Source organism: Artemia sp. Qi Xiang Cuo, chromosome 5, assembly GCF_049724085.1.
Source record: "Artemia sp. Qi Xiang Cuo chromosome 5, ASM4972408v1, whole genome shotgun sequence".
NCBI classification, from domain to species: Eukaryota; Metazoa; Arthropoda; class Branchiopoda; order Anostraca; family Artemiidae; genus Artemia; species Artemia sp. Qi Xiang Cuo.
Genome location: NC_142798.1, coordinates 31,494,953 through 31,783,310, shown reverse-complemented (window position 1 = coordinate 31,783,310; position 288,358 = coordinate 31,494,953). Strand labels below are relative to the sequence as shown.

The 288,358-nt window shown below is 34.8% G+C and overlaps 2 protein-coding genes and 1 non-coding gene across 3 annotated transcripts in view; 1 reads left to right on the top strand and 2 right to left on the bottom strand.

Moving 5' to 3' along the window:
* The window catches only part of Nos (Nitric oxide synthase), a 614,880-nt gene extending 580,111 nt beyond the window's left edge, over positions 1-34,769 (bottom strand). The window contains exon 1 of the mRNA XM_089089493.1: positions 34,631-34,769. Within this exon, the coding sequence (XP_088945619.1) occupies positions 34,631-34,647 (17 nt within the window). The 5' untranslated portion in view covers positions 34,648-34,769. The remainder of the gene's footprint in view (positions 1-34,630) is intronic.
* A 17,992-nt stretch (positions 34,770-52,761) lies between these two features.
* sff (BRSK family serine/threonine-protein kinase sugar-free frosting) lies at positions 52,762-267,633 on the bottom strand. The gene is made up of 14 exons (XM_089088812.1): positions 267,398-267,633; positions 209,473-209,567; positions 197,737-197,822; positions 192,719-192,859; positions 182,202-182,352; positions 165,542-165,757; positions 136,653-136,864; positions 134,437-134,658; positions 128,561-128,737; positions 126,199-126,368; positions 97,464-97,621; positions 88,780-88,981; positions 56,569-56,756; positions 52,762-54,633 (listed from the first exon to the last, which is right to left on the bottom strand). Exons 1-14 carry the CDS (start codon positions 267,501-267,503, stop codon positions 54,463-54,465), a joined length of 2,295 nt encoding a protein of 764 aa, XP_088944938.1. The 5' UTR covers positions 267,504-267,633; the 3' UTR covers positions 52,762-54,462.
* Positions 117,844-117,915, top strand: TRNAP-CGG (transfer RNA proline (anticodon CGG)). Its single transcript has one exon. It is a non-coding gene; the product is annotated as a tRNA-Pro (tRNA).
* Positions 267,634-288,358: the final 20,725 nt, after the last annotated feature.

Sequence of the window (288,358 nt, the reverse complement as noted above, 5' to 3'; positions counted from 1 at the left end):
TCTATGAAGAGTGTAACTTGATTCATTTTGTATATAGTCTTGTACATTTTTAGTTTGAACACCAGTGACTTTGGAAAGAGTGGTGGGGGAACTTAAACTCCCCGCCTCACCAATATTTTCATAAACAACTTTCAGAACTTCGACCATTTTGAACGTAAACACGTTGTGTAACGTCCGCTACCCTTTTGTATACTGGCAGTTGTTGGTGGTGGTGGTGGTGGTGACGCTGACTTGTTACATCTTCGCTTTTTTCTAGTTATCAGCGGTATGTTGGTATTTTCAAAAATTAGGCTGATATCTTCTTCTTCATTCTCATATTCTAATGATCTCAATGTTGTTGATGATGTTGACGATGATGCATGTTCATTTAATTTTTTTTAGAATTTTTCTATTGCCAATAAGACTTTTGGGGAAGTTTAATGTATTTAGAAAGTTGTATAGATGAGCGTCAAATGATGATAGTGCTTTACGATTTGTGACAATATCATATATTAAATCAAGTAGATTATAGATCTTGTCCTGAATTATAATCCCTGTCTCATTGCTCTCAACTTGAATGTCATCATGACCACTTTCCATGGCATAAGCTAGGAGTCGTGTAATCTTTTAACGATATTAGTGGGGACTTAGAATTACAATTTTAGATAAAAATTTATACAATTACTACTTATTAAATTTTGTTACAGCAGCAGAATGCTGAAAAGATGATTTTTTTTTGGGGTCAGCACCAGCAGCAGCAGTGGGCTTCGACCAATAGGACTTGTGTTTGTCCACTCGGCGAAGTGCATCTTGAAGTAAAAGCAGTTTTTTATCATCCTCAATATTTTAATTGTCAAGGAATTTACTCAGATTGTTCTCAAAGTGTTTGACGGGTGAGAGAGCGAGTTCTATTGGAGTTAATTTATAGGGTTTTGCCATTCTCTGTCTCTCTAGAGAAAACTGTTTACAAGTCCTGCAATTATTGGCAGTAAAAGTGTGAAAAAGCTACCGCCCGCCTGAAGAAGTCGTTTCCTTTTGAAATTATTTCCTTTCTTTTTAGAGGCCAATGTACGTACAATGGAACGATGTTTCTTTGCCTGTTGCTTAAATACTTATGGCACTTGAACATTACCCTCGGTCAAATTTAAAAAAAGTTAGGATATTAGATTAATAAAATCGTTGTCAATACCGTGTTTGAGTATTGCTTTCCTAAGCAGAGGTTTTGAAGTGCTTAGAACTGAAAACAAATGTCTATTTTCATGTAGTTTCGTCAGTGTCATGATAGCAACTAATAGGTCTTTTTACTGTTCACAGGGAGATATACTGTAATTTCATTGTCAAAAATATCTGTGACTACACGCAGATCCTTGGGTGTATTTTGATTAAGATCCAATAGGATATAGCCGTAGGGTTTATTAGTTGCCTGATTGTATGCTGAGAGCAGAAATTTGGGGGGCTCCTGGATAGATTTTTTTATTGAGTTATTAGCGAGCTAGAATCACGAAGAACTCTGTAGATGATATAGTGGGTGCAGTTCAGTGCAAGTGTTCGCATACATTTGCTCTGATGAAAGAGATTGTGTAGAATCAGAGTAACGGAAATCTGTTCATGATGAGAGTAAACAGTGAACAGTTGTAGAATTTCCTCGGAACATTGTTCAATAGATTCAGCCAGATCGTCAATGATCAACCAAGAGTTTGGTTCAAAATGCTGAAAACATCAAGTCCCTGTATGAATTGTATCTACACCAACACCGTCGTGGCAGCAATTGCTTTTATTTTATCATATGACTCCTGCCAAATACTGTAACAATAGTAGATTTTTTTTCGGCTTTTCCACAAACATTTTATCACAATTTTTAATTATGTTAGTTAGGAGTGTTGTTTTGCCCGACATTGACGGTCCACACAGAAACGATCTGAATGGTGTTTTAAATTGATACATGTTCCCTTCAACAGTTCACCTGGACAACTAACTGTAGACTATGGCTGTCTAATGACTAAATAATTTCCCTACTACTACTACTCCGTTCAACAATAATAATTAGAAAAAGAAAAGGAATAATATTTTCTTTTATTATATACATAAAAAAAAGTGACAATACTTTTTAAAAAATACTACATTGAAAAAGGTAAATTAAACATGAATAAAAAAAATAAACTTTTTTTTAAATTTATTTATAATAAAAAAAATACATCATTTACATAACCACTAGAAAAAAAAATGAACACTTAAATAAATACACTTTTTTTTTTTATTAAAAAAAAAAATACAACATTTATTGGACTAATGTGCACACTTGTGAAATAATATCATACACTTTTACTTACAGAATTTTAAATTTTGGGGTCCCCCCTCCCCCCGGGGGTGGCCGCTGCGGCGGCCGGGGGGGCCGGGAAGCGCCGGGCGCCGGGGGCCCGCTGCGGCGGGCCCGGCATTAAATAGTGGAAATTGATCTGCCTTTCAAACACACACACACCCACATTGAAAATTGTTTGTGATGGAGAAAAAAAAAAGAATTTAAAAAAAAAACCTAAGTACCCAAAAAATCCCTCCCACCCAATTTATATTTTTTTTTTAGTGAATTTAATTTAATTTTTATATACCGAGTTTTTTTCTTTAATCTTTACATTAAAATCGGTCTGAAATTAAAAAAATCCCCTGTGGTATTACCTTCACACCATCCACAAGCAAAAAGACTTTGTCCAATATAGCAGACATGGCGTTTTCTCAAATCTAACTGTGTAGTTTTTAAATTGTAAAGAGCGAATCGCCATTACTTTCGCCCTTGGCACTAAAATACGTTCCACACAGTTTCTATACACACTCATGTAGAAATTATTTTTTACATAGTGTGTAGGTACCCCTTGCAAACTTGTTTGATATCCTTGCCGTGCGTTTCCACACAGTATACCTTCGATCCAGGAAACACACCACTGGATATCAGATCGCTACCCGTTTCAGATTTTAGCATTAACAATTGATTTAGGGCCTGGCGTTTCACTAGCTCTGGGTAGAGGGATTCGTCCCAGTTAGTGTAGTCCATTCGTGAGCTAATATACTCGCCATTTTCCAAATCATTCAATAGATTTTCAGTTTTGACTTTTAACAGGAGTGAATCAGTGTCCCCGCAGTACACTTGAACTTGTCCCTCAATCGGCCACTGTACCTTGCATACATTATAATAAAATGACAACAGGAGTTTCTTGGATATTTCAGTTATTGCACTTCCGCCTGCAATATTTTTATTTAATACAATGTCTCTTTTTTTGCGATGTAGGAGCACCAGATTGGATTCTATGATTGTGAACGATGTGAAGTTTGGATCCGCAATGATTCGAGCACAATCTTTGGGGTTGGTTAAAATGTCACATCGACTTTTGTGTCGTACGCTCTCGCTCATTTTACCAAAAGCTAAGTTCAAAATGAGTTTATAGACTTCTTTTTCAACCTTTGTTTTCGCTTGTGAGCGCGTACTGACAAAGGTGTCAAAAAACGTTTTTATGTAAGGCTTTTGATCAAATTGGAGGGCTCTATGAATCTTTGTGACCTTGAAACCATTGGCCACCATCCATTTCAATAGCACGTGATGAACAACGATATTCTGTTTCGGGTTGAGGTCGGCAATTAGTTTTTGTTTTGAAGGTACCCAGTGCATACTCCCGTCCTCTACTAAAGATAAATTGTAGGGGCTCAGAGAGTCCCTACCCACCGGTCTATTTATGCACGGAAAAACAAAGTCTTTTACCGAGTCATGGGTTTCAATGGGTATTTCACTGTAAAATTAAAAATACTATCCCTGTGCCCCATTCTCCTCAACACTGCCAATGTCGGGGACATTCTAAGGACGGGGATTGTTAAGCCATTTATAATTGCCACACGGTAAACAAAAGTGAGACACTGCCGATGGGTAAAAAGATTTCATATCCCAAAAACTGTGTCCGACTTTCCATCGGTGTACTGTCCACTCGGATCAGTTTTCATGATACGATCCCCGTGAAAAACATGCCCCCCCCTCATTGATCTCTCTACAAACAGATGCTGATCCACATCGGCGATCAGACCTATTTCTTCTTTACTGATTTTAAGTATCAAGTCCATCACCAAATGAGGAGTGGAAAAATAATAACCTAAATCCAACCCAAATTCCCCATAGATTTTATCCGTATGTTTGCACACAATATCCAGAAGAGTGAGTACGTCACTGGCCAAGTAAAGTTTACAATAATCCCACTAATTTTTACATCCGCCCTTTGCCCAAACCATCCTAGCAAATTCGTAGTCACTAGTGGCGCACTCACTCTCAGTAAGAGACTTGTAAAAAGCTTCAATGGACGGTAGTGACACCTCATCTAGCCTCGAGCCAGAGTTGTAATAATCATATGGATATATACCCTTACACATTGATAAATCATACATTTCATCATCGGGGAAGCGCTGTTTGAGGAGGGGGAAGCTATCGAAATTGTCACTTTTCTGCACCTGAATCAATTGACTTAAAGATTTAGGGAAGAAACTGGATGAGTCTAAGAAAAAGATTTTATTAAGGCACTTGTTACCCTTATCAACTGTTTTCCACATGAATTCTATCAGCAGTAGCTTCTCTAAGGATTTGGGTATGATATTATATAAAAAAAACCATCTATCCATGTGTCCTCTCCAATTCCCCCCTTGGCACTGAGAGCCAATACTTGCAGAACAAATTTTAAGTCGGAAGTGTACTTTTGTATAAAAACATGTACGAAGTATTGGTGTCTAAGCTTTAAGTAGCATGATTGGTGTGCTACCCCTCTAAAGTTACTCCCCCCCGATGTAATTTCCTGCCACAAATGATCATGGTCGATCACCTTCTTCCTCCCCCCATTCCCAACACCATCATCAAATTCTCCCTTGCAAACCCAACACATTTTACGATTTTTAATGGCCACTATGTCATCTGGTGATAGGAGCATAGGACAGTTTGTTTAGCGAAGGCGCGAAATTGCACCGTTCGCTTTTTTGATTAGACTGACCAATTCCGAGCGCATGCAGTCTTCACTGTCACTCAAAATCTCCACTACCTCCAACACTTGCATGGTAGTATTGGGATCTCGGTGCGCTTAAGCGTAAGAGACCCCTATGGCTTCATGTATTTTAACACGATTTGAATTTGACGGATCGCACACGTCTGTCAGCTTATCTTCGCAGACCAAAGCAATGTTATTGCTCTGAAAGGGCGTGTTTTGAAAATTTTGAAAACGTAGTATGGCTTTATCTCCTTGTACCGTCTCCACAACCTGGTATCCATGACGTTTACAGCGTTTCATGTGATGCTATAACTTTATATCAGAGCGAAATCTGGAGAGACATGTTGGACAGTAATAACACACACCACCACGCCCCTTTGTACCCGCATATAAAACCCTACTAATATCATTACTCAGATTGAAATGACCAATTGAACTGGAGTCTCTGGGTGGGGTGTATAAAAGCCATACCCAATATTGTACTGATTCAATTGAAGGAGACCGCTATGGAAATAAGACATCCTTCTTATGGGAATGCTGACCTTCGTCAAATTCTGGTTCATACTGTAACACCGTGACACACATCTTTAAATGTGCATTATCCCGCTCAAAAATATATATTGCTTTTAGTGTCACGGGATATTGACCATTTAAACAATTAAAATTTACTTTGGGGAACTTTGAACCCTCCCTACCATTAACTACCATTTTGTCCAACTTTTTCTTAGATGCATCTTTTTGAAGTGGTCTGTATGCCGCAATTAAAAATGCATACTTGAAACACTGCAGCCTCGTATCGAAATAGATTCGTTGTATGCCCTTAAACGCCTCGAAATCTGAATGATATTTTAATTCAATATTCCCCCCTCCCCCTATTACGATAAAGTCCTTTTTAAACCTACACATATTAAAATTTGAACTTTCAATAAATAAAACCAAAGATCCACTACCCCCCTCGTTATAATTTTATCACGTACTTTGAATACTATTAGCCCAATTTAGAAAAAACATCCCTGAAATTTGATAAATTCGGATGTATTTCCAACATCTCTGTCTGCAAGTATTTTGAATACATCTCAACCGCACTTTAATTAAAAAAAAATATTTGTAGCGGTATTGATGCTTTTAAACTGACCCCTACTCCCCAAACCCCCCGGTTTTGTTCAAGAATGGCTCGAATCTTATCAGTATATGAATGTGTAATGGCCAGGGGATCTGGTATTATATCCCCCGAGACTAAAGTGTTTAAGGGCTCCTCGAATTTTGTGCTCTTGAGCAATGTTTGTTACAAGACACAATTGTAAAGAAACAAATCCGGAAGAGGGGATACTGTTGCTGTTGTATTACTACTACTATCTATAACATTAAGTGGAATGGTGGCGGGTGATAGGGAATTGTCAATAACACCACCACCACTCCCAGTCTGTTCAATCACATTGTGGGGATGTGGCATGAGGTCCCCTAGTACATATTCCAAGGTGTTTGGGGACAATTGGTCGAGCCAGCCTGTATTGTTCTGTGATGGAATTTCATTAAGAGGAACCGGATCAGATGCACTAGTAGCATTACCTAAATGTTCACGCATAAAACTATCTGCCCATCTCCGGATCCTCAAAGCATGTCAATATCAGCTTAAGTCATGTAGACTATCCATTTCCCCAAAAAAATCATTAAGGATCCCCCTAGGCTACTCCATATCGTGTAAAACTAGTGTAGGTTCATCACTGAACTCTGGTGGTGTTGACAGAATTAGTCGTGTACATACGCTTGCTTCATCACCCAATAGTGTCGGTAGTGATGATATATATTTAATATGTAGAAAAAAAAAGTTTAATGCTATATGTAAAATAAAGACTATTCTTATAAAGTTAAAAAACTAGGTCAATTTCTTATATTAATTTTCCCACCACCACCTGAGAAATTAAAAGAAGAAGAAAAAAAAAGTTATATTGCTATATGTCCTTCACTATTATAATTTAACACGTTAAAAAAATATATATATTGTTTTATTCAGGAAAATATAGTTTTATTCTTAGAAGAGTAAGTTCGAACAAGAGAATGATAAAAAAAACTAACGGCTTTATTCCAAAAATTTTGTGACAAAAAATGCAAAATACGGGTCTAATTCTAATGTTTTACTCTCCTCAATATAGCTCTCACTGAAACTCTACCATTGCTAAACTGATGCGGTATGCCGTATAAATACTTGCTCCTCGCATCAGTTAGTTGACACAAATACGATACGTCAACAGGTGGTGATATAACTCTCTCAACAATCCACTTTTTCCTATGTCTTTTGGCAACGGATTTGTTTGAAGTTGTGGACATAGTTGACCTAGACTAAATAAATCGTTGTAAGAGAGAGAGAAGAACTTTTTTTCTCCATCCATATAAACAATTAAAGTGCAATTAAAATGCTGGATGGTTCTTTTTAGAGCCCCTACATCTGAACTCCTTGGCAAAACATGAAGGGGGTCAAGCTCACGATCTTCAGTAGGCTGAGCTGAGGCATTATGAGAAGCAGTCCATTCTCTTTTCAACTTCCTTCCAGCTTGTGTAAAGCTAACACTGGGGCTAGATGGCTCTGGAACTCTAAGTTGGGTGGTCGCTGGCTGGTCCAGATCGTGTGTAATTCTACCGGCATATTTGATAATTGATGGTCTTGCGGCTTGCATTAATACAGCTTCGCTCCATCTTGCTTTCTTTTCAGAAGGGGGGTTATTGCACGTATCCTCTTCCTTGAAAAAAAAGGCAAAATTTAGCATGAAAAAAACAACTTCCCTTTTTCCATTTTGTTGGATAAATGGTTAAGAGGTTAAGTTTTTCCCTACTTATCTTCTTGTTTATTGCTCATTAAGGTGCTCCTATTATTAATTTAATACTTATAAATAAAAACGAACAGAAATTATTATGTATGTGAGGGGGGTTCTCACTCTCCCAAGTCAATACCTCGCTCTTTACGCTACAATTTTTTTTTTTAGTGCTTTCAAAAGATCTATCTCTTCTAATTAAAAATGGCCTTTGTGATTCGGAGGGCTGTTAATCAAAATTTTTTTTATAAATTTACAGTAAAGAGTGTGTTATTGACTAAGGGGAGAACCCTCCCCCTAGTATAATTAAAAAAATAAACGTAATAGAAAAAAAAAACAATAAAAAAAACAAGTGACACGGGTCAATAGTAATCCAAACTTTTAAAAACGGAATTTTTATGTTAATAAATGTATCAAAACAATGTGTTTATAATGCTGATTCTAAATATATATATAAATTTTATTACGTTTAGTATTACTCATCAAAGGGTACGAGCCTAAGAAAAATTTACCCGATTTTTTTATTTTTTTTTTTAAAGAGGGAGGTAACACCCCCTACAAGTGAATGAATATTAATGAAAATCACACCGTCAGATTCAGCGTATCAGAAAACCCTATTACACAGCTTTCAAGCTCATATCTGCAAAAATCTGCAACTTTGTATTTTTTTTTGCCAGAAGAAAAATACAGGAATGTAAAAGTTAGTTACTTAAGCTAATTTGTAAAGACATCAATTTATAAAAATAAAATTAAAATTTTTATTTAAATAAAATCTTAATTAGATAAAAAACTATCAGAAATTAAATAAAAAAAAACAAAGATTTTTAAACTTAAAGTAAAGGAGCGACATTAAAAATTAAAAAGAACATAAGTTAGTAACTAAATTAAGGGGACTATCCTCTTCCTCACCGCATCGCTCTTCACGGTAAAGTTTGACCCTGTCTCACAACTTTATTTTTTTTTAAACAATAAAAAACTTTAGCATAAAGAGCTAATCCTATTGATTTCAAATATATCAGTTTTATCAAGTTTATCTATACCAATCAACAGTGACTCGGCTGAGAAAAATTTACCTTGTTCTAGAAACATGGGGACAATGCCCTCTAAAACTTATATAATTTTAATTAAAATAAAACCATCAGAGAGCCCTAATATATAAGTTAAAATCTCAGATCTGGAATCTTATTCGAAAATAAATTGAAAGTTATAATGTAATTTTTAAGTAACCCAAAAAAAAAAATTTACGGCCACAAGGCCCCCTTCCACGATATATTTTTTGCTAAATTCCTTTGTCGTGACATTGGACTTAGAAAAACCCCGTGTAAAGCACTAGCCTGTGAAATTTAACCCCCAACAACTCTCGAAGTATTTGTAACCCACATGCTTTTCATTCGAAGCAGAAAAATACATCATGTTAGGGAATAGCTTGATTTCTGAATGATAAAGAAGTGTTTTTCAAAACAATTAAAACTTGTAAACATACCTATGGTGGAGAGATTTTATTTACATAATAGAAAAAAGCGTGCTTTGACGTTTCTATCGAATATCGTCGTAATATTCTTAATATTTTGTATTGTTGGAGGGGAGGGGGGGGGCTAAGTCCCTCTGAAATTTGAATTTACTAGTAAAACGTTTTTCTTTATTTATTTAATTTTTTTTTGGGAAATAAAAGAATGAAAAGTGTACTCACATTGAAAATTGACAAATCCATTGTTTTCAAAATTTAAAAGTATATGGTGTAGTATAAACAATGTCTTAAAACATAATGAAAATTAGGATGCAGTGTATGGACATTATATCGGGTTTTTTTTTTTTAATTGAGTACATTATAGCTGGGCAAGTTTTTTAAAAAACCGACCAATCAAGTTATTATATTGGACTAACCACCAAGCTTTCTCTAATCGACTGACACACAAAAAATGAATTTTATAATAGAAAACATGTCTGCCAAGCCACATAGGGTTCATTGTAATAGGTCACTGGCCCCTGGTAAGGCAAATTACGCAATCAGAGTCAGGAGTGCATTCTAGCATACTACTCATATGGCACGAAATAAGGCACTTTTTTTGCGGTTTCTCGAGTGGTGGGGCGGGCGGGCTACCAGAACATCTTAGGTATCGTTTTGATAGCTCATATAAAAAATATTGCTCATATTTGCACTTTTCCTTTAAATTCCACCATCTGCAAGTTTCAAATGGCACTAAAAACAGCACTTTTTGTACCATGTCTCAAGTGGAAAAGCTAGGGCGAGTGGGCTACTTGGATTTTTTAGAGTGATGTTTAATGGCTCATTTGAAAACTGTTTCTCATATTTACGTGATTTTTATCAATTCTACCATTCGTAAGTGAGCACTGAAACAAACACTTTTGGTGCCACTTCTGAAGTGGAAAATCTTGGAAGCATAAAACGGTATAATTGTAATAACTACGGTCCAAAACCTTAACTGGAGGTTTGCGAGAACACCTCTTGCAACTTCCTCCTCCAGTCCCCCTTAATAAGTTACATAATTAAAGTCCTACAAACACCAATATATTAAACTACATTATTAGAGGCGTGGTACTGTCAGTACAGCGCTTGACTTCAGATTAGATTATCATGCGCTCGATTCCAGCTTGGATTTTTTTTTCAATCATGGTTTCTCCCTTCCTATGATTACTTTTCATATAATTCACTATTTCTGTAAGCGTGATGTACTCATTCTTTAAGGCATATCCTGGGAAGGCAGATTTTAAACCTATTACTCATATCTACGTGATTTTTATCACTTTTACCATCCGAAAGTGCCATATAGCACAAAAAACGGCGCTTTTGGTACCACTTCTTAAGTGGAAGAGTTTGAAAGCATAAAAAGGTACCATTGCAATAATTATGGTCCAAAGCCCTTAACTGGAGGTTTATAAGATCCCCTCTGGCCTCACATATACTCCCCATCCAGACCTTCTTAGTAAGTTTCATAAATCGCCTAGTCATATTAAAAGTAAAAGATTATTGCGGAAACAAATTAACTAAAACTAAAAACTTTTCAACTAAACATCTACCAAAAATTAAGCTTGATTGATCAACAGTTTTGAATTGAACCTTCAAACTTCACTCTGCGATGAAGCCTGTGTGCTAGTTCTAACGGCAGTAATTGAGGGGAAGGGAAGTCCTTGCCCCCTTAATTTTTGCTCTTTCCTAGGTTTTGAAATCAGCTTTTTTGGTCATTTCATTGGAAAAGGCACTTGTTTTATTTAAAAAAGTTGGGGAAACAACCGAAAGTTCACTTTGTGGGAATGTGCTATCAAGTCAAATTTATAAAAAGCAATTAAGTATAAATATAAGCTTTAAAATGAGCCCTTAAACAGCTTTCTTTTCTTACAGTAGCCTTCTACTTTCTGCTAATCAGTAGGTGATTTATAAAGCCCTGTCTTCATTATGGCTTTTTCAGGCGAAGTCAGCCGAGTCAAAACAGCTTTTTGCTCATCGAAAAACAAACGTTCCTGAAAAACATGTATTGTTTTGTGAAGTATGGATAATGGACTTTACGTTAAAGACTGAAAGTTTTTCTTAGCTGTCACGGTTGTTTGCAGTATTTTTTAGAGATGTCTTATCTCCCCTAGATCGATGATAATCAGAAATTATATTAAAAATAAGTTTTCAACTGAAAATAAGAAGTGACATTAAAACTTAAAACGAACATACATTATTCCGTATAAATAAAAAAGGTCATGGCAGCGTTGTTTCTACTTTAAAATTTAATTAAAAACGAACTAAGATTAATTTAAAAAAACAAAATTTTACTGAAGGAAGTAAAGAGCGAAGTTGAAACTTAAAACGAACTACAAGTATTACTTCACATCCTATTTATTATATATTAATATAACTAGTACATATAAACCAACTAATTATGTTTCCCTATGTTTTTAGGATTATACAAAATTATCGCTTTACTGAAAACACAAAAGTCAAGTATAAAAAACAGGATTATTGGTTTAAGAGTCAAAAGTGAGTATGTAGCCGGACAGCAATAAACGAATCTATAAATCTTTTCATAGTCTTACACCAGTTTTGACATTAGTAACTTTCAGTATACAATTAAAATTATCTTAAAAACATAAGCGTAAAACTAAATATTTTTTCAATAACCGCAAAGTAATTGAACAGCATACAGAAATATTGGATTGATTTATCAAGCAGAATTTTGCTCTCATCAGCTATATTACCAATAGTGGGTAATATACAATCTTAGATTTTAAGAAATATGCTTTAGTATCACTTGACATGAATTCCAAATAAGGCTTGATATGAACTCTGGAAATCCGATTATTTCTCTCTATACACGAGTGAATTTCCAGTTATGATACAAATTTTAAAGCTAGTCTGTATTTCTAATGCTATCAAGATGGCCTTACTTCGAACTTCTGTACAAACTAATCATGACATGTCCTTTCAAGAACGAAAACGAGAGCCAGTCATTGAACTGAGCCATTGTGCAGAAGTGATACCAAATTAAACGTAAAAAAAATAAAGGAAATCCTAAAATGGATTGTTGCTTTATCTTAAAAGGGATTGATCCTAAAAGGGGTTGATCCTAAAAGGGATTGACAATATACTGATTCTATAAGAAGTGTTCTTAATTGGTTTGCTTTTACTGCATCAAAACTCCTATATTATTTTGTGTTTTCAGTAAAGTTTTTCAGTAATTGTGTTTCAGTAACTTTGTTTTTTTAAATTAATCTTAGTTCATTTTAAATTAAATTTTAAAGTAGAAACAACGCTGCCATGACCTATTTTATTTATACGGAATAATGTATGTTCGTTTTAAGTTTTAATATCACTTCTTAGTTTCAGTTGAAACCTTATTTTTAATATAATTTCAGATTATCACCGATCTAGGGGAGATAAGACAACTCTAAAAAATACTGCAAACAACCGCGAGAGCTAAGAAAAACTTTCAGTCTATAACATAAAGTTCATTATCCATACTTCACAAAACAATACATGTTTTTCAGGAACATTTGCTTTTCGATGAGCAAAAAGCTGTTTTGACTTAAAATACGAACTTTAAAAATTAAAAAAATTAAAAATTTTAAAACAGCCCTAGTATAATGACTGAAACGAAGTTCAACCAGGACTCATTTTAAAGCTTATACTTATAATATTTTTTGTCCATTTTAAGTTTCAAATTCGCTCTTGACTTCCCTCAGAAAAACTTAGTTTTTTTTAATTAATTGTTATTCAGGACTTGATATCGTAGCGGTAATAAAACTGTCCTGTGGCTGTGAAAATTTAGGTTTGAGTCTTAGATAAGATAGTTCTGTTAAAAACTGGACTAGTAAATGTTTGACAAAATTTCATAGAAACAATCAGAAGATTGTTACTATCAATCAGAAGATTGAATATATATATATATATATATATATATATATATATATATATATATATATATATATATATATATATATATATATATATATATATATATATATATATATATATATATATATATATATATATATATATATATATATATATATATATATATATATATATATATATATATATATATATATATATATATATATATATATATATATATATATATATATATATATATATATATATATATATGCAGTATATATGCAGTAAATACATATATATGCAGTAATATTCCCATATTACTGCAGACAATCTTTGTTTGTGTAGTCTATGCCATTGTAATATTCTTGGTGCAGTCTTTGTATATCTATTAATATTACAGTTACTATGGGCTTGAGTTTGTTCTTCGCTATAAATTAAATAAAAAAAACAAGTTTTTACAGCTGAAATTAAGGAACAATATTAAAAATCAAAACGAACAGAAATAATTCCATATATAAAGGGGGTTTTTTCCCCACTAGCGGATTCAGAAGTGCTGGGGGGACGCCACCCCCAAGATTTTTTCTGGCGCCCGCTTTCCTTGTGTTTTTTCCTTTTTTCACACTTTTTTTTTAAATAAATTTATCAATTTGGTCAATTATTGGTAACTTTGTCACATTGGGCTCCCAAAGATTTTGCTCTTTGGCACCCTTGTCACGTTGGGCCTCCCCCAAATTTTTCTATAGATCTGCCCCCTGTTTCCCCCTCCTAAATATTTTAGCCTACTCTTCACGCTAAAGTTTTTAGCATTTTTAAAAAAGTTTCCGGTACTTGTCGGTTATTGGGAACATTCTCAAGAATTTCGCCGCGCACTGTAAGACAAAAACCGGTTTCCCTAATGGTTAATCCTAATGAAATATACCAAAATATGATGAAAATACAATACTTTATTAACAAAATAATGAGTTAAAGTAACATAACCTATTCTAACATTACCACAACCCCCTCCAAAAATGTGCAAATATATAGCCCAAATTATAAAAGTCTTCTTCATTTCTCAAATCTTCAATCTTTTATCTCAAGTCTTTATTTCAACACTCATGGTTAGACAGTATCCTTATCACTTATCACGGACATATCCTTATTACGGACATTCACCGATGAATGTCGACATTTACCAGATTTCGGTCATTTACCGTAACATCTGCATATCATATGATATTTGAAAACTAAACTTTGTTTACAGGTATTTAAAAATCGCAGGAGCTTCAACAGGGGGGGGGGGGGAGATTTACACACCACTAGATTTAAAAAATACCGTTTATGGGGAGATTTTCATTGGAAAGTTTTTTTTATATTTTTATTGAAAAAATTTAAAAAAATTACTCCCCATCATTTATATTTTGAAAAGTTCATTCGAATTTTAGAGTAAAACTGAATACAGGCAATGAGGCAAACAGGTTTTTGTCTTACAGAGCGTAATTCGTTAATGTGTTTCCAATAACCAACAAGTACCAATCTTCCTATTCTCACTAAACTGCCCGTGTGTTTCGGGAATTGATCTTAAAAATTGAAACGAACAGTCAAACTTTAGCGTAAAGAGCAAGGTATTGAGGAGGGAAACAACCCCTTCACATACGGAATGATTTCTGTTCGTTTAGAGTTTTAATATTGATCCTTACTTTCAATTGAAAAAACGTGTTATTTTATATAATTTCTGATCGTTTTTCAAATAATACCGGTAAATCTGGCTCATCCTCCATGGAAAATTCCCTCCCCTTGCGGAAAACTCCTCCTTGGAAAGTTCGTCCCACGTAAAATACCCCCTCCCGTAACATTTCTTTCGGATAATTCCCCCGGAACATCTCCACATCCAAAATTGAGTAGGGAAAGAGATAGTAAGACAAATAAAAAGAATTTCGTATAGGAATTCGGTAAATCTCCCCAGTGTAAAATTTCCCCCGGAAAGTTCACCCCCCAAAATTTCCCTCCACACGGAAATTTATTCTCACGGAAACCTGTCCTAATCATAACCCCCCCCCCCCCCCCGAAAAATGTTTTTATACTTCACAATAACATATACTATACGTAAACAATGGGCCATTTTAATATTGAAGCTAGAATTATACTACAGAATAAAAGTTTATTTATTTTTATTGTTATGCTTTTTACTAGAAAACCCTGCACACTTTACTTTAAAGGCGTATAATTATATTTCGGTCTACCAGGGGTGGGGTGGGGCAAAGAATAGTCCGCTTACCCCAAAAAACGTCTAGGGCCGACCCTGGGCCAAGCCTATTTAAATAAGATTACTCTTTTTCACCACACATGACTGTGATGGAATCTGTCAATGATTTAAGATACTTCAATTTTAAGATCCTTTGCTCAAAATTGGACAGTAGCCTATTTTCCAAGATTAGACTCAAGCTAAAAATTTGCAATTACAGTTAGGTCTCTACTATTAGCTGTCTGTGCAATTAAAATAGTTACTATTGCGTATGGTTTAAATATTCAAACTAAGGGAATACTTATTAAGAAAATTTAAACAGACATAGTAGAGAAAAAGTGGTTGTCTTGAAGGTATAATAGATATAAATATTAATATAGTGATTATTGAGACCTGCATTTGTAGTTTTCTTTTCAATCAATTCTGTCGATGCCTGAAATAGGTCCCTGACCTGAACTAGACACCTTATAGTCTGCTCCTAGTTATTAAACCTCAAGTGGTTTTATGACAAATAAGGAAACACATTAATTGTCCTCGACGTTAGACTCAGAATTTAACAGTTAGGAACTTGAGAATTTTCAGAATTTTCGATTTCAAGTGACGCTGCTATGTCACGGAATCAAAACCGCAGTATTTATAAACAACTGCCTATGGCAAGGACTCAAGAAATATTAATTCTTTGCTACACCAGGGTGTCTTGAAATACAGAGATCCTTAAATTTCAAGTTCTTACCTGGAATTTAATATGGTGTCTGTGCGAAAGACAATTATCTATTCAATGGATGTGCTACAGGAACTAGCTCTGAATAAAAACTCACCCTGGATGCATAAGGAATTCTTGCAAACTATTTGTTTGCGCACTTGTTTGTTTAATTTGAAAAATACACTTGATTTCTTAGCAGGAAAATCGAAACCCTTAACCACAGTAAAAAAGAAAAGCTCCAACATTGCGGTTGACGCAATAAAGAATTGGCTCAAATTAGTTCAAAGTCAGCAGAACGCCGCCGCCTCAGCTGGCGGAGGTGTTACGACACTTTGGCGGTGGTCAACTGGGCTGCTCGTCCTTGGTGTTTGATGCATGCGCCAGCGCGGCGTCGGGGTCGATATTCAACATTGGAAATTCTGATTAGACCAGGCAAGCCCCCACAGCTAAAATTCAGCTTATGGGTAACCATGGGGACCCAAATTTGTATTTGCTTTGTCGAAAAATTAAATTTCAATGGAATGATTTAGCTAGCCCGGGACAAGATGAAAATAGAACTTCAAATTTTTATATATATTTGCCTACAAATTTTTACTTTCTTTTGCCAAATTTTTTGCCTACAAGTTTTAATTTTTACTACAATAGCCTACAAATTTTTACTTTCTTTCTAAATTATTACATTGAAAACAGCTTACTTTTCTGAACATTTTCAGAGCTTTTCTGAGCTTTTCAAATCAAACAGTTCGTGGTAACGAACTGTAAGTAAGGAGCGACCCGGGTCAATAGTAGCCGAAACTCTAAATAACGGAATTTTTATACGAATAGATACATCAAAAGAATCAGATTCTTATGTTGATTTCAAGTATATAAGTTTCATCAAGTTTAGTCATACCCATCAAAAGTTACGCGACTGAGAAAATTTGCCTTAGTTTAAAAAAAATGGAGGAACAACCCCTAAAAGTAATATAACTCTAATGAAAATAACAACATGGGATTCAGCTTATCAGAGAACCCTACTATAGAAGTTTCAAGCTCCTATCTGCAAAAATATTGAATTTTGAGTTTTTTGCCAGAAGAAAGGTCACGGATGCGTGTTTATTTTATTTTTTTATTTTTTTTCCAGGGGTGATCGTATCGATACAGTAGTCCTAGAATATCACGATAGGGCTCATTCGAACGTAAATTAAAAGTTTTAGTGCCCTTCTTAAGTGACCAAAAAAATTGGAGGGCAACTTGCCCCCTCCCACCTTCATTTTTTTCCGAAGTCACCCAATAAAAATTTTGAGATAACCATTTTGTTCAGCATAGCCGAATATCTGACAAATATGTCTTTGAGGATGACTTAATCTCCCACAGTTCCTGGGGGAAGGGCTGCAAGTTATGAACTTTACACATTTTTTACATATAGTATTGGTTAATGGGGAGTATACAGACGCTTTCAGGTGGATTTTTTTCTGGTGGGGGGGGGGCTCAGAAGAGGGGGTTACCTTTCCATGGGGGAAGGGACATTTCTATGAAGGGGGCGCCAGATTTCCCAGAATTATTTAAAAAATGATCAGAAATTAAATAAACAAGTTTTTTCAACTGAAAGTAAGGAGCAACATTAAAACTTAAAACAAACAGAAATTATTACGTAAGTAGGAACCCATTATCCAATACGGACGGGACCGTCTGATGCCATCTATTATCGAGTCTAACGGTACAAGACCACACCTCTTTCTAGACCTGTTTGAGTGTTATATGGTCTAATGGTTATATTGTTTGATGTTGTTTCTGTACTGTTTGATGGTTATATTGTTTGATATTGTTTTTGTTCTGTTTGTTGGTGGATGATTTCTGTTCTGTTTGTTGGTCAAATTGTTTAATGTCTCTTGAATACAGACAGAAGTGACTAGATTTCTGGGAAATTGATTTGCATAGTCGACGGGGAATTATAATGTATCATGAGGGGATTCCATTTTTAAATATGGCTTCTCTGGTCTTTAGTGTCAGAAATAAATTACTATTCCTTCGAAGCCTTAATAGTGTAGCTAGGAACACCTTAGATATATTTTCAGAAATTTAAACAAGATCAAGACAGATTGAATATATTTAACGCGCGAAATGATTTCCTGGGAATTTTAAATGTGACAGCGCAGGGATGCCAAGACAATGGAACATTCAGATATTACGTTTAGGGGATTATTTGGGTGAAATAAATTAATCAACATTTTAGGGATTATTTGGGCGAAATAATTTGAGACATTTTAGAGGATGATTTGGGGTGAAACTCTGTGGTCGTTATAAAACACAAGTTCCATTTGAACAGTGTTGTAAGGTCCCCGACCCCAACCCCCAAGGCCTCCCCCTCCACACAACTTTTTGTCCCCCCCCCATTTTTTTAATACTTTTTTTGTGCGCTTGAGACGCAGAAGGGCCCCCCTGCCCCCAACGTATTTAGCGTAAAGAGCGAGGCGTTGAGGAGGGGACAGCCCCTTTCGTATAAGGAATAATTTCTTTTCGTTTTAAGTTTTAATGTTGCTCTTTACTTTCAGTTAATTTAATTTCATACAGCAAGCCAAACAGGTTTCACATTCTTCTTGCTGGCACAACAAATTGACATAGCAAAAACTGGTAAATCCAACAAGGGCTACAAAAATGATGGGAATAATTAACTTCCCGTTCTCTACATAGATTCAGACATACAAATACATAGATTCAGGCACACAAACCGACAAACACATGCACTGGAATAAGCAAACACCCGCCCAGACACACAAGCAAAACGAATGAGAGACACATACAGATACATAGATTCACACATACAAACCGAGAAACACAGACACTTCAGACATACAAAACAACAAAGAGAAACACTGGGACTTGCAAACACCAACCCACACAAACAGACGAAGAGAGTGTGAAACACAGACAAATACATAGATTCAGACATACAAACCGAGAAAGACAGGCAGTGGGACAAGCAAACATCCCCCCCCCCCCAAAAAAACAAACACACAAGCAAAAAGAGGGAGAGACACATGCAAATACATAGATTCAGACATACAAACCGAGAAAAAAAGCCACTGGGATAAGCAAACACCTGCCCGCACACACTGGCAAAGAAAGTGAGAAACACATACAAATGCGTAGATTCAGACACACAAACTGAGAAAAACATGCAATGGAATAAGCAAACACCTTCCAAGACACACAAGCCAAAAGAGTGCGAAACACATACAAATACATAGATTTACACATAGAAACCGAGGAAGACAGACACTTCAGACATACAAACCAACAAAGACAAACACTGGGACTTGCAAACACCAACCCAGACAAACAGACAAAGAGAGTGTGAAACACATACAAATATGTAGAGTAAGACACACAAACCGAGAAAAACATGCACTGGAATAAGCAAACACCCGCCCAGACAAGCAAGCAAAAAGAGTGAGAGACACATACAGATACATTGATTCACACATACAAACCGAGAAATACAGACACTTCAGACATACAAACCAACAAAGACAAACACTGGGACTTCCAAACACCAACCCAGACAAACAGACAAAGAGAGTGTGAAACAAATACAAATACATAGATTCAGACATAAAAACCGAGAAAGACAGTCACTTCAGATATACAAACCATCAAAGACAAACACTGGGACTTGCAAACACCAACCCAGACATACAGACAAAGAGAATGTCAAATACATACAAATACATAGATTCAGACATACAAACCGACACAAAAAGGCAGTGGGAAACGTAAACAGCCGCCCAAACACGCAAGCAAAAAGAGTGAGAGACGCATTCAAATAAATGGATTAAGACACAAAAACCAAAAAAGACAATCATGGAGACAAGCAAATACCAACCCAGACAAACAGACAAAGAGAGTGAGAAACACATACAAATACGTAGATTCAGACACAAACTGAGAAAGACATGCACTGGAATAAGCAATCACCCACCCAGACACGCAAGCAAAGAGAGTGAGAGACACATAGAATTACAGATTCACGCAAACAAACCGAAAAAGACAGACACTTCCGAAATACAAACCAACAAAGACAAACACAGGAACTTGCAATCACCAGCCCAGACAAACAGACAAAGAGAGTTTTAAACACAAACAAATACATAGATTCAGACATACAAACTGAGAACGACATGCACTGGAATAAGAAAACACCCGCCCAGACACACAACCAAAAAGAGTGAGAGACACATACAAATACATAGATTCAGACATACAAACCGAGAAAGACAGACACTTCGGACATACAAAACAATAAAGACAAACACTGGGACTTGCAAACACCAACCCAGACAAACAGACAAAGAAAGTTTGAAACACATATAAACACATAGATTAAGACTTAAAAACCAAGAAAGATAGACAGTGGGGCAAGCAAACACCCACACAAACACATAAGCAAAAAGAGTGAGAGGCATATTCAAAGACATAGTTTCAGACATACAAACCGAGAAAGACAAATACTGGGATAAGTAAACACTTGGCCAGACACAAACTGGCAAAGAGAGTGAGAAACACATACAAATAATTAGATTCAGACACACAAACCAAGAAAGACATGCACTGGAATAAGCAAACATCCACCAAAACAAACAAGGAAAAAAGAGTGAGAGACAAATACAAACAAATAGATTCACATATACAAACAGAGAAAGACAGACACTTCAGACATACAAACCAACAAAGACAAACACTGGGACTTGCAAACACCAACCCAAACACAAGAGCAAAAAGAGTGTTAAACACATACAAATACATAGATTCAGACATACAAACCAAGAAAGACATGCACTGGAACAAGCAAACACCCGCCCTAACACCAGGCAAAAAAAGTGAGAGACACATACAAATACATAGATTCAGACATACAAACCGTGAAAGACATCCACTGGAATAAGCAAACACCTGCCCAGACACACAGTCAAAGAGAGTAAGAGACAAATACAAACAAATAGATTCTGACATATATTTCAAATAATTCTCCTATTTTCTCCTATTATTTCTCCTATTTTCATAAATGTCTCTTATCTAATTTTTTTTTTTTTTTTTTTTTTTTTTTAGTGCTTTATAATAGTGTCTTATTTATTTTGTTGGCCCTGTACAAGCTTAGCTTCTTGGGCGTGTTTAAATTTTTAAGTTTGTAATTGTATTGTTTTTTTGTTTTTTTTTAGTATTAATAAATTGATTGATTGATTGATTGATTGACATACAAACATATTAAGATAGGCCCTTTAGACATACAAACCAACAAAGACAGACATTGAGATATGCAAACACCCGCCCAGACACACAAGCAAAAAGAGTGAGATTCACAAACAAACACATAGATTCAAACATACAAACCGAGAAAGACAGACACTGGGATAAAAAAAACACCTGCCCAGACACACACAGACAAAGAGAGTGAGAAACACATACAAATACATAAACTCAGACATACAAACCGTGAAAGACATGCCCTGGAATAAGCAAACACACGCCCAGACACACAGTCAAAGAGAGTGAGAGACAAATACAAATAAATAGATTCAGACACACAAACCGAGAAATACATGCACTGCATTAAGAAAACACCCGCCCAGACACACAAGCAAAAAGACTGAGAGACACATACAGATACATTGATTCACACATACAAACCGAGTAAGACAGACACTTCAGACATACAAACCAACAAAGAGAAACACTGGGACTTCCAAAGACCAACCCAGACAAACAGACAAAGAGAGTGTGAAACACATACACATACATAGATTCAGACACTCAAACCGAGATAGACATGCACTGTAATAAGCAAACACCCGCCCAGACACACAAGCAAAAAGAGTGAGAGACACATACAAATACATAAATTCACACATACAAACCGAGAAAGATTAGCACTTCAGACATACAAACCAACAAAGACAAACACTGAGACTTGCAAAGACCAACCCAGACAAACAGACAAAGAGAGTGTGAAACACATACAAAATACATAGATTCAGACATACAAACCGAGAAAGAATAGCACTTCAGATATACAAACCATCAGAGACAAACACTCGGACTTGCAAACACCAACCCAGACAAACAGACAAAGATAATGTCAAACATATACAAATACATAGATTCAGACATACAAACCGAGAAAGAAAGGAAGTGGGACAAGCAAACACCCGCCCAAACACACAAGCAAAAGGAGTGAGAGACACATACAAATACGTAGATTCAGACATACAAACCGAGAAAGACAGGCAGTGGGACAAGCAAACATCTACCCGCACACGCTGGCAAAGAGTGTGAGAAAAACATACAAATACGTAGATTCAGACACACAAACCTAGAAAGACATGCAATGGAATAAGCAAACACCTGCCAGGACACACAAGCAAAAAGAGTGAGAGACACATACAAATACATAAATTCACATATACAAACCGAGAAAGACAGACACTTCAGACATACAAACCAACAAAGACAAACACTGGGACTTGCAAAAACCAACCCAGACAAACAAACAAAGAGAGTGGGAAACACAAACACATACATAGATGCACACGCACAAACCGAGAAAGACATGCACTGGAATAGGCAAACACCCGCCCAGACACACACGCAAAAAGAGTGAGAGACACATACAAATACATAAATTCACACATACAAACCGGGAAAGACAGACACTTCAGACTTACAAAAGGAGTGAGAGACACATACAAATACATGGATTCAGACATACAAACCCAGAAAGACAGGCAGTGGGACAAGCAAACACCCGCCCAAACACAAAAGCAAAAGGAGTGAGGGATACATACAAATACGTAGAATCAGACATACAAACCAAGAAAGACAGGCACTTCAGATATACAAACTATCAAAGACAAACACTGGGACTTGCAAACACGAACCCAGACTAACAGACTAAGAAAGTTTGAATCAAATACAACTACATAGATTCAGACATACAAACCCAGAAAGAAAAAAAGTGAGACAAGCAGACACCCACTTGAACAAACAAGCAAAAAGAGCGATAGACACACACAAATACATATACTCAGACACACAAACCGAGAAAGATAGGCACTGGGATAAGCAAACACCAACCCAGACAAACAGATTCACACATACAAACCGAGAAAGATAGACACTTCAGACATACAAACCAACAAAGACAGACACTGGGACTTCCATTCAACAACCCGGACAAACAGAAAAAGAGAGTGTGAAACACATACAAATATATAGATTCAGACATATAAAACCAGAAAGACAGGCAGTGGGACAAGCAAACACCCGCCCAAACACACAAGCAAAAAGAGTGAGAGGAACATACAAATACATAGATTCAGACATACAAACCAAGAAAGACAGACACTTCAGACATACAAACCAACAAAGACAAACACTGTGACCTGCAAACGCCAACCCAGACAAACAGACAAAGAGAGTGAGAAAAACATATAAATACATAGATTCACACAGACAAACCAATAAAGAGAGCCAGTGAGACAAGCAAACACCCGCCAAAACACACAAGCAAAAAGAATGAGAGAGACATACAAATACATAGATTCACACACACAAACCAAGAAAGACATGCACTGGAATAAGCAAACACCCGCTCAGACAAACAAGAAAAAAAGAGTGAGAGACAAATATAAGCAAATAGATTCACACATACAAACAGAGAAAGACAGACACTTCAGACATACAAACCAACAAAGACAAACACTGGGACTTGCAAACACCAACCCAAACACACGTTTGGGTTGTCCCACCCCCACTCGTGTCCCTCACACGAGTGAGGGACATATACAAACACATAGATTCACACATACAAACCGAGAAAGAAAGAGACTTCAGATATACAAACCAACAAAGACAAACACTGGGACTTGCAAACACCAACCCAGCCAAACTTACAAAGAGAGTGTGAAACACATATAAATACATAGATTCAGACACACAAATCGAGAAAAACCTGCACTGGAATAAGCAAATACCCGCCCAGACACACAAGCAAAAAGAGTGTGAGACACATACAAATACATAAATTCACAAATACAAACCGAGAAAGACACTTCAGACTTACAAACCAACAAAGACAAACACTGGGACTTGCAAACACCAACCCAGACAAACAGACAAAGAGAGTGTGAAACACATACAAATACATAGATTCAGACATACAAACCAAGAAAGACAGGAACTTCAGATATACAAACCATCAAAGAAAAACACTGGGACTCGCAAACACCAACCCTGACAACAAAAACAGTGAGATAAATATACAAATACATAGATTCGGACATACAAACCGAGAAAGTCAGACACTGGGATAAGCAACCACCCACCCAGACACACACACAGGCAAAGAGAGTCTGAAACACATACAAATACATAGATCCAGACAAACAAACTGAAAAAGACATGCACTGGAATAAGCAAACACCCGCCCAAACACACAAGCAAAAAGAGTGAGAGAGACTTACAAATAAATAGATTCAGAAATACAAACAAAGGAAGACAGGCACTGGGATAAGGAAACACCTGCCCGCACACACTGGCAAAGAGAGTGAGAAACACATACAAATATGTAGATTCAGACACACAACCCGAGAAAGACATGCACTGGAATCAGCAAACACCTGCCCAGACACACAAGCAAAAAGAATGAGAGACACTTACAAATACATAGATTCAGACATACAAACTGAGAAAGACAGAGACTTCAGAAAAACAAACCAACAAAGACAAACACTGGGACTTGCAAACACCAACCCAGACAAACAGACAAAGAGAGTGTGAAACAAATAAAAATACATAGATTCAGACACACAAACCCAGAAAGACATGCACTGGAATAAGCAAACACCCGCCCAGACACACAAGCAAAAAGAGTGAGAGACACATACAAATACATAGATTCACACATCCAAACCGAGACAGACAGACACTTTAGACATACAAACCAGAAAAGACAAACACTGGGATTTGCAAACACCAACCCAGACAAACAGACAAAGAGAATTTCAAACACATACAAACACATAGATTCAGACTTGCAAACCGATAAAGACAGGCAGTGGGACAAGCAAACACCCACCCAAATGTACAGGCAAAAGGAGTTACAGACACATAAAAAAACATATACTCAGACATATAAACCGAGAAAGACATGCATGGGGATAAGCAAACATCAACCCAGACAGACAGACAAAGAGAGTGAGAAACACATACACCCGCCCAGACACACAACACCTGCCCCGACACACAAGCAAAAAGAGTGAGAGACACATACAGATACATTGATTCACACACACAAACCGACAAAGACAGAAACTTCAGATATACAAACCAACAAAGAGAAACACTGGGACTTGTTAACACAAGCCCAGACAAAGAGACAAAGAGAATGTCAAACACATACAAATACATAGATTCAGACATACAAACCGAGAAAGACAGACACTTCAGATATACAAACCAACAAAGACAAACACTGGAGACACACACCGAGAAAGATATGCACTGGAATAAGCAAACACCCGCCTAGACACACAAGCAAAAAGAGTGAGAGACACATACAAATACATAGATTTACGCATAAAAACCGAGAAAAACAGATATTTCAGACGTAAAAACCAACAAAGACAAACACATGGACTTGCAAACACCAACCCAGACATACAGACAAAGAGAGTGCGAAACACATACAAATACATAGATTCAGACATACAAACCGAGAAAGACAGGCAGTGGGACAAGCAAACAGCCGCCCAAACAAACAAGCAAAAGGAGTGAGAGACATATACAAAGATATAGATTCAGACATAAAAACTAAAACAGACAGGCACTGGGACAAGCAACCACCTTCTCAGACAAAAACTGGCAAAGAGAGTGAGAAACATTTACAAATACATAGATTCAGATACACAAACCGAGAAAGATATGCACTGGAATAAAAGAACACCTGCCCAGACACACAAGGAAAAAAGAGTGAGAGACAAATACAAACAAATAGATTTACACATACAAACAGGGAAAGACAGACACTTCAGACATACAAACCAGCAAAGACAAACCCTGGGACTTGCAAACACCAACCCAAACAGACAAGCAAAAAGAGTGTGAAACACATACAAATACATAGATTCAGACATACAAACCGAGAAAGACAAGCACTGGAATAAGCAAACACCCACCCAAACACACAAGCAAAAACAGTGAGAGACACATACATATACATAGATTCAGACATATGAACCGAGAAAGACAGGCACCTGGATAAGCAAACACCTGCCCAGACACACACAGACAAAGAGAGTGAGAAACACATACAATTTGTATGTGTTTCTCACTCTCTTTGCAAGTGTGTATCTGGGGAGGTGTTTGCTTATCCCAGTGCCTGTCTTTCTCGGTTCGTAAATCTGAATCTATGTATTTGTATGTGTCTCTCACTACTTTTGCTTGTGTGTTTGGGCTGGTGATTGCTTGTCCCACTGCCTGTCTTTCTGGGTTTGTATGTCTGAATCTATGTATTTGTATTTGTTTCACACTATCTTTGTCTGTTTGTCTGGGTTGGTGTTTGCAAGTCCCATTGTTTGTCTCTCTCGGTTTGTATGTGTGAATCTATGTATTTGTATGTGTCTCTCACTCTTTTTGCTTGTGTGTCTGGGCGGGTGTTTGCTTATTCCAGTGCATTTTCTGGGTTTGTGTGTTTGAATCTATTTGTTTTTATGTGTCTCACACTCTCTTTGTCTGTTTGTCTGGGTTGGTGTTTGCAAGTCCCAGTATTTGTCTTTGTTGGTTTGTATTTCTGAAGTCTCTGTCTTTCTCAGTTTGTATGTCTGAATCTATGTATTTGTAAGTCTCTCTCACTCTTTTTGCTTGTCTGTTTGGGCGAGTGTTTGCTTATTCCAGTGCATATCTTTCTCGGTTTGTGTGTCTGAATCTATGTATTTGTGTGTGTTTCACACTCTCTTTGCCTGTGTGTGTGTCTGGGTGGGTGTTTGCTTATCCCAATGTTTTTGCTGTCATTCTCGGTTTGTATGTCCGAATCTATGTATTTGTATGTGTATCTCACTGTTTTTGTTGTCAGGGTTGGTGTTTGCGAGTCTCAGTGTTTGTCTTTGATGGTTTGTATATCTGAAGTGCTTGTCTTTCTCAGTTTGTATGTTTGAATCTATGTGTTTGTATGTGACTCTCACTATTTCTGCTTGTGTATCCGGGAAGGTTTTTACTTGTGACACTGTCTGTCCTCGTTGGTTTGTATGTCTAAAGTGCCTGTCTTTCTCTGTTTGTATGTCTGAATCTATTTATTTGTATTTATCTCTCACTCTCTTTGACTATGCGTCTGGGCGGGTGTTTGCTTATTCCAGTGCACGTCTTTCTCTGTTTGTATGTCTGAATGTATGTATTTGTATATTTTTCTCACTCTCTTTGTCTGTGTGTGTCTGGGCAGGTGTTTGCTTATCCCAGTGCCTGTCTTTCTCGGTTTGTGTGTTTGAGTCTATGTGTTTGTATGTGTCTCTCACTTTTTTTGCTTGTGTGTCTGGGCGGATGTTTGCATATCCAACTGTTAGTCTTTGTTGATTTTTATATCTAAAATGCCTGTCTTTCTCTGTTTGTATTTCTGAATCTATTTGTTTGTATTTGTCTCCCACTCTCTTTGACTGTGTGTCTTGGCGGGTGTTTGCTTATTCCAGTGCATGTCTTTCACGGTTTGTACATTTGAATCTATGTATTTGTATGCGTGTCTCACTCTCTCTGTCTGTGCGTGTCTGGGCAGGTGTTTGCTTATCCCAGGGCCTATTTTTCTCGGTTTGTATGTCTGAATCTATGTATTTGTATGTGTCTCTCATTCTTTTTGCTTGTGTTTTTAGGCGGGTTTTTGCTTATTCCAGTGCATGTCTTTCTCAGTTTCTATTTCTGAATCTATGTATTAGTATGCGTTTCACACTCTTTTTGCTTGTGTGTTTGGGTTGGTGTTTGCAAGTCCCAGTGTTTGTCTTTGTTGGTTTGTATGTCTGAAGTGTCTGTCTTTCTCTGTTTGCATGTGTGAATCTATTTGTTTGTATTTGTCTCTCACTCTTTTTTCCTTGTGTGTGGGCGGGTGTTTGCTTATTCCAGTGCATGTCTTTCACAATTTGTATATTTAAATCTATGTATTTGTATGTATTTCTCACTCTCTCTGTCTGTCCGTGTCTGGGCAGGTGTTCGCTTATCCTAGGGCCTATCTTTCTCGGCTTGTATGTCTGAATCTATGTATTTGTATTTGTCTCTCACTCTTTTTGCTTGTGTTTTTAGGTGGGTGTTTGCTTATTCCAGTGCATGTCTTTCTCGATTTTTATGTCTGAATCTATGAATTTGTATGTGTTTCACACTCTTTTTGCTTGTGTGTTTGGGTTGGTGTTTGCAAGTCCCAGTGTTTGTCTTTGCTGGTTTGTATGTCTGAAGTATCTGTCTTTTTCTGTTTGTATGTGTGAATCTATTTGTTTGTATTTGTCTCTCACTCTTTTTTTCTTGTGTGTAGGCTGGTGTTTGTTTATTCCAGTGCATGTCTTTCTCGGTTAGTGTGTCTGAATCCACGTATTTGCATGTGTTTCTTACTCTCTTTGCCAGTGTTTGTCTGGGAAGGTGGTTGCTTATCCCACTGCCTGTCTTTCTCGGTTTGTATGTCTGAATCTATGCATTTGTATGTGGTTCACACTTTCTTTGTCTGTTTGTCTGGGATGGGTTTTGCAAGTCCCAGTGTTTGTCTTTGTTTGTTTGTATGTCTGAATTGTCTGTTTTTCTCGGTTTGTATGTGTGAATCTATGTATTTGTATGTGTCTCTCACTCTTTTTGCTTTTGTGTCTGGGTGGGTGTTTGCTTATTCCAGTGCATGGCTTTCACGGTTTGTATGTCTGAATCTATGTATTTGTATGTGTTTCTCACTCTCTGTGTCTTTGTGTGTCTGGGCAGGTGTTTGCTTATCCCAGTGTCTGTCTTTCTCGGATTGAATCTTTTAATCTATATGCTTTTGTGTGTCTCTAACTCTCTTTTCGTGTGTGTTTGGACGGATTTTTACTTACCACACTGATTGCCTTCGTTGGTTTGTATATCTAAGGTGCCTGTATTTCTCTGTTTGTACTTCTGAATCTATTTATTTGTATTTTTCTCTCACTCTCTTTGACTGTGTGTCTGGGCGGGTGTTTGCTTATTCCAGTGCATGTCTTTCACGGTTTGTATGTTTGAATATATGTATTTGTATGCGTGTCTCACTCTCTCTGTCTGTGCGTGTCTGGGCAGGTGTTTGCTTATCCCAGGGCCTATTTTTCTCGGTTTGTATGTCTGAATCTATGTATTTGTATGTGTCTCTCACTCTTTTTGCTTGTGTTTTTAGGCGGGTGTTTACTTATTCCAGTGCATGTCTTTCTCGGTTTATATGTCTGAATCTATGTATTTGTATGCGTTTCACACTCTTTTTGCTTGTGTGTTTGGGTTGGTGTTTGCAAGTCCCAGTGTTTGTCATTGTTGGTTTGTATGTCTGAAGTGTCTGTCTTTCTCTGTTTGCATGTGTGAATCTATTTGTTTGTATTTGTCTCTCACTCTTTTTTCCTTGTGTGTGGGCGGGTGTTTGCTTATTCCCGTGCATGTCTTTCACGGTTTGTATATTTAAATCTATGTATTTGTATGTATTTCTCACTCTCTCTGTCTGTGCGTGTCTGGGCAGGTGTTTGCTTATCCCAGGGCCTATCTTTCTCGGTTTGTATTTCTGAATCTATGTATTTGTATTTGTCTCTCACTCTTTTTGCTTGTGTTTTTAGGTGGATGTTTGCTTATTCCAGTGCATGTCTTTCTCGATTTTTATGTCTGAATCTATGAATTTGTATGTGTTTCACAATCTTTTTGCTTGTGTGTTTGGGTTGGTGTTTGCAAGTCCCAGTGTTTGTCTTTGCTGGTTTGTATGTCTGAAGTGTCTGTCTTTCTCTGTTTGTATGTGTGAATCTATTTGTTTGTATTTGTCTCTCACTCTTTTTTTCTTGTGTGTAGGCTGGTGTTTGTTTATTCCAGTGCATGTCTTTCTCGGTTAGTGTGTCTGAATCTACGTATTTGTATGTGTTTCTCACTCTCTTTGCCAGTGTGTGTCTGGGAAGGTGTTTGCTTATCCTATTGACTGTCTTTCTCGGTTTGTATGTCTGAATCCATGTATTTGTATGTGTTTCACACTCTCTTTGTCTGTTTATCTGGGTTGGTGTTTGCAAGTCCCAGTGTTTGTCTTTGTTAGTTTGTATGTCTGAAGTGTCTGTCTTTCTCGGTTTGTATGTGTGAATCTATGTATTTGTATGTGTCTCTCACTCTTTTTGCTTTTGTGTCTGGGCGGGTGTTTACTTATTCCAGTGCATGTCTTCCTCTGTCAGTGGGTCTGAATCTATGTATTTGTATATGTGTTACACTCTCTTTGTCCGTTTGTCTGGGTTTCTTTTTGCAGGTCCTAGTGTTTGGCTGTTTTAGTTTGTATGTCTGAAGTGTTTGTCTCTGTCGGTTTGTATGCGTGAATTTGTGTAATTGTATGTGTATCTACCTCTTTTTGCTTGTGTGTCTGGGCGGATGATTGCTAATTCTACATCATGTTTTTCTCGGTTGTTATCTAACTCTAGTTGTACGTAAGTTTCTCACTTTCTCTGTCTGATTTTTTGGGTGGATGTTTATTTATCCCCATGCATGTCTTTCTTAGTTTATGTGTCTGAGTAATTGTATTTGTATGTGTCTGTAACTCCTTTTGCTTGTCTGCCTGAGTAGCTATTTGCTTGTCCCACTGCCTGTCTTTCTCGGTTTGTATGTCTGAATCTATGTATTTGTATGTATTTGACACTCTCCTAGTCTGTTAGTCTCTGCTGGTGTTAGCAAGTCCCAGTGTTTGTCTTTGAGGGTTTGTATATCTGAAGTGCCTGTCTTTCTCGGTTTGTATGTCTGAATCTATGTATTTGTATTTGTTTCACACTCCCTTTGTCTGTTTGTCTGGGTTGGTGTTTGTAAGTGCCAGTGTTTGTCTTTGTTAGTTTGTATGTCTGAAGTGTCTGTCTTTCTCGGTTTGTATGTGTGAATCTATGTATTTGTAGATGTCTCTCACTCGTTTTGCTTGTGTGTCTGGGTGGGTGCTTGCAGTGCATGTCTTTCTCGGTTTGTGTGTCTGAATCTATGTATTGGTATGTGTTACAAACTCTCTTTGTCTGTTTGTCTGGGTTGGTGTTTGCAAGTCCCAGTGTTTGTCTTTGTTGGTTTGTATGTCTGAAGTGCCTATCTTTCTCTGTCTGTATGTTTTAATCTACGTATTTGTATGTGTTTCTCACTCTCTTTGCCAGTGTGTGCATGCAGGTATTTGCTTATCCCAGTGCCTGTCTTTCTCGGGTTGTATGGCTGAATCTATGTATTTTTATGTCTCTTTCACTCTTTTTTCTTGTGTGTTTGGGGGGGGGGGATGTTTGCTTGTCCCACTACCTGTCTTTCTCGGTTTGTATGTCTGAATCTATGTATTTGTTTGTGTTTCACACGCTCTTTATCTGTTTGTCTGGGTTGGTGTTTGCAAGTCCCAGTATTTCTCTTTGTTGGTTTGTATATCTGAAGTATCTGTCTTTATCGTTTTGTATGTGTGAATCAATGCATCTGTATGTGTCTGTCGCTCTTTTTGCTTATTTGTCTGGGCGGGTGTTTGCTTATTCCAGTGCATGTGTTTGTCGGTTTGTGTGCCTGAATCTATGTATTTGTATGTCTGAATCTATGTAGAGAATGGGAGGCCAAGTAGCCCCACCGTTTTTGTAGCCCTTGTTGTATTTACCAGTTTTTGTTACATCAATTTGTTGTGCCAGTAAGAAGAATGTCAAACCTGATCGGCCTGCTGCATGAAATTAAATTAACTGAAAGTAAAGAGCAAAATTTAAACTTAAAATGAACAGAAATAATTTCGTACATGAAATGGGCTGTCCCCTCCTCAACGCCTCACTCTTTACGCTAAAAACGTTGGGGGGAGGGGGGGCCTTGGGTGTCTCAAGCGCACAAAAAAGTATTAAAAAAATGGGGGGGGGACAAAAAGTTGTGTGGAGAGGGGCCCTTGGGGGTTAGGGTAGGGGACCTTACAACACTGTTCAAATGGAACTTGTGTATTATAACGACCACAGAGTTTCACCCCAAATCATCCTCTAAAATGTCTCAAACTGTTTTGCCCAAATAATCCCTAAAATGTTGATTAATTTGTTTCGCTCAAATAATCCCCTAAACGTAATGTCTGAATGCTCCTCTGTTTTGGCGTCCCTGCACTGTCACATTTAAAATTCCCAGGAAACTATTTCCCGCCTTAAATATACTCAATCTGTCTTGATCTCGTTTAAATTTCTGAAAATATATCTAATGTGTTCCTAGTTACACTATTAAGGTTTCGAAGTAATATTAATTTATCTCTGACACTAAAGACCAGAGAAGCCATATTTAAAAATGGAATCCCCTCATGATACATTGGAATTCTCCGTCCATTATGCAAATCAATTTCCCAGAAATCTAGTCACTTCTGTCTGTATTCAAGAAACATTCAACAGTTAGACCAACAAACAGAACAGAAATCATCCATCAACAAACAGAACAGAAACAATATCAAACAATATAACCATCAAACAGAACAGAAACAACATCGAAAATATAACCACCAGACCATATAACCATCAAACAGGTCTAGAAAGAGGTGTGGTCTTGTACCGTTAGACTCGATTATAGATGGCATCAACGGTGCCCCCTCTGTATTGGATAATGGGTTCCTACTTACGTATATGAGGGGGTTTGTCCCCTAGTCAATACCTCGCTCTTTACGCAAAAGTTTTTTTTAGTACTTTCAAAAGAGCTATTTATTCTAATTAACCTGCTTTTGTGATTCAGGTATTGGTGATTCAAACACAATTCGAACTTTAGCATAAAGACCGAGGTATTGACTAGGGGGCGTACTCCCTAACACACGTAATAAAAACATACGAATATAGAAGTTCGTTACGTAAGTTAATTCGTAACTTACGTCAGAACAAAATTTCGAGACAGCCATTTAGCCAAAAAAAGTAGAATTACTATGCAAATTTCGTTTTAATTATTCATGTTCGGTGACGCATAATCAAAGCTGCGTTAATTCAAAAACGTTCAGAAATTAGATAAAAAAACAAGTTTGTTTTAACTGAAAGTAAGGAGCCACCGTTAAAACTTAAAATGAACAGAAATTATTCCGGATATGAATGGGGCTGTCCCCTTCTCAGCACCTCGCTCTTTATGCTAAGGTTTGACTCTTTCTCAAAACTATATTTTTTTAAACAATGAAAACTTTAGCGTAAAGAGCGAGGCGTTAAGGAGGGGACAGCCCCTTTCATATACGGAATAATTTCTGTTCATTTTAAGTTTTAACGTCGCTCCTTACTTTCAGTTTAAAAAAAACTTGTTTTTTTATTTAATACAATAAAGATTAATCGTCACCATAGTTACATTCCGAATCAGTGTAAAATGGCAATTTTTTTATCTAGATACTTTTTTAGTGCTTGTTTTCAACTTTAGGCCATGGTTTGCTCTTTACTATTTCGATTGAATTTCCACTGGGCTGGTTGACAATCATGACTCACAAAGCAACCTTTGAATGATAAATAAAACGGTTCATTCCTACGTAGTCTGTACACAATAAACTTTTAATATAGACAATCATTGTAAACCGTAATTTAACTGATTTGGCTTATTTGAGGCTTCACGTAAGTATATACATTGGTGCTAAATTGCACATAAGCTATTATGGAAGGGCCAGTGGATCTTTATGTAATTGTATAGGAAGTCTCAAAAGTGTTTTTTTAACCGCAAGTTTTCCAACTTTCAATGAACCGTCGGGTAAATATAGAACCACGGGCGAGAATGGGAGAAATAGCACGGGTTGAATATACAATTTTAGAAAAAAGGGTTAGACTTTTTCCAAAAGGGGTGCCCCCTTAGTGAAAATTATATATGAAATTTGACAGGTATCAAAAATCTTCAGCTACTCTCTATAAAATAAAAATTTTCTTGTTTTTCCAGGAAAGGATATTGGTGCATGTGTGTGTTTTTTTAGGGGTAATTGTGAGGACCAAGTAGTCATGGAATATTGAAACTGTTAATTAGAATGATAAATAGGAACCCAGAGTCTTTCTCAAGTCAAAACAGAGATCACGTTACAGTAAAATACACTCTCTAGCATTTTGTCCCTAAAAAACATGTTCCGAAACACATTTCAAAAATCAATCGAATATTCTCAGGTTCCTACTTTTTCAGGAGTAAAGCTAAACTTAATGGCTTTTATATATCTGGAATCAGCATAAAAAACGAATTTTTTTAATGCATTAATTGTTATCAAAAACCATTTTTAAAGTTTTAGTTGCTGTTTGGCCGAGTGACTCCTTAATTACAGTTCACTACCTTAACTGTTTGATCAGTTTTAAAAGACAAGGTAAAAAACAAAAATACGAGAACAAGAAAGCAAATTAAAAATAAATAATATTATGCTGTTTACGCAACAGTATAAATTACCTATAGTCGGCAGACATCTTGAGGAAACTTTTTCTCAAACAATCCTTTATTTTTCACTGTCTTGTTTTTAGAAACGTTCCTTGTGATTGACAAACTTTGGTCGAACAAGAGACTAAGTAATTACACTATTTGTCTTACGGGCAAGGCGTTCATTTGTGTAAGCTTTTATTGGAAGAGTCACTTGTAAAAAATGCCAATTATTGGTTTATCATTTGATATGATAAGCGAATAATTGACCTTTCTACAAGTAAAAAATGACAATATGGCATGATTCCCATCTATTTTTTATGGGAATAAAAATTCTTACTTTCTAAGTCGCAGAAGGCATGGAATTTGATATATTGTTAAATTTAGTTCAACATATTTTTTGTCTATATTCCTTAACAAGACACAGTTGTGTAGCGGGAACCACACTTTGTTTTTATCCTGTTTCCAAAACATCCCCCACCTCTCTCTTTTCATGCCACTAATTCAGCTTATTATTAGAAAGTGGTAAAAGAAAGTGGTAAGAACCCCAACGGCTCTTACGGAAAGAGGGACCTCAGGCTGGATAGAAGAACATGACGTTACATTTAAAAAAGTGTGTGTAATTAGGCCCGGGTCCTAAAGAGATAGCTTTCATATCTCCTTGAGCCAGAGCCTACAGTATGTGAGCTGAAATAGAGTTTTATGCTCTATGTCAAAAGTCCTATCTGAGGCTGTTCCGCCGAGCTAATCTTTCTTTGAGCCATGTTACTGCTTTCGAGTGGAAAGCTCCGTTCAAGAAGGAAAGCAAACCGACATCAATTTCAAATAGCGGTTATACTAAAATATAACAGTGCTTTAAGTCTACACAGGTGTTTTATTCACCCTGCATTGCCAAAAATCGTCCCTAACCTAACAAATAGAAAAATCTTAACATCCAAAGAAACCATTCTCCTGTACATCCGAAAGCACTGCCATCTACTGTTGCCAACCATTTCAGTTGAATGATTTCTATTGAGCTTCCCATAAAATTTTCGGCCCTTGGGGTTGAGGTAGAGGAATTGTATCACATATGGATCTTAATTAGTCCCTCATTCAAAAAGAAAATTAGGTTTTTAACCAAGAGATGAGGGAATTGTTTCAACGCTTGTCAACCTTTGAAGACCTAGTAAAAGTATTAAAACATTTTTTTTTTCTTTTCAAATATGGACAATGAAATATGTAACTTTTTCAAAAAGCTTAATGCTTTTGTTACACGTAAGAAAATTGAATGGGTCTGTTCTAAATGAGCTTAATTCAGACATGGTAAAAAAAAAAAAATGCAAGTACTAATTTGTTGCAAATAAAGCTGGGGAAGCAGAACCAGCCATGACTCTCTCTCGTCCCTTTTGTCTCCTCGAAAGCTTTTCAACAAAAAAAAATTACATACTGCATCTTATTTGGAGCATAATTATGCAAGAATTTTAAATCTATATTGTTGCAGAAAGGTAGGCATGTTACACCTCTTTTGAACCAAATCACGCAAAGGAGTTTCAAGCTGTATGATTTAATAGCCAACTTTCAACTGTCGAGTTGAAGGTCCTGGGGAAACGATATTAGAGTATCCAGGTTTTCAAAAGGGCTTATTAAAAACCTGAAAGGTTAAACCTTAAGGTAATGTTCAAAATTATGTTAAACTAAATCAGAAGACATTATATGTATCATCCAGGTTGTAAAAATGTCTATCTGCAGCATCACAGAACAGATATCACGGGACTTAAATTGAAATTTTTAGGGAATATTAAGAGAGAGCTTGAACTAAATAAAAAAACAATATGTACAACCAGGTTTCAAAAAGGGTGTGTCGATTTCTTCTCAGAAACTAAGGGTATTGGGGGGAATATAGAACTAAGCAAGAAGGCAGTGTGTGCATCCAAATCATCCAAAAGTCGTATCTGTAATATCTCAGGAATAGCTAAGTTATACTTTTAAAGAATATGGAGGATGATCTAAAACTAAATCAAAAGACACTATATACATCCAGGTTGCAATAAGGGGTTATATGTAATATCTAAAGAATGGCTAAGTGTATTAGGTTGAAACTCTGGAATATTGAGCGGAATGTAGAACCAAATTATAATACATTATATTTGACCAGGATGTCAAAAAAGCAAACATGTCAGGAACAGTTAAAGGTATTAGATTTAAACTATCATAAGAAATCGAGGGGGGGGGGGGGTGTCGAACTAGATCAAGAGACACTGTGTGCATTAAGGTCACCAAACTGGTGCAACTACATATAAGTGTATCAAAAGATCCTACATGCATCCAGGTTGTTAAAAAGTTGATTCTGCAATATGACAGGAACAGCTAAGGGCATTAAGTTAAAACTTTCAGGAAACACTGTGTGGGACGCTGAACTTAACCAACAGACACTATGTGCATCCAGGTTATCAAAACAAAATACATGCAATATCATAGAAACGAATAAGAGCGTTAAGATGAAATCGTCAGGGGATATTGAACTAAGTCAAAAGTTGTTATTTGATTAATGGGTTTGAAAATATAATATTTGTAATATGTTTGGAAGTAAAATTAACGCCTTAAGTGATTCAGTTGAAACTTCGAAGGAATATTGGAACGAGAGAGGGGGTCAAGGAGATTTAAAATTTTTACTTAAAGTGACCATGGGGAATTCATAAGGGACAGTATACTTTTTAATTTATTATACTGATTCTTGGAGTGACAAATTCAAATTTCATTGTTTTTTTGTTTGTTTTACACTGATCTGCTTTAAAATTTTAGGCCATGACAACGCCTCAATCAATATTTTGGCACCAAGGGAACATCAGTCAGGAAACGAATCATGTTGCATTGTTTTTGGTTGGCCCATTTTTTTTTTTTTTTTTTTTAAATGACAAAACTAGATTATTCTTAATAAATGGCTTCAGAAAGTGTTTATTTAGAAAAATTAAGCATTTATAACAAACATACTCTTATGGCAAAGATTCGATTAATTTTCGTCTATATTCAAGATTTTAACGGGATTCGGCATTGGCGTCCTATAGAAGGCGAAAATTTGTGAAGATTTTTCAATTTATTTTAAAAATATTTTCCTTCATCAGTCCGAATTCCGCATCAAAACTTTTGTACATACTATTTGTCCAAAATTTCGTCAAAGATATAAACAGCCAACAAAAATTATGACTCAAGCTAAAAATCAAGAAATTTTTTTTAAATTTATTCTTTTACACCAATACAAAATTGACGTCAATTATAAATGAAAAGAAGATAATTAAACAATTTTTTGCAAACAAGAATTTTTCAAAAAGAGTAAAAAGCTATATCATAGGCAGCGCAATAGCGCTGCCTAATTGAAAAGCAAAGAGACCTTATGTATTGTTAACTCTTTTGTTTAACCAAGGCACTTCGTATAGAATAGAATATAATTTATTTGCGCTAAAAGCCCATAGGCCATGGCAAATAGAATAGAAGGCGTTGTCATAGAAATTTCGGAAGGGGCTCATTTAATTATTAATTGAAAGTTCTCATACCATGTTCTAATCAGTTCGTAGTAAGAAATTGTAAGTAAGGAGTGACTCGGCTCAATAGTAACCGAAACTCTAAAAAACCCAATTTTGATATCAATAGATACATTAAAAGAATTAGCTTATTATGCTGATTCCAAATATATAAAATTCATCAAGTTTAGTTTTACAAATCAAAAGTTAATAGCCTCAAAAAATTAACTTGATTTTCAAAATTGGGGTACCCTCACCCCCCTCCCCCATAAAATTCAAGAAATCTTAACAAAAATAACACCATCAGATTCAGCGTACCAGAGTACCCTACTGTAGAAGTTTCAAGCTCCTATATACAAAAATATAGAATTTTGCTATTTTTGCCAGAGAAAAGATCACGGATGCGTGTTTATTTTTATTTTATTTTCCTTTTTTCAGGTTTGATCGATCCTAGAAGATCAGGAGAGGTTTTATTCAAATGGAAAATAAAAGTTCCAGTGCCCTTTTTAAGTGACCAAAAAGAATGGACAGCAACTGACCCCCTCCCCGCTCCTTTTTTCTCCAAAATTATCTGATTAAAATTTTGAGATAGCCATTTTCTTCAATATAGTTGGAAGATCCATTAGCCATGTCTTTAAGGGTAAAATGACCCCCCACAGCCCGTGGGGAGAGGCCTGTAAGTTATGAAATCTGCCCTTGTTTACGCATAGTATTTGTTAGTGGGAAGCATACAGACATTTTTTTTTGGGGGGGGGGGCAAATATTTTCAATCTTCTAAAAACAGACTGTGTTGATAGGTAATAGGGGGAGGAGGAGTGCATTTGCCCCGTCCTCTAATTTAAAAAATACTTTGTCCTTGTATTTTCATTGGAAATACCATTTTTATAATTTTCATTGATAAGAACAATCCCAAATTGCATTTTTGTTTATTTACTATCGTTCGCTCGAACTAGAAATTTTGCTACCCAAGGGGGAGGGAAATACCCCACTCCCAATTGGATTGAATACTTGCGTCAAAAAATTGCACAAATTTTTGGCATATTTTTTATTTCTCGGGGGTGATTGCATCGAACATATGATCGTAGAAAATCCGGAGAGAGATTATTTGATTGGAAAGCAAAAATTGTAGTGCCATTTTTAATTGACTACAATATTGGAAGACAGCTAGCCTCACTCGCACGAACATTCCTTCGCCCAAGTCTTCCAATGCCAAAATAAAGATAGCCAATTTTGGTTCAAAATAGTCGAAAAATTTAATAGCTATGTTTTTGAAGATAACTTGACCCCTCTACACCCACGGGGAAATGGTTACAAGCTTTAAACTTTGTCTATTGTTTACATATTTTATTGGTTTTTGGGAAGTGTAAAGATATTTTTTCGAGGACAGTATTTTCGGTGGAGGAGCTGTTATTTTAAACGGGGGATATTTTCACATTGGGAGAGTAGTTTCTGGATGTGAACATTCTAGAGGAAATTTTACACGGGGGGAAACTTTCCCAAAATTAATATGCAAATTCCGTTTCAATTTTCATGTACGGTGAGCCAAATTCGAACCAGCGTTAGTTGACAAACATTCAGAAACTAAAATAAAAAAAAAGAAGTTTTTTTTAACAGAAAGTAAGGAGCGACATTAAAACTTAAAGCTAACAGAAATACTTCCGTATATGAAAGGGCCTGTCCCCTCCTCAACGCCCCGCTCTTTAGCCTAAAGTTTTTTATTACTTTAAAAAGTATATTTGTGACAAAGAGTCAAACTTTCAAACAGTTCGTGGTAACGAACTGTAAGTAAGGAGCGATGCACCTCAATAGTAACCAAAACTCTAAAAAACGGAATTTTGATATTAATAGATATATCAAAAGAATCAGATTTTAATGGTGATTTCAAATATATAAGTTTCATCAAGTTTAGGCTTATCATGTTGATTCCTAATATATAAGATTCATTAAGTTTAGTGTTACGCATCAAAAGCTACGAGCCTGAGAAAATTTGTCTGATTTTCGGAAAAGGAGGGAGACACCACCTACAAGTCAAGACATCTTAATGAAAATCAAACCATCAGATTCAGCGCATCCAAGAACCCTGATGTAGAAGTTTCAAGTTTTCATCTGCAAAAATGTGGAATTCTGTATTTTTTGGCCAGAAGAAAAATCCCGAATGTGTTTTTTTCCCAAGGGTGATCTTATCGGACAAATAGTCCTAGAATATCGAGAAAGGGGTCATTCAAACGGAAATTAAAAGTTCTGGTGTTCTTTTTAAGTGACGAAAAGATTGGAGGGCAGCTGGCCCAAATCTCACACACCTTTTTTCCTAAAAGTCATCCGATCCAAATCTTGAGATAGCCATTTTGTTCAGCATAGTTTAAAAGCCCAGTACATGTCTTTGAGGATAACTTAACCCCCCACAGCCCTTAGGGAAAGGTTTGTAAGTCAGGAAATTTTCCCATTGTTTACGTATAGTATTTCTTATTGGGAAGTATACAGATATTTTTGGGGGGGGGGGAATTTTCTGCTTTGGGATTTGCTACGAGGATCATTTTCCGCGGGGAAAGAAGTTCCCGGGGGATGAAGTTTCCAAGGGGAATTTTATACAGGGGGAATTTGCCCAAGATTCCTATATAAAACATGTGCAGATAGTAAGGGGAATTGTCCGGGGCAAAATTACCGGGTCGAAAGTGTCTAGAGTATCTTTTCGTAGGTGGGGAATTTTCCGCGGGAGAAATCCTACATGAGGAGTTCCACAGGATATATTCTCCAGAGAGAATTATCTGCGGGAGCACATTTCTACTAGGGGTTGGGGGGTATTTGCGAGAAGAATTTTCCACGGAGGGGGCAATTCCGGAATGATTTTAAAAACAATCAGAAATTAAAGTTTTTTTTTCAAATAAAAGTGGGCTAAGAACAAATTTTCAGCCGGAATCATCCGTAGGAAATTTTCCAGGGGTAATGTTTTGACTAGAATGGAATTGTCTGGGGGGAACTTTCTGGTGGGGGGTATAGTATATGGGAAGAACTTTACATGGAGGAATTTTCCGTTAGGGGAAGGAATTTTCCATGGAGGGAGGAGTCAGGTATCCTGGTATTGTATGAGGAGACAGCCCCCTCATACACATGATAAATAATTTTGTTTTATACGGTAAGATTTCACATTGGGAGGATAGTTTCTGGAGGTTAACTTTCCAGAGGAAATTTTACACGGGGGTAAACTTTGCCATAATTAATGTGCAAATTCTGTTTTAAATGTTGATGTAATGTGAGCTAAATTCAAACCTGGATTAGTTGAAAAACGTTTCAGAAATTAAAAAGAAAAACAAGTTTTTTTTTAACTGAAAGTAAGGAGCGACATTAAAACTTAAAACGAACAGAAATAATTCCGTATATGAAAGGGGCTGTCCCCTCCTCAACACTCCGCTCTTTAGGCTAAATTTTTCTATTACTTTAAAAACTAGAGTTGTGACAAAGAGATATAGTGTAAAGAGCGGGGCGTTGTTGAGGGGACAGCCCCTTTGATAATCGGAATAAATTCTGTTCGTTTCAAGTTTTAATGCCGCTCCTTACTTTCAGTTAAAAAAACCTGTTTTTTATTTAATAGCGTAAAGAGCGGAGCGTTGAGGAAGGGACAGCCTCTTTCATATACGGAATAATTTCTGTTCATTTCAAGTTTTAATGTCGCTCCTTACTTTCAGTTAAAAAAACTTTGTTTTTTTATTTAATAGCGTAAAGAGCGGAGCGTTGAGGAAGGGACAGCCTCTTTCATATACGTAATAATTTCTGTTCGTTTTACGTTTCAATGTCGCTCCCTACTCTCGGTAAAAAAAAAAGTTTTTTATTTAATAAGAGTAAAAAACAATTGCAGGGCAACCAGTATCACCTCCATTCCCCCTTTTTCCGGGGGGGGGGGCATCCGACTATAATTTTTCATAAAGCCATTATTGTTAAGCATGATGATTATGATGACTAGGCATGACAACTATGACTCTGCGGGTGACACCTAACCCCCTCCCCCCCCCCAACGCGCACACAGCCGTTAATACAAGGACAGCAAGATATACAATTTGGCCATTGTTAAGATGCTGTACTTTTAAACGAGAGTGGAGGGTATGTTTGATCCCTGGTGACCAAAAAGGCCAAGGCTTTCAGGTAAAGCTTTAAGGAAATTTGGAGGGGAGTGTTGAACTAAACAAAAATACACTATGTAAATCCGGGTTGTCAAAAGGGCGTATCTTAGGAATTGCTTAGGCTATCTAGTTGGAACTTTCGAGCAATGATGAAGGGGGAAGATCAATTGAAAAAAGCCAGTATGTGCACTCTACTACAACTAGTACTGTTGCAGCTACTACTTCTACTACTACTACTACTACTACTACTACTACTACTACTACTTCTACTACAACTACTACTTTTACTGCTACTACTACTAAGGCTAAGAGTATTAAGGTGAAAATTTTGAAAAATTGAGAAGGATGTTGAATTAAATCAAAACACGCTGTGTATATAGACGTTACTCTCGAGAAGTCCTTGTCCCCCAATTTTTTTCTAATACCCCTCTCAACAAACCCTGGATTAAAGCCTTGAGTCAGTGCCGTACTCGAAAACAATTTGTAAGGTAAAAACTGGTATTATGGCTTGCATATAAAGCTGAATCTCCACAAGAACTTTGAGCCGAGATTGTAATGCAGCTAAACGCTTTTTTTAAGAGTAAAATTGTAAATAAAAACACAAAAATACTAGCACAATTGAAAAAAAAAACAAAGACCTCATTATCACCAGATTTGATGTCCCGAAGAATCGGGAGAAATATCCGAAACTAAAAGCAATCAAATTCTCAATGGCGCATTGTGGTAAAGTCAAAGGCCGTAGCTAATCGGATTGCTGAAAACGCGAGTAAACTAAAACTCTCGATTGAAGCAAGTGAGAAGCTATCCCTCTTTATCAGTGTCGCGAAGGGAGTCCCTGAAAATTTACCTGAAAAGATCTCATTTCAAAGTGCTACAAAACGTCAAAGTGCGGCTCATCTTGCACTTTTGGAGTATATCTCGATTCCCGTGAAGACCTTGACGAATTCCTAAGGAAATCAGTGAAAATCAGTTATGAATGTCCTGTTACTAAAGAATTCGTGTTCATTCTGAAACGCTGTTATTCTTGTCACAAAAGTGGTCACATAGCAACTGATTGTCGTCATACACCCATTTGTTCGAGATGTGGATCCTCCGATCATCCGTCAAATTGAAGTACACTATACACTGCAAGGATGTTCTGCGTGTCATGTCAAACTGTAGGTCACACTTGCTAGAGTATAAAGTGTCCTGCGAACTGCAGAAAAAGAACTTTAAGTGCAACATGAACCCGAGCTCAGACAAAAGCAAAAAGCTGACTCTGTACACTTGGAACATAAATGGTGGTTCAATTAATAAAATCCCAATACAGTTGATATTCTATATATTAAGGAACAATTTTTGTCCTCCAGGGGCTTATCTTTGCTTGAAATAAATACGGAAGTTGTGTGCTATTCTGTATTTGCTAAGCGTAGTAATGCTCTAGGACGACCCTTAGGGGGCCTACCCACTTATGTAAAGTGTTATTTGATATCTAGTAGTTTTGATTACTGCAATAATTTCCTTGCTCTGCGCATTGAGGGTTGTGTGGCAGTTAATGTTTATTTACCAGTACATTATTGCAGTGACCAGTCAGAATACCTGTTTGCTCTGACTTGTGACCAACTTGCTTCGTGTCTTGATAAACTTAAGCGCCTGAAAATACTATGTATTATTGTAGGGGACTTTAATTGCAATCTTAGCGTGTATGATTCATTATCACGTGTTTCTCTTCTGCTTAGTCTATTTGATGATCGGTTTGATATATTTGCAAAAGATTGTGACCTCACTTATATTCATGCATCATATTCTACTTTAAACCCCGATCACATGGTTGCATCTAAAGATTTTGAAACAACATCAGTATCAGTTTCGTCTGAATATCAAGTTTCTGATCACTTGCCTATCTCAGTTAACTTACTCATAATAGACCTTTGCACTTATAATAGACCAGTAAATTGCACTTACTTTGCACATATAATAGACCAGAATCAATTTTTAATGGCTAGAGGTAAATCTGTATCGAGATTGGAATAACCATCCACTTTTTATGAAGAGTTCAGATCAAGTTCTGCACAAAATCTGGCCTCCTTTTCAGGTTTTGGTGTCAAATGCGGAACCGTTACAAAAAATATTGGATAATTATTCTGCAGAAATTTGCCACAGTCTGTTGACGGCAGAAAAAAATAGCTGTTCCACTGGCACGTCTTTGTCCCGGCATTGTACCAAAATTGCCACAGAATTTGGCTCTAGCGAAGTGGTGGTTTCACATTTGGAAAGAGTGCGGACGACTAAGATGCGGTATATTGAATCAGATTTGAATATGCACTACGCGAAAATTCAAAGACACCCTTTCTCGGCATATGAAAGATATAATCAATGATTCATCAGATAAAATTAAAAACGACCCAAAAAAATCGTGGAAAATAATTCTCAAATAGATAAAAAAAATTATGTCTCATTATTTCAAGTTTGCCAAGTGCCCACTTCGCCTTCCCCTATGGACTCGAAATACAAAACTGATTATACACTACAAGATCCCGGAACAATATGTAGCAGTTAAAAAGCCAATTCGAAATCATAATTCAAAGGTTCATAACCACAACTGGCACGAATTACATCCACAGCAACCGGGTTATTTGTTTTATTAGTTGTGTTGTTCATTTATATGTAATATTTTTTTATTCCTTTATTTTGATGTGTTTTGTGATATTTGTTTAGTTTTTTCTTTTTGTTGTTTTCTTTGCTCCGCCATTATTTTTGTTAATTCGACTGGTATTCAGTAAATTCTTTCATTCATTCAGTAGTATTAGTAGTAGCGTGCACATTATGCCTTTTGGTCAGATGATCTTCCCCTTTAAGCATTCTCTGAAAGTTCCGACATATTATACAAATCAATTCTTGAGATACGCTCTTTTAACAATGTGCATGCACATAGTGTCTTTCGGTTTAGTTCAAATTTCCCCTGAATAATGTAAATAAGGTAGTGTGGTAGTAGCAATAGTAGTAGTGGTGGTAGTTGTAGTAGTAGTGTTGGCGTGCAAATATTGTCTTTTTGATCATCTCGCCTATCATTTCGCGGAATTTCCAAATTAATATACCCAGTCATTGCTGAGTTATGCCCTTTTGACAATTTTCATACGGAAAGCGCGTTTTGATTTAGTTCAACACTCCCCTCATCATTTTCTGAAAGGCTCACCTGAATGTCATTTATCTTTTTAGAAAGTCAAGCTCAAACATTCATACCTTTCTCAATAACACATACTATGTGTAAACAGTGAACAAATTGCCTAACTTAAAGCCTTTGCCCAGAGGACTGGGGGGAGATCAACATCCCCAAAGACATAACTACTGGACCTTTTAACAATGCTGGACAGAATATTTCTTTTAAGATTTTGATCAGATGTATTTGGATCAGATTTGTCATTTCGTGATTATTTTGTAGACAAATCGAAGTGAAGGAGCACACTGTTATAGAGATGCACACTTTAGGAATTAAGCAAAAAAAAAAAAGTTTGGTTCCAGGAATTATTCTATTTTCAATTGACAAATCAGATTTTTTGTTAAAACCGTAAAAAATTACAGCATTTTATACAACTATATCTACATGCTTTTTATAATGTTTAAAATCCTATTTTGATCTTTGTATGCAAGACAATGTTTATAACATTTGTTGCTCCAACTGTTATACCAAAATGCAGTTTTCGTAAAAATAGATTTATTTAAAAAAAAAAAAAAATTTATTATAAAAGGCACCGTGTGTAGCAATTTAATTTCAAACGGGCCATTAAACAGCTCTCTATGATTTTCCAGTTCCCCACTAGCTGCGGAGAAAAAAAAAGATGCCATCGATGCAGAATATTGTGCTTGCAAATTCTTGGATCACCCTACTTCAACGCTGTTATTCCAGAATGCATTATCAATGGGCTTCGCTGTACAGGAATTCATTCATTCAATCCAGAATCTTTGTAAGATCACAAACATCTAAGTTCATATATTTACGACCGACCAAATGCGCTGCAATTTTCTCCGTTTATCTCAGAAGTTGAGTTTTCCCCGAGTTCAGCAGCACTGGGTACTAGCGAACTAAAAGCTTTCTGTTAAAACGTCTGGTTCTATAATGAAAGTTATGCACAAATTATAGATCTTTTCCAATTGCCGTAAGAGACCCCCATGAAACAGAAAAAGGAACTGTAAACAGAAAGAAAAAAGAAATTCTAACGGATATTCCAGCCAAACTAAAAAATCAGCTAGAGGGGAAAGGAATTAACAGGTGACGAAAAGAACTAGAAATCAAAAACTAAACAGGACAGCATCGAAGAAATGTAAATATCTTAAGGAGCTATTTTGTAAAGCAGTCGAGTCTGAGTGTTTCTGAAGATTACACAGTTGATGCTGATAGTTGCAATGACGACAGTCTGGATGCTGAGGCCGGGATATCCATAGAGTTTACAGTCAGTGATTTCATTTCAACTGGAAACAATAGAGGAGTGGGAAGATTTTTTGTGTGGCAGCGGTGATAGAAATCAACAGTTTTAACCTCGATGTCAAATTCTTCAAAAAAGGTTGAGGCAAACAAGTTTGTTTATACAGACGAAGAGTCTCTTGTAACGAGACAATCAGTGAAAATGAAAGTCGACCAGCCCATTTAATGCGACAGAACTTGAAGGCAATCAGAAAAGCTGACGTTTGGTATTTTTCGCATACAATATAAAGTAATCTGATTTTAATATGAGTATATCTTTTTTGGTTCTTTTTATACCAATAGCTGATGAGTTCTTTATATACCAATAGCTGAGGAAAAATAATGTTAAATTAAAGTATCTCTTCTGACCTTTTATTTTAGAAATTGTTTTAAATGCTTGTTGAACTAGTACCAGGGCGTGGGGCTACAGATTCACCAAATCTAATCAAGGTCACTCTTTTCTGAGCAAAAAGTCATGAACGCGGGAGGGTATCCTCTTCTATCTCCTTCAGCCGGTTCTACAGGATGTACTTAATAACATGACTAATACCTTGCACTTTTTAATTGTAAAATTAGCAACTAGAATTATATTATTAGTATCTTCCCAACCAAAGCAAGGCTTAGAAACTTCCTTATTCATCATGAACTCCACTCCTGACTATGCACCCCATCCTTCCTACCTGAATAAATAAACTATATATCACCTAATTTCATGTTTCCTATTATTAGGAGACGATTTGCTGAGCCTCCTAACAAATCCAGTTCAAAACGTCTAAATTCGTCAGTCAAAATTCCAATACGATATTTGTTTTTAACATTGCTGCATTCAGAATCAAAATTCTCATATTATTTAAATCATTTAAATTGTTACCTCGGAAAAAGCAATAGGTTCCACAAGTGCAGGTCAAGGACTAATAGATCCTCTCAAGTTTACACAATGCGCTTAAGCTGGCTTAGAATCGTACAGCAGGAAGTCCCAGAGACCTGTAGTTGAACGAAGACTTTGTGCAACCTTGGGCTCATCTTGGTTACTACATGGCTTTCCATAATTGCCGACACTATTCTATTAACAAGAATCCACGTCCTGTACAAGCAATCACCAGCCTATTACCTCCGACTCATTATATAGTCATGCCTACAAAATGTATACTACCATGGGAAGGCAGCCCATAATAGATAGCATAGCTTCCTAGAAGTAATTCAGCCCCAAGACAGCCCACCAAGATAAACAAAGCCCTGAAGAAATATCCATTAATCAAAACCCAGTGCAATGCTGTGTCGTTTGCTAGGCTATAATTTCTTCGAAGCACGCCACTCAACGAACTGTGAGCAAGAAGCGACCTGGGCTAATAAAAACCGAAATTCTAAACAAAGGAATTTAGATAACAAGTAATGCATCAAAAGAATTGTTTTGTTTATGCTGATTCCAAATATATATAATTCAATAAGATTAAAGATACACAACAGAAGCTACGAGCTCAAGATCATTTGCCCGGTTTTCAAAAAAGGGGCGAAACGCCCGCCAAAAAAGGCAATTAATGATGATAAAAAATACACCATCAAATTCAGCATATGAGAGAACCCATTGCAGAGGATTTCAAGTTCCTACCTGCAAAAATGTAAATTTTTTTTTTTCAGAAGGAAAATTACGGATGCGTGTTTTTTAAAAACTACATTTTCTGGTATATATTGCGTATTATTATCTATTTGACATCATTACAGCATGTGGAATTTCTAGTTCTTAAAAGAAATATAGTGGTTCACACTTTACAGGGTTTGCAGTTTTGCCGGTAGGAATACAAATAAACAACGTAACTAAAATGTTAGCAGTATTTTCCAAGACAAAACAGCAGAAAATTGATATGATACGATACCCCGTCCAAGCTTGTTAAAAAAAAAAGAAAAAAAGAGAAACGAAAACAGGATCAAATAAATTAACAAACATAATTTGAAAACTCCGAACACATCGTCTTTTGATCTAATCAGGGCCCCCACCGTTTCTAGACTATATTCTTATTCAACTCTGGGAATCTAAGCCTAGTAGACAATACTTAACAGATTTTATACTAAAATTAATCTGTGAGCAACGGCCAATTTACATAATTCAGATCACAGTGGGGGTTATGTTTACCATGAAGGTTTCCTTATTAGACCATTCAAATTTTAAACAAAATAGTCATCTCAAAACTAATATACAGTATCTTGACGCACGGGCAGGGGGGGGGGAGGGAGGATGAGTAGCAGTAAAAGCCACGGGAAAGATTTCAATTAGGTATAAAAATTAGGGGGGGGGGGGTTGGAGTCACAGAATAAGAATTTTTTTCTCTGACTACGTCACAATGAACGAATGATCTTAAAAAGTAAAGAGGGATGACTAGATTTCAAATCCTTGGATCTAGTAACCTTTTTAAGTGAATCTCCTAGTAAATCAAAGCTATATAAAAAATAGCCTTTGGGTTACGAAAATACCAGATTCCAATGTTTCGGTATCACAAGATCGAAGGAAAAACTTAGAGAGAAAAAAAGATACGGAAGTCGAGGTAAAGAATCAGTTGACAAAGAAGAGCATTATGATTAAAACAAGGACTCTGTCTAAATGAATGTAAAAAGAGAAGCAAACAGGATGAAAAGTCGGCAATTCTATATAAACATTAAGTTTTAAGAAGATACACCAACGACAAGGATTATTGTAGTTGTACTTTTATTGGAGTGATACTTGAGACTTATCGACCTAAGACTACCAAGTAAGCAGCACATCTTAGAAACAACAAATCCAGACATGATGAAGACTATCAACTCAAGATTATCAAGTCAACATCACTCCATAGAAATGACATTGTAAACATCACATCACAAAAATGGCATAGCAATTGTCATCATTATTCATACTGATACTAATTTCAAAGCAGTTCATTATTACGTCTACAGGTGAACACTAGGAGTATGGTGTATCTGCAACGACCCGGATGTAAAATGGTTGGCAAACGAACAATGGTTCATGTATGACTTTGGCTATTCTTCAAAGACGTACCATGATTCTAAAAACAGTCAGAAATCAAATTTGAAAAAATAAATTTTCAACAACTTCTCAAAAAAAAAAAAAATTAGGAGCGAAATTAAAACTTAAAACGAAAAAAATTATTTCATATACAAAGGGGGTTGTTTCCTTCCATACCCTCCGCTCTCTACGCTAAAGTTTGACCTTTGTCTAAGTTCTTTAAAAATTACTGCTCAAATACAAGGACTGTTGGCATGGAATATGAAATATTTTTAAATCCCTATAAAAATTTCGTGGTTAAGTGGCTTCCTTCTCTGGGACTCCCCACACTTTACGCTAAAGCTTGACTTTTTGTATCAACTCTTTAAGAATGACTGCTAAAACACAACATTATACTATAACAATTTCAGCGTAAAGGACGGGAGGCTCCTGAGGGGCAGCCACTAAACCACAAAGAGTTATATAGTAGTTTTAAAATACTTCTTAATCCATACCAACGAAACATAAATACTTCTTATTCTGTACCAACGATCCTTGTGCTTGAGCAGTAGTTCTTAAAGAACTGAGACATAAAGTCAAACTTTAGCATACAGAACGGGCAGTTCAGAAAGAGCAGCCCCCCCCCCCCCGATAAGAATAATTCCTATTCGTTTGAATTTTCAGTAAAACTCCTTACTTGTTTCTGACAAGTTTTTTTTTTATCACCCTAAAGCGCTGTTTGCAGGGACGGTTCTGGTTAGACAAACTCCTGAAAAATCCTCCCGGACGTAATTATGAGGCCCCTCGAGCAGGATTTCCCTTTCGAGAATAGGGACGGAGGAAGGAGGTTACGACAGAATGAAGACCACAGACCATCTTACAACATTAGAACAGCTCCAACTTTTTGTACTCAGTCTATCCTCATCAGGACATTCGTCATATCTATAAAACATCTCGTCATATCTAAATTTATGTTTTATTTGAAATATCAAAAAGTTCAAAAACAATAGCAACTCTGAACTAATTCCAAAGCTCGATACGCACATTCACAAAAATAACAATAAACAGAAAACAAATAATTGGCAAGGATTACTACTGACTTAACAAAATAAAGGATTACTTGCAGCTCAAATGAGATCGCAGACAAATTAGAAGCTATGCAGTTTTAAACTCACATAACTTCATAAACACACTATTTGAGAAACTATTAAACAGGCTATTAAATACAAGCTAACTGTACTTGACCATTTACACCAAGGGTAAAATATGTTTTTGTTTTTTTAATAATTAGGCTAAAGTGTGTTTTTATATGTATGACAAACTTGCTTAGATAAAAATAGAATAGAGTAAATATTCGTTTTAGAATGGATATCCTAAAATCTGCGTAAAAAAAAAAAAAGATCGACCTTAATTATGTTGAAACATACGATTTTGCGGCAAGCAAATAGGTGTAAATTGCACCGAAAGCAACCGATTCTTATACCATTGAATTCAGTAGTTATAGATCTAACTATTTACTGAACCACAATCATAATATTACATGGACGAATTTTTGTAGGGAAGAATCTAAACTGACTAAAAAAAAACATGAACATTTTTCTGTTTTCACATTTTGTTCCTGCTTTTCCTGTGGACATATACGTAAAAAAAAGAAACAGAAAGCTCTAGTAAAACTAATGCCCATGCCATTGCCATATGTGTTGATGAAAAAGTCAAGATTTATGAACATGTGTTTTCTTTGATTTTGTGTCAAATTTGTACTAAAGAAGCGTAAAATTTAAATAGCAAGAAATCGGATAAAAAACTTGTATCAAAACTAATTTGTTTCCGACTATTATCTACTCTTTCTATAAGAGTTTAAAAAAATAAAATAATAACTGTTTAAAAAATGAAACGAGCTGACACCACAGTTTTCGAATGTAATTAGGTGCAGCATCTATTCCAATACAATTACTGTAATCAGGTAATAACTATCTGATACGCTGTAGCTGAGCTTAATTATGGGTTTACCAACAAGTGAGACAATAATCTGGTTCAGACGTGATACTGATTTTTAAGGCTTCAAAGAAAGTTCAACCAGGGGCGTCGATTCACGGAAATGTAGGGGGGGGGGGGTTCAAAATGTAGGGGGCCATTTTTTAATTTTTCAATGAAAGTACCAAAAAATCTATTTCTCAATGAAAATTTTGAAAAAAAGCATTTTCAAAATAACTAGGACAAAAACTTTGGGAGGGGAGGATTGACGCAAATGAGCAACGACTAAATGGAAGATTTATAAACTCCCACAGCGAAGTTTCCATCAAAACGGGTCATCTACAACGAACCTACATAATAGTAGAGGGTATATGTAAAACTAATTTGCTTCAATATGTATGACGATTTTTCGGTAAAGATTCAGAGCCACAAACAAAAGTCAAACAAGGCCGATTTTCATCACAGGTGTAATGCAATAAAATCGTATTTTTGAAGAGCCCTTCGGCAAGTGCTACAACATTTTAACCAAAGGAAGTATTAAAACTTAGCAAGTGAACTCACAAACCAGAGTTGGTTAGTTAGCAAGACTTGACACCGGTACTTGAATATGTTCAAAAATTGAAGTGATCAACTTTAGTACAAACATCTGCATACATGGCATCAGAAATTTGAACGACAATATTTTGACTTATTTGTTAACTCGACTTATCGAGCAAAGTATACATATTAAAAAGAAAATCTACAGAACACAACTTTCAAGAGGACGGCAAATACCCAAGGGAAAAATTAAATAAGCGTAAACCACTTTCTACTATGTATCAAAATTACTCATTCCTGTCCACTATTCCACTTTCAGACTTATTTGGTTTTCCATACAAGTTGTTCTAGCATAATTGACACTCCCTGTGTTTTAATGTGAAACTTGAAGTTCGTACCTAAGCATTGGACGGTTTTACTTTGTTTTTAGAAGAAAAGGAACAAGAAAGAAAGAGAGATAGAGGGAACACGAGAAAGAAGGGGGGGGGGAGAGAAGGGAAGATAAATGCTTTGTTTCTAATTCTTTAATTTATTTATAGGTTTGAAGGCATTAAAAAAAAAAAAAAAAAAAAAAAAAAAAAAAAAAAAAAAAAAGTGCTTATGTTTCTATTGACACATTCACATTAAACCAATCGACTCAATTTCGACTCTCGGGTAACAAGACAAGTTTCCTAGGAAGATTAAGATTTTAGTTTCAGCTACTTAAAAGTAGTCAGTCAAAACAGAGGGCGTCATTTAAGGAATAAAAGGAATTGAAATAAATACGAAAAATAGAAAACAAAACCAAAACTAAAAACTACCAGCAAATAAATAAAAACTACAATTGATACAGTTTTATAAAGGCTTATTTTAATCGATTTAGTGAGGTTTACACACATTAAAAGATATTTCACTTTTATAGAGTATTCCGAAAAGAAACAGCCCACACAGTTTTGCAATTCAAAAATATAGGCGAGGTCCAAGATATCAACCAAAAAAGACAAACATCTTCAGGCATCATGAAATATCTAAACTGAAACTTGGTATACATGGACTATATTATATTTTACAACCGTTAAAATAAGCAAATTAAACAAACTTTCAATTTCAATTATCTTTTAATTTTAAATTAAACAAAATATGGTTTGGATAGCGCTTATGTAAGTCAAAGCACAGAAAAACAGAGTTTACTAGCAAAATGTCGTGACTCAAAAGCAGTTTGCTGTTTTTACTTGCTTAAAATTTCACAAAAAGAGAACCAATCAGGTTCTGCATCCTTTCAGCCCCTCAAAATTTGAAAAAACAACAATAGGTAGGTAAAGCATCAGTTAAAAAAAAGGAGAAGGTGGTACTTGCAGTGACGCCAATTAGGGGGAGAGCAGGAGTCATATGCCCCGCATAGATTTTGAAAATACATTTCTTATGGAAATTTCATTGAAAAAAGCTGACCCGACGCCACGGGTCACTTGGCTTCCCTTTCTAAGGTAAGCTCAAAAAGTAACGTGATTGAAAAAAAAGAAGGAGGAGAAGAAGAAAAGACTGAAGTCACAAAATTAAACTAACGGAACTAAAGCCACTTTTTTAGCATGGAAGTATAGGATAGTATTCCATCTTTTATTCTTTAGTTGAATGCTTTCTGCAAAAAAGCCAAAGTATTTGAACTAAGTGCCTACAAATGGATGACAATCATATGGCTTATGTTGATCACTTGAGGACAAGCAAGTGTTGCTTTCTAGAATAGCGCTGAATCACGGAGACCCCCTTCAAAAGATTTCATCATTTTCTTCCTAAGGACACTGACTAATTACAAATTTTAGAAGTTTGTCAAATTCTGTGAAAAGGCTTATGTTATGTCAGTTATGTAGCATATGCCTAAGGATTTTTTTTCCCCAATACTGAGGAGATGGCATTGAATCTCAGCTAAGTGATAGAGCTCTACTTCCGTCAGAGGCATCTTTATAGCCTGTCGCAAAGGTGGGATTAAGTTACAGAGAAAAAGTCAAACCATTTCTACTTTTTTTTTTCTCAGACGGAAACAGTGAATAGTATGGTATACACATAATTTTTTTTTTTATAAAGCTGGTGAGGATTAAAAGGAATGAAATATCGGACTTATATACCACGAAATAAATATCCACTTTCTTCATACTATAAAAGGAGGAATGCAAGCAGTTGCACGTCAAGGAATGTAAAATTTGTAACTTCCTTGAGACTTCAATAAACAGGTAACTCAACTTAAGACTTAATATCAATGGTTAGCAAAACAATGAAATACGCTCAATAAAAATACCTTCATCAATAAAAATGGAAGGAATTGCAGAAAAAACAAGAAATGGAACAAAAATTTAAGCATTATTAGCATCACTTAGAGTATTTGAAGATGCAGAATCTGCAATAACATCACTGGCAGGAATAGAAGAGGACTGCTTTCTGCTCTCTTGAAGGACGGCTTTATTTCGTCGGCTGTTGTGTCGAGATGAACTTGTTGACTCGCTTTCTCCATCTGAATCAATCGACTAAAATGATGAGCTTCATTAAAAAAAAATCCCATTGATATACTAAAACACCATCGCCGACAATAACCTACAAAAACTCTAGGAATGTATGGGTGTTCATTCATGCTATTTCGACTGAATAGTTTACTGGTAGTAGCAATGGAAGAAGCGAGGTATGTACTCATTTTTTTTTTCTTTTTTTTCTAGAGTGCTAAAGTGTAGAGTGCTGAAACATCTCTTCCCACTAATTCTGGGAACGCCTAACTACGCCATAACTACCAAATACATAAAATACATAAATGAAATTAAGACATACTACTTAGTATCATCAGTTACAGAAATTTTGCTGGTCAGAATGGAGAAATTAGTAATTCTTTAATGAATATGAACTTTCTTACAATTATCATACACCAAAAATTTTGCAATTACTGACAAGGATGAGAGAAAGAAGGAACTGATTCAAATAAATCCTGCTATAGTACAGATATTGGCTAGGGTAAATTTTTCACTATCAACTAAATGGTACTACTTTTTGTCTTTGTTGCGATTGGTTCAGAAGATGCCATGTACAAGAGTGTTACTACATTTTCTCGAATTTTTATCAGCGGTTTAGTAACAAGAGTTTATGCGTCTATCCTTGGGGTCGATGTTCTCCCCACGAAGATCACCCTGGAAAAAATTATACTTATTTGTCCGTACTATACCTTTTTTTTTACTTTGATTTTAAGCCAATAACCTAATAATAACATTTTCTCTACCAAAATGTATTACCAAAGAGACTATACAACGTTTTTCATGACAAAATAATTCTTTATCTAAGACTTTCAGATTAGATTTCAGCTTCACTTTAATCTCTGACCTACACTTCTAGGGCGAACGACGTTAGTGCCGTTTCCACTCTGTCGAGGAAAAAGAAGAAGAAAGAATTACAGTGAACTGGCAACAATCATACATTATTTTGCAAATTAGTAATTTCTGAATATTTACTTTTTTTTACATCAAATCGATTCAATAGAAGACGTCTTAAGATTACCAAACAAAGGGGGCACGTATAATCCAACATCATCATTATCACAAACCTAGAAATTTATTTGCTCGAAATATATCTGTCAATGACTTTAATATTAAAAAGTGTTGTATTGCGTTGTTATGATTGCGAGCATTGAAGTCTGACATACTGTTTTAAATCTTTTTAATATTTGAAAGTCCTGTTTTTAGAGCTTTCTGTCCAATTAAAACGTTTTCGTACACTGTTAGTAATAACTAAGACTATGGAGACATGCCTCGAAAACAGCAACCTTGTTTTGTGCTTTAAAATTGCTTTTCTTTTAGCTCGTGCGAAATTATACCATTGTTTTTTTTCTGATGGATCAGATCAGAAAATCTTCCAGAATTCAGATTTAGCGACATTGTTAAGGCAATCCAATTGTCGAACATGTGTTTTTCTTTTCTTCCAGGACGAGCATCTTGGAAGTTAAGGTTACCTTTTCTTTTTTTTACATAAAGTTAAACTTTTTACAAAACATAAAATATAACATAAAATGTTGAAATAGATTTTGACAGAAATGTATTTCTAGTCTGCAATACTTTGAATTTAAGAATTCTACCATATAGGACTAGATTCCCTCAAATTTCTACCAAATTAATTCTATGTATTTGCCATCCTTGGAGATTAGATGTTTAATTCAAGTTCAAAGCTCAAGTTAGTGTTTATATTTGTGACAATACATTACAAGAGAAGTTAGAACTTCAACCCTTAGTTGCCAGACAATAGTATCATTACCTCTGTGCTGCGGCAATTAACTATAAGAGGTACAATAAAGACAATTATCTTATTTATTACACCTTATGCGAATAAAATACTTAATTACAGCAAAAAAAAATGTTTATATAATTATTCTAAAAGTTGTCAACACTATATATTATTAGAACAAAAAAGAGACAAAAGGGACAAACCTGTCTTGGAGTATTCTTAAGTGAAGTCCGTTCCGAGTTATCAGAGGAATAAAAACTATCACTTTCACTCATTTCAGCGTGATTAAGTACATTCCTTCTAGGGGCTTTGGGAGAGGGCGGAGGAGGTCGACGACTGCACACTTGAATTTGGAGTATTTCACAAAGACGTCGAAACCGGCGGAGATTTCCTGAAACCAAATCTTATAAGCTGTAGATTTCCCTTTTATATTATAAAAATTTGGAAGAATGTGATAAATACAATGAGTCTGAAAGAATCGAACAGCATTTCTTGCCATCAGTTCTTGCCATCAAAAGGTTCTGTTCAATATAATTATGAGATTGACCTTTGCATTTCGGCATGGACGAACCTCCAGCATTTGTATTGGAGGGGCAAGAGGGGTCCATATCTGGATAGTCAAAGGGCATGGGATGCATAATGTTTTTTTCCCTCCAATTTAGGGGGGGGGGGGAACTGCCCCCTTTGCCACCCCCAAACAACGCCCCTGCATTTCGGTTCCATCAAAGTACTTTGAAAGTGGTGTGCATACCCAAACTTTGAATTCACTACATTCTAGTGATGTAAATCTTTCAGTTATTTTGTTTCAAAATACCGGCACGGTATTTTAATATAGATAAATCCGTCTCTTCGTCTCCAAAACAACAGTACTTAAATATTGTTATGCTTTTACTACTTTAACGGTTTGGTGTTAAATAATACCCATTTATGAACCAAATTGTCTTGGATCATTTATTGAACATACTAATAAGCAAATAAATATCATTTCCTTTAAAACTTGAAAAGCTTGATTAGTAATAGCCCAGGTAACTGCAAGAGTTAATGATCTCCTTTACAATGCAAAATTCAAAATAATCAACTAGCATTATACTTCTATCACTTAGCTAATTTGAGAAAACAAATTCGTGAGATAATATTTCATCAAAAACTTCAATTTTACTATACGTATCTTGTTTCGTTTACATATGTATACAGTCGTCACCGCGCTAAGTCAAAAGACGATATTCTACTGGTTCAGGTGAATTAAAGAAAATTAATTGTTGGCAGAGAACTGTTCTTTTCCCTTTTCATCTCTAAAACCTTGAATCAACAGACGACACGGAAATACTGTCTCAATATTTGAATAATGTTTATAGCTAGACTTTCGACTACATCAGCTACAAAAATGGTTGATCCCTCTAAGGAAGCTTTTCAAGAACAATTACGGATATTCACGGGTTTTGACTTGCATGCACGTGATAAAATCGGAGCGTCAGTGAATGACAACAGTAGTAATAGTGTTAAAGGTTTGAACGGTGATTGCGTAATTTGTCTTATCTCTAGCATGTACAAGAATATACACTACAGTTTCACGTGCACATTGTAAAAAGCGACCAATCCTTTTATACCTATAAAGTGGTCAACCGCGTTTTGAGAGTATAATTAAGATTATATAATGCAAGCTGAGTGGTTATTGCTATATATTTCAAACCTACTTTTACACCTACAAGAATATGCAGTACAGTTTCACGTGCACATTGCAAAAAGCGAGCAAACCTTTACAGACACCTGTTCCATTTCTTTGAAGTATGTGCTATCAGACTGGTTATTCTGATTTTTTGGACAATTGCCTTAGCTCGAGAGTAGTTTGTTATTAATACGTCGTTGCTAATTAAAAAATTGGATGCTACTATCAGAATTGTTTGATTGACATTTGCAAAAAGGGATAAGAGATTCGCGAATAGGACTGTACGAACGATCTTATTTGAATAATAGGGAAAAAACAGAGCTAGATAACATTTGCGAATTGGATCGTACGAAGGTGGAGAAAAAAGGGTATAGCATTTGCGAATTGGACTAAACGAACGATATTAATTGAAAAATAGGGACAAAAACTAGATAGCATTTGCGAATTGGATCGTATGAAGGTCGAGAAAAAAGGGTTAAACTGATTATTGGACAATTGCCTTTAGTCAAGACTAGTTTGTTAGGAATGTGTCGCTGCTAAAGCTAACTCTAATTGCAAAAAAAAGGGTATAGCATTTGCGAATTGGTGATTATCAGTTAAGGTAACCCCTCGAGGTTGTTAACTCATAGCTTATTTATTATAAATTTGGAACAATATCAATCTATGGAAATGGTTAACCATGATTAGAAAAATATTGTTTGTAGTAGCACTTTTTTTTAAATAATTTTTTTTTTGGACTTCGAAATTATTCAACCTTTTTTTACGTATCTTAAAATGACATCGATGACACACCAGTAAAAATTATGTATGACTCAAAATGGAATAATGATTATTCTACTGATTACGAACTAAGAGAAGACAATAACTACAATATCAAAAGAGAAAATGGTAAACTATTTTAAGGATCAGATTCAAAATGTGGATCTTTTTTCGGATCTGCTGGATAAAATTGACAAAATCTAAGTATCAGATTGAATAAATGCTTTATCAACATAGTTTGTCGGATATGATGGATAAAATTGACAAAATCTAAGTATTAGAGTGATTAAATGCTTTATCAGCATTCTTTGTTGGATATCTTGGATAAAATCTAAGTATCAGAGTGATTAAATTCTATATAAAACGTCCCTTTCTCGGATATATGGGATAAAATTGATAAGGTCTAAGCACCAGAACGAATAAATGCCTTATCAACATCCTCCAAATGCATTATCAGTATCATATGTCGGGCATATCAGATAAAATTTCCAAAATCTTAGTTTCAGTTTGATTAAATTCTATACCAACAGACCTTTATCAAATACATGGGATAAAATTGACAAAATCTAAGTATCTGATGGATTAAATTCTATATCAACAACCCTTTCTCGAATACATGGGATAAAATTGAAAAAATCTAAGTGTCAGAGTGAATAAATTTTTATATCAACATGTATTGTCAGATACATCGAATATAATTGACAAAATCTAAGTATCAGAGTGAATAAATGCTTTATCAGCATCCATTGTAGAATATATCAGATAAAAGTGACAAAATCTAAGTACCAGAGTGAATAAATGCATTATCAACATCATTTGTCTGATATGTCAGTTAAAATTGACATGTCGGAAAAAATTGACAAAATCTAAGTGTCAGAGTGAATAATTTTTTTTATCAACATCTTTTGTCAGATACATCCAATATAATTGACAAAATCTAAGTGTTAGAGTGAAAAAGTTTTTTATCAACATCATCTATCAGATATATCGGATAAAATTGACAAAATCTAAGTATCAGGGTGATTAAATGCTTTATCAGCATCCTTTTTTGGATATATCGGATAAAAACTAAGTATCAGAGTGATTAATTCTATATCAACATCCTTTTCTCGGATACATGGGATAAAATTGATAAAATCAAAGTATCAGAGTGAATAAATGCTTTATCAACATCCTCTAAATGCATTATCAACATCATTTGTCGGGTATATCGAATAAAATTGACAAAACCTAAGTATCAGTTTTATTAAATTCTAAGTCAATAATCCTTTCTCGAATACATGGGATAAAATTGACAAAATCTAAGCATCGGAATGATTGAATTCTATATCAACAACCCTTTCTCGAATACATGGGATAAAATTAAAAAAATCTAAGCATCAGAGTGAATAAATATTTTTTATATCAACATCTATTGTCAGATACATCGAATATAATTGACAAAATCTAAGTATCGGAGTGAATAAATGTTTTATTAGCATCCTTTGTCGAATAAATCAGATAAAAGTGACAAAATCTAAGTACCAGAGTGAATAAATGCATTATCAACATCATTTGTCGGATATGTCATTTAAAATTGACATGTCGGATAAAATTGACAAAATCTAAGTGTCAGAGTGAATAATCTTTTTTCTCAACATCTTTTGTCAGATACATCAAATATAATTGACAAAATCTAAGTGTTAGAGTGAATAATTTTTTTATCAACATCATCTGTCAGATATATCGGATAAAATTGACAAAATCTAAGTATCAGGGTGAATAAATGCTTTATCAAAATTATTTGTCTGATATGTCGGACAAAATTTTTTTTATCAAAAAAATATCAGAATGCGTTTAAGGTATAGTACGAATGGCTTGCAAAAAACAAAAAAATACTATCAGAATGAATAAATTCTTTATCAACATCCGTTATGAAAAAATTATATGTCATTATGAAAAAAGTGTAAATAGGTAAGTAAGTAAGTAACAAACTCTTTCTTGAATTCACCTCTTGGATACACAATACAGAAATTTGATTAAGGAAATTATGAAAAAAATTGAAAAAATTCTTTATTAACATTCATTATCGATTGAAGTCGCTTCCTAGACAGACAATACAGCATAATTCACAAAATCTAAGTATAAGAGTGATTAAATTTTATATCAACATCCATTTCTCAGATACATAGGAAAAAGTTGAATAAATCTAAGTGTTAGAGTGAATACATTTTTTTTTATCAACATCTTTTGTCAGATACATCAGATAAAATTGACACAATCTAAGTGACAGAGTGAATAATTTTTTTTATCAACATCCTTTGTCAGATACATCAAATAAATTGACAAAATCTAAATTTCAGAATGAATAAATGCTTTAAAAACATCTTTTATTGGATATGTCGGATAAAATTGACAAAAAATCTAAGTATCAGAGAGACTAAATTCTATATCAACATCCTTTTCTCGGATACATAGGATAAAATTGACAAATTCTAAGTGTTAGAGTGAATAAATTTTTTTTTATCAACATCCTTTGCCAGATACATCGGATAAAATTGACAAAATCTAAGTATCAGAGTGAATATATTCATTATCAACATCCTTTGTCGGATATGTCGGATAAAATTGACAAAATCTAAGTATCAGCGTGAATAAATTTTTTTAATAACATACTTTGCCATATGCATATAATAAAACAATTAAAACATATAAGTTTCAAAGTGAATAATTTTTTTTTATCAACATCTTTTGCCAGGTCCATCAAATAAAATTGACGAAATCTAAATTTTAGATGAATAAATAATCTAACAACATCCTTTATTGGATATGTCGGATAAAATTGACAAAATCTAAGTATCAGTGATTAAATTCTATATAAACATCCTTTTCTCGGATACATAGGATAAAATTGACAGAATCTAAGTGTCATTGGGAATAATTTTTTTTTATCAACATCCTTTGTCAGATACATCAAATAAAATTGAAAAAACTAAATTTCAGAATGAATAAATTTATTATCAACATCCTTTATCGGATATGTCGGATAAAGTTGACAAAATCTAAGTGTTGGAGTGAATACATTTTTTTTATCAACATCTTTTGTCAGATACATCGGATAAAATTGACAGAATCTAAGTGTCAGAGTGAATAAATTTTTTTATCAAGATCCTGTCAGATACATCAAATATAATTGATCAAATCTAAATTTCAGAATGAATAAATGCTTTAACAGCATCCTTTACCGGATATGTAGGATAAAATTGACAAAATCTAAGTATCAGAGTGACTAAATTCTATATCAACATCCTTTTCTCGGATACATAGGATAAAATTGACAAATTCTAAGTGTTAGAGTGAATAATTTTTTTTATCAACATCCTTTGTCAGATACATCAAATAAAATTGACAAAATCTAACTTTCAGAATGAATAAATTCATTATCAACATCCTTTGTCGGTTATGTCAGATAAAATTGACAAAATCTAAGTATCAGAGTAAATATTTTTTTTAACAACATTCTTTGCCAGATACATCGAATAAAATTGATAAAATGTAATTGTCAGGGAGAATAAATTTTTTTGTCAACATCCTTTGTCAGAAACATCGAATAAAATTGACAAAATCTAAATTTCAGAATGTATAAATGCTTTAACAACATCCTGTATCGGATATGACGGATAAAATTGACAAAATCTAAATATCAGAGTGACTTAATTCTATATAAACACCCTTTTCTCGGATACATAGGATAAAATTGACAAAATCTGAATTTCAGAATGAATAAATTCATTATCAACATCCTTTGTCGGATATGTCGGATAAAATTGACAAAATCTAAGTATCAGAGTGAATAATTTTTTTTTATCAACATCCTTTTATCAAATTATATACATCGAATAAAATTGATAAAATATAAGTGTCAGAGTGAATAAATTTTTTCTTATCAACATCCTTCGTCAGACACATCAAATAAAATTGACATAATCAAAATTTCAGTATGAAACAACATCCTTTGTCGGACATGTTGGATAAAATTGACAGAATCTAAGTATCATAGTTATTAAATTCTGTATCAGCATCCCTTACTCAGACACATGGGGCAAAATTGAACAAATCTAACTTTCAGAAGGAAAATATTGGTTATTAATATTCTTTGCCCAATATTACATACAAAATCTAAGCATCAGAGTGATTAAATTCCATATCAACAACCCTTTCTCGGATACATGGGATAAAATTGACAAAATCTAAGTATCAGAGTGCATAAATGCTTTATCAACATCCTTTAAATGCATTATCAACATTATTTGTCGGCTATATCGGATAAAATTGACAAAATCTAAGTATCAGATTGATTAAATTTTATATCAACATCCCTTTCTCAGATACATGGGGTAAAATTGACAAAATCTAAGTATCAGAGTGAATAAATGTTTTATCAATATCCCTTAAATGCATTATCAACATCATATGTCAGATACATCGGATAAAATTGATAACATCTAAGTACCAGAAAGAATAAATTCGTTTTCAAAGTTTTTATCGGATACATCCATCCTTTTATCGGATATGTCGGATAAAATTGACAAAATCTAAGTATCAGACTGAATAATTTTTTTATCAACATCCTTTGCCAGATACATCGAATAAAATTGATAAAATATAAGTGTCAGAGTGAATAATTTTTTTTTCAACATCCTTTGACAGATACATCAAATAAAATTGACATAATCTAAATTTTAAGATGAAACAACATCCTTTCTCGGATATGTTGGATAAAATTGACAGAATCTAAGTATCACAGTGAATAAACTCATTATCAACATCCTTTGTCGGATATATTGGTTAAAATTGACAGAATCTAAGTATCAGCGTGAATAATTTCATTGTCAACATCCTTTGTCGGATATGTCGGATAAAACTGACAGAATCTAAATATCAGGGTGATTAAATTCCAAATACATCGTATAAAATTGACAGAATCTAAGGGTCAGAGTGAATAAACTTTTTTTTATCAACATCCTTTGTCAGATACATCAAATAAAATTGACAAAATCTAAATTTCAGAATGAATAAATGCTTTAACAACATCCTTTATCGGATATGTAGGATAAAATTGACAAAATATAAGTATCAGAGTGAGTAAATTCTATATCAACATCCTTTTCTCGGATACATGGGATAAAATATCGGATAAAATAGACAAAATCTAAGTATCAGATTGATTAAATTCTATATCAACATCCCTTTTTCTCAGGTACATGGGGATAAAATTGACGAAATCTAAGTATCAGATTGATTAAATTCTATATCAGCATCCCTTTCTAGGGTACATGGGATAAAATTGACAAAATCTAAGTATCAGAGTGAATAATTTATTTTTTATCAACATCTTTTATCAGTTACAACAATTATCATTAAAAAAATCTAAATATCAGAGTGAATAAATGCTTTTTCAGCATCAATTGTCGGATATGTTGAATAAAATATGCAAAGTCAACATAGCTTTATTTCATTTTTTAAGGTTAATTTTAAGGTTAATATTCCATGTACATGAGAAAGGGATGCTGATATAGAATTTAATCAATCTGATACTTAGACTTTGTCAATTTTATCCCCATGTACCTGATGAAGGGATGTTGATATAGAATTTAATCAATCTGATACTTAGATTTTGTCAATTTTATCCGATATTTTATCCTATGTATCCGAGAAAAGGATGTTGATATAGAATTTACTCACTCTGATACTTAGATTTTGTCAATTTTATCCGACATATCCGATAAAGGATGTTGTTAAAGCATTTATTCATTCTGAAATTTAGATTTTGTTAATTTTACTTGATGTATCTGACAAAGGATGTTGATAAAAAAATTTATTCACTCTGACACTTATATTCTGTCAATTTTATCCGATGTATTTCGAATTTAATCCCTCTGACATTTAGATTCTGTCAGTTTTATCTGACATATCCGACAAAGGATGTTGACGATGAAATTATTTACGCTGATACTTAGATTCTGTTAATTCTAACCAATATATCTGACAAAGGATGTTGATAATGAGTTTATTCACTGTGATACTTAGATTCTGTCAATTTTATCCAACATATCCAAGAAAGGATATTGTTTCATTCTAAAATTTATATTTGGTCAATTTTATTTTATACATGTGACAAATTATATTGATAAAAAAAATTTATTAACATGAACACTTATATTCTATTAATTTTTTTCGATGTTTTTGGCAATAGATGATGATAAAAAAATTATTAACTCTGATTCTTTGATTTTGTCAATTTTAACTGACGTATCCGACAAAAGGATGGATGTATCCGATAAAAACTTTGAAAACGAATTTATTTTTTCTGGTACTTAGATTTTGTCAATTTTATCCGATGTATCTGACATGTGATGTTGATAATGCATTTAAGGGGTATTGATAAAGCATTTATTCAATCTGATACTTAGATTTTGTCAATTTTATCCCATCTATCTGAGAAATGGATGTTGATATAGAATTTAATAACTCTGATACTTAGATTTTGTCAAGTTTATCCCAAGTATTCGAGAAAATGATTTCGATATAAAATTTAATCAATCTGATAGTTAGATTTTGTCAATCGTATCAGATATAGCCGACAAACGATGTTGATAATGCATTTCAAGGATGTTGATAAAGCATTTATTCACTCTGATACCTAAATTATGTCAGTTTTATCCGACATATCTGACAAAGGATGTTCATAATGAATTTATTCACTCTGAAACTTAGATTTTGTCAATTTTATCCCATGTATCCGAGAAAGGGATGTTGATATAGAATTTAATAACTCTGATACTTAGATTCTGTCAATTTTATCCAACATGTCCGACAAAGGATGTTGTTTCATACTGAAATTTATATTATGTCAATTTTATTTGATGTATCTGACAAAAGATGTTGATAAGAAAAAATTTATTCACTCTGACACTTATATTTTTTCAATTTTATTCGATGTATCTGGCAAAGGATGTTGTAAAAAAAATATTCACTCTGATACTTAGATTTTGTCAATTTTATCCGACATATCCGACAAAGGATGTTGATAATGAATTTATTCATTCTGAAATTTAGATTTTGTCACTTTTATTTGAATTATCTGACAAAGGATGTTGATAAAAAAATTTATTCACTCTAACACTTAGAATTTGTCAATTTTATCCTATGTATCCGAGAAAAGGATGTTGATATAGAATTTAGTCACTCTGACACTTAGATTTTGTCAATTTTATCCGATATATCCGGTAAAGGATGTTGTTAAAGCATTTATTCATTCTGAAATTTAGATTTTGTCAATTTTATCCGATGTATCTGACAAAAGATGTTGATAAAAATTTATTCACTCCAAAACTTAAATTTTGTCAACTTTATCCGACATATCCGATAAAGAATGTTGATAATAAATTTATTCATTCTGAAACTTAGATTTTGTCACTTTTATCCTATGTATTCGAGAAAAGGAGGTTGATAAAGAAATTAGTTACTCTAATACTTCTATATTGGCAATTTTATCCAAACTATCAGATAATGAATACTGTTGAAGAATTTATTCGTTTTGAAATTTAGATTTCTTCAATTTTATTCGATGTATATTACAAAGGATGTTGATAAAAAAAAATTATTCACTCTGACACTTATATTCTATCAATTTTATTTGATGTATCTGGCAAAGGATTTTGATAAAAAAAATTATTCACTCTGATACTTAGATTTTGTCAATTTTATCCGACATATCCGACAAAGGATGTTGATAATGAATTTATTCATTCTGAAATTTAGATTTTGTCAATTTTATCCGATGTATCTGGCAAAGGATGTTGATAAAAAAAAAATGTATTCACTCTAACACTTAGAATTTGTCAATTTTATCTTATGTATCCGAGAAAACGGTGTTGATATAGAATTTAGTCACTCTGATACTTAGATTTTGTCAATTTTAACCGACATATCCGATAAAGGATGTTGTCAAAACATTTATTCATTCTGAAATTTAGATTTTGTCAATTCTATTTGATGTATCTGAAAAAGGATGTTGATAAAAAAAAAATTATTCACTCTGACACTTATATTTTATCAATTTTATTCGATGTATCTGGCAAATGATGTTGATAAAAAAATTATTCACTCAGATACTTAGATTTTGTCAATTTTATCCGACATATCCGACAAAGGATGTTGATAATGAATTTATTCATTCTGAAATTTAGATTTTGTCAATTTTATTTGATGTATCTGACAAAGGATGTTGATAAAAAAATTTCTTCACTCTGATACTCAGATTTTGTCAATTTTTTCCTATATATCCGAGAAAAGGATGTTAATATAGAATTTTATCACTCTGATACTTAGATTATGTAAATTTTATCTGAGATATCCGGTAAACGATGTTTTTAAAGCATTTATTCATTCTGAAATTTAGATTTTGTGAATTTTATTTGATGTATCTGACAAAGGATGTTGATAAAAAAAATTATTCACTCTGACACTTAGATTCTGTCAATTTTATCCCATTTATCTGACAAAAGATGTTGATAAAAAAAATTTATTCACTCCAACACTTAGATTTTGTCAATTTTATCCGATATATCTGATAAGGACTGTTGATAATGAATTTATTCATTCTGAAATTTAGATATTGTAAATTTTATTTGATGTATCTGACAAAGGATGTTGATAAAAAAAAATTACTCACACTGAAACTTAGATTATGTCAATTTTATCCTATGCATCCAAGAAAAGGTTGTTGATACATAATTTAGTCACTCTGATACTTAGATTTTGCCAATTTTATCCGACATATCCGATAAAGGATGTTGTTAAAGCATATATTCATCTGAAATTTAGATTTTGTCAATTTTATTTGATGTATCTAACAAAGGTTGTTGATAAAAAAAAATTATTCACTCTGACACTTATATTTTATCTATTTTATTCGATGCATCTGGCAAAGGATGATATTAAAAAAATTTATTCACTCTGATACTTAGATTTTGTCAATTTTATCCGACATATCCGACAAAGGATGTTGATAATGAATTTATTCACTCTGATTCTTAGATTTTTTCAATTTTATCCGATGTATCTGGAAAAGGATGTTGATAAAAAAAATGTATTCACTCTAACACTTAGAATTTGTCAATTTTATCCTATGTATCCGATAAAAGGATGTTGATATAGAATTTAGTCACTCTGATACTTAGATTTTATCAATTTTATCCGACATATCCGATAAAGGATATTGTTAAAGAATTTATTCATTCTGATATTTAGATTTTGTCAATTTTATTTGATGAATCTGACATACAATGTTGATAAAAGAATTATTCACTCTGACACTTAGATTCTGTAAATTTTATCCGATGTATCTGACAAAAGATGTTGATAAAAAAATTTATTCACTCTAACACTTAGATTTTGTCAACTTTTCCCTATGTATCCGAGAAATGGATGTTGATATAGAATCTAATCACTCTTATACTTAAATTTTGTGAAATTCCTGTATTGTCTGTCTAGGAAGCGACTTCAATCGATAATGAATGTTAATAAAGAATTTTTTCAATTTTTCTTTTCATAATTTCCTTAATTAAATTTCTGTATTTACAATTTTTTCATAATGACATGTCCAACAACGGATGTTGATAAAGAATTTATTCATTCTGATAGTATTTTCGTGTTTTTTTCAAGCCATTCGTACTATGCCTTAAAAGCATTCAGATATTTCCTTGATAAAAAAATTTTGCCCGACATATCAGAAAGAATATGTTGATAAACCAAATATTCACTCTGATACTTACATTTTGTCCATTTTATCAGATGTATATGACAGAGGATGTTGATAAAAAAAATATTCACTCTAAAACTTAGATTTTGTCAGTCATATTGGATGAATCTGACAAAAGGTGTTGATAAAAAAATTTATTCACTCTGACACTTAGATTTTGTCAATTTTATCCGACATGTCAATTTTAACTGACATATCCGACAAATGATGTTGATAATGCATTTATTCACTCTGGTACTTAGATTTTGTCACTTTTATCTGATATATTCGACAAAGGATGCTGATAAAGCATTTATTAACTCTGATATTAAGATTTTGTCAATTATGTTCGATGTATCTGACAATAGATGTTGATATAAAAAAATTTATTCACTCTGACGCTTAGATTTTTTCAATTTTATCCCATGTATTCGAGAAAGGGTTGTTGATATAGAATTTAATCAATCAAATAGTTAGATTTTGTCAATTTTGTCCCATGTATTCGAGAAAGGGTTGTTGATATAGAGTTTAATCCAACTGATACTTAGATTTTCGCAATTTTATCCGATATACCCAACAAATGATGTTGATAATGCATTTAGAGGATGTTGACAAAGCATTTATTCACTCTGATACTTTTCTTCTATCAATTTTTTCCCATGTATCCGAGAAAGGCATGTTGATATAGAATTTAATTACTCTGATACTTAGATTTTATTCGAGATATCCAACAAAGGATGCTGATAAAGCATTGAATCACTCTGATACTTAGATTTTGTAAATTTTATGCGATGTATCTGACAGATGATGTTGATAAAAAAATTATTCACTCTGACACTTAGATTTTTTCAATTATATTGGATGTATCAGACAAAAGATATTGATAAAAAAATTATTCACTCTGACTCAATTTTATCCGACATGTCAATTTTAACTGAGATATTCGACAAATGATGTTGATAATGTATTTATTCACTCTGGTACTTAGATTTTGTCTCTTTTATCTGATATATTCGACAAAGAATGCTGATTAAGCATTTATTCACTCTAATACTTAGATTTTGTCAATTATATTCGATGTATCTCACAAAATATGTTGAAATGAAAAATTTATTCACTCTGACGCTTAGATTTTTTCAATTTTATCCCATATATTCGAGAAAGGGTTGTTGATACAGACTTTAATCAATCCGATACTTAGATTTTGTCAATTTTATCCCATGTATTCGAGAAAAGGTTGTTGATATAGAATTTAAACAAACTGATACTCAAATTTTGTCAATTTTATCGGATATACCCGACAAATGATGTTGATAATTTATTTATAGGATTTTTATAGAGCATTTATTCATTCTGATAGTTTTATTTTACCAGTTTTCTTCCACGTATCTGAGAAAAGAATGTTGATATAGAATTTAACCACTCTGATACTTAGATTTTACCCGAGATATCCAACAAAGAATGCTGACAAAGCACTTAATCACTCTAATACTTAGGTTTTGTTAATTTTATCCGTCATATCCGACAAATTATGTTGATAAAGCATTTATTCAATCTGATAGTTAGATTTTGTCAATTTTATCCAGCATATCCGACAAAGGATGCACATTTTGAATCTGTTCCATAAAATAGTTTACCATGTTCTCTCTTAATATTGTAGTTATTGTCTTCTCTTAGTTCGTAATCAGTAGATTAATCATTATTCCATTTTGAGTCATACATAGTTTTTACTGATGTGTCATCGATGTCATTTTAAGATACGTAAAAAAAAAGTTTAATAATTTCGAAGTCCAAAAAATTTTTAGTCCAATAAAAAAAGTGCTACTACGAACATTATTTTTCTAACAATAAAGGTCATGACGGTCATGTATTTGTAATTCACATTTTGATTTTTGAAAATATTTAATGTGATTTTTTTTTTGTTTTAAGTGTTTCATCCCATTTTACGACATGTAAAAAAAGTTTAAAAAACTATATCATGTTAAAAAAAATAATAAAAAAAAGTTAAAAAAATTCAAAAAAATGGGGGGAGGGGGCCAAAAAGTGGGAGGGGAGGGGGCACCCTTTGAGTTTGGGGATACGGGACCTTTGGGGGGTTGAGGTCTCTAGTGGTTAGGGTCGTTAGTGCTTATGATCCTTGATTGATCGTACTCACACACACCTTACTACTTGATTTTGCAAGGATTTCTAAGGTTTGTTCTGAATTTCATTATTAAAATTCTTTTCTTGCCATCTACATCTCTCTTAGTATCAACGTTTTAGTATACTATAACGTTAGACTCTATTTTAGATTGACAAAACTGTTCAAACACCACTTGTGTATTATACAGAACACATCGAAGAAGTAAAGATAGGTCAAGTCATAAGTCCATTTTATCATCGTTAACAATTTCCATAGGTTGATATTGTTCCAAATTTATAATAAATAAGCTATGAGTTAACAACCTCGAGGGGTTACCTTAACTAATAATCACCAATTCGCAAATGCTATACCCTTTTTTTGCCATTAGAGTTAGCTTTAGCAGTGAAACATTCCTAACAAAGTAGTCCTGACTAAAGGCAATTGTCCAATGATCAGTTTAACCCTTTTTTTCTCCACCTTTATACGAGCCAAGTCGCAAATGTTATCTAGCTCTGTTTTTTCCCCTATTATTCAATTAATATCGTTCGTTTAGTCCAATTTGCAAATGCTATACACTTTTTCCTCCGTCTTCATGTGATCCAATTAGCAAATGTTATCTAGCTCTCTTTTTTTCCTATTATTCAAATAATATCGTTCGTAAAGTTCAATTCACGAATCCCTTATCCTTTTTTGCAAATTTCAATCAAATAATTCTAATAGTAGCATTCAATTTTTTTAATTAGCAAAGACGCTTTAATAACAAACTACTCTCAAGTTAAGGCAATTGTCCAAAAAAAAATCAGAAAAACCAGTCTGATAGCACATACTTCAAAGAAATGGAACAGGTGTCTGTAAAGGTTTGCTCGCTTTTTGCAATGTGCACGGGAAACTGTAGTGTATATTCATGTGAAATTGCATGTAAGTTTGATATATATAGCAATAACCAGTCTGATTGCATTATATAATCTTAATTATACTCTCAAAACGTGTTTGACCACTTTATAGGTATAAAAGGATTGGTCGCTTTTTACAATGTGCACGTGAAACTGTAGTGTATATTCTTGTACATGCTAGAGATAAGACAAATTACGCAATCACCGTTCAAACCTTTAACACTATTACTACTGACAACCATCTGTCGGGAAAGCAACAAGTGACGAAAAAAAAGAAGAATAATCAATCTACGAGGATCGTAAGAAATTTGTTCCAGTTAGTAATTACAGAACTTCTCCTGTTGTATTTCAAGGGCATACAGAGAAAACAAAACCACTCTTCCCCTTAAAAAAAAAACAAAAAAAAACATGAATGTTGAAGCACAAACATAGCAGAAAATACAGAAGTTTTTCCATGATGGCGCTCTTGCTGAACCTTCTTTAAAATAAAACAGTTTTCAAGAGATAACAAGAAAGGGATCATTACTTAGGATCCGGTCAGGGGTGAATACAGGATTTTGAAGGGGGGGGGGGTAGAACTGACTAGAGTTTTGTTGACCTTTTATTGTTCCCCAGTTTTGCATAAATAGAAGTCAAAACCACACACAAGTATAATAAACCCACCCCGGGATGAGAGGGAAAACGGAAAATTTCATTACCCCTGTGCAGTAAAACCGCATAAAGAGAAACTGCATCCCAAACCACCTCCAAAAAGATTATAAAAGACGATTTGAGTGTGTTATTTATGTCATGCACATATTAAAATGACACTTTGTTAACTGATAGATTACATGTAAGAATTAGTAATCCTACCGATGCTACTACTACTACACCGCAGCACCAAGCCGCCTGAGGCCAACACAGCTACGCACGCTTTTCCTCCACCCTAATCTATTCAAAGCCTCCCTTTTTACACCCGCCCACGAAGTTCCCATTTCCTTTAAATCTTTCTTTATGACGTCCTCCCATCCCAGACGACCTGCTTTCTGTTTAGCCCTAAATGGTTGGCCGAAGAGAACAGTCTTCGGCAATCTGTCATCCTTGAACCGCAAAACGTGCCCTAGCCACCTCAACCTTTCTTTCATTATAGCCCTAGAGAGCGGTATTGAGCCAAATTTTTTGTATAGCCTAGTGTTTGACATACGGTCAGTCAGCTAGGTACCCAGAACAATCATTAAGCAATTTCTATGGAAAACATCTAGCAAATCTTCATCCGCTTTTTGGAGCGCCCATGTTTTAGGGCCATATTTGACCACTGTCATCACTGTAGCTTCTAATATTCTAATCTTGGTTTACAGACTTATCTTCCTATTCTTTCAAACTTTTTTTTAACTGTGAAGGAAAAACACCCTGAGCCTTGGCTATTCTACTTTTAACATCTTCACTGCTCCCACCATCATTAATAATAATACTACAAAGGTAAGTGAAGCTGCCCATCTCATCAATCTTTTCATTACCCAACGTCACCTTTTCATCTTCACTTATTCCTCGCCTTAGTGACTTAGTCTTCTTAACATTAATTTTCAAACCAATTCTAGCACCCTGTACTCGCAAGACCTCTAAAACTTCATTCATTTTGCTCACACTTTCATCTAGGATGCTTAAGTCATCAGCATAATCCAAATCCAAGAGACTTTTTCCTCCCCATTTGATTCCGTGGTCTCCCATTGCCTTTCCTGTGCTCCTTAATACAAAGTCCATCAAAAAATCCATATAAAGGGGGATAGAACACAACCGTACTTAACTCCTGATTTAATACAAAACCAGCTGCTAACCTCATTTCCTACCTTAACCGCAGCAGTGTTATTCTCTTACATAGCACTAATCAGTTCAATGTATTTGTCTGGTATACCATACAAGGATAAAACCTTTACTAAAGCTCTTCTATCAACAGAATCGAAAGCTTGCTCATAATCTATAAAACTGAGGACCAAAGGTGTTTGACAACTCAGGCATTTCTCAATTATTAGCCTAAGAGTGAGATTTTGGTCGACACATCCTCTACCTTTTCTAAAACCGCACTGTTCTTCTCTTAAAACTTTTTCTACTGCATCTCTCAATCTAAAAAGTATCACATTACTAAGTAATTTACTATCTACAGAGACCAGACTAATGCCTCGATAATTACCAGACTCACTTTTACCACCTTTCTTATAAATTGGCTTAATTAAGGTTTTCCTAATATCGTTAGGTACTTCCCCTTTTTCAAAAATCATATTCATAATCTTCATTAACTTATTTCTAACCCCAGAGCCAACATATTTAAGAACCTCACTTACCACCCTATCAGCGCCTGGAGCCTTATTATTTTTTAATCCTTTTAGTACTGTTGCTAATTGATCCTCAGAAAAAATATCATCCTTCGCATCGAAGGTATCACAAACATTTCCGTTTTCCTCTGCATCTTTTCCTTTAACTCTTATCTCGCTTAATAAGACTGTCAAAATGTTCAGGCCATCTCTCTTAGTTTTTTCCTTATTGCTAATTGCAGCCCCATTCCTATCTTTAACTGGGCCAAGTCCGGATTGACTACTCCCTCTCAATTTGTTAACATGCCAGTACAGTAATTTACTAGATGCATCTTCCAGATCCTCCACTTCCCACCTTTTTAGTTCATATTTTAATGCTTTCTCCACTCTCTTTACATTCCTTTTGTTTTCATATGATCTATCACTCAGATAATTCTTGTACAAGTCCTTTCTCTTTTCTATTAAACATAAAGCTTTTTCACTAATATTCTTAGCTGCAGTTTTGGCTTTCTTCCTTAAGACACCTTCAGCAACTTAACAAACTATTTTCCTAAAATTGTTCCAACCATCTTCCACATTATCAAATTTTAAACTCTGTAATTTAGTATTCAACTGTTCCTGGAAATTTTCTCTTAAATTCTTGTCCTGGAGTCTACCAGCATCGTAAATTCCAGAGAAATTGTTACACTTCCGATATTTCAACTTTAAATTGATCCTTGACACTGCTAGATGGTGATCTATACTCTTAACGTCATTGAAAGCACTCGTATATACACTACTATCTTGTATTGATCCTACCTGTCTATGGTTTACAATAAAATGATCAAAAAGGTTTGATGTCTTACCATCACACGAATACCATGTTAACTTATGGGCCTTTTTATGACCAAACACCATATTGGTTATAACTACATTGTTATGCCTACTAATCTGCAACAGTCTGTATCCATTACTGTTTTCTTTTCCTACACCAAATTTACCTAGGCTAGGATACCATCTATCCCAATTTCTACAAACCAGGGCGTTAAAATATCCCAGTAATAACATAATATGTCTACCTGAGACCCTGTCTATTTGCTTATATGACTGTAAGTTAAATTCATCTGAGTCACTAGTATGTCCCTCAGTCGGTTCTACAGGGGCATATACTGCTATAACTGATACCCTGAACTTTTTAGTAATAAAATGAGCAATTAGTATAATATTATTAATACCTTCCCAGCCTAAACAAGAGTTAGCAGCTTCCTTATTCATCATGAGCCCTACTCCCTGTCTATGTACCCCATCCTTCCTGCCTGACTAAACAAATTCTATATCACCTAATTTCATGCTTCCTACCCCATGATATGAGTTTCTGAAACTTCTAATGAAGCGAGTTCAAATCGTCTGAATTCGTCAGTCAAAATGTCAATACGATAGTCATTTTTTAACGTCGTAACGTTACAAGCGCTAAATTTCATGTTCTTTAAATCATTGAAATTATTTTCGCCTCAGGAAAAGCAACAATCCCGGATACCAGTGCAGGACAGGGATCACATATCTTCTCAAGTCTACACCAAAGTGCTTAAGCCGGCTTAAAACTGGACAGCAGGAAGTCCCTGGGACCTCCATGAATGGAGGCTTTGTGTAATCCTGGGCCCATCTTGGTCACAACATGGTTTTCAGCACTTGGTGATGCTCTTCTATCAACAAAATTCGAAATCCTGCACAGACAATCTCAAGCCTATTACCTCCGACTCATTAAATATTCATGTCTACAAATATTATGCTACTACTGGGAAGCAGCCCATATTAGATAAATTAGCTAGGAAGAGGTTTTTCAGCCCGAAAACGCCCGTCAAAACATACAAAGCCCAGCAGAATTATCCTTTAGTCAGACTCCCGTGCGAATGCTGTGTCGTTTACTAGGCTATAATTTCCTCGAGGGGCGCCACTCCTCAAGTGGGACTAGAGTTGACCACAAGGTCTTGCGGGTACCCCGAAAGGGTCGAGGCAGCCCTTTGCAGAGGCCGTTGTCGATAGATCTGGTTCTTACGCCCTGCCCCAGTTGTCCTCCTATAGAGGATCCTCCTGCGATGGTATTCTGCATCACCATGCAATTTAACCCATTATTAGGAGAAGGTTTGTAGCTCATGGGACTTGTGGACAAACTAGTGGGCCCTTTTGAGTGTACATTTGAGGGGCCTTCTTCCTCCTCCGACTGTTCTTATGACCCCAGGTGCGGGTGCCCCAGTTTCTATTATGGACCCCCAGGGACCAGGTCCCCCCTTGGTCCGTGCCTCCTATGGAGGTACCCTACATATCTGTAGGGCGTTCCCCTATCGCCACCTGGGGACATACTGAATGGTGTACCGTAAGTAAAATGTGATATATCTAAAATACAAAAAAATACAATCCTTTTCTTTCTAAAGATAATTCCGACTTCCTCTAATTAAGTTTAAATCTAGCTTCAAAAAAGGAAAGTTCTTAATCAGCAAAAAGAGAAATTGCATTTTAGCCTAAGCCAAACAACGACGCTAGTCGGTTTTGAATTTCGCTAAGATATTTGGTAATAAAAAAATAGAAGAGACAAAGTTTCTCAGGAAGCTTAAGTTATAACGTTTAATCATCAGATATATTTAAAACAAATTATTGGACGGTTAGTGAGCATAATGAAGTGAGTTTGCGAACATAATTACAAGGCAGCGGCCCCCGCCACAGGACTTGGGCCAATCGTGAAAAGGCTAGTAAAGCGCAGAAGCTGTATTTGTGTGATATAGTGAAGAAAAGTGTTTTTTCGTGTCAATTATGTTTGGTTAATTCTTTCATAAACAATTATGAATTGTCTCTATTGCCATCATCATTATTTTTGAGAGCCGATTTTATCCTTGCCTTTGTCGTTGTCAGTTGAAGGGAAGCACTGTTGTACACCTAAATGTAAGTCTCAATAAAACTATTGCTTTTCTAATTGTGTTTGTTTTATTTTATATGTCTGTATTTAATCGCACGGCATGTAATTAGTTCGTAGGTCTCCATTGGTAGCGCTCCCAGGAATCTGATTTCTACTTAACATTAGAGGTAATCGACAAGAAGATAACCCGAGGAAGCGAAGTTACGCTCCCAAATTGATAGTTGGAGAACGCTACTATAGCTACGCATTTTGTTTTCTCGCTTTCAGCGAGTTGCGCGATCGGTACACCGCTTTAAATCATAGTATTACATTTGTGGCCCCAGACTTCATTGCCACATTTGGTGTATCTTAATCGCCACAGCTTTAAAACAATAATATTACATATGGTACCGTCTTTGGCTCTATAAGTGGCGCTATCGGAGAACTTATAAGGTGTAAGTTCACAGCTTTAAAGAATAATATTACATTTGACGCGGTCAATCTTTATTACCACAATTTCCACAGTCCTTTTTTATCGCTACAAATGGCACGGTCGGAAATTTGGAGGAAGACACGCGAACTAGTTATGCTATAAACTTTGCAATTTAAATTTAACCATTGGAGAGATACAGACATATAAAAAAAGTAATTATGCCTATAATCGCTAAGCTATAATAGGAAACCCTTTTAAAATATCTCATAGGAGATAATAGCCTCCCCCAAAATAGGTTAAGTGAAAAAATAAATTTATTTTGAGTTATTCAAACGCAAAAAAATGTCAGAAGAATTAAGGGAACTATTAATTGCGCAAAAGTTGGTCGCGAAAAATGTAGAAATAGCAAAATCTATTCCACAATACGATGGACAAGCGGATATCGATGAATTTAAAAATCCAATTGGACCAGTTTGTAGAATTAACAAAAACAGAGCTAAAAACGTTAGTCGGCATGCTCCTATTAAGCTTAAAAGGGCAGGCCTTAACCTTCCTAAAGCAAATTGAAAATACTATAGGTGATGACGCCAGCCTGCCAATAAATACGGTGGACAAATTGTTAGCGGCATTTTAAGATATATTTATCGAAACCAGTTCCACAAATAAATTAAAACACGGAATGGTATGCTTTGACCATTCACAAAACGTAACAGAATATCTTGATAATATGCGGATTTCAGTAGAAGCAAAATATGGAGAAGGTTCAGGAGAACTATATGAAAAAGTCATACTAAATACCTTTTTGCAAGGGCTATCCCAAAACTATATAGAATAGTAATATCCAAAAATATTCAAACGTTGAACCTTGCAGTTCAGGAAGTGGGTCGAATGATCGAAGTTGATACGATGGTGGCAAATCACAGTAAAACAAAAATAAATAGCCTAGGCAAAACAAACGCAAACCTGACCTTCAAGGGCAATCAGGCGTCTCCCAATTTCTTTTCAAGGGATAACTCCCCAGTGCCACAAAGAAATAAAACACAAGAACCCGCTAGGCAGAAAACAGTACGTTTTCAGCCTGTCACATATTTTTTATGAAAATAATCCGACAATAATAAGTCGCTATATTTGTAATTGACCTGGGCACATCGCAAGGGAGAGCCGTTATGTCCTCAATCGCACAACAGGAATTGCTGTAGGTAGCACGCAAAATTATGGCAACCATTTGTTCGGAAGAACAAATTTTAGTGCCAGTGGTGCACTAGGCTATAGCCAGGAAAGATTGCGGCAATCAGTACCTTACAACACGTACCAGCCAAATTTGTACTATACTCCCCCCAATGGAAAAACTAATTACCAATTTAAAAACCCAAATACTCTCCAAAGCCAATATAATGGAAGAATAGTACATATACCTCCGGAAAATTTGCCAACGGGAATGAAATTTTTTCAAGGCGACAGCGAGTAGTTAATTGGTCGACAGGAAATGAAAACTTTTGGAGCCAACGGCATTGGCAGTCAGCACCAGCAGCTGGCACTGACGCAAGAGATCCAAACTACCGTAATAATACATGGTGAAGGCAGACAAATATAAATCAATTAGATATGCCTACGGAATTTCACATGTGTGAATCTCTATTGCAGACACCGAAGTATGAAATAAATCCACAGGGAAACCAGTCAGGCCCCTCAGTAAAATAAATTGGAACCAGAGGGCGCCTAGAATGTTTTATAGGTCCAAACCGATAGTAGTACCGTCTTGTAGTGATAGTAATAACAAGTTACCTATATTTAATGATTTTTTTTGTAGCAAATGTTTACTTTAAAGCTTTGATTGACTCTGGTGCCACGATTAGTATCATAAACTCATGCGTATTTAATATGTTGCCTCCGCATATTAGGCTACAGAGGAACCCTAATAATCCCAATTTAACTAGCGTGACTAGCGTAGCGAAAAATAGAACTTTTCTGACAAATTTTATAATATGCGATAACTTTCCGTATGAAGCCATTATCGGCGCAAATTTTTTAAGGTCTAATAGGGTACTATTAGACGTAGAAAACGAAAGGCTTGTCTACCCAGCCAAGGTAGGAGAAGGAAGTTCTACCTTAAGAAATTGTAACAAAGGTTACGAAGACAACGTAATAGTAAATAAAATTTCTGACGGTATAATGTTGAAATCTTTTGAACCTCATGTCTCGCAAGGAGGACATGGCATAATCAGAAATTTGTTCAATTATTCTGAGAGACATTGCACAAATGAAGTAAATTTAAATAATAAGTGTATTGAATCAGCAAAAATAAAAATGGGATATATGCGACAGTACAGGTCAAACGAAATCAAGAAAATAGCGGAATTATGGAAAAACAGTAAAACCCAATGTGAAACCGCAAGATGCCGCAGTGGCGCAGCGTAGCGCCAGTATGAATCTAATAGACAATAAAAATAAAGAGAAATATTACGGATTCGAGATACGAAAAACAAAGATCCCTCCCAAAACGATGCAAAGAATTCAAATATCACAGATGGTTGAACCAGTAGACAGCAAATCTGAAATATGGTTTACGATCCCGTCAAATGAAATTCCTGAAAATCTGTTATGCGAAGAACAGATTATATCTTACGACAAGGGAGAAAGATTTATTTGGGTAACTAATAACCACGAAAATGATACAATTACAATAAAAAAGGGGATGTGTTTAGTGCAAATCCAAGTTATTTCGGAAAATGATTTAGATAGATGGGAAAATTCCAAAAGAAACCTAGTAAATGGCATTAAAACCTGAATTATCAAATACCCTCTAACTAAATCGCAATTCTTAAACAAATTTAATATGGATCATATTACGGACTTAGATCTTAAAAAAAATTATGTGAATTACTATGGAATTTTAAAGATGTATTTTCCGCATCTGAAGATGACATCGGGCTAATACCTTTTTATGAACATTCAATTTTAACGACTGGTAATCCTGTAGCAAAACAACCATATCGTGTGCCGTATAAGCACAAAGAATGGTTAAAAAAATAAAATTCATGAATTAGAAAAAAATGAAATTATACACCCCCAGTATAAGTCCGCATTCTGCACCAGTGGTCTTGGTACCAAAAAAGAATGGCGATCTTAGACTTGTAGTAGACTATAGAGCCCTTAACAAACAAGTAGTTAGCGATAAATTTCCTTTACCAAGAATAGATGAAATTCTTGACTCGTTATCAAGCAAAAACAAAATTTTTACTTTTTTGGACCTCACCAAAGGTTACCATAAGGTGAAAACAGCCGAAAAAGATTACTACAAAACTGAGTTTTCTCAGACAAAAAGTGGTTCATATGAATACTTAAGAGTACCTTTTGGACTTAAAACAAGTTCAAGCGCGCTATGTAGACCCTTATTACACCTGTTAAGAGGATTAAAGATTATCATTCATTTTGTTTACAATGGCATATGTATGGTAGATAATGCTGAATAGCACATAGCAATATTAGCTAACTTGCTCAGGAAGTTCAGACTGGGCAATCTCAAATGCCAGCCTGAAAAAGTGAATCTGTTTCAACCAAAAATTAAATTTTTTGGTGCAGTGTTGACGCAAGGAGAGATATCTCCAGACCCTGACAAAAAAAATGTGTTGAAAACCTCAAACCCCCAAGAACTATGGAAGAATTAAGAGGAATTTTAGGTCTTACTGGTTACTTCAGAAAATACGTGCGCAATTATGTCCAAATTGCGAAACCCCTCACGGAGTTAACTAAAGGGAACTCCCAAAGTGTTACCTGGTCCCAGGAAGCTCAAACTTCCCTAGACGGTCTCAAAAAAGCAATCACTTCTGAACCAATATTATCGCTGCCTGATTTCGATAACGGACAATTCGTGGTCACAACCGATGCTAGTTCAAAAGGCATTGGTGCTATTCTTTCGCAAATAATTCCCATTGGAAACCCTGATCCTTTACAAGGACCTTCTAATAAAAAAAATATATAAAAAGTTATATGCTATTCGAGTAGAACTTTATCAAAAGGCGAAAGTAGTTATTCCGCCACAAACTTAGAATTATTATCTATAATTCACCACTTGGACAAATTTAGACACTAATTTATACTACGATCAGACCATAAAAGCTTGCAGTACCTGCGCACATTTAAAAACCCCACGGGAATTTTAACTAGATGGATTATGAAAATCCAAGACCTTGATTAAGAATTTGAATATTTAAAAGGTAAACAAAATGCAGGTTGTGACTTTTTGAGTAGATTCCCAGAAATTACGCTGCCGGACATTGAGAAAAATGAAGTTAACGCTATCAATACTAAGAGCAAACACAAATGTAAGAAAAACGAAGTCAATGACAAAGTAAAAGAAAATAAGGTTAACTATTGTCCCTTGTCCTTGGAAAATATAAAACAGAAAGCAAAAAAGGACAAAATGTGTGCAGTCCTTATTAATTACTTTGTGAATGATGATGTGTTACCGAATAAATTCAAAACTCTTAGAAAAGAAATAGATAATTTTTGCTATGATCTTGATGAAGAAATACTCTTCAGAATCGTGACTGCTGAAGCAAATAGAAACCAAACCTCAATAATACCTGTATTACCCCAAAACTTAATAATACCTGCCTTCGAATATTTTCATTCAGATATAGGTGGACATTTAGGAGTAGCGAAAACTTTCCATAAATTAGAACAATATTTTTACGTGCCGTTGGCAGTAAAAAAAACTTAAGGAATTTGTAAGTACATGCCAAGCGTGTAACTTAAGAAAAAAACCCCAAGCTTATCCTAATCCTCTTATGGGAAAAGTCTCGGTAGCGAGATTCCCCTTCGATATTGTCTCGTTCGATTTATATGAAACCAGTGGAGGCTTACCTGTTTCCAACAGAGGCCACACTTGTATTCTTTCAGTTATAGATCATTTTTCCGGATTTACTTTTGCAAAAGCATTAAAAAATTAAGGCGATTACGTCATAAGTAAGGTGTCGACGAAATTATTTTATAAATTTGGCATTCCAAATAAGGCTATAAGTGACAACGGAAGCAATTTTGTTTAAAAATTAACAAAAGACATAATGAGTTTTCTTAACATAGAGAAATTGGTGACTTCCCCATATCACCCACAAGCTAATGGTAAAATAGAAAATAGGCACAAAATATTTTCGAATGTATTAAGCATTTATACAAAAGACAACAGGAACGATTGGGATCAATTCTTACCTTATTTAACTAACATAATCAATACTGCTTATTCAGAAACAAGCGACGACAACCCTTTTTATTTACCTTTTGGTCGTGATTTTAGAATCCCCTATGACGAGATTATTGAATACCGGCAATATTACAATAACTCGGAGGATTACAAACAAGAATTCATAGATAAAATGAGGGAAACTTATAAGATAGTTAGGCAAGAGTTGGAAAAATGTAAAATAAACCAAGAAATAAGAAACCGACCCAAAGTCAAGGGGAGCATAGATTTCAAGATAGGAGATTGCGTTCACCTAAAGAACGAGGCAAAAACGGAAGGCAAAAAACTTTCCAACAAATATTCTGGACCATACAGAATAATCAAAAAGTACGATAACGATTATACTTTTAAAATGGTGAACCCCGATAGTGGAAGAACAAACAAGGCGCACGTTAGCCGAATAAAAAGAGCCAAAATTCCAGAAAGATGGGTACCGCGTCCCTCGTCTACCGATTCGTCAGATGCAGAAAATGAACCCCCTAAATCAAGATTGGCAGAGCTAAAACCCTTTAATTTCAAGCAAGACTATTTCGAGAATGATAGTGACGAGGAAAACTTTGAAGAATTTTTAGCTATGAAAAATCTAGTTATTCCCAAAAGAAAATACTTAATACCAGTGAGAATAAAAACGCCAAAAGATCCAAAAAGATCATCATCAGAGAGCGCAGGAGAATTAGATTATACGATATCTCCGAAAACCCAATTTTTCACTGATAGAATTTCGACCCCTTGTCTCCCCAAAAGATTTCCAGATGATATGGTTTACCCTGCAACACCAATAGAGAGGCCCCTGTCATTACAGGAGGAATTGAACAGAGCTGTAGAAACTCCGGGTATTACTGTAAAGAAAACTCCTCCCAAAGATTCAATTAAAACAAATCTACTAGAAGCTATGAATATAATAAATTTCCCAATAAAAAAGAGTCAACGTACATTGTCTAAGAAAAAAATCCCAATGATGACCAGCAAGGACAATATCATGATATAACTGTTTCTAAGGTCAAGCCTAAACAGTGCAAAGAATGCCCCATCCCCCCGAAGACATGGCATTTAAACAGTGGAGAAAGCCGGCAAAAACTCTTTATTCTTCTCAAAGATCTCGAGAATCATTCTAATCACCCGAGCTGAAAATTCAAGGCGATGACTTAGAGAATAAAACTTCTACTTCCAGAGGAGTAAAAATTTACGAAGGGAGGGGAAGTGCCACCTCTAAAAGTTCTAACACGGAATCATCGGAAACCAGTTCCGAAGAGTTTGACGATGAATCAGACCATATGGTAGTTAAATAAATAGGGAAATCAAAACCGACTGCAGCAGCCGCGCACGCGAAAGAAACAAAATTAAAAGGGCAAGAATTTTTTAAAAAACAATACAAAAATTTGATCTTATATCACTAGCAAAACCAAAAAACAAAAAACCGCAACAAACACAACAAAAAGTAACGACACAGTCAGGTAGAACGGTTAAAAAACCTGATAGATGGAATTACACTTAATCAGTATAGGATTAAAAGATTTTAATGGATAGGCGTCATAAAGGAATAATAATTTAAAAACTTTCAGCTCACAAGTAAAAATCATACAACTATAAAAATGCTGTAGAAAATTTTTGTTCAACATATATCAAGGCTTCGCACGAATCAAAACCCTCTGAAACCGTCTGTTCAACATATATCAGTTCTAGAAAACAAATTCTAATTAAAAAGTAATACTACATATAATTAATTCGAATTATTTCCTTTGATATAAAAAGTGTACCCATACCATTCCAGTACGACGTAACCAGTCTAACTGAAAGAAGCCCTGAAAGGGAGTACTAAACGAGAAATATTCACACACCTTAGAAATGATCTTTGGTTATTTTCGGTTCTAAAAAAAACTGCCTAAACTATGTTTTTTTGTTATAATACAGAAAGAAAGAATCAATGTTACAGGTCAGAAGAAATGTTACAAGATGTGGGTACGAGAACCTTAAATTCAGAATTTCGACTTCTAAGTAAATAGTCAGCTGTTCAAACTCCGTTAATTACTAAGACCACAAATATAATAAGTCCCAAAATAGTCAATTTTAATAAAATTAACCTGTCGTAAAATATTCCGAATATAGAAAGTGAGTAAAAGAAAACCCCGATATAGTCCAGAGTAGAAGAGATTAAAGGGACATTGAGGCTTACAAAAATAAGAGAAGCATTAGACTCCCAGATTCCCCTATTTACAAATAAAGAACAAATAATAACATACGTGGATAATAGATACGGATTATTCTCAACCAATTTTTGGTGGAATATACTACTGACCGTTTTTTTCGTGTTAGCGATTTCCCTAACCACGAGAACCTTACGGACTTTTAATTATGGAAAAATCCTGAGACTAAGAAGGCAAAACCCAAAGGAAGAACACGGGGAAACGGCTGAAATGCAGAAGTTAAACCCGGAACCCCATGAGAACGTCTAAGCCAAGAAAAAGGAAGATATTAGAAAACGAGTGGGTATAGAGGTCTCCACTCGTCCTTGCTATGTCTTGTTCCCTCATTGTAAGTGTCATTTACTTAAAACCGTGTGGTTATGACGCTGCAACATGCGTTTCTTAAACAGCACGGACGTGCGTGAACAATGAAGGCATGAAATATGTCGTAAACTGAGACCTCAAATTTAACAATGTAGAGTAACTTATGATTAAAGGATTGTTTTAAATATAAGGGAGAATTAAATAAGTGTCGAAGAATTAAATAAGCCTTGTATCGTCGTTTCCATTCTAAAAACAAGTTAGAAGAAATATCTGTTTTAGATTTCCCAATGGGAGGTCTATGTATCTGAAACCAACATGATAATAATGTCGTTTTATTAAAATCAATATTCATGTAGTAATATTAGTGTATCTATTTAAGGTTGTCTTGTAGGGTAACATTCACCCCAAAATGCACCTAATCGTATTGATTATTATGTATTATGACTATTTGTTTTAAAGAACGTGTGATTCTGCCTCGTTATTTTTATTACAAGAAGTGGATTGACATATTGGAAATCAATCATTACAGTGCGTAGTCCAGTGCAGATACAACCTAGTAGCATCTATTTTCATCATACCTCAACCAACGAAGAGTATTCACCTTAGACTCCAGGCAATTTTCATATCAGCTTCGTTTACGAAAATCATAGTTACCTTTGATCGTTGTTTCCTCGACCACGAACCATATTGCGTATCAGGTAACACTATATTTGAATCTCAGTATCCAGTGCATTATCGAACTATATAATCACATAAATCCTGAGAGCTCCATCGACCAGTACAAGATATAAGTACATAAATATCGCCCTTGATAATCATTATGGACCCATGTACCATAGGACTATGTATAGTTATGATATTTGATGATCCCAAAGATCGTTTACGTATAACAGATTCACGTGTCGAATCCCTTTTGACCATCTCTCGGAATCTAACCTATCACCTCTATCAAATGCGAAAAGTTAATATCTGTGTTATCCCATAAATGTTACGAGATAATTTCTGAAAATGGACCTGGAAACCAACCATTGAATTACAGAAACCAAAATTAACCCAAGTGACTAACCCCTCAGTGACAATATACCCCTCCCACAAGTTAAAGACAATATGTTGAAGGAGTCACTAAAGTTTGATGTCGACCCATTCCAAATCCAAACACCAATTCCCCTGTGATTAACCAAGGAATCACCGCAAAAGTTAATAGACGCAAGCCAGACACGAACAATTTTATAAGAGAACTATAATCTCTAAGTGCACGAATGAACAATTTTATACGAGAATTACATTCTCTATGTGCTTTAAAATATGCAAAAAATGATATGCTGAGAAGAAAATGAATGCAGTCCCAGTGTTCAACCCCTTAATGATAAGGCACCCTATGAACTATCCAAAAACAGCAGGTGAGAATAAACTCTGATATCAAAATTCCACACACCTGTATCTGGAAGTATCATTTCCCATTTGACAATTAGAGAAAGCTTTTCGTGCAAGATGAACACAATCATGCTCGAACTGTTCGGTGTAGAAACTATATTTTAAGTGTTTTAAAATTTTTTTTGCCAAGACGAAAGGAGTGAAGGGCCATAATTTACAATAGAAGGAGTTAGTACGCTAAAAGACATGAATGGTGATGAAATAGGTGTGAATTTACATTTTCTTAAGTTCGATAACTTAAAAATTCCAATATCCTATCAGTAATATTACATAGCAAACATCCCCAGTGAAAGTGTTCTAAGGGTTACCAGTGAACGTGGTAAACATAATATTGTGTGTTTTAAATCGTTCTTACATATAGTGTTAGACGTTCAGATAGAGTTATGTGTAGCGTTATCGTACTACTCATTTCATTTAGCGTAGATAGGAAGCAGTGTGCCCTATAGTCAGCAAAATAAAAAAAAAACTGGTAAATTGCGAATTCTCAAGAAAGATTATGCAAAGGTGGAATACCCCAAAACTTTTTCGCAATTTATAATTCATCAGACTTAAATGTAGAAAAAGGAAAAAAAATGTTTAGTATAATAGCTAGGCTAGAACCATAGATAATCTTAGTCCGGTAGAGGAACTTTAGAAAGGGATATACAATAAAATAGAAAAAGTAGTATAGAGAATGTGTAGCGCTACTGATTAAGCTTATATAAAAGTATAAAATAATACAATGTCAATTAAAATTACGTAGAACCAATAGTTAATAAATAGCAAATATTTCAAAAGCCCAAGGGCAAGCACGTCATAATGACGGGACAGCATGAAATAAGTAGAAGGTTAATATGTACTGTGATTAATATTTGATGTATTTAAAATACAAAAAAAAATTAAATATTTGTCTTTCTAAAGATAATTCCGACCTCCTCTAATTAAGTTTAAATCTAGCTTCAAAAAAAGAAAAGTTCTTAATTAGCAGAAAGAGAAATTGCATTTTAGCCTCAGCCAAACAACGACGCTAGTCGATTTTGAATTTTGCTAAGATATTTGGTAATAAAAAAATGCTAGAGACAAAGTTTCTCAGGAAGCTTAAGTTATAACGTTTAATCATCAGATATATTTAAAACAAATTATTGGACGGTTAGTGAGCATAATGAAGTGAGTTTTGGAACATAATTACAAGGTAGCGGCCCCCTCCACAGGACTTGGGCCAATCGTCTAAAAGCTAGTAGAGCGCAGAAGCTGTATTTGTGTGATATAGTGAAGAAAAGTGTTTTTTCGTGTCAATTATGTTTGGTTAATTCTTTCATAAACAATTATGAATTGTCTCTATTGCCATCATCATTATTTTTGAGAGCCGATTTTATCCTTGCCTTTGTTGCTGTCAGTTGCATGGAAGCACTATTCTACACCTAAATATAAGTCTAAATAAAACTACTGCTTTTTTGATTGCGTTAGTTTTATTTTATGTTTTTGTATTTAATTGCATGACATGTAATTAGTTCGTAGGTCTCCATTGGTAGTGCTCCCAGGAATCGGATTTCTACATAACCTTAGAGATAATTGACAAGAGGTAACTCGAGGAAGCGAAGTTACGCTCACAAATTGATAGTTGGACAATTTCTATCCTACTATAGTTAAGCATTTTGTTTTCTCGCTTTCAGAGAGTGGCATGATCGGTACACCGCTTTAAATCATAGTATTACATTTGTGGCCGCAGACTTCATTGCCACATTTGGCGCATCTTAATCGCCACAGCTTTAAAACAATAATATTACATATGGTACCGTCTTTGGCACTATAAGTAGCGCTATCGGAGAACTTATAAGGTGTAAGTTCACAGCTTTAAAGTATAATATTGCATTTGACGCGGTCAATCTTTATTACCACAATTGCCAGTCCATTTTTTTTATCGCTACAATGGCCTGGGGGAGGCCAGGAACATAAGAAAGAAATTAATTAAAAATATTGTGTTTCTTTTAAACATGGAGGATGATAAAGTTTTATGTATTACTTTAAATATCAAATTATTTCAAAAAAGTATGAATGAATTTATACATATGACATTTTCGTTTTCTTATTGAATGTAACTCAAAAATAGCTAATAAAACTAATATCTATCCAAATTTATTGATTTACTTCAACATTAGTTTGTAAAACTAATGTAAAAAACTAATATAAAACTAATATAAACCTAATATCTAGCCTAATTTATTGATTTTGCCGATACAGTACCAAATAAGTTATTTAGAAAAGCTGGGCACTTCTGACACGACCGTTTTAGTTGTCAATTTCTCTTGGTCATGTGTAAATATTTTGAAGGTGTGTGGACCCAGAGAAAGGAACTTTAATGATTTCCGAGTAACTTAGCATTTGGTGTTATATAAAGCAAGAATAGACAAAAAAAAATAGAGGAAAAGAGACCTTACCAGCCACTAATGAGAATGTTAAAGCGTAAAGGAAAGTTTCCATGTTTTCTACTTGATGTTCATTGTCTGTAGGATCTGACACGGGGGATATTTCAATATTGAATCTAAGATGTCGCTGAAACATAGCTGCTCCAGTGCCGGCACGTCTATATTCAACTCGGAAAGTTGTAGGCCCTGATACGCTATGACTCAATTCACTTATCTGAAAAAAAAAAAAAAATGAAAAAAGGATAACCAAAAAGAAAAACAGCGATTACAATATTCTACTTCCATGCAAAAAGGGATATTTTAATTCCATTGGTTTATTCTTGGGACTATTTTCGCATTCCAATCACAATATTCCCTATTTTTGGAGAAAAAGATAGCTTCAACTTTAAGCCGAGTTGAACAGCAAATCTGTTCTTTTATGAGAAATACTATGCCTCTTTTACAATAATACGTCCGTCCGATGCACTGTTTCTGGGCTGCGAATATATTGTGCTTAAGTCACGAGCAATTCTTTCACATCTATGCGAAAAGCATTCATACTCGACAAGTGGCACACATTTTTTTCTGTTTCTTCTGTTAAATTTTCTGCAAATTTAATACACTTTTATTTCTTCAACAATGCAGTTTTCATTTAAATTGATTTGAGCTTCCTAAGATAAATTTCTGGTTTAATTGGGCATCCAACTTTTCAACTAGTCAAAAAAAAGACTTAACTTCAGTTGGTTAATCGACAGAATATAAATACATATTTGGTGATTCTTATATCACAGTGAAAAATTTTTGAGCACTCAGTTCTTCAAATTTTTGAAAAACTTAATTAAGGGAAAAACCCACAGCTAAGAGTAAACTGGCTATTAGACATAAATTAATTTTAGAATTTATCTTACCCCCTCATGTTTGAGCCTTTTATCGTACAGTTCAGGTCACTATTGCTCTAAGCTTGCCAATATCTCCTCCAAATACCCATATAAAAATCCAAATAATTTTTTTTTATGTCTAAATGCTAAAGCAGCGCAGGAATAGAGGTTAGTTCTATTCTTGCGTAGGGTTATATTTTGCTGCGCAACAACTGCGTTTTGCCGTCGCATGTGTGGCATAAAGCTCGCCTACCTCAGTACGAAAAGGCAGCACATCAATGTAAAAGAGGCTTTAACCCAGTAAGAAGATAAATAAGTCTTTGAGTCGTATCATTTTTTATAATTTAACTCCTTATCTGTCTTTGGCAAGACACAAAAATAAATTGAAACTTTTGAAGACTGAGGTCTATGCAATTACAACAGAAAGATAGCCGTAAATAGTTACTAAGTCCCCATAGTCTGTATTTTGCAAATAAAAAAGAGTACCCACAATAAGGATCGATTTTGAAACTCTATCAAACACAATACAGACCTAAATCGAGACAGTTCATTGGGATTCGCTAACTAAATATAGTCAAAAAAGAAAATGCAAAATAAAAAAGATTTGAGTTTGATATAAAATATTAAGCTGTGCATCAAGAAATTTTTTCCGGTAGCCGTTCTTAATACCTCTTGTAGGGATTTTTTCAATCTAACTATTTAAATTATACACTTTCCTTGAATAATGCTTATAATAAGTGGACGATAGGGTTCTAGCCTGGATTAGTAGACCTGTGTAGCGTTGAAAGATAGTTAACTTGAGTTATAAGAACAAAACACAACGAGACAATATCACTGGCGTTAGTAGTTCTTAATTCCTCTTTCAGCCATTTTAGGCAGCAATGGGTCCCTTCTATTCACTTAGGTTCCGGTTATTTTCTATTTCTGTCGAAAAAAGAAATTTTATTTGTTCCAGTGTTTGCTATCAATTAATAATAACAAATAGGCAAAATAAAACCAAGCAGCGCAAAATGAAAGAATTCATAGAACAACTGGATAAATTAGAATAAAGCTAATTCCCAATGAGATTATAATAATACCGAGGTTCAATGCACACCAACCCTGTGGTAGCAAAGGGGATCGAAGCTCTGCTTGGCAATAAGGAACCCAGAGATCGTTCGCTACTTCTCCATAAAAAGTACCCAGAAATTGGAACGCCTATGTGCCAGCAATGGCTCTGGAAGATTTTTAAGCTTCACCCTTTATCAATTAATGTCAATGCTGAATCAGTTGAGTCCGAGAATATACTCGCTGATCTTTAAATTCACAAATTGCTAAAAAAAAAAAAAAAAAAAAATAAAAAAAAAAAAAAATCTGCAATCTTTTCGAAGCGCTATTTATAATATAAATAGTGTTTAGAGAAAAAAAACGCTACAACTAGCGTTCAAGGTTAAAGTCAAGTTATAGAAATGATTAAATAAAAAAAAGTTTTTTTTTCAACTGAAGGTAAGGTACCTCGCTTTTTACGCTGCAGTTCGAATTTTGTTCCATTTTTTAAGAATGACCCTTGAATCACAAAAGCCGTTTAATTAGAATAAATAGCTCTTTTGAAAACATTAAAAAAAACTTTAGCGTTAAGAGTGAGGTATTGACTAGGGACTATATAGTATAGTCCGAGACTATACTCGCTGACCTTTAAATTCACAAATTGCTAAAAAAAAAAAAAATCTGCAATCTTTTCAAAGCGCCATTTATAATATAAATAGTGTTTAGAGAGAAAAAAAAAACGCTACAGCTAGTGGTCAAGCTTAAAGTCCAGCTATAGAAATGATTAAATAAAAAAAAAAGTTTTTTTCAAGTAAGGAGCAACATTAAAACTTCAAACGAACAGAAATTATTACGCATATGAGGAGGTTCACCCCCTAATCAATACCTCGCTCTTTACGCTGCAGTTCCAATTTTGTTCCAATTCTTTAAGAATGACTTTTGAATCACAAAAGCCGTCTAATTAGAATAAATAGCTCTTTTGAAAACATTAAAAAAACATTAGCGTAAAGTGAGGTATTGACTAGGGGGCGAGCCTACTCATACACGTTATAATTTCTGTTCGTTTTAGTTTTAATGTTGCTCCTTACTTTCATTTGAATTTTTTTTTTTTTTTTACTTTTTGATAATAAAGCAGGGAAATCCGGCGCCCCCTTCATAGACAATTCCCTCCATGGAAAGATCCTCCCCCGTAAAGCCCAAGTTCGTTACCACAAACTGTTTGATATGCTAACATATCTTACACATCAATCAAAAATGTAACCTAGAGCTTGTGCCTAATAGAAATATACTATTTACAGAAGACAAGTAGATAAAAGCTTAGTTTTATTTATTTAAAACTGCACTTTTATATGAAAATACTTTTACAATTTGAAACCGTGTTAAGATTGTGGGTGGGAAGCAGGATATTAGAAGAACTAAAACAATTTTGAGTCGAATAATCTTCAGTTTATCGCAAGGGGTATTGAACCAAACTTATGGTCTTCCAAACGGACAAATACCACTTACTTTTCTTTTCCCACTCCTCATTCAAAATATCAAAACACACTTTCTGGTTGTGCAACAATTTTACATAAAAAAAAACAACTTTTCCTGGACATGACCCTACTTTCCGTGATGATAACAAATAAAACTAAATTCATGTTTCTATTAAAAAAAAAAACCTTCTGCTCAGTGATGTCATCTAAAAAAATTGTCGATTTGCTTTATATAACTAAGAACTAAACTTATACAAAACTGAATTTTCAGCCAATTAAAAAAATATTCGAAGAACAAAGCAAATGATTTGGGAAAGACCTCCGTCTTCAAGGCAAATAAAAAACCACAAAAGGAAAAAAGCTTGAATAACACTAGATAACAAGAAAGCAAGAATAATAAAAAAAAATTAGAAAGCACGGACTAAAAGAATCATAATTTAAAGAGCAACCGTCACAATTTAATATTAAAAGGCGACAGGAGACAAACAACAAAAAGAGCTCCATTAAGAATGGCAATTGTAAATGAAATTTTTCATTGCTCTAGGGGCAGCTAATCTTACCTTCAGTTTTGAAAAAGTCCACTTTTTCATTTTTTTTTTCCTTAAGATGTAACATAAGAAGACGTAAATTCAATAAGGCTTTTACATATAGAAATCGAGGAATTTTTCCTATTTCCCATGAATATACCTTTTAATTACTCAAAAGTCCCCTCCTCAAAAGACCCCCCCCCCCTCAAAAGACTGCTCAAAGGATACCCTCCTCAAAAGACTGCAACTGTAGGCTTTTGTTGAGAGAAAATTTAAGACGGTGTCATTCAAACATGTTGAAATTAACAATCAATATAGAACTTTATAAGCTTTTGCATTGCATATTTTTTTTTTTTTTTTGCATTCTCGAAATAACTTGTACAAAATAACACGACACCTCTGTCAACGATTCAGAATGAACAATCAAATACTTTTTAATCAGCTATCTGAAATAATGTTGTAATAGCCTAATTTGATAAAACTATAGCGGGCACTACCCCGATTTAATCTCTTTTTATTTGTGATTAAAAGTTTGTATATCTATGTACAGCATTCGGCAGTTAAATGCATATTTATTTATTTTCCTTTTTTGTACAAAATAGACTTGAAAGTATTACACTTACAATGCCGCAAAGTGATATTAATTAGTGCAATTTCTCTAACAGTTACTTGGTGAAAGTAACTTTGGCAGTAATCCGACTGTTCAAATGCTCTAATCCTTGTAATCTTTAAAGTTATTAAGTAAAAAAAAAAAAAAAAAGTTTTTTTTAAATCAAAGTAAGGAGCAACATTAAAACTTAAAACGAACAGAAATTATTCCGTATATGAAAGGGACTGTCCCCTCCTCAACGCCTCGCTCTTTACGCTAAAGTTTTTTATTTTTTTTAAAAATAGAGTTGTGAGAAAGAGTCTAATTTTAGCGTAAAGAGCGAGGCGCTGAGGAGGGGACAGCCTGTTTGAAAAATAAACTTTCGTCTAATCATTAACCACAAAGTGAAAAATCTTATATAATTTTGAAATTACTGATGATGATGAAGAAGTGGGGGTGGAGTCTTGTCATAACTAATATGCAAGTGGTGTCGACCTAGTCTAGGATCAATTCTGGTCTGTAAAGAGTATAGTTTCTTCTTTCACCCTCCCTCTAATCAAACACAGACTTAACTGGTGCATTTAGTCTGGTTTCTGTGACGTCCTGCCATTGAATGTTTTATTGTGAGATTTTGAGTCTTTGAGCCGATGTGGTAAGTTGCATTATGTCTTTTCAATTTTTCCCCTTTTTTTTTTTTTTTTTTTTTTTTTTTTTTTTTTTTTTACCAGTTGGTCTGAATTTACTGTATCGCAATAAAAGTTTTTCACTTCCTTGGAGATTTATTTTCTCGATTTCTTTTCTTCTTTTTTTCTCGATTTTACGCGGCTGGGCAATTAGTCAAGGCCCCCAAAGGTTGAAAAGCCTACAGAGAAGAATTTCTAATGTACCAAATCAGTTGAAAAGTATCAAAAAGCCATATTTAATACCTCTAAGTTTCTGAGGATATGCTACATTATGGTGGTACAATGGTTCCTAAGCCTATATGCATGCAAGCCATACATATAAAGCATTAAAATAGACAGCTGTTTGTAATTTTTATCTGACTAAGTTAGTTAATTTGAAATTTTATTTGTTTATTTACAGTCTTGGCTTAATTATACAGCTACTGTCAAGGGATCTTTCTGAATGGGAGATGAAGCCTGGAAAGTGTATTTAAAACCTAAATTCTCAACTGCTCTAAAATCCATCAGATGAATACTGGGGAACGGGAAATTTTGCCCCCTTACCTCCCTTTATTTGAAGGAATACATTTGGAATGTATATAATAATGCACATAAGCCAGAAACAACATTGCTAAAATGTTGCGCCTTGGCTAAAAGAAAATCTCTATTCACTCAATAATGCAACCTACCACAAATTATTGCCAGTCAAAGTCATTGGATTGATATAAACATTATACCAGATAAAATTTCAACTACTGACTACGGTTTTAAATTCTTGATATTTTATGCTTATCCTTACGCTTCAAACAAAATCTTTGATCTTTTGGGACCAAAAAAAGAATATAATATAAAATCCAGCATTTGAAGAGCCTTAAACCCCTTTTCAAACTTACAGTGAAATAAGTTTAGAAGTTGAACAGGTGAAATCAATGAGAAAGGCTTTCGATTAGCTCCTTATGCCTCTTACTAAATAGATTTGGCATCGTCAGCTATTAACTGGTCCCAGAGCGGGAAAGAATTCTTTGCTCAGAAAATTAAAGTCTAAACACCGAGCTATTGTCGTATTATTAATCACAAACTGCACTCTGCTATCCTAAGATCATTGTATTGGTTTTCAGCTAAGAACATAGTGTTAATTTTGACTAATTGACTATTTAGTTTCCGGCTAAGAACATAGTGTTGGTTTTGACTAATTGACTATTTAGTTTCCGGCTAAGAACACAGTGTTGGTTTTGACTAATTGACTATTTAGTTTTCGGCTAAGAACATAGTATTGGTTTTGACTAATTGACCACTCAGTTTCCGGCTAAGAACATAGTGTGGGTTTTGCCTAATTGACTATTTAGTTTTCAGCTAAGAACATAGTGTTGGTTTTGACTAATTGACTAGGCTATTTAGTTTTCGGCTATGAACATAGTGTTGGTTTTGACTGATTGACTATTTAGTTTCCGGCTAAGAACATACAGTTGGTTTAGACTAATTAACTATTAAGTTTTCAGCTAAGAACATAGTGTTGGTTTTGACTAATTGACTATTTAGTTTCTAGCTAAGAAAATAGTGTTAGTTTTGACTAATTGACTATTTAGTTTTCGGCTAAGAACATAGTGTTGGTTTTGACTGATTGACTATTTAGTTTCCGGCTAAGAACATAGTGTTGGTTTTGACTAATTGATTATTAAGTTTTCAGCTAAGAACATAGTGTTGGTTTTGACTAATTGACTATTTAGTTTTCGGCTAAGAACATAGTGTTGGTTTTGACTGATTGACTATTTAGTTTCCGGCTAAGAACATAGTGTTGGTTTTGACTAATTGATTATTAAGTTTTCATCTAAGAACATAGTGTTGGTTTTGACTAATTGACTATTTAGTTTCCGGCTAAGAATATAGTGTTGGTTTTGACTGATTGACTATTTAGTTTTCAGCTAAGAACATAGTGTTGGTTTTGACTAATTGACTATTTAGTTTTCGGCTAAGAACATAGTGTTGGTTTTGACTAATTGACTATTAAGTTTTCAGCTAAGAACATAGTGTTGGTTTTGACTAATTGACTAGGTTATTTAGTTTTCGGCTATGAACATAGTGTTGGTTTTGACTGATTGACTATTTAGTTTCCGGCTAAGAACATAGAGTTGGTTTAGACTAATTAACTATTAAGTTTTCAGCTAAGAACATAGTGTTGGTTTTGACTAATTGACTATTTAGTTTCTAGCTAAGAAAATAGTGTTAGTTTTGACTAATTGACTATTTAGTTTTTGGCTAAGAACGTAGTGTTGGTTTTGACTGATTGACTATTTAGTTTCCGGCTAAGAGCATAGTGTTGGTTTTGACTAATTGACTATTTAGTTTTCGGCTAAGAACATAGTGTTTGGGCTTGAAAATCATAAATGGTACACCCTGCATCAGTAAGTGTTTATTGTGTCAATTAAACTTTATTGTAGCAAAATTATGGAATTCTCAATAGGGATAAATTAAACTGGTTTTTCAATCTATTTTCGCTTTCTTTGTTTGTCCAATCCTTTTAAATATTTTTAGTCCTTTTATCTTTGTTTCACGATACCAGAGAACAATGGGAACGTGAAAAAAGCTCACTAAACTAAACCAAAAAAACGACAATAACAGATTCTTTTAGTTGCTTTAAAAAGTCTACTAGACCCGGAGTTCTTATACTGTGGCGCATATATCATTAGTGGCTCATTACAATATTTTTAGTTGTGCAATTTTAATATAAATATAAATGAATTCTAAAATGAATTTAAAATTTCGTCCCCTTTGGCACTTTGATGGTATAATTGTAGTATATATGCATTGTTTCATACTCTTTACTTAGGCTACAATATTGCGCTGGTAAAAAAAATTAAAAGTTTGAGAGCACCTGTAACAGTGACAGCAATTCGAAAAATGGGGGAGGGCAATTTTGTTATTTTTTCTTTTTTTTTTTAAATAAAAATGTTGAAGATATTTTTATGGATGTTTTTATTATTACTTCTTCAAAAATTACAACACAATACATTACATAAAAAACTCGATAGCCGCATAAAAGAAAAACGTCCTGTGGGTAGCTCTATCTTCTAACCATATTTTAATATAAACAATATTCAGTATATAATAATAATAAAACTAGTTTATTATTTTTCAAAAAAAGAAACAATTGATCTTCAAAAAGAGGTTTGAAATTTTTTTCCGTCACAACCTACCTACCTCCCCCTCCCGAAAACCCAAAAATTTAAATCATCCTTTTAAACCAAAAAAAAATTATTAGCCTTTCTTTTAAATGAAATTAAGTTACAGGTCGCTCTTATACTATCCGGGAGACCATTCCATACCGATACAGTATTGTTTGTAATAGCGCAACCCGACCTTGTTGAGTGTCAGATTTCCTGAGCCAGATGATCAACAAAAAAGAGTATTTTTCGATAACAATACCAAAAAGGGTATTTTTTTTTAATGCCGCCATTGCCAAAAAGATTTCGGCTACTGCCTTGTACTAAACCCTAAAAACACCCTGCATTTTTTCTTTCGTTTTGCTGAGAACAACACAAGTTTGAATAAAATAAGATTACCGATAGCAGAGCATGAACCAAATCAGCTTTTATTGTCGCTAAAGATTTTCCTTTCACTAGAATCGTGTATGTTTCATCTCGTTCTGATCCAATCAAATTCCCAAACCATGAACGCTTTGTCAGCTCGGGAGATGTCTCAGGCGTGAAGTGAAGCTCTTCTAAAAGACAAGAAGAAAACAAAAGAATAAATACGAAATAATTCGAAGTACTGACATCCTCATCAGGATTACAACAAAGGTGGAAATATTTTGTATCATTTTCGTATTAAATATTTATGACGTACTCCAGCCTTTTTGTGCATTAATTAAAAAAAACTTTCCGAAAAATAAGTTTTTCTAAGAAAAGTAAAGGCCATTTTAAACTTAAGCTCAGGAGATATGAATACCTTTTAAAATTCAAACACAAAACGACCAGAAATTACTATTAAAGAATAAATGAAATCGAAAACGAACAGAAATTAAATATACACTCATAGCAAGAAAACAAAATAAGTAATAATATAAATGAATAAATACATTTTAAAGCGAGCAATGCTTAGATTGAATATGACAATCAAGATGAAAACCAAAAAAATAGTTTGCTATTAAAGTATAAATGAAACTTAAAACGAACAGAAATTAAATAAACAATCAATACAAACAAACATACAATATATATCAATGTAAATGAATAAATTAATCTTAAAACAAGTGAAATTTAAATTGAATATACAAATCAAGTTTTAATCTAATAAAATTAACTACAAACAAGAGTTAGGGTATCGCATCACTGCAGAAGACTAAAATCTACTGCGTCATTGGTACCTTACTTAAAACTAAAGAAGTCATAAACATCCTTGGTGAATATAAGCAAGTTCAGAATCAATATTAAATACGGAATTATATTATTTGCTCAAATATCCATTAGTTTAAGATTTTTTTTCACTGTAATTTTTATTTTCATTTTCAATGCTGTAAGAACTGGAAAAGAATAAATTTGTAATATAAGAGTAATTCGTGATCAGTGAAGCGCCAATGACGCAGAAGGCTTTAGGTTTTTACAGTTAAAGAAGGGGGCAGTATCCAAATTTTGTTTGTAGTGAAACTACACTTATCTTGACCAATCTTGGAAAGAACTAATAAATTAAACTGAATATTTGATGTATAATGATATTAATTGCTGAAAGCTCATCAATCAAAATTTTACTGTAATTTAATATTTATTTTCAATATTAAGCACAAATGACAATATTTGTAATATAATTTGTATTCAGTAAAGCGCCAATAACGCAGTAGGTTTTAGGCTTCTGCAGTGAGGCGATACCCAAACTCTTGTTTGTTCGTTTTAAGTTTCATTTATACTTTAATAGCAAACTATTTTTTTTCGTTTTAAGCTTGATTTTTATATTCAATCTAAGCATTACTCGCTTTAAAATCTATTTATTCATTTATATTATTACTTGTTGTATGTTTTTTGCCATGATTGTTTATTTAATTTATGTTCCTTTTGGGTTTCATTTATTCTTTAAGAGTAATTAAATAAAAAAAAAAACAAGTTTTTTTAACTGAAAGTAAGGAGCGACATTAAAACTTAAAACGATCAGAAATTATTCCGTATATGAAAGGGGCTGTCCCCTCCTCAACGCATCGCTCTTTACGCTAAAGTGTTTTATTGTTTTAAAAAATAGATTTTTGAGAAAGAGTCAAACTTTAGCGTAAAGAGCAAGGCGTTGAGGATGGGACAACCCCTGTCATATACGGAATAATTTCTGTTCGTTTTAAGTTTTAATGTCGCTCCTTACTTTAAGTTTAAAAAAATTGTTTTTTTTATTTAATTTCTGATCGTTTTTTAGTTAATGCAGCTTTGATTTTGGCTAACCGTCATTGAATAAGTAAACAAAATTTGCATAAAAATTTTACTTTTCTTTTGCTAAATGGATGTCTTTACAAATTAACTTACGTAACTAACTTCTATATTCGTATATTTTTCTTCTGGCAAAAAATACAAAGTTGCAGATTTTTGCAGATATGAGCCTGAAACCTAATAGGGTTTTCTGATACGCTGAATCTGACGGTGTGATTTTCATTAAAATTCCTTCTTTTGCAGGGGATGTTTCCCCCTCTTTAAATATCGAGTAAATTTTCTCAGGCTTGTAGCCTTTGATGAGTAATACTAAACTTAATAAAATTTATATATTTAGAATCAGCATTATAAACACATTCTTTTGATACATTTATTGACATCAAAATTCCGTTTTTAAAAGTTTCGATTACTATTGAGCTGTATCGCTTGTTTTTTATTGTTTTTTTTTATTACGTATATGTTATTAGCCTACGTATATGAGGGGGTTCTCCCCTTATCCAATACCACGCTCTTTACGTTAAAAGTTAAAAAAAAAAAATTGATTCACAAACCCCTGAATCACAAAGGCCGTTTAATTAGAATAGATAGCTCTTTTGAAAGCACTAAAAAAACTGTAGTGTAAAGAGCGAGGTATTGACTTGGGGAAGAACCCCCTCACATAGGTTATAATTTCTGTTCGTTTTAAGTTCTAATGTTGCTTCTTACTTTCAGTTGAAAAAAACTTGTTTTTTTTTAATTTAATTTCTGATCGTTTTTTAAATAATACTTGGAAATCCGGCACCCCCTTCATAGAAATGTCCCTTACCCCAAAGAAACATCCTCCACGGAAAAATTCTCCAGAGTAACCCCCTACTCTAGCCTCCCCCCCCCCTTCCAGAAAAAAATCCTTCCTGAAAATGTCTGTATACTTCCCAATAACCAATAAATAATGCTGGCAAGTCCGGCGCCCCCTTCATGGCAATTTTCCTTCCCCCATGAAAACTTCCTTCATGGACAGATCCTCCAACATAACCCCCAACCCACCCTTCCCTCCCACTACCAGAAAAAAACCCTCCTGAAAACTTATGTATACTTCCCAATAACCAAAACTATATGTTAACATTGGGTAAAGTTCATAACTTTTAGCCCTCCCCCTGGGGACTTCGGGGGATTAAGTCATCCTAAAAGACACATTTATCATATTTTCGACCATGCTGAACAAAAGGGCTGTCTCAAAATTTTGATCGGGGGATTTTGGGAAAAAAATAAGCATGGGAGGGGACCTAGTTGCCCTCCACTTTTTCGGTCAGTTATAAAGAGCACTAGAAATTTTAATCTCCGTTCCAATGAACCCTCCCAAGATATTCTAGAACCAACAGGTCGATAAGATCAACCCTGGGGAAAAAAAAAGAAAAAAAAACAAAAAAACAAATGAACACGCATCTATGATCTTTCTTCCGGCAAAAAATGCAAAATTCCACATATTTGTAGATAGGAGCTTGAAACCTCTACAGTAGGGTTCTCTGATACGCTGAATATGATGGTGTGATTTTCATTAAGGTTCTATAACTTTTAAGGGGTCTCTCTCCCTTTTTTTGAAAATCAGCCATATTTTCTCAAGTGCGTAACTTTTGATGGGTCGTACTGAAATTGATGAATGATATATATTTGAAATCAGCATTGAAATCTGATTCTTTTGATGTATCTATTGGTATTGAAATCCCGTTTTCGAGAATTTTAGTTACCATTGAGCTGGGTCGGTTCTCAATTACAGGTCCTTACCACGAACTGTTTGATATCTGGTCGTTTTGAGCTTAAAGATTAAAAGTTATTCATATCTGCTGAAGCTTAAGTTTAAAATGGCCTTTACTTTTATTTGAAAAACTGATTTTTCGGAGTTTTTTTTAAATTAATTTTTGTTCTTTTTGATTGCAAAAAATTTCAAGTTTTTATTGGATGGGGGGGGGGGGTTGCTTACTTTCCGATTATTCTTGACTTTAAAAAACCGATCTAGAACTTTAAATTTAAATCGAATGTGGCTTTTTTCAAAGTCTATACGATTACCTCTTTGATAAAAACCTTATATATGAACAATAGACAGCTTGCATAACTTGTGGACAGCGATTGGCAACAATAAATGGATTGAAAAGATAGCTCCAATAAGGGCGGTTTGACCATTTCACTTGCCGACACAAAGGGATCACGACTGTTTGGAATTGACCTTAATAGGATTTTGTGTGCCAAAGCAATTTTGCATCTATCACAGAGTATGTATTTTAACCTTATAATTGGATAATTATAATAGATTTACTGTGTGTTCTTCCCATACAAATCTTTACTTGATTAAAGTCTTTGGGGTGGGGGCGGCTTAGTTGGCAGAAGGAAGAAAACTTTAGCTTAGACAGTAGGAGAGGGAGAAGGTGAGGTTGTAGACTCATCCAATACGAGGCAGAATTTCGCTTATCTCCTCCGTTCCCGATTTAGGAGATTAGACAGACTCATCGGGCTGTAGAATTTTGGACCGTTTGAGTTGTGGAAGAACTTAAAATACTCAAAAATACTTTATATTTTCAGTTATTGCAGGATTGATTTCATAGATTGTGGAATGGTGAGCTCCCTGGGCCAACATTTGGGTGAGCCTCAACTCAAAATATGCAATTTTGATTAATTGTTCCGTGTTATGTGCATATATTATTCTATATATGTTATTTTGAGTTATACATTTATCGCATTACGTTCATTTTTAAGGCTTGAGATCAAAACTGAAAACTTAGCGGAGACAGTGGTGGGGGGAAGTCTCCCCTCTCACATGCATAATTGAGCAGCCACAGAGAAAGTAAAACAAATGAAATGAATCTGTCTTTTGAAAATGTCTTGTTTCAAAAGACACGAACAAAATCGTCTAAAGGAACCTGAAGTGCTATCTCTGACATTTCCGTTGATTCTTTATTCCAGTTACTTTCAGATGTAAAATTTAGAATATTATCGAATGGGTTTAGTCGTCCGCTCCCTGAATAATTCACATTTGGAAAATCCACCCCTAGGAAATTCCTCCCGCCTCAAAGAACATTTTCTTTTCCTGCTGATAATTCCTCCGCGTTAAATTTCACCCAGCAGAAATTTCCCAGCCGTGGAATATGCTCCCCAAACATATTCCCCTCAGATAATTTTGGATATTCATAAAATTAGAAGCTGAAATATCTACTTAACTTTTTAGGTCAGAAGCAATGTTATAGCGTTACCTAAGTAAAGAGCCATAAGGGTTCAATGAACTAATACTTATTTATTTTTCCAGGGGCACTTTATGTGGAAGAGGTGGTCGCATAAACTTTGGAACGGGGTTCATTGAATTACAAATAAAAATTTATAGTGCCCTTACACCAGGGACGGATACAAGATTTTTTAGGGGGGGGGGGCGTAAAATTTGTTGATCCGATAAACTTGCGTTAGGAGCAAGTTTAATTAACGCAATCTTTCGTTAATTAAGTAAATTATATTACTTTAGACAACGTTCGGGGGGGGGCCTCACCCCTCCCCTGGATCCACCACTGCCTTACACTCTGTTTCTTTCCTTGTTAGGGAGGAGAGCAGATGCCTAATAGGTGCGTGTTAATACCAAAACATTCTAACTCTCATTGGGCCTTCAGGTATAAATAGAAGTAGTTCAAAGGGAGGAGTGGGAAAACAGGGCGTGGGTGCGGTATTTGCCCTTCAATCGATTTTGACTCGTAAGAGCTGGACTAGAACTTCCAATTTCCAATCAAATGAGCCCTCTCTGAAGTTTATACGAGAATCCCTTCCTGCCCCCAGGTCCTGGGGGGTTTTGTCGACGCCAGAGTTTTGTTACTTAACCTTTCAACTATTTTTAACAAAACTTTTATCTGTTGCATTTAGGGCGTGGAGGAGGGGGGGGGGGCTAGTTGCCCACCGATCTCTTTTGACTATTAAAAAATGTACAAGAACTTTCAATTACCAATCAAATGATCCCTCTCAAAAGTTTATACGAGTATCCCTTCCGTAAAAAATAATATGAAGGATTCGGAGAATCCATAAATTACAACCCTTGCTCTGAGGGCTGTGACGGAGTTTTCATCCTCAAAGACATAATTTCCAGACCTTAAAACTACGTTTAATAAAATGGCTGTCTCAAAATTTTGATTGGATGTGTTTGGGGAAAAGGTGGGCGTGAGAGGAGGGTTAGTTGCCCTCAAATCACTTTCGAATATTAAAAATGGGCACTAGCCCTTTGAATTTCCAATCGAATGAGCCTTTTTGAAGTTTCTGAGACACCGCCTTCTATAAAAAAAAAACTTATATGCCCCCAGAATATAACTTAAAACCCTTGCCTTGGGGGTTGTTGGGGAGTTTCCTCCTCAAAAACATATTTTCTATCTGAAAATCAACTACGTTGAACAAAATGGCTAAGCCGTCCAATCACTTTCGACTATTAAAAAGGGCATTAGCCCTTTGAATTTCCAATCGAATGAGCCTTTTTTGAAGTTTCTAAGACAACACCTTCTACAAAAACCTTATATGCCCCCAGGGCATAACTTAAAACCCTTGCCCTAATGGTTGTGGGGGAGAGTCCTCCTCAAAAACATATTTTCTATGTGAAAATCAACTACGCTGAACAAACTGGCTGTCTCAAAATTTTGATTGGATGTGTTTGGGGAAAGGATGGGCAGGGGGGGGGACTAGTTGCCCTCCAATCACTTTCGACTATGAAAAAGGGCACTAGCCATTTGAATTTCCAATCGAAAGAGCCTTTTTTGAAGTTTCTACGACAACGCCTTCTATAAAAACCTTATATGCCCCCAGGGCATAACTTAAAACACTTGCCCTGAGGGTTGTGGCGGAGTGTCCTCCTCAAAAACATTTTCTTTCTGGAAATCAACTACGCTGAACAAAATGGGTATCTCATAATTTTGATTGGATGTGTTTGGGGGAATGATGGGCGTGGGGGGTAGTTGCCCTCCAATCACTTTCGGCGATCAAAAAAGGCACTATCCATTTGAATTTCCAATTGAATGACCCTTTTTTGAAGTTTCCACGACAACACCTTCTATAAAACCTTATATGCCCCCAGGGCATACCTTAAAACCCTTACCCTGAAGGTTGTGGGAGAGTGCCCTCCTCAAAAACACATTTTCTATCTGGAAATCAACTACGCTGAACAAAATGGCTGTCTCAAAATTTTGATTGGATGTGTTTGGGGGAATGATGGGCGTGGGGGGGGGGGGCTAGTTGCCGTCCAATCACTTTCGACTATTCCAATCGAATAAGCCTTTTTTGAAGTATCTAAGATAACACCTTCTACAAAAACCTTATATGCCCCCAGGGCATAACTTAAAACCGTTGCCCTAATGTTTGTGGGGGAGAGTCCTCCACAAAAACATATTTTCTATGTGAAAATCAATTACACTTAACAAAATGGCTATCTCAAAATTTTGATTGGATGTTTTTGGGGAAATGATAGGGATGAGGGGGGGAGCTAGTTGCCCTCCCAATCATTTTCGACTATTAAAAAGGGCACTAGCCCACAGAATTTCTAATCTAATCAGCATTTTTTGAAGTTTGTATAACAAAGCCTTCTATAATAACATTATATGCCCCCAGCGCAGAACTTAAAACCCTTGCCCTGAGGGTTGTGGCGGATTGTCCTCCTCAAAACATTTTCTTTCTGGAAATCAACTACGCTGAACAAAATGGGTATCTCATAATTTTGATTGGATGTGTTTGGGGGAATGATGGGCGCAGGGGGGGGGGGCTAGTTGCCCTCCAATCACTTTCGACTATTAAAAAGGGCACTATCCCTTTGAATTTCCAATCGAATGGGCCTTTTTTGAAGTTTCTACGACAACACCTTCTAGTAAAACCTTATATGCCCCCAGGGCATACCTTAAAACCCTTGCTCTGAGGGTTGTGGGGGAGTGATCTCCTCAAAAATATATTTTCTATCTGGAAATCAACTACGCTGAACAAAATGGCTATCTCAAAATTTTGATTGGATGTGTTTGGGGGAATGATGGGCGTATGGGGGGGGGCTAGTTGGCCTCCAATGACTTTTAATTATTAAAAAGGGCACTAGCCCTTTGAATTTCCAATCGAATGAGTCTTTTTTGAAGTTTCTAAGACAACGTCTTCTATAAAAATCTTACAAGCACTCAGGGCATAACTTAAAACCATGGCCCTGAGGGTTGTGGGGGATTGTCCTCCTCAAAAACATATTTTCTGTGAAAATCAACTACGCTGAACAAAATGGCTATCTAAAAATTTTGATTGGATGTGTTCGAGTGAATGATGGGCGTGAGGGAGGGGGGGGGGGCTAGTTACCCTCCAATGATTTTCGACTATTAAAAAGGACACTATCCTTTTGAATGTCCAATCGAAAGAGCCCTTTTTTGAAGTTTCTACGACAACGCCTTCTATAAAAACCTCATATGCCCCCAGGGCATAACTTAAAACCATTGCCCTGAGGGTTGTGGGGGAGTGTCCTCCTCAAAAATATTTTTTCTATCGGTAAATCAACTATGCTGAACAAAATGGCAAAATCAAATTTTTGATTGAATGTGTTTGGGGGAATGATGGGCGTGGGGGGAGGGGCAAGTTGCCCTACAATCACTTTCGACTATTAAAAAGGGCACTAGCCCTTTGAATTTCCAATCGAATGAGCCTATTTTGAAGTTTCTAAGACAACTCCTTCTATAAAAATCTTACATGCCCCCAGGGCGTAACTTAAAACCCTTGCCCTGAGGGTTGTAGGGAATTGTCCTCCTCAAAAACATATTTTCTGTGAAAATCAACAACGCTGAACAAAATGGCTATCTCAAAATTTTGATTGGATGTGTTCGGGTGAATGATGGGCGTGAGGGAGGGGGGGGGGGGCTAGTTGCCCTCCAATCCCTTTCGACTATTAAAAAGGGCACTGTCCTTTTTAATTTCCAATCGAATGAGCCTTTTTTGAAGTTTCCACGACAACGCCTTCTTTAAAAACCTTACATGCACCCGGGATATAACTGAAAACACTTGCCCTGAGGGTTGTGGGGGAGTTTCCTCCTCAAAAATATATTTTCTATCTGGAAATCAACTACGCTGAACAAAATGGCTATCTCAAAATTTTGATTGGATGTGTTTGGGGAAATGATGGGCGAGGGAGAGGGAGGGGGGGGGCTAGTTGCACTCCAATCACTTTCGACTATTAAAAAGGGCACTAGCCCTTTAATTTTCAATCGAATGAGCCTGTTTTGAAGTTTCTACGACAACACCTTCCATAAAAACTTTATACGCCCAAAGGGCATAACTTAAAACCCTTGCCCTGAGGGTTGTGGGGGAGTGTCCTCCTCAAAATATATTTTTTATTTGGAAATCAACTACGCTGAACAATATGGCTACATAAAAATTTTGATTGGATGTGTTTGGGGGAATGATGGGCGTGGGGGGGGGGGGGGTAGTTACCCACCAAAAATTTTCGACAATTAAAAAGGGCACTAGAACTCTCGATTTCCAATCGAATGAGCTCCCTTTGAAGTTTCTACGACGACCCCTTCCATATGAAGTGCCTCTGGGGAAAAAAAAAAATAATAATAATAATAAAACATTGGAGCCGTATGGCCTTTACTATAGGCAACGCTACAGCGTTGCCTCTGACCTACAATTGAATTTCTGGATTATATTCAGGTATATTCGAGTGGGGGGGGGGGTGAGCAAAAAACTCCAAGTAAAATCTAATAATACTGTATAAATTTGCCAGAGTGATAAATGGGCACTGGCAACAACAAAAACAACAAAAAAGTTGCAGAAGTATATTTCCCCATCTCGAAAAAATAAAAAAAAAGAAGAAAATAGCCCACGATGTTTTTTTTTTTTTTTAGCGTGTCGGGACGATGAATTGAAACAGAATTTTTTGTTCAAATTCAGACTTGATTAAATGATAAGGAACTTCATCAACACAGAATGATAAAGTTCTTCATGTGAAATTTTAAAATAATCAAAGATAAAATATTCCCACATTCGTAATTTACGAAGAAACCTGGTTTTTTTATTATTTTTTTTTTTTAATTCCTAATCATTATTCTTTAGTTTAATATCCCAATCGATATTTCTTGAAAGTTTCAACTTAATACTCTTAGCCGTTCCTGAGATATTGCAGCTGCACCCACTGACAACTGGGATGCACAGAGCTCAATATTCCCTGAAAGTTTTACCTTTATACTCTAAGCCTTTTTGGAGACCCAGGATCAAACATGCCCACTTTTCCAAATAACAAACCGTATATGTAAACAATGGGCAACTTGCATAACCTATGTCCTTTGCCCCAGGGGCTGGGTGTGAGTGTGGGTTATGTCATTCCCGGAAACATAGTTATTTGAGCTTTAGACTGTTTTGAAGAGTAAGGTCATTTCAAAAATATTATCGGAAGCCATTGGGGGGAATGCAGCTAAAAAGTAGCATTGCCTCTGATTAAATGGTATTCAGTGTATATATTCTTACTCGGAAGCTAGAAAAGAACGAACTACACGAATTTAGGCCTTTAGGCAGCATAATCACTAAAGCATTTCATCACATCCCAGAGAAATAACTATTCCAAAGATACATGTGTTATATGTCTAGTCAAAAGATACATTTGTTAATCTTGTATATGAAGATGCAGTTTTTGTCAAAATTTTTATTTTATTTAATATTATCTTTCGCTGCTTACAAAATGGTCGCAGATATAAAAATTAGCTCTCGAATGAGCCCCTAAACATCTCTGAGATATTTTAGTGCCCAGTAGCGGCGACGAAAACAAAATGAGAATAGAAAAAAAAACACAAAAAAAACAGGAGGCCAATCAATGTTTGCCTGTAATGCCAAAAAGTAATTTTTCTTGCTGTTCAGACAGATTTATGCTGCAGTGACTGAATGACCATAAAATTGCGCTGCTGAAGAAACCCGCATTTTGTTTTTGGTCTCCAATAAGCTTTATTTTTAATAATTGTTTCCTAAAATTGGATGCATCGTAAAGCTTTTTATGTTAGAAAAATTAAATTTTCTTTATCGTTCTGCTCAGAATCCCGGTAGGCTCTTATAGCTAGAAAAGAGGATATTTTTAGATAAATTTGGAGTACAGCACATTCCTATATCTTTCGAATATCAGCTCAAAAACTTTTCTTTTAACAAATGAAACAACAAATAAATAAAACAAAAATGACTGCCACAGCATAAATGAATAAAAGGAACCTAAAAAGAATAGAAATTACCACAAATATTAACAAGCTAGTGCGATAGTAGCATGTTTATTGCATTTTTTTTGCTATAGCATCCACACGGAAAAAAAACGACAAATACAAGTGCTATCTCGTCAAGCCCCCTGAAGGCTAGAGTGTGATTTGTACTTTACTGAAAACTAGATGGATTGCTTCAAAATTACCAATTATTGTTTCAAAAGTATAATTAAGGTATAATTTTTTCAAACTTTGGATACAATTTAACTAAAAGGAAAACCTGTGACGAAAAAGGTGCATTTTTTAAACAGTAAAATTAAATTGGACGTCCCCAGTATTGAATAAAATAAGACTTTTCTTTTTATCCTTAATTATTTTTCTGTGGATGTTTAGCATACAAAATACTAAATTGTTTAAAACATATATCATTTTAAGTTTAAGTTTTCACTCACTCAGTTCCTTTTTTCTGCTCCTTCTAGGTTTGAATAACGTTCTTTGCTTATATGATGTTTTTTTTGTTTTTTAACATTCTTTTTAAAATCACTCCGTATAAAGATCAAAGAAAATTATTGCTGACAGATGATCATCATCAAAGTCCTATTTTGTCTCTGAAAAAAAAGCACACGCCTACAACTTTAAACAGCAGAAACCCACGAAATTCAACTGAATTCTGAAGTTGTGGTAAACAAAAACTTTACCAAGTCTCCTTGAAACCTAATGAAACTTATCGTATTGAATTGGTTATTGAAGAACGTGGCACCATTGTGTTTGGATTTGCTTTGTGAAAAGACTACTATAACAAAAAAAAGAACTCTTACTTAATTCTTATCAGCGAAGCTCTGTTTTGTTAGATTTTTTTTATAATCGCTTTCATTTTAATCCAAATTCATGGGATAGGTTAGGTTATTTTTAAATAATTAGGGCAGGTCATTGTCTGAAAAATTTCCAAAACAGGAAAGAAAGATTACGAAGAGGTAATTCTGGTGTTGAGTGGTAACCGGGTGCAAATATAATGATGCCAAAAAAGGTTTTTATCTTATATACATTTGCGATAATTGTTACAATTTCGTAGGATTTCAATTCTACTTGCAACTAAAATGTTAGTAATAAACATCTGTTTTTTTTTCATTTTGCATAAATACAAACGTTCCTGATAAGCAAACTTGTCGGGTATGGCAAATACGAGCAACATACCAATGTGGTATATTAGATATCCTTGTATGGGTAAACCAGATGTAAGGGTGTATGAGAATAATACAAAATAGTATTGACGCAATTGAAGTAGGTAGTGAAGTTAATAATTGGTTCGGTGCACAATCACGAATTAAGCAGAGTTGTGCACTAATCCTGTTTATACATAAATAGTTTAGTTTTTTTTTTTAATCAAAATCACTAAAAAACTTAACTTTCAAAAGTACCTAACAATCTATGCTCCCTCTATATTTACAGGCTACTGATAAGAAAAAAAAAGTTAACTACCAAATTAACATTCTTATTTTAGCTCCCTTTGTGAAAAACTGAGGTTTTTTCAAGTACAAAACTTTAAGAAATGGCGTATAGTTGCGGCTATGGTGGCACTTAGTGGATGCTCTGCGGTTTCCCAAATTTCGTTTTAAAACTTATGATTGCTGCACCAATAAGCAGAGGAACTACTATTAATTCAGTCAGAGGAGGGGTCAGAGAGAAAAACCAAAAAGATGTCTAGATAGTGTAGGGGGGGGGGATTTTTCAAGCCGAAAAAAAGAAAAGTAATGCCACTACTACTACTACTAACAACTCACTGCAGCATCAAGCCGCCTGAGGTCAACACAGCTAGGCACACTCCTTCTCTATCCCAATATATTCACCAGTTTCCTTCTTTACACCTTCCCAAGAAGTCCCAATTTCCTTTAAATCCTTTCTTATGATCTCTTCCCAGCCCATTTTGGGAGAACCTGTTTATCGTTTGGTCCTAGATGGTTAGCCAAAAGGGCAAACTTTGACTATCTGCCATCCTTCATCCACAAAACGTGTCCTAGCCATCTCAGCCTTTGTCTCATTATAGCCCAAGAAAGCAGGATAGACCCTCATTTTTTTTTAATAAGGCTTACTATTTGGCATACGGTCAGTCAGACATGTACCCAAAAGAATTCATGGGCAATTCCTCTGGAAAACATATAATAAATCCTCCTCCGTCTTACGAAGCACCCACGTTTAATAATCATACTTGACCACTGTCACCACTATAGATTTCAATATTCTTATCTTGGTTCGGAGACTTTTTTTTGCAGTTCTTCTTAAACTTTTACAACTGTGAAAAAAAACCGAGCCTTGGTTATTCTAATTTTAATATCTTCACTGCATCCACCATATTTACTAATAGATAAGTTGATAGATAAGCTATCAACTTGATGATCTTCTCAACTGAAACTCCTCTCTTGAAACTGAATCTACAGCATCTCTAAGTCTAAAAAGTATTGTCCCACTAAATAATTTGCTTCCTATAGAAACCAAGGCAATGCCAATATAACCAGGGGCAAGTCCCCATCATTTTTATTGGAGGGGCAAGAGGCGTCCATATCAGGATATTCTCAACTGATCTCCTCAACTGAAACTCCTCTCTTGAAACTGAATCTACAGCATCTCTAAGTCTAAAAAGTATTGTCCCACTAAATAATTTGCTTCCTATAGAAACCAAGGCAATGCAAATATGACCAGGGGCAAGTCCCCATCATTTTTATTGGAGGGGCAAGAGGCGTCCATATCAGGATAGTGAAGAGGCATGGGAAATATAATAATTTATTCTCCATATTATTGGGGGGCAATTGCCCCCTCCTCCCCCCAAACGACGTTCCTGATAATGACAACACTCACTCTTATCACATTCTTGTAGAGAGGTTTGATTAAAATTTTACTAAGATCGCTAGGTACTTCCCCTATTCCAAAAAATAATATCCATAATATTCAGTTATTTTTCAATAGCATCAGAAACACCAAATTTAAAAACTCATTTACTACACTATTCGGACTTGGGGCCTGATAGTATTGAAGCCTTATTGTTTTTGAACCTTTTACTACTGTATACGTCTCCTAAAGTTATTCAATCCATCTTCTACATTGTCAAATATTAGACTCTTGAGTTTAACATTCAGCTGTTCCTAGAAAGTATCTTTCAAAACCTCATCCTGGCATCTACTAACATCATAACATCCTAGAAGGTAGTTACCCTTCCTAAATTTTAGCGTTAGATTAACCCAAGACACTACTAGATGGTTATCTTTACTTTTAGCATCAACAACATCACTCCTACATACCCTAGTACCTTGTATCGATCCTAGCAGTCTTCGGTCTGCAATAACATAATCAATAAGGGTGGTCGTCTTACCATCATGCGAGTACCCTGTTAATTTATGAGCCATTTTATAACCAAAAATACTGTATTGGTGATAATTAGATTGTCATGTCTACAAAATTGTAGGAGTCTATAACCACCACTATTATCCTTTCCTACACCCAATTTACCAAGTCTAGAATACAATCTATTCCTATTTCTACCGGCCTGGAAACTAAAATCCCATAATGAAATTCCATATTTCTACCTGGGATACTGTCTATTTGTTCCTGTGACTATAAGTAAAATTCGTCTGAGCCCTTTCTGTCTCCATCAGTCGGTTTTACAGGGGCATTTACTACTATGACTGATACCTTGTAATTTTTTGTCGTAAAATAAGCAAATAGCATTCTATTATACCTTCCAAACTTAAGCAAGACTTAGCAGCTTCCTTATTCATCATCTTATAACCCTATAATTTTTAACTTGAAAGATTTTGTACACTTCTTTAATACAAACTTAAATTTGGAAATTAAAACATAAATTTTATAAGCATACATCACAAAGAAAAAGCCTTCGGCTTCTCTTTATTTTTCATATCATTTTTAACATTAGGTTTTGGTACTTGCAAAAGCACGTACATATAGAAATTTTCTCTCAAATAAGCCGCTAAACAGCTCTCCATGATATTCCAGTAAAAAGAAGTGATTTTCGTTGCTGTTCAAGCCAGGGGGCTACAAATGTCCTGAGTAGGGGTTTCGATAATGGCAATTCCAATGGTATGAATTCCATCTCGATTACGTTCATAAATTAATCATTAATCAATCTAGAGTTTAAAATAGGGTTAGGAACTGTGTTTTCACTTTTCTACCACCCTCGGTTCTTCTCTCAGTGGCGTTAACTGGGGAGAGAAGGAGCACTGGCCCCGAAGATGTTTGCCCCCCTCCTAGTTTTTAAAAGTTTCTTTTTTCGGTATTATAATTAAAAAATGGTTTTCTGTACTTTCATAGGAAAATATTAAAAACAAAAAAATCAGCCACCCCCTTCCCTAAATTTTTAAAAATAGGCCTACATTTTTGACCCCCCCCCCCCTCCCCCTATTTTTGTGAACTGATGCCACTACCTTCTCTCCTGACAAGACTAGGAAAAGTCTATGATAGCAAAATTCAAACTGAAAAAAAAAAAAAAAACAAGAAGAAAAAAAGGAAGAATTCGAATGAACTCAGGTAGAAAACCTTATAGAAAGAGAAGTTATTTTTGCGGTTTTACTCAGGCCCAGGTTTACCAATAGGGCCACTAGGCCCGGGCCTAGTGGCACACAATGCCAGGGGGTGCAATAAATTAATCACTGAGTGATTTTTTTTCTTAACAAAACTGAATTGATGTGATTTATTGTCAAAGTGCCAGGTGCACACTACCACCGCGCTACCTATTCACAGAAAAGTGATTTTTAAACCAACACAAGAATTCCGTGACCCTTTATAAACTGTCAGATGTATTCCGAGAATGACAGCTGAAAGTCCAGTAACAACTCTCTCTCTCTCGTTACTTTTGGCTCATCAATTCCGTTCTGCTCAGTGCTATCACTTTACCCAAATTTTTGGGTATTTCCCCAAAAATCTCGCAAAAACACTTGGGCCTAGAAGCAGGGGCACCATTTGGGGGGGGGGGGCGTCAGGGGGGCCATTGCCCACCCTAAATTTTCTGGGGGGCCCAAGCGTCCTCCCAAAAAGGCTTTTTTTTTCTTTTACAAAATATAAAGGAACAAAATTATAATTAGCAATTAGTCAAAATTTTGAAACTGCTACCTTTATTTGTAGATTAACTTAGATAAGAGTGAGATTAATAGTGCAACTGGGTCGTGCACAGGGTTGTCAACTGGACATATTTTATGTCCAAAGGACATATTTCTATGTGCCTGGACATAATGACATAATAGGGCAAAAATTGGACACGTTTTAGACATCTGGGACATAAAGTAGGCAAATTTTCCAAAGTTATTATGTAAAACAAATTGCTTTCATAAGAAAAGTACATTCATCACCAAAAGAGTGCTAAGACTTATATCTACTTATTTTTTAAGCTCTGTATTTATTTTCCGGGGTTGCTTGCTCTTCCCTGAAGCAAACTTTCTGAAAATGCCTTCAAAGGTTTTGTTGTTTTGTTCTTTTTTCTTCTGCAAAGCACTGTTAATTTTATGGATAACAATGCTACATGGGTTGAGGGGCATAAGCCAAAGATTGTCGTTTTTTTTTTCTTTTTTTTCTTTTTTTTATTGTTGTTACCACAAACTTTTGCAGTGCATATATCAATAGATTTTCTACAATTCCGACTGGTGATATGAAGCCGCATTCGATTTGCTGTAGTCACGCTTCACGTTTCGCCATTTGGTCCAAAATTATGAACCTGTTCGGCGGTCACATTATCAGTAGTTCTTCAGGCTAAATGGGAGAACGTAGCAGAAAAAATGCAAATAAGCCCACAACGGAGAAGGACTTAACTGAAACTACAGCAAATCGAACGCGCCTTTAGCTTATTTGCGATCTGTCATGACACCCGAATCATTCATTCAAGGACTACTGCAAAGGCTTTTTGCGATTTGGGTTGCTATTGCATTGAGCCCAAAGTTTATGTTATTGTCTTTACGGGTAGATAAGGATCAACGCATATTAAATCATCCGAAAAACGCCCTCTTTGGCTTTGCTGAAATTTCCTGTTTTTTTTTCCCGAAGTTCGATATACTTTAGTAAACTGTCACACCATGGAGGAGTTCTAGCACTATTTTTCCCGAACTGCTGTGCCGAAAGCGGAAACTGCTACGCAGTTTGGACTTAACATACTAAAAAAAAGCAACTGTTTAAATGTTGAAAATGAGTTCAATAGTGCTTCAAAGTACAAGAGTAGCTTTGGTATATCTTTCAGGTGCATGACTCAGCACCCGAACAATCCATTGCCATCGCTTTGGGTCCTTCGAAGGACGTGGTGGTCGGTCAGATCGAGCTAGTAGAAAACGAGACGACTCAAAGAGACACTGCGCCAGTCACTGCTCAAGAGGCACAATCTGGACGAGATACCAATCGAGATGAAGAGCACCATCGTTCAAGTGGTCCTACTGATATTTTTTCATCCTCCCACGACCATCCATGTCAACCACAGCTAATACGGTACCCCGCGCAGATTTCAGCAAACGGCAAGCTATGACGGTAATTTAATATTTCGAATTACGGAAAGCATCCTTTGCTTTAGTACTCAGTCAAGGGAAACTAGGTTTTCTGTTTCTGCTGCAGACACTTTGGCGGCACGTCAACCCTTCGCGGGCAGAGATACGGGGCGAGGCCTTTCATTGAGACCGGCGTTAGAAGATGGAAGGACATCTCAAGCGTTCTAGAAGAGCATGCGAAGTGACCGCCACAGGGACAGTGCAGTTTCGTGGACGAAGTTCAAAGCTATACAAGCCAAGGAGATGCAACCCATCGCATCTGTTTTGTCAACGGACAGGAATAAGGAGATGAATGAAAACAGGGAACACGTAAAGGCTTTACTAAAAGTAACGGCCCTACTGGGGCGACTGGGTACAGTCTTCCGCGGCCACGATGAGACTAAATCTTCGGCAAACAAAGGACATTTCGTCGAAACTTGCAATCTTCTCGCCGAGTATTCTCCCAGGCTTTTCAACAAGCTACAAAGACTATACGGCCACTATACGTCCCACGAATACCAGAACGATCTAATTTCAGTTATCGGATCTAGGTTTCGGTCTACAATAGTGCAAGAAGTTAAGCGTGCCAAATACTTTGCTGTTCTTGTCGATGAGACAAAAGATATTTCGAAGAAAGAACGGCTCGCCATTCTTCTGAGGTACTTCGACGAGGGAAAAGTACGAGAAAGACCAATAGGATTCTACCATATGAAAAGCCTGGATGCTGAGAGTTTAGCCAGCTTCATTCACGACACAGTGGCGAAACTTGGTCTCGACTGGAACTATTGTGTTGCTCAGTGCTACGACGGAGCAAGCTTGATGAGCGGGCCCTTCTCTGGTGTTGCGACTGAGAGCGAAAGCGCCACAAGCAATATACATTCATTGCCATGTGCATAGACTTAATTTGGTCATTGCAAACTGTATTGAAGGCAATGGGACTGCTGACTCATTTTATTCGTTAGTCCAAAATCTGTACACCTTCATTTCCAGCAGCAAAACCATACATCAGCTTTTCGTCGAGTCCCAAAAGGCCACTCAAATGCCAATCCTGGAATTAAAAAGGAGGGCTGCGACAAGATGGTCATACTGGTATCAATCAATATCAAAGATAAGACTCCGATATAAATGTGTTCTGGCTGTACTGTCTGCAGTCAGCGAGGGAGCTGATAGTGAAGCTCGAGCAGAAGCAGCTGGGCTCCAGAGAAAAATGGAATCTTTCACAGTTATATTCCAGTTGCTCTATATGGAAGCAGTTTTGAAGATGATAACCTCCCTTTCTGAGCAGCTTCAGGCAGCTGATCTGGTAATCTCTTATGTCCTGTACCTTGATTCAAGCAACAAGGAAGGAAGGAAATAGCTGAACTGCACCCTGACGCTTCATTTGCATCACTTTTGGAGAAGGCAAAAGAGTTTGCTGAAGGTCTTGAAATTGAAGTACCTGACGTGAATGGACCCGCGACCGGATCCTCCTCTGCGGGTCAGAAGGGACGACCTAGAAGAACCCAAAAAATTATAAAACACCTGAAAGAATTCATGACCACTTCGACGTTAGGAAAAAACTTTGTTGAATCCGAAAATAGAGCTCCAACTCCAGCGGAAGAACTGAAAAGAGAATACCTGGAGACTGTAGATCGTCTGATTGCGGAATTCGACAGAAGGTTTACAGATAACCTTCCAGTGCTCAGTACACTCGAAGCTCTGGACCCCAGCTCTACCAAGTTCATGGATGCAGAGCTCCTCAAGGAAATCTCTGAACTTTATTCTGAAATGGACATTGACCAGATTCTTCTTGAGGCCCGAGCTGGTATTGCCAAGCAGTTTTTGCTCGAGGAGGAGGCAAAGCCGAAGAACTTCATGGACGTCATCGATAATATCGAGACACTTCCAGTGGCCTATTAAGAAATTATCAAAGTTCTTCATATTGCTGCCACACTTCCTTTCACGACAGCCAGCAATGAACGCTTGTTTTCTGGGCTGGAAATAGTGAAGAACTATCTGCGCTCGACCACAGGAGACAATCGTCTTAGTCACTTACTTACTTACTTACTTACTTATGTCCCGGACGTCCTCAAGGGTCACTTTGGGGCCATCTCCTTCACACGTTCCTGGATCAGTACCTGCTTTTGATCTTTGCAGAGAAGGATTTAGTTAAAAACTGGGATTTCGACCAGCTTGTTGACGACTTTGCGAAGATGAAACCACGACGTTTCCCCTTGTTGCCTTGAGTGTTCACTGATCTGTTTCAAATTTTTTTTTTTTTTTTAGATTTTGTAAATATGCTTGATCGAACAACGTTTTGTAGCGTCATAGTCGGAGCGTGACTCCGACTTGTACTAAAGTATTTAATGTAAACAGCGAGCTCAAGAATTCGGCTACAGAATATACTTTAGTCAAAGCGTGAGTTTCTACAGAGGTTCGACTTTTGTCAAGTTATAGGTTCGGAAAAGTGGAAGATTCCCAAACGGCTGTTTTTTTAACATCGCACATGCCGTTTCCGCTTTCTTCAGATATCTGGCCTTTTCCGAACCTATGGCATAAGAGCAAAGGAAGGAAAGGCTAAGCAATTGAGACAATTTCCTTAATTTTTACGGTAACTCCCACGGAAGGCATTTTTTTTTTTCGGATAAAGCTAGAGGCAATTTTTTTTTTATACAAGCCTGCTTCGGGGACCATGTCGATTACTTGCCCACCCTAAGGTTTGGCTGAAATGGCGCCTCTGCCTAGAAGCCTCAAAGCTTTAATTCCAGCCCTGGTTTTACTAAAAACGTAGCTTGCTTTAAGTCACTGTGAAAGCGATTAAAAAGCTTTATTAACATGTAATAATGTTATAATCATTCAGAATTGTAAGGCCTGATGGTCTAGGGGTATGATTCTCGCTTCGGGTGCGAGAGGTCCCGGGTTCAAATCCCGGTCAGGCCCGACTTTTTAATTGTTGTCTATAATATTATGTCAATTGTTTTTATAATATTATATAATTTCACAATTTTTTAGTAAGTTCACAGACAATGCTTATACTCTGACAGTCTTCCTTCAAACAATATCACATAATTGTGATGTCTTTTATTTGAACTTTCTCTATTTCGCCACGTATTTTGTTAAATAGTTTAATGGTTTCCAGGCAATCATTTGGTAGTAAATTTCTCTAAAATTAGTTTTGGTCGTATATTTTCCAGAGTTGCATATAATGATATATCAAAACTCTAAATGAAAATTAAACTCATCGCAATAGATGTAAAGTGTGCATAAAGTTAGAGATGGGAATATAGTTTTCTTTATGGGTCAAGTGTTAAAAAAAGCTGATAAGTCAAATGTTGGCCCAAATACTCGTAATTTCTCGCAACTCACCTGCTCCGCTCAAGAATCGCAAAGGGATTGTGTTACGGCAGAGCAAGCTCGCTTTTCCTTTTCTTATTTTTCTCCTTTTTTGATCAGCTTTCTACAGCTCGGTAGAGATGGATAGTCTAAAAATCTTAACAGTGTAGTAGGCTAGTGATCATAAAACAGAGAACGAAAATTTGTCGGAAGCTTACAAAATTTAGGGTAATTTTCCAGGAAAAAGAAAGAGATCATTTCTCTTTTCAGCCTACTAAAATAGTATAAACAATAAACAACCTTATAGCGAAAGCTTTGACTACATTTTTTTTTGTCATCAGTGGTCAGTAGCTCGGTGGCAGTAAGAAATATAAAGTTGAAATTTACAAGCATGGGTGAAGACCGTATGGTCGGGTAACGGAAAACAGTTTATCTCAAACTGGAAAAACTTCCAGCAAATTCGCATAGAAAAATAATTTTTTCGAGGCTACTAAATAATATAAACTATAAACGATCACAAAACCGAACTGTCTTAGCTCCAAAATTAAGCTTCTTAGGGCTTATGTAGGGTCGGAATCGTGCAGAATATAGAATTATCTCTTCGAAATCCAGGATTCAAAGTTCTGCACGCTTAGGTTTCTAGGATATAACTCTGGAAAGATCAATTTGGGAATGCAAAATTCGAATTTCTTGGCTATTTTATGAATGTTTCGGTATCGATCAGTTTTCTAAAATTCAAATGCAAGCGAAGTCTTGGTCTTGGTCACGGGGTTGGAAATACACTATAACAAATCCAGCTCCGATCTCACTCATAGGTGTGGAAAGATAATCTTGTTGGGTCTTTTCAGACAACACGACCTCATGCGGGGTCAAAGTTCCTAAATCTTTGTCATCAGGACATCTTGCAAAAGACATCCATACCAACTTGGTAGGAAGTAAGAGCTACCATTATTATGGGTTTTTGGAATCAGAACCCAACCTACCTCAGTCAAAAGAAGAGGCTCTCATATATCAACAACACTTGGTAAAAAACAAACAAAAACAAGATTAAGCACGACAGCAGTAGTTTCTGTGGGTCTATACTTGATCCAACCCCTCTGCGGGGGAAGGGGGGCTCCCTAAACTATTGTCAGAACATTTACTAGAAATGCCTACCAAACTACAATCAAATTTGAAGATCAATAAGAGCAAGTGTCCTAGTCCAGCCGTTTGGATGCCCAGATACAAGCAACCTTCCACACAGAGGGGGGGGGGCTTCCTAAATTTACATAATGAAGTGCATCTCAACCTAATTAAGTAAGAAGCAAGAGTGACAGTTTCAGTTATAGCCTTTGGCGATCCAGACCCCATCCATCCTTTTCGAGGAAAATAAAGAGAAAGGTCCCTAAATTATTGTCATTCAGAGATTTGCTAGAACTAGTTGCCTGATATTATCGAAACTTGTAAAAACAAGAAATAATAAACTAGTTTATGTCTTTCGGGATAAGGACCCGGTCTGACCACTGTAAAAATGGTCCCTAAACTTACGTCATCGAAACGATAACAAGAAGAATTTGTCAAATCTCGACCTCAGACAGAGCATTTGATATGCTATGTCTACCTTTCTGAGGTTAAGTATCGACTTGACCTGTGTGAAAAAGGAGGAATGGTGACTTTAGTTTGTTATCGTTAGACATCTACCAGGAGGGGTGATCAGATCTTAACTAAACCCAGAGGGGAGTAAGAGCATGTTTCCTAATTAAGCCTTCTGGGACCCATTCTGACCTCTGTGAGGAGGGGGGGGGGGGAAGGGCAGGGAAGACGGGTCCCTGCATTTTTATTTATCAGCACGTTTATCGATAGAGGATGTCAGACTCCAATGAATCTTCCTGAGAAATTAATGTTAGTGTCAATAGTTGTGTTTTTTCGGGCCTGGGCGCGAACTGAGCTCTTCGGAGAGGATGGGCTCCCTGAATTCCTACCATCAAGATATTTACCAGAAGAAATTTTCAGATCTAGAGTAGGCAAATAGAGGAAAGTGGAGAAGGCTAATCTTTCTAGAAAATTTCGTAAGGGGTCATAAATAAACCTAGAAAATATAAATATAATAAAATAAATAGAGTAGGATAAAGGCATTAGTAGATGTAAATAGAACTAGACGAAAGTCCAAGACAGTCTTATTTGTCACAATTTCTTATTATTCATGTTTGACCTTTTTATTCATTTTAAATTCTGTTCCCTTAAGGTTTCATTTATTCAGTCATATTAATTTAAGCTTGCTTTAACTTGGACTATTATGACTGTTTCTACTCGTTTATGTTTTAATATCGCTTTCTTTTCTTCTGTTTTTTAAGTGCAGCTTAAAGCTGGTAAGCATTTCACGAAGCATTGGTTTTTTCTTTTTTTTACAGACAATGCACATCTCTCACAGAGACAAGTCACGAACTACTTTTTTTTCATTTATATGGAGATCTAGATATTACCCAAGGTTATGAAGAAAAATTTTCGATCAATTAAAGAATACATAGTCTCAAAACGTCTTGAAAAATTACATATAATTGCTTTGTAAACAATAAAAGCAGAATAAAATACATAAAAGATATATACATTCTTTTGCTCATTCTTGTTTGAGAAAAAAAAATCGAGTCTTTAAATATTTTTGGCCTTACAGATTGCTCGAAAGCAAAGAGCATCTTGAATCAAAAAGTTCTGTATAATATGCGTGTATGATATGCATATAATATGCTACAGACACCAGCATTCCACCTGAGAGAAAGAAGTTGAGTGTTATAGGATTAAAAAGAGAAAGAAAAAAACTAAGCGAAAAAAAGGATATTTCATCAAAAAAGAAGAAATTTCTTGCCCGCTTTACACCTTGTCTTAAAACAAATTTAAATGACATCACCGTGGCCAAGTTTTTTATCCTTCAGCTTAAAGTATGTCTCATTCAGTCCGGATCCGACAGAAATTAATTTTGTACGAGACATTCTTTACAAGGTTATGGCGGATGCCGTACCAAAGATTCCTCAACACGTGCACTTTTCCATGCGCGTCATTTCATTCGTATTAAACGTCGGTTTTCGTAGCATACATAAAATGCATTACCAAAATGAATTTCAATGACCAAGCCATGTTCCACATCTTGGTTTCCCAAAATGAATTTCCATGACCAAGCCATGCTCCACATCTTTGTTTCCCAAAATTAATTTCTATGTTGACCAACATATGTCAACATGAATGTTATGGGGTGGGAAACTATTCATTTTGGAAAACCAAGATGTGGAGTATGGCTCGGTCATAGAAATTAATTTTGGGAAACCAAGATGTGGAGCATGGCTTGGTCATGGAAATTCATTTTGGGAAACACAGATGTGGGAGCATGGCTTGGTCATGGAAATTCATTTTGGGAAACCAAGATGTGGAGCATGGCTTGGTTAAACATGTCAACAGTTTGAAAAGCTGAGGAGAGGCTAGTTTAAAAATATATAAATATATAATATATATAATATATATAAAATATATATATATATAAAAAATATATATAAATATATATATATATAAATATATAAATATATATATATATATATATAAATATATATAAAATATATAATCATGTAGATCTAGAAAGTGCAACTTTCCTGATTGCTGTAGCAGATGAAAACTGCCATTAATTGGCATAGACTGGGCAAAAAAGACAACAACAACAAAAACAGTGACTGAATTATTAAAATTATGCAAGAATATAACTCTAATATCTTGTTTCCAAATGGAAATTGGAAAGAAATGTATATATCATGAAATAACTAAAATTCCAATCTATGCACTAAAATGTGTATTATTAAAATTGTTTAGGATTAATCAATCCAAATTATTAGTTAATTTACTTTCCTACACTAGAATATTTTTAGGATTACTCGTTAGGCTATTCTATTTTATTGCATTTATCCCTTTAGTTGACTATTTACATATTAATACTAAATTTCTTCTGATTCGAAAAACATCAATTTTCTTACTTAATTTTGACACATTCTCACTACACTATATTGATTCAATACCGAAAAGTTGTATCGCCCGATTGATTATTGAAATACTTGACTTTATGATGCACGTAAATTGGGCGGTACAAGCGTTAGGTTTGGCCTTTTGTGTAAACAGGAAAAGTTTTTGCTTGTTTCTTGTCATGACTAGTGACAAGTTGACAAGGGAGTTGTTCTTTGTCATGACTCAGTGTGGCAATAAAGGCGAGAATTTGCACGATGAGACCTTAATTGTTGTATAACAACCTAAATAAAAATCAAAGAAAATCCCTCTTTTTGGGAATAAATGTCCTTTGTAGGCTACTTTAAACCTTAAATTCAGAATTTTGCAAAATGAAGATTTTGTATTGCTTTGATTTTGGAAATTCGTTAGTATCGCAATAATAGTGGTACTAGAAAATTTAGTTGCGGCTTAGAGTTAGTTCAGACGTTTGGGAGTTCCCATTCTTCCTATGGGAATTTCGATAGGGTTTCGTAATTCCCATTCGGAATATGGTTTGGATTTTTTTCTAGCTTTTCCGTACGGAGGGCTGAAGTGATTGGGAATTTGTGGCGGTATTTTTGAAATTTGAAATACATGTCGATTGTCAGGCATCATAAAATACCCAATTTGATTGCCCTTGTACAGAATTATCAACTTTTGTATGGTGCTTCAAGTTCAGACTACAAGAAAAGTCAAAAGCTAAAAAAGCAACTTCCAAGTCTGTATCTTCATTCATGACGTTCGGATGTTTGAATATTTTGCCAGTAATTGCAGTTCGGATACGTGTGAACATTCTCCCTATTCTCCCTATAGGAAATCCCATGCGTTTTCCCTAAAGGTCTGAACTAACTCTTAGTGCTTTCTGTTTTTTATTCATTATGTTTCTACTTAAGGCTCATCGATACCTTAACGGATCACCCTATCTCGTCCATTACAAGTTTGTATGGCCGAACTTTTCGGAACTCATTTGGTGGTGGTCTTGCCATGAGTTGTGTAGCTTTGAGAAGAAATCCTAATAAACGACAGAACGCTAAAAGCCGTCACCTTCTTTCCCGAAATCTTAGAAAAACCATTTAACTTGACCTGTTTTGTGCCAGTGATAGTTGTATTCAGATTTAATTAAACTTGCGTCATTATTAGAAAGCATTAATTTAGTTTTTTTTATTGAATGGAGCAAAATTTCCTCTTTAAAGTTGAGGAAATGGATGTCCCTAAAAATATTCTAGTACACCTGGTTAGAAAACCTTAAAATCAGTTCAAAAGATGTCACCTTGAATAATTTGTGAGCTTTGGAAGTTTCTTGTTGTGCTAAATGCCTTGAATGAAATCTTTGCCGACACAGTATGTATTTTATTAATGCTGTATGTACATTGATTAGACAGTGCTTTGCTTAACAATTAGCAAGAGATTATAGGTTTTCTTTGTTTTAAACTAGCCTCTCCTCAGCTTTTCAAACTGTTGACATGTTTAACCAAGCCATGCTCCACATCTTGGTTTCCCAAAATGAATTTCCATGACCAAGCCATGCTCCCACATCTTGGTTTCCCAAAATGAATTTCCATGACCAAGCCATGCTCCACATCTTGGTTTCCCAAAATGAATTTCTATGACCGAGCCATACTCCACATCTTGGTTTTCCAAAATGAATAGTTTCCCACCCCATAACATTCAAATTATCGTCCAACCATACTATGGGGCTGTTCTAACCTTTCATTTCGGATATTTTGGTTAGCATTGTAAATGAGAGTTAAGAACTACTACGTGGACGGAACACTTGCCGTCAGATTGACAATTTAACTCATCACATTTCGATCCAACAAGAGCCCTTCAATACTTGCAAATTAAAACACAGCAGGTAGTTTCTTTTCAATGTGTCCCTGTATACCAGTAAATACTATCATTTACCAAGCTCTGCGGCCATGGTCGACTGTAAATGACTATGGTAAGCGGGTTAAAACGAAGCAATTACAAAAAAGCAGGAGTCAAATATTAAAAAACCTCAAAGATAAGAACGAGTATAGTAAACTACGTTAGAAACAGTTAAATGATGGAACAAATCACTATGTCTGTAATTCAACGACACTATATTTTATCATTCCATAAATTAAATAATTCTATTACACAGATAAATTGTTTCTAGACTATTTCAACCACGCAATGAGTATTTGTAATATGTTGATGGCTCCGAACAGAATCAAAAGCTTAAGTCAAGATAGCTTTCATAGCTGCATTAGCTTTACTCACTTATTTTTTTATCATTAACATCATCTGACATCAGCAGATAAAAATCATCACTAAAAGCGATATATATGTATATATATCCCCTTTCCGATTTTTTTAAAGTGCTTTATTGGACTTGGTCTTTTTTTTTACCAGAAGACATCAATCATAGCAAACAAAGCAGACCACTTCTACCACAAAAAAAGAAGAAGAAAAATCTCTTCGGGCTTGGAATTTCCATTTCCAAGAATTTCGATTTTTGGTTTTTTTTTTTTTTTTTTTTTTTGTTGCTTGACAGGTTCGTATAAACTGAGGTGAAAACTGGTGGCCAGCGTTTATCCCCCCCCCCCCCCCCGTCGCGGAGTATATAGAAAAATAAAAATGATGGAGTCTAATAATAGAAAAAACAACAACAAAAAGATGTAAAAACAAAATTCCATGAAAAAGACTAGGTCAATAAACAATGAACAGATTTTAATTTAAAAAACTTTTTCCACAAAACAAGTATCTCAAAGAAAAGTAAGGAGCTCCATTAAGCCTAAAATGAGTAGAAATAAATTCAAGTAATTTTTCAAGCTTAAAACTACCGCTAATCACCGTCAATAAATAAATGAAACCAAAAACAAACAGAAATTACAACAAATAACCGAGTCAAACTCAAAACGAGAAAAAATTAACATGAGTAGGGCTGACAACACCCACGCCTTCTCAAGACCAAAACATAATTTGCACTTTACTGAAAACAAAATAAATTTTAAATGTTTTTACTTTTTTGACTTTAATAAATAAAGCGGTATTAAGACTTTAAGAAATAAATATCAGAGTGTGTATATTAAACTGACTATCCACGAATATTATTATTAATTTTTTTTTGCAAAGTGCAAATTATATTCTGGCCTTGAGAAGACATGGGGGTTTCAGCACTACTCCTTTTAATTTTTGTTCGTTTCTAGTTTGACTGGGTTATCTATTGTAATTTCTGTTCTTCTTGGGTTTCATTTATTTATTAACAGTAATTTGTGGTAGTTTTACACTTGGAAGATAAGAACAACTAACTCGTAGAACTTGACGACGATTTCGTCCGTAGAAAATTAAACAATAAGAATCTGTTGGTTCCCAAAGCCAACAATGCTTTCAAAGGAAATATAAACTTTTTTAAGCTTTTTAATGCCATATGTTTTTAGCTTAATTTTGATGATTTTTTACCCACATTATTTGTCTTCTTTTTTTAAAAATTTGGTGCCCGCTGCTGCCAAAATTGCACAAGTTCATATGGAAGTCTTTTCAGCCAGAATGGACTTGTTTTTTTTTTTTTGTGTTTTTTTTTTAAGTTTTTAAGATACTTATGGTGTTTAAATTCCTATTTTCCCCTTTCCTTAGCACTTCTCAACGAAAAAAAAAAAAAAAAAAAACTCAAATAAAATTCTCAAATTTGGAAAACCCAATTTTCCGCTGGGGGGGGGGGTATTTCCCAGGGGGGTAATTTTCAGGGGAGTAAATGCCTAGAACCATGAAAACTACATAAAGGTAACACCCAGGACAAGAGACGAGAGGCTAACCCCCTCACCGCCTCGTCGATAGTCTACTGAACACACCTTAATGTTAGAATCTGCTGTAGGTGGAAAAAAAAAACAACTAAAACTAGAACAAAAAGTGGGGCAAAATTAGTACCTGGAGTTAATAGCTTTCTTCTATGAAACCTTGGAGATCCCAAAAAACTATTTTTAATTGTATTCAATCTTGTCCTCCACGGAGCCTGAAGGTTGGGAGATCCAGGTGGGGTTGGCACGGGACTCGTAGCATGCAGAGAATCTTGTTGAATATCACGACGCGTATTATCCCTGAAAATTTGAATCATGCAACATGACATCCAGTAGAAAGCATTCTATGCACACCAACTTTAATTGCAAAACTTTCTTTTAAGGAAATAAATAAAAAATGAATAGTGACCGTTTCTGCAACAAATTTGCCATAAACATTTTAAATTTGTTTATAAAGAAGCAGGGATAAACTCAATTATTTCAATGATTGTATAGTTACAGGAAATTCAATGTTTTCAGTCAAATTGTGAATGAATTTTAATTCATATGTTGTTTGCTTCCATTCTACAGTTTGTAGACTTTAGTAATGGGTGAACCCGGTCTTTTCGGCATTAAACGAAAAGATGGGACTTCTTTTAATAGTAGTTACGAGCGATAATAAAACGGAGATAAATTATATCTCTGACGTTTGCAAAGCCTCTGACGTTTGCTACCAACAAACTCACTCCAAGCAGTCCTATTCACTACAATCATCCCTCAAGACATTTGATCAACTTTTGAGATGACCAATTCGTTCAAAACAGTCAAAAGATCCAATAAATATAACTTGAGGAATAATATGGCATCTACAGCCCTTAGGGTAAGGACAATAAAAAAAGAAAACTGACAATTGTTTACGGATAAATTTTATCCGGGAAAAAGGGCCATGTTTAACCTTGGGAGTCTGATTGTCTCGAAACTTTCAGGGATAGTTCAGGACCAAGACGAACACACATTTTGTTGAGAAATGGGGTTGAACTTAAAGGGCCTAGAAATAGGAGCTCCAACACCATTAGATTCACTAGCATCATGCCCCCATCTCTCCGTCGAATTCCTGACATTCACTGCTATTTCTTAAAACACTGTTTTTCCAAACACGGCTGACATATGCAAAATGACCTGCCCCGTGCTGAGTTGAGATTCCTGTACAGTGTTGTCTTTGTAATGAGGTGTACTATCCTAACTGTGTTGAGTATGTTGAATTTCTAGAGCTAGGCTCGATTCAGTAATTTGTCTTGTTTCCTGTTCTAGGTTCAGTGATTAGAGTTTTTACATCTTGTGATAACTATGTCTGATGCGTTTCCTATATTGAGTTTGAAACTCAATTGGTGACCATACGGGAAAGTTGTATACTAAAGAGTTTTGGAAGCGATAAAAATCAAGTGATTGTGAGCGAGATCGTCAAGGATCATAACCTGAGCGATCGTCAGTAGAGATAGATGTAATCTGCCAATCTAAATAAGGTCAGGAAAAAGTGTTTTCAGACCATAGGAAACCAGCTGGGCCCCCATATTAAATAGAACTTCAGTCCATACATTACTGTAATTTCAGCTGTTTGAAATTCTACTAAATGTAAAACTTAACAGACCAAACGTAACATATACGCTTTTCAACTAAATATGTCTATTCTCTTTTTTCAAATCGGGTATTGACATACACTGACACGGCAGTCCCTGAGAGGGCACATACTCTTTTATCCCTGAAGGTATATTTTCATATTCAGTTTCATCCCCGAAGGCTATTTTTATATTTTTTAGGCTGTAGTTTTTCTTTTTTTTCTTCTGTCTTAGTTGAAACTTTTACCTGCTATTTACATATTTATTTTAAATGTACTTATGATCCGAGAAAGCTTATTCATCGTTTCTTCTACACGTAATTACTCAAGACTGAATTTTTCTCATTTTCTCTCTTCTTCCCTTCTTTCCTTACGTATTTATAATCTTTAAATTTTCTTAAAAACGACTATATCAAAAAAAAATTCCTAGGACAACAATAAATTATACGTTTCTACGATCCTCGATTCGATCTAAAAATAATTTGGAAAATTTTAACTCGTAATATATAAATAAGATAACAAATTTTTTAAACATAATGTAGCGTGGTTTATTTATAGCTTTGTTTTCTTAAGAAGATTCTTTCCCATTTGTCTTACAGTTTCGACGAATTATTGTCTACGTGATAGTTTACATTATTGCAAATACTGATTCGTGTCCGTATTCTTTTTCCTTAAAGTTTCATATAAACGAATGATTTTAAAAAATTACGAGAAAGCTTACTTGGTTGCAAATCCTGAGATTTCGCGTCCGTTTTAAGCGATAAAACATAGCGGGGGCCGACCACAAACAGTGGCCGACCACTCATTGTGTTTCGATGAATGAAAGAAGATACGAATGATGAAAAAAGGTGGTGTTGCTTAAAACAACAAACTAGAATAAAAAATAACAAAGTAAAACCTCTGATCCTTATTGTACGCTTGAGGTAGTAGTCTATGGGATGGACGAGGTGATGGCATTGGTGAAGCTGAAGGCGTATTATTTGCACTGTGAAGGGGAGATGATGAAGTCAAATGCACACTTCCGTGATGGCCTGGACCAGGGTAGGTATGACCTCCGCAACGACGAGACCAATTACTAAAATTAATAATTAACTCATTACTAATGACAATCTTTTAAAATGTAAAGAAGGTGAATTTCAAATAAACACAGACTCAAAAGAAAATATGTAAGCCGAGAATTGTTTTGTAAGACGTGCATGTATCATCTGGATGAGTTGAATGCACAAAGCTGTTGGATCTATGGTTGTAGTTTATGTGGTAACGTGGGCATATTGCATGATTTGAAAATTTAAGAGTAAAGTAAAAGAAGTTGCATTTTATATTCTTACCGTTATTTTTTTTTTTTTTTATCTATAACCGTTAGGTACTTTATTACTCTTTTCTTTCCGCATAATGTGCAATATTACATAAAAGCTAGACGGTTGATACAAAGATCGACATTACAAAGGCAAAAGGGTCCCAACTTTCTACATGCAAGAAATCACTGACATGAAATCTTCTACATGAAAGAAATCTCTCAACTTAAATTTGATGTTTTGTCAGCAATTTTCTTCTTTCAATTAAGACTAGAAGAGTTCTGTAGGAATGGGAGCATGAGCATAACTTGCCTCTATTCAAAAAGAGGAAGAGGAGTTGCTCAAGGACCGACTGCCCTATTAACCTCCCATCCGACATATCTAAACCTAAAGGAAGGTGTTATAAATAATACTGTTACAACACACTAAGAGCACAATCAACTGCTATCCCAAGTCCATCATGGATTCAGAAAAGGGCTGTCAGTGGAAGCAAATTTGATTTACACTTATAAAGAGGTCGCTGAACTTCTGGAGCAGGGCCTCTCAGTGGATGTAATCCTCTTGGACTGAGATTGTCACCAACCACTTGATACATATTCTGCATGCTTTTAAACTACATTATAATGTCATCAACTTTATTGCAAACTTCCTTTCAAGTTGATCCCAACAGGCGTTCCTCTTTGATGATTATTACTGGAAGGTATGGTTGAATCCCAGTCCTGGGGGAGCAATTCACAAAAATGTCGGGGAGGGGATGGAGGAATTAATTTTTCACTTTTTATTGAAGATATAAAAAAATTGTTAGGACTCCCTATTCCTTGGGGATTGGTTAGCCGATGATGCCAAATTGTCAGGTAGTGTCTCCTCTTTTCCCATAAACAGCCATTGGCCCTACTCAGACGCCCTGTCCAAATGAGATGCAATATTTACTTAAAACCTCTTGCAGCTCAAAATCCTAACACACCTCTATCAGCAGTCACTTGCCAAATTTACTTAGATTATGCATCCACAAAGGACCTATCATCTAGATTATAGATTATCAACGACAAAAACCACTAGAAAGTGACTGGATTTCATGGAACCTTATACAGTAGAAGCGTGATATAAGGTAATCAGAGAAAGTGAGGCTTTGGAAATTAAAAAATAGGATATTTTTTCTTTTTTTAAAAATATGATTTTATTACTGCAATTAAGTTTTGCTTTATAATGGATGAAAAACGATCCTTGGCTAAATCTGTTTGATGTAATGTCTCTTTTCAAACCTAATTATTATCTAATGAACCATTTTCCACATTTTGATTAATATTTATTTAAAATAGAGGGCATTCAAACAATACATGACTGTAAAATTCAATCCAGTTCCCTGAATTTTTAATCCTTAATAAAGGATCTTTAATAAGGCTCTTCAATTCAAGAAACAGGATTTGAACTTTTGTTTACTGGAATACAAAGTATTTAATTTTGCTTTCCTAGTGGATATTAAAAAAATTGACTAGCAAAAGTAAAAGGAAATTAAGTTTCTACTCGCACTGAGTAAATGCCAATTAATATTTCTGCACACTCCTCTCCCGCCAACGCTATGTGAGACTTCAAACTTTCATAGTTTCTCACAATAACGTTAACCTTCAACGTCCTTAAATAATGGCAGCATAAATTATCCTCAAATATGAAAATCGAAAAGATTTAGGACAATATATCTGGTAGCACAAATTTCCTCACATGTAGGACATTAATTAAATAGTAATAAAAATAAATATGTAATTTCCATGTAAGAGAATAAAGAAAAGTTGACAAAACGAAACTTTGAGTCCAACCCGATTTCAGTTTCATGTAAAAACCCTAAAATTTAGAAAAGCTAAATTACTTCAAGTTGAAGAGTTTCAACTGATAATAACTAGCTATGACAGCCGTCGTATTACTTATATTTTAAAGACGTAATTCCCATTTGCTATATTGCAGAAATTATAAACTAAAAGAAATCAAGTAGATTTGGATTCAACATTATGCACTTCAGGCTGAAACAAGAGACTTTCCCTTCAATATGAAACTAATAATAGAAAAAAAAAATCAAGAGACATGCAATCTGTTCCCTATCCCTGATATTCCGGTTTCAGTTTATTAGGTTCACTAAAAGAAGAGTGAAAGGTGATAGGTTGCTTTTGCTAGATAATTCTTGAACAAGACAAGAGACAAGGATGTAGGAGTACGAAACAGAATTTTCATTTCTATAAAATTAGTCCACTCCCATTTCGTTTTATAAAAAGAATGTTAAATATAAGTATGAAATTAAATTAAACTATGAAACAAAACATGAAAATCAGATATATAAATTATACTTGTTTCATATTATATCTACCTATTTAGCTAGTAATTATCTGGAATGATATTTGCAGAGAGTAATAGTATATCATCAAGTCATTAGAACTGATGTGACCAAACAGCATGTCATAACAAAAGTAAAAAAAAAAACCCTTAAAGTTCCAAGGATGTCAAAATAAAGACATTTTTGTGTCCCCTGTACTCACCTTAGGTTTATTTACTCGTGAAGACCGTGATTTTCCAAAATTCTTCTTTTGATCGTTTCAAAATTATGAATTTTTAGGTCCCTATCACATTTTCGTCAGAGTTGTCACGTTCCACCGTAGAAATAAATAAGCAAAATAAACAGTCGAAGTTGAAAAAGCTTTTGTTGGTAAAAATTTAAATATTAACCATCTGTTAATTTCCAGAGACAACAACACCTTAAACTGTTGGTGCTTTTTATTTTTTACTGATTTTTCAGGTCACTGATTTATAATAGATTTGGCAAGCAGCATTTAGTTTAAGACAATCAAATGATCAGTATTATTTCAACTATACGATGACATGTATCATATACCTGGCTCTTTTCTCAGGGGCTAATCTTATCCTACAAAATCATCCCAAGAGTCCTTGTCGCATTGTTCATACATTCGAATTCAACGAAAATCACCCAATTATAATGAATGCAAGCCAATCATCTTGTTCGATACCATTACATCTTGTAACTGTTTTTTATAACTGGTTGTATTTACCAGCCATAAAGGCAAAACCACATTTATTGCGGTTGGCTTATTGGCTCACAATAAGCCAACCGCTTAGATAATGAATATGAAGATGGATAATGAATGCAATGATGCAAGATGTTATTTTTAATATAAAAAAAAAAATTTTCGATGCTGCTTTTGTGTTTTAATTTAAATAATTATACGTTTATTGAAGGACCGTATTTTTTGGAATTCAATAGTTATACAATTATATCTCCAGTTGCTTCAAAGGTACTAAGACGTGGCAAATATGTCGGCATACTCTAGGCACATGCTTGCCCTTCACCTATCGGAATTTCCAATATGAACTATTCCAAAACTTGGGCGACGAGATTAATTCTTTGCAACCAGACCAGTTCTGACTACTGTTAGCTTGTATGAAGGTATGCTTATCTAAAACCATCATTTAGCAATCACTTACTATGTGGAGTACTCTCCCCGGCAGCACCAGAAAATCATTTTTGTAAACTTCATTCAGAGGAGTTCAGAGCTTTCCAACCTTAAAAAGCCAAGGAAAAAAAAAAGAAATTCCAGTATTGGTCGATATAATATTATGATGCTAAGTTATTCTGTTCACTGCTACGTATCCATCTCGTGCAGTTGATTTATTTTTATACCAAAAAGAGATTCTTACATACATTTTATGCAGTTTTTTTTTTCATCTTCTGGTTGCAACGCAAAATTGAATTCGTTAATACTGCCGTGTCTATACATAGAACTCCCGATTTAAATTCAAACAACCCTCTCCCAAAAAAGTCTACGAATCTGATTCGATTAAGCCACCATTATGAAAAAAAAAAAAAAAAAAAAAAAAAAAAAAAAAACACGCATCAGTCACATGAAAAGTACGTAATTTTGTACTGTCGTGGTTAGGGGGATTAATTCTATTCTCGGGCTATAGTGGCTCTTGGAAGTACTTCCGTTATCCACAAATTTTTCGGTATTTGCCCAAATTTCCACGGAAGAAATTGGGTTCTTTGAGTCTCCCCAAAAATAAAGTTAACAACAATTAACGATTTGTACTTAACGTTGATATTTGTGAATTATTTCGGGAAAATTTCGGAGAACCAATTTACATTCAGAGAAATTCCAAGATACTTCAAATTTTCCCGTACCCAGACTTCGACAGGGAAATTTTCATCAAGACCAGATTAGGGATGTTTTTCCTTTTTAGGGACGTTTCCCTTTTATTAGGGACGTTTTCCGTTTTTTACAGAATTATGCCAATTTACTTATGCTTGTAACTTTTGGTGGGCACCATTAAGCTGAATAAATTTTGCATATTCAGAATCCAAATAAAATGAAGATTGCTTTGATGTATATATTGTTTCAAAAATTTAGTATTTTTGAGTTTCAGCTACTATCAAGACAGCTACAATGATTTAAATGAGCTGTTTGGAAGCGTTTTTTTTTATCCTATCTCAAAGACTAAATGAACAAACCAAAGTTTACAATAACGCAGTTATTGGGGTTGGGACACAAGAAATTCCTATTCAAGAAAATTTAGTTCTATTTCTGTTAAACGGCATTACGTTAGCAAAATGTGGTTAGGTATTGAAAAAAAAAACAAAAAACAAAAGAGATCATAAAATGGGCATATTTAGAGTCAATAATGGAATTCACTCAAATACAAATCCCTAATTTTAGAGAGAGGGAATAAAGAAAGAGTATTTGAATGAAAGTGAAAATCTAAACAGTGAAAGAAGAAAATATTTTGAAATATTCTGACCATCAGGCATGACAAGCTAAAATGGATGCAAGTTACTGAATCAGTTTCATATTTTCTCCCAGAGAAAGAATATATATATATATATATATATATATATATATATATATATATATATATATATATATATATATATATATATATATATATATATATATATATATATATATATATATATATATATTAGCATTATTAGCTGATATTCACGGTCGGTGCGTAAGGTTTACACATAAACATGACAAATAATTAAAACCGAATGTATGTCTGTCTATGTGTGTTTCCTGTATACATTATTATATTGCTGATCCGATCACCAAGAAACTTTAAGGAGCTGTTGAGTACATTCTTGCGGAGGGCTTTAGTTATAAAATTTCCTCTCCCCAAAGATTAATTGTAAAACATTAGAAACCTAGAGAGGTTAAATCTCTGGGTGGTGAAAAGTGGTTGCTCATTAAGGCTGAAAGTAAGTGTTATGATACTATTAGATTGCCGGGAAGATTATTGGGCGTGAGTAATGGGACATTGAAAATTATACGACATTGCAGCCTAGGTTATAATAAAATTAAACAATGTCAAATTTATGTTCATATGTCACATGTCAAAACGTCATTTTTTTTGCTGTTTTTTTTTTTTTAATATCATATTGCTAGGGCAAGGACCGTTTAACAAGATGTGAAATAATAGTTACGTGTATAGTTGTTTTCTAGGGGCAATCGGTGATCCTTCAGCCAGCGTCAGATGTTTAGTTGGAGAAGTGCCATTTATTTTGATGGTATCAGTACGCTTTCGGGGTGGATCAGGTACTTCGGTTTTGTCGCGCGACACTAACGCCTCCATTTCATCTTCCTGAGCTGGCTTACGCCGCTTTCGGTCCAACAGAAGAAAATATATCACTTTTTCGGTGTTATGACTAAAACAAAGAAACGTTTGAGCTCAACCGACGATTCAACCCTACAAAACGTTCAGTAAGATTTTCACTTTAAAGAAAATGCTAAAGCCAAGCGACTTAAGTCAGAAACAATAATGAATATATAATATGAAAATCTATTCAGTCAGATACAATAAAAAGATAATCAAAGACTAGAGAGAAAGAGAAAAAAAAAGAGAGAGAGAGAGAGAGAGAGAGAGAGAGAGAGAGAGAGAGAGAGAGAGAGAGAGAGAGAGAGAGAGAGAGAGAGAGAGAGAGAGAGAGAGAGAGAGAGAGAGAGAGAGAGAGAGAGAGAGAGCGAGGAGGAAGAACAAGAGCCTGAATGGAATGCGCAGTATCCACCGTTGAGAAAATTCCGATTTATAATACACTCTCTACTTCCAAAAATGAATAATTACCAAAGGAAATGGCGCTTAATGTACTCTCTATGGATTTAATCATTTAAAAGGACAGTTTCTCTCACCTCGCAAATGGCTTGATCAATGAACCGAAAATAGATTTCAATAATTCATTCTTTTATGAAGTTCAAGTAGTTATATTTTTAGAAAAAATCAATCGGGAAAATATTTTAGTTATCCAAAGTTACAAAATGGTTCATCTCACCAAATTACACAAGGGATACATTCTTGGTGCTGAAGCCGTCAACGTGTCAGTTGTCTTTGCTTGTCTTACCATTCCAGGATTAACGGTATGAAGAGCGTAGGAAGGCTTCTCCCTTCCCAAAAATGAACATTTTTTAAAGTATATATCCTATATTTTAAAATGTTTCAGATTTTGTCTCTTTTGAGGTTTTGAAAAACTGACCCCGCCTCGAAATGTGATATAAATATCAGTGTATGTGCCATTTATGAAGAATCGGATATCGGATAAGTATCTAACGAAAACTGATTAGCATAAATTATATTTTGTTAAATGTTGCAACTAATTCGTGAGTTGTATAAATTATATGTCTTTTCTTCATCTACTCAGTTTGAGTAGCAACAATTTGTTTATTTTGTTTTCTTTAATATATATATATATATATATATATATATATATATATATATATATATATATATATATATATATATATATATATACTTATATATTCTATATAAGTATATATATTTTAATTGGGTGTCCATAAAGGAAAAGTTCTGATTGAGAAGACGTATTCAAAATTAAGCTATAGAACTCTGAGAAGGCGGAGTCTAAAGTTTCCTGTCAGGAAATAATGTCAATTAAAAGACAGGTGACGTTAAATTAGTCTTTAACCGTCTTCAGGGAGAGAGAGAGAGAGAGAGAGAGAGAGAGAGAGAGAGAGAGAGAGAGAGAGAGAGAGAGAGAGAGAGAGAGAGAGAGAGAGAGAGAGAGAGAGAGAGAGAGAGAGAGAGAGAGGGGGGTGATCTTCTAAACTTACTCCAAAGCCCTAGTAACAAGATAAGTTTTAGTAAAAGGAATAAAAAGCATGACGACATAACATTTGGGCCAAACCCTTTTTTAGTGACTCTTTCCAAGGCAAAAAATAATTCTCAAATCCAGCCCCACCCACACCCCTAAAAGAAAAATACTTTCTTGAGAGCATCTTGACAGGTACACGCTACTGCATATGAACACAGTATAGGTACAAGTTCTTTACAGTATAGGACATTAGAAAAATTAACATAACCAAAACTAAAATCAAAATCCCTAACAAATGTAATTTTGACACCCATAATCCACTGGGGCCTTGCCGAGGATTACGACTTGTGATGATTACTGTTACTTTATGGATTTTTTCTTTTCTGTGATCGATTTTAGTGATGTTTGCAGCATAGTTTTTTCTGCCTAGTTTGGCTTAATTTAAAAGTTCTGGTCATCTATTTGCTTTAATTTAAACAATAGAAAAGCAAGATTTGAAATCCTTAAAAAAAATTCCTTTCAGACGCCTGAAATTTAATTTGATTGTTTGTGACACAAACAATCAAGTCAGGTCGACAAAGAAAATTAGCATTTACTGAGGATTGAGAAGTTCTCGGACAAGTCTGTTTCTGTCCCTGAAACATCCAAGACTATTCATGGCTTGCAAGACATCTGGATCCATATCTGCTTCTGATGGAAGGACATGAGTAGGGACGGCGGCCATCATGGGCAATTCACATTCTAAGTCACCATTTGTTCGGCCTGAAATAACACCTGCTACCCATGGATGCTTCAAGACCTCCTGTAACTAAAGAGGGCAAATTTGAAAGGACAGAAAGATAAAAGTAACAATCATAAAAACAAGTAGTCTAGCAACATAGTAAACAATACCAAATCAAATAGTTCATGGTAACGAGCAGTAAGGAGCGACCCGGCTCAATAGTAACCAAAACTCTAAAAAACGGAATGTTTATACCAGTATATACATCAAACGAATCAGATTTTTATGCTGATTTCAAATATGTAAGTTTCATCAAATTTAGTCTGACCCTTCAAGTTTAACCCCCTGGTCAATACCTCGCTCTTTATGCTGAGTTTTTTTAGTACTTTCAAAATAGCTATCTATTCTAATTAAACGACCTTTGTGATTAACCCTTTAGTCTAAACCCCTAGTCAACACCTCGCTCTTTACACTAAAGATTTTTTTAGTACTTTCAAAAGAGCTATCTATTCTAATCAAACGGCATTTGTGGTTCATAGATTTGTGATTCGAACAAAATTCGAACTTTAGCGTAAAGAGCGAGGTACTGACTAGGAGGCGAACCCCCTCATATACGTAATAATTTCTGTTCGTTTGAAGTTTTAATGTTGCTCCTTACTTTCAGTTGAAAAAACTTGTTTTTTTTTATTTATTACATGCTAAAACCAAGCAATTGCTGTATAGCTAAAACAAAGATTTCAATTTTTTTTTAGAAATGATCGACTTTTGCAGCATACCGTATGTTGAATGGTGGTTGCAAGATTTAGGAAGAGGGGAGGGGGCCTAAAAATGTTGATAATGTTTCCATTAGTCAACAGATTCGTAGGCTAGAATTTCCACGCCCTTTTTGCACCTAGAATTGAATTTTGAGATTTACCTTTTTTCATAATATATATATATATATATATATATATATATATATATATATATATATATATATATATATATATATATATATATATATATATATATATATATATATATATATATATATATATATATATATATATATGTATATATGTATATATATTATATATATATATATATATATATATATATATATATATATATATATATATGTTGAGACAGAAGAAAGGAGAAGAGATCTTAAGGGGGAGGGGATGACTGGGGAAATACGAATGAATCATGGCGATATTGGCAGCTATTGCGAGGCGTAAGCATATCGAAAACGAAACGTGTTATGCATAAAATGATAAATAGAAAAAAAAAAAAAAAAACATAGCTTTGCAGAGCTTACCGCATTTAGTATTAATAAGAATAAATAAAATCAAAATACCTTACAAAATAGCATCTGCAAAAATGAGCAAAACAAGCTTATACAATAAATGGTGAAAAAAAGAAAGAGGAGTAAAAGGTTAACTTTTTTAACATTTCAATCATATAGGGAGAAACATTCTTCTACATCTTTCTGCGAAACATTTTATGAGGTAAAAGTGTTGATTTTTGTTGAGACAGAACAAAGGAGAAGAGATCTTAAGGGAGAAGGGATGACTAGGGAAATACGAATTAATCCTGGTGATATGGGCAGCACTATTGGGAGACGTAAGCAAATCTTTGCTTTCCTTTCCTCAACGATAACCAGATTGTTTCTGCAAAGAAGGGAGATATCTGCAATGAGCTTTACCTTCATAAAAGATAAATTTTAGGCATATCTCTTGGGATGCCTGTATTCTTTCCGACGATTCCCAAAACAGTCTTTACGTAGCAATGGCATAGCCATACCATTAAGCACAAATTTACGCAAGATTTTTGAATGTAGGTGTCTTCAAACTTCCCTCTGGCTACTTTTAAAATCAAACGCGGTTTCAAAACCAAAATCGCATGAATACAAAATTCAAAAGAATACATCTATGTTCAAAACTCCCCATCTTGCCATTCAGACAGTCACAACGAGCAAAACAGGAGATCAGTGATGGTAGGAGTAGCAGTAATAACGAAAACCCATATGATTTCATGGCAGGTTAGACGGCAGAATTTAAAACAACAAAGACATGTCAGAGAAAAAAATATATATATTATTTTGAATTCAGCGTCACGGACTTAGAAAAGCCAGTCTATTTTAATTGGTCTTAGTTGTTACTGAAGAAAGAATGTTTTTAATACACTTTCTTAGAAAGCCCCAAACATACACTTTCTTAGAAAGCCCCAAACATACACTTTCTTAGAAAGCCCCAAACAAGTTCCGAAAGCGTTTCTAATGCGTCAAATATGGAGATTTTGTAGAGTTTAAGAATGAAGCAAAAAAGTATTAGGCTTTCCAAAATGAAAATATGATATTAGAGCGAAAACACAGATATTAGATCAAATAGTTTTTGGAATTATAAGTCTTAAAGAAGAGTGCTGTTTAACAAATATATGCTTTAAAAGAATTTCTCGATAAAAAAAAGAAAATAGCTGAGTGAGGCAAGAACATGTAACATTCTCAAGCATAAAAATGAGGTCATGATCATCTAACGAAAATGAAAAACTAACAACCACGAGCTCTTTCTTAATAGCGAGTTACTAGAAGCGGATAGATGAAATCAGGGAATTGCAACGACTTAACAAACTGAAAAAAATATCTGCTGTAAAATGGGACCCAATGCTGAATTCTTATTCAAATTTTACACTAAATATATAGGACCAAACTGGAAAATGTATAAATAATATACCGAGCAGCCAGTAAAGCTTCTACCCATGTACTACCTAAGTTGAATTTTTGCTCTCTTGAGAGTTACCTAAAAGTTTGGAAATCTGGGAGACTCTTTATGGGTTGAATACCATAAGAAACATGCTTGCCTGCAAAAAAATCATCCTTAGATTCTAGGCTTTCTTCAAATAAATTTATTCAATATCCCTCAGGTTTTGACACAATGGAACTGCAAGGGACTCAGCTAAAACTGTCTGAAATACTTAAAATAACTGACTTCACATCAATTCCATTCCAATCTGGGGTGGTACAAAAAAGTTGACTATTTGGATGATTTAGAAATATGGCCAGGTCTGCATTCAATATAATCATTTTAATGCCTGTCAGAGATGAATTTTCCTGACCATACAAATATCTTCACTGAGGCATCCACAAATAAAAATGAAGATTGAGGTACATTTTCTATCACTTAAGTGAATATGATAAAATGACTTAAACTTGGTTAGCAAATACTTTTCTTTGATGCTGCATTTACCAGAAGATGAAGACTTACCTGAAGACTACATTTACCTAGACTGAAGATGCCAGATTTGTTTCCTCTTTGATTGATTCTTGTCAAGCACAATCGAAACAGAATCTCCTCTAATTCCATCAGCTCAAACGAAGCCTTTAAATCTTTTATTGATATAGAACACCATTATGATTTATCACCGTTTGTCATCAATCTGTGCAAGAAGCTGTGAGCAAAGGAATACAGATAACCACAGAATGGGTCCCTGGTCATGCAGCTATATCTGGTAATGAGAAAGCAGGCACAGCTACCAAAGATTATAGTTTTATTGTTGGTATAGCATCAAGATAAATTACTCTACGAACAATTCATAATATCAACCATTCTGTGCAGAAACTTCCCTAGCATCATTCAAAGAGATGACTATTGACTAATGTTAACCTGATTTGCAATTATTTAATTTCTCGCAAACAAAGATCTTTGAGAAGGAGTTCTAAAGGAAAACATCAAGACATCTTCAAAATTTATTATTCACATTGCTATCAGAAAATGTCAGAAAACATTTAATTTTTCTTGCTTTATGGTAATAGCCCAATTTACCCTTACTGTCATGGAACCAAAGCAGTGAAAACTTACTACGTTCCTATCAACTGAACGTCGAACATAGATATGAAATTGGCAACTTTATGAGTGCTAAGAAACTAAAAGCTTTTATGATCTTCTGGATGCTTTGTTAGATCTTGAAAAAATCGTTCATGCTGTTGGTGCGATTCTCTCCAATCAACTTTAAGGGACAAGTCTATGTAATTAGCTTACATGTTTGGAAAGTACGTCCGTAGACATCAAGCTCCACATATAGTGGTTTTGATAAATAGGATTGAGGGTCATTATCATCAGCGCTAGTAAATTTTTAGTTTATGAAGAGAAAAATAGACAAAAGATATGCCCCGTAAATTGCGCTCGGGCACCGTACAACCTCTTCCCCCTCTACGGTCGTCCCAAAATGCACTAAAGTCAAAAGAAGGAGAAACTGAAAGCGTTTGGGTTCTAAAAATTTTGACTAATTTCATTTAAGAGTTTTGTTTTGACAAATACCATTGGATCAAACCCTAGTAGGTCCTTCTATTTTGTCAATTAATGCCAAAAAGTAAGTTATATATTATTAATAAGGAAAGAAAAAAAACTGAAGTTATCTTTACGGAAGAGAATTTGGCAAGAACTCAAGCTCCAGAGCTGATTGTAAAACCATCTTGGATCCACTTTTTGCTTCCTTAGAAAGAATAGATCGATCGGAATCCAATTAATGAAATAGCTAAAAGAACTGCACGTTTACGAGAGAATAATATAATAAAAAGACGGTTTTAACATAGAAAATATGTATGTTTCAAGTCAAAGCTGTGCCTAGGGAGGGGAAGGGGGGGGGGGGTTGGCTCTATAATTTAAGCAAACACATGCTCTACCATTGCAACCACTAAATAACATTATCACTTTTGTAAGAACGATGGCGTTTTTTTTTTACTCCCTTTCCATCAGTAATACAGAGTGTTAAATAATGAAGAGGTGTCGATTTAGAAATAGTTACCTGATTTTATTTCTAAGAGGAGGGAGATGAGTGGTTTTTTATTAGAGGAAAAGAGATTATAACCAAAAAGCAGAAATTTACTCCATATTCTCCACTCGGGTTTAATATATATATATATATATATATATATATATATATATATATATATATATATATATATATATATATATATATATATATATATATATATATATATATATATCAAACGAAACTCAGAGAAGAGAGAAAGTAACAAAATGAAAAATAAAATCAAAAAGGGTGAAAAAACGAGGATTTTGTCAGCCAGCGAACCATGAAGAAGACAAAATATAAGCAAATATTTCGACAAGGACTTCCGCCAAGTCGTCCTCAGTGCTAAACAAAAACAAAAAAGAGAAGAAAAAAAAACGAGAATCTAACCTTTCGAAGTTTCCTGTACAAAGACAGAATAGACACTGAATAAAAAACCAGGCCGGAATCAATGAAAATAAAATTTACCAAGATGATTGTGTAAGGATCTTTTGTCTTGCATTAATTTTGGCTGGTCTACAATTTTGGTTTTCATTAGGTACGCAAATAGGTTCTTTTAAGTTTTTTCGGGTGAAAATATTGATTGAGTCCTTCAAGATTAAAGTGTCGTAAATTGGGCTTAATGAAATATCTCCAGTATCTCTATTTATGGCTAAATTTTGGTTCATATATATTTTTATCTCAATTACCTCTTTAAAAGTTTGTGGTACGCCATTTACAGTTGATATTAAGGTTGCCTCGTCAAACAGAACTAGATGGGTCGGGTTTACAAAAATATGCGAAGCCAATGCCGAATCAAAGTTGTCATTGTTATTTTTTAATCTCAGGGACTTGTCTATTGAAATTTTGTGCTCATGCGAACGTTCACCTAGTTGTTGATGGGTTCTACCAATGTAAAATTTTCCACAAGAACACGGGATTCTGTAGACACCGCTACACAATACAGGGTCTGTTTTATCATTTCCTGAGTTAAAAAAATGTTCAACCTTTTGTTCGGTTCTGAAAGAAACAGAGAGATTATGTTTATTTAAAATTTTTCTAATTTTATCGCCAAGTTTCGGGATGTATGTGGTAAAACGATTAATGTTTTTTTCTCAATTGCCGGAGTAACTGAATCAAGGGGAACATGCTCCCTATTTTGTTCTTTTATCTTTTTTAATCGTCTATCTATTATATTTTCAATGAGTTTGATTGGGTAACCATTGCAAAAAAGAAGAATATCCTTGACATAATTTAGTTCAGAATTTATATGATTACGGGAACAAATTTTTAAAACTCTGTCGACTAAAGAGATTATTACCCCTCTTTTTACAGAAGGAGGGTGATGGGAAGAGAAATGTAGATATCGATCATTATGAGTCGGCTTTCTATATATAGAAAATTCAAGACCAGGATTAGTTTTTATAATCAAAACATCTAAGAAAGGCAGCTTACCTGAATCTTCGAGTTCCATTGTGAACTGGAGATTCGAATCAAAAGAATTCAAATGTGCCAAGAAATCTCTTAGAGAGTCTTGTCCATGTTCCCAAATAGAAACGATATCATCAACAAAACGAAACCAGATGGAGTGTTTTAAGTGGAAACTATTCAAAGCAGACTGTTCTATGAAATCCATGTAAAAGTTTGCAAAATAAGGAGACAAGACAGTGCCCATGGATAGGCCCATTATTTGAAGAAAAAATTTGTTTCGGAATTTAAAATACGAGGAGTATTTGTTGCAAAGACGGACAAGGGTCATTATTGTATCAATTTCTAAAGTTTTTTAATCCGACCAAGCTGAATTTTCCTCCAAATTTCTTTGTAAAGCCTGCTCACATTTATGAACATCGCATGAAGTGTACATAGAAAATGCATCAAAACTAGATAAAACCGCATTTGCTGTTGTACTTTGATTTTTTAACTTCTCAACAAGATCTATGGAATTTTTAATATAGGATTTCTGTGTGCTTAAAAGAGGCTTAAAAATGGTGGCTAAGAAACTTCCTATACCCGTAGCCGGAGAACTATAACATGCTACGATTGGACGTAACGGAATATCTTTCTTATGGATTTTAGGCAGACCATAAAACTTAGGGGCTGAACAACCTTTGGGATAAAATTTTCTTTACATCTGAGGGGTTATTAGTCTAGTGTCTTTTAAAACTCCTAGTTCATTTCTCAACTTCTGTGTGTATTTGTCCGTGGGATCAAAATTTATTTCTTTGTAAATATTTTTATCCATTAAAAGGGTGTTAACTTTTAATTCATAATCTGCAGAATTCATAATTACAACTGTGTTTCCCTTGTCCGCTTTCGTAATTACTGTGTTTTTGTCTTTTTTTAAATTTCGGAGGATTTTAATTTCTTCCTTTGATTGAGTTGAAAGTGACAAAGATGGCCTATAATCAAGAATACTCTTTACAATTTCACCTCTGAGTAGGTCTGGATTTTCGACTTCACCATGAGAGCTAAAAATAGCAGACTCCACGCCCGTAATAATTTCTGAAGTATTTACGTGTTTTTTAAAAAATCTAAAACAAAATTGGTCCAGTGCTCCCCGTAAGCTTGACGCAAATACATTCTTAGACCACACTGGCTATACATGACAAACGAAACTCAGAGAAGAGAGAAAGTAACAAAATGAAAAATAAAATCAAAAAGGGTGAAAAAAACTAGGATTTTGTCAGCCAGCGAACCATTAAGAAGACAAAATATAAGAAAATAATTCGACACAGACCTCCGCCAATTCGTCCTCAGTGATAAAAAAAAAAAAAAAAGAGAAGAAAAAAAAAAAAAAAGAGAATATAACCTTTCGAATTTTCCTGTACAAAGACAGAATATACACTGAAAAAAAAACCAGGCAGGAATCAATTAAAATTGAATTTACAAATATGATTGTGTAAGGATCTTTCGTCTTGCATTAATTTTGGCTGGTCTACAATTTCGGTTTTCATTAGATATGCAAATAGGTTCTTTTAAGTTTTTTCGTTCTAAGAATGTATATATATATATATATATATATATATATATATATATATATATATATATATATATATATATTTATATATTTATATATTTATATATATATATATATATATATATATATATATATATATATATATATATATATAAATATACAATCACATTAATAACTGCAAAGCTTTTAATTGAGACAGTCAAAAGACATAGGCTAAAAAATCCAAAGGTTTGCCCACTTTCGCCACCTCATGTACATATTGGAGTACCGCGTTTGCTGACATACTTGGCACACTGACACCACCTGTGGCACACTCTAACGTGCGAAGGAGAGTTCTACCACGCTTGGCATACTTCCACCATGCTTAGCACACTACCGTCACGCATTATACAGTTCTGCCACGCTTGGCATAGTTCTACCATGCGTGGCATTCATCTGCCACGCCAGTTTCACAATCGTTTTCAAAACCTGATATACAGCAAAAGTTTTAGAAGTACAGCACCACCCTCTCCAAGAAAAAGTCCAAAAAAGGGCCGAAAAACTTTCTTTTCGATCTGCTCGAAAGCCATCCCTAAGACCTTAGGCTAAGTGAACCTCAGTGTAGAATGAAAATTATTGTCCCCCCCCCGAAACGGGCCTGACAAAGGGAAAATTATTTTCCCGGACGGCTTTACACTTAAACTTCCAAGTTCTTGAGCCAAAAGGACAATAAATTTCTGAAACAATTTCAGTTTTGGGCATGGGACCGTAAAATGGGGCTACAGAAAAGGCCAACACATTTTTATCGATTTTAAATTTACATCCAAGTCCCTGGACCATGAGGACCCTAACTAAAAAAAATAGAACAGATATTGGTTCCCCCGAATAAACGTCAAAAAGGGACAAAAGTTTTTCTCTCTGAACGGCTTAAAAGTTGCACCACCCATAACTTTCTGGGCTAAAGAAACCTTCAGGCATAAAAAAAAAAAAAAAAAACGCAAGCCCTTCAGAAACAGGCCAATAACTTTTTTTTCCCGATTGAGCTCGAGATTTACAACCTTACGTCCTTATTCTAAGGAGACCCCGCGGCTCCCCTAAAAACTCCTCCCATAGAATTCCTCTGAAAATTACGAAAAATTCAGACTTTGCCACTACACTATTTCATCCCCCCCCCCACCTCCCTCGCTGACATTATATTCACCTAATACGAATTTTCAAACTTTCGTTGACTCTATTTTCAAAAATTAATCATAGCTAGAGCTCCCTCCACCCAGCACTATGGGCAAAATCCTACCTTTCATTGATTTTTTTTTTTTTTTTTTTTTTTTTTTTTTTTGAAATTAGAGGCAATGATGATTGCAGCACCGAGACAGCTAAACTCTGGAAATTTCAAGAAAGAATTCCAACATCGACAATAATCTTAACAAATGTGACATGGCGATCCACCCGCTAATTTGATCACACTCTAACCAGATCCTATTTATTTAAGATTTTTATTTTTATCTCTATTTTTTTTAATACTAGTTCCTCATCCTAGAGACGAGTCCGATAAGGCAACATAATCCCCTCCCCCCCCCCCACAACACCATCTTTGAAGTACCAAGAATTTTAAATTTATTTTCAACGTTTCTTTCATTTTTCTGTTTATTTCTGGGCTGTGGCGTGGGGGACTTCGGAAAAAGCGAATTATACGGATTTTTCAAGAAGCCAAACAAGAAATCGTAAAGAAGTTTCATAAGTTCATAAGTTTCAAAAGAAGTTTCATAAGTTCGGGAGAAGGAATAGGGAGCAATGGGGTCATAAGATCATAGCCTTCATATTCTGCCGAGGCTACCACCTCTTCAAACACCACTCTTTAAATCAGTGTTTAATTTTCGCAGAAAAATGTTTCGATAAAAAGAGCTCATGGAGCATATTTGTTTTGTCGATATAAAGCATAATTTTCCAAAATAAACTATATTTCCGTAATTCAATTCACGTGAAGTACCTCTTCTAAAAAGTTTGAATACCCGAGCCTTGAACCCCCTTTTTAGGATAAGGCACACCTCGTCCCCGAACAGGGGAATGTATCTAGTTCCTATCTGATAAATTCTAAATTTAACATCGAGGACAATTAATGTGTTTCCTTATTTGTTATAAAACAACTGGAGGTGTAATAACTAGGAGCAGACTAGGGGGTCTCTAATTACAGGAGGAGGACCAATTTCAAACATCGACAGAAACTAATGGGAAGGAAACTACAAATGCACGTCTCCTTAATCACCATCTCAATACTTATATCTTATATCCATTATACCATCTGGAAAATTATTTTTTCTCTACTTACTTTGTCTTAATTTTCTTAATAAGCTATCCCATTATTTTAAATATTTAACCCATATATAATCATAAGCATTTTAAATGCACAGACAGTTAATAATACAGGCCTAATTGTAACTACAAATTTTTAGCTTGAGTCTAATCTTGGAAAATAAGCTACTGCCCAATCTTGGACAAACGATCTTAAAGTGAAATATCTCAATCATAGACAGATTCAATCACTGACATGTGTTGTAAAAAGAGTAATCATATTTAAATAGGCTTGGCTTTAAGATTGTAGTCAGCCAATCCCAACTAGTGGCATCAGGCCCAGGGTTACGAATCTGATATCTTTGTTTAAGGATGATATATTTCAGTCGAAACAATTTTCAAAGAACATATACTGTCCAAGTACTAGGGGTTTTTACCCTAAATCCTCTTTCACTTAGTAGATATGATCTGGCTGTTCCAGCCAATTTCACATATTACCTATTCCACCACTCAGTCGTCACACTGACCTCTGCAGTAGGTTCTACCTTCTCCCTAAAGGCCCACACAGATCACTTTTATCCAGTTGTCAACTGCAACCCAAATCAAAACTAAGTTCATAGTCATTTTCACTATGTTACCCAAGAGAACTGTCTGAGTTGTCATCAACAGTCACTGTCTGAACCTTTACAGTTTCATTTTCAACCTCAGTGCTGTATTCTCATCAAATCTCTCATACAGCTTCTTTACTTTGCTTGCTTTTGTTGCTTCATTTTTTCTTTTCTACTTCTTCTTTACCTTCCTTGTAGCAAAGGCAGCTTCAATCTTGGCCTTCACTGATGTGTCAGTGAGCGCTTTTGTTCTACCCTCCTTTCTTCCTTGAAGCATTCTGTTTCCTTGATGGTGCTAGGATGTGGTTGTACTTGTTCAGGTGTGACTATCCTATTTCACAATGGTTGTAAAATTACAGGGCTTACTGAAACATTGGGTGAAAGGATGGCAGTGCAGGTAGGGATGGGGCTAGAGCTAGAACCTCTGATGAGCTTGGCAATTTGCTACCAGCTTCATGGGCTAAAAAACATTTGGTTGGTCTATATTTAAGAGCACAGATCTTCATAATCAAAACAATCTGGTTTCAAAGGGGATATACCTTCCCAATCCCTTGTGGATGTTTGATGGTATGAAAACTAAGAGGAAAGATTTTTCTACCAACCCAGCTGTGATGTAAATGGGGACAGTTATTCTCAGCGGTGACGATTGCTCGATGAAAAAAATACTACTAATTTTGATAATTAATTCAGTTAGGAATACATAGCTGTTAGATATTTCAACTATTATGCAAGGGTTCTGAAATGCCACAGCCATTTCGTTTCTACCAGATTTCAACTTCTCTTGATGAATAACTAAGAAGACCAGCCTCCAGCCAGCGATTCACGAAGTTTCTAATTCATGAATAGGCCCAAACCTGTTGTAAATTAAAGTTGGGATTTGAGAAAGACTGATCGAAACATAAATGTTTGCAGTCAACAATGATCGTACCAACGGCGCACTAACGACACTCACCAGCGGCGGCGCGAAAAAAATATGGTGGCGCACCGGCAGCAAACCAATGCTGTTATTTTTTGCCATCGCCGGCCTTCCCTTATCAGCGCGGCACCGAGGTCTACCTAAAAAGAAATCTAGGTCTTCAAATGGCTATTCAAATGAATTTCAATAATCTGCAACTATGTCCTGATGGTATTCCAGCAGCTCTATGGAAGTATAGTGGAAGCGTAATACTGTATATTATTTCTTTGATATTTACAGCAGTTCTTCGATCTGGAATTTGGCCTAGTGAGTGGAACCTGGCAGTAGGAGTGCCGATTTTTTTGAAAGGGGATAGGAAACTACATGAAAATTATAGATGTATACATTTAGGTAACACATTAGGAAAGCTAATGGCGAAGCAGTCAAGATTCAATGAGGGACATAGTACGATTGATCAAATTTTTACATTAAAGTGTTTAGTTGATAAGTTTATAAATAAGAAGGGAGGTAAATTGTACGTAGCGTTTTTGGATTTAAAAGGGGCATTTGATAATGTAAAGAAGGAACAGTTAATGAAGGAATGTATAAATATTGGCCTGCCAACCCACTTGTACGGATTTTAATAAGTATGTATGAAGCTAGAAAGTTTGTTATTAGGGTGGCAGGAAAATTTTCAGATGTAATTTGTTCTAGAAAGCAGGTTAACCAAGGTTACCCCCTGTCTCCGCGTTTTTGTTGTTGTTTATTAATGATTTGTCGGATTTTCTTAGGAAACAAAGGGTGTCATTAGATGTCTGCAAACTATGCATGCTGATGTTCGCAGATGACCTGGCACTAGTAGCGAAGTCTAGAGAGAATTTACAGTTCTTGTTGGATAGAACTAAGGAATATATAGATAGGAATGATAGGTGCTGATAGGGTGGTAAATGAGTTTCTTAAATATGGTGGCCCTGAGGTTAGAAATAAGTTACTGAAGATTATGAATATGATTTTTGAAAAAGGGGAAGTACCTAGCGATTTTAGAAAACCTTAATTAAGCCACTTTATAAGAAAGGTGATAAAAGTGAGTGTGGTAATTATCGAGGCATTAGTCTGGTGTCTGTAGGTAGTAAATTGCTTATTAATATGATACTTTTTAGACTGAGAGATACCGTAGACAAAGTTTTAAGAGAAGAGCAGTGCGGTTTTAGAAAAGGTAGAGAATGTGTCGACCAAATTTTCACTCTTAGGCTAATAATTGAGAAGTGCCTGAGTTTTCAAACACCTTTGGTCCTCAGTTTTATAGATTATGAGCAAGTGTTCTTGAAAACTTAAAACGAACAGAAATTATTCCGTATATGAAGGGGGCTGTCCCCTCCTCAACGCCTCGCTCTTTACGCTAAAGTTTTTTTATTGTTCAAAAAATAGAGTTGTGAGAAAGTCAAACTTTAGCGTAAAGAGCGAGGCGTTGAGGAGGGGACAGCCCCCTTCATATACGGAATAATTTCTGTTCGTTTTAAGTTTTAACGTCGTTCCTTACTTTCAGTTAAAAAAACTTGTTTTTTTTATTTAATTTTTGAACGTTTTTGAATTAATGCAGGTTTTGATTTTGGCTCACCGTACATGAATAATTAAAACAAAATTTGCATATTATATTTGGTTAAATGGCTTTCTCGAAACTTGTTTAATTTTATTTACGAACGTTTTTATTAGTAATAAATATACGTAACTTAGAATTAACTTACGTAACGACCTTCTATAGTCATAAATTTTTAACACGTATATTAGGGGGGTCGCCCCCGCGTCAAGACCCGGCTCGTTAAACTATAGTTCGAATTTTTTTTTCAGTTCTTTAAAAATTATCTCTTAATCACAATCATTTGATCAGCTGAAAAACTTGTTTTTTTTTTTTATTTAATTCCTGATCTTTTTCTTTTATAATTCTGGGAAATCCGGGGCGGCCGGCAAAGCCAGGTCCCGGCACCCCGGAAAACTTCCTGCATGGAAAGATCCTTCCATATAGCCTCCGACCCTCTCCTTCCCGCACCTACCAGAAAAAATCCCCCCTGAAAACGTCTGTATACATCCCAATAACCAATACTATATTTAAACATTGGGTAAAGTTCATAACTTTCAGCCCTCCACCAGGGGACTTCGGGGGATAAGTCATCCTAAAAGACATTTTTATCCTATTTTCGACCATGCTGAACAAAATGGCTATCTCAAAATTTTGATCGGGTGACTTTGGGAAAAAAATGAGCGTGGGAGGGCCCTCCATTTTTTTTTGTCACTTAAAAAGGGCACTAGAAATTTTCATTTCCATTCCAATGAGCCCTCCCACGATATTCTAGTACCATTGGGTTGATACGATCCCCCCTGGGGAAAAAAAACAAAAAAACAAACAAACAAATAAACACACATCCGTGATCTTTCTTCTGGCAAAAAATGGAAAACTCCACATTTTTGTAGATAGGAGCTTGAAACCTCTACAGTAGGGGTCTCTGATGCGCTGAATATAATGGTGTGAATATCATTAAGGTTCTATAACTTTAAGGGGGTCTTTCCCCCTTTTTTCGAAAATCAGCCAAATTTTCTCAGGCACGTAACTTTTGATGGGTAAGATTAAACTTAATGAAACTTATATATTTAAAATCAGAATTAAAATCTGATTCTTTTGATGTGTCTATTGGTATCAAAATCCCGTTTTTTAGAGTTTCGGTTACCATTGAGCCGGGTCGCTCCTTACTTACAGTTCGTTACCACGAACTGTGTGATTAGGAGTTAAGCACTTAAGCAGGCCATATAAAGTTTTACCTGCCGGGAGTGTGACTCCCTTAAACTGCGGCAAGAAACTACGCTTCCTTCGCTTATTGGTATGGTCTGGTTTTTATGATATGTACAGTGAATAATGAATAATGGACTTGCTTTTTGGTCGGTTTTAAATTTTTTTCAATTTAACCATGATAATTGAGTGAATGAAAACTAAATACTGAAGTTTGGAAAGGAGTTTTTTCTGGACTTGGCGAGTGTAATCGAAGCTAAAAAAACTCCTCTACGATGCGGCCGTACCTGGGACTGAGCTTCCGAGAAGACAGGGGCCGAAGGCTTTGGAAATCCATCTGAAGGATATGTTAAGCATATTCGTAAAATGTGACAATGAAGACATAGACCTACCTTTATATGGATTATTTTGATGGACTTGAGCTGTGCAAATAAAAAAAAAAAATATGACGTTACTCACAAGATTATCCCCCCCCCCAAAAAAAAATAAGGCTCTTCTCATGACCAAAATTAAGGATTTTCTCGAACTCGTGACCGGTTTATATTTTTTTTTTTTTTTTAGCCTGAAAATAAAAGCTTGCCAATTTGCTAAAAAAAAAAAAAAAAAAAAGAATATGGAGCCGATTTTGAGAAAAAATACGAAAATAAATACATACACAATTATTGCTCGTTTAAAGAGATAAGGTATATATAATAGATACTGGTCCCTGTCAATTAGCGTAACTTAAAATCGTTATACGTAGCTATCCATTTTGAAGATTGGTTGCCAGACCAAGCACGGATTACAAACAAAGTTGAAAGGGGGGGGGGGGATAAATTCTTACAAATAGTTATTATTGCAAAATTAGATTTAAAGAACAAGCTTTTTCAAATTAAAATAAGGAGGAAAATTAAAAGTTAAAATTAACAGAAATAGTTCTGTATATGAGTATGGTTGCTCCCTCCTCAATATCTCGCTCCATACGCTGAAGTGTTTTAATGCTATAAAAAAAACGTCTTATTTTAATTCAATAGCCCTTTGTTTCAGCAGTCATTCATAAAGAATTGTGACAGAAAGTCAGACTTTAGAGTAAAGAGCGAGGGGTTGGGGAGGGGGTATATTGAATAATGTTGAATAATGATATATTGAATAATGTCAGTTCTTTTTTAAGTTTTAATGTTGCTCCTTACTTTCAGTTCAAAATATTTTTTATTTTATTTAATTTCTTATATATTTTTCCAATTTTTTAAACAAAAACAAGATACGATACTGGGTACAGGCCGAGTAAAATACGATTTCCTGCTGTTAAACTGCATATTTCAATAATAGTAAATCGTGATAAGGAACTGTAAGTAAAGAGCGAAACGGCTCAATAATAACCTAAACTCTAAAAAACGAAATTTTTATACAAAAGATAAATCAAAAGAATTGGCTTTTTATGCTGATTTCAAATATACAAGTTTCAATAAGTTTAGTCTTACCCATCAAAAGTTACGAGTCTGAGGAAATTTGCATTATTTTCGAAAAAAGGGGGAAACATCCCTTTAAAGTCAAGCTATTTTAATAAAAAGCACACCATCAGATTCAGCGTATCAGAGAACCTAATGTAGAGGTTTCAAGCTTCTATCTGCAAAAATGTGGAATTTTGTAGTTTTTGCCAGAAGAAAGATCACGGATGCGTGTTTATTTGTTCTTTGCCCCCTCTTCAATGCCGCGCAAATGCAAAAATATTTACGGTGCCTGAGCAATAATCTTAATTTTTTGATTCAAACTAGAAAAATACCTGAAAATTTTAAAATTAGCTTGTTCTTTTGTTTGATAAAATCAACTCGCTACGTGATTAAGATTACAGGTTTGAACGCAACTAGTTATATAATATCAGTAGGAAGGCTAAAAAAATGAAAATTTGCAATTATTACACAAATGATGATTCTCTATTTTGACAAGGGATTACAACAATTCAAAAACCTTAAAAAAGAAAACCAAAAGTTTCACGCTTAGTACATATCGTTGTTAGAAATCGAACTAGCTTCAATAATGAAATATCTTTGAAAAGACATTAAATTGCGTAAAGGTTAAAAACTGGTAATTGCAAAGTATTTGTATATATCAAACAGTTCGTGGTAACGAACTGTAAGTAAGGAAAGACCCAGCTCAATGGTAACCGAAACTCTAAAAAACGGAATTTTGATACCAATAGATACATCAAAAGAATCAAATTTTAATTCTGATTTCAAATATATAAGTTTTATCAAGTTTAATCTTACCCATCAAAAGTTACGCGCCTGAGAAAAGTGGGCTGATTTTCGAAAACAGGGGGAAGACCCCTAAAAGTTATAGAACCTTAATGAAAATCACACCATCATATTCAGCGTATCAGAGAACCCTTATGTAGAGGTTTCAAGCTCCTATCTACAAAAATGTGGAATTTTCCATTTTTTGCCAGAAGAAAGATCACGGATGTGTTTATTATTTTTTTTTGTCAGGGGTAATCGTATTGACCCAGTGGTCTTAGTATATCGTAGGAGGGCTCATTAGAACGAAAATTAAAAGTTCTAGTGCCCTTTTTAAGTGACCAAAAAAATGGAGGGCAACTAGGCCCTCTCCCACGCTCATTTTTTTTCCCAAAGTCACCCGATCAAAATTTTGAGATAGCCATTTTGTTTAGTATGGTCGAAAATGTGATAAATATGTCTTATAGGATGACTTAATCCCCCGAAGCCCCCGGGGGGAGGGCTGAAAGTTATGAACTTTACCGAATGTTAACATATAGCATTGGTTATTGGGAAGTATACAGACGTTTTCAGGGGGAATTTTTTCTGGTAATGGGGGGTGGGGTGGGTCGGGGGTTATGTGGGAGGATCTTTCGATGAAGGAAGTTTTCATGGGGGAAGGGACATTGCTAAGAAGGGGGCACCGGACTCCCCAGCATTATTTTAAAAAAATCTAACGCTAAAGTTTTTTATTGTTTAAAAAACGATCAGAAATAAAATAAAAATAAAACAAGTTTTTTAAACTGAAAGTAAGGAGCGACATTAAAACTTAAAACGAACATAAATTATTCCGTATATGAAAGGGGCTTTCCCCTCCTCAACGCCTCGCTATTTACGCTAAAGTTTTTTATTGTTTAACAAAAATAGAGTTGTGAGACAGTAAAACTTTAGCAAACAAGAGCGAGGCGTTGAGGAGGGGACAGCCCCTTTCATATACGGAATAATTTATGTTCGTTTTAAGTTTTAATGTCGCTCCTTACTTTCAGTTTAAAAAAATAGTTTTTTTTTATTTAAATTTAACAAGGGATTACAACAATTCAAAAACCTTATAAAAAGAAAATCTATTTGAACGCAACCAGTCATAGAAGGTCAGTAGGTAACCTTAAAAAAGAACACCAAAAGTTTGAAGCTTAGTAGATATCACTGTTAGAAATCGGACTTGCTTTAATAATCGAATATCTTTGAACAGACCACAGTATGAAAAGACATTAAATTGCGTAAAGAGCAAAAAACTGGCAATTGCAAAACTATTTGTATGTTTTTTTAAAAAGGAATCAAAACAATTTAAAAACCTTAAAAAAGAAAACCAAAAGTTTGAAGCTTAGTAGAAATCGTTGTTAGAAATTGGAATTGCTTTAATAACAAAATATCTTTAAAAATCGCCTGACTTTAATAATCAAATATCTTTGAAAGGACTGCAGTATGAAAAGACAGGAAATTGTCTCAAATTGTCTGCGGTTAGAAGACAAGCGACAACGAGAATCCATATATAGAAGTCTGACGCATGCCGAGTGCCAGGGCCCGGTGGCTGATAATTGCAAAAATATTGGTATATATTTTAGCAAGGGATTACCACAATCCGAAAACCTTAAAAAAGAAAACCAAAAGTTTGAAGCTTAGTAGATATCGTTGTTAGAAATCGGACTTGCTTTAATCATCAAATATCTTTGAAAGTACATTAACTCAAATTGTCTGCGATTATAAGACAAGCGACAATGAAAATTCATATATAGAGGCCTACTGCTTGCCGGGCTCCCGACTAATGAGTTTTTATCCTTTTTCCTTAAATGCCATTCGTGTGCTAAACTTCACCCCTCCCCGGAGGGGGAGGGGTGGAAGGTTCTGCTCTACTTTAGTCATTTATCTCACAAATCGAAGCTGCTCGGGCTAGAAGCCCTTTTCCTTCTATTCCATATTCTTTTTTCAAGATTACAAACTTGCTGTTTTCTTTCTCTCTATCAAGATATTTCATTAACGACAATAATTACAAGTAATCCCAGGCATATATTTTATCTCAGCAAATGTCAATGCAATTTCAACTGCAACAGTTCTGTTTATCACTATATCTTAGGGAAATTATTCCCTTTTCCTTCAATAGAAAGATACAATTTTCTCTTTGCGAGTTAAAAGGCTGGAAATAAAATTATGAGACAAAGGAATTCTGAACAAAGGCAAGAAGTCAACAGAGGTGAAAACCCCACAAGCGGGACACGCCGTCCTTCATCAAACAAAACGGATTTTAAGGTTGAAATTATACATGCTTTTCTTCCATCATTATTGTTATACGTAGAAATGTTACTGTAACACTGCACCGTAACAAATTAAGTGTATCATAACCTAAAAAAAACTCACCTTTCGAGAATGAAAGATGGTCTTTTTGTTTTTCTTTTTTGTTTTAATTTATTTTTTCCAAGAAAACCGTACTTAATTTTTACACAGCATCAATTAATGATAGCTATTTGCTTGGTTGTCATTGGCTGTCAACCTATACCACCCAAATGCCATTGCGGCAATACAAACTTCGAGCTTCGGAGCACCCCAACGTTTGCAGAAAAACGAAGCGAATAAAGCACAAAACAGAGCACTGCAGTGAGTCTGTAAAAAATGTAAAAAAACAAAACAAAAAAAAACAGATTGTTCCTAGTTATTATAAATAAGAATTAAGCATAAATTTTTACCCCATCGGGCAGAATTTTTTGAGTAGGGGGAGGAGAATATGAAATAAAAAGAAAATAAAAAGACTGAAGGTGAATTATATCAACAATCTTGAGACTACAGGACACAGACTTTCTAAAATAACAATGAAAATTTTTTTCTACTCGAAACATTATTACATGATTACTCAGATATATATTATTAAAAGACTTCAACAAAACAATTGGTTTTTATGGTGATTCTAAAACGTACGGTTCATTAGGTTAAAGTTAATGAAAATAAGGCAGTAAAATTAGGAAAGAAAGGAGAGTAATCTTGATGAAAATTACACCATCAAATTCAGCATTTTAGAGAACCACGTTGCAAAATTGTCAAGCCTTTATCGAAAAAAATGCATTAAAATTTTGTATTTTAATATAAGGAGGATCCCCGGAGTTCTTGTGGACTATCTTATCTGCCGAAAATCAGATTGTGGATTTTGTAACTTTGAAAGTACCAAAAATCAAGTTTAAAATCATTTAGCCGTTTTCAGAATCTTCAGAATTATGAATTGGGTTCCTGAGAAGAATACTGAGGATTATGGAAGTGTCTAAATGACATCAAGCAGGATTTTGGGTTTATTCCAAGCAAAGAATCCGAAATCCGATTTTTGGAAGATAAGATATTATGTAAGATAGGCGATGAAATATTGTAAAGCTTTGCTTAACTTAGTTGATGCATTTGAGGCTTGATAAAATTTTGTATAGTGGTGTGTAATTGCACGCACCTATTATAGAGGAGGGTCGGTGGATCTTTCTGTAGTTAGGGGGGGGGGGGGGATTGGTAGGCCTAAGGCCTCACAAAATACGCTTTCTGTCTAAGTTTTTAAACTCCTGGCAACCCCTTAATTAATACAAAGGTATGGTTAGCGGGGGGGAGGTCGTTTGAAATTATTCCCTAATCTCCCTTCGTTCCAAAAAATATTTCTGGACAAACCCTGTAATATGGGTGCAGTGGAGTAATGGCTCCCCTCTTATTGCAGAAATATATTTCCGATATAACCTAAAGGATCACACTCATATATATGTTGACAAAAAAAGAAGGAAAGATGTCACAGGCATCATAAGCGCCATCAGCAAATTACCAAGGAGGGAGCTTAGTTTTACTAAGCTCTAAATGAGAAAATGTCTCATTTCCACATTTAGAAACATTTTATACTGTATTGTCGCTCCCCAAGGGGCATAGCCCCACCCCCCCCTGCTCGCGTCCAGTGGGACACCTCTGTAAAAAACATTTGTTCGAAGAACTCACCTTGAAAACCAAGGAAATGACGACCCTGTAGTTCACATTGATATTCCAAACCCCCTTTCTCTGACAAAAATTCGAAGGGGTACACTTTTTCCAGGATGATTATCATTCTCAACGCATCGTTATGCGAATATTAGCTTTAAATTTAAAAAATGGGGCTTGAAGGAGAGGGTTGTAGCCTCCCTGACATTTCCGAACGTGTAAGTAGAGAGCAAACCTTACCAGGATAAACCAAAACTGCAAAATGAACTTCGGATTACAATATATATGTATTACAATACAATATATTACAAATGAAAGTTACAATAATCTTAGAATTATGGATTAGACTCACCAAAATAGGGTTGTAATCTTAATAAACATTATAGGTGAAATTCAACGTTATGAGAACTCCAAAACTACTTTCGATAAAACATTAATTCTTTTTTAATTGTCCAGACAAGGACAGTTAGGCATGTATGTTTTTTTTTCTTACAGGTGTGATCATATCGAACTTATAGTCGTCGATTATTGAAATTCATTCGAATAAACATTTAAAAACCTAGTACCCTTTTAGGTAGCAAAAGAGATCATGCCACGATAAAGTGCTACATTCTTGCATTTTGGCTCATAAAACAGCAATGATGGCCCAAACAGAACTAATACTAAGAGAGTTCAAAAAGTATTGCCAAATTTTTGTACGAGAGGTAATTCATGGTACTTGAATAAATATTCCGATAATTACAGATTTATCCTCTGATCTCCGTTTATTAGGAATAATACACATATTTGAATGCCGATAGGATGAAGAGCGATGCATGGGTGCTAAGGGGCAGAAAGTTCCCCTCTTATTGCGGCGAAGATAGCTTATTTTGGAATATCTGCTTTATTTCGAAAAGCAAATGCACTAAATGAGCTTTTCTTCTCGAAACATTTTCTTAAAAAAGTTAAACACCGACTTAGAGAGTGGGGTTGGAGGGGCCGGTAGCCTCAGCAGAATAAAAGGACCAAGATCATCTAGGTATTCTAACCCCATTGACCCCCTCTCCCTATGAACGTAACTCAAGAAACTTTACGATTTCCTATTCAGCTTCTTATACATTCCATATAATTTGCCCTTTTTTCGAAGCCCCCCCCCCCCCCCAAACCCAGAAATAGACAGTGAGATACCTGACATGTGGCAGTAAACATTATTCGGTAAATTCGTTTTCGTCTATCGATTCCTTAATAGTAGAAATAGTATTTCATTTCAGAAAAAAAAACCTTTGAAATTACACATGCCAAAAATTACTGTACCAAAGCCGGGAAAAATGAGAAAAAATCTCCAACGAGAAGAGGCCTACAAGATCTCAGGAACAAGAGAGTATCAAGAAACACAAAATAAAATCAATAGTTTACTCCTGCACCATGGAATAACTGCAACGAATTATGCTGGAGAAGAGTCCGAAGTTAGGAAGTTACAGTCCCTTAGCAAACTTGGCAAAAAAAGAACGCAATTAATCAAAATTAAATGACACGATTAGCGTAGCTAAGACACAGCTCTTAAGAAAATGGCCAGCAGTGCTGTAGATTTAATAAAAGAAAGTGAAAACAAGAAATGTACGAATTCTAACTGTAGCTAACTATGTGGAAGAACTACGCGAAGATGATAAGCTATAGCTCCTTGGCAAATTCGGCAAAAAAAAAAAAAACAATCAAAATGAAATGATACAATTTGTGAAGCTAAGACAAAGCTCTTAGGAAAATGGCCAGTGCTAGAGTAGGTTTAATAAGAAGGAAGTGAAAACAGGAAATAAACGAATAATTACAACTAATTAAGCTGGAGAACTAAGCGAAGTTAGTGGACTTCTTTAACAAACTTTGATTGAATATGAATAAATAAATTTTCATTAATGTCTAGCAACATTTAAGACAAAGCTTACAGGGGTATTAGTCAAGGACCCACGATAAAGAAATATCACTAGGAGATAAATACCAGGCTTCAACGAGCTCAAGGCTTGGGCATGTAATTCAGGGCAGAAACAAGCGCTGAAAACGAAAATGTGGTGACGCCTTTAAAATTCCTTGAGCCGAGGGCAAAGAGAGGTATCTGCAGACATAAGAAAAAAATAAGGATTCGGTATATTCCGTGGAGCTTCTTAGAGCATTTTGTGTGGTAGAATATTTTTCCAAGAGTTTAATTTCTGACCTAGTTACATTAATGGGAGGTTTCAAGACTAATGGGGCAGTATTTTGCCAACACTCAATTTTTTATATTTATAAAAGATCTAAAGCCGAACTGGCCAGCCATGACAAAAAGCACAAAAAATATAAATAAGACAAACGTGTCGATGACCAGTAAATGAAAACGAAGAAAAAAAAATTAACGACTGTTTCGCCCGTATCTAACAAGGCGTCTTCAGCGTAGAGAAAAAAAATAAACTAAAGCTAGAAAATATACATAAAATTAAAATAGATTCACCTAAAAATATAATATAAAATTGCTTAACATTTACAATTTGAAGCTACCTTCGTGAATCCGCCTCGGAAAATTAACTGAATTAAACAATTTAAAATAACATATGAACAAGTAATAAGTTATTGCGACACAGTTTTATGCAAAGCCTTTGATGCTGCTATTCACTTTGGTTTATTATTTGAACTAACCCCTGGGATATTTTGAAATACTTTATTTTTATTTTTAAATATGGGTTCATTTTTTTAAATGATATCGTAAATATAATTAATATTTATATTACCAGTATGTCTATTAATTGATAATCATGCAAAAATATGTTTTTTTTTATTTCTAACACTTCGATAACTAACTGCTCTAAACCTATTCTATTGGAAATGGCTGTTCTTTTTTTGACCTGAAGAAAGTAGAAAGAATTAAATAGTATATTCTCTCCTAAGGCTGAAATGGAACTGTCCGAAGGTTTTGTAAATGTTATAAAATTACGTGTTATATCTTTTCCAGAATTTAGAATCTCTCAAATACAATAGTTCGCTATCAATATACTCCGGGGAACAAATTTTAAAAACTCTATCAACCAATGATATAACTGTTCCTTTTTTACTGAGTTTGAGTGAGATGAACGAAAATTTAAATACCTGTCATTATGAGTTGGTTTCCTATAAATTGAAAAAAGTAAACCATTGTCACTTTATATGAACAAAATATCAAGATAGGCTACCCTTTTTAGATATTTTATTAATAAAAAGTGACAATAGTTTACTTTTTCAATGTATAGGAAACCAACTCATAATGACAGGTATTTGAATTTTCGTTCATGTAAAAAAGGAACAGTCATATCATTGGTTAATAAGAGTTTTTAAAATTTGTTCCCGGAGTATATTGACAGCGAATTATCGTATTGTATTTGAGAGATATTTTATTTTGCAACGGGTATCCTGTAGAATTTGTAAATGAAGTAATAAAGAAAACGCAGATTAAGCCTGAAAAAGGTAATAAAAACAAAGGTTCTCAACTTTTGGACCCTACAATTTCCAACAGGTACATTTCATTACCTTACAAACCAATTCTTGGGGAGAAAATCAAATGAACTTTACTGAAACATAATATTTCAACTTGTTTTTAATCAATCGGGCAATTGAGTAACTTTCTAAATTCTGAAAAAGATATAACACGTAATATTTTGTCAAGTGGAGTTTATAGCATCCCTTGCTCTTGCGGAAAATTTTACATCGGTCGAGCACAACAGTAATTTGTGGAAAGATTTACTGAGCACCTGAATTCAATAAATGATGTTCTAAATTTCACAAAACCTCCAGAAAGTTCCATTTCAGCCTTAGCAGAAAATATATTTTTTAATTCGGACCATTTTGTGCAGTTCGAGGAGGCAACAGCCATTTCCAATGATAAAGGTTTCACACAATGGGCTCTTGAAGCATTAGAAATAAAAAAAACGTATTTTGGCAGGTTTATCAATTAATAGAGATACTGGGAATATAAATATTGATCCTATTTTAAAAAATGAACCCATATTTAAAAATAAAAATAAAGTATTGAAAAATGTCCCAGGGGCTAGCTCAAATAATAAACCTAAGCGAATGACAGCGTCAAAAGCTTTGCATAAAATTATGTCGTAATAACTTATTACTTGTTCATTTGTTATTTTAAATTGTTTAATTCAGTTATTTTTCTGAGGTGGTTTCACGAAGGTAGCTTCAAATTGTAAATGTTAAGTAATTGTATATTATATTTTTGATGATTCTTTTTTAATTTTATGTATATTTTTTAGTTTTATTTTAATTTTTTCTCTACGCTGAAGACGCCTTGTTAGATACGGGCGAAATATTCGTTTTTGTTTTGTCTTCGTTTTCATTTACTGGCCATAGACCCGTTTGTCGTATTTATAATTGTTGTGCTTTTTTATATTTATCATGCCTTGATTTACACTTGCAAGGATTAACGGATTTTCAAGTTGTTCAACTTCCCCATATTACCATGAAATAGCTACACCATGTGCAATTCTAAATATCTTTTCAAGTTATCGCCCAATCTGCCTTCCACGATATGACCCAGATCTTTCCACGCTCGGACACCTTGCAAGATCTTTAACCGTCAGGAGTAATAGCTGACACTTGGTTTTTGATATTTGCAAATGTACCCTTCAGCAGGTTCAGCACACAGGTAAAGCTTCAAGTGCTTTTACGTGTTCATCCTGTAGTAGTACCGTGTGGTCACACTGTTGATCTTTAAAAATTTCCAGACTCAACTTTTTCAACCAGTGATAACATGGTGACCATCTCACTGGCTTCTTAAGTTTCCAATTGGGTAAAGGTGCAAATTGGTTCCCCTCTGACCAAAACAACTTATTTCTAGCTGAAAACTGTTCATTCAACTGGGCTGTAAAGTTACACAGACACTGTACAGCAATAGCAGAATGCAAATAACTCACTTTTCACTGTATATTCCAGTTCTATTGGTAGCGGCTCTGCGTCTACACTCCAGGGGGAAATAATATGCACCTTTAATTCCAATTGCTTTTTTCTTTAGCATAAGTTTCGTCTGCTTTGTATGGTCTTATTAACACGATTTAAACTCCGGAATTTGATTTTCCGCGTCACAAAGATAGCTAGAAATTTATCCAAAAGCAGACAATAGTTGTAAAAATAACTTTATCCAAACTGTACTGTCATATAGACCCTTTTACTACGATAGAAGAAAGACTTATGAGTGTGTTAGTCAATGAGTAGGCTAGTCAATCGGTTGTGAGCCCATAACTTACAGCTGAGTACATGAGGCTGTGGCCAAGCATGTCAAATGGGATGAAAAAGGTTTTTAAAAAGTTAAATTAATCACAATGTATGTAGCTTCAAAAAATTGTAATAAAAAACAATCTTGTTAGATAAAACACATTTTTCAGAGCTTATGGCAGTGAAAAGAATCCTGAATGGGATATATTCCAGCAACAACATTGGACTGACACAGCGCAAGAATATTCCTAACTTCGAACTCGTTTCATATACCCCTTCAATTTTTGAACTCAGCGACACTACGTTGGCACTTTGAAGTGCTTTCAAGTCTGGTTTGCTTGACTTTCTGACAGTGGCTTGCATAATTGACCTGAAAATCCGAACGTCAAAGAGAAGTGTTTCTTGTGTGGGCCTGAAGCCTTTTTTATCGACATTATGCCAATTGTTTGCCAAAAGCCACCAGCAGAACATAAAATCGTCGAAATATGTCCCCTGTCGCTGCTTCCAGAAGTGCTAAAATGTATGACGGACTGTTTGACCGTAATGATCCCAATGATGGCAGTATATCTCTGGATATTTGCAGTGCCTGTTAGCAGTTACGCAACCGCAATTCAACAGTCTATTCCTTCTCAACGAGCTCAAAAATTGGAAATGGGCCAAATATTGTTGTAAATACAAAGAGCAAACTAAGCTTCATGAAAGCCATTTTGAAACATGGGAAGCAAATGAATTTGACTATACAAGCAGCTTTAGTACTGCCGACACCTCGCGTGTATGACTTTCTGGAGTATTTAAAAACAGGATGACAGTCTTCTGTTTAAGTCAAGATAATAGACAGGATAAGCGGACACCAGAATGTCTCTGCACGTTATTCATTGCTTCAGAATAAGCTTTGAAAGGCTGACTGTTTTTACTAACGAAACTAATGTAGTTGTGTTACTGGTGGACCAATTCCCTCGTCTCCTTAACATTTTTCTTGGGGAGAATGTCGTGCCTCAATTACTTGTGAATTTTCTAAATTATTACGTCCCCGTAGATATTTTGTTCCGGAGAACGGAGAATCAAATGTGGAACTCCTTGGCGTTCATTGCATTTCGAGGTGTGACACAACGAGTTACTTTTCTTCCGATGAAAAAGAGATTCATTAAGTGGCCAAAAAGAGCAGTCGATACATGGAGATTCACTGTATCATACAGAAGTTGATAGATGAAACTTTCAGAGAAGCCAGTATTTTCTCCTTCCAAGATGTTGCGAAAAAACTAATAATCAGCGTTCATGGAAGGGACCCCAATTATTTTTCTCTCAAGCGATCTACGAGCATACTTTTACCCTCGTAAGAAGGACCTGAAACTGTTGCTTTCTGCAGACAGAGCGTTTGTGAAACATTGTACGCATTCTTACTATCAGTTTGCAATCTGGAAAGCCTCTTTGATTGCAAGACAATGTTTACCAAGACCTTTGAGTTATGGATGGCAATTTTCTAGACAAGATAATGTTTCTGTTGTTTCGAGCGCTTCCTCGCTTCCACCAGGATATTCACAACTCTTTTGTGAGTGTAGAAAAAAGTGCACTAAGAACTGTAATGTTCTCCTTGATTTTGTGATGTACTGTGCGATATTGCTGGAAAGTATGATAAATCATCTGAAGTTATATACCATGTATAACAACATAAATTGCGATCAGTTTCCTTTAGATTCTCTTTCTTCCGCTTTTTTGTTAAAAGCCATATTTTGGCAGCTGATTTTTTATTTTGACTGTATTTTTGTCGCTGCTAGTATTTAATATATGTGCACTTTAATGTATTCCGAGAGGTTTCTGTTTTGACGCCACTAACGCCATCGCGTTCCTCACGTGTCATCTTCCTCTTCACTTCTAATTGCTTTAATCCTCCCCCTTCGAATATAAGTCTAGTATAAGTACAGGAAAGTTGGCTTCTGGTGTCACCCCTTAGGAGTGTTTCATAATGTGCAGTTGGGATGCCAGATCTGATTGTGCTGATTATTATTTTTCTTTTTTATCTTTTCTCACTCAGTACCTGATTCTGCATCGCATTCTAAATTCAAATCTCTCTTTAAGTCGGAAAAAATATAGCTGATGACGTCATCGATTATGTGAATTAGGCTATATTTTCTTTGAGACACAAAATTTTCGTTGCGGCCGCCTACATTCGTTTCCATCAGACAATTCTACCCCTGATAAATTATTGAAGACATATTATAAAGGAAAATTAAATAAAGAGACTGTAGGGGGGGGGGGGGTAAGTTAGGACTATAGATTATGGCAGAGAATTGCGCATTAATCCAACATTTCTCCATGATCGTGGGCTTCCATGTTAATGCATAGGGAAGAAGAAGCACAATCAAAGAGGGGAGTGCTTAAAAGGAATGTCCATTTACTTTAAGTCCATTAAATTATATCAATCAAAAGTTTTTAGCTTAGGAAATATGATGTGTGAATCAAATTGAAATTTTTAAGCTGAATTAGAACATTAAACCAAAATCTTCCATTACTTACTTTTTTGCGCGCGCTTCTTTTCTTTGCAAAATTTGTGCATTCGAAAAAAAAAAACTAGAATACATGATTAAGTTCTGAGATTTTTCTAACTACAATCTTCATGCTAGATTATACCTATAATCTAGATTGCATGCAGTCGGTTTTTCTTGCTTGACGTAATGATTTGTATTGTCTTTTTCTTTGAATAGACCGGATTTTAACCCAGAAAAAAAGCCTAAAACTAAAATTGTTAAAAAATAAAATTTTGTTTCCACTTCCAGCGACGTGTTGTTCCTTACGGTAGTCATTGTCAGACTTAAAACATCTTTTGGAAATACGGCAGGCAAGGCTATGCCCTGGGATTAAGATTTTCGCATTTGAACTTATTTACGGCACAGAAAGCTTTTCATTTTCATTTATTCATTTTTCTTAAATAATTTTCCTATGAACACATAAAGGAAGCTTGGACTCAAAAATCTAAAAAAAAAATAGTTAATCCAGTTGGTTCTGATCAGCTTCTATAAAAGAAAACAGAGCAAAAAAAACAATTGACAGACCGGAAGGTTCACGTATAGATCAAATTATTTCAGACTTACTTTCATGCGTTTGTCAGGAGCAACTTCAATCATACCACGGAGAAGATTCTGACATTCTGGCGGTACAAAGTGAGGTATATGAAAAACTCCTTTCTTGACTTTCTCTAACAGCTGCCGTAAATTATCGTCATCAAAGGGCAAAGCGCCAACTAGTAAAGCGTACAAAATTACACCGCAAGACCAAACGTCGGCTCGCCTTCCGTCATATTTATCACCCTAAAAGAAAGTTAAATCCAACCTATTCAATAAAGCCTAATGTGGCCAATCACTCACTGAATTCTATGTTTAAGAAACTGAAATATAATCAATTCAACAGTTCAAGTTATGTTTTTTCAATGCATAATTTTCCTGAAATATGATCATATTAAACATATTCCTTTTTTTATCAAGACTCAATTTACGAAGAACAAAGATGATGTGCTACATATTTTATAATTATCATTTTTACAGCATAGAACTGTCGAAGCTCCTTTAAGTTTGACTAACATAAACAAGACTTTTTTCAGTTTATTTCTGCTCTAAATTTTTTACAAGTGGAAACTGATCGCTGAGTGACAATTCCAATCAATATTTCTACCAACAACTTTTTGGATGAAGGTAATTATTACAGCAATGCTATGGCAAACTCTATAGGCCTCAAATCTATATATATATATATATATATATATATATATATATATATATATATATATATATATATATATATATATATATATATATATATATATATATATATATATATATATATATATATATATATATATATATATTATTATTATTATTATTATTATTATTTATTGGAAAACCCGTCATACAAAAAAGGAAAAGACGGAGCAATACGCAAAACAAATCAAAAAAAAGCAATACACATAAACTTAGGAGTTATACATGTGGTTTGTAGTGACGAACGCTGGAGCTAAGATATAAATCAGCACTTAGAACAAATTACACAAAACGAGAAAGAAAAATACAATTATACACTGCTCTTTAGGTACGCTAAATGTTTCTTTTCTTTTTTTTTTAGGCTCCTAAATACTGAAAAAACATAAATAATATGAACATCATTGCATCAAGCCGTAATTGGTAAAAAAAAAAAAAAAAAAAAAAACCAACCAAACACTAATTACACTAAGCGCGAAAACAAACACTTAAAAAAAAAAAAAAAAAAAAACACACACAACAAAAAAATATTAAATAATGGGTTAATAATGACGACCAGGGATGATTCAACTTCATTAAACGGGAATTATAAGCATGAATTTGCTTTTCCACGTCTAAAATGGGGTCAGCAAAGCTGAATTTTCTAATTAGATAAGAATTGCGCGTCCAAGGGGGGAAACGTAAAAGATATTTTGCGAACCGGAAGAAGACTGAACGAATTTTTGACTTGTCAGAATTTGTGAGCATTTTTCAAAACGGCGATATGTACAAATAATGTGGTAGAGCGAGAGAGTTAAAAAATTTCGAAAGAAGATGGAGGTTGAACCGTAACTTATTAGTTACAAAAGAAGCATATGATAACCCAACTCTACACTCAATGTGAACAATTAGTAGTTGTCGCGAGTGCATTACTGACGAACCAATGGGAAGACCGAGGTAGGTGATATGATCTACTGGCTTAATCGTACTATTTCCGAGAGGGCCTCTGTCTACCTACAGAGCAGTGTATAATTGTGTTGTTCATTTGTTCTTGCTATTATATATATATATATTTGCTAGTTTAATATCACTCTTTTACATTAATGAAATAATCCGCTATATTTGGGAACGTAATGCTATTCCCCTCACCAAAACAATCCGCTAACAGCATATCAACCCACTTTGGGACCTCATGCTACTCGACATGATTATCCTAGAATTGAAGTGGTGGTGTATTATTGGTATCTCCATATCGTCAAAAAAGTTGCTGACCCATTGGTAAGATAGCGGCTATTGTGCCGATAGGTTAACCTAAAAATTTAATGAGAAGTTACTTTTTTATTAACCCGAAAAAAGGACATTTTGATTGTGTGTCCTTGTGTTTGTGTGTGAGTAAATTATATATATATATATATATATATATATATATATATATATATATATATATATATATATATATATATATATATATATATATATATATATATATATATATATATATATATATATATATATATATATATATATATATATATATAAATTAATTCGGTTTCAAAGTTGACTAAAAAACAGAAATTTTTTTTCTCTCGAGAAGCTATGAGTATAAGTGAAAACGTGGAGCGCAAAACGAATTGGGCACAACATAACATTGATATCGAACTGATCTAAGTTATAAATGCATAATTGAAAAAGGTCAGCGAGTTGAGGAAAACAAGATAAAAGATCAAGTTATATAAAGTCCCATCCATTTTTCACCCCATAGATTTTTGAAAAAAGACTATTTTCAACTTTTTAGTACATTTTGAAAACGAGGTAATTTTTCGCTATTATTATTATCATTATCGAATTTTAGTCTTCTTTAAGAAGACAATATTTCTTATCCAAGATTCGAACCTAGGCTATCAAGGTAAGAGGCAAATGCTTTTACCGCTACGCTATCAAGTCTTGTATAATAGTATGCAAATACTGAGAGCCGATGCCCTCTTACACCCCCTTCCCAACCCCTCCAATTGGCACCACTAATACCCAAGTTCACATCAGAATGACGGAGAGAAAGAAGCAATTTCGAATGGAAAAGAACACCTAAACTGGCTGATAATAAGGCTGATAAACTAACGTAAACTCTAACGTAACGGCTGTACGTTACTCATTTTGTATTCCTTAGTTTTAATATAAGCATTTCCAACTACAGTAGACTGTTGTACAACAAACTATGCTATAAAATTCAATCGTTGAGCCTTGCAGAGAGCACATATAGGCTATAGATTACGTGACCTGACTTTGGATTGTAACCTTTGCAGGCTTTAACGAATAAGAGTGCTCTTATACCATGCTCGTGTCAGCAGAAGGTTTATTTTTGGGAATGGGAGAAGCAATTTTCGAAAACAGTATCTAATATAGGCGATTTACATGGAGAATATAACCAATTATAGGGTGAACAAAAAAACAAACAAACTAAAACTAAATTTGAATGTGGCACTATTATTGAGCGACAAAGACCTGTCATGGTAAATATAGTGAAATCAGTCAACTAGTCTGCAGTGAACTTTGACCTTAGCAGGAGACATTATTAGCCAAGCTAGTCATGATAGTTGTTGTATCACGCCATTGGTCAAATTATTTTGACAAATACTTATTATTTTCAGTGGCTACAGTCAACAATAGCTTCCTGAAAGTTTTCCGGAAGACGTTTATGGCTAAATTGATTTGGTAGTGTAACGTCTAGTCGCCTTTGAAGTTATGACCAGAGTAGGTAATGCAATTCCCCGGCGTTTTCTGCTGTTAATAGCTTCAGAGTCTTAAATATTAAGTTTATCACAATCACAATCGCAGCAAAAAGGAATGCTCTGTGCTCTACCAATCTTGATAGTTTTCATGGTGCTTCTCAGGGAATTCCAGTTCTGTTTTATTTCCTTCTCCCTCTCACAAGCCACAAATTCCAAACATCTTATTAACCGTGCTTGAATGAAATTAAATATATAAAAAAAACAAGTTTTTTTCAACTGAAAGTAAGGAGCAACATTGAAACTTAAAATAAACAGAAATTATTATGTATTTGAGGGGTTCGCCCCCTAGTCAATACCTCGTTCTTTACGCTAAAGTTCGAATGCTGTTCGACTCACAAATCCCTGAATCAAAAAAGCCGTTTAATTAGAATAGATAGCTCTTTCGAAAGTACTAAAATAAAAAGAAAAAAATGAGCGTGGGAGGGGGCCAAGTTGCCCTCCAACTTTTTTGGTCATTTAAAAAGGGCACTAGAACTTTTAATTTCCGTTCAAATGAGCCCCCTCAAGATATTCTAGGACTACTGGATCGATACGATGACCTCTGGGAAAAAACAAAAAAACAAAAACAAACAAATAAACACGCATCCGAGATCTTTCTTCTGGCAAAAAAATACAAAATTTCAAATTTTTGCAGATAGGAGCCTGAAACATCTACAGTAGGGTTTTCTGTTATGATGAATCTGATGGTTTGTTTTTCATTAAGATTCTATCACTTTTAGGTGGTGTTTCCCCCCTTTTTTCGAAAATAAGGCAATTTTTTTTCAGGCTCGTACGTTTTGATGGGTTAGACTAAATTTGTTGAAACTTATATATTTGAAATCAGCATAAGAATACAATTCTTTTGATGTATCTACTGGTAACAAAATTCCGTTTTTAGAATTTCGGTTACTATAGATCCGGGTCGCTCCTTACTTGCAGTTCGTTACCACGAACTATTTGATTACGAATAGAAGCGCATTTTTTCTGCAATGTTTATGAAGCAGTATCTCAACAGGATGTGTGAGGTCACAAAATTTAAGAGTAGGATTAAAATAGCTCTTAAGCAGATTTTCCCCGTCTCTCTTTGCTTCACCACTAAATGGAGCAGGTCATCACCCTCTGGTTTCAGTAGTCATCACAGAAGTATAAAATTTTACCAAAAGACCTTGTATTATGGATTTAACTTAATTCAATCAAAAGAAATGGTGCAGACTGTTTGACATTCTAACGACACGTAGCATCACCCGTTTTTGCTCTTGTATCGAACTTATAAGAACGGTTTGCTCTTGGATTTTTAATGGGTGTTTATACAATAAAGAATTTCTTCAGATAATAGTAGATTGTGTCACTTCATACACAAAACCTTTGAAGCCGTGGAACCAATTTCCTGTGAAAATCCGCGATTTTATACTAAAAAAAAAGACTATATCAGAATTAGAATATGTAGACAGCAAGGAAAGTTAAATCTGAAGAGAGAAGAGTTGATACATACAAACAACGTGCTATTACTCGGGGTTTGACATTAGACTCTTTATGACAAACACGTCGCTAAATAGCCGGTGAAGCTGGCAGGTGTCTTCATTTCCACTGTCCTTGCTGAAGAGTCAATTCAGTCTCCAATTTATAATATTCAATGATTGACTGAGCCAATGAATGAATTTACTTCAGAATGATATAGTTAAATAGAAGAGACCAAAAGTTGTTACTAACTACTACTGCTAAAAGTTCCCCACGACATCCAGCCGTCTCAAGTCAACACAGCCTCGCACGCCTTTTTTTTATCTCGAACCATTCAAGGCCTCCCTCTTTAAGCACTCTCATGAGGGTTCCATATTCTTCAAATCTTTCTTTATGATGTCCCCCCACCCTAAACAATAATAACTTTCTTCCTGTTTAGCCCTAGACGGTTGGCCAAAAAGAACAATCTTTGGCAATTTGTCATCCTTCATCCGCACAACGTGGCCTAGCCACCTCAACCTTTCTTTCATTATAGCCCTAAAGAGCGGTATCGAACCACATTTTCGTACAGCCTATAGTTTGAAATTAATTAAAAAAAGTTTTTCCACATAATAAGCTTTTCAAAGAAAAGTAAAGAACTCCATTAAATGAAAAAATTAGCAAAAATAAAATCAAATAATCTACCAAGCGTGAAACTACCACAAATCAGCATTGATAAATAAATGAAACCCAAAACGAACAGAAATTACAATAAATAACCGAGTTAAACTGAAAACGAACAGAAATTTACATAAGTTGGGCTCAAAAGCCCTATGCCTTCCCAAGGACATAACAAGATTTGCACTTTACTGAAAAAAATAAAAATGAATGTGCATTGTCAGTTTAATATACATATACTGATATTTAGTAATCAAAATGTTAATATTATTTGATTTATTAAGGTTATAAAAGTAAAAAAATTTTTATTTTTTTCAGTAAAGTGCAAATTTTGTTCTGGCCTTGGGAAGGCATAGGGGCTTTGCGCCCAACTTATGTTAATTTCTGCTCGTTTTGAGTTTGACTCGGTTATTTATTGTAATTTCTGTTCGTTTTGGGTTTCATTTATTTATCGATGCTGATTTGTGGTAGTTTCACGCTTGGTAGATTATTTTATTTTAGCTCATTTTGTGTTTAATGGAGTTCTTTACTTTTCTTTGAAAAACTTATTTTGTGGAAAAAGTTTTTTTAATTAATTTCTGTTCGTTTTATATTGACATAGTCTTTTCAGGGAAAAAGAAAGGAACACTTCAAATCTTTTCATTTTTAAGACTTAATAGTTTGGCCTGCTATTTATAAGCTGGAGAAAAATTTTCAGCAATTTTTAACTACATACACCCTTTTAAAAATCTGGACACAAATAATAGTGTTTAATTTAGTTTCATACCTCCTCTAGTCGACCTGAAATAGAAAACGATACCATTCGCCATAAAAAGTTGTTTACTTTCTTTGATGGCTAGGATGCACTTACGTTATTTTACAATTTGGTTAAATTTTAAGAGCAGAAGTAGCACTGAAAGTTTGTACATAATACCCTCAGTTGTTCTTGGGATACTGCTGAGATGCCTTATTGGGAATTAGAATTATCACAATGAATTTTTTTTTAATATTACGGCAACATTTAGTTTTAAAAAATAAAGGGCAATTGGGAGGTGGGGAGTGGTAGGGGGATTAGTTGCCCTCCAATCACTTTCGACTATTAAAAAGGGCATCAGCCCTTTCTATTTTCAATCGAATGAGCCGCTTTCGAAGTTCTCACGACGACTCCTTCGATACGAAGTGCCCTTGTCTAAACAACAACAACAACAACAAAAAATATCACCAATTATTTTCGACTATTAAAAAAAATACTAGCCCTTTTAATTTCAAATCTAATGAGCCCTTTTTCAAGATTCAATGAGAGAGATTTCAGTAGCATCCGTATATGCCTCCCGGCCATAACTTATCAACCATGCCCTGAGGGTTGTGGGGGAGTGATCTCCTCGAAAACATATTTTCTATCTGGAAATCAACTACGCTGAACAAAAAGGCATTCTCAAAATTTATATTGGATGTGTTTAGGGGAATTATGGGCGTGGGGGGGGATAGTTGCCCTTCAATCACTTTCGACTATTAACAAGGCACTAGTCCTTTGAATTTCAAATTGAATGAGCTTTTTTTCAGTTTCTACGAAAACACCTTCTATAAAAACCTTATATACCCCCAGGGCATAGCTTATGACCCTTGCCCTGAGGGCTGTGGGAGAGTATACTCCTCAAAAACATATTTTCTATCTTGAAATCAACCACGCTGAACAAAATGGCTATCTCAAAATTTTGATTGAATGAGTTTGGGGGAATGATGGGCGTGGGGGGGGGGGATAATTGCCCTCCAATAACTTTCAACTATTAAAAAGGGCACTAGCCCTTTGAATTTCCAATCGAATGAGCCTTTTTTGAAGTTTCCACGAAAACACCTTCTATAAAAACCTTATGTGCCCCCAGGGCATAACTTAAAACCCTTGCCCCGAGGGTTGTGGGGGAGTGTCCTCCTCAAAAACATATTTTCGATCAGGAAATCAACTACGCTGAACAAAATGGCTATCTCAAAATTGTGATTGGATGTGTTTGGGGAAATGGTAGGCGTGGGGGGGGGCTAGTTGCCCTCCAATCACTTTTGACTGTTAAAAAGGGCACTAGCCCTTTGAATTTCCAATCGAATGAGCCTTTTTTGAAGTTTCTACGACAACCCCTTCTATAAAAAAACCTTATATGCCCCCAGGGCATAACTTAAAACCCTTGCCATGAGGGTTGTGGGGGAGTGTCCTCCTCAAAAACATATTTCTAACTGGAAATCAACTACGCTGAACAACATGGCTATCTGAAAATTTTGATTGGATGTGTTTGGGGGAATGATGGGCGTGGGGGGGGGCTAGTTGCCCTCCAATCACTTTAGATTATTAAAAATGGCACTAGAACTCTCAATTTTAAATCGAATGAGCCCCTTTTGAAGTTTCTACGACGACCCCTTCCATATGAATGCCCTGTTCTAAAGGACAAAAATAATACATGATACATTGTGCCAACATTGTTCTTATATGCCCTCAGGGCATATCTTAAAACCCTTGCCCCGAGGGTTGTGGGAGACTGTCCTCCTCAAAAACATATTTTCTATCTGGAAATCAACTATGCTGAACAAAATGGCTATCTCAAAATTTTGATTGGATGTGTTTTGGGGAATGGTGGGCGAGGGGGGGGGGCTAGTTGCTTTCCAATCACTTTTGACTATTAAAAAGGGCACTAGCCACTCTAATTTCCAATCAAATGAGCCCTTTTCGAAGTTTCTACGACAACTCCTTCGATAGGAAGTGCCCGCCTGAAGAAAAAAAGAACACATTGTGCCCACGTCGTTCTTTACTTAGGCAGCGCTAGCGCGCTGCCTATGATACGGTCAGTCAGCCGGGTGCCCAGAACAATCCTCAAGCAATTTCTCTGGAAAACATCTAGCAAATCTTCATCTGCTTTTCGAAGCGTTCATGCTTCAGACCCATATTTAATGGAGAAAAAACTTGTTTAAGTTATTAAATGGAGAAAAAAGCGTGACTAATTAGCGTCACATTAAATAGAGCTAACAGATATAAGGCTATGAGCATAAATACAGTAACACAGATCATATACAGGAAATATGAGGACTGGGATCAATAGAACCTGATCCCTGTTATGTTATGGGTTTTACCTCTGTTATGGGTTCCCAGTACCTCTGAATATCAATTACCTTTGTGCAGACCATCATTTTTTTAATAGTTTTATATATTTAAATAAGAAAGGCAAATTATATGAATGAAATATTAAGAAAATTTTTGAAAATTTAGTTAAACAGTTCGTGGTAACGAACTGTAAATAAGGAGCAACTCGCCTCAATAGTAACCGAAACTCTAAAAAACGGATTTTTAATATCAATAGATACATAAAAGAATCATATCAGGCTGAATCGTCCGCAATCAATTTTACAGGGAGGGAGGATTCTTAGCAAGGATATAACTGTCTGGAGGGAATTTTACGGGAGGCGTGTACTATACGTTGGGTGAAATTTCCGCGGAGAAGTTTTCCATGAGGGGGAGGGGTATATATACCCCTCTATTCATACAGGATGAGCCAGGTTTACCGGCATTTTTTGAAAAACGAACAGAAATTATTTTATATATGGAGGGTTGCCCCTTCCTCAATACCTTGCTCTTAACGCTAAAGTTTGACTGTTAGTTGCATTGTTGTAAGAGCGTCTACTGAAACACGGGGGCCGTTAAATTAGAATAAAAAGCTTATTTAGAAGTACTAACAGCTTTATCGTAAAGAGCAAGGTATTGAGGAGGGGGCAACCCTTCATAAAGTAAATCTGCCAAAATTAATACGCACATTTTGTTTTAATTTTTCATGTACGGTGAGCCAAATTAGAACCTGCTTTAGTTCAAAAACGTTCAGAAATTAAACAAAAAAACAAGTTTTTTAACTAAAAGTAAGGAGCGCCATTAAAACTTAAAACAAACAAAAATTATTCCGTATATGAAAGAGGCTGTCCTCTCCTCAACGCCTCGCTCTTTACGCTTACGTTTTTATTGTTTTAAAAAGTAGAGTTGTGACAAAGAGTCAAACATTTAGCGTAAAGAGTGATGCGTTGAGGAGGGGAAATGAACGGGAAGGAAACTACAAATGCAGGTCTCCCTAATCGCCATCTCAAGTTATATATATTATACTACCTAGATAAGTAATTTTTCTCTACTTACTCAGTCTAAATTTTCTTAATAAGTGTTTCATTAGTTTGAGTATTTCACCCATATACCATGGTAACTATTTAAAGGCACAGACAGTTAATAGTAGAGGCATAATTGTAATAACAAATTTTCAGCTTGAGTCTAATATTGGAAAATAGGCTACTGCCCAATCATAGACAAAGGATCCTAAAATTGAAGAATCTCAATCATGGACAGATTCAATCACTGACATGTATTGTGAAAAAGAGTAGTCATATTTAAATAGGCTTGGCTATAAGATTGTAGTCAGCCAATCCCAACAATCTACATTAGGTCCAAGATTAAGAACCTGCTGTCCTAGTTTAGGGAAGATATATGTTAGTCATAACATTTGTCCAAGATCACACGCTGTCCAAGTACTGGGGATTGTCACCCTAGATGTTTTTTCATGTAGTAGATATGATCTGGCTGTTCCAGCCACTTTCACACATTACCTGTTCCACCACTCAGTCGTCACACTGACCTCTGCAGTATGTTCTACCTTTTGCCTAATGGCCCACACAGATCACTTTTACAAAATTGTCAACTGGAACCCAAAGCAAAACTAAGATCACAGTCATCTTCACTATCTTACCCAAGAGAGCTGTCTGAGTTGCCATCAACAGTCACTGTCTGAACCTTTCCAGTTTCATTTTCACCCTCAGTGCTGTATTCTCATCAAATCTCTCATAACAGCTTCTTTGCTTTGCTTGCTTTTGTTGCTTCATTTTTTCTTTTCCCCCTCTTCTTTGCCTTACTCATAACAAAGGCAGCTTCAGTCTTGGTGTTCACTGATGTATCAGTGAACACTTTTGTTCTGCCCTCCTTTCTTCCATGAAGCATTTTGTTCTCTTGGTGGCGCTGGGTGATCTTGTGATTGTACTTGTTCAGGTGTGACTATCTTATTTCACAATGACTGCAAAATCCAAGGGCTTACTGAAAACATTAAGTGAGAGGATGACAGTGAAGGTAGGGATGGGGCTGGAATTAGAACCTCTGATGAGCTTGGCAATTTCCCAGGAGCTTCATGGGCTAAAAAAAACATTGTGTTGGTCTGTACTTAAGAGCGCAAATCTTCATTATCAAAACAATCTGGACTGAAAGGGGATATACCTTCCAAATCCCTTCTGGATGTTTGATGGTATGAAAGCTAAGGGGAAGGATTTTCCTACCAACCCAGCTCTGATGCAAAAGGTGACTAGTTCTTCTCGATGGTGACGCTGGAAAAAATACTACTAATTTCGACAATTAACTCTGTTAGGAATACATAGCTGTTAGATATTACAACTATTGTGCAAGAATTCTGAAATGTCACAGCCATTTCGTTTCTCCCTATCTCTACTTCTCATGATAAATAACGAAGAAGACCAGCGTCCAGCCAGCAACACGCGAAGCTTCTATCTCGTGAATAGGCCCAAATCTGTTATAAACTAAAGCTGATATCTGAGAAAGACTGACCAAAACATAAATATTTGGGCTCAACAATGATCTCGCCGGGGGTGCGCCGTCGACATCTCACCGGCAGCGGCGAGACAATATTTCGGCGGTGCGCCACCGCTGCTATTTTGGTCCCACCACCATCTACCTTCCCTAATCAGCGCGGTGCCAGGGTCTAGATACAGGTGTTTGAAAAGAAATTTTTTTTTTTGAAAGCCAAAAAAAAACACATTACAGACGGAATGGCTGAATATGGTTCCTAAAACTAGAAAATTGTGCCTGGAGCTTTTCTTATCCTAGCCTATGATATACGAAATTGAACTTCCTTGAGATAGAACCATGGGAGCAATTAGAGAGAGGGGGAACGCTTAAATAAACGCTTGTTATTATGGATGACAGACAGAGTGAACTCTTCATTTAATAAGCATATGATACATAAATAAAATAGAAATTTAATAAAGGAAAAATAGATGATGAGCTTAAAATTGACAAGACATAAATCGCGATAATTCCAGTTGTCAATTAATAAGACAATCGTTTGCACTACTACAAAGCCTCCGTAGTCTTCAGCCACCTGAGACAAAGAAACTAGCAAACTCTCCTCCTATCCTCTTTACAGCTTTTGTCGTCACTCCTGAAATTCTCTAAGGTTAGCAACGACTGTTTACAATCTAATCCCAGTTTAATCTACTGGTTCGATTTTACTGAATCATCGAGACATTTTCAAACCATTTAAAATTTTGTTCAATGTTTTTGACTTACTATTTAGTCTAAAACCTCCATGTGTGGGTTCACTCGCGGCTAGTAGACCTTATAACCTCAACCTCATACACAAAAAGCTTAAGGGGGCTTCCTATCGAACATTTTGGATTCCTTTGTGATACGAAACCTATCCAATATCATAACACGGTTTTGGGACTTAGATATACTAAACTGATAAAAAGATATTTTAGGGAGTATGTTGAAATAAATCAAAACACACTCCATGCACGCAGGTTGTCAAAAGGGCATATCAGCATTCTAATAGTGTAGGGTGTTAAGTTGGAACTTTCAGGGCATGTTAAGGGGGATGTTGAACTAACCAAAAGGCACTATATGTATACTACTACTACTAACTGTACCACAACTGGAACTACTACTACCACTGATACTATAACTAGAACTACAAACATTACTACTACTACTACAAATATTATTAGTACTACTACTACTTCTAGTGCTACTAACGCTAAGGATTAAAAGGGAAACTTTGGGGGAATGTTGAGAAGGATGTTGAACTAAATCAAAAAACACTATCGTTGCAGGTTATTAAAAGTGCGTAGCAGCTATATCCTAGGAACAGCTAAGATTATTAAGTTGAAACTTTTAGGGCATGTTGAGGGGGATGTAAAACCAACCAAAAGGTACTATATGCACACTACTGCTGTTAGTACTACTAATAATACTGCTACTAAGACTTAGAGTGAAAAAGGAGAAGTTTTCCGGAAATGTTGAGGGAGATGTAGAATGAAATTGAATCACGCTATGTTTATGCAAGCTGTCAAAAGGCTGTATCGGCAATATCTCAAGAACGACTTGGACTATTAGGTTGAAAATTTCAGGGGTTGTTGAGGGGTATGTTGAACTAATAAAAATGTACTATAATAGTACATACTATTAGGCTACTAGACCAAACAGCCACACTGTGCATACTACTACTGATACTACTATTAATACTACTACTGTAATCACTAATACTACGTCCAATGCTCCTACTATTGCTTCTGCTATTATCACTGCTACAATTGTTAAAGCTAAAAGTATAAGAAAATTTTCAATTTTCTTTGAAATTTTTTTTTCAATGACCGATTTTCCAGGTATTAAGTATTATTATTAGGTTAATGTAGTGTCACATTTAAGTGTTTTATGATGATATCTGATCAAAGTTTATGTTATTTGTGCCTTTCATTTATGTTATTTTATTGTGTTAATGGCATTATATTTCGCTTTGAAATTCCTTCTTTACCCGTCTATTTAATATGCAGAATACTTGTACAATACACATTGTGTATGTATACCCACTATACTTACCCCCGCCCTCTAATTTGCCAATATGTAGCCTAAAATTATATATAAAGTGACAAAAAAACTCGTGTGTTGTCAAATTTTACAGAGCATACAAGTAAGCCCGTGGCGCATATTACACATGCACCAAAATTCCTTGCGCCTACGGAAATAAACAAAAAACTCAAATACAATTCTCAAATTTTGAAAGCCTGAATTTCCACGGGGGGGGGTATTTTCCAGGAGGGTATTTTCCACGGGGGAGTATTTCCACGTGGGGGTATTTTCCGGGGGGGGGGGGGATCTCCGGGGGGTAAATGCCTAGAACCAGCGAAACAGATGTTAAACTGGTCAATATTCAGAGGTAACAACTAATGACTGTACTTCCCTTTTTAAACATAAGAAGTAATTTAGCGAAATGTAGAGCACGCCCTAAACGCATCGAAGGACAAAAACAAATTTGGAAAAATTGACAGATCCCAAATTCCTATAATTCGAAAAATAAACCATGAATAAAAGCCTGTTATTAACGTAAGACTGGGAATAGATCAAAACTTTAGCTCAAACCAAACTTTTAAACAATATATAAGGAAGCTAGGTCACTGAAATTTTGTAAAAAGCAATACAAAAATTCCAATGATTTGATTTCTTCTTTGAATCAAATAAAAAAAACAAGTTTTTTCAACTGAAAGTAAGTAGCAACATTAAAAGTTAAAAGGAAAAATTTTTTTTTACATGTATGAAGGGGATTGCCCCCTCCTCAACACCTCGCTCTTTACCCTCAAGTTTTTTAGTACTTTTAAAAAAGCTTCCTATTTTTCTAATTAAACGACCCTTGTCTTTGTGTTCCAGGAGTCGTTCTTAAAGAATTGGGACAAATTCAAATTTTAGCGTAAACAACGAGGTGTTGAGGAGGGGCAATTCCCTTCATATACGCAATAATTCCTGTCCGTTTTAAATTTTGATGTTGCTCCTTACTTTCGGTTGAAAAAACTTATTTTTTTATTTTATTTCTGATCGTTTCTAAGTAATGTCACGAAATCTGACCCCACCTACACGGAGTAATCCCCCTTCCCACAGAAACATCCTCTAGACAATTAAATCCCGGTGAAAATTTGTCCCGGACAATTACTGCATGCGTAAAATTGAGACAAAAAAAAAGAGAAAGCCAGACATTTAAAAATAATTTTGTATAGGAATTCTGGCAAATTCCTTCAGTGTATAATTTCCTCTGACAATTTCACCCCCTGAAAACTTCCCTCCCCATAGAAAATTCCCCTGTTGAAATCCCCCCAGAAAAAAATTAGCCCCTCCCACCCAAAAATGTATACATACTGCACAATAACAAATACTATAAGTGAAAAATGCCCAAATTTTATGACTTAAAGACCTTTACCCTGGGGCTGTGCGGAGTCATCTTATATCCAAAAGCATAGTTATTGGGCCTTTCAACTATGATGAGCAAAATGACAGTCTCAAAATTTTGATCGGACGACTTGGGGAAAAAAGGGGCGGGGAGGGGGCCAGGTTGCCCTCCAGTCTTTTTGGTCACTTAATAAGGGCATTGGAACTTTTAATTTCCATTCGAATGAGCCCTCTCACGATATTCTAGGACCACTGGGTCGACACAATCACCCCTGGGGAAAAAAATAAATAAACACGCATCCGTGATCTTTCTTCTGGCAAAAAAAATACAAAATTCCATATTTTTGCAGGTAGGAGCTTAAAACCACTACAGTAGGGTTTTTTAATAGGCTGAAGCTGATGGTGTGATTTTCATAAATATTATAATACTTTCAGGGGATGTTTCCCTCTATTTTCAAAAATCAGAAAAAAATTTATTAGGCTCGTGGCTTTTGGCGGCTAAGACTAAACTTAATGAAACTAATATATTCAAAATCAGCACATTAAGCCAATTCTTTTGCTATATCTATTGGTATCAAAATTCTGTTTTCTAGAGTTTCAGTTACTATTGAGCCGAGTCGCTCCTTACTTACAGTTCGTTACCACGAACTGTTTGATCCAGTTGGATACCATAATCATTATTTAACATCTTACACACGATATTTTTGTAAAGCTGAAGCAAATCTAATGCAAAATTTAAAGTTCATTAATAATCCCAAGAGTCTCTTCCGTCTGTTCGGCCCAAAAATCTATGTGGGTCCGTAAAACCACAGTCAAGGTTCTAGAACTCTTTTTTTCGGAACTCTCGAGTCTTATCGGCTTTTTTCTTACTCTCTTCTCATCTTACGTGTTTCCTAATTACCTGGTCTGTCCTGATCTATCTCCCTTGAATTTTATTTCATCCATAATATTGTTTACCGATTTAGTCTTTCTTCTTGAAGCGGTACAGGATAGACCTGCCTCACTTATTTTGACACACTTCACTGATTATTTTTCAAATTCCAGCTCTAAGCTTAACAACATAGTATCAAAGAAATAAGCATAAAGACCAAAGGTTTTAATCTCACTTAACTAGCAAATAAGGAAGGAGAGTGTGGTTTAAGCTACAGAAAATTGATTCCCTAGATTAACTCCTTTCAAGGAACAAACTTGACTAGAAAAGAGTAGATAAGTTAGAGTGAGCTCTAGGACCTCGTAGAAGAAAATTTAATAGCATGAAACAATCAAGGCCGCATCCAGTAGAGGAGAGGGGATGAAAAAAAAACGCATTACTGGCTATACCTTTCCAATAGAGACGGAGCGGAAACCTTACTGGAATCAAACGTTTTCTAGGAGAGGAATTATAAAAATAAAATGAATTTTTATTCCAATATATTGTTTTTGTTTGATTTTGATATTAATAGTCAGTTAGTTAGAAAAATTTCAAGAAAACATTCAAATTGGGTGAGAGACATCGGGCTTTGTCTCAAAAGCTTAAGTCAAATGTAGAATCAGTTATTTGAGCAACTAAATTCTGTTAGCTCCACTTTATTCGAAGCATCTAATTTACTAACCCACCCTTATACCTTAGTTCCATCTGCATCTTCAAAGGAACTCAAGGCATCAAGAAGGAGCCGCCAATCATTCCTCCAACTTACTAGCGCGGCAATATCCTTCTAATGAGGCTGGAAAGTGTTGTAGAGGTTTAGCAAATCACTGTAGTAAGTGCACATGAGATTTTGTGTAGGTCTATCTCTACAATCCATGTGTTTGCCAATCTATTGCTGCATTTGCGATTCTGGTGGCCATCCATTCTTGCAACATGATCAAAGCACCTCCATTGGAAGACTCTAGTCACATCTGTCAAGAGAGATGGGCCTGGCTTCTCATGGATGGTTTCATTTGTTATTCTCTGCAGCAAATTCTTCTCAAGCAAATGTTTAGCAGTTTGAGGATTTTTTTTTTTCGATTTCCTGCTCAAATACCACATTTCAGCTGTAAAAAGTGCCAAAAGTGGATATGGTACAACGTTACTTTTAAAAGGGTTGAGCTTCGATCGTAAGTGTTTCTAACACACTTATGATTATAGTTAGAATGAGTACGAAATAACCAAGAATAATAAAACTCGATTTACCCTTATAACTTCCGGACATGCATAATGGGGCGACCCGCAACTAGTTTCCAGCATACTTCCTTCAGGTTGCAAAGAGGCCATTCCAAAATCAGCAATTTTAATATTATTCTTTTCATCGAGCAGCAAGTTTTCAGGCTTAAGGTCTCGATGACTAAAAAATAGACAAATATTGATAAAACAAAAAAAAATGTTATTAAGTTAAGTTGAACAGGGCCAAATCCCAGAGTCAATTTTTACAAAGATGCTGCTTAACTACTTTTTGATCGATAATAAGGATTCTGGAATCGGCAATGAAAATACAAATTTGCATAATTAAAACAGTCCAACACAAACTAGCGTTGACAATTGTTTTTTTTTATGACTAGCCTAAACTTATTGTTCAGACTATAGGACTCTCAGTTTCTTTTATCTTATTATATACTGTTTTTTGCCAAAAAAAAACAGTCTTTTTTGCTGGAAAAGATCCACAAGAAACTAAGTGAAATCAAAAGGTAAGTACTTGAGAGCGCCTCACTCCCCTCACCCTCCAAAGAAAGACCTTGAGTTTTAGTCCTCCCCACCATATTTCTGGGTGTATCCATATGCATAATGAAATAAAATGAAAAAATGTAAAGGAATTAAATATAAATTCTGACAGTCAATTCTACAACCGGATCGTCAATGAAAAATGATTTTAATTCTTTTAATTTAATTCCTCAATACTTGACTTGCTGAAACAAGTCAAAGCAGAATTATTCAAATGGAAAATTCTTGAATTCTGCCTTCAAAGATTTCCATTAGATTCGGTTGAAACATGTTTGCGTAAATCATAGGAAGAAATTTCGGTTTATATAGGGTAACTAGCATATCAGTCGCGCGTTGCTACGATCATAAACGAAAGAACTCCAAAGAAAATCTTCCCGGTAAATTTCCCCTGTGTGGAAAACTACCCCTTCGCTGAAAATCCCTATATGCATTAATAACGATCATATTTTTAAATTTAAAGTTATTTGAAAAATCCCTCCGTAGACAATTTTCCCACCATAAAATTCCCCCTTCTCAGAAAATAGGACACACACACACAGAGAGACATACATTCAATTTTATACATAGGCTCTATAGATTTTGTTATTGTCGGATTTGACTTGACATAGACAAGAAAACATAGAAGTTTGGCTAGGCTTTACAAACAATAAAGTATTAAATACACTAAGCGATAAACATATTCTAATTGAAAAATGATATTTAAGGGCTTTGATAAATCGCCATTTCTACTTATGGACCTAGATCTAATAAGCGCTAAAGAAGTGAAAATTAGATTTTCGGGCTGGAGGGAAAGACTGAACCAGGATGTCATGTCCCCCTGATTCCAATGTTCAAAGATACTTAAAGTATGCTCCAGAAAGGGCAAAATTGAATAACTATGGGTAAATAGAGGGATTCCTTCTTGTCCCTCCCCACCACATTCCTATAAAGGAGAGCATCAGTTCAAGAACGCCCTCCCCGCAATATTTTCGTAGCTCAAGTTTCAAAGCCATAAAACAAAATTCATCCTTTTATAAGGTCTTATTTTAAAGAAAATATGCTCATCTCCTATAGATTATTACGATAATTAAGAACCCTATATGAAAATGTATGAATATGAAAAAAAAACACAATGTTATGTTCTAAAATACGAATTTTAGGAGTTTTGCGAGTTCAGGGTGCGAGAATAGGTTTGAAAATTAATGTCAAGAAAATTAAGTCGCTAAGACTAGGAATAAGTGAAGGTGATGTTGGGTGACAAGAAGATCGATCAACAGCTTCACTTACGTAGTATAACCAAGGCCCGGGTGTTTTTTCAAAGTTGAAAAAAGTTTGGAAGAAAAGAAAAATAAGTCTGCGAGTAAAGATTAGAATATTAGAAGCTACAGTGATGGCAGTGGTCAAGTGTCTGAGACGTTGACGCTCGGAAGAGGAGTTACTAGATGTTTTCCAGAGGAATTAACTACAGATTATTTTAGTTACCCTACCCGACAAACTGACCGTATCTTAAATAGTAAGCTATATGAAAAATGTGATTCAGTCCCGCTTTGTAGGGCTCTGCAATGACAGAAAGGATAAGATGGCTAGGACACGTTCTACGGATGAAGGATGACAGATTATCAAAGATTGTCTTTGTCGGCCAACCATCTTGGGCCAAACGAAAAGCGGGTTGTCGTCAAATGGGGTGGGAGGATGTCGTAAGGAAATATTAAGGGGAATGGGAACTTCTTGTGAGGGTGTAAAGGAGGATTTGAATAGACTGGGACGGAGGAGGAGCATGCGTAGCTGTGTTGGCCTCAGGCGGCTTGGTGCTGCAGTGAGTTGTTAGTAGCAGTAGTAGTGTATCAAAACATAGATTTTAATGATACACTTTAGCACAGAGATAGTTATGCTATGACTTTTTAAAATACGAGTCATACTAGCACAATTTTATACAATTTGAGGGCCCAAAGTGGAGTCATGGAGTTTGGAACCTCTTCCCCTACCGAGCTTCAAACTCATAGATGTATTGCACCTCTGTCAAATTTTGGTCATTCAAGGATTATTTAGGGACTATTCCAAAAGGAAGAACTATTTACTATTAAAAATGATTTGAACTAATTAAATTAACCGCATTAACAACTTAAGTTAAAGATTAAATTGCTTGAGTTCAAAAGTTTTAAGTAGCCAACTGAATTGGCTATACCCTATATTTGAAATGAATAGAGTAAAAAACTTAAATTTGAGGAAATTTCGATTACAGAAAACATTCGATCCGTAATTTTAGATTCGTGGAACGCCTCCAGCTCTTGTACTATGACCCCTCAAACGACTACTCTTACATTGAAGGTGTCAACGCCGAAAATTTCTACTATGACTAGTCTCAACACGACTGCTCCTATCATGACCACCCCAACTAGAACTATTGCTACCACCACTACCTCTCCATCTACTACTTTTACCACGACTAGGACAACATCTAGCAAAACTTTTTTGGGAAGAACTTTTGAAAATTATTTAGTTTTATTACTAATTAAAAACAAATCTAATCTGAAACTGGTTTCTCCTTGCTTGCCTGATTGAACAAGGCGTTCCACCCAAAAGCAGAAATATGGTTCAAAGACTTTCCTTAAAAGCCAAGGAAGTTAGACCCCTTTCTTGCAATACACTTAAATCGGTGGGAGAAAAGCCCATGGTGTTGCTCTTCCAACACAAAAATAGCTCGAGGCATTTTTTTTCTTGCATGATGTTCTAGATACTACTCACAATATTTAACTAATATCGATCGGGCTTATGCTCAGCCCTTACCTACAAATGTTTATATGATGGAATTTACAAAAACTTTATTGAATGATAGGTTAGACGCCCTTAGGATGTGGATAGATAATTTCGAAGACCACACTGCCTTTCCATGCCGATAAAATAAAAGTTCAAAATAGGGATAAAATCCTTTTTAATAGACAGTGTATAGAAAATTCACAAAATATACCAGATATTTCGGTCACATATACAGTGACCGTCATCAGTGACAGTAGTAAAACTAAACTGTTTAGTTTTACTACTGATGACGGTCAATGTATATGTGACCGAAATATCTGGTATTTTTGATGAATTTTCTATACACTGTCTATTAAAAAGGATTTTATCCCTATTTTGAACTTTTATTTTAGGATGTGGATGTTTTTAACTTAAAAGTAAAAATATTACTAATAGGCGGTAAGGTGCTTAGAAGCGTTGTAGATTTTATTCTACATAAGGTTAAGTGTTGAAGCTAAGTGTGCATTTCATAGTATATATTTCGAAATGGCGTTTAAAAGTCAAGCGGTGGATGTAGTTATTGAGAGCAGATAGAACCAACCTATTAGGCTACCGGTAGCTTCTTGCGCAGCTGTAATAATGTCGGGTCTCAGTAGTGTCAATTTACGGGAATTAAGGGGGAGGACATATTTTTTTTTCAAAATCTAGGGAGAGGGTAATTTTTTGGTAATTTTTCGCAGTTCATATTATTGATTTACGAATAAAGTAAACATACCACTCGATGCCTTTTTTATACTCTTTCCAAATATAATAATCATTTTTGTTGGAAATGAATTTTACCCCCACCCCTATATATACTAATTCAGGGTATATATTTACACATTAGGGGGGGGGAGTAAATTTTAGTTCTGATGTAAATGAGAGGTAAGTATAAACTTTACCCCCACCAATGTATACAAATGTATACCCTGAATTGGTATATATATAGGTGGGAGTAAAATTCATTTCCAACAAAAATGATCCATTTCCAACAAACATCGAGTGGTATGTTTACTTAATTCGTTAGTCAATAATATGAACTGCAAAAAACTTATCTAATTTTGTTGTTTTTGCAATATTTTCAATGAAAATACTAAAAAAAAAGGTATTTTTCAAAATCTAGGGGAGGGAGCGATTTTTGTCCCACTGGGTGGCACCAAATGATTAGAACACACAGGATAAACGAATTGCCATGAATTCGGCAAATTAATATTTTATTTTAAATTTACGTCCTTCAATTAATATTCGCACTAGTCACGGAAAGCTCAGCCATTTTGATTGACAATAAAGTTGTGAATTTGAACAGCGCTGGCTCACTTGTAGATGTGGTTCTAGGGGAGGGACAGAGTGGGCACTTTCCCCATGCGTAAAAATTTTAGGGGTACAAAATTTCAAATAAATAATTTAACAGTTATAATGATTTTGTAATTTTAGAAATTTTATTTTCATTAAAATAATGTAGAGGGCGCAGTTGACAATAAGTATAAGTAAATTGAATCCGAAATTTTTATTTTTCCCATATCTCCATCACCATTCCTTGAAATGACGATGGAATTCCTTGAATTCCAAATATCATTATTCTCTTTTTGTGTGATATTCTGTAATTTGTATTTATTAAATGTTGATAATAAATAAAAATTTTGTAGATGAATGAAAATTTTCGAGAGACAGGGGGGAGGGGGCGCTAAGGGCCAAGACCACCACTGCTCATCTGTAATTTCAAAGGAAGTTTCTGATCATTTTGGTGTTTTTATATTGGTTTAAAGATCAGGTTTTTTAATGCAAATCATAATTCAAATCAATGTTTTACTGATACTAAATTCTTATACAACTTTAGAATTTGTTTCAGCAAAACGCCATGTCAATGGCGAGAAAAAAGAATAATCCTTACAAATTTTAGATGACACAAAATTCTGTTAATAAGAGGTATAAACATTACTAAGTATCCATTAGTAATGGGAATGAACTTGTTAAAAGTTTAGAAGAACTTTGATTACGCTTTGAATAAACCCTAGAGAAAACTTAAAAGGGAACGTCTCAACCAGTTTAGAATTCACCAAAATAAATCGGTGAAAATGTGAGCAACTATCATCAGACCAATCATTAAAATAGTTTTTACTGAACTCTTGCTATTGATTAGCTTGGTGAGTCTCGTGTAGTTGCGCAAGAAATGGCTGGTCATTTTTTCCACAGTGGGGCTTAACGTTAGTAAGAGATCCCATCTGATCCCTTATCCCATATCCCAGGAGATCCCATAGCCCATGAGGCTTCGTTCGTTTTTTAGCCAACCGAAGACTTTTAGTCTTCTTCTTTCACGAACAAAAGAAAAAGAAGCAGCAGAGACTGCTATAAAGATGAAACCAAAAGCTTTTGTGTCAGTTTTCATTTCTTTAAAAGTTTTTAAATTACCTTTGTCTCAAATTGTGATAAGTTAGTTAAGCTCTGTTTAGAATGGGCGTTTTAAGGAAGGGTTTTTTCCCATGCTTTCAAAAAAAGCTGAAACTACTCTCAATTTTCAGGAGAGAATAAAAAGAAATTGATAACAACAGACCAATTTATCTTTTACCAGTGCTATCCAAAGTGAATGAAAAAATATTATTTTCAAGAACTATGATTTTTTTTGGCTAAAAGTAAATTTTTCTTTAATGGTCGGTTTGGCTTCAGGGGAGGTCTTGTCCGCAGAAGATCCTATTCAGTAGTAACAGCGCGCGATAATAACGGGCTGGATATTCTAGTTGAGGTTTCAGGCATGTTTTGGATGCTGTAAAAGCGTTCGATACCTGCGGACTGCCGAATTATAAATTTGAAAATTGTGGAACCTGATTTTTCTTCTATCATGGATATCGTGTTGTTTTCTATGATACTGAGGATTCTACTTGACATATTCACAGATTTACTTTTGTAGACCCTTAAGGTTCTCCCTCACAATCTCTTTTATTACTTATCTATATTAACAACTTACATCTGGCGATCAAAGGTATAACAACAATGATTAGATTTTTTGGCAGAATTGTGAGTTGAGTTAGTTTTTTTTTTACCAATTCACAGAAGAAAGTCTTATTGCTACAGCAACATTGGACATATAATTTTCAGATTCGCAAGTAGTTTACTAATAATTGATAGGTGAATGAGGTTAAACTATTTAGCATGTAGTACCAAGTTAATTTCCTCAAAATCTTCTAATTGCTATCCGTGATTTAAAGAAAAATGGTCATGATAATTCTACTACTAACCGCAAATCTTCGGTTAAGTCTCAGGATATTCTTTGGAATAAAACTTTTAAGTTTCGGGGAACGCATCAATTGTCTAATATTCAAATATCGCTAGATAAAAAATATGGCTGATAAAAAAAACATCGTCCAGATGTTCAAACGGAGCGGCAGGTAAGAGAAAATGTCTAGGGCCCAAAAGTTAGTCCCGGGTTTCGATAGAATAATAATTTCTATACACCTCAATTCTGCCTGTGTCTGCCAAAATCTTTCCCGATCTCTATTACAAATTGAAATGTTCCCGAAAAGAATTGGACTGTGATAATTTTTTTTAGAAAGCTTGAGTTTTTATGTTGCTTGAATTTATCTCAGAAAATACCTCATCATCTCTACCTTCTATTCAATCTTTTGAAAATTTCTGACCAATGGACGAGGGTCAGATCAAACAATTAAGCCATATTCTGCATTCTTGGAGCCAGTGGATTTCATTTTCACTTTTTCTAGCAGGAAAAAGTAGCAATGATAGCAATTTGTTTGAGGTCAAACCCTATTTTTTACAGGACTAAAGGGAAAACTGTAAAAATCAATTTCTATGTTAGAAACTAAGAAGGTAACTAGGCATTTCAGCAAATTTCAAATAATACATAAAAATAAATCAGAGGAAATAAAGAGAAAATCATAAAAAGCCTTACCAAATAAACAAAAAGAAGCAGTGATTGAAGCGCAGAGCGAACGTGCAAGTGGGCTACTTGAATCTAGAAACAAAATAAGTAAAAAGCAGAGAAATAAATGAACTACTGATACAAAAAGCAGAAAAATAAATAAAATTACAAAACAAAGAAAATAGATACTAACGCAGCTACCGCGAGCACATCTTGTGCACTGGATTTCCGGCACAAATGATCTTTTACATAATTCAACGAAGCTTTCGTTTCGTATGGCTACTGGCTAATGGGAAAGATCTTGCCGTTAATGCGTTTGTGTCTAAACAAAGTCCTCTTGTTTGTATACTAAACCGTACACAGGAAAATCTGGTTTTACTATCAGAACTGGGTTTTCATATTGTACAGGGTATGCAAGAAGCAACAACAACAAGGCTACACAATCTTGATTTAAAAAAGCAGGCAGATACACAGGCGGGAGAGGCTTCAGGCCCGAGCTCTCCCACCACCGAAATCTTGACATTATTACGATTTTAACTATAATTTTTATACTTTCCACAGCACTCACCACTTTTTGCAATTTTCTTAAGTGGCTAAGAAAAATGAGATACACCTTTCAGGATTAGAAGGGCAATGCAAATTTTAGCAAAAACATGAATCTATAGCAAGCTAATTCAAAATTACATAGCCTTTTCAGCTAACTAAGAACTAAATGAACCATACAGATATTTTTTGTTAAAGTCTGGTTTCCACTTCAACAACTTTTAAAAACTACTTTATCGCTGTATGAATTAGAAATTTATTGATTGGTGGGATTGCCAATAGATTGAAGATACACACTGTTAGGATTTGAACTCAGGCATGTACCCAGGACTCTTTTCTGGGGGGAGGGGTGGTTAATAATAAAGAAGGGGAGGGGGCTAATAAAGAAAAAAATGATTTCATAATTTGAGTAAGAAGAACCCAGAAATTCAAGAAAACGTTGGATTTCATGAGGAGGGCTTTGCCCCGAGTTCCGCTTCTCCTGGGTGCGTCCTTACCTGGATTGTATGTACAAGTTTATTTTAGGAGGAAACAAACTCTTAAGACAATAGAAAACAGAAAAATAATAAAAAATATAAATAAATATAAATAATAAAAATATATATATATATATATATATATAAATATAATAGAAACATAGGTATAAATAAACAATAAAAATACAGATGACATCAAAAGAATGAGATCTTTTAATGGGAACGAGGAATCTCAAACAAGAACCCAGGCATGTGCCTAATTTTGACATGTAGAAAAATTTGAAGTCTTAGCCTCCTTAAAAACGTTAAAATATCTAGCAATACCCCTCCGTATGACTTCGTATGAGGCCTAAAACTCCCATCCGACCTACAAATAGACAAGAAAGAAAGGAATTGTAACGAAAAACCTACCCCTGTGTAAATTTGAAGACGAAATACCATACAATAAGAACATAAAAAAAAAGTATGAGAGGGAGAGCGTTTTTTTATCCCAAAAATTTTAAGATTAAAATCCCAGCTGAAGGCCACGGGCCCCTTTTCTAGAGACCCAGCTGGAGTCCCATGATGTAACTGTGTTCTTCCATAATTGCTATTTACAACAAGACACTTACATACAACAAGCCATCGGATTGGCTTTTCCTTTTACACCTAATTATTGTTTGTTTCTTTCATTATCAAAAACAAGTCAATGGATCAAATCACAGAATAAATTTTAACGAAAAGGACGGCATTCAAGCAGAACATCTTACCATAAAACTGGAGTCGCAATTATAATTTGCAAAAAAAATATATAAATTTTCGCAAAAATTAAGCAAAACCTTGTCTAATGTCCCCGTAACCCATTGTAATAAAATAGGATTAATCACTTGTTATTCAAAAACACAAGGTAGTAAAACATTCAGATTCATTCTTATTATAGGTGGCAAAGAGAATACAATTTTGGCCCTTTTACTTTTTATGAAAGTACAAGAGCCTGAGCTTGGTGTTACTCACCATTTTGGAATGAAGGCTATAACAAATAATTAATGGTCAACAGCGATAATTAGTTTCTCAAATGTAACCATCATCGGGGAATGGGTCCATTGCGGACCAAATAGTAATGTCAGGTTTAAACTAAAGGTCGTTAGGGTCCTACTTATTAGAGATGATGCACATTGGCACATCTTAATATTCACTGGTATGAGACCACACTTCTTATCGTAGGCCATAATAAAGATGCTATTCTTTAAAAAGCTTCTTATCTCGTATGTATATGGCTATGGTAATTTTGGATAGACCACAGAAGCACTTGAAGGTCTTGGATTTCACAAAGGTTCTTCTTTCGTTTTCTTCTTTCACAGAACTTTCAGCTCGGATATAGTTTGGGTTTACCCAATAAATTGTTTGACCCTTTAAAATGTAGCTTTGATAACTGCACTTTCACTTATAGTTTGCATTGTTCAAGCAACACTTCAGCTCTGAAAGCAACACTTTGATCCATATGGTAGCATTGTTGCAAAATGGGAAATGTCACGATTATAGTTCTGAGATTTAGTTTGTGTTGCAGCTTTTGTTGTTAGGTTGTGCAGCAACAAGCTAGTGCTAACTGTGGCTGTTTGTGCCCGAATAAATAAATAAAAACGTCGACGTCTACATCTTAAAAAAAAAACATTCAAATCTAAGGAAATCAAACAGATTAATAAGGACATAATTATGCTTCCGATGGAGTGATCGTATCTGCGATCGAAATCTTTATACCACATATGCTTTGGGGAGCAAAAACGGCCATACCCATTTTCTAACATATTTAGACACATTCCAATAAGAAGGAAAATGATATCTAAGAAATTAGGCAGTATTCTCGGAATAATGCTTCTGGCAGAAAAGCAGATAGCATTCCAGTTATATAGCGAGTTTTCAAACAATTACGCCACATACACTGTGGTATATACATATGAATAAAAAACAAATCAACACCTATTTTAAGGAATAGATTTAGATGGATAGAGAATATTATGGTAGGCCCGTAATAGCCTACATAAAAGAATGGTTATTTTAGCAAGGTTGATCTCATTCATCAATATAAATCAGCAACTATAGATATTTTGTGAAAACCAACCTACCTTCAATCAAACTTGTCAAAAGTTTATATGATAAAATATAAGCATAATAAATGAATATCTCCGATTTAACCTTATTTCATTTTAAATATAAAGCTTTACTTCGTTATTTGCTTTGAGAATCAGAAAAATTGTCCCATATCGATTTTAGAAAAATCTCCGTTTTGTGTTCTGATTAATTATCCTCCCTCCCCTAAAATAAAATAATCAAAACGTATCAAAATAAGTTTCAGAATGTAAAATCTGTACCAGATATTATGACTGTGGCAAAAATCTAAAGCTGCAATAATTTGCCTAAAAAATCGCCTTGCTTCCTTTGGTGTGAGTCTCCCTTTCTTCACCAAATAATCGAACAGCTCCCCACCAGACACATGTTCCAATACCAAGTACCTATAAAAAAAAAATTAAACCCAATTACACCTCAACTTAAACAGAGACAAGCATATTTGAACATGTTATTTCACCACCACTCCTCCTCTCCTGCCCCCTAAAGATGGTCTAAAAGACCCAAAGGAAATCTTTTCCTAAGTTTGGTTCTAAAAATACACTTCATCTAGCCTTCGACCCCGAATCTCTCGAAGCCTTGGAAATAATGGTCGCTTTTGAATATTAATTAAAAAAAAAAGATTCCGAAAAATAATTTTTTCAAAGAAAAGTAAAGGCCATTTTAAACTTAAGCTCAACAGATACAAAAACCTTTTAAAATTCAAAATAAAAAAGAACAGAAATTACTATTAAAGAGAAAATTAAACCCAAAAAAAACAGAAATTAAATAAAGAATCACAGCAAAAAACATACAACAAGTAATAATATAAATGAATAAATAGATCTTAAGGCGAGTAATGATTAAATTGAATATGAAAATTAAGCTTAAAACGAAAAAAAAAATATTTTGCTATTAAAGTATAAATGAAACTTAAAATGAACAGAAATTATATAAAGAATCAATGTGAACAAACATACAATATATATTAATGTAAATGAATAAATAAATCTTAAAACAAGTGAAACTTAAATTGAATATGGAAATCAAGTTTGGATCGAATAGAAATAACTACAAACAAGAGTTTGGGTATCACCTCACTGTAAAAGTCTAAAACCTACTGCGACATTGGCGCTTTACTGAAAACCAATTTTATGACAAATATTTTCTTTTGTACTTGATATTGAAAATAAACATTAAAATTATAGTAACATTTTGAACTGATGAGCTTTCAGCAATTAATATCATTATGAATCAAATATTAATTTTAATTTATTAGCGCTTTTTAAAGTTTTTAAAGACGAATATAGTTTCACTACAAAAAAGTGTTTGGATACTGCCTTCTTTCCTAACTGTAAATAAAAACCAAAAGCCTACTGCGTCATTGGCGCTTAACTGAAAACGAATTAAATTACAAATATTTTCTTTTCCAGTTCTTACAGCATTGAAAATAAAAATACAATGACAGTGAGATAAATTCTTGAACTGATGGATCTTTCAACAATTAATATCATTATACATCAAATATTCAGTTTGATTTTGTTTGTACTTTCCAAGGCTGTTAAAGGCACATACCGTTTTCAGTAAAGCGCCAATTACGCAATAGGTTTTAAACTTTTACAGTGAGAGAAGGAGGTCATACCTAAACTCTTGTTTGTAGTGATTTTGTTCGTTTAAAGCTTGATTTGCATATTAAATTTAAGTTTCACTCGTTTCAAAATTTATTTATTAATTTACATTAATATCTATTGTATGTTTCTTTGCATTGATTGTTTATTTAATTTATGTTCGTTTTAAGTTTCATTTATACTTCAATAGGAAAATATTATTTTTCGTTTTAAGCTTGATTTTTAATATGGCTCTTTACTTTTATTAGAAAACTTATTTTTATGCAAGGTTTTTTTAACTAATAATAATAAAACATTGAAGCCTTATGGCCTTTGCTATAGACAGTCTAATTACATGCCTCTGATAAATCAGAACGTGATTTTTTCACGCAACAATGAATGGATCGAAAAAATAGCTTCAAAAGACAGTAGTTAGGCTATTTCATTTGTTGATGCAGAAAGAACAGGATCGTTTGATTGGACCATTTTTCGGATTTTTGTGCCACAATAATTTGGCATTTATCGCAAAGTATGTATTTTAACCTTATTTTAAGTATGGCTGTAATTTTACGTATTTTAGAATTGTCAGTTTGAGAGAATTTCTGGGAGTAATTGGATAGAAAATTCTTTATCTAGTTCTTATTGGTGTATTTTGATGTGTCTTAATGTCCCTTCGAAATTTGTTGAAACTTTTAAATTTCTTCCCATACAAAACATTACCTTATTAAAGTCTTTGGGTGGGGGCAGGTAGGTGGCACAAAGATGAAAACTTTAGGGAAGACAGTAGGAGAGGGGGGAGGGTGAAGTCTTTGAACTATTTAAAAAAATGTGTCTCAAAGTTCTTATTGGATGGGTTTGAGGAAAAATGGCGTAGAGCAGGGGGGGGGGGGCTAGGTGCCCTCCAATCTCTTTTGACTCTTAAAAAGTGAACTAGAACTTTCAATTTCCAATCAAATGATCCCTCTTTGAAGCTAATACGACCATCCCTTCCATAAGACTCATATATGCCCCCAGGGCTTAACTTACAACACCTGCCCCCGAGCCCTGGTGGCCTTTGCCGACACCGGAGTTTTTGAAGTTTAATCCGTGAACCATTTTCGACAAAATAGCTATTTCAAGGTTGTTATTGGATGCATTTGGGAAAAAGGGTTTGGGTGGGGAGCTGGTTATCCTCCGATATCTTTTGACGCTTAAAAAGCGAACTAGAACTTTCAATTTCCAATCAAATGAACCCTCTCTGAAGTGTATACGAGCATTCCTTCCATAAGAACCACATATGCCCCCAGGTTATAACTTATAACCCTTGCCCCTGAAGACTGTGGGGGGAGCGTCCTGCTCAAAAATATAATTTCCGGAGCTTTCAACTACGTTGAACAAAATGCCAATATCAAAATTTTGATTGGATATGCTTAGGGAAAGGGTGGGCGTGAAAGGGGTGCCAATTCCCTTAAAATCCCTTTCAAGTACTCAAAAGGGAATTAGACATTTAAAATTCGAATCAAATGAGACCTTTCTGAAGTTTCTAAGACAATGTTGTCTATAAAAAACCTTATATGCCCCCAGGGCATAACTAACAACCCTTGCCCTGAGGGCTGTGGGGCAGTTGTCATCCTCAAAGACCTAATTTCCAGAACATAAAACTACGTTGAATAACATCACTATCTCAAAATTTTAATCGGAAGTGTTTTGGGAAAAGGCGAGCGTGAGAGGGGGGTTAGTTACCCTCTAGTCGCTTCTGAATATTGAATACGGCACTAGTCCTTTGCAATTTCCTATCGAATTAGGCTTTTTTGAAGTTTGTACGACAAAGCTTTCAACAAAAAGCTTATATGCCCCCAGTGCATAAATTACAACCCTTCCCTGAGGGCTGTGGGGGAGTGTCCTCCTCGAAAACATATTTTCTATTTGGAAATCAACTACACAGAACAAAATGGCTATCTCAAAATTTTGACTGGATGTGTTTGGGGGAATGATGGGCGTGGGGGGGGAGGCTAGTTGCCCTTCAATCACTTTCGACTATTAAAAAGGGCATTAGCCCTTTGAATTTCCAATCGAATGAGCCTTTTTTGAAGTTTCTACGACAACGCTTTCTATAAAAAACCTTATATGCCCCCAGGGCGTAACTTAAAACCCTTGCCCTGAGGGTTGTGGGGTAGTGTCCTCCTCAAAAACATATTTTTATCTGAAAATCAACTACGCTGAACAAAATGAATATCTCAAAATTTTGATTGGATGTGTTTTGGGGAAATGATGGGTGTGTGGGGGGGGGGGGCTAGTTGCACTCCAATCACTTTAGACTATTAAAAAGGGCACTAGCCCTTTGAATTTCCAGTCGAATGAGCCTGTTTAGAAGTTTCTACGACAAGGCATTCTATAAAAACTTTATATTCGCCCATGGCATAACTTACAACACTTGCCCTGTGGGTTGTGGGGGAGTGTCCTCTTCAAAAATATATTTTCTATCTGGAAATCAACTACGCTGAACAAAATGGCTATCTCAAAATTTTGATTGGATGTGTTTGGGGGAATGAACGGCATGGGGAGGGGGCTAGTTGCCCTCCAATCGCTTTAGACTATTAAAAAGGGCACTAGAACTCTCGATTTCCAATCAAATGAGCCCCCTTTGAAGTTTCTACGACGACCCCTTCCATATGAAGTGCCTCTGGAAAAATAATAATAATAATAAAACATTGGAGCCATATGGCCTTTACTATAGGCAACGCTACAGCGTTGCCTCTGATATGAAATGTCTAACAGTGTTAATAGTCTAAGATTTTTCAGTCAAAACTGTGAATTGGAGTATTTTCGTTTATTTTATAATAATTTTTCTAATGAATATTAATCCTAATCATGGACTCCAATCTTGGAAAAAGTAGGATATTCGGAATCTCTCACCCCCCCCCCCCCCCCCTAAAAATGATCTTTGGTGGCAGCTTTATCAAGATCAAGAACAATCATTAGAAGTAACTTTCATGAAAAAATCCAAATAATGAAAGAAAGAGAACCTTCCTTTTACAGAAAGTGATTTATTCTTCTTGCTTACTGTTTCAATCTTAATATGGTATCATTTTAGAACGATATGAGGAGTCCTTTGGACCTGTCATAGGGATCTCCTCCCCCATTGTGTAGTCCTTCATTTATTTAAGAAAAACATGAGTGAAGTAAGATTTACGGCTTGTCGAAAATTAAAATAGAAAGAATCATACCAAACGTTTAAAATAGCCAAAATGCATTATTATAAGTTGCATATATTTCATTCTATAAGTTGAAAATACTTTTTGCATCTTAACGCGTCTTTCTAAGAAAAAAATCACCTGGGACCTGACCAACGCTGTAATCATTGGAGAGTCAAAATCTATTGCATCAACTTAGTTTAATCTACGATTTGCAACTAATTTTTGAAAATAGCATAGTTTTGCATGACAGCTTACCAAAAACTATGAAGTTGGTCTTCCCTTTAATCTCCTAGGATATTATTATTTATTATTATTCATTTATTGCCCGTCAAGAAAAAAATACAATAGAAGGAGTAATAACTAAAGACAACAATAAGAAAAAAAGGAACACACATTAAAACTCAAATACATGACAAAAACTCTTCATTACATACATTACATTAATACAAAAAAAAACTAATGCGAACACATTGAGGACCATGGGTGATGAAACATACTTACAAATACTTCCTGTTTTCATAAACGTCGTACAATCCAAGAACATGGGGATGTTCTATTAGTTTCATTATGGCTATCTCTCTTTCAACCTGAAAAAAAGGGGGCTTTTGTACTTGAAACGTTTGCAATGAATAGTGAAGTCAAACCATCAGCAACATAAATTATAGGCTTGTTACTTTAGGCTTTAGAATTGAAGGAAAGTATTTTTCCCCCAGGCGGCTCTCTACTTACCTCACAATAAAAAAAAACAACCCCTTGCTCCCTGATTTTACTAAATTCTTCGCTAATCTCAATAATATAAGCGAGTAAATCCTATAGACATGTTTACTCTTGACTGCTCATTCATGAAATGAACTGTGACGTCAATAAAGAGAGTAGAGGACTCGGATTGCAATTAGATTTTCTTCCCTCTACTTATCACCGTGCAGCTGAGAGAGCAGTTTCTTGTAAATTTTTAGCAGCAGGTCTGTCTTCGATCTTGACTACTGTTTTTGATCTACTACACTCCAAACATCTCTAGTTCACATCAACAAAGACGAAAGGGAGTCTGATCATCCCCCTTACTACTATCCATAAGTGTTCCCTTATCACTAACCCCTGGTATGAAGTCATCTATTTGCAATAAGGGGTAAATTAATTGAGAATATTGTGAAAACTCAAAAATCTTTTTGGAGAACTGAAATGAATTTGATATCGATCAGGAATTGTGCCAACCTAGGAATAAGCATTTGAATAGCTTATGGCTGACTCATGGTCAGCCTTGAAAATGTTTTTCAGCTGAAGCAAAAAACTAAAGGAGAGTTTTTATAATACTTTAGAAAGTTGTGGTTTTTTGGAGCTATTTCTTCAACTGGTGCTTTGGCTATGAAAAAAAACGTTGTCTAACTCTAGGTCTGATGACATTATTCCTAAGTCAACTTGGTTGACCAATCATGAAAACTTTAAAAACCATGTTAAGCAACTGAAGTCAAAGTTGTTTGACCTTGATAGCATTTGTTCTTTATATTTGTGTATTATTTTGGAAATAGAAATGCATTCATTGAAAAAAAAAAAAATATGCACACTTTGCCAGCCCCGAAGACTGCAATAATCAATCGTACAAAACTTAGGTAAAATGCTAGAAAAACAAGATCGGGAACAATCATTTTAATTCAGTGACAACATAGAGTGGGTTATTTACCAAAATTAATTCTGATAGGGTAGAGTAACCGAACTTTTCGTCCCCCAAAATCCATAGCCGGGGACAAAAATTTTCAGGTTACTTGAGCAGGCTTCAAAACTGTTGATCGGAAACGGTCGTGCATTAGACTGAGGATAGTCTGTATTCGTCCCTACCCTCGTGTGGGCCAATATACCGTGAAATTTCAAGAAGAAAAGATTCTTCAGTTTCCGGGGACACACATGTATTCAAGGTGCCCGACTGAAGTTTAGGATTTTGAAGTGAGTAACCGACAAAAGTTAATATTTTTGAACGTACACACGAATTGTTGCATTCGGTCTGTTCTAAATTTATTCCTTTTCTTGTTGGCATGCATAGAACAGGCTAAATGTGTTTCTTTACGTCAATTTTTACCTAGATTAGCAAGGGACCAAAACAGGTTACTAGGGGCGAATTGTTTGATTGCTTCTATTTGGTTTCTCGCGCCCGGACTGAAGAAATTTCAACTGTGTCGGTACTCAATTATCACGGAAATTACTAGGAAAACTACAGCTTTTCGTTTTACCAGGGACGAATCGCAGTAAAAATTGTGTCCACCTTGTGGCTTGAATAACCAAAGGGACAGAATAACTAACAACATACTTTTTAAAGGTGAACCATCTAAGAGACGAATTGTTTAAAAAAGGGACTAATTTTGCTGATTTGTTTTGTTTTCGTCCCCCAGTATAAACCAGAAATTTATTTTTGTTTTTTTTTCTAGAATGCCACCTCCAAGACACATGAAGCGCTTTCAGCCTCAGCTGCCTCTTTTGGAGCAGAGAAAGAAAAAGAAAGAAAAGCATGACAGCGACTGGGAAGATGAAAAGAAAAGGAAGAAAGAAAGGAAAGTGAGCAAAGCCAGTCAAAAGAAAACTCACTAAAAGTGGAAGGGATGCGAAAAATATTATGCAAAAAGTGATTCCTCATTGACCGAAATGGAGTCGGTTCGAGACTACTTTCCAGTAACAGAATTTTCTACATCTTCAAGTAGCACAGGCTCTTCAAGTTCCTCGATAGAAACCAGCAGTGACAGTAAAAGTGACTTCAGTGAAGATTCTTTTAGTGACAGAGATTCTGATGAAGGAGGAAAAAAAAAAACATGGTGAAAAGAAAAAGACTGGTGAAGAAAAAGCATGAAGACAGATAAAGTAATAGGACATCTGAGAAAAGCAAGGTCAGGAAAAAGAAGTATAAGGCAAGATACACGAAATCTGATCTGGAAAAGGCGCTTTCCGAGTTGATCCCTGGTGAGCTGGGCTTCAAGGCCATTGGCAAAAAGTACGGGATGCCACGTATGACACTTGTTTATACGTACAAACAATGTAAGTCGAACAAAGGAACTGATGATACCCCAAAGAGCTCTGCTTCAGGGCCATCATTTTTCAGTGCTGCTGAAGAGAAAGCTATTGTCGAATTTGTATTTGACTGTCAGAAGAAACGATTTCCACTAGTACGCCACTTAATTGAAACAGATGAGCTATGTTTGAAACGTGCAGGGAGAAAGATACGTGGGAAGAAACTGACATTTTCTTGGTACTACAAGTTCCTGAAAAGAAACCCTGAGGGGACAACCCGTGTCCCGGAAACCATAAATGGCGGACGGTCTAAGGTCACTGAAGCCAAGATTCGGGGATGGTTCCAAAACCATGAAAATTAGCTCGAAGGAAATGGGTCCCAAAGATGGATCAGCTAGATCCGAGACAAATGTGGAACTGCGACGAGAAGAATTTCCTTTTCCTCCCTAGGGGAAAGGTTGTTCTGGCTGAGAGAGGGAGCAAGCATATAGTACAAAACATGGGAGGCGATGAGAAAACCTGCATGACCGTCATGATGTGCGTGGATGCTGCGGGAGACAGTTGCAAACCGTTCGTTGTTTATTCGTACAAATCTGGAAGAGTTAATCCTGATGTTGAAAGAGATTGCCCCGAAAACGTCTATCAGTCCGCATCCGAATCGGGATGGATGAGGGCTGAGGGCTGAAAACATGTATGAATTTGTCGAGCAGGTGCTGCTGGAAAAGGTAGAGGAGTTCTCTGTACCTTCTCCCGTTTTCCTCTTTTTGGATGGCAATGCTTCTCATCTGTCACTTAGCCTGAGCCAACTTTATGAAGAAAAAGGAATTGAGCTAGTCTGCTTGCCACCAAACAGCGCCTTCATTCTTCAGCCTCTAGATGTCGTCGTGTTTAAGCCTCTAAAGTCAAGATGGCAGGAATTCTTTCGTAAGAAAAGAAATAAAGCAAAGCTGGATGGCCAGGAATTTAAAGTAACGAAAAGGAATTTCGCCAGCCTTTTTGGCGAATTCAGTGACCCAAAAATGACGAAAGAATTACTGAAAAAGTCATTCGAAGCTTTTGGACTGTTCCCTTGGAATGCCGAAAACGTACACTACGATAAGCTTGTCAAACAACAAAATGACAAAGAAGACAGTCCGTCAACCAAAGACAGCCGTTCAGATGTGGTACTCAAATCACTGGAAAATTTCATCGATGCTGAAACTTTGCAATGCTTTTATTCTGCCTATCCCAGCCCGCTCGAAACAGTAGAGGAAGCGTCAAAGGGTCTTTATGCTCATTGGAGGTCTCTGAGGTACCCTGGAGAAAACAATGCTGTGCATTGGCACACTCCAATGAAAATTGACCCAGGAGTAAGATTTTCACTCACCCCACCTTCTAGTTGGGTAGCAAATGCTGCAGAGCCCCAAAAGACTGTCCGAAGAAGGTTCTTTCAACATCTGTCAAACGAGTCGTATAGGCAAGAAAAGAGCACAGGTACAAAGAAGGATACAAAAAAGCAAACTGTCAAGTCAAAGAAAAAACATTCCTCAGAAGTACCTGAACCGTCAACGTCAGCTGGACCTAGCGAGGACACAGAGACAGTAGAAGAAGGAGTAATCCTGGATCATATCTATGCTGTCTTTTTCAGTGCAAAGAAAAGAGATGTCCCATGGTTCGTCGGCCGAGTCTTGGACTTTCCGTATAAGAATATATGCCGGCTAAAATTTTGAAATGGTGTTCCTTCCCACAATTCACAATGAAGTGGTCAAACTAAGATGATGTATCCGACATTCCGGAGAGCTGGATTTTTTCAGGACCTCTGAAATTATCTGGCATTGGTCCTTTCACGCTTGCTGATGGGTCTCAAGTTTCCAAGAAGTATTCCAAATTTGCCCAGCCCGTGGACTTTTAAAGATGATTTTTTAACTTGCGTTTTTATTCTGTGCTTTTATCCCGTGTTTTTATCTAGTGGAAATCGATAAGAAAAGTTTTTTACATATTTAGTATGTAACTGAAGAAAAAAAAACATTTGGAAATAAGTTTGGCGTATTTTTTTTTAGTTTCTGGGACAGAATCAACAGTCCAATCAATTTTTCCCGGGAGGGTACGTTTCAATCCATTTCGTCCTAGGACGAACACGGTTACCTAGGGGATGAAAATCAGTTACCCAAAGGCAGCGGACCAAAAGAAAGGCTATATTTGCTTTTTCGGCTAAAAGTGTGAATAAAATTGCTCAGACTCCTTATCTAGGAGGAATTGCTGCATAAACCAGCAGAACCTTACTCTGGCATTGACCGGGATAAGCATGAAAATCGTGTCCTTAAAATGAGAAGTGCTGTAAGCAAAAAACTGTCTATTTTCCGAAAATGGGACGAGTGTTCGGTTACTTTACCCTATAGAAGGATATATTTACTTTACCCTAAGGTCCTGAGCTATATTATTCACATTTATGCTATTTAATCATGAAGAATTGAATATCTCTGTCATAAGTAAAAAGAAAAACAGGGGTTAAAAACTTATTCAGATATTTATATGAGAGAATAGCAATCTGGCATTCTTGAATTTAGGATCTTTCTAAAGTGCTCACAAGCATTGACTTTATCAGAATCATCTACTTCGGCCAATAATTTCACTGCTTTATTCTGGTGAAAAACGCATGAACCCATTGCTACACGTGTACAACAAGATCCTTCAAACAAGAGAATTCCCAAAATACGGAAATTAGCCATGGTAACCGTAGTTTTTAAACCAAGAAAGCCAGAAGAAAAAACAACATTATTTTCGACCCATAGCACTACTACCAATTCTGTTAAGAACATTTGAGAAAGACATGACAAATTAGCTAGAATGGTTTGCAGAAGCAAACAATATTTTAGCAACACCATAATCAGGATTTAGGAAAGTCAGAAGTGCAGTGGATACTCTCCTGGCACTGGAAAATGCAGTGCGAGATGTCTGGAAAGAGGGTAAAGGTTTGCTAACCTTACTCGTCGATTACGACGGAGCCTTCAACCATGCAAATAAGGAAAAGCTGTGCACCATAATGGGTTAACTGGGCTTTCCAAACGATTTCGTAGGACTCATTTACAAGTACCTGCTAGACAGACTCCTAGTAGTGCAGGCAAATGGAAGAACTTCAAAACAAAGGACGCTAAAAAATGAGACTCCCACGAGGATCTCAGCGCCCTGATACTACCAAGTGCAACATCTCAAAAGGAGAATTTGCATACGATCTCACGGCGTGGATAACATAAAAAAGCCTAGTAGAACTAAATCATGAAATAAAACTTTTTGTAAGGGAATGGGAACATTTCTCACGATCAGGGGAGGCCCAGTGTTAGTAATGAAAACAAAAGCGATGCTCTTTGGCAAGAAATAGATGAACTAACGAAGAGTAGAAATACATGGTACATGGACAGAGTGGAGTTGGTAACAAGTACCAATAAAGTTTGACAAAAAAAAAAACTAATCTGGAAGCAACAGACAGAGCAACTTCAACAATCCTGCATCTCGAGGCTAAATCCTGCATCTTCTCATCCTAAAGAGGCTTGCTGGAACAAACTGGGTGAAACAAGTCAAAACACACTACTAGATTTCATAAAACAATATATACTACCTAAGATAAACTACATAATTGAAGCATTTGCATCCTGCAAGAAGAAAAACCTATCCCAAATGGAAGCTATCAAAAATATACCACCATGCATAGCACTAGAATTACGCCTGCACACACCCACTTAAACGTTCCAAGAAATTGCTGGATTCCCAACTATCCAGGAGAAGGTATGAAGTCAGATGATAAGATGCTTAACCAAAGTACGGTGCATAAAACCATATCAACCAATCTATGAAGTCCTAATTGAGAAGGCAGCAAGAAGTAAGAAAGTCCACATCAGGGCATAAGAAAGCTTCAAGGAAGTATTTTCGACGTAATATCTTAAATTAGGCTTTTTTTTCAAGGCCATACTGTCTGTCTGGGAGAAGCAAATAATTGTTTAGATGGTAATTGGTATATTAAACAAGTAGTGAAAATAAATCGAAAAGTCTGAGCCTTTCGACTACATATGTGGCGGGTGCCATCGGCAGAAATACTAAAGCATTAAAATTAAAACTAACATGTTTATACAGAATAAAATAATATCTTTCGGTCCCCAAATAGTTTACAGTTCCTTTACTAGATGTGTGGACCGGAAGTTATTATTTTGTTCTGTATAGGCCTAAGTATGTTAGTTTTAATTTTAATGCTTTTGTATTTCTGCTGATGACGATTGCTGTACATGTGATCAAAATATACAGACTTTTGTATCTGTTTTCACTGTCTAATAAATGGACCTATCCCCACTTGAACGTTTATTTGTGCTTCGAGGAAGCCATCCCAAATTGTCAGCAGATGCAGATAAAAAATGAAACTTTTTCCACCTAGCTCTCCCTGCATCACAAAAGTGACGAAAGTCAACCCAAGCCTGATAGAAGAACACAAAAACCAGTACCCACAGCGTCAAATAGTCAATCTCTTTATAGCTGAGATGGAGACGAAGTTAAAAACGATTAAGAAGTCCACACAGATGGAGCGGTCGGACACCAAAAGGCTTCCTTGGCAGTTTTTGCACCACAAGATATGTTCAGTCAAGCAAAAAGATTATCAGATGGATCTTGTGTCCTAACAATACAGCTCAGCACCACTTGGAAGCCACCAGAAATCTATAGTCATCCTGGCAATAAAGTCGTCCTGTTCAGACATCAAATTTCAGGAGATACCAAGCCATGTTTGTATCAGAGACAACAAAGAAGTGGATGAGATGGCAGTCAAAGCACTAAATGAACCATCCCCTCACGACAACTGTCCTGCTACCATGCAGGATCTACTATTGAGCCGTCACCCTTTAAAAGATAGTCGCCGTCCAACATCCCCATTCAAAGGAAGAGTGTGGATAGTATTATACTATAGGATAAAAACCTTAACCCTAGTGCTAAAGACTGACCAGTTCAATTGGAAGCAGACAAACAACCCCTATTACAGACTCTGCAACCAAGCATTAGAAAATATCCAGCATATCATCTTAGAATACACCCGACCTGACCATACAAGGAGAAATGGGAAGAATCAAAAATTTGAAGGATCGAACAAATGCACAACTACTCGTCACCCGGAAGCTTCGCCTCAAATACAAAAGACATCTGCCCCCCGATCATTAAGTGCCATTTAGCCAAACAAATTAGCTGAAAACCCTCAGACAAAAGACTAAAAGGAAGTCTACTAGATGACATCAACGTAGCGCATAACAAGATTGATATCGACAACAATTCTTAAGTTTTCGTACTTTTTTAAAATATGTTACAAAATTAATTGCCCCAATTGAGCATTTTTAGCAAATCATAGGAAAATATTGCAATGTAGGCTAATTTCGTTTAAAAATTACTTTAGGAACAGTAGCAAAACCCTAAGTACTTTGTTGCTGCTACTCTTTTTATAAAATTTCCTCTTAGTTTGATTTGATCATTTATTTTCCTCGCTCGAAAAAAGCCTAGAAATACACCCAAAAGAGTTTTAAAAAAGTTAGGATCAACAGATGTTACTGAGATAGATGCTAGAAATTCAAAAAATCTATTACCAATTTACTATGCAAAACATAAAGAGAAGGTGATAACAAGAAAGGCAGAGTGTCAACCACCCACAGAACAACATCAGTCTCTCAGGTAATATTTCACTCGTTCTCAATTGTTGTCCCATTTGCATTTACTGTTTGAAATGTATCGGTGTCAATAATCATTTCATGATTCTTTGTTTTTATGAGATGGTTAGTTTCATTCTTAAGCATGAAGGTGCAGCAAGAAAGTGTATCAAGTGCAGCACTCTCTGTACTGCATTTTATAAAGGTCCAGGCGCACCAAATAGGGGGGAGGGCAATTGCCCCTCTAGACTTGTTAAATACCTTCTTATGTATATTTAATAGCTATTTGCTATGTGCTATATTAAACCAGCAAGACTGGCTAACTAGTCGTTTAAGCCCTTGGCTTGAACAACAAGGAAAAAAAACAAGGAAAATGGTTGCAACCACGATATTCTGCACTGAAAGCATCTTTTTTTCTGTTTCCGTTTTGTACTTAACAAAAACTATTTTTTGAATTAATTTCAATCCTTGTTGCAGGAGTAGGTGCAACCTAGTAAATGGTGGTTAACGAGGTAGCTGCTAATTAAGAGAATTAAGATCTGTGGTTACCCCCTGTTTTAGGTATATGTGCTCCTTTGTGTTGTTCCTTTTTTTTATCTTCATAAGAGAAATCTCTTTTCACCCTTAAAGTCCAAACCCTGCACAATTAGCGTTTCTACTTAATGTGCAAATTCGGAGAGTCTATCCTTTCCTCCGAGACATATCGCTCGCTTTTTCCTCCACCTACACCAGTCAGTACTAGCGTCCGTCACAAAAACTGATTAGTGTTGCCCAAGTGCTGAACACACTCTAATTTGAATTATTTCATGCCTTTTACTGTCAGTGTTTTTAAACAGCACTCAATCACTATTTTATTTGTTAAAAACCAATGCCATTTAGTCTAGCCTCTGTCATGACTATGATTGCTGTTTTTGATAATAAATGATTCTAGGTAAATAGGGAGTTAATTCTTTGACTGGTCATGCAAGATGTTATTGGCATAAAAACTTGCATGAGCATAAATATCTGATTTAGAATTAGACAGGAAAGGGGGACTAATTTACCTTGTATTTTTAATACATGTGTTTGTCAAGTTCTTTTAGGTGTCCCTTTGTTATGTTTTAAATTATCTATCTGAAGATTGATTTTGCTTTGGGTCTTACCACAGTCTAACCAGGCTCATTTCACGGTTGTAATTTTTGTCGTTTTGATTCCCTTTTTTGTTAGTCTTTCTTTTTGAAGACATTTTTATACTTTTGCATGGTTGCTTTTTTGTTGTTTCTGGGTTATTTTGCTTTTTTGCTCCTTTGTTATTTTTTATAACTCTGTATATTGGGTAAAAGATAAATGATTATATTAAATATGGTTATAAAAATATTTCAAGAACAGATGGATATGAAATTTGAGAGTTTAAAATTTAACAATTTAGAAGATGGTAGGTATAATTTTAGGAAAACAGTTTGTGAAGTAAAAGATGGTGTCTTAGGGAGGAAGGTTAAAAACACAGCAAGGAACACTTTAAGTTTGATAGAAAAGAGGAGGGGTTTTTATAAGAAGCATTTGACTGATGGATCATGGAAGAATAAGATGAAAGTAAGGAAAGTAGAAAAGGTATTAAAATATGAATTAAGGAAGTGGAGGTCAAGAAAAAAATTATCGAAGATCTAGAGGATGTAGTAGGCGGCATAATAGTAAAATATGGTATTGCCATGGCACGTGAAAAAATTGAGAGGAAATAGTTAGTCTGGACTTGCCCCAGTTAAAGATAGGAATAGGGCATCAATTAGTGATAAAGAAAGAATTAAAGAGAGATGGGCAGAACATTTTGAGAATGTATTAAGCCGTGATAAAATTAAAGAAAATGGTATAGAACAAAATGAAAATTTTTATTACAATTAGGAAGTGAAAGAAAATTTATTTTGCAGAATTAGAGACAGTACTAAAAGGATTAATAATAATAATACCTTAGGTGCTGATAGTGTAGGCAATATGATTTTGAGTATAGTGGTTGTAAAGTTAGACACAAATTACTGAAGATTATAAATATTATTTTTGAAAAAGAGGAAGTACCAAGCACTTTTAGGGAAATTTATAAGAAAGATGATAAGAGTGAATTGGGTAACTATAGAGGCATTAACTTGGATTCAGTAGGAAGCAAATTACTTAGTATGATGATACTTTGACGCCTGACTCATTAGACTCCTTTAGTCCTCAGTTTAAACACGTTTATTAAATCAAGAACAGGTGTTTGATTCAGCAGATGGAAGAGCTTTATTGAAGTTCCTTGTATGGTATACCAGATAAATACGCTGGAGTGATATTGCTGCAGTTAAGGTAGGAAATGAGGTTAATAGCTGGTTTGGTATTGAATCAGGAGTTAAGCAGGATTTTATCCTCATTTATATGGATTACTTTCATTGGACTTTGTCCTGAATAACGCGGCAATAGCTTCAGGAGAGCATGGGATCAAATGGGAAGATAAAACTCTCCTAGACTTAGATTATGTAGATAATCTAAAATGTTAGCATAATGAATGAATTCTTGGAGGTTTTGAGAGATCAGCAAGCAAGAATACATACGAAAATTGATATTAAGAAGACTAATTTGCTTAGACTAGGAATAAATCAAAGCGAAGAGGTGATGTTGGGCAATGTTAGTTACATGGGTAGCATTATTAGTAAAGATGGTTGATGATGGTTGATGCAGTGATGACGTAAAAATTAGAATAGCTAAGGACCAGGGTGTTTTTTCGCAGTTAAAATGAACTTGGAAGAATAAGAAGATAAGTCGGTCTATAAACCATGACTATAACATTGGAAGCTACAGTAATAAAAGTGGTCAACCATGATTCTGAAACGTGGGTGTTTTGAAAGACAGGGGAGGATTTGTTATATTTTTTCCAAAAAAAAATTGTCTACTAATAATTCTGGGTACCCATTTACCTAATCATATACCAAACAACAAGCTGTATGAAAAATGAGCTTCCACGCCACTATTTAGGGCTATAAATGACAGAAAGATTGAGATGCTTAGGACGCGTCTTGCATATGAAGAATGGCAGATTGCCAAAGATTGTTCTTTTTGGTCATACATACAGGGTCAAACAAGAAGTCGGTCGTCCCTGAATGAATGGGAAGAGGTCACAAGGAAGGATTTAAAGGAGATTGGAACTTCTTGTGAAAGAGTCTTGAATAGATTGGGGTAGAGGAGCAGCATGCACAGCTGTATTAGCCTCAGGCAGCTTGGTGCTACACTGAGTTGTTAGTAGTGGATAATAAATTAATATTAAACATATCTATAAACTATATTAATGATTAATGATTACAAATTAAACTTTTAGAGAGTGCAGTGCCAACAGACACCATTCTACAGATACCCAATAGGCTACTGGAACCTCTTGCAACAACCAATGTTAAAAAGTACAGCCAATCATAAAACAAATAATTTGCATCAGTCTAACTTATACAAGACAAAAATTAATCGATTTTTTTCCTTTCAAAATACAAAAAAAATATTATTTCTTATTTGGCAACCGGTAATAAAGGTTACATTGGTATTTCTTTGTTGGGGGGGGGGGTGTCTTGGGGGCCAGGAGACACAAATGATCAAGCCTTACCTTTTGAAGGACAGAATCACTAAGTTTCTCCCTATTTATAATTTTGATGGCCACCTTTTTAGATGAGACACAATGGATGCCGAGCTTTACAAGTCCTGAAAAAACAATTGTGTTATTTATTGAGTAACGCTACGGTGTCTAAAGCTAAAAGACATAAACTGAGGAATTTCGAGATTATTGTCTTCCATTATAAGGCAAAAAAAATCATAATAAACTGTTGATTTTAATTCAAAGGAACAGCGTTTTTACTATTCCTCCAACATCACCAACAAACTATTGCATCTAATCAGCACCAAGCACTAATTTGTAACATAATATGATAGATAATGTATGTTTATTAATTAAATCGAAATAATGGTAAGCCAAATTTGTTTTTCATTACACAACATATATGGTATTTTTATAGGTGGTTTAGGTAGTGTACTGCGATTAATGGAAGGCAGCACTTGGCAAAGAACTCTTGAAGTTCAACGATGTGGATGCTTCAACTGCTTTCATTTAAATGAGAAAAAAAGTTCTTTTCTGATGGAAGCAGAGGGAAGTTCAAACGTAAAATGAACAAAAATTATTGTTTCACAGTTTATGTAAAACATATCTGCAAAACTGGTTTAAATAAACTGACACGCGATATTTCCTTATATTTTTGATGAATTCTGGAAAATCAGCAATTTACTGAAAATACAAAACAGAATTAGGAGCAGACAAGTCCATAAGTACCATGCAGAAAATAAACGACTAATTCATAAGGCTCTCAATAGTCTTTCACCAGACATGAAATCAATAAATTTTAGTATGCAATTTTAATTCTCTATAAAACTCACACAAGCTCATTTTTCAGTAAAGCACTAGTTTCTCAGAATTCTAAAAATATAGAGAAATACTCCAGGTCAGTTTATCTTAACCAGTTTTAAAGATATATGTTACATAAACTGCGAAGCAATAATTTTTATTCATTTAACAATTGAGCTTCGCTCTTTGCTTCCATCTGAAAAAGCTTTGTTTTTTATTATTAATTTGTGTTCATTTGTGGGCTTTTTAAATATACACAATAAACCCATAGGAAAAGGTTTTTGTCTAAAGGTGACCTGAGTTTTGTTAAAATAGGGAATTAAATATAAGTTTTACTTCGTGCCTCTATTAAATTTCCCTAAAAACAAATCTGGAATTTTGTCACATAAAGAGTCTATGGAGTATATTATCCCTGGTATCTTTGAGGAGTTGCAGATTAAAAGTTCAATTATTTATGAAATATTGCTATGTATGAAACCTACAGATATTTTAAAAAACTCTAGAAATTAAAAGAATTTTTGACGTGTATCCAAATTAAAATAATTTATAGAAATTCCTGTTAGTATTAATGCAATTTTTCTACCGTAATGGTTCGAAATTTTTCAATTTCTCATAAGAAACTATACTTCTGTTATTTTTACTTCTTGGAAATTTGTCAGAACTAACCATCAAAATGAATTTATTATCAAGGATACAAGGATAAAACAAGAAACTTCTCCGAATTTAGGGCGGCAATGCCATGCTCTTGCCTCAAATGACGGGCCTATGTGACGTCAAACCAGTGACCAATTCCTGTACGCCCTAACGGGGTTGGGGAAGCAAAACCTTAACTGCAAAAACTTAGCATGGTTACACATTCAAACGCTCCTATGATGTCCCAGTGTCTCGCAAGCCCAGGATAAAAAAAAAAAAAAACGCACATCAAGGTTCCAAACTCTTTTTGATATTCCTGTATTTTAGTACTTCAGCTTTACTGTTAGGACAAACATAGACAAGAATTTTTCATTATGCCCGAATAAGTTTTGAATTTAAGAGAAAATGCTGAATTTAAGAGAAAATACTCTGGAATCGGTTATAATTTGTTTATTTTGAGTTAGAAAACTACGATGTAGGTATATTCTAATTAAATATCTAATATTTAGAGGTGATTAGGGGTTAGGTTAGGTATTTAATATAATGCGTTCTGTGCGGTCTGATTTCCATAATTCTTTGACATAGTTACCATAACTTTGTTTCTAAAGTATTATATTATCATTATGTTTTGGTGTATTTCATTTAGATTAACATAACTTCAATTCTTGGGTGTGTTCCGTTTAACAGACAAGTACCTTTTTGACCATGGATATTACAATGGTACATGAAAACGTCCCACTGTTTGGCACAATAAGCATTCTTACGATGGTGCAAGTCAACATTAGCTTTCAAATGAGCCCTTAAACAGCTGTCTAAGATGTTTCGGTGCTCTGCTACTAATAGAGAAAAAAAAATAATAAAAAAGAGACACATCAGCGTTTCAAGCTCTTTTCCAAAAATATGTTTTCATGGTTAACTTTTACTTTTAACAGTTGTAATTCCAAAATCAAATTTAAATAATTTCTCATTAGGTAGTTGTTGGTTGTTTTCTTCTCTTTTTTTTCAGAGCACATACACAAGTTGCCCTTTACTGCACTCGCCATTACTCGTCACTAATCCAACAGTTCGTAGTAACGAACTGTAAGTAAGAAGCAATCCCAGCTAATACTAACCAAAATATTAAAAAAAAGCTAAGATGCACATAACAAATATATGATACATACATAACGAAAATTGTATTTTAATAGTGATTTCGAATATTAAAAATCCATCAAATTTAAATCCCCCTCCTAATAAATATTTGAAGAGATGCAATTAAGGGTTGATTATCATTCTAAAAGCATTGCTGCACAAATATTAAATTTGAATGTAAAAAATGGCGGTTGAAAGAAAGTAGTATCCTTCTTCACATTTAAAAGAGCCTTGAATCAAACATCTTGAAGCAGAAAACTGTAAGTAATGAGCAACCTTTATCAATTGAAAGTAAATTTCTTAAAAAGAAGTTTTGATCACAATGTATGCAACATAAAAAGATATTATTGGTAAATCGGTAACCTAATGATTCGAAATATACAAAATGTGCTATTTTAAAGCTGCTCATCATTGACATTAGCATTGTGGAATATTGGTATAAATCATGGTTGCAGCGGTAGCTGCAACCTAGTAAAGAGCGAACAACAGCCAATAGTAACCAAAAGTTAAGAAAAATGTTTTGAAAAAAAACTGCCATGTGAAAAAAATTGCCATGTGACACTGATTCAGGAATAGTAACTGTTATTTTGATTTGTCTTAAAAGTAAAAGTTTATTGCAAAAAGAAATGTATGGTGATCTCGAAAAAAGCCTGAAACTCCTCAAAAATTACGTCAGATCAAAATGAAAAGTGTACCATTGGAATCAGCATGGTGTAAAACATTGTATAGGGTTATTAATGGTTCATTCAAAAGCTATTTCTAATATCTACGTACTTTTTTTAATTTCTGCCATCTGTAAGTGCCATATGGCACTAAAATGGCACTTTTCGCGCCATTTCTCAAGGGATGGCACTAGCAAGCTACCAGAACATCGTAGACAGATTCATTTAAAAGATATTGCTCATATCTACGTTCTTCTTATAAATTCCACCATCTGCAAGTTCCTAATGGCACTAAAAATGGCACTTTTGGTGCAATGTGTCAAGTGGAAAAACTGTGGCTATTCAGCTAGTAGAACTTATAAGAGTTATGTTTAATGGCTTTTTTGAAGCTATTGCTCATATCTACGTGCTTTTTTTTTAATCAATTCTACCATTCTTAATTGTGATATAGCCCTGAGACATTTCTTAAGTGGAAAAGCTCTGAAGTACAAAACAGGTACTATTGTAATAGTTATGTTCCAGAACCCTTAACTGGAGGCTTACAGGAACTGGACACTTTTGCTCATATCTACGTGCTTTTTATCAATTCTACCATTCGTAAGTGAGCACAGAAAGCAACACTTTTGGTACCAGTAGTGTTATATTAATATCTCCGAGCAGAGTGTCTCCCCATATAGGTATGACAGTTCCGAGCAGAGTGTCTCCCCATATAGCTTTAATATCTCCGAGCAGAGTGTCTCCCCATATAGGTATAAAAGTTCCGCGCAGAGTGTCTCCCCTTATAGCTTTAATATCTCCGAGCAGAGTGTCCCACCATATAGCTATAATATAAGGTAGCAGAGTGTCCCCACCATATAGCTACACTGCTTACAAGCGGAAAGTCCCCCCCCCCCCGCCATACAAGCAGACAGTAGTTTTTTTGTATGGATGTTTTATTGTATGAATATATGGATTTTTAATTTTAATAGTCATTTTTAATGTCATTTTATTGTACTCTAATGATGATATTTTTCTTTTCCAATGATACGATTTTTTACATTCTAAGTATCTTCCCATTGATTTTTATGAAATTTGTGTTTGATGTAGGAATCGAACGTGAGACCCGTGAATTCCTAAGGTAAAAGAACGACACTTTAATCGACTGAACCAACAAGCCATTGAACATATTATGATTTTAGAAATACATCCAATGTATTGTTTCTGGGACATTGCCCAACTGATGTTAAGCGTCACAATATCGTAAGAGGTTCATTCCATTGAACTGGAACAAGTTCAAGCACATTCTATTTATCAATTGTATTTTTGATAGGTGTTAAAAGTGACCTGTTTCGGGGCATTTTTATGGCATCATCGTGAGAATATGCATACCACGATGATTTGAGATGCATACTAGACAAACAATTTCTTCTGATACTTGGGCCCCAAGTCCTACCCCTATCCCTCCACCCCCTCCCCCTCCTCCCTCCCACCAACACCCCCCCCCCCCCCAGCTTTTTTTTGTAACTTTTTTTAACTTTTTTTTTTACTTTTTTTAACTTTTTTTTTTACTTTTTTTAACTTTTTTTTAACTTTTTTTTATGGTCATTGTACTGTCTGCTTGTACCTTGGTTTACCTTTTCACAGTTACATTCTCATGATTTTTTAAAGTTCATTTTGAATTTCTTACACTGAAATGCAAGAGTTGGATTATTTCAGTAGTGTTTTGTTGTGGTTTACCTTGTCACAGTTACATTCTCTTGATTTTTCAAAGTTCATTTTGGATTTCTTTCGTTGAAATGCAAGAGTTGGAATATTTCAGTAGTGTTTTATCATGGTTTACCTTGTCACAGTTACATTCTCTTAATTTTTCAAAGTTCACTTTGAATTTCTTCCGTTGAAATGCAAGAGTTGGAATATTTCAGTGGTGTTTTGTTGTGCTTTACCATGTCACAGTTACATTCTCTTGATTTTTCAAAGTTCATTTTGGATTTCTTTCGTTGAAAGGCAAGAGTTGGAATATTTCAGTAGTATTTTGTCATGGTTTACCTTGTCACAGTTACATTCTCTTAATTTTTCAAAGTTCATTTTGAATTTCTTTCGTTGAAATGCAAGAGTTGGAATATTTCAGTGGTGTTTCGTCGTGCTTTACCTTGTCACACATTCTCTTGATTTTTCAAAGTTCATTTTGAATTTCTTTCGTTGAAATGCAAGAGTTGGAATATTTCAGTAGTGTTTTGTCATTGTTTACAATGTCCCAGTTACATTCTCTTGATTTTTCAAAGTTCATTTTGAATTTCTTTCATTTTTGATTTTTACATTCTCTTGATTTTTCAAAGTTCATTTTTAATTTATTTCTTGAAATGCAAGAGTTGGAATATTTCAGTAGTGTTTTGTCGTGGTTTACCATGTCACAGTTACATTCTCTTGATTTTTCAAAGTTCATTTTGAATTTCTTTCGTGAAATGCAAGAGTTGGAATATTTCAATAGTGTTTTGTCGTGGTTTACCTTGTCACAGTGACATTCTCTTGATTTTTTAAAGTTCATCTTGAATTTCCTTCGTTGATATGCAAGAGTTGGAATATTTCAGTAGTGTTTTGTCGTGGTTTAACGTCTCACAGTCACATTCTCTTGATTTTTCAAAGCTCATTGTGGATTTCTTTCATTGAAATGTGTTTTGTTGTGCTTTACCTTGTCACAGTTACATTCTCTTGATTTTTCAGTTCATTTTGGATTTCTTCCGTTGAAATGCAAGAGTTGAAATATTTCAGTAGTGTTTTGTCGTGGTTTACCGTGTCACAGTTACATTCTCTTGATTTTTTCAAAGTTCATTGTGGATTTCTTTCATTGAAATGTGTTTTGTTGTGCTTTACCTTGTCATAGTTACATTCTCTTGATTTTTCGAAGTTCATTTTGGATTTCTTTCGTCGAAATGCAAGAGTTGGAATATTTCAGTAGTGTTTTGTCGTGGTTTACCTTGTCACAGTGACATTCTCTTGATTTTTGAAAGTTCATCTTGAATTTCTTTCGTTGAAATGCAAGAGTTGAAATATTTCAGTAGTGTTTTGTTGTGCTTTACCTTGTCACAGTTACATTCTCTTGATTTTTCAAAGTTCATTTTGGATTTCTTTCGTAAAATGCAAGAGTTGGAATATTTCAGTAGTGTTTTATCGTGGTTTACCTTGTCACAGTTACATTCTCTTGATTTTCAAAGTTCATTTTGAATTTCTTTTGCGAAATACAAGTGCTGGAATATTTCAGTAGTGTTTCGTCAAGGTTTACCTTGTCACAGTTACATTCTCTAGATTTTTCAAAGTTCATTTTGTATTTCTTTCATTGAAATGAATGAGTTGGAATATTTCAGTAGTGTTTTGTCATGGTTTAACTTGTCACAGTTACATTCACTTGATTTTTAAAAGTTCATTTTGAATTTCTTTCATTGAAATGCAAGAGTTAGAATATTTCGGTGATTTTTTGTCGTGGTTTACCTTGTCACAGTTACATTCTCTTGATTTTTCAAAGTTCATTTTGAATTTCTTTCACTGATATGCAAGAGTTGGAATATTTCAAGTGTTTTGTTGTCGTTTACCTAGTCCCTGTTACATTCTCTTGATTTTTCAAACTTCATTTTGGATTTCTTTCATTGAAATGCAATAGTTGGAATATTTCAGTAGTGTTTTGATTAGGTTAGGTTAGGTTAGCCTACGTCCGCGCGCGTACGTAGGCTAACCTAACCTAATCAAAACACTACTGAAATATTCCAACTCTTGCATTTCAATGAAAGAAATCCAAAATGAACTTAAAAAAATCAAGAAAATGTAACAGTGACTAGGTAATCCACAACAAAACACTATTGAAATATTCCAACTCTTGCAGTTCAATGCAAGAAATTCAAAATGAACTTTGAAAAATCAATAGAATGTAACTGTGACAAGGTAAACAACGACAAAACATCACCGAAATATTCCAACTCTTGCATTTCAATGAAAAAAATTAAAAATGAACTTTGAAAAATCCAGAGTTGCATTTCAACGAAAGAAATCCAAAATGAACTTTGAAAAAAAAGAGAATGTAAGTGTGACAAGGTAAACCACAACAAAACACTACTGAAATAATCCAACTCTTGCATTTCAATGAAAGAAATTCAAAATGAACTTTGAAAAATCAAGAGAATGTATCTGTGACATGTTAAACTAATAAAAAACGCTTCTTGAATTTTAAGACTCATTAAGTTCATATAAATAAATTCAAAATGTACATACGATAAGTTAAACAATAACATAAAACTTATGAAATAATCCAATTCTTGCATTTCAATGAAAAAAATTTTTGAAAAATCAAGAGAATGTAACTGTGACATGGTAAACCATGACAAAACACTACTGAAAAATTCCAACTCTTGCATTTCAAAGAAAGAAATTCAAAATGAACTACGAAAAATCAAGAGAATGTAACTGTGACAAGGTAAACCAAGACAAAACACTACTGAAATATTCCAACTCTTTCATTTCAAAGAAATAAATACAAAATGAACTATGAAAATTAAAGATAATGTAACTTTGACATAGTAAACTACGACAGAACACCACTGAAATATTTCAACTCTTGCATTTCAATGAAAGAAATTCAAAATGAACTTTGAAAAATCATGAGAATGTATCTGTGACAAGGTAAACCACGACAAAAAAATACTGAAATGTTCTGACTCTTTCATTTCAAGGAAAGAAATCCAAAAATGAACTTTGAAAAATCAAGAGAATGTAACTGTGAAAGTGTAAACCACTACAAAACACTACTGAAATATTCCAGCTCTTGCATTTCAACGAGAGAAATCCAAAATGAACTTTCAAAAATCAAGAGAATGTAACTGTGAAAAGGTAAACCACGATAAAACACTATTGAAATACTCCAACTCTTGCATTTCACGAAAGAAATTCAAAATGAACTTTGAATAATCTTGAGAATGTAAATATGACAAGGTAAACCACGACAAAACACTACCGAAATATTCCAACTCTTGCGTTTCAACGAAAGAAATTCAAAATGAACTTTGAAAAATCAAGAGAATGTAACTGTGACAAGGTAAACCATGATAAAACACTACTGAAATATTCCAACTCTTGCATTTCAACGAAAGAAATTCAAAATGAACTACGAAAAATTAAGAGAATGTAATTGAGACATTATAAATCATGACAAAACTCTACTGAAATATTCCAACTCTACCATTTCAACAATATGTATTCAAAATGAAAATTAAAAAATTAAGATAATGTAACTGTGACAATGTATACCGTGAAAACACACTAGTGAAAGATTCAAACTTTGGAATTTCAAAGAAATAAATTCAAAATGAACATTGAAAAATCAATAGAATGTAACTGTGATAATGTAAACCATAACATAACACTACTGAAATATTTCAACTCTTGCATTTCAACGAAAGAAATCCAAAATGAACTTCCAAAAATCAAGAGAATGTAAATGTGACAAGGTAAACCACGACGAAATACTACTGAAATATTCCAATTCTTGCATTTCAACGAGAGAAATCCAAAATGAACTTTAAAAAATCAAGAGAATGTAACTGTGAAAAGGTAAACCACGATAACACACTATTGAAATATTCCAACTCTTGAATTTCACGAAAGAAATTCAAAATGAACTTTGAAAAATCAAGAGAATGTAACTGTGACATGGTAAACCACGACAAAACACTACTGAAATATTCCAACTCTTGCATTTCATGAAAGAAATTCAAAATGAACTTTGAAAAATCAAGAGAATGTAAAAATCCAGAATGAAATAAATCCAAACTGAACCGTTAAAAATCTTAATATTTTAATAGGAATAAGAGACCACGACAAAACACTGCTGAAATATTCCAACTCTTGCATTTAAACGAAAGAAATTCAAATTTAACTTTGAAAAATTAAGATAATTTAACCGAGGCATGGTAAACCATAACAGAACACAACTGAAATATTCCAACTCTTGCATGTCAAGGAAAGAAATTCAAAAAGAACTTTGAAAAATGAAGAGAATGTAACTGTGACAAGGTAAACCACGACCAAACACTACTGAAATAATCCAACTCTTGAATTTCAATGAAAGAAATTCAAAATGAACTTTGAAATATCAAGAGAATGTAACTGTGACATGGTAAACCACGACAAAACACTACTGAAATATTCCAACTCTTGCATTTCACGAAAGAAATTCAAAATGAACTTTGAAAGATCAAGAGAATGTAACTGTGACAAGGTAAAGCACAACAAAACACTACTGAAATATTCCAACTCTTGCATTTCAACGAAAGAAATCCAAAACGAACTTTGAAAAATCAAGATAATGTAACAGTGACAAGGTAAAGCACAACAAGACACTACTGAAATATTCCAACTCTTTCATTTCAACGAAAGATATTCAAAATTAACTTTTAAAAATCAAGGGAATGTAAACATCCAAAATGAACTTTGAACAATCAAGAGAATTTAAATGTGACAAGGTAAACCATAACACATCACTATTGGAATATTCCAACTCTTGCATTTCAACGAAAGAAATCCAAAATAAACTTTGAAAAATCAAGAGAATGTAACTGTGACAAGGTAAACCACGACGAAACACTACTGAAATATTCCAACTCTTGCATTTCAAGGAAAGAAATCCAAAATGAACTTTCAAAAATCAAGAGAATGTAACTGTGACAAGGTAAACCACGATAAAACACTATTGAAATATTCCAACTCTTGCGTTTCACGAAAGAAATTCAAAATGAACTTTGAAAAATCAAGAGAATGTAATGGTGACATGGTAAACCAAGACAAAACACTACTGAAATATTCCAATTCTTTCATTTCAACGAATGAAATCAAAAATGAACTTTGAAAAAACAAGAGAATATAACTGTGACACGGTAAATCACAACAAAACGGTTCTGAAATGTTCCAAATCTTGCATTTCAAGGAAAGAAATCCAAAATGAACTTTGGAAAATCAAGAGAGTGTAACTGTGACAAGGTAAACCACGATTGAAATATTCCAACTCCTGCATTTCACGAAAGAAATTCAAAATGAGCTTTGAAAAATCAAGAGAATGTAACTGTGACATGGTAAACCACGACAAAACACTACTATTATTCCAATTCTTGCATTTCACGAAAAAAATTCAAAATGAACTTTGAAAAATCAAGAGAATGTAAAAATTCAAAATGAAAGAAATTCAAAATGAACTTTGAAAAATCAAGAGACTGTAACTGTGACATGGTAAACCATGACAAAACACTACTGAAATATTCCAACTCTTGCATTTCAACGAAAGAAATCCAAAATGAACTTTGGAAAATCAAGTGAATGTAACTGTGACATGGTAAACCCTGACAAAACAATCCTGAAATATTCCAGCTCTTGCAATTAAACGAAAGAAATAAAAACTGAACTTGAAAAAGTCAAGAGAATAAAACTGTGAAAAGGTAATGCACGACAAAACACTACATAAATAATACAATTCTTACAGTTCAATGACAGAAATCAAAAATGAATTTTTAATAATCAAGAAAATGTAGGTGTGATATGGTAAACCACAACAAAACACTACTGAAATATTCCAACTCTTGCATTTCAACGAAAGAAATCCAAAATGAACTTCGAAAAATCTAGAGAATGTAACTGTGACAAGGTAAACCACGACGAAACACTACTGAAATATTCCAACTCTTGCATTTCAATGAAAGAAATCCAAAATGAACTTTCAAAAATCAAGAGAATGTAACTGTGACAAGGTAAACCACGATTAAAACTATTGAAATATTCCAACTCTTGCATTTCACGAAAGAAATTCAAAATGAACTTTGAAAAATCATGAGAATGTAACTGTGATAAGGTAAACCATAACAAAACACTACTGAAATATTCCAACTATTGCATTTCAACCAAAGAAATCCAAAATGAACTTCGAAAAATCTAGAGAATGTAACTTTGACAAGGTAAACCACGAGGAAAAACTACTTAAATATTCCAACTCTTTCATTTCAAGGAAAGAAATCCAAAATGAACTTTGAAAAATCAAGAGAATGTAACTGTGAAAAGGTAAACCACGATAAAACACTATTGAAATATTCCAACTCTTGCATTTCACGAAAGAAATTCAAAATGAACTTTGAAAAATCAAGAGAATGTAACTGTGACATGGTAAACCACGACAAAACACTACTGAAATATTCCAACTCTTGCATTACAAGAAAGAAATTCAAAATGAACTTTGAAAAATCAAGAGAATGTAAAAATCCAAAATGAAAGAACTTCAAATTGAACTTTGAAAAATCAAGAGAATGTAACTGTGACATGGTAAACAATGACAAAAAACTACTGAAATATTCCAACTCCTGCATTTCAACGAAAGAAATACAAAATTAACTTCGAAAAATCAAGAGAATGTAACTGTGACAAGGTAAAGCACAACAAGACACTACTAAAATATTCCAACTCTTGAATTTCAACGAAAGAAATTCAAAATGAACTTTGAAAAATTAAGAGAATGTAACTGTGACAAGGTAAACCACGACCAAACACTACTGAAATAATCCAAGTCTTGAATTTTAATGAAAGAAATTCAAAATGAACTTTGAAAAATCAAGAGAATGTAACTGTGATATGGTAAACCAGGACAAAACACTACTGAAATATTCCAACTCTTGCATTTCACGAAAGAAATTCAAAATGAACTTTGAAAGATCAAGAGAATGTAACTGTGACAAGGTAAAGCACAACAAAACAGTACTGAAATATTCCAACTCTTGCATTTCAACGAAAGAAATCAAAAAGGAACTTTGAACAATCAAGATAATGTAACAGTGACAAGGTAAAGCACAACAACACACTACTGAAAAATTCCAACTCTTGCATTTCAACGAAAGAAATTCAAAATGAACTTTGAAAAATCAAGAGAATGTAAAATTCCAAAATGAAAGAAATTCAAAGTTAACTCTGAAAAATCAAGTGAATGTAACTGTGACATGGTAAACCAGGACAAAACACTACTGAAATATTCCAACTCTTGCATTTCAACGAAAGAAATCCAATATGAACTTTGAAAAATCAAGAGAATGTAACTGTGACATGGTAAAGCACAACAAAACACTACTGAAATATTCCAACTCTTGAATTTCAACGAAAGAAATTCAAAATGAACTTTGAAAAATTAAGAGAATGTAACTGTGACAAGGTAAACCACGACCAAACACTACTGAAATAATCCAATTCTTGAATTTTAATGAAAGAAATTCAAAATGAACTTTGAAAAATCAAGAGAATGTAACTGTGATATGGTAAACCAGGACAAAACACTACTGAAATATTCCAACTCTTGCATTTCACGAAAGAAATTCAAAATGAACTTTGAAAGATCAAGAGAATGTAACTGTGACAAGGTAAAGCACAACAAAACAGTACTGAAATAGTCCAACTCTTGCATTTCAACGAAAGAAATCAAAAACGAACTTTGAAAAATCAAGATAATGTAACTGTTACAATTTAAATCACAAAAAGACACTACTGAAATATTACAACTCTTGCATTTCAACGAAAGATATTCAAAATGAACTTTGAAAAATCAAGAGAATGTAAAAATCAAAAATGAAATATGAAAAGTCAAGAGAATGTAACTGTGACAAGGTAAACCATTACAAATCACTATTGAAATATTCCAACTCTTGCATTTCAACGAAAGAAATCCAAAATAAACTTTGAAAAATCAAGAGAATGTAACTGTGACAAGGTAAACCACGACAAAACACTACTGAAATATTCCAACTCTTGCATTTCATGGAAAGAAATCCAAAATGAACTTTCAAAAATCAAGAGAATGTAACTGTGACAAGGTAAACCACGATAAAACACTATTGAAATATTCCAACTCTTGCATTTCACGAAAGAAATTCAAAATGAATTTGAAAAATCAGGAGAATGTAATTGTGACATGGTAAACCACCACAAAACACTACTGAAATATTCCAATTCTTTCATTTCACGAAAGAAATTCAAAATGAACTTTGAAAAATCAAGAGAATGTAAAAATCCAAAATGAAACAAATTCAAAATAAACTTTGAAAAATCAAGAGAATGTAACTGTGACAAGGTAAACCACGACAAAACACTACTGAAATATTCCAACTCTTGCATTTCAAGGAAAGAAATCCAAAATGAACTTTGGAAAATCAAGAGAATGTAACTGTGACAAGGTAAACCACTATTGAAATATTCCAACTCTTGCATTTCACGAAAGAAATTCAAAATGAACTTTGAAAAATCAAGAGAATGTAACTGTGACATGGTAAACCACGACAAAACACTACTGAAATATTCCAATTCTTGCATTTCACGAAAGAAATTCAAAATGAACTTTGAAAAATCAAGAGAATGTAAAAATCCAAAATGAAAGAAATTCAAAATGAACTTTGAAAAATCAAGAGACTGTAACTGGGACAATGTAAACAATGACAAAACACTACTGAAATATTCCAACTCTTGCATTTCAACGAAAGATATCCAAAATGAACTTGAAAAAATCAAGAGAATGTTACTGTGACATGGTAAAGCACAACAAAACACTACAGAAATATTCCAACTCTTGCATTTCAACGAAAGAAATTCAAAATGAACTTTGAAAAATTAAGAGAATGTAACTTTGACAAAGTAAACCATGACAAAACACTACTGAAATATTCCAACTCTTGCATTTCAACGAAAGAAATTCAAAATGAACTTTGGAAAATCAAGTGAATGTAACTGTGACCTGGTAAACCCTGACAATACAATACTGAAATATTCCAACTCTTGCATTTCAACGAAAGAAATCCAAAATGAACTTTGAAAAATCAAGAGAATGTAACTATGACATGGTAAAGCACAACAAAACGCTAGTTAAATATTCCAACTCTTTCATTTCAACGAAAGAAATTAAAACTTAAATTTTAAAAATTAAGAGAATTTAACTTTGATAAGGTAAACCATGACAAAACAATACTGAAAATATTCCAACTCTTGCATTTCAACGAAAGAAATACCAAAATGAACTTTGAAAATCAAGAGAATGTAAGTGTGACAATGTAAACCACATCAAAACACTACTGAAATAATCCAACTCTTGCATTTCAATGAAAGACATTCAAAATGAACTTTGAAAAATCATGAAAATGTAACTGTGAAAAGGTAAACCAAGGTACAAGCAGACAGTACAATGACCATAAAAAAAAGTTAAAAAAAGCTTAAAAAAAGTTAAAAAAAAAGTTAAAAAAAGTTAAAAAAAGTTAAAAAAAAGTTTAAAAAAAGTTTTAAAACAAAGTTAAAAAAACGTTAAAAAAAGTTAAAAAAAAGGGGGGTTGGTAGGAGGGAGGAGGGGGAGGGGTTTGAGGGAGGGATAGGGTTGAGGGATGGGGGTAGGACGCGGGGCCCAAGTATCAGAAGAAATTGTTTGTCTAGTATGCATCTCAAATCATCGTGGTATGCATATTCTCACGATGATACCATCAAAATGCCCCGAAACAGGTCAATTTTAACAACCATCGAAAATAAATTTAATAAATTGAATATGTTTAAACTTTTTCCAGTTTATCGGAATAAGATTGATGTAATAGTTTGGCACTTAACATCAGCTGGGAAGTGTCACAGAAATAGTACATTGGATGTATATTTAGAATATTAATATATTTGATGGATTGTTGGTTCCTTCGATGAACGTGTCTATAATTTACATCAGATTATTATTGGTTTCATTTTCGATTCCTACATCAAAAACATAATTCATAAAAATCGATGTGAATATACTTAGAATTTAAAAAATTGTATCATTGGAAAAGAAAAATATGATCATTAGAATACAATAAAATGACATCAATGAAAAAAAACTATTAAAATTAATAATCCATAAATTCATACAATAAAACATCCGTACAAAAAAACTACTGTCTGCTTGTATGGCGGGGGGGACTGTCCGCTTGTAAGCATTGTAGCTATATGGTGGGGATACTCTGCTACCTTATATTATAGCTATATGGTGGGACACTCTGCTCGGAGATATTAAAGCTATATGGGGAGACACTCTGCTCGGAACTGTTATACCTATATGGGGAGACGCTCTGCTCGGAGATATTAATAAAACACTACTGGTACCACTTCTTAAGTAGAAAAGCTTGGAAGTATAAAACGGTATCATTGTAATAAGTATGGTCCAAAACCTTTAACTGGAGGTTTGCAAGAACCCCTCCCGTATGTTCCTCTTTCAGGCCCCTTAATAAGCTAAAAAATTAAAGTCCTACAAACACTAATATATTAACTTACATTATTAGAGGCGTGGATCTGTTAGTACAGCGCTAGACTTCAAATTAGATTATAATGCGTTCGATTCCAGCTTGGATTTTTTTTTCAATCATGGTTTGTCCCTTCTTTTGATTACTTTTCAGATATTCCACTATTTTTGCAAATGTGATGTACTCATTTTTAAAGCATATACCAGAAAGGCTTATTTTATACCAATTACTAATATATACGTGCTTTTTATCAATCTTATCATCCATAAGTAACAACTGTAAGTAAGGAGCGACCCGGGTCAATAGTAACCAAAACTCTAAAAACCGTAATTTTCATACCAATAGATTAATCGAAAGATTCGAATTTTTAATTTGGCTTCAAATATATAAGTTTCATCAAGGTATGTCTTAAATGGTATGGGCCTGAGAAAATTCGCATCATGTTTAGAAAAAGGGAGAAATACCCCTTCAGATTCCTAGAACCTCAATGAAAATCACAACGTCGGATTCAACGTAACACAGAATCCTACTATAGAAGTTTTAAGCTTCTATCTGCAAAAATGTGGAATTTTGTATTTTTTGCCAGAAGAAAGATCAAGGATGCGTGTTTATTTGTTTGTTTGTTTTTTCCCCAGGGGTGATCGTATCTCCAAGTACGTGCCAAATTTCAATGTAAACAACTGGTTCTAATGAGTGCCAACAGATGGGGAATCTCAGGTGTCGTGCAATAGTTTATTTTTAGAATAAGATCCAAGATGCATAACACTGGAAATGTCTTCTTAGTTCTCAAGGTTAAACCGGGTTATATTGGAAGGGAACAACCTTTCGAGTCCTGGTGGGGTCAAAAATTCTAGAAAAAATGAATGATGTTTCGAGCGAAAAAACGAAACGCAGAAAAAAGAAAGGCTTTTGGGCGAAAAAATCTCAAAATGGTATTATCTGGCAGTGATGGATGCGCAGTCATTACGTAAAGTATGTGCCGCCATTAAGTTATGGGGGAAAAACTTTGGGGGTTTTGCGCGAAAAAAAAGAAATGGCGAAAAAAATGTCTTGAGGGTTTTTGGCGAAAAATGTCAAAATGGTATTATCTGGCAGTAATAGATGCGCAATCATTGCGTAAAGTCTCTGCCACCATTAAGTTAATGAAAAAAAAGTATTACGTGACACTGTTGTAAAATCATTACATAAGGTGTGTGCTACAAGCGGGGGTTCCCCCATGGGTTCCTGTGGTTGGGTTACGCAAAATTGCATCAAGCATATTAGACCTGTCTGTTTGAAATGGAAAAAGTTGTATGACGTCATTGGAGTCCAGAGGGGTGTGTCATGGAGTCTTGCTAAGTGTGTTCCCTTTAATAGCACAGGTGACAGCACTGTGCAGGTGCGAGGGGCTGGTAGCTCCACTTATCTGACTCTTTAATGGCGAGGGTGTGTCGCGTGGTGTAATATGCGCTAGAAACAGGGGTAAGGGGCTAGGAGGTTATTACTGCTACTTGTGCATTATACGGACCACATTCCAAGTAAATGAAACACCTGGGAATTTCACCTAGAAATAGGATATGCGCTTGGAATCTTGCCAGGGCTATCATAGAAAAACAAAGGGGGTGTGTCACCTGACCTTTGAACTCTTGCCAAGAGTGGGAATGACGCCTAGAAACAGGGATGCCATGACGTCAGAGGGCATGTCACAGAAACTCAATGGAAAAGGGATAGGGCTGTCACAGAAAGCTGGGGTGAGCTGTCGTCGGAAGCCTTATGGCCCCACTACTTACGCTAAAGTTTTTTAGTACTTTCAAAAGAGCTATCTATTCTATATATCTATTCAGGGGTTTGTGATTCGAACAAAATTTGAACTTCAGCGTAAAAAGTAAGGTATTGACTAGGGGTAAGTTCCCTAATATACGAAATAAAAACATACGAATATGGAAGTTCGTTACGTAAATTAATTCGTAAATTACGTCATGACAAAATTTCGAGAAAGCCATTTAGCCAAAACAATAAAATTAATATGCAAATTTCATTCTAATTATTAATGTAAGGTGAGCCAAAATCAAAGCTGCATTAATTCAAAAATGTTCAGAAATTAAATAACAAAACAAGTTTTTTCAACTGAAAGTAAGGAGCGACATTAAAACTTAAAACGAACAGAACTTATTCCGTATATGAAAGGGGATGTCCCCTCCTCACCGCCTCGATCTTTACGCTAAAGTTTGACTCTTTCACACAACTCTAATTTTTAAAACAATAAAAAACTTTAGCGTAAAGAGCGAGGCGTTGAGGAGGGGACAGCCCGTTTCATATACGGAATAATTTCTGTTCGTTTTAAGTTTTAATGTCGCTCCTTACTTTCAGTTAAAAAAAAACTTGTTTTTTAATTTAATAGCACTAAAAATGGCACTTTTGGTGCCACTTCTTAAGCGGAAGAGTTTGGAAGCAGAAAACGGTACCAATTCAATAATTTTGGTCTAAAACTCTTAACTGGAGGTTTATAAGAACCCTCATATACACTCCCCCCCCCTCCCGCCAGACCCTCTTAGTAAGTTTCATAAATCGGCTAATCATCTTACAAGTAAAAGATTATTGCGAAAACAAATTAAATAAAACTAAAAACATTTTCAACTAGAAACCAACCAAGAATTCAGCTTGAATGATCAACAGTTTTGAATTGAACCTTCAAACTTCACTCTGCGATGAAGCCTATGTGCTACTAACACCTTTTTTGGTCATTTCATTGGAAAAGGCATGTTTTTCATTTAAAAAAAATGGGGGAAACAACCGAAAGTGCACTATGTGGGAATGTGCTATCAAGTCAAATTTATAAGAAGCGATCATGTATAAATATTAGCTTTAAATGGGCCCTTAAACAGCTATCTTTTATTACAGTTGCCTTCTAGTTTCTGCTAGTCAGATAGGCGATTAATAAAACCCTGTCTTCATTATGGCCTTTTCCGGCGAAGTCGGCCGAGTAAAAGCAGCTTTTTGTTCATCGAAAAACAAACGTTCCTGAAAAACATGTATTGTTTTGTGAAGTATAAATAATGAACTTTATGTTATAGACTGAAAGTTTTTCGTAGCTGTCAAGGTTGTCTGCAGTATTTTCTAGTTTAATAAATTAGAATTTATTTAATAAATTAGAAATTATATAAAAAACAAGTTTTCAACTGAAACTAAGGAGTGATATTAAAACGGACATACATTACTCCGTATAAATAAAAAAGTTCATGGCAGCGTTGTTTCTACATTAAATTTTAATCAAAAACGAATAAAGATTAATTTTAAAAAAATAAAGTTTTTCCGAGGGAAGTAAAGAGCGAAATTGAAACTTACAATGGACAAAACTTATTACTTCACAGCCTATCTAATATATATCACTAAAATTAATACATATAAACAAACTAATTATGTTTCCCTATATTTATATATATATATATATATATATATATATATATATATATATATATATATATATATATATATATATATATATATATATATATATATATATATATATATATATATATATATATATATATATATATATATATATATATATATATATATATATATATATATATATATATATATGAATGAATGATTTTATTCAGTGATTAAACCCGTAAAGAGTATTTCACAATCCAGTCTTCAAAATACAACATAAAATATCAAAAACTGAGAATATCAATATATATATATATATATATATATATATATATATATATATATATATATATATATATATATATATATATATATATATATATATATATATATATATTATATATATATATATATATATATATATACATATATATATGTGTGTGTGTATTTTTTCTTGAAAAAGCTCCATATAGTTTGGAAAAATTAGTATCCTTGGATATTCTTGCCTAAAAACGATCAAAATAGCTCAGAAGTTTGAGAAAATTCGTTTAGAACCTTAATTTGGAAGAAAAAAAAATTATATAAGTGATGTCATTTTTAAATACATCAGTATTGCAATGACGTTGTCACACTTACGTGAAAAAATTGAAGATTTTCATGCATGGAAAAGTTTACATTACATTGCATAAGGAGTAAAAAACTGGTAATTGCAAAAATATTTGTATATATTTTAACAAGGGATTACAACAATTCAAAAACAATTCAAAGGGATTACAGCTATTCCGTTTTTCTTAAAAAAAAAAAAAAACGTTTGAAGCTTAGTAGAAATCGTTGTTAGTATTTCGACTTGCTAAAGCAAACGGGCAGCTAAAGCAAAGGGCATTGATAAATAGTCTGAAGTAATAAAAATTCAAAACGAAGAATAAAGACAAATGTGGTTAGAAGACAAGCGACCCCGAGAATCTGAGAGAGTCAAAACTGAAGACAAGCAACAGAAGACAAGTTAGGAGACATGTTAGAAGAGAAGCAACACCGAGAATATAAGCAAGTCAAAATGAAAATGAAGAGTAAAGAAACACGAGCTTAAAAGACAAGCGACACCCAAATTTAATGAAATTGAATTACCGGTGGAATAATTTCAAGTGGCAATTTAATTGAGGAAGTATTTGGAAAATGTGTGTCTAAACAAAGTTTCTACATGTTTTGTCTTTATTCAATTAAAAATGTGTTTTAATTGAAAATATATTATAATATAAAGTAAAAATATAATTTGTACTTTACTGAAAAAAAATTAAAATGAATTTACTGAAAAACGTGCATTGTCAGTTTAATATACATATGCTGATATTTATTCCTTAAAATCTTAATTAATTTTTTATTTCTTAAAGATATAAAAGTAAAAACATTTTAAATATTGCTTCCAGTAAGGTGCGAACTATACTCAGGTTATAAGAAAGTATAGGGGTCGTGAACCCTACTTAGATTTAATTATACCTGTTCTGAGTATTGCCCTATTATTAATATCAATTACTGTTTCTTTTGGGTCCCATTTATTTATTGATACTGGTCTGTGATAGCCGTGTGTTTGGTGGATAATTTGGTTCTATTTTTGTACATTTTTGGTCTAATGAAGTTGTTTACTTTTTTTTGAAAAATTTATCTTGTGGAATTTTTTTTTTTTTTTATTAATTTCTGTTCGTTTTATATTGACATAGTCTTTTTCAGGGAAAAACACTGAGCATCTTCTAAAGTTAAACGTCTAAAAGGGTTGTCTAAAGTCCGACCCTTCCATAAAAAACTTAAAGACTCCCTGAGCATAATTTACAATCCTTGCCCCTAATCTCTGGGGTTTGTTTCAACCCCAAAAGCCTTGTTATATTATATTTAGACTATTTTGAATAGAATGGCTATCTCAAAATTTCTATTAGATTCATTTTGGGGCAATAAAACGTGCGTCTGTGGAGGGGGGATAGCTACCCTTTGATCACTTTGACTCGGAAAAAGAGCAATAGTGTCTGATTACCAATCCAATGAGCCCCTCCCAAAGTTTATATTACCATGCTTTCTATAAAAACCTTATATGCCCCCAGGGAATAACTTACAACCCCTGCCCTGAGGGCTGCTGGGATTTGTTATTCTCACAGACATAGTTTCCAGACCTTTCAAATACGTTGAACAAAATGGCTATCTCAAATTTTAATTGGAAGTGTTTGGGGAAATTATGGGCGTGGGGGGGGTGGAATTTGCACTCTGATATCTTTTGACTAATCAAAATGCACTAGTCCTCTCAATTTCCAATCGATCAGCCCTTTGTGAAGCTTCTATGACAAAACTTCCTATAAGAACCTTATATGCCCCAAGGGCATAACTTACGACCCTTGTCCTGAGGGATATGGGGGGAGGGTTGTCATTGTCAAAGACATAATTTCCAGACCTTTCAAGTACATTGAATCAAATGGCCATATCAAAATGTTGATCATAAATGTTTGGAGAAATGATGGGTGTGTGGGGGGGGGGGTGATTCTCCCTCCGATTACTTTTGACAATTAAAAGGGCACTAGCCCTCTTAATTTACAATCGAATGAGTCCTTTTTGAAGTTTTTACAACAAAACTTACTATAAAGACTATAAAAACTTAACTATAAAAAATGTTGCAAGTTTCTATAAAAACTTACAACCTTAGCCCTGAGGACTGTGGGGGGGGGGGGTTGTCAAACAGTTCGTGGTAACAAACTGTAAGTAAGGAGCGACCCGGCTCAACAGTAACCAAAACTCCAAAAACAGAATCTTGATGCCAATAGATATGTCAAATAAATCAGATTTTTATGCTGATTTCAAATGTAGAAGTTTCATCAAGTTTAGTCTTACCCATTAAAAGTTATGCGCCTGAGAAAATTTGCCTTATTTTCGAAAAAAGGGGGAAACACCCCCTAAAAGTCATAAAACTTTAATGAAAATATCACCATCGGATTCAGCGTATCAGAGAACCATAATGTTGAAGTTTCAAGTTCCTATCTGCAATAATGTGGAATTTTGCATTTTTTTGTCAGAAGAAAGATGACGGATGCATGTTTATTTGTTTTTTTTTTATTTCCCCAGGGGTGATCGTATTGATCCAGTAAGAGGAGATCATATATAAGAGATCATATCGTAAGAGGGCTCATTTGAACGGAAATTAAAAGTTCTAGTACCCCTTTTAAGTGACCAAAAAAATTGGAGGACAGCTTGGCCCCCTCCCACGCTTATTTTTTTCCCGAAGTCTCCCAATTAAAATTTCGAGATAGCCATTTTGTTCAGCATAGTCGAAAATCTAATAAATATGTTTTTGAGGATGACTTAATCCCCTACACTCCCCAGGGGAAGGGCTGCAAGTTTTGAACTTTGCCGATTGTTTACATATAGTATTGGTCACTGGGAAGTATACAGACGTTTTCAGGAAGGATTTTTTTCTGGTGGGGGGGGGCGGGAGGAAGGGGTTACACGGGAGAATATTTCCGTGGAGGATGTTTCCTTGTGGTAAGGGACATTTCTATGAAGGGGGCACCGGATTTCCCAGCATTATTTAAAAAACGATCAGAAATTAAATAAAAAAAAAACAAGTTTTTTCAACTGAAAGTAAGAAGCAACATTAGAAACTAAAACGAACAGAAATTATTACGTATATGAGATGGTTCGCCCCCAAGTCAATACCTAGCTCTTTATGCTACAGTTTTTTTTAGTGCTTTCAAAAGAGCTATCTATTCTAATTAAACGGCCTTTGTGATTCAGGGGTTTGTGATTTCAACAAAAATTTTACTTTAGCGTAGAGCGTGGTATTGACTAAGGGGAGAACCCCCTCATATACGTAAAAACATATACGTAATAAAAAAACAATCAAACAGTTCGTGGTAACGAACTGTAAGTAAGGAGGGACCCGGCTTAACAGTAACGAAAATTCAAAAAACCGGTATTGTATACAAATAGATAAATCAAAAGAATCAGATTCTTACGCTTATTTCCAAAATATAAGTTTTGTCAAGGTTAGTCTTACTCATCAAAAGTTACACGCCTGAGAAAATTTGCCTTATTTTCAAAAAAAGGGGGAAACACCCCCAAAAAGTAATAGAACTTTAATGAAAATCACGCCATCGGATTCAGCGTATCAGGAAACCCTACTGCGGAAGTTTGAAGCTCCTATCTGCAAAAAAGTGCAATTTTGTATTTTTTGCCAGAAGAAAGATCACGGATGCGTGTTTATTTGTTGTTGTTTTTTTATTTTCCCAGGGGTGATCCTATCGATCAAGTAGTCCTAGAATATCGTAAGAGGGCTCATTTGAATGGAAATTAAAAGTTCTAGTGCCCTTTTTAAGTGACCAAGAAAATTGGAGGGCAACTTGGCCCCCTCTCACGCTCACTTTTCCCCAAAGTAACCAAATCAAAATTTTGAGATAGCCATTTTGTTCAGCATAGTCGAAAATCTAATAAATATGTCTTTGAGGATGACTTAATCCCCCACAGCTCCCGAGGGAAGGGCTGAAAGTTATGTACTTTGTCTCATTGTTTACATATAGTATTGGTTAATGGGAAATATAAAGACGTTTGAGGAGGGATTTATTTCTAATGGGGGGTGTAGGAGGAGGTTATGGGGGAGGATCCTTCCCTGGGGGATGTTTCCTTGGGGGAAGAGACATTTCTATGAAAGGGGCGCTGGATTTCCTAGCATTATTTCAAAAACGATCAGAAATTAAATTAAAAAAAAATCGGATTCAGAGAAATTATTACGTATATGAGGGGGTTCACCCCCTAGTCAATACCTCGCCTTTTCGCTAAAGTTTTTTTTAGTAATTTCAATAAAGCTATCTATTCTAATTAGCCGGCCTTTGTGATTCAAGGGTTTGTGATTCGAACAAAATCCAAACTTTAGCGTAAAGAGCAAGATATCGACTAGGGGGCAAACTCCCTAATATACGTAATAAAACATACGAATATAGAAGTTCGTTACGTAAGTTAGTTCGTAAGTTACGTCAGAACAAAATTTCGAGAAAGCCATTTAGCCAAAAAAGTAAAATTAATATACAAATTTCGTTTTAATTATTCCTGTACGGTGAGCCAAAATCAAAGCTGCATTAATTCAAAAACGTTCAGAAAATAAATATAAAAAAAAAAAAAGTTTTTTTAACTCAAAGTAAGGAGCGACATTTATATATATATATATATATATATATATATATATATATATATATATATATATATATATATATATATATTGGCACCCCTGCTTTAAAAAAAAAATCGAGGTATTATCATTTAAATATGATAGCCTGAGAAAATGTTCCTTATTTTCGAAAAAAGGGGGAAACACCCCCTAAAAGTCATAAAACTTGAATGAAAATCACACCATCGGATTCAGCGTTTCAGAGAACCCTACTGTAGAAGTTTCAAGCTCCTATCTGCAAAAATGTGGAATTTTGCACTTTTTGTCAGAAGAAAGATCACGGATGCATGTTTTTTTTTTTTTTTTTTTATTTCCCCAGGGGTGATCGTATTGATCCAGTAAGAGGAGATCATATATAAGAGATCATATCGTAAGAGGGCTCATTTGAACGGAAATTAAAAGTTCTAGTGCCCTTTTTAAGTGACCAGAAAAATTGGAGGGCAACCTGGCCCCCTCCAACACTTATTTTTTTCCCGAAGTCTCCCAGTTAAGATTTCGAGATAGCCACTTTTGTTCTGCATAGTCGAAAATCTAATAAATATGTCTTTTAGGATGATTTAATCCCCCAAAGTTCCCCCGAGACGGGCTGCAAGGTATAAACTTTGCCCATTGTTTACATATAGTTTTGGTTATTGGGAAGTATACATACATTTTCAGGAAGGATTTTTTTCTGGTGGGGGGGGGCTGGGGGAGGGGGGTACACGGGAGAATGTTTCCGTGGAGGATGTTTCCTTGGGGTAAGGGAAATTTCTATGAAGGGGGCACCGGATTTCCCAGCATTATTTAAAAAACGATCAGAAATTAAATTAAAAAAAAAACAAGTTTCTCCAAATGGAAGTAAGAAGCAACATTAGAACCTAAAACGAACAGAAATTATTACGTATATGAGATGGTTCGCCCCCAAGTCAATACCTAGCTCTTTAAACTACAGTTTTTTTTAGTGCTTTCAAAAGAAAGCACCTATCTATGATACCCATAGATAAATCAATGGAATCAGATTTTTATGCTGATTTCAAATATATAAGTTTCATTAAGGTTACGCGCCTGAGAAAATTTACCTCATTTTTGAAAAAAAGGGGAAATACCACCAAAAAGTCACAAAACTTTAATGTAAATTACACCATCGGATGCAACGTCTCTGAAAACCCTACTGCCGAAGTTTGAAGCTCCCATTTGCAAAAATGTGGAATTTTGTATTTTTTTTTGTCAGAAGAAAGATCACGGATGCGTGTTTATTTGTTGTTTTTTTTTTTCCCCAGGGGTTATCGTATCGATCCAGTAGTCCTAGAATATCGTAAGAGGGTTCATTTGAACGGAAATTAAAAGTTCTAGTGCCCTTTTTAAGTGACCAAAAAAATTGGAGGGCAACTTGGCCCCCTCTCACGCTCATTTTTCCCCAAAGTAACCAAATCAAAATTTTGAGATAGCCATTTTGTTCAGCATAGTCGAAAATCTAATAAATATGTCTTTGAGGATGACTTAGTCCCCCACAGTTCCCGAGGGAAGGGCTGAAAGTTATGAACTTTGTCCCATTGTTTACATATAGTATTGGTTAATGGGAAATATAAAGACGTTTGAGGAGGGATTTATTTCTGATGGGGGGTGTAGGAGGAGGAGGTTACGGGGGAGGATCCTTCCATGGGGAATGTTTCCTTGGGGGAAGGGACATTTCTATGAAGGGGGCGCTGGATTTCCTAGCATTAATGAAAAAACGATCAGAAATAAAAAAATTTTTAAACTAGTTTTTTCAACTGAAAGTAAGGAGCAACATTAAAACTTAAAACAAACAGAAATTATTACGTATATGAGGGGGGTCAACCCCTAGTCAATACCTCGCCTTTCCCCCCACAGTTCCCGAGGGAAGGGCTGAAAGTTATGAACTTTGTCCCATTGTTTACATATAGTATTGGTTAATGGGAAATATAAAGACGTTTGAGGAGGGATTTATTTCTGATGGGGGGTGTAGGAGGAGGAGGTTACGGGGGAGGATCCTTCCATGGGGAATGTTTCCTTGGGGGAAGGGACATTTCTATGAAGGGGGCGCTGGATTTCCTAGCATTATTGAAAAAACGATCAGAAATTAAATTTTTAAAAACTAGTTTTTTTCAACTGAAAGTAAAGAGCAACATTAAAACTTAAAACAAACAGAAATTATTACGTATATAAGGGGGTTCAACCCCTATTCAATACCTCGCCTTTTCGCTAAAGTTTTTTTTAGTACTTTCAAAAGAGCTATCTATTCTAATTAACCGGCCTTTGTGATTAAAGGGTTTGTGATTCAAACAAAATTCAAACTTTAGCGCAAAGAGCAAGATATCGACTAGGGGGCAAACTCCCTAATATACGTAATAAAACATACGAATATAGAAGTTCGTTACGTAAGTTAGTTCGTAAGTTACGTCAGAACAAAATTTCGAGACATCCATTTAGCCAAAAAAGTAAAATTAATATGCAGATTTCGTTAATTATTCATGTACGGTGAGCCAAAATCAAACCTGCATTAATTCAAAAACGTTCAGAAATTAAATATAAAAAAAGCAAGTTTTTTTAACTGAAAGTAAGGAGCGACATTAAAACTTAAAACGAGCAAAAATTCTTCCGTATATGAAAGGGGCTGTCCCCTCCTCAATACCTCGTTCTTTACGCTAAAGTTTAAATCTGTCACGCAACTTTGTTTTTTAAAACAATAAAAAACTTTAGCGTAAAGAGCGAGGTATTGAGGAGAGTAGTATGCGCCTTCTAGATTTGCTCGGGGGTATAGCAATTACTACGTTATTCTATAGAAGCTTTTCACCTTTTCAAAGAGAGTGAGAATCCCCTCGCAATGTCGTCTGGATTTGCTCGGGGGTATAGCAATTTCAACGTTATTCTATAGAAGCTCTACACCTTTTCAAAGAGAGTGACTATCCCCATGCATATAGGTAAACATTTCTACAGAGTATATACACCTTTTCAAAGAGAGTGAGTATCCCCATGCTTATAGGTAATACTTCTACAGGGCATTACACCTTTTCAATGAGAGTGAGTATAACTTGATTGGTGATTGGGATTTGAATAAAAGGAATAGTTTTCTTTACAATTCATATTAGTAAGAGAATTGAATTCAAAGAGAATAGTTTATTTGAGAAGATATTAGTAGAGAAAAATGAATGGTGCATTTACATTATTGGAGATTAATGATGGAGCCGACAACAGCAGCAACGATATACGAGTACCCAATGTGGCTGTGAAAATAACCACTGGTTGTAGACTATGTCTTGAATGGGACACGATGTATGCCAGATATGTGATATCATTAAGCAAATTTAAGCAGGAGGAGCAGCTATGTTTGGCTGGAAAAGTGAATATTCTCCATATAAATAAACTTCGGTCTGCATTAGATGTCCTATCGAAATATATTGTTGAGAATAAAATGCATCAGTGAATATTATTATTGTAATTATGTTCAATAAAATTTTTTCTAAATCAATGATATTTTTCTTTCTATAGTAGACTAGCGTATATTTTTTAGAGTAGAAAAAAATTCTGGTTAGTCTGAAGTTGGTTGTGAGAGTGTTAGAACTCTAAAAAATAGGTGTAGTCGAGAGAAATCAAATCAGGAGGAATATAGTGATTATGGGAATATGTTTGGATCTGCATAACGATTTTCTACAGTTATCTATTAAAAGGAGGATCCTCTCTTAAGGTATGTGTGTGTCGTGGTCCAAATGCAATTCACAAAATTTATTGATATATTGATCACGACACGGCCAAATTATAATACGGATAAACTTTTGAATACTAGTTTAGAAATTCAGGACTTTTTTCATAATAAAGATTGTGCTCTAGGATTAATTACTCCTCTCTCTCTCTCAGACAGTTTTTGCTGGTGTTATCTTAATTTCAGGGTGATAGTGAAGGTGTCAACACCTAAAAAAGTTTTCCATAACTGTCCGTTATGTATGTACACACTGGGCAGCTGGTCATCATGTGAGAATTGCACAATGATTGATGAGTCTGATGAAAAGTGTAGATTATGCAACCTGTGTAAATTGCATAGAGGATATGCTGTACAAATTAAAGGTTGTGATTCCTGTCTTGAAGAGATGTGTGACTCTCATCCTAGAGGTCACCTATGCTCCAATTGCCATTATGATAAATATAATCAGTGGGAGAATACATATCCCGGTATGATTGGAAAGAATCCTAACTGTGATTTTAGTTTATTGCTACGAGATTGGTATCGTCGTGGTTTTAGATTCTTTTGGGAGGAGGAACCGGGCCCGTGATTCAACTTTTGGAACAACAAACAACTATGGCGTCTACCGAATTGTTGTAAAGACAATGGGTGTTATGATTATAAATCCATCGATTTTTATTTGGCGATGACGGAATGTGATTCACCACTTGAGGACGCTGTTTATGAAATTGCTTCAAATAAGCAAATTGAAACATGTGAATTCTATAGAATGAATGAGAATAGTATCATTAACTATACAAAGAGATATGACAAGACTGAAGTCACACTCTACTGTAGAAAATTTGACCCTGACATTGCAGTACATCAGGATCAGTACACTGTGAATTCAGATAATCTACCTGCACTAGTTGTTGTCGACAAATACCTAGTTGTGGATGAAATCTAAAGAGTAGAAAAGTCGTTTTCTCAAGTATATAAATTTTTTTTTTTTATTAATAAACAATTTAACATAAAACTTTATAACAATTTATTATTATGGCACTAAAAAAAATATTAAATACACTTGAAATTATATTCTCAACTAGAAAGTCGTTCAATCGAGGTAAGTCAACGTAGATGTCGAGAAACTGCTTGTAGGTGTAGCCACGACATCTGAAGATGAAAAAGAGTAGTGCATGAAAGCCACATGTCTTAGTCGTTAAATCATGTACTCTTCGTTGATTTTGAATAATGATTTTCCCACTGCTTTCAATAACGTTGCTGATGTATGGAGCGTAGAATTTATACGATAGGCCAAGAGAATCAAAAAATTCAATATTTTTCGCTGTTTGAAAGATGCATAGCCAATGACCGGTCTTCAAAGTCGATGGACTGCTATTAACAATGATAAGGGTATTGTTAACACTTGGAATTTTTTCAATGAAGTCCGAAGATATGCAATAGGACTTGTACTGGGACATGTATAGATCCATACTAAATACATTGATTATATGGTTTGTGTTCATGGTTCTAGGTCTAGTAGAACACTGCCGTCAGGTGTGATTTCCCAATAGATTTCAATTTGACTCAGTGATATTAGCGTGATACTCTCAGTCAGAGCATCGGCAAATGTACACTCTAAACGTACATTCCCTGTTCGTACTATGCTCATATCCTGTGTCCCTGACAAGTCCAAAACAGTTACCCCATGATTTTTTAAAACTATCGAATTGGTCATTCCATTTTCAAATAGTTGAGAGTCATGATCTAGAGGTTGCGTAGTCAACTCGTACTGAGTTCTATAGGATTTTTTGTCAAATGATAGGAGTGTACAGTGGAATACTATTCACTTTGCACATAAGGCTAGATAGACCGAAAAAATTAAAATCATGGGGGGATTCAGTCCAGGATCCAACAGCACTGCCACTCTTCACAAAGGCCAAAGCCAATTTTGACGGGATTTCTCCATTGATAAATGATGAATCGCTATAGCTACGAGAGCCGGTGGCAATGTGACGTTGATTGGTGATCGTATGGGGGACAAGAAGTTTAATGTTGTTACCATTGGCTCTTAGCTTTTCCACTACCAATGCAACAGAGCTCATAACCTGTTGTTTTCAGACGTGGTGAATTGCCGATGTGATAATGACATTTGCATCGGGTGCTGCAGGAAGTTTTTTTCTCAAAAAGAAATTCGATGGGGCCATCTGTAACTTTATGTCATTCTTGACATTGGTGGGTAGCCACTGGTATATATTGAATATCTCCTGATTTAATTTTACAACTAGATGATACTCCTGGGTCCCTGCAGTAGTCAACTCACATTCAGTATCAACACCTGATCGAAATTCATAGCCCAATGATTGTCCTCTCATCTCATTGTAAGCCTTTGGTGTCATCATCATAAATTGTATGTAGCTTGCATAGTTTGATAAATTATTGCTAGTGCTCACCAATGTTCCATTAATAAATACATTAATTTGTTTGAATAGGTTGTGTAGAATACAGTTTTCATAGGAGAGACCATCGCCAGCATTTGGAGTTGTATTATCTGACTTTTTCTTCACCACAACATTTAAATCAATAAGTTTTGACGAAGAATCAATGAAATAGTATTCATTGGAAAATATTTGAAAGTTTATGTATTCTGAGAGTGGTTGTTGGGGGTGAAGTTACTCATAGTATCCATACTTGACACTGACATCGATATTACCAGCATTGAATAGATTAAATAAGGAACTGATTGATGGATATGATTACTTGTGGGGGAGATATGTCATCTTAAGAGAAGAAATTTTTCTTTGATCTAACAATCTTTTTCTTTTTCTTCTTCTTCTGCTTATTGGTCTTCCTTGTTTTATTCCTCAAAGTCCTTGTTGATGTCCTTTGCTTCCTGCCTGGGTGGAGACTGATGAGTGAATGACGCGAACGTATCCTTTTCAATCCCTCTCCATTTTGTCGAAATTTTAGTTTATCAGCAACGGCTCTTGCTGAAGATCTAATATTTTCCTTAACATTCTCCTTGAAACTCTTGCCCGACCCCCAGTCCTGTAGTGTGGAGGCAGCAAAATTTGATGCAGCAGGTACAAGATATTTTCTGGCAAGCGGTAGTGCAAAACCGAATAGCCTAGAAAACCAGCCACCAAGACGATAGAATGACATTGTAATATAACCCCTGTAGTAGTACAATCCATTGTCTATTCGATATGGACTCAAAGCACCAACATAACAATCGATATTGGGGCAGACAAATGGAATTCTTCTATTGTTCATTTTTGGTGAGAGTGCTATCGCTGACAATGGGTCGAAAATGATCTGTAATCACTGCTAAGCCTTTTGTTATTGCTAGAGGATCGCCCAATTTACTTCTTAGTGTTAACTGGCAGAGTTCCAAATACGAAGTGTTTACAGGAACATACTGAAGATGCTTTATATTATAGTGATGAACAAGTTCATGAGTTTTTTTTCGCTCAAGAACACGTAGGAGGGGGACATTTGAATTACCGACTTTCGGTGTTTCCACAAAGGTTGCAAAGAGAAATATGCAAGAGTCCGAGGCAAAACCAGGTGGATAATCAGCAAAAATAACTTGATTCATCCCGTAAACGATGTCAGCATTTTCCCCATTGATCATATTCTGTTTAAAGCCAAGAACATCTCTCAGATTATCATTGAGAATAATTATTTCAGTGTCAAGAGGTGAGGTAATGTAAATCCTATCATGTTCCAATAAATAATTAAAATGGAATTTACCATTCCTACGATATGAGATTTTTCTATTGATTGCACGACACAAATTTCCAATATTATCGTATTCAATGTATTTCAATTTGGCATGTGGATAGTCACTAGATTTAAGTGCTTCAACCCATTCATAATCGATATAGTTCAACCCTTTCATAGTCCAATCGAATGGTATAACTTTTATATCATGCGCATGATCCTTACTCAGGATGTCATAGGTATTTTCGAGAATACAGTCGACAAGAGCCACTTCATAGACGCCGTCAAATTTGATGGTGGTGGAGAGTTTTGTCCAAGAATCACTTGTCGTATTCAAGTAATTGTAGAGAGAATCGGAAACGTTGAACAAGAATGTTAAATAGAAATCATTGGGCATTGTCAATATCTTCAACACCGATCCAAGAATCAAAATCAGAGTTGTATCCTAGCCACTGAACAAGTAACTGTTTCTTACCCCTGCGAGTACGTGTCTTTAATATCTTTTCAATTTAATAGATTTCACTATTATTATTTTTAACTTTTTGCAATTCATATTCATAAAAGCCACCGAGAATCTCTTCATCTTTGGTATCACGCAGGCGATAAGTTATGGGTTTAGTGTCTAGGATTTTTGCCACTTTAAAAAGTTCCGTGGACCACAAGTTATTCCCCTTTTCAAAAACATTAGTTGTTCTATTAATTCGAACAGTATCACCAACATTGAATTTATTTTTCTTCTTGACAGTCGTTTCATTGGAATATTGTTTAAGAAAGGTGTCAATTGTATCATGATCAGAATGATGAACTTCCGTTGGCGTAGAGTTGGACAATGATCGATGAGGTCGTTGATTATAAATCAACATGATTTTATCTAGATCATGAATAAAAGTCGATGTATTTTTTAATGTACAATATCTTGAAATTAAAAGTCGAATAGTTCTTATCAATCGTTCGGCCAATGCGGCCTTTATAGGACTGTGACTATGATAGAGCAGTGTACTATATTTCTCTAGTACTTTTGCAACATGGGGATTAACTAATTCACTACCGCGATCCGTTTGAACTTTTTTATATGAATCCTGTTCGAGAATACTTTCAATGGACTGAGAAACTTCAAAACTTCTCTTTGATCGCAATTGACTAACATGTGCATGGCGACTAAAACACTGAGGCCTAATAGATTGCACTTGCAAGGTGTATTGTAATGTTGTTGAATCTCAATTGGATTCAGGAGGTCTTCTTGCATTGTATGCAGTGGGTAAAAGGCTTTAGTTTTCTCTAGTGATTGGAACGAAGTCTATGATGTCTGTGCAGAGTGTAACTTGATTCATTTTGTAGATAGTCTTGTACACTTTTAGTGCGAACACCAGTGACTTTGGAAAGAGTGGTGGGGGAACTGAAACTCCCCGCATCACCGACTTTTGCATAAACATCCTTCAGAACTTCAACAAATTTGAATATAAAAACATTGTGTAACGTCCGCTATCCTTTTGTATACTAGTTTTTGGTGGTAATGGTGACGTTGACTTGAAACGTTCTCGCTTTTGCCTAGCTGTCAGCGGTGTGCTAGTATTTTCCAAGATTGATTTAAAATCTTCTTTTTCTTCAAGTTCATGTTTTAATGTTGTCGATGTTGATGATGATGATGATGCATGTTCATTTAATTTTTTTAGAATTTGTCTATTGCTAATAAGACTTTTGGGGAAGTTTAATGTATTTAAAAAAGTTGTATAGATGCGTGTCAAATGATAATAGTCCTTTACAATTTGTAACCATGTCATAGATTAAATCAACTAGATTATAGCTCTTGCCCTGAATTATAATCCCTTTCCCATTGCTCTCAACTTGAATATGATCTTGACCACTTTCCAAGAGATAGGTTAGGAGTCGCGTTATTTGTTCACGATATGAGTGGGGCATTATATTTACAAATTTAAATACAATTTAAACCAAATACACCTTCTTTAATTGTTTTCCAGCAGCAGCAGCAGCAGCAGACTCTTGAGAAGATGAATCTTTTTTGGGAACAATACCCGAAGCAGTAGGTTTCGATCGATAGGACTTGTGTTTGTCCACTCGGTGAAGTGAATCTTGAAGTAAAAGCAGTTTTTTATCATCCTGAATATTTTCATTGTCAAGGAATTTACTCAGATTGTCCTCAAAGTGTTCCACGGGTGAGAGAGCGAGTTCTATTTGAGTCAATTTATAGGGTTTAGCTACGTAAAATAAACTGTTTACAAGTCTTGCAATTATTGGCAGTACAAGTGTGAAAAAGCTACCGTCTGCCTGAAGAAGACGTTTCCTTTTAAAAATCTTTCCTTGCTTTTTAGAGGCAAATTTACGTAAAATGAAACGATGTTGCTTTTCCCGTTGTTGAGCTACAACTGAACACTGAACATTAACCTCAGTAAAATTTAAACAAATTTCAGATATTATATTAATGAAATCATTGTCAATATCATGTTTGAACATTGCCGTTCTAAGTGGAGGTTTTGAAGTGATTAGAACTGAAAACAAATGTCTATTTTCATGTAGTTTCTTCAGTGTCATGATAGCGACTAATAGGTCTTTTTAGTGTTCACGGGGAGATAAACTGTAATTTCATTGTCGAAAATATCTGTGACTACACGCAGATCCTCGGGTGTATTTTGATTAAGATCCAATAGGATATAACCGTGGGGTTTATTAGTTGCCTGATTGTATGCCGAGAGCAGAAATTTAGGGACACCTGGATGGATTTGTTTATTGAGGGTTATTAGTGAGCTAGAATCACGAACAACTCTGTAGATGATATAGTAGGTGCAGTTCAAAGCAAGTGTTCGCATACATTTGCTCTGATGAACGATATTGTGTAGAACCAGAGTAACGGAAAACTGTTCATGATGAGACCAAACAGTGAACAATTGCAGCATTTCCTGGGACCATTGTTCAATAGATTCAGCCAGATCGTCAATGATCAGCCAAGAGTTTGGTTCAATAATGTTGACAACATCAAGTCACTGTATGAATTGTATCTGCACCAATCCCATGGTGGTGGCAGCAATTGCTTTTATTTCATCGTATGACTCCTGCCAGATACTATAGCAGTATTAGATTTTTTTTGGCTTTTCCGCAAATCTTTTATTCACAATTTTTAATTATTTTAGTTAAGAGTTTTGCCTTTCCCAACATTGATGTCCCACACAAAAACGATCTGAATGGTGTTTTAAATTGATACATGCTCCCTTCAACAGTTCACCTGGACAACTAACTGTAAACCATAATTGTCTAATTACTAAATAATTTCCCTACTACTAGTCCGTTCAAGAATAATAAGAATAAGAAGAAGACTATTAAGCAATAGTATTTACTTTTATTATATGCATAAAAAAAAGTAACAATACATTGAAAAAAAAGCATGTTAAACATGAAAAAAAATACACTTTTTTTTAAATTTATTTATAAAAAAATACAACATTTATATAGGCACACAGAGAAAAAACATTTAAATAAATTCACTTTTTTTTGTTCATTTATAGATAAAAAATACAACATTACAAAAAAGCACTTGAAAAAATATATCACTTTTTTTTTTAATGAAACATTTACAAAAAAAAATCTGCTCTAAGTAAAAAAAAAAGATAAATTTGATAGTGGCGGTGCGCCCTCCACTGGCGGCCGCCCCCCCCCCCCCCCAAAGGCCGCGAGGCCCCCTCCCCCCAAAGGTTTTAGGAAATAATTTACAGGACTTTATTCAAACCGAGACTTTCCCTATGGATAACACATTCGGCCCGGTCTGAAGTTAAATAGTGTCCAAGGGGGAGGGTGGTCACACCGTCTTGACAAACATAGACCTTGTCGGAGATGGTACTCATGGCAATTTTTTCTATATTTACAGTAAAGTTCCTGTATTTGAGAGAATGAATTGCCAGCAATTTGGCTCGTGGAATAGTAATTTGAACAATACAAATTCTATAAATGTCCATGTTAAATTTCTTATCCACATAGCGCGTGGGCACTCCTTTGAACATTTTTTGATTTCCTCGTTGTGGGTTTGTATTAAGTACACTTTCGAAATAACAAACATACCAATAAAAATTATGTCACGTCACACTTCTGATTGACAAAGTCCAATCTTAGTTTGTACCCGACGTTTACCTATCTCTGGATAAAGGCTACTCCAAACGGTATAATCCATCCATGAGCTGATAAATTTACAGTGCTTCAAATCATCAATTAGATTTGAGATTTTTACTTTTAACAGAAGAGAATCCATATCACCGTAGCAGACCTCTACTTGCCCCTTTTCCGGCCACTGTACCCTAGCCACATTGTAGTAGAATTCCAACATGAGCTTTTTAGAGATCTCCAAGATAGTACTGCCTGCAGCAATATTTTTATTCAAGACAATGCGTCTTTTTTTCCTATTCAATAGTACCATGTCTGGGCCAATGATTGTGAAGGAAGTGTAATTTGGATCGGCAATAATTCGAGCAAATTGTTCAGGATCGGTCACGACGTCACAGCGATTCCTATTGCGAACAGTCTCACACATTTTGCCGAAAGCCGAATTCAAAATGAGTTTATAAATTTCTTTTTCGGCTTTCGTCTGCGCTGCAGAACATTTGTTGACAAAAGTGTCAACAAACATTTTCAAATAGGGTTTTGATTAAACTGGAGTGCTTTGTGAACCTTTTTGACGTTGAAGCCGTTTTTGCATATCCATTTTAAAGCTATATGATGTACAACTATGTTTTTTTTTGGCAGAAGGTCAGCAATAAGTTTTTGTTTTGAAGGTGACCAATGCAATCCGTCCACCTCGACTAAACGCCTATTGCGAGGGCTCAAAGAGTCCTTATTCGCAGCTCTATTGATGTACGAGACAATAAAATCCTTTACTGAATTATAAAGTTCCACTGATATCTCCACATTAATGTCAAAAAACAGTCCCACCGGCTCAGTCTCCTCATCACTGTCGCCGGCAATGTTGGGGAACTGGGGCGTTTGAGGTTCAATGAGTCATTTATAATCACCGCAAGGTAGCGCATAATGGGACATGGCCGAGGGGTAGAGAGAATTCATATCAAGGAAAACTGCATCCGATTTTGTCCCCGTCTTCTCTCCTGTTGGATCAGTTTCCAAGATACGATCCCCGTGAAAAACAAATCCACCCCTCATTGACCTTTCGATGAACAGGTGCTGATCAATGTCCGTGATTAGCCCAATTTTTCCCCACTAATTCTTAGAATGAGTTCCATCACTAGATGACGAAATGAAAAATAATAGCCCAAATCAAGATTAAATTCCCCATAGATTTTGTCCGTATTTTTACACATAATGTCTAACAAAGTTAACACGTCACTCGACAAATATAGCTTGCAGTAGTCAAACCCATTTTTACACCCTCCCTCTGCCCAAACTTTTTTAGCAAAACTGTATTCATCGGGGGTGCAACTACGATCGTGAAGACTATCGTAAAACGATTCAATCGAAGGAATAGTTTCCTCGGCGAATCTCGACATGGAACAATAATAATCATCAGGATATATGCCCTTGACCGTCAACAAATCATATAAATCATTTGGAAATTGTTGCTTGAGATTGGGGAAAGCATTGCAGCCGTCATCGTTTTTCTGCACTTGAATTAATTAGCTCAATGATTTGGGTAAAAAACTGTAGGAATCTAAAAAGCGAATTTTATTCGTGTACTCAACGTCTTCTTCAATAAATTTCCAAATGAATTCCAAAACAAGCAACATTTCTAATGACTTAGGTGTGTTCTTGAAGAAAAAGCTGTCTGTGACCCACGCGTCATCTACTCTTCAATGTCTTGAAATACGCGCCAATGCTGGTCGCAAATAATTCAGATCTTAATTAGCATTATTTTTTAAAACAGGAAGAAAAAGTTAATGTTTAATTTTTAAATTACATGAATTGTGAGCCCACCCCCGAAAGATACTTTTTCCCGTTGAAATGGGATCAATAAGGTGGTTGTGATCCTGCGCCACCTCTTTTGGCGCAAGAGCACCTCTACGAACCCAGAAAATCGTCCCCTTTTCTAGTCCCAGTTGCTCTTTATGTGACAATGTCATTGGGTAGTTGGTGTGACGTAATCATGAAATTGCGCTGTTTGCCGTTTTTATTAAAGATACCAATAACTTTTCCATGCTACCCTCCTCCTCCATAGCCAAAAAAAACTCGTACAAATGCATTTTATTGTTGGAATCGCGATGGGCATGTGCGTTGGAACACGCGACTAGTTTGTATTCCTTGACTATATTTGGCCTTGATGGATCCGATACGTCAACCAGTCCTGTTTCACTATCTAAAAATATTTTATCAACTTGTAGTAGGAAATTTTGGAAATTTTTAAATTGTAAAGTATCTTTGCCTTCTGCCGGCATTTCTATTCTTTGATTGCCATGAATTTTGCAATGGTTCATGTGATCTGAGAATGTTTGCTCTGATCTAAATGAGGAAAGGCACATGGGGCAATAGTGACGTTCCCCATATTTTTTGCCTTGGGATAGGAGTCGACCTATTGCTGTAACGGGGAAAAAATGACCATGTGAGTTTAAATCTTTGGGAGGTTCATAAACAATCCAAATCCAATTTTTTACATTTTCCACCGTCGGTGTCCTAACTGACTACAAAACCCCTTTCTTATTTATTTTTTTTCCCATCTACTAATTCAGTCTCATACTAGAGAACAACCACCCCCAACCCAAGATTTTCATTTGCTTTCTCGAATTTACTTATTTCTTTCAAGGACACCGGATACTTCCCCTCTAAACAATCAAAATTTAATTTAGGGAAATTTTTTCCACCGTTACGAGCAAGTCCATCGAGATTTTTCATTGACGATTCTTTTTTTAATGTTTTATGGGCTGTTGCTAAAAATGCATATTTAAAGTAATGCAGCCCTGTTTCAAAATCGAAACCTTGAACCCCTCCTGTAGCCGACAAATCTGGGTGGTATTTTATTCGACAAGCACCCCCTGCTCCTCTTAAAATAAATTTTTTTTTTAATTCTACTGCGATTCAGATACATGTGTTTAATGTATAAAATTGTGGTCCCACATCTCCTCTCGTTTATCGTGTCCAAAGTTGATATTAATTTATTCACCCAGTTGAAAAAGTTGTCTTCAAATTCGTTTAGACCTGGGTAAAAAGTCTGGTTGCCAGTTTAAAAATTAAAATAAAAAATATTCCCAGATGTTCCCTTTTCTAAATAAACTTTTTGATTCACCGATGCTTTAACTCCCCCTTGTCTCCCCAATTTCTGAATCTGTATCTCAATTTTTGCTCGAATTCTGTCGATGTAGCTATGGAGAACATTCACAGGGTCAGTTAAAATAATGCTCCCGTCAATCGCGTTTTCCACGGGAGGGTTAAAATCTACCCTATATGTTTGTAAGTGATTTAGAGCAGACTCTAACAAATAAAATTCACGTAATTCCGGGGACATTGCACTATTTTCAAGTCCTGCACCTATTTGTACAGGATCCAATTCACTAATAGTATAGTTGTTATCAAAAATGTCCCTGGGAAAACGTGGTTCAACAATTTGCATTGTTGTTGCTGTATCATTAAGAGGAATGGTGGAGGATGACATAGAATTGTCAATACCCCCGGTCTGTTCAACCACAATGGTCTGAGGTTGAGCGAGGTTCCCAAGTACATATTCAAAAGTGTTAGAGGACAATTAATCGGGCCAGTCTGTATTATCTTGCGATGTAATTTCTATATGAGGACCCGGTTCAGTTGCACTAGTAACATCGCCTAAATGTTCATGCATAAATCTATCTACCCAGTTCGGATCCTCTATCATATCAATATCACAAGTTAAATCGTCTAGGTCCCCAAAAAAAACATCGTTAAGGAAACCCCCTTGCCATTCCATATTATCTACAACTAATGTAGCTTAGTCTCTGAACTCTATTGGTGGTGACAATATTTGTCCCGAAAATGCTGATGTTTCATCATTCAATAGTTGCGCTATTTCATTAATTTGTAGAAAACAGGTTTTATTTTCTATTTGAAGTATCCATTATTTCACATAGTTAAAAAAACCATGATCATTTTAGTTGTATGTTTACCTGAATCAGAGATGGAGGGTCCCTTTTTAGAGCCTCGGGGAGGACCTTTGGTGACCTGGAGCTTCCTTTGGGGTAGGAGGATCGGAGCCCTTTCGAGTTGGGGTAGAGGACTTCACAACACTGTTCAAATAGAAATTGTGTATTATAACGACCCTAGAGTTTCAGCCTCAAATCCTTTTCGAAAACATATTCTAAAATCATCTTTTAAAATGTCTCTAACTGTTTCGCCGAAATGTCCAAGACGGTCTCGCCCCAATAATATTTTTTATAACACTGCGTTGTCACATTTTAAATTATTAAGAATCCCTTTTCCTGTGTTAATATCTCTTCATCTAAGATAAAAACATCCGGTTATTTGAAACCCACTGTAACGAGCGATTAACATACAAATCAAACCTGTCGGATTAATATTCAACCTTCTCGCTGGCTTATTTTGATAAAGGATTAAATACGCGCAAAGTTAACTGCAAAAACTTATCCCAGTTTAAGAATGGTTGTTCGATTGTCAACTGTGAAATTGTGATTTGTTTATATATAGAGTTTATTTAATGAAATAATGGATTTTTTGCATTAGAAAATATCTTGCTTAAAAGAGAAATTACATGTAAGGCTTTATAAATCTATAGAAAAGTAAGATAAGCTATTTGATACTTCTGTTTTATAGCCACTCTTTTATATACTGCTAATTTGGTTAATGGTAATGAAAGAAAATGAAATAGGATTATTATAGAATAGTTTAGAAACAAATTTAAGTTTTACTCATCAAAAGTTACGCGCTTGAGAAAATTTGCCTTATTTTTGAAAATACGGAAAGAAAAAAAAATTATTTGCATTTACAAATTCTGACTGCACTTGTACATCTGAAGTCCCTGGCAAAGCATGAATAGGAATGTCCTCCCGATCTTGACCAGATGAGACTGAAGCATTATATGAAAGCATCCATTCCCTCTTAAATTTTCTACCAGGTTGCATAGAGGTTTGTGCAGAGCTGGCACTTGGCTTGATTGAATTTAATGGTTCGATTACTCCTGTCTCAGCGTTGTCGTGGGCTTCATTCAATTTTGCACGTTTTTGCTGCGATGATTGATCAACGGTATTCTAAAATAAAAATCATTTTCAGTTTTCAAAATATTTAGCTTACGGGAGGGTACTGCCCCTTCAATATCATTATCAAACCCCCAAAAGTTGAAAAAATGACGCAATTTAATTAGATAGCTCAATTCTTACTTATTCAGAATATTAACAGAGAGCATTGGGTCATCAATTCCATAGTATCAAACACGAAAAGTTGACAATTATATATATTTTTTATGCAAAGCTTTTAAAACTTATATGCCTAAATTACGAATATCATAGTACTAGACCCCCAAAAGTGGAAAAAATTACACAATTTAATTAGCTAGCTCAATTCTTACTTATTCAGAATATTAACAGAGGGCATTGGGTCTTCAATTCCATAGTATCAAACACGAAAAGTTGACAATTATATATTTTTTTTATGCAAAGCTTTTAAAACTTATATACCTAAATTACGAATATCACAGTACTAAACCCCCAAAAGTGGAAAAAATGACACAAGCAGTTAGCCCGGACTAAATAAATCATTGTAAGTGAAGAACTTTTTTCTCCTACCATATCAACAATTAAAGTTCCCAGTTCGTAACAATTAAAGTGCTCAGTTCAGGCATAGTTCGTAAGTTAATTCATAACTCAATTTTGAAAAAGCCACTTAATGACGAGACAAAAATAGATTTCTTTTTTTTATTATAGCGAAACTGACCGACCCTATTTTGAATATTTAGCGAAATTCTTTTTAAAAGAGCTAACAACACAGTGAAAAAAAAGTGTAAGAAAGGAAGGAAATTCTTCCCTAACTTAATGACGAGACAAAAAAAATATATTTCTTTTTATTATAGCGAAACTGACTGACCCTGTTTTGAATATTTATCGAAATGCTTTTTAAAATAGCTAATAACACGGTGAAAAAAAAGTGTAAGTAAGGAAGGAAATTCTTCCCTAACTTAATGACGAGACAAAAAAAGAATAGATTTCTTTTTATTATAGCGAAACTGACTGATCCTGTTTTGAATATTTAGCAAAATACTTTTTAAAAGAGCTAACAGCATAGTGAAAAAAAAAGAAAGCGTAAGTAAGGAAGGAAATTCTTCCCTAACTTAATGACGAGAAAAAAAAAATAAATTTATTTTTATTATATCGAAACGGACTGAACATTTTTTGAATATTTAGCTAAATGCTATTTAAACGAGCTAGCAACACAGTGAAAAAAAAAGCGTAAGAAAGGAAGGAAATTCTTCCCTAACTTAATGACGAGACAAAAAAAATAGATTTCTTTTTATTATACCGAAACTGACTGACCCTTTTTTGAATATTTAGCGAAATGCTTTTTAAAAGAGCTAACAACACAGTTAAAAAAAAGCGTAAGAAAGGACGGTAAAGGAAATTATTCCCTAACTTAATGACGAGACAAAAAAAAATTGATTTATTTTTATTATAACGAAACTGTCTGATTCTGTTTTGAATATTTAGCAAAATGCTTGTTGAAAGAGCTAACAACACGGTGAAAAAAAAAGCGTAAGGAAGGAAGGAAATTCTTCCCTAACTTAATGACGAGACAAAAAATAGGTTTCTTTTTATTATAGCGAAACTGACTGATCCTGTTTTTAATATTTAGCGAACTGCTTTTTAAAAGATATAACAACACGGTGAAAAAAAAAGTGTAAGAAAGTAAGGTAATTCTTCACCAACTTAATGACAATACAAAAAAAATAGATTTATTTTTATTATAGCGAAACTGACTGACCCTGTTTTTAATATTTAGCGAAATGCTTTTTAAAAGAGCTAACAAAACAGTTAAAAAAAAGAGTAATAAAGGAAGTAAATTCTTCCCAAACATAATGACGAGACAAAAAAAATAGATTTATTTTTATTATAGAAAAACTGTCTGATCCTGTTTTGAATATTTAGCAAAATTCTTTTTGAAAGAGCTAACAACACGGTTAAAAAAAAAGCGTAAGAAAGGAAGGAAATTCTTCCCTAACTTAATGACGAGACAAAAAAATAGATTTCTTTTTATTATAGCGAAACTGACTGACCCTTTTTTGAATATTTAGCGAAATGCTATTTAAAAGAGCTAGCAACACGGTGAAAAAAAAGCGTAAGAAAGGAAGGAAATTCTTCCCTAAATTAATGACTAGACAAAAAAAAATAGATTTCTTTTTATTATTATAGCAAAACTGACTGACCCTGTTTTGAATATTTAGCGAAATGCTTTTTAAAAGAGCTAACAACACGGTGAAAAAAAAAGCGTAAGAAAATAAGGTAAAGGAAATTCTTCCCTAACTTAATGACGAGACAAAAAAAATGTATATCTTTTTGTTATAATAACGAGAAAATTTTACTCACCAGAAGTCGCTTAGAATATTCCATACTTATGTAAATGATTGCAAAAACATTGATACTAGTAGATTGAATGAACTATTCAAAATGTAGAAAATCTTAATCCAAAACTTGAATATATACGAAAAAAAAAATAATTGAATATATTGACAGCTAAACAAGACGCACCGGTTAATGTCATGTGAGGGAGCTCTGAATCTTTTTTGAAAAGGTGTAAAGCTTCTACAGAATAATGTAGAAATTCGTATAGCTTCCATAGAATCCAGACGACATTGCGAGGGGATTCTCACTCTCTTTGAAAAGGTGTAATGTCTTGTAGAAGTATTACCTATATGCATGGGGATAGTCACTCTCTTTGAAAAGGTGTAGAGCTTCTATAGAATAACGTAGAAATTGCTATACCCCCGAGCAAATCCAGACGACATTGCGAGGGGATTCTCACTCTCTTTGAAAAGGTGAAAAGCTTCTATAGAATAACGTAGAAATTGCTATACCCCCGAGCAAATCTAGAAGGCGCATACTACTGAGGAGGGGACAGCCCCTTTCATATACGGAAGAATTTCTGTTCGTTTTAAGTTTTAATGTCGCTCCTTACTTTCAGTTAATTTTTTTTCTTTTTTTATTTAATCATACTCAAATACATAATTTCCAGACCTTTCAACTACATTCAACAAAATGGCTATATCAAAATGTTGATCAGAAGTGTTCGGGGAAATGATGGGCATGGGGGGGGCATTCGCCCTCTGATTGCTTTTGACAAACTTTTCAAAATATTGATTGAATGTGTTGGGGAATGTTGGGCGTGAGAGGGGGGTTAGTTGCCCTCCAATCACTTTGGACTATTAAAAAGGGCAACAGCCCTTTCAATTTCCAATCGAATGAACCCTTTTTTAAGTTTCTACAACAATACTTTCTATAAAAACATTAGACCCCGGCGCCGCGCCGGCGGATCGACCGAACGCCGCCGACGAGAGGCCCGGTCGAACGCCGCCGAAGTGTCGTAACGCCGCCGGCGCGCTGCAGGCACGCCGCCGCCGTCAGAGGCGGTGGTGTTCGGTTGACTTTAAATAATTTTTACGGCAATTCTTTATTGCGTCAACTGCAAAGTTGGAGCTTTTCCTTCTCGTGTGGTTTAGTATTTCGATTTTCCTGATTAGAAATCAAGCAGAGCTTGCACTATCCCCGAATTTTCGGGTATTTCCCCGAAAATCTCTGCGTCACCCCGAAAAAAATTTGGTTCCCTGAATCCCCGAAAATCACTCAATCACGGTGCCACCCCTAGTGATTTATCACCAGTGACTTTCCCTGCCAAATATTACTTTGCATGCCATAATTCTTCACTGCTCTCTTGTTCATTAATTTTCGTCTCTTTTCTTACTTTGCATAAAAATCAGACAGATGCAATATGCTATTGCAAATATTACAATATACACAGTTCTTCATATGTTGACAAAAAAAAGTATCGTCTTTATAAAATGAGTATAAATCATTTCGAAAGCAGTTTTCCAATCACTATTTCTTACATTATTCATAAAGAAGTTTATTTTCAAGTTGAATAGAATTATAGAACGCATTCACTACTATACAGCTTCAGCCTTTTGTTGGATTTTGAAATTGACAGCCGACAGATTGTTTCTGCAGCTGAATTGTAAGTTTGCAGATTTTTTTTTTTCCTGTTTTTAGATAAGATTTTTTTAATGTTTAATGCTCAATTGTTGAACACCTGATAGAAAACACAATCTTCTTTCTGAAACATTTTTACCCTCCCCCCCCCCCTAAAAAAAAACCCTTCTGTTGAGACAAAATTTAGCTATAGACTAAGCTATGTACAAGGTTGGGGAATTAAGGATTGAAACGGAAGTTACCCCAAAATATGATTCATAAATAAATTGTAAATTATTGCCCATAGGGGAGGGGGATAGGGGGCTATCATTTTTACATGATAATACCTCATTTTTTTTATTGAAAGCAGGGATGCCAAAAAGATAATTATTTAGTGTGTGTAAGTTTTTGTGTGTGTGTAAGTTTTTATGTGTGTGTAAGTTTTTGTGTGCGTGTGTAAGTTTTTGTGTGTGTGTGTGTGTAAGTTTTTGTGTGTGTGTAAGTTTTTGTGTGTGTGTAAGTTTTTTTGTGTGTTTGTAAGTTTTTTTTTGTTTGTATGTTTTTTTTTTTTTTTTTTTTTTGTGTGTGTGTGTGTGTGTGTTTGTTTTTTTGGTTTTTTTTGTTTGTTTTTTATTTTTAGTTTTTGTGTGTGTGTATTTTTTTGTGTGTGTGTATGTATTTTTTTGAGTGTGTAATATTGTGTTTTTGTGTGTGTGTAAGTTTTTGTGTGTGTGTAAGTTTTTATTTGTTTGTAAGATTTTTTGTGTGTGTTTTAGTTTTTTTTTGTGTGTATGTTTTTGTTTGTGTAAGTTTTGTGTGTGTGTGTGTGTGTGTGTGTTAGTTTTTTTGTGTGTTTAAGTTTTTTTTTGTGTTTAATTTTTTGTATGTTTGTGAGTTTTTTTGTGTGTGTAAGTTTATGTGTTTAAGTTTTTGTGTGTGTGTAAATTTTTTTGTGTGTGTAAGTTTTTGTTTGTTTGTAAGTTTTTTTGTTTGTGTAAGTTTTTTTGTTTGTGTAAGTTTTTGTGTGTCTGTGTAATATTTTGTGTGTGTGTGTTAGTTTTTTTTGTGTGTGTGTGTAAGTTTTTGTGTGTTTGTAAGTTTTTGTGTGTGTGTAAGTTTTTGTGAGTGTGAGTAAGAGTTTGTGTGTGTGTAAGTGTTTGTGTGTGAGTAATTTTTTGTGTGTGTGTAGGTGTGTGTGTGTGTGTGTGTGTAAGTTTGTGTGTGTGTATATGTTTCTGTATGTGTGTGTTTTTTTGTGTGTATGTTTTAGTTTTTGTGTGTGTGTGTATTTGTGTTTGTGTGTGTAATTTTCTGTGTGTGTGTAAGTTTTTGTTTTTGTAAGTTTTTTTCGTTTGTGTGTGTGTAAGTTTTTTTTTTTTTTTTAAGTTTTTTTGTTTTTGTATGTTTTTGTTTGTGTGTGAGATTTTGTTTGTTTATGTTTTTTTTGTGTGTGTGTTATTTTTTTGTCTGTGTGTGTAAGTTTGTGTGTGTGTGTGTGTAAGTTTGTGTGTGTGTGTGTGTGTGAGTTTATGTGTGTAAGTTTTTGTGTGTGTGTAAGTTTATGTGTGTAATTTTTTGTGTGTGTGTAAGTTTTTGTGTGTGTGTGTAAGTTTTTGTGTGTGTGTAAGTTTTTGTGTGTGTGTAAGTTTTTTGTGTGTGTGTAAGTTTTTGCGTGTGTGTAAGTTTTTTGTGTGAGTAGTTTTTGTGCGTGTGTAAGTTTTTGTGTGTGTGTAAGTTTTTGTGTGTGTGTGTTTTTTTGTGTTTGTGTAAGTTTTTGTGTAAGTTTTTGTGTTTTTGTAAGTTTTTGTGTTTGTGTAAGATTTTGTGTTTGTGTAAGTTTTTTTTTTGTGTGTGTAAGTTTTTTTGTGTTTGTGTAAGTTTTTTTGTGTGTGTAAGTTTTTTTGTGTGTGTAATTTTTTGTGTGTGTGTTAGTTTTTGTTTGTGTGTGTGTGTAAGTTTTTGTGTGTGTGTGTGTAAGTTTTTGTGTGTGTGTGTGTGTAAGTTTTTGTGTGTGTGTAAGTTTTTTGAGTGTGTGTGTAAGTTTTTGTGTGTGTCTAAGTTTTTGTGTGTGTGTGTGTAAGTTTTTGTGTGTTTGTGTGTGTGTGTAAGTTTTTGTGTGTGTGTAAGTTTTTGTGTGTGTGTTAGTTTTTGTGTGTGTTTTAGTTTGTGTGTGTGTTTTAGTTTTTGTGTGTGTGTAAGTTTTTGTGTGTGTGTGTAAGTTTTTGTGTGTGTGTGCAATTTTGTGTGTGTGTGTTTGTTTTCTTTTGTGAGTAAGTTTTTTTGTGTGTGTGTGTGTAATTTTTTGTGTGTGTGTGTTTAAGTTTCTGTGTGTGTGTGTAAGTTTCTGTGTGTTTGTAAGTTTGTGTGTGTATGTGTAAGTTTCTGGTGGTGGAGGGGTGGGAGGGTGGGTGGAGGGATAGGGTTGAGGGATAGGGGTAGGACTTGGGTCCCAAAAGCTGTAAAGTAAAGTTGTGGGTGAAAAGGATGGGTACTTCAACTTGTAAAGTGGGTTTAGGAAAGACATTACATAAAGAACTTGTTCTGAAAAATATATTCGAGGGGGAGCCAAAAGTTGGGGGGATGGGGCCCTTTTGTGTCTCAAATCATCTTCTAAAATGCCTGAAACTGTTTCGCCCAAATAATTCCCTAAAATGCCTAAAACGGTTTCGCCCAAACAATCCCTAAAATTCCTAAAATGGTTTCGCCCAAATAATCTCTAAACGTAATTTCAGCGTGTTCCCTTTGTTTTGACATCCCTGCGCTGTCACATTTGAAATTCCTAGGAAACCCTTTCCCGCGTTAATCTCTTCATCTCTAAGATCAAAACATTCGCCCGGAAACAATTCTCCTGGACGAACACCAAAGATATTAATAAACTTCGCCCGGAAACAATTCTCCTGGACGAACACCAAAGACATTAAAAAACTTCGCCCGGAGACATTTCTCGGAAACGTGTTCTCCCTGGGGATTCCATGTCCATATATGGTGTGGGATCGGGACTGACAGCACAGGTATTCCCCCTAGGGACACTATGCCCATATATGGTGTTCGTACGGGAGTCGATAGGTCATTCCTACTGAGGGTTACTTGCCCTTCAATCACTTTCAACTATTAAAAAGGGCACTAGCCCTTTCAGTTTCCAATCAAATGAGCCCTCTTTGAAGTTTCTAAAACAACGCTTTCTATAAAAAACCTTATATGCCGCCAGGGCATAACTTATAACCCTAGTCCTGAGAGGTTTAGGGTGTTTGTCATCCACAAAGACATAATTTCCTGAACTTTCAACTATATTGAACAAGATGGCTATCTCAAAATCTTGATTGGGTGTGTTTGGGGAAATCGTGGGCATGAGAGGGGGTTTAATGCCCTTCAATCACTTTTGACTATTAAAAATGGCACTAGCCCTTTCAATTTCCAATCAAATGAACCCTTTTTTTAAGTTTCTACAATAACACATTCTATAAAGCCTTATATGCCCCCAGGACATAACTTACAACCCTTGCCCTGAGGGTTGTGGGGAGTTGTCATCCTCAAACCTAATTTCATAAACTTTAAACTATGTTGAACAAACTAGCAATCTCCAAATTTTGATTGGATGTGTTTGGGGAAATGGCGGACGTGAGAGCGGGGTTAGTTGCCTTCCAATCACTTTTGACTATTAAAAAGGGCACTAGCCCTTCTAATTTCCAACCAAATGAGCCCTTTTTGAAGTTTCTTCAACAATGCTTTCTATAAAAAACCTTATATGCCCCCAGGGCATAGAATACAACATTTGCCCTGAGGGATGTGGGGGGGGTTGTCATCCTCAAAGACATAATTTCCAGAACTTTCAACCATGTTGAAAAATGGCTGTCTCCAAATGTTCATTGGATGTGTTTGGGGAAAAGGTGGGTGTAAGAGAAGGAATAGTTGCCCTCCAATCATTTTTGAGTATTAAAAAGGGCACTAGCCCTTTCAATTTCCAATTGAATGAGCTCTTTTTGAAATTTGTACAACAAAACTATCTATAAAAACCCCAATATGTGTTATATGTCCCAAGGGCATAACTTACAACCCTTGCTCTGAAGGGTGTGCGGGTTTGTCATCCTCAAACATCCTAAATTCTTGGTCAATCTTCTTAAGGTCATAGGCGGGCATGCCTTGTTTGCCTCTCATTACAGGCAATCTAATGGTCTTATGTCAATTTTCAATTCTTGGTCAACATGCCTAAGACTCAAGGCAGGCATGCCTTTCCAAAAACTAACTAACAAGTATGTGTCCAATAAGAGAGTCATGCTTACTCCCGCCATTTACCCGTGCCGCAGCCATTTAAACATTTGCCTCTCAATTAATTCGACCATCTGTCTTGGCTTTTTTCTTTCTACAATTAACCATGTCTTGATGCAACCTGCAAAATACTTGATAACTTCAATTCAAAATCAGCGGACTCAATGTCAATGTCCAAGAAATAACACATTCTATAAAACCTTATATGCCCCCAGGACATAACTTACAACCCTTGCCCAGAGGGTTGTGGGGAGTTGTCATCCTAAAACACCTAATTTCATAAACTTTAAACTATGTTGAACAAACTGGCAATCTCCAAATTTTGATTAGATGTGTTTGGGGAAATGGTGGGCGTGAGAGGGGGGTTAGTTGTCATCCAATCACTTTTGACTATAAAAAAGGGCACTAGCACTTTCAGTTTCCAACCAAATGAGCCCTTTCTGAAGTTTCTTCAACAATGCTTTCTAAAAAAAAAAAAACCTTATATGCCCCCAGGGCATAAGTTACAACCTTTGCCCTGAAGGATGTGGGAGGAGGGGGGGGGGGTGTCATCCTCAAAGACATAATTTCCAGAACTTTCAACCATGTTGAAAAAAAGACTATCTCCAAATGTTGATTGGATGTGTTTGGGGAAAAGGTGGGTGTAAGAGGGGGATTAGTTGCCCTCCAATCATTTACGAGTATTAAAAAGGGCAAGGGCCCTTTCAATTTCCAATTGAATGAGCTCTTTTTGAAATTTTTACAACAACACTATCTATAAAAACCTTATATTCCCCCAGGGAATAACTTACAACCATTCCCCTGAAGGGTGGGGGGGTTTGTCATCCTCAAAGACATAATTTCCAAAACTTTCAACTATGTTGAACAAAATGGCTATCTCAAAATTTTGATTGGATGCTTTGGGGGAAAGGTGTGTGTAAGGGGGTGGGGGGGGGGGGGGGTAGGTACCCACCAATCACTTTCAACTATTAAAAAGGGCACTAGCCCTTTCAATTTCCAATCAAAAGAAGCCTTTTTGGAAGTTTCTATGACAACACTTTCTATAAGAACCTTATATGCACCCAGGGCATCACTTACAACCCTTGCCCTTGGGGTTGTCATCCTCAAAGACTTAATTTGATAAACTTTAAACTATGTTGAACAAAATGGCTATCTCAAAATTTTGGTTGGATGTGTTTGGGGAAATGGTGGGTGTGAGAAGGGGGTTTCAACTACGTTAAACAAAATGGCTATCTCAAAATTTTGATTGGGTGTGTTTGGGGAAAAGGTGTGTGTAAGAGGGGGGTTAGTTGCCCTCCAATCACTTTCAACTATTAAAAAGGGCATTAGCCCTTTCAATTTCCAATCAAAAGGAGCCTTTTTAGAAGTTTCTATGACAACACTTACTATAAAAACCTTATATGCACCCAGGGTATAACTTACAACCCTTGCCCTTGGGGATGTCATCCTCAAAGACTTAATTTCATAAACTTTAAACTATGTTGAACAAAATGGCTATCTCAAAATTTTGATTGGATTTGTTTAGGGAAATGTTGGGTGAGAGAGGGAGGAGGGGGTCCCCTCCAATCACTTTTGACTATTAAAGCGGGCACTAGCCCTTTCAATTTCCAATTAAATGAGTCCTTATTGAAGTTTCTACAACAATACTTTCTATAAAAACCTTATATACCCCAGGGCATTACTTGCAACCTTTGCTCTGAGGGCTGGGGGGTGTCATCATCAAAGACATAATTTCCTGAACTTTCAACTATGTTGAACAAAATGGCAATCTCCAAAGTTTGATTGGACATATTTGGGGAAATGGTGGGCATAAGAGGGGGCTTAGTTTCCCTCAAATTACTTTCAACTATTAAAAAGGGGACTAGCCCTTCAATTTCCAGTTGAATAAGCTCTTTTTGAATTTTGTAGGACAGCACTATCTATAAAAACCTTACATGCCCTCAGGGCATAACTTACAACCCTTTCTCTGAGGGGTGTGGGGGGTTCGTCCTACTCAAAGACATAATTTCCAGAACTTTCAACTATGTTGAACAAAATGGTTATATTGGATGTGTTTGGGGCAAGGGTGGGCGTGAGAGGGGGGTTAGCTGCCTTCCTATCACTTTTGACTAATAAAAAGGGGACAGGCCATTTCAATTTCCAATCATATGAACCCTTTTTGAAGTTTCTGCAACAATGCTGTCTATGAAAACCTTATATGTCCTCAGGGCATAACTTACAGCCCTTGCCCTGAGGGCTGTGAGAGCCCTTCCAATTTCCAATCAAATAAGCCCTTTTCAAAGTTTCTACAACAACTCATTTGATATGAAGTGCCCTGGTCTGAAGAATGAAACAAATAAATACTACATTGTGCCAACATCATTCTTTACTTAGGCAGCTCTATTGTGCTGCCTATGATGACATCTCTAAAAGATACAGCTTCTTTTATCTAAAAGATAGAAGAAGCTTCCGTTTCACAAAAAACATAAAGATCCATTTTATAATCTCTCAGACTAGTGTATCCTAGTGTACCAAGATTCCCTATCTAACAATCCTAAGCGTCTTATGAGAAATAGGTTAAATAACATTAGAGTCTAGGAGTATCATTACTTGAAACAGTCTGGATTAGGTGTCAGATAGGCTATGTCTACTAACCCCAGGGGCAGATCCAGGCCCCCTAAGATTCTTCCAATGCTCTCATTTGGTTTTTTCCTTTCTTACTCTTTTCTTAAAATGAAATTGTCAATTTGGTCAATTATTGGTATCATTGTCACATTGTCCCCCCCCCCCCCAAGATTTTGCTCTAGATCCACCTTTGGCTAACCCCATAGCCTAATATACAAGATAAGAGATATCATATCAGTAAACAATTTTGGCCAGACTTGACCATTCTGGCGGACTCCATGGAGCAGTTGCTGGAAGCGCTTCGAATCCTACGAGAAGAGGCTGCAAAAGTAGGACTGCAGATAAACTGGACTAAAACGAAAATTATGGCCATTGACCCATCCTCTCCTGCTGCCAATCCTTCAGTTAGCCTGGATAGCACCACTAGCATCGAAGTTGTCCAAAGGTTCACCTACCTGGGCTCCATAATTTCTTCAGATGGCTCGCTTCTTTCTGAACTACAAGCGAGAATATCCAAAGCGTCTTCTGCCATGGGCAGACTGAACCGTCACCTCTGGGGAAAACCGAACATCAGTCGCACAACGAAGCTGCGGATTTTCAACGCCCTCGTCGGCTCTGTGATGCTCTATGGAGCTGAGACGTGGCAAGCTTCAGCCGCAACCCTCAAGGCAATTGATGTCTTTCAGTCGAAGAGCCTGAGGAGGATCGAAGGTCTACGATGGTTCGACTTTGTCAGCAATGAGAAGCTGCTGCAACTCACCAAGCAGTCTCAGTTTTCGACCCAAGCAGCCGAGCGAACACTACGATGGTTCGGACACATACTTCGAATGCCTCCACACATACCTGCGAAAACGATCCATGACTTCGACCCTGTCAAAGCCGGTTGGAAGAGACCTCGCGGACGACCGAAGAAACGATGGTCTGACAGCCTGTCCGAGTTCCTGGCGATGGCAAATATCAGGTTGAGCGATGTGCAAACGCTTGCCATGGACCGAAGTGGATGGAGGAGGCAGACGTCACTCTCTACGCCGAGCAGCGCCCGGCAGGAGACATAAGTCAAAAGTAAGTCAAGATATCAGTAAACAAATAAAATTGGGATACCACCAGATGAGGTTACCTACATATGACAATATAGAAACAATTTTCTTTATATCTGTGCAATAGAATATTGTCATTTACTCTTATATAGAATGCAGTATAAAGTCATACAGATGACTTTATGCCTCATTCTTTTATAGAGCAAACATAAATAAAGTCATACAGATGACTTTATGCCTCATTCTTTTATAGAGCAAACATAAATAAAGTCATACAGATGACTTTCTATACCTCATGCTTTTATAGAGCAAGCAAAAATAAAGCCATACAGATGACTTTTCATATATCTCACTATTATAGGGAAAACATTACTAAAGTCATACAGATGACTTTTTATACCTCACACTATTATAGAGCAAACATGTATAAAGTAATGCAGATTACATTTTATACCTTATACTATTATATAGCAAACATGAATAAATATAAATACCTGTGCCATTTAAACATTTGCCTCTCAATTACTCAGACTATCTGCCTTGGCTTTTTCTACAGTAAGCCATGTCTTGATGCCTACTGCAAAATACTTGATTTTCAATTCAAAATCTCTATAATATTATGAGGTATAAAACGTCATCTGCAAGACTTTATTTATGTTTGCTCTATAATAGTATGTGTTGGGGTTCCACCCCTTGTTTCTTTTCTTCTCAGATAAATGACCAATTTTCCTTTCTGTAATTGTATTTAGCCTATGTATAAGATAATTTTTAATCCTAAGTTAAACTCTGGTTGCTAGGTTAGATTCTTTTGCAATAAGTAAGCTTTGAAGTAAATTCTATTTTGGTCGTCCAGGTCTGAGCCATTGAAAAATAAAATTAAGAAAAAGTAGAATGAATTTTGAATGGTGATTGAGAGGATTGGCTAGGGCCAAGCAAAGGTCCACCCCTATGCAAAGTTTGTTGTACAGAATGAATATTATTTTTGAGTAAGTCTACATTGAGACCCCGTTTGGGGAAGTCTATTCTTTTTGTTATATGTGTGTGACCTTTTGGAAGATTGCAAGTAAGCTATTTTCTACAACTGTGTAGACTATTTTTTCTAGGAACCCAGACAGGGTAGGAAAAGAATTACAAGATACCGTCATTATTATATCGACAGGGGAGTTTGTTACCTTCCAAGGAGATAGCTAGAGATTTTAGTGGTGACCCAAGTTGGGTGTACCCTTGGTCTTAGAATTTGGCCATTTGATCACATTATCATACCCTGGGGCAGGGTATATTGTAAATTGGGTATCAACAAACCCTATATTTACAGAACCATTGTGGTAAGTGTGGGCATCCCATTATAATATTCGGCACTGCTGGGGGCTTTCCCCTCCAGTAAGTGGTGTAGGACCATTTTTGCACCAATAAGTAGTGACATCTGTACCTTACCACATGAATACGGGTGCCAGTGGTGGCTTACAACCCAAATAGTATGAGGTATAAAAAGTCATCTGTAAGACTTCATTTTTGTTTGCTCTATAATAACAGGAGGTATAAAAAGCCATCTGTATGACTTTCTTCTTTAAGTTTGCTCTATAATAGTATGATGTATAAAAAGTCATCTGTATGCCTTTATTTATGTTTGCTCTATAATAACAGGAGGCATAAAAAGTCATCTGTATGACTTTATTTATAATGCTTTGTAGTAGAATGATATATTAAAAAGTCATCTGTATGACTTTATTTAAGTTTGCTCCATAAAAGAAAGGCATAAAAGTCATATGTAGGACTTTATTCATGTTTGCTCTATAATAGTATGAGGTATAAAAAACCATCTGTATCACTTTATTTAGGCTGCTCTGTAAATGAAATCATGCAGGCTAGGCTATAAAAAACCATCTGTAGGCCTATGACCTTTTGTTGTTTTCTCTATGTATCATTGGGGTAATACAGCTTCTTCTGTAAGACATTTTAATGGATCATATATCAAATAAGAAAACCAAAAAGTCTTCTGTATAACTTTATTCTTACTTCTTTTTAATAATTTGATGTTTAAAAAATCATACAGAAGACTTTATATCATTCTCCATGTTTAAAGGAAACACAATGCTTTCTTTTGTTTGACTTTATAGTGTTTCTATATAAGAGTAAATGAAAATATTTGTTGCTTAGAGTAAAAGAAACAATTAGCCTACTTTAATAGTCAAACATTGCTTACCCACCAGATGGCTAATTTGAAAGTGTAATTTGACAAATTTTAAATTAGCCAGCCAATATTATAAGCCTTGGAGTCTAGCTGGACATAATGAGACATGTCAAGAAAAAAATTCTTACTCCATGATCAGCAGAATAATCATAGTTAACAAATTTTGAAGGGGAAAACCCTTTATCTTCACTTCTTTCCTTGTTTTTCTAATAAATTCATTAATTTCTTAAAACCCATATGTTTACAGAGTATATACCTCCAGTCCCCTAGCCCACTTATGTACAAATATATACCCAGAATGGCATCCTGGATCTAAATATAACATTTGTTTGCATCACAAATGAACTTTACACCCATATTAGCTATGGTATAAATTTAGAATTGGTAGTGTTGACAAGGAGACATGTTAAAAAAACAATTCTTACTTTAAAATATTTATAATGATCCTGGTTAAAATATTATCCAAGGGGAGAACATTTATCATCAATTCTTTCCTCTAAAAATCCTTTGTTTTCTAACTTAAAAAAAAAAATTCAATTTAAATGCAATGCATAAATCTTTTGAAATTGCTGCTATAATAAATTGTTTTTATAGATAGATTTCATTCCGGCTGAGTTCTTTGGACAAGTTCCCGGCAGAGTCCGTTGATTTTGAATTGTAGTTAGTTTAGGTTAGGTTGTCTTAATATTTTGTATATATATATATATATATATATATGTATATATATTGGAGTGTTAATAATTTGTTACAAGTGATAGATTCTTTGGTGAATGTTTCTGCTAAAAGAGTCGATTCATTTGATTTTACTACTCTATATACAAATTTGTCACTTAATTTAGTATTCTAAAAATTGAAAATGGTCATAAAGAAAAATTTTCTTTTGTCTAATATCAGATTTTTGAAAATTGATACTTTTAATTAAAAATCCCGATGGACGAATTTTTTTAGAAGTACTGTTAATTCAAGATGTTATAGCTTGGATATGGTATGTGATTTATTGGAATTTGTTCTATTTAATACTTTTTTAAGATTTAATGGGAATTTATATAAACAAACTGTTGGCATTCCTATGGGTGGGAATGCGAGTCCATTCATAGCAGACCTGTTTGTAAGTCAATTAGAATACGAATATATGATAAATAAAAATAGCCCAAGCAATGTAAAATATAACCTTTCAAATAATAAAAGATATCTGGACAATCTCTTAGTGATAAATTGTGCAGAGTTTATTGAGATTTCAAAAAATATTTATCCACAAGAGTTAATTCTGGAGCCTAGCTGCGGGATAGGACACTCTGATCATTTTTTAGATTGAAACATTAATATTTCAGATAATAGTAAATTAGCTTTTAAAATATATAATAAAACGGATGATTTTAATTTTGAAGGAATTAATTTCCCATTCCTCGAAAGTAATATACATTCAAATATTACTTATTCAGCTTATTATTCCCAATTATTTAGGTATGCAAAAATTTGCAGTAATTACACAGATTTTAAAAATAGATGTAAAAAGCTGAGCAAAAAACTGATCTTAAGAGGTTTTTCTGCCAAAAAAAATTAGTTGGCAATTCAAAAAATTTAGTTTTATGTATCATGAACTTTTAGGTAAATAGGCTATACAAAAAATTATAAAGAAATACTGAATGATATTTTAATATAATTTCTTTTTCGCTTTTTTTTTTTGGAATTTTGAATTTGTAGACTGTTTTCAAACAAGCTTGAGGATCTTTAAATCTGTAATTTGTTCCAGATACCAATAAAAGACACATATGGACCAGTCTTAATTTGTTCCAGAATGGTCTTTGCCAGTGACCTCTGGGATTTTATTAAGGAAACAATGAAACACTTTTTGTATGTAATTTTTAATAGCTTTACTAGTATGCATGTATTTCACAAGTTTTACCTGACATAGGGATACCATAAAGATTTATGGTAGAGGCTCCACTGTCCCGGGTAAAGAAAGTAAAGCCTTGAAACCCATTAAGGCAGGTGGTATTTCTTCTGAAGAGCCTTAATAGAAGGTACTACTTGGAAATACTTTGCTAGATTTAAGGTGCTTTTGTTTGTAAATTTTCAATGACTTACATTTATTGATGACGATTTTGCATGGATTTGGACATTTCTATTTGGTTGATGGTTCGGTTATACTGTTTGGTCTTACGTAGTTGGATAGATGAGAAAGGTCAAAACCTCGTTCAAGTGAACATTTGTCTCAATTGCTGGATTAGGACGACTTTTTTTTTTTTTGCCAAGTAATTACCTTTTAAACATAATATATATATATACATATATATATATATATATATATATATATATATATATATATATATATATATATATATATATATAGAGTAAGACACCCAGTAGTTGGAAACTTTAATCACTTTTTGACATTTAAACTACTCTAATTACTCTATTATACCACCTAGAAACTTAATTTTTGTATCAAAAAATTCCTGAAGAATTTCTGAACAAGTAGGTTACTAATTCAAATAGTTTCACTTGTACAGCGCCTCCTATTTTTGAATTTACTAACAAGTGACAATTCTGCCTAAACTCAGACATACAAACGGCTCATTGTAAATTATTTATTAAAATAGTATAAAAGATTCTGTCCAAGAATAGGCAGGTGGCCGACTACTGGGTGTCTTACCCTATATATATATATATATATATATATATATATATATATATATCCTATATATATATATATAGGGTAAGACACCCAGTAGTCGGACACTTTAATCACTTTGAAAAAGTTTTGACATTTAAACTACTCTAATTACTGTATTATACCACCTAGAAACTTAATTTTTGTATCAAAAAATTTCTGAAGAATTTCTGAACAAGTAGGTTACTAATTTAAATAGTTTCACTTGTACAGCACCTCCTATTTTTGAATTTACTAACAAGTGACAATTCTGCTTAAACTCGGACATACAAATGGGTCATTGTAAATTGGTCATTAAAATAGTATAAAAGATTCTGTCCAAGAATAGGCAGGTGGCCGACTACTGGGTGTCTTACCCATATATATATATATATATATATATATATATATATATATATATATATATATATATATATATATATATATATATATATATATATATATAGTTTAATTAATGTTGTTACAGACTATGCCAAGTAGTCAATAAGCATTTATTGTTTTCTTTTACCAGGAGAATCTAAGCTTAGCTGGATGTCAGACAATGGGTGCTTAAATGTACTCTGATGCCTACACAGACAAAGGCTAGCCTAATTCATTCTAATCCTACCTGTTTGTCCTTTACCAAGGGTCTTTTCCAACCTATAAGGGCCGACATACTGCCGAGCGTCATTACTTGAAGATGGCTTTTGATGATTACCATTCATATTGGACATCTTTCCTATGTTAGGCTATCCTAAATGCTTTAGGCTAAATCACTCTAAGCCACACTATTAGAACTAAAAAAAATCAGACACCCAAAAGAGCACAATCATTAATTCGGTATAGAGATTCATTCATGGTATTCAAACGATTCTAAGATAAGAAAGATAAAATAACTGAAAAGTTTTCTTCTTCTTCTAACGAGCTGTTACTACGGTACACTCTCACGCCACACACCCTTTAGTCAGTGTTGCCACTATAAATTTCCGAAATCTGTGAAAAAAGTGCCAAAACCCTGTGAAATTCGTCTAAAAACATCTGATTACTTTCAGAGCGTGTTCAGGCCACAGACAAGAGGTATGTAACAGACAAGAGGTATGATAATACTTCTTGTATGTGGTTCAGGCCTTTTTAATACAGTTTACTTTTGGTAGTCCAAAGTAGCAACGCTAGAACTTTACTAGCAAATACACTTAAACCTGGGAAGATCTGCCTCTGGCCCGAAAACACGTCATGGAAAATTGAGAGGCATGCTACCCAGTAGTCTTTTTCCTGCATGAGTTCTGCAGGTTTTTCCAGCTTTGATATTAATGTTACCTATAAATTAAATGTAGCGCTTGTTGAATTTCAATAGATGGGAAAAGGATATCGTCATCGAGAATGTCAACAGAGTGAAATTTATATCGATACCGCTAACTATCTTAGTCGAAAAGTAAAGAACCAATCATCAAGAGTCATTTTCGCTTCGAAAATTGCATCTTCAATCTCGAATGCAGATTCTCAATAATAATGGTAATTTTATTTTAATAAGTATTAAGAATGTCGAAATGAAAACAGTCCACCCTCTTGACCCACCCTATTTCTATTCATGCCTAAAAACTGCAATTCTCTAATGCCCGTGACGCATTATCGATACTTATCGATAACGTTGAGTTCTTTACGCTAAAGCTATGCAAAAAAGATAAGAGACGTTGATCTTTGGTAGCAAATAAGTATCTTTGGGTGCGACAAGGTCCGAACGGCTGTAGTAGAGAAATATCTGTTTTGACCTGCGATAACCTACATGGTTTTAAAGTTGAAAATAATATTATTCAATCCACATGGAAAAATGTATGATCACCTTCGCACGGTATTCCGCGTTGTGTAATTGCACCTTAAGTTGAGATGCATTGGATTTTCCTTAAAGACTATGTGGAAAAATGTAGTCTTAGAAATGACTGGAGGCCAAGGCCGTATCCAGGGGGGGGGGTTACCCGGGTTGTACCCCCCCCCCCCCTCGAAATTTTGACCGAGTCGAAAATAAGTCGAAAATTAGTAAAACCTAGGTAAAAATCAGTAAAATTGGTCGAAAACTGAGTCAAAAATTTGTAACCCCCCCCCCGAAAAATTCAAAATTAGTACCCCCCCCCCCCGAAAAATAATCCTGGATCCGCCCTTGCTGGAGGCCACATTAAAGATGGGTTGATTCTTCGTCTTCATGTCAAAGTGTTCGGCGGCGAAACTTTTTTCTGGGCTTATGAAACCAAACTGTGGATCAATTTTAATTTCAATTTTTTACGAGTGATTTCGGGTCACATTGAATCAAAATTAAAATTACCAAATTTAGCTCCGTTTGTTTTTAGTTTATCTAAAAAATTTTAATTCGAATATCAATTCACTAATTTGTTATTCTAATTTGTTTAATTTTAATTTGAACTTCGTAATTTTAGCTAAATTTTAATTCTAATTTTAATTCGATATGACCAGAAAAATTCCTTTTTTTAGCAAAAACGATATAGCCTATCAAACAAATTTACTACTACAGTTTTTCCCCTGAATTCAATGGGGGTGCTACCATTTCATATAAAAGTCACAAGCACTAAACGTCATTTCTTCGACAAGAAAAATTCGTCATTTCGTCAAACCGTCAACTCTTCGACAGCCATAACCTCGACACATCAGTCCATCGACAGTCACAATGCTACTAGTTTCAACGTCAACAGTCATAACATCGACACGTCATTTCATCGACAGTTTTTTAGATGAAATGACGTTTCGATGTTATGGCTGTCGACGTTGTGACGAGTAGTGATTGTGACTGTCGATGAGTTGACGTGTCGATGTTATGACTGTCGACGTTGTGACTGATTTTTTTCGATGAAAAGACGGGTTTTGTCGATGAAATGATGTTTTTTGTCGATGAAGTGACGGTTAACGATTGTGACGGATTCTACCAATGAAATTACGCTTTTTGTTGATAAAATGATAGTTTTTGTAGATGAAATGACAGTTAGCGATTTTGATGGATTTTTGTCAAAATCATTAAAAAACTTAGATAGTTAAATAGTTTTCTTTAATAGTTAGACAGGTTAAGTCCCAAGATCAAACTTAAAAAGGAACGGGGACTTATAAAAACTGTGGGGTATTATCCTTTTAGTATCTGTTTAAAGGAAGGCCGAAAAAACATTTATATGTAACGCGAAGGATAACGTATTCAATTGCCAATTTATTCTGCTTCCAAAGTGCCGAGATCGTAGCTTGCAAGTCAGAGATATCATAGACAGCGCAAGAGCTGTATATGTTGTTGTATTTTTTTAATGTTTTAAGTTATTTTTATATGTTAATATGTTTAATGCAGTACACCATTTGATTCTAACTCAGTTTCTGTTGTTCGTTGAATATGGCTGTACCCACAGAAAGAGCATAAAACTATCAGGTTTGTATAAGTTTGAGTGAAGTTTCAAGAGCTGATCCTACTACAAGGAGTCGTATCTCACCCCAAGCGATGCCAGGCTGTATATACCGTCTGAGCGAAGTGAAAGCCATCAAAAATCTACAAGGCAGACTTTCTCTAATTTGTACTTTACTGAAAAAATTCTTTTAAATGTTTTCACTTTTCTAACTTTAAAAAAATCAAAAATTAATCAAGATTTTAAGGAATAAATATCAGCATATGTATACTAAACTGGCAATTCAGATTTTTTTCAGTAAATTCATTTGAATTTGTTTCCGTAAAGTACAAATTATATTCTGGCTTTTAGAAGGCTTGGGGTTTAGAACCCTACTCATATTAATTTCTGCTCGTTTTGAGTTTGACTCTGTTATTTATTTTAATATCTGTTTGTTTTGTGCTTCATTTATTTATTGATACTGATTTGTGGTAGTTGTATTCTTGGTAGATTATTCGATTCTATTTTGTTCATTTTGGTTTAATGGAGTTCTTTACTTTCTTTTTTTTTAACTTATTTTGTTGAAAAAGTTTTTTTTAAAATTAATATTGAGAAAAAACAGGTAGTCAACGGAATTAATTCCATGTTTAGACGGTCCAATTTTTTTTAATGAAAAATTGATCGTTTTCCATCGCCATCGCTTTCGAACGTGACCATAAGAGATCGGCCAATTTTTGGCAGAGAACATAAGATATTCGGAAGTGGCAGTGAGAAATTCACAGTAAAATGTTTCAAAATTGTATCCTTCTTTTTTTCTTTTCGGAATGAATATCTGCTGGGTTATAGAGAAGCTTGTACCACTGAACGAGAGTGATCAAGTCAGTAATCTTGTTTACGTAATATGATATTTAACATTTTTACTCTCCAATCGGCCGATTTCTTCAAAATCGAGGAGCGACTACGAACTTTCTTTAGAAGAAAGTCGGCCGATTTTTGGTAAAAACTGCCGTTTTTATCGCCGAATAGTCAATTATCGACGAATAATCAGTCCGTCTAAACACGGCCTAATAACGGATTAGTAGCATAGATCAAAGATAATTTAAAGGGAAGATATTGCACTGACCATTTTGGATGGCTCCAGAAACCGCCCTGACCTCGAATTATCCAATCAATAGATGGTGTAGCAAACCATTAATCCATGGATCGTCCTATGGCTAAACTATGGGGTATGACCAAATCGTATTAAGTGACGAAGATTTCAACAACAGATGGCTGTTGTCTTTATCCATACCTTATAGATAAAGTATGGAAAGTTTGAACAATTCATAGTAAGTGATAAATATCCAAGCAAGAAATGGCTGTAATTTCGTGTGCCAATGGACTCTATGGAGTGTAATATTATATGCTAACGGAATTATCTCTGGCATAGACCAGTGAAGTCAAATTCTCAAGCCCGATATTTTTTCAGAATAGGTTCAGTTTAATGCTCATTGTAATGGTCTTGAGTTCAATCAATCACTTTCTTTTGATTTTTTGTTTTTTACACAGACACTTACGATTGCTACTATGTAGCTGGAACCTAGTAAAGAGCGAACCTCGGCCTATAGTTACCAAAAGTTGAATAACATGCTTTAGGAAAAAAATTGGTGAGAAAAAATATTCGAATTACACTGATTCAGGAATGGTGACTGTTCAGAATTAACATAACATTTTCTTTTTTGCGAAAACAAATCTTCCAAATTTCACAAAAAGATCCTGAAAAATGCAATGAAGCTTTGGATTTGATTAATAGATGTCGTCTCAAAATAACTAAAAATAATCCGAAAATGTAAGCTCTACAAAATTCCACTTTTAGTAGAAAATTAGGTCATATTAAGAATCTTTAGCACAAAAACCTGTGACTTTCTACCATTCAGCAGCAAGAACCTGTGAACCTGTGACCATCATAAAAACCTGTGAAGTTTCACATGAAACTTGTGACCGTCGTAACATAGGCTTTAGCCTCTCAATTCTTTTATCTTCTTCACTACCCAAATTTTGTTAAAGCCGGACGTCAAATTTTTATTAAAGTTCTGCAGGTTTATTCAGGGCTGCTCAGTTGCTTTAAAGTGGGAGATCAGTGTTGCTGAAGATGCAGTATCTATTATCAGTATTTACTTGTAAATGAAGTGTCTGCTTAGTTAGAAAGGTCGTAAAAGGAGATTAAGTTTTATTAGAAACAGCTCCTTTTAAAAAATAAAATAAATAAAAATACACAAATCTTTTAAAGATCTTTTCTTTCATTTATTTCAGTCATTTGACAATTGCTTAACTTGTGGCTTTCATTTTCATAAAAATAGTTCCGACCTCTTTGGCCGTTTTGTTACTATGCTTTACAAAATTAGTTAGACGAAAATAGCGACGAAGACCACACTGCCTTTCCATAACAAACAACAAAAGTACGAAAAACAATAGGAAAATCTTTTTGCAAGACAGTGGAGATAATTTGAATGAATATTTCGGCCTTATGTCCAAGGGCCATCCTCAGCAAGAAAAAAATATATGAAATAAAAAAGACTCACAACAACATGCGACCAATAAAACCAAAAAGTAAAAATTTTTCAAAGCAGTCCTAGCATCCTTACTTCAGCGAAGTTCAACCAGGACTGATAAAAAGTAAGGTAAAATAAGGCGATTCAATGAGATGAAAGAAAAATCATTTAAAAACACGTTATTATTGCTAATCCAGCTTTTTTGGCAGCTAACCTCAAAGGTCTTTTTGTGACCGGTTCTGTGTTAATGTCTATCGGTTTTTTAAAATATTTTGTAAAATCATTTTTAATTAAATTTGTGTATAGAGCGTTTAGTGTATATTCCCCCAAGTCCCTATTTAAGGAAATATTATTATTAATCTTAAGTCTAATTTCAATTGATTCTCGGACTACTTGCTTTATGCCTAGGTCATTGCTAATAAGGGCGGATTCATCAAAAAGTATATTGTGGCTAGGATTTTCAAAAATATGGCTTCCTAATGCAGAATCAGATGAAACAGCGGAAATATTAGAATTTAGAGCTTTGACTATATCATCTTTTGCTGTTGTATGCGCTTTTCTAAATTCTGGTGTGTTCTACCTACATAGTATTTGCCACAATCGCATGGTATTTGATAGACCCCTCTTTTGCGAGTAGCTGGGGTTTATCTTTACCCGAATTTAGTAAATTTATGATTTTAAAATTATTTGTGAATACTAGATACAGATTATTTTTTTGTGCAAACTTTTTTAAGATTTGTAGTTTTTTGGGATGTAAGGGTGGTAAATTATGTTTAAGGGCTTGTCAGAAATCTCACATGGTAAACTATAATTAATTTTACGGGAATGTCTTTTCAGTCTACAGTTAATTATACTATTAATAAATAAAATAGGATACCCATTTCCAAAAAGTATGTCCTTGATGAAGTTTAATTCTGCTGTGATGTGGGAATCAGAACAAATGTTTAGGGCACGATTGACGATGGATATTACGACTGCTCTTTTAACTTGTGGGGAGTGGTTTGATTTAAAATGCAAATATATATTATTTTGTTTTGGTTTTCTATAAATAGTAAATCTAAAGTAAACAGTAAATTTCTATCGTATGTATCAAGGTGATCTAAAAAACCCTTAAGCTCATTTTCCCCATAGTTCCAGAGTGAAATTACGTCATCCATGTAGCGTCCCCAAGAGATATGTTTCTAAAAACACGAATCTAATGCCCAATTTTCAATGTGTCCCGCATAAATATAGGCCAGTAGCCTAAAGAAGGTCATGCCTATTTCTAAACAATTGATTTACTAGTAAAAAGAATTTCGGAATAGGTAATACATCGAATATTTCTTACAAAGTTTAACTAAGGTCATTGAGAATTCGCAGTATGTTCCTATTGCTGAAAATTCTATTGAATAAAAATTTTCTTTGATTTTATTTTCTAATAATTGTTCAGATGCTGTGACATCAATATTTGAATACATTGAAACAATGTCAAAGCTACTTATAATTGTATTTTCTGAGATATTTACTTTTTTGAGTTTTGCAACCAAATCTTCCGAATTACATATATATGATTTTTGAGAGTAAAGCAAAGGTTTAAAGGCTGTGCATAACCATTTCTCAATATTGGATGTGGGGGATTTCGTACAAGCTACTATGGGCCTTAAAGGAATGCCTTGCTTGTGTAATTTTGGTAGACCATAAAACTTCGGGCAAAAGCTACCGCGGGGGAAAAATTTATTGCATAGCTTTGGAGTGATTTTACTATTTTGTTTTAAACTTTTTAGTTCATTTACAATTTTGTTTGCAAATTGATTTAGAAATCGAAATCGCAAATCCAATCCCATTCCTAGATGTGTTAGTTATTCGTAGCTTCGATAAACTCAATTTTACTATTTATAGAAAACCAACACAAAATAATAGATATTTGCATTTAAAATCAAACCACCCCCCACAAATTAAAAGAGCAGTCGTAATATCCCTCGACGATCCTGCCCTAAACATTTGTTCTGATTCCCACATCACAGCAGAATTAAAATTTATCAAGGACATACTTTATGGAAATGGATATCCTATTTTATTTATTAATAGTGTCAACATCTATGCACTGGAAAGATACTCCCTTAAAGTTAATGATTATTTACCATGTGAGATTTCTGACAAGCCCTAATACATAATAAATCTCTCCTAAATTCCCAAAATCACTAATAGTCTTAAAAAAGTTTGAAAAACAAACAACTTCTGTGTAGTATTCACAAATAATTTTCGAATCAAAATTTTCTAAATTCTGGTAAAGATAAAACCCCAGTTACTCGCCAAAGAGGGGTCTATCAAATACCATGCGATTGTGGCAAATACTATGTAGGTAGAACACACCAGAATTTAGAAAAGTGCATACCACAGCATAATGATGATATAGTCAAAGCTCTAAATTCTAATATTTCCACTGTTTCATTTGATTCTGCATTAGACAGCCATATTTTTGAAGATCCTAGCCACAATATACTTTTTGATGAATCCGCCCTTATTAGCAACGACCTAAGCATAAAGTAGGTAGTCCGAGAATCAATTGAAATCAGACTTAAGATTAATAATAATATTTCCATAAATAGGGACTTGGGGGAATATACACTAAATGCTCTATACACAAATTTAATTAAAAATGATCTTACAAAATATTTTAAAAAACCGATAGACATTAATACAGAAACGGTCACAAAAAGACCTTTGACGTTAGCTGCCAAAAAGGCTGGATTAGCAATAAGAACATGTTTTTAAATAATTTTTCTTTCATCTCATTGAATCGCCTTGTTTTACCTTACTTTTTATCAGTCCTGGTTGAACTTCGCTGAAGTAAGGATGCTAGGACTGCTTTGAAAAATTTTTACTTTTTGGTTTTATTGGTCGCATGTTGTTGTGAGTCTTTTTTCTTTCATATATTTTTGTCTTGTTGAGGACGGCCCTAGGACATAGGGCCTATATATTCATTCAAATTATCAGTAGGAAAGCCATAATATCTCCCACGAGCACACCATATATGCGAGCACACCTAGGGAGAACACCTGTGTTGTCAGTCCCGATCCCACACCATATATGGGCATGGAATCCCCAGGGAGAACACGTTTCAGAGAAATGTCTCCGGGCGAAGTTTATTAATATCTTTGGTGTTAGTCCAGGAGAATTGTTTCCGGGCGAAGTTTATTAATATCTTTGGTGTTCGTCCAGGAAAATTGTTTCCTAGGAATTTCAAATGTGACAGCGCAGGGATCTCAAAACAAAGGAAACACGCTGAAATTACGTTTAGAGATTATTTGGGCGAAATCGTTTAAGGCATTTTAGGGATTATTTGGGTGAAACCGTTTTAGACATTTTAGGGAATTATTTGGACGAAACAGTTTGAGGCATTTTAGAAGATGATTTGAGACACAAAAGGGCCCCATCCCCCCAGCTTTTGGTTCCCCCTCGAATATATTCTTCAGAACAAGTTCTTTATGTAATGTCCTTCCTAAACCCATTTTACAAGTTGAAGTACCCATCCTTTTCACCCAAAACTTTACTTTACAGCTTCTGGGCCCAAAGTCCTACCCCTATCCCTCAACCCTATCCCTCCACCCTCCCTCCAACGCCCTCCACCTCCTCCCTCCCACCAACCCCCCAATCTTTTTTTAGTTTTTTTTTTTTAGTTTTTTTTTTAGTTTTTTTTTACTTTTTTTTTACATCTCATGGAATGTCTAAAAACACATTTAAAACACAAAAAATTCATATTTAATATTTTCTAACTTCAAAATGGGAATGATATAGATATGTGTGTCGCAACTTTTACTATTAGAAAAATAATGTTTGTTGTGACCAATTTTTTTTTTTTTTTTAAACTTTTTTTTTTAAATCTTATAATTTAATTAAAAACACTTAAAGCACAATTGTTTTATGCCTACGTACAACCAAAATTTATGTAATATTTTCAAAGGCATTTCAGAGCAAGTTCCTTTCTTAATGTCCCTCCTAAACCCATTTAACAAGTTGAAGTACCCATCCTTTTCACCGAAAACTTTACTTTACAGCTTTTTTGATACCTCAACATCAAGCAATACTTTTCAAAAGACATTTCAGAACAAGTTCTTTACGTAATATCCTTCCTAAACCCATTTTACAAGTTGAAGTACCCATCCTTTTCACCCAAAACTTTACTTTACACCTTTTTGGATATCTCAACACCAAGCAATACTTTTCAAAAGGCATTTCAGAGCAAGCTCTTTTCATAATATCCCTCCTAAACCCATTTTACAAGTTGAAGTACCCATCCTTTTCACCCACAACTTTACTTTACAGCTTTTGGACCCCAAGTCCTACCCCTATCCCTCAACCCTATCCCTCCACCCTCCCTCCAACCCCTCCACCTCCTCCCTCCCGCCAACCCCACCCCCAAACTTTTTTGAGTTTTTTTTTTCTCTTTTGATTTTTTTTCTTAGTTTTTTTTTAGTTTTTTTTTAAACTTTTTTTTACATATCATAGAATGTCTTGAAACATACTTAAAACGCAAAAAATTCATATTTAATATTTTCCAACTTCAAAATGGGAATCATATAGATATGTGTGTCGCAACTTTTACTATTAAAAAAATAATGTTTGTAGTGACCAATTTTTTTTTTAACTTTTTTCTTACATCTTAGAATGTCATGAAATACACTTAAAACACAAGTGTTTTAAGCCTACGTACAACCTAACTTTATGTAATGTTTTCAAAGGCATTTCAGAGCAAGTTCCTTTCTTAATGTCCCTCCTAAAGCCATTTTACAAGTTGAAGTACCCATCCTTTTCACCCACAACTTTATATTACAGCTTTTTGGATACCTCAACATCAAGCAATACTTTTCAAAAGGCATTTCAGAGCAAGTTCTTTACGTAATGTCCTTCCTAAACCCATTTTACAAATTGAAGCACCCATCCTTTTCACTAATAAATTTAGTTTACAGCTTTTTGGATATCTCAACACCAAACAATACTTTTCAAAAGCTATTTCAGAGCAAGTTCCTTTCTTAATGTCCCTCCTAAACCCATTTTACAAGTTGAAGTACCCATCCTTTTCACCAACAACTTTACTTTACAGCTTTTGGGCCCCAAGTCCTACCCCTATCCCTCAAACCTATCCCTCCACCCTCCCTCCAACCCCTCCACCTCCTCCCTCCCACCAACCCCCATCCCCCAAATTTTTTTGAGTTTTTTTTTTCTTTTTTGATTTTTTTTCTTAGTTTTTTTTTGTTTTTTTTTAAACTTTTTTTTTACATCTCATAGAATGTCTTGAAACACACTTAAAACGCAAAAAATTCATATTTAATATTTTCCAACTTCAAAATGGGAATGATACAGATATATGTGTCGCAACTTTTACTATTAGAAAAATAATGTTTGTAGTGACCAATTTTTTTTTTTTAACTTTTTTCTTACATCTTAGAATGTCATGAAACACTTAAAACACAAGTGTTTTAAGCCTACGTACAACCTAACTTTATGTAATGTTTTCAAAGGCATTTCAGAGCAAGTTCCTTTCTTAATGTCCCTCCTAAAGCCATTTTACAAGTTGAAGTACCCATCCTTTTCACCCACAACTTTACTTTACAGCTTTTCTGATACCTCAACATCAAGCAATACTTTTCAAAAGGCATTTCAGAGCAAGTTCTTTACGTAATGTGCTTCCTAAACCCATTTTACAAGTTGAAGTACCCATCCTTTTCACCCACAACTTTACTTTACAGCTTTTTGGATATCTCAACACCAAACAATACTTTTCAAAAGCCATTTCAGAGCAAGTTCCTTTCATAATGTCCCTCCTAAACACATTTAACAAGTTGAAGCATCCATCCTTTTCACCCACAGCTTTACTTTACAGCTTTTCGGATATCTCAACACCAAGCAATACTTTTCAAAGGCATTTCAGAGCAAGTTCCTTTCTTAATGTCCCTCCTAAACCCACTTTGAATGTTGAAGTACCCATCCTTTTCACCCACAACTTTAATTTACAGCTTTTTGGATACCTCAACACCAAGCAATACTTTCAAAAGACATTTCAGAGCAAGTTCTCTTCTTAATGCCCCTCCTAAACCCATTTTACAAGTTGAAGCATCCATCCTTTTCACCCACAACTTTACTTTACAGCTTTTCGGATATCTCAAAACCAAGCAATACTTTTTTTTACATCAGAATGTCATGAAACACTTAAAACACAAAAAATTCATATTTAATATTTTCCAACTTCAAAATGGGCACACACACAAAAACTTACACACACACACACATACACGAACTTACACACACACACACACACACAAAAACTTACACACACACACAAAACTTACACACACACAAAAACTTACACACACACACACAAAAACTTACACATACAAAAACTTACACACACACAGAAACTTACACACACACAAAAACTTACACACACACAAAAACTTACACACACACAAAAACTTACACACACACAAAAAAATTTAGAAACACACAAAAACTTACACACACAAAAAACTTACACACACACACAAAAATTTACACACACACAAAAACTTACACACACAAAAAACTTACACACACACAAAAACTTACACACACACAAAAACTTGCACACCCACACACAAAACTTACACACACACACAAAAATTTAGACACACACAAATACTTACACAAAAACAAAAACTTACACACACACACACACAAAAACTTACACACACAAAAAAAACTTACACACACACACACACACAAAAACTTAAAAACACAAACAAAAACTTACACACAAACTAAAAAAATTACACACACACACACACACAAAATTACACACACACACACACACACAAACTTACACACACAAAAAAAATTACACAAAAACAAAAAATAACACACAAACAAAAACTTACACACACACACACACAAAAACTTACACACACAAAAAAAAACTTACACACACACAAAAAATAACACAAACACAAAAACTTACACACACACAAAACTAACACACACACACACACAAAAACTTACACACACAAAAAAACTTACACACACACAAAAACTTACACACACACACAAAAACACACACACACAAAAAAATAAAAAAAAACACACAAAAAAAAAAACACACACACCCAAAAAATCTTACACACACAAAAAAACTTACACACACACAAAAACTCACAAAAAAACACATAAACTAATACACACAAAAAAAATAATACACAAAAAAAAACTTAAAAACAAAAATAAAATTACACACACATAAAAACTTAAAAACACACACAAAAAAATAACAAACACAAAAACTTACACAAACAAAAAAACTAACACACACACACACAAACTTACACACACAAAAACTTACACACACACACACAAAAACTTACAAACACACAAAAACTTACACACACACAAAAACTTACACACAAACACACAAAAAACTTACACACACACAAAAACTTACACACACACACAAAAAACTTACACACACAAAAACGTAAACACACATAAACTTACACATCCATAAAAACTTACACACACACAGAAACTTACACACACACACAAAAACTTACACACACAAAAACTTATCCACACACAAAAAAACTTGCACACACCTAAAAACTTACACACACACACAAAAACTTACACACACACAAAAACATACACACACACAAAAACTTAAAAACACACACAAAAAAAAAAACAAAAACAAACTTAAAAACACACAAAAAAACATACAAACACACAAAAACATAAAAAAAAACACACAAACAAACACACACACAAAAACTTACACACATAAAAAAAAACTTACACACAAAAAAAATTACACACACACAAAAACTTACACGCACAAAAAAAAAACTTACACACACAAAAAAACTTACACACACACACACACACAAAAACTTACACACACACATAAAAACTTACACACACACACATAAAAACTTACACAAACACATAAACTTACTCACACATAAAAACTTACACACACAATAAAACTTACACACACACATAAAAACTAAGACACACACAAAAACTTACACACACACACAAAAACTAACACACACACACAAACTAACACAAACAAAAACTTACACACAAACACAATATTACACACACACAAACACACACACAGAAACAAACACACAAACAAAAACTAACACACAAACACACAGACAATTACACACACAAACAAACTAACACACACAAAAAAACTTACACACACACACAAAAACAAACACACACACAAAAACTTACACACACACACAAAAACTTACACACACACACAAAAACTTACACACACACAAAGACTTGCACACACACAAAAACTTACACACCCACACAAATTTACAAACACACACAAAACTTACACACACACAAAAACTTACACACACAAAAAAACTTACACACACACAAAAACTCACACACACACTAAAACTTAAACACACAAAAAAAATTACACACACACAAAAAAAATTACAAAAACACAAAAAAAATAAAAAAAAAAAAAAAAAAAACAAAAAAAAAAAAAAAAAAAAAAACAAAAACAAAAAAACAAAAAAAAACATACACAAACACAAAAACTAACAAACACAAAAAAACTTACACACACACAAAAACTTACACACACACAAAAACTTACACACACACAAAAACTTACACACACACAAAAAAAACTTACACACACACAAAAAAACTTACACACACACAAAAACTTTCGCACACACAAAAACTTACACACACACAAAAACTTACACACACACAAAAATTTACACCCACACACAAAAAATCACAAACACACAAAAAATTAAACACATATAAAAACTTACACACACACACAAACAAACACACACAAAAAAAATAAAAAACAAACAAACAATAACAAAAACAAAAAAACTTAAATACAAAAAAAAAAAATAACAACCACACAAAAAACTTACACACACACAAAAAAATAACAACAACAACACAATTACACACACAAAAAAAAATTACAACAACACACTAAATTACACACACACAAAAACTTACACACACAAAAAAAAATAAAAACACAAAAAAAAAATTACACACACAAAAAAAACATAAACACACACAAAAACTTACACACACACACAAAATATTACACACACAAAAAAAAACTTACACACACAAAAAAACTTACACAGACACAAAACTTATACACACACAAAAACTTACACACACACACAAAAAAAAAATAAAAAAAATAAAAAAACTTACACAAACAAAAAAAATTAAACAAACAAAAAAAATTACACATACAAAAAAAAACTCACACACACACAAAAAAAAACTAAAAAAAACATAAAAAATTACAAACATACAAAAACTTACACACACACAAAAACTTACACACATACAAAAACTTACACACACAAAAAAACTAACACACAAACAAAAACTTACACATATACAAAAACTTAAACAAACACAAAAACTTACACACCCAAAAAAACTTACACACACACAGAAAACTTACACACACAAAAAAAATAACACACACACAAAAAAAAACAAAAACAAACAAAAAATTACACAAAAACAAAAACTTAAACACATACAAAAACTTACACACACACAAAAACTTACACACACACAAAAAAACTTACACACACAACAAAAACTTACACACACACAAAAACTTACACACACACACAAAATCTCACAGATATACAAAAAAACTTACACACACAAAAAAACTTACACATACACAAAACTTATACACACACAAAAAATTACACACACACACAAAAACTTACACAAACACAAAAACTTACACACACACAAAAACTTACACACACACAAAAACTAACACACACACACAAAAACTTACACACAAAAACAAACTAACACACAAACAAACTCAGACACAAGAAAAAAGTTACACACAAAAAAAAACAGACACACACACAAAAAAAAACACACACAAAAACTTAAACACACACAAAAAAACAAACACACACAAACAAACTAACAAACAAATAAAAACTTACACACAAAAACTTACACACACAAAAAAACTTAAACACACACAAAAAATAACAAACACACACAAAAAAACACACACACAAAAACTTACACACACACAAAAACTTACACACACACAAAATTACACACACATAAAAACATACACACACACAAAAAAACTTACACACACACAAAAACTTACACACACACAAAAACTTACACACACAAAAAATTAAACACACACAGAAAATAAAACACACACAAAAAAAGTTACACACACACAAAAACTTACACACACACAAAAACTTACACACACACACACACAAAACTTAAACACACACAAAAACTAACACACACACACTAAAACATACACACACACAAAAACTTACACACACAAACACACACAAAAAGTTACACACACACACAAAAACTTAAACACACACAAAAAAATACAAACACACACAAAAAACTTACACACACACACAAAAACTTACACACACACACAAAAAACTTACAGACACAAAAACTTACACACACACAGAAACTTACACACACACACACATAAACTTACACATCCATAAAAACTTACACACACAGAAACTTACAAACACACACAAAAACTTACACACACAAAAACTTACCCACACACAAAAAAACTATCACACACACAAAAACTTACACACACACACAAAAACTTACACACACACACACAACAAATAAAACTCACACACAAACTTACACAAACATAAAAAATTACATACACATACAAAATTACACACACACACACAAAAAAAAACACACACACACAAAAAAATACAAACACACACAAAAACAAAAAAAAAAAAACAAAATTACACACACAAAAAAAACATACACACACAAAAAAATAAACAAAAAAAAACAATTACACACACACACAAAAAAATTGAACACACACAAAAACTTACACACACACACACAAAAACTAACACACACACATAAAAACTTACACACACACACATAAAAACTTACACAAACACAAAAACTTACACAAACATAAAAACTTACACACACATATAAAAACTTAGACAGACAAAAAAACTTACACACACACACAAACTTACACACACACAAAAACTTACACACACAAAAACTTACACACACACAAAAACTTACACACACACACACAGAAACTAACACACACACAAAAAATAACACATACACACACAGAAACTTACACCCACACATAAAAACTTACACACACACACAAACTTAAACACACACACAAAAAATTACACACACACACAAACTTACAGTCACACACAAAAACTTACACACACACACACAGAAACTTACACACACACAAAGACTTGCACACACACAAAAACTTACACACCCACACAAATTTACAAACACACACAAAACTTACACACACACAAAAACTTACACACACATAAAAACTTACACACACACAAAAACTCACACACACACAAAAATACACACACACAAAAACTTACACACACAAAAAAAATTACACACACACAAAAAAAACGCAAACACACAAAAAAAAAAAAAAAAAAACACAAAATTACAAACACAAAAAAAAAAACACACAAACAAAAAATTACACACAAACAAAAACTAAAACACACACAAAAACTTACACGCACACAAAAAACTTACAAACAAACACAAACTTAAACACACACAAAAAATTACAAACACACAAACAAACTTACACACACACAAAAAAACTTACACACACACAAAAAATTACGCTCACACAAAAAATTACACACACACAAAAAATTACACACACACAAAAATTTAAACACACACAAAAAAAATTACACACACACAAAAACTTACACACACATAAAAAACTTACACATACACAAAAACTTACACACAAACACAAAAAACTACACACAAAAAAAAACTAACAAACATGCAAAAAATTACACACAAAAAAACAAACTTACACACACAAAAAAACTTAAACACACACAAAAACTTACACACAAAAAAAAAAACTTACACACACAAAAAAACTTACACACACAAAAAAACTTACACAAAAACAAAAAATTACACACACAAAAAAAACTTACACACACAAAAAAAACTTACAAACACACAAGAAATTACACACACACACAAAAAAACTTACACACACACAAAAAAACTTACACACACAAAAAAACTTACACATACACAAAACTTATACACACACAAAAACTTACACACACACACACACACACAAAATTACACACATACAAAACTTACACACACACAAAAACTTACACACACACACACAAACTTACACACACACAAAAACTTACACACACACAAAAACTTACACACACATAAAAACAAACACACACACACACAAACTAACACCCACAAAAAAACTAACACACACACACACAAACTTACACACAGAAACAAACTTACACACACACAAAAACAAAAACACACAAAAAAACTAACACAAAAACAAAAACTTACACACACACAAAAACTTACACATAAAAACAAAATTACAAACACAAACAAACTTACACACACAAAAAAAAACTTACACACACAAAAAAAAATTACACACAAAAAAAAACTTACACGCACACAAAAACATACGCACACAAAAAAACTTACACACACAAAAAAACTTACACACACACAAAAACTTACACACACAAAAAAAATTACTTACACACACAAAAAAAACTTACACACACAAAAAAAACTTACACACACACAAGAACTTACACACACACACAAAATCTTACACACACAAACAAAAACTTACACACACAAAAAAAACTTACAAACACACAAAACTTACACACACAAAAAAAATTACACACACAAACAAAATCTTACACACACACAAAAAAATACAAAAATAAAAAAACTAAAACACAAAAAGAAAATTACACACGCACACAAAAACATACACACACACAAAAAATTAAAAACACACAAACTTACACACACACAAAAACATTGAACCTAACACCCAAATACACACACAAAAACTTACACACACACAAAAAATGAAGAATGAAAACAAAAAAACTTACACACACAAAAAAACTTAAAATAAAATAAAAATTTACACACACACACACACAAAATCTTAAACACAAACAAAAACTTACACACACACAAAAACATACACACACACAAAAACTTACACACACACAAAAACTTACACACACAAAAAAACATACACACATAAAAAATAAAACACAGACAGAAACATACATACACATAAAAACTTACACACACACAAAAGCTAACACACACACAAAAACTTACACACAAAAAAACTAACAAACAAACATAGAAACAAACACATACACAAAAAAACTTACACACACACAAAAAATTACACACACATAAAAACTAACACACACACACACACAAACTAACACACACAAAAAATAACACACACACACAAAAACATACACAAAAACAAAAACAGACACACACACACACACACAGAAACAAACAAACACACACAAAAACTTAAACACACGCACAAAAACTTACACACACACACAGATACGAAAAACACATAGAGACGACACAAACATAGAGACAGCACATACACAGAGACGACAAACACACAGAGACGACACACACACAGAGACGACACACACACAGAGACGACACACACACAGAGACGACTTCCAATGTAAGAGCAAGCATAGAGTACGATCGCTATAGCCGCAACCATATTTCATGTTGTCATAGATGGCAGCAGACCTGCTCAGACACACACTCATAGTGAGAGACAGGCAAAAAGTTAGGTTATTTTAGGTTCACTTAGGTTAGGTTAGGTGAAAGACAGGCAAAGTTAGGTGTATGGTTAGGTTAGGTTAGATTAAGTTAGGTTACGTTAGGTTAGCCTACATACCCGCGCGAACGTAGGCTAACCTAACCTAAATTAACCTAACCTAACTTAATCTAGCCTAACCTAACCTAACCTAACCATACACCTAACTTTGCCTGTCTCTCACCTAAACTAACCTAAGTGAACCTAAAATAACCTAACTTTTTGCCTGTCTCTCACTATGAGTGTGTGTCTTAGCAGGTGTGCTGACATCTATGACAGTAAGTTTTTTGTGTGTGTGTGTAAGTTTTTTTTTTTGTGTAATTGGTTTTGTGTCTTTAAGTTTTTTTGTTGGTTTAAGTTTTTGTGTGTGTTTCAGTTTTTTTGTATTTGTGTTTTTTGTTTTGGTTGTTTAAGTTTTTGTGTGTGTGTATGTTTTTTTATTTGTGTGTAAGTTTTTTTGTGTTTGTTTTAGTTTCTTTGTTCTTTTAATTGTTTATGTATTTTTAAGTTTTTTGTGTGTGGGTGTAAGTTTTTGTGTGTGTGTGTAAGTTTTTTGCGTGTGTGTAAGTTTTTTTGTGTGTGTAAGTGTTTTTGTGTGTGTAAGTTTTTGTGTGTGTGTAAGTTTCTGTGTGTGTGTAAGTTTTTGTTTGTGTAAGTTTGTTGTGTGTGTGTAAGTTTTTGTGTGTGTGTAAGTTTTTGTGTGTGTGTAAGTTTTTGTGTGTGTAATTTTTTTTTTGTGTGTAAGATTTTGTGTGTGTGTGTTTAAGTTTTTGTGTGTGTGTAAGTTTATTTTGTGTGTGTAAGTTTTTTATGTGTGTTTAAGTTTTTGTGTGTGTAAGTTTTTTTTTGTGTGTGTAAGTTTTTGTGTGTGTGGAAGTTTTTGTGTGTGTGTAAGTTTTTTGTGTGTGTGTAAGTCTTTTGTGTGTGTGTAAGTTTTTGTGTGTGTGTGTTTTGTGTGTGTGTAAGTTTTTTGTGTGTGTAAGTTTTTTTGTGTGTGTAAGTTTGTATGTGTGTGTAAGTTTTGTGTGTGTGTAAGTTTTGTGTGTGTGTGTAACCTTTGTGTGTGTGTGTTTTGTGTGTGTGTAAGTCTTTGTGTGTGTGTAAGTTTTTGTGTGTGTGTAAGTTTCTGTGTGTGTGTCAGTTTCTTTGTGTGTGTCAGTTTCTGTGTGTGTGTCCGCAATTTTTTGTGTGTATTTTAGTTTTTGTGTGTGTGTAAGCTTTTGTGTGTGTGTAACTTTTTGTGTGTGCTTTAGATTTTGTGTGTTTGTCAGTTTTTTTTGTCGTAAGTTATATTCAGTGTGTGTGTAAGTTTTTTTTTTCTGTAAGTTTTTGTGTGTGTGTAAGTTTTTTTGTGTGTGTAAGTTTTTTTGTGTGTGTGTGTGTGTGTAAATTTTTGTGTGTGTGTTTGTGTGTGTGTAAGTTTTGTGTGTGTGTAAGTTTCTGTGTGTTTGTGTAAGTTTTTGTGTGTGTGTAAGTTTTGTGTGTGTGTGTTCTTGTGTGTGTGTGTAGTCTTTGTGTGTGTGTGCTTTTATGTGTGTGTAAGTTTATGTGTGTGTGTGTGTAAGTTTTTGTGTGTGTATAAGTTTCTGTGTGTGTGTGTAAGTTTTTGTTTGTGTGTAAGTTTTTGTGTGTGTGTAAGTTTTTCTGTGTGTGTAAGTTTTTGTGTGTGTGTAAGTTTTTGTGTGTGTTTAAGTTTTTATGTGTGTGTGTAAGTTTTTGTGTGTGTGTAAGTTATTATGTGTGTGTAAGTTTTTGTGTGTGTTTAAGATTTTGTGTGTGTGTGTGTGTAAGTTTTTTTGTGTGTGTGTAATTTTTTTTGTGTGTGTGTTATTTTTTGTGTGTGTGTAAGTTTTTTTTGTGTGTGTGTGTGTAAGTTTTTGTGTGTGTGT

Bases quoted from the DNA above. Each gene is read 5' to 3' on its own strand.
- sff (XM_089088812.1), bottom strand. From the start codon at position 267,503: ATGTCCAATATGAATGGTAATCATCAAAAGCCATCTTCAAGTAATGAC. The intron at 192,860-197,736 runs GTAAGTATGTTT...TTTTTTTTATAG, and splicing joins TATGAAAACAGGAAGTATTT to GTACTTGGTATTGGAACATG. The intron at 134,659-136,652 runs GTAAATGCTAAT...TCTTTGTTTTAG, and splicing joins CGAGAACTTCTCAATCCTCA to TCATAACACCGAAAAAGTGA.